General features: G+C 44.7%; 5 protein-coding genes across 13 annotated transcripts in view; 2 read left to right on the top strand and 3 right to left on the bottom strand.

The window, feature by feature from the left end:
* Positions 1-25,218: 25,218 nt before the first annotated feature.
* Positions 25,219-101,223, bottom strand: LOC117355759 (GTPase IMAP family member 9-like). Its single transcript, XM_033934759.1, has 3 exons — positions 101,117-101,223; positions 45,843-46,759; positions 25,219-25,730 (listed from the first exon to the last, which is right to left on the bottom strand). Exons 1-3 carry the CDS (start codon positions 101,205-101,207, stop codon positions 25,698-25,700), a joined length of 1,041 nt encoding a protein of 346 aa, XP_033790650.1. The 5' UTR covers positions 101,208-101,223; the 3' UTR covers positions 25,219-25,697.
* Positions 101,224-108,298: 7,075 nt separating this feature from the next.
* LOC117354946 (stonustoxin subunit alpha-like) lies at positions 108,299-173,467 on the bottom strand. The gene is made up of 4 exons (XM_033932907.1): positions 173,411-173,467; positions 142,205-142,324; positions 111,936-113,975; positions 108,299-108,435 (listed from the first exon to the last, which is right to left on the bottom strand). The coding sequence occupies exons 1-4, from the start codon at positions 173,445-173,447 to the stop codon at positions 108,299-108,301; spliced, it is 2,334 nt and encodes a 777-aa protein (XP_033788798.1). The 5' UTR covers positions 173,448-173,467.
* On the top strand, positions 172,337-180,031 carry LOC117354462 (zinc finger BED domain-containing protein 6-like). Its single transcript, XM_033932054.1, has 2 exons — positions 172,337-172,465; positions 174,903-180,031. The coding sequence occupies exon 2, from the start codon at positions 176,134-176,136 to the stop codon at positions 179,617-179,619; it is 3,486 nt and encodes a 1,161-aa protein (XP_033787945.1). The 5' UTR covers positions 172,337-172,465; positions 174,903-176,133; the 3' UTR covers positions 179,620-180,031.
* A 6,336-nt stretch (positions 180,032-186,367) lies between these two features.
* LOC117354461 (zinc finger protein 771-like) lies at positions 186,368-231,184 on the top strand. Of its 8 annotated transcripts, none has more exons than XM_033932047.1 (5): positions 186,368-186,554; positions 205,073-205,211; positions 208,936-208,995; positions 213,024-213,167; positions 228,595-231,184. In XM_033932047.1, exons 2-5 carry the CDS (start codon positions 205,133-205,135, stop codon positions 229,944-229,946), a joined length of 1,635 nt encoding a protein of 544 aa, XP_033787938.1. In that variant the 5' UTR covers positions 186,368-186,554; positions 205,073-205,132; the 3' UTR covers positions 229,947-231,184. The 8 variants fall into 8 exon arrangements, with proteins under 8 accessions (XP_033787938.1, XP_033787941.1, XP_033787936.1 ...); XM_033932050.1 differs by having other exon boundaries at positions 186,369-186,554; positions 205,106-205,211; positions 228,598-231,184; XM_033932045.1 differs by having other exon boundaries at positions 186,369-186,554; positions 205,106-205,211.
* Positions 231,185-253,524: 22,340 nt separating this feature from the next.
* The window catches only part of LOC117354460 (gastrula zinc finger protein XlCGF57.1-like), a 23,224-nt gene continuing 21,143 nt past the window's right edge, over positions 253,525-255,605 (bottom strand). For both annotated transcript variants that reach the window (XM_033932044.1, XM_033932043.1), the window contains exon 3: positions 253,525-255,505. In XM_033932044.1, coding sequence (XP_033787935.1) covers positions 254,067-255,505 — 1,439 coding nt within the window. In that variant the 3' untranslated portion in view covers positions 253,525-254,066. The remainder of the gene's footprint in view (positions 255,506-255,605) is intronic.

Below are 255,605 nucleotides of genomic sequence, written 5' to 3'. Positions count from 1 at the left end.
TGTGCTAAAGTTGGTTCTGAAACCAGATTGCGTGGGATGGAGTATGTTTTGGTTTTCTAGGTAATTGGTGAGGAATTTGGCAACTAGTCCTTCTATTATTTTGACATAGAGTGGAATAGAGGCAATGGGTCTGTAGTTGGACTTTGGTCTATTGGTTCTTTAGGGTCTTTGAGGATCAGGGTGATGATGATTTTGCTGAGGTTAGTTGGGTAGTGGCGCTTATGAGCGTGATTTGTATCCATTTTAGAAGAAAAGCATGGAATTTTGTGCTGGATGTTTTTAGGAGATATGGTGGACAGTTGTTGAGGTCACAGAATGCATGGCTGTATTTTTTGTAGTATTTGTTGAATTCGGGCCATTGAATGTAGAATGCAATGGGAAAAAGCCTAATTGAAGTGGGTCAAGAAGAGCTTAAGAGGAAAGGATGTCCAGGCAGTGTTGGTGAACAGCATGTTCAAATAACTCGGATAAGAAGGGGAGAATGGTGATGAGGTGATAGTTGGAGGGGCACATGGGGTCTAGTGAGTGTTTTTTGAGGAGAGAACGTAAGCAATGCCTCCGCTGGGTCAGACCTGAGGTCCATCGTGCCCAGCAGTCCGCTCACGTGGCGGTCCAACAAGTCCATTACCTGTGCAGTAATCCTCTATCTATACCCCCTCTATCCCCTTTTCCAACAGGAAATTGTCCAATCCTTTATTGAACCCCAGTACCGTACTCTGCCCTATTACGCCCCCTGGAAGTGCATTCCAGGTGTCCACCACATGTTGGGTAAAGAAAAACTTCCTAGCATTCGTTTTGAATCTGTCCCCTTTCAACTTTTCCGAATGCCCTCTTGTTCTTTTATTTTTCGAAAGTTTGAAGAATCTGTCCCTCTCCACTCTCTCTATGCCCTTCATGATCTTGTAAGTCTCTATCATATCCCCTCTAAGTCTCCTCTTCTCCAGGGAAAAGAGTCCCAGTTTCTCCAATCTCTCAGCGTATGAAAGGTTTTCCATACCTTTTATCAGACGTGTCGCTCTCCTCTGAACCCTCTCGAGTATTGCCATATCCTTCTTAAGGTACAGCGACCAATATTGGACGCAGTACTCCAGATGCGGACGCACCATCGCCTGATACAATGGCAGGATAACTTATTTCGATCAGGTAGTAATACCCTTCTTGATTATACCTAGCATTCTATTCGCTCTCTTAGCGGCCATCGGCTTTATTGTCATGTCCACCATTACCCCCAAGTCCCTTTCTTGGGTACTCTCCTTCAATAACATCCCTCCCATTGTATAGCTGTGCCTCGGGTTTCTGCTTCCCACATGTAGTACTTTAAGACATTTCTCAACATTGAACTTCATCTGCTATCTCGTCACCCATTCTCCCACTTTGTTCAAGGCTCTTTGCAATTCTTTGCAGTCCTCTTTAGTCCGTGCTCCACTAAATAGTTTGGTGTCATCCGCGAATTTTATTATCTCGCACTTCGTCCCTGTTTCTAGATCATTTATAAATGTATTAAATAGCAGGGGTCCGAGCACCGAGCCCTCAGAACACCACTCGTGACCATCGTGTAACTATGGCATGTTTGAAGACATCAGGAACAGTTGCAGTGGAGAGTGATAGGTTGACAGTGACAGGAGGGATGACAGTGGGAAAGATTGTGCTGAGTAGGTTGGTGGGAATTGGATCAGAGGAAGAGGTAGTGGGTTTGGAGGAGGAGAGAAGTGCAGTTTCCTCTTCAATGATTTCAGAAAAGGAGGAAAAAGGTGGTAAGGTTTGAGGGAAGGTTGATAGAGAGGATATAGGGAAGGAGAGGTGGAGGGAGGTGATCCGATTGAGAACTCAAGGTGAATTTTGTGAAACTTGTTGTAGAAGAACTCAGCCATAGTCTGGTGGGAAGTGAAGGGTGGACTGGAGATGAGGGCATTTTGAGTAGAGAGTTTAGTGTAGTAAAGAGACTACGAGGGTTTGAGCTAAGAGATTTAGTTAAATGGGTATAGTATTCTTCTTTGACAAGTAAAAGGGCAGACTGGAAGGATGTCAACAGGAATTTGAAGTGTATGAAGTCAGCATGTAGGTGGGATTTAAGCCAAAGATGTTCAGCAGATTGGGCACAGGAGCACACCTAGCAGATGTTGGAGGTCAATCAGGGTTGGGGTTTGGCACACCTTACAGGATGTTAGATGCGAGGAGTGTGAGGGTATCTTCTCAAATGAACAAGCTTCAAGTGATTCAGAACACTGCAATCAGGCTGATCTTTGGCTTTAAAAATTTCAGCCCCATCTCTGCGTATTACAGTATGTTTCCTTGGTTACTTGTAAATGCTCGAATCCTGTTTAAACTTTCCTGCATCTTGCACCATGCACTAAGTGCCAACTAACTAGAACAAATAATCTACCTATTCTTCATTTCCCATTTCACCTCAGCTACGATCAACAACACCTATCAACTGATCTTTCTTTCATCCAAGGGAGTGAAATATAAACAAATGTTCAATACTCTCTTCACGTTTGCTGCTACCAGAACCTGGAACAACCTTCCAACTCTCTTAAGAACAGAACAGAACTGAACTACCTCACCTTCAGAAAATGACTGAAAACTTGTTTGATAAATACCTATTAGCCCAGTAACTTTGCCTCTTCCAAGAAATGATGCCAGCCATTCCTTGCCTTCTTGCCCAATTGCATGCCCCTAATCCAATGGTGATCCTGTTTATTTTTTTCTTCTTTTACTTTTTGGTTCTGTGCAGTTTTTCTCTTCTGTTGTGCCTTTTTATTGAATTCTGTACTATTCTTTACCTTTATTTATCCCTGGTATATATGAAAACATTTGTTTATATATTTCTATCAAAGGTACTATAGTTAAGATTGTGAGCCCATAGGGACAGAGAGTGAAATTACTTAAAGTACCTGATTAGAATTTTTAATTGATAGTGGGATAGTAGCAGCTTCAAAACCAGTGTGGTAATTTAGCGGTAAATAAACACTGCATTAAATTAAATTAAATCTAGAGCAGAGAAGAGAATGGTGAAAAAACAGTGTGACAAGGCAGTGGCTGCTGCCAGAAGGATGCTGAGCTGTATAAAGAGAGGCGTAACCAGTAGAAGAACGAAGGTGTTGATACCCCTGTACAGGTCGTTGGTGAGTATTGTGTTCAGGTTTGTAAAAGAGGCAGATAGTATTCTTAAAAATTTCCCCTTCGGGGGTTTGGTTTATAGATATGCGAAATGTAGAACCAATAATCCTGAACAGCAGCCTGTTTTCTTCCTGTAATGTGTGCTTTCTCTCCTGACAGTGCCAGCTGACAATAAGGCAGATATTCTCCTCATGAAACTCTAAACAGAGTGATATGGGGACGCTCCGTTGAGCAATTTGACATTAAATACTGCCGTGAGCACCACCATTAAGCTTGGACATAGAGTTAAATATAATCATCATTAAATTTTTGTTTATAAATTGTGATTATTATTTGAAAACGCCTAAATGAGGGGGTTTGTTTGACTAACGATAGCTCACAAGTGGCTGACCTGTTAAGACAAGTTCTAAAATCAAGCAGCTGCGAGCCCTTGAGGTCCTTTTTCCCCCAGGCAAATAATCACAGGTCTTAAACGAGAGCTTTAAAGTTGATGGTCGATGTTTAGGAAGACGTCTCCTTAGAATTTTTCCTGATGTCTCAAGAGCTACGCAACTAAGAAGGAAAGAATTTTTGAAATTAAGAACAAGAGTCTTAGCTCTTGAGGCATCTTTTTATCTAAAATTTCCATGTAAATGTCTTGTTAAATTACAAGACATTGAATACGTATTTTGGGATCCTATTCAATTACAACAATTTCTTATAGCTCGAGAACAGAAATGATTTTTCCTTATTGTTTTCAGATAATTCATTACTGAGAAATTGGTGGATGTAAGATTCCCAAATTGTAGGGAATGGTCAAGATTCACATGAATCGAGAACCAATTCTTAGTTTTCTTTATTTTTGTTAGTTTGAAATGATGCATGTCTCCCCATTGTTTTGTGGGCTTGAAAAGGAATGTTTGTGTTGTATAAATATTGTTAAAACTTGGTATAAGTAACCTTTATCCTTGGTATCTATTGATATTGTAAATCATTAAATTTATAAATTTAAAAAAAAACAAAGGAAGACGTCTCCACTCACAACCATTGTCATTTTTGTGGGTTAAGAGTAACTGCCCAAAACCACCTCCATAACTAACTGGGTGAGGTGTATGTGAGAAAAGGTGGCCTTCATGACACAAGGTGGCAACGGAAACAGTCTTCAGGGCAGACCGAGGACTTAGTTAGTGCCGGCACCAAGAAAATCACATGAGAGCCTGGGAGGAGATTGCTACACAGTGCCAATTTCTTTTTTTTAAGTCAATATTTATTTATTGAAAAGTTTTCATAAAGAGAACAAACAGAATGATACAGTAGAATTGAAAGGTCACTTGGACACACAAAGTCAGAGGCGTGAAGAAAGTACAAGAGGTTTATTACAGCATACCGGACTCTAGTGCAGTTAACAGCCTGCCTATTAGAGTGTTAGAATCAGGAAATGCATGGACTTTTATGCCCTTTTCACTAAGCATACGCAAACTAATATATGCAAAAACTACAATTTTCATTTGTTACTTCTATAACTTTTCTACAATTATTATTGGTCCTAAGCCAGCACTTATTATAGGTTCAGGGATACAATTTATAGTCCTATAGGAAACTAGTTCATTTCTCTGCTTATCTAAATCTTACAGGTCTAAATGTTACATGTACAGAAGGGCAGGGTACATCATGGCTCAAACTCTTATCTATTTAGCTTACAATGTGGTAAGGTAGGGACATACATTTTAGGCAGATGAGGTCAGTAGATTGTACACTGTTTTCAGCTATGTAGGCCAGAGCAATATTTTAAACAACAACAGTTAACCATTTCATGACCCTACATTCCCCCTTTCAGGCTGGTGTACCTAAGGAGCCAAGCCTGACAAAATAAAATGAGGGGTCAGGAAAGTCGGGGTCCCCAGTGGGTAAGGGACGATACTGGGAGAGGGCAAGGGCCAATGCAGCAGTGGAACGATTGACAGCAGAGTCCATAGTTCAGTGGAGCAACTTTATGGCTATGGGGACCACACAGGGCAGGCAGCAAAGGGGCAGAGAAGACAGGGCAGCAACCAGCAAGATGGTCTTCATTGCTGAACCAGAGGGTAACCAGGAGCCGAAGGTACCAGAGATCCAGTCTGAAGTAAGGCCACGCCAGGTTTGGACAGGAACATGAGCCAGTTTGGTGATACGATCCACAACATCCTCAATCACTTTACTCAAGTTCAAGACAGCAGTTGGTACCCCAGACACCACCTTCTGTCTAGAACTAGGCAGTTCTGATGGATAGCAGTGCGCATTTTAGCATTCGCTCTTCCAATGGTACTTAAAGCTTGGGTGGTCTCATTAGTTATCAGTTCGAGTACAGCTTCACTGGCTCCCAGTTTTCCTCAGGGTCCACTACAAATGCGCCTGCCTAACCTTCAAGTCATTACACGGTATCCTTCCTCCCCTGTTTCCACTATCCTGGCTCTCCGCAAATCCCAACTCCACCAGATCCTCTCAGAAATTCATACTATCATTCCCCTCTTTAAAAGGCATTTCCCATACAGGTAAACTTGGAACATCCCTCCTCTTCAAGATCACCGAGCTGTGGAACAGCTTATCCGCCCCTCTCCGGAGTGCGACATCCCTCCAACACTTCAGAAAACATTTGAAAACTTGGCTTTTCTCCAAAATGTAACCACTCCCTCCCTCTCCTCTACACTTAATCCCTTCTCTCTCCCCTTATTACCAAGCTCTTCTTCTTCCCATTGTAACTCCTTTCTTTTGTAATTCCTGTAAACCGTGTCGAGCTCTACTTCTGTGGAGATGATGCGGTATACAAACTTAAGGTTTAGTTTAGTTTAGTTTAGTTTAATGCCAGGGCTGGAGGAGAGACGCAGAGGAAGCCAGGAAGGGTGAATAGCTGATCGGGGTAGCGGCGAGAGTTAGCTCCGCCCACCCCCTCCGCGTCAGAGGTCGCTTCGGTGCCCAGGCTCCCCCTTAAAAGGCAGGAAGCCTGAGCACGAGGCAGACCGCGGCGGCGTTCTAATATTGCTCTTGCTTATTTCTACTTACAGGACAGGATCGGGAGGCAGCAGGGAGGAAGCCAGGGCTGAGAGGGCTGGAGGAGAGACGCAGAGGAAGCCAGGAAGGGTGAATAGCTGATCGGGGTAGCGGCGAGAGTTAGCTCCGCCCACCCCCTCCGTGTCAGAGGTCGCTTCGGTGCCCAGGCTCCCCCTTAAAAGGCAGGAAGCCTGAGCACGAGGCAGACCGCGGCGGCATTCTAATATTGCTCTTGCTTATTTCTACTTACAGGACAGGATCGGGAGGCAGCAGGGAGGAAGCCAGGACTGAGAGGGCTGGAGGAGAGATGCAGAGGAAGCCAGGAAGGGTGAATAGCTGATCGGGGTAGCGGCGAGAGTTAGCTCCGCCCACCCCCTCCGCGTCAGAGGTCGCTTCGGTGCCCAGGCTCCCCCTTAAAAGGGGGCGAGCCAATGGCGCGCAGCCGTTCGGCGCGCGGCAAAGGCGAGCGGCAAAGGCGCTCACCTTAGCGAGGGCACCTTTGCGAAGGAGCCGAGAGAAGGAGCCAGGAGTCCAGGCTGCTCAGCAGCATATTCAATCTTCAATCTTCTTAAATTAAAAAAAAAAAAAAAAAAAATATATATATATATATATATATACCCTTTCTTCTTCTATACTCATTATTTCTTCTCTCTCTACTTCTTCACCTAGACACACATCGATCACACTCCAGTGCACCAACTTAATCACAAGGAAGGAAAAATGGAGGCAGCAGAAGGCCAGCGAAGCTTTCCAATATACTGCATTGATTGTCACATGTATGACTACCTCCCTTCCGGGAGGCAGGCCTACATATGCAGTCGATGTCAGGAACTGGCTAGCCTAAAAAAGGAGGTCGGGAGACTGCAGATCAAAGTACAGGAGCTAGAGGGACTCCGCTCCATAGAGGAACCAAGGGAATTTGAACCAACTGAGGACACCACCAGAGAAAACCACATCAACGAGCAGGTCAGAGAGCTCGAAAGATTCATCGAGGAGGCCTGCAAGATGGTAGTAACACAGGATCACCCGCTCTTCAGAAGGGAACAAACGGATAGAGGACAGGACCCGCCAGGAGACACCAGGACCCACCAGGAGCCGAGGGAGAGGAACCTTGCGGAGTAACCAACCAGGAGACGGAAGGATTGGAGGACCCAATCATCGACACAGACCTGAGACCCAGGAGGAAGCTGAGGAGAGGAAAATCTGCTATCGTGGTGGGAGACTCAATCCTGAGAGAGGTGGACAGTCACATAGCAGGAGGCAGAACGGATCGCCTAGTGACATGTCTCCCAGGGGCGAGGACAAAGGACATCTCCGACAGAATCGAGAGAATCATGGAGGGAGCTGAGATAGAGGACACAGCAGTGATAATCCACGTCGGAACAAATGACGTCAGCAGAAGGAATTTCAACATGACTACACTGACCGAGCAGTTTAAGATCCTGGGGAGGAAGCTGAAGCTGAGGACAGGGAAGATAGCCTTTTCAGAGATCCTGCCAGTACCAAGGGCAGATGAGAGGAGGCAGACCGAGCTGCAAGCAACAAATGGATGGCTGAGGCGATGGTGTGACGAGGAGGGTTTCCTCTTTGTACGGAACTGGTCAACCTTCCTGGGGAAAAACAAGCTCTACAGGAGAGACGGACTGCATTTGAGCACGGTTGGGACGAGGATGCTGGCACGTAACATCCAGACCTGCATAGACATGACTTTAAACTGATAACAAGGGGAAAGCCGATAGTCGATCAGGCCTCGACACATCGGACCACAGTATCGAGAAAGGATACTGAAACAGAAAATGGCAATAGTGGACTAGAGACAAAATGGACACTTTATGGACATAAACCCAAAAATGCAGCACAGGGACCCGAGAGGCAATTAGAACTAGAACCAGAGGGCTATCAAAGAACAAAGAAGCGGGCAGAGGATGGGATAGACACACCACAGGAGGCAGCACGAGAGGAGACCAGCAGGAACAACAAATCAAGAGTAGATCCAAAAGAAAAGGTAACAAACAGGGACTTAAAATGCCTATACACAAATGCTAGGAGCCTAAGGACTAAAATGGGGGAACTAAAAGTTATAGCCGGAAATAAGGACCTAGACATAATAGGAATCACAGAGACATGGTGGACAGAGGACAACAAATGGGATGTGGCCCTACCAGGGTACAAACTCTACAGGAGGGACAGGGCACACAAGAAGGGGGTAGGAATAGCACTGTATATAAAGGACTCCATTCCTTCATCCAGAACAGAAACAACAATAAGGGCAGACAGTCTGGAGTCGCTATGGGTTAAGCTGACAGGAGGGGAAGGAGCTGACATCAAATTGGGACTGTACTATCGCCCACCAGGACAGCCAGAAGGAAACGACCTGGACCTGGAGGCTAAACTGAGGCAGGTGTGCAAAAATGGAAGGGTGGTGGTTATGGGGGATTTCAACTATCCGGGAATAGACTGGGGCATTGGGCACTCAAATTGCACGAGAGAAACCAAATTCCTAGAGGCGATAAGGGACTGTTTCATGGAGCAGCTGGTCACGGAACCAACGCGAGGGGATGCCACTCTAGACCTAATCCTCAACGGGCTAGAGGGACCCGCAAAGGAAGTGGTGGTACTAGCACCATTAGGAAACAGCGATCACAACATGATCCAGTACAAATTAAGCATGGGAACATCAAAGGTAAAAAGGACCACAACGACAGCACTCAACTTCAGAAAAGGAAACTACAAGGACATGAGGAAAATGGTAGGAAAAAAGCTCAATAACAGCTCAGGGAAGGTGAAGACCGTAAAGGAAGCCTGGACACTGCTTAAAGGCACAGTGCTCGAGGCACAAGACCTGTGTGTCCCAAGGTTTAGGAAAGGGTGCAAAAAAAATCGAACTAGAAACCCAGCATGGATAACAACTGCAGTTAAAAAGGCGATAAGCGACAAGAAATCATCCTTCAAGAAATGGAAAAAGGAACCAACAAAGGAAAACCAGAAAGAGCACAAAAGACACCAGAAAGAATGTCATCGAGAGGTCAGGAAAGCAAAGAGGGAATATGAGGAAAGACTGGCAGGAGAAGCAAGAAACTTCAAACCCTTCTTCAGGTATGTGAAAGGGAAACAACCAGCCAGAGAGGAAGTGGGACCACTGGACGACGGAGACAGGAAAGGAGCGATAAAGGAAGAAAAAGAGATAGCTGAAAGGTTAAACAAATTCTTCTTGTCAGTCTTCACCAGAGAAGACACATCCAATATCCCAGAACCCGAGGTGATTATAAACGGAGAACACGACGAAAGGCTGGTACAACTAGAGGTAAGCAAAGAGGATGTCCTCAGACAGATAGACAGGCTAAAGAGCGACAAATCACCAGGCCCGGACGGCATCCACCCAAGGGTACTAAAAGAACTGAGAAACGAAATAGCAGAGATACTTCGTCAAATATGTAACCTCTCCCTAAAAACTGGGGAGATCCCAGAAGACTGGAAAATAGCGAATGTCACGCTCATCTTTAAGAAGGGATCAAGGGGTGACCCGGGAAACTACAGGCCTGTGAGCTTGACCTCGGTTCCAGGGAAGATGATGGAAGCAATGGTAAAAGACACAATCTGTGAACACATAGAAAACAATGGACAACTGAAGGCGAGCCAGCACGGCTTCTGCAAGGGAAGGTCATGTCTCACGAACTTGCTGTACTTCTTTGAGGGAATAAACAGCCAGATGGATAAGGGGGAATCCATAGACATCATTTACCTTGACTTCCAAAAAGCCTTCGACAAGGTACCTCACGAACGGCTACTTAAAAAGCTGTGGAACCACGGGGTGCAAGGGGATATCCACCGATGGATCAAACACTGGTTGGCAGGCAGGAAACACAGGGTCGGAGTAAAGGGCCAATACTCAGATTGGCAATGGGTCACGAGCGGAGTTCCACAGGGGTCGATGCTGGGACCTCTACTCTTCAATATATTTATTAACGATCTGGAGACAGGGACGAAATGTGAGGTTATCAAATTTGCTGATGACACCAAACTCTGCAGCAGGGTTAGAAACACGGCAGACTGTGAAGACCTACAAAGGGACCTAACGAGACTGGAAGACTGGGCAAAAAAGTGGCAAATGAGTTTTAACGTAGAGAAATGCAAGGTCATGCATGTAGGGAAGAAGAACCCGATGTTCAGCTACAAAATGGGGGGAACACTGCTAGGGGTGAGTAACCTTGAAAGGGACCTGGGGGTGATGGTCGACACATCACTGAAACCATCGGCACAATGTGCGACAGCCTCAAAGAAAGCAAACAGAATGCTGGGCATCATCAAAAAGGGTATCACAACCAGGACGAAGGAAGTCATCATGCCACTGTATCGCGCGATGGTGCGCCCGCACCTGGAGTACTGTGTTCAATACTGGTCGCCGTACCTCAAGAAGGACATGGCGGTACTCGAGGGAGTGCAGAGGAGGGCGACTAAACTGATAAAAGCTATGGAAAAATTTTCATACGCTGACAGGTTAAAAATGCTGGGGATGTTCTCCCTGGAGAAGAGGAGACTTAGAGGGGACATGATAGAGACCTTCAAAATCCTTAAGGGCATAGAGAAAGTAAATAAGGACAGATTCTTCAAACTGTGGGGAGCCACAAGCACTAGGGGTCACTCGGAGAAATTGAAAGGGGACAGGTTTAGAACAAATGCTAGGAGGTTCTTTTTTACCCAGAGGGTGGTGGACACATGGAACGCGCTTCCGGAGGATGTGATAGGCCAGAACTCTGTACAGGGGTTCAAGAAGGGTTTGGATAGGTTCCTGGAGGATAAGGGGATAGAGGGGTACAGATAGAACTTGAGGTAGGTTATAGGAATGGTCAGAGACCACTTCACAGGTCGCGGACCTGATGGGCCGCCGCGGGAGCGGACCGCTGGGCGGGATGGACCTCTGGTCTGACCCAGTGGAGGCAACTTCTTATGTTCTTATGTTCTTAATGCAGTTCAGCATGTAGATTGGGGTCTGATAGCCCCAGGTGTCATCTATAGCCCATGTGGCAGGTCCGTAAACAGCAATGATCCATTCTGCAGGACAGTCATCACCCCATTCATCTATTTTAAGGGAATTGGTGGAAGTAGACCGCTTTTGGCGACCCCTGGTGTTGAATACAGGGGCTCCCAGATGTTCACCATCGGCCAGCGGTAACAGGAAGACGCTGGGACGGATCTTGCCAAGTACACATATATCAGTCCAGTTAGCAGGCAACCAAGAGTAGGCAAACAGATCACAGAGCCAATATCAACTATCAGGAGCTGACCATCATTCATAGGAAGTTTCATTAAGCAGTGTCTGAAGGGCGCTGAAGACAGTGGGAAGCAACAATGGAGGTTCCCAAGGACCATCGTGAAGGTCGTGGACCTGACGTAAGAGTGAGGGTCTGTGAAGTCAGGTTTAACATGTCCAGCTGCTTTGCCTCCCATAGCCACTGTTCTCCCATACCAGTCCCTCTGCATCCAAAAAATTGCTAACATTAAGAGTCTGACCTATAGTTTCAACAAACTGTATAAACATATTTCTAGTGATTACAGGATATCAGTATCTACTTTCATAATTTCATAAAACTGGGGAAACACCACAGAGTGATGGACAGAAGCACATGAGTGGGATACAATACGGACATATACATCAGTACCTGGGTCTCACCTTTTACCATCAATATACAATGCCATGCGGCCTCTGGCCTCCTGGACTTGGACATTGGCATTCCAGTTATATGGGTCAGTGATAGTGAAAACCATGGGATTATAGTAGCCTGTAGTACACAAGGGGCCGGAGCTAGGACCTATAGTAAAGGAGGCAGAGGGGGAATTAGGGGGATATTTGTGTGGGTTATTGTAGGTAGCCCACGAGACACTTTCTCATAAAGGACAGGCTCCACCATTAGTGAAGGTTTCCTCATAGGGGCATTTCTTAAAGGTATCAGGTTATACAGACATATATACTTAGCACATTTGGTATAATAACGCTGTCAATCTAGGGAGCCACACAAAACTGTATTAGGGGCAAAACCATGACCCTGGGCAACATCAAATAGCACACATGTATCAAAATACAAAGACACCGGGCGAGTGGGGTTTACAATAAGTCTAGTTGATAAGTGGACCCTCAACATTGTCAATGCAGATTTCCGCCCACTTTTAAACTTCATAACCAGTAGGTTGGTAAACAGAAAATACCCTCTGATGTTTGACACTTTCTGTACTTAACTCTTTCTTGCAAACAAACATCAGGCAAAAGGCTAGGGGCACTTATTAATAGGAAAAAACTACAGAAGAAAGAAGCATAAAGCAGTGAGGGCAATACAAATATCAGATATATATAAGACAAAAGGCGCCTACAATGCTAACATAAGAAGCTCATTTTTCTTTCAGGCACAACTTAGAAAACTTCAAACAGTTATACTCAAGACACTTGCTAAAGGAAGTGGTGATCCACAGGCAGTCAATTAAACTCAAACACTTATAAAGAATTATATTCAGAACACCTGCTAAGTACAGTGGTAAATATTCAGAACTTTTGAGGTCTTAGAATGCTTCAGCTGAAGATCCGTATTGTAATGGAACCAAGTTTCGTGTCCGGACACCTTGACAACTGTAAGAGAAGAAATTAGGACAGTAAAAGGACCTATACATCTAGGTTTCAGGGGGTCCAACTTCCAAGTTTTCAGCCATACCATATTTCCAGTGACATACCCATGGACTTGTGTAGCTATCGATAGTGGGGCCCTTTCCAGGACCCATTTGTGGAGCTCTTGAAGGGCCTTAGTTAAAGATTGGACCTCACTCTGGAAGATATCTGATCCCAGAGTAGCAAAGGAACCAGAATCTGGGTTCACAATGGGTAGTGGCCGGCCGAACATGAGCTCAAATGGGGACAATTTAGTGGGTTTAGATGGGGTGCATCTAATCTGAAAAAGAACAGAAGGCAACAGGACAGGCCAGGGCAGATTAGTTTCTTCAATTCGTTTCATGAGAAGGGTCTTAAGGGTTCTGTTCATCCTTTCAGCTCTGGGGGTGGTAAGCAGCATATAATTTCTATTCAATTTGTTGGGCCTGAGCAATTTGTTGGACGACATCGGCAATGAAAGTGGGGGCCGTTGTCACTGACTATAGAAACAAGGAGACCAAAGCACGGAATTATTCAGGAGGTGTTTGGTTACGTCTCTGGCACGTTCAGTGCAAGTAAGGAAGGCTTCGACACATCTAGTCAGGGTGTCTGTGAAGACTAGGAAGTAAATGAGGGAATGGGAAATGGGCTTGTGGGTAAAATCTACAGACAGAACCTGCATCGGATATGTTCCAATGGGTTGGTGTCCAAGAGGTGGCAGTCATCTGATTGGGGATTTTATTCTAGAACCGACAACACACTGTCGGCCCATAATCTTTTGACAATCGTGAGGGCCAGGTGTTGAGGAATGAGTATGAGGGTACCCACTGTGCTCATGTGTGAAGTATCAGTGTATCCACCCCCCTTTCAGGACAAACTGGCCCAAAATAGTGCGTGCCCAAGTATGTTCCTGAGAAATGTACTGGGGTGTAAGGGAATCCAGAAAAGAAATGATTGTATACAGAGGAGCCGAAGGAGGAGGCATAGACTGGCAGCTCGGGCTGTGCGGTCGGCAAGGGCATTGCCATGAGAGACAAGGTCCGTCACACATCTGTAAGCATGGCAGTGCATAACAGAAACACGTGAGGATAGTTGTACGGCTTCAAGAAGGTCAAGAATGAGGGGAGCATGATGGATCAGGCGGCCGGAGACTGTAACGAAACCTCGATATTTCCAGATGGCCCTATGGGAATGCAAGGTAAAGAAAGCATATTTGTAGTCAGTGTAGATGTTGCAAGACTAAAGAAGCAGAATATCGCAGGACAGAAGTGAGGGTATACAACTCAGCTGCTTGGGCAGAAGGGCCAGAGGGCAGGGGCCTGAGTCAGAAGTTTTTGGAGGCATCATACAGAGGGTGGGCAATAGTAGAGAAATCAGGGATCCAGATGGGACAGTATCCTGCAATACTGAGAAAGGTGCGCAGAGCCTTGCAGTTATCAGGGACAGGGAGACTACAGACAGCCTGGACACGGGTGTAGGAAGGGACCTTGTACCCTGGGAGATTTGAAAGCCAAGGTAGGTGACACGAGGAAGGCATACTTGGAATCAGTGGAAATATGGCCACAGGAAAATTTAAAAGGCAGACCCACTATCTGTATCAGGTTCCTACCCCAAAGAGATGACTTGTAAAATTAAGCTAAAATTCAGCTTCAGTCCCTTCACTATCATCTGACTGGCAAAAATATTTACTTCCATACAAAAGCATTCCTAAAAATTACATTCTTATACCTAAACTTACATGATTTATAAACAGAAATACAAAACAAAGATTTGAATATACAGTAAAATTTTGGATTGCAAATAACTTGGTTTGCAAGTGTTCTATAAGACAAGCAATGATTAAATTTTGACTTGCTATACCAGCAAAGTCTTGCAATACAAGTATGCATATTTTTGTACACGAGTGCCCTGGACTACAAGCATGCTTCTGGAACAACTTATGCTCCCAAACAAAGGTTTTACTGTACTCACAAGTTTAAACATTGTTCATTTTTTTTTTTTTTTACAATCAACATGGGTCTCAATAGAGACTTACTCCCCCTTCCTACAGAATTTCACAAAGGAGAGAGAGTTGCTTAAATATCAAAGAGATTATATTACAGATGTAGTCTTTTCAGAATTAGTTCCTTAGGTTTAAAAGAGAGGCAGTCCTTAAATTTGGACAAAACACTTCTTTTTAGCATGGAATATAAGTACCAGAAATCATATTTTTTGTTTACATTCATTTCTGAATATACATAAACATTTTATAACATAGCTAAAACTTTAAATCTAAAACTACTTATCTGTTTCAGGAGAAACTGCATTTGAAGTGCTAAACACTTTATGGCCCTTATCAGCACAAAAGGAGGAGGAGGGGATACTCCCCTCTCCTGCTTTGAACTAGAGAGTTGCGCGGGGACAGAAATCCCACCCGTCCCCGCCAAAATCCCACCCGTCCCCACCCGTCCCCATGAGGAATCCCTCCGTCCCCACCCGTCCCCGCGAGGAATCCCCTCCGTCCCCACCCATCCCCGCGAGGAATCCTCTCCGTCCCCACCCGTCCCCGCGAGGAATCCCCTCCGTCACCACCCTTCCCTATAAACTTCAGAAATAGTTATTTTATTTAATTATGCTACTGAATTAAAGGCTCTAGTAGAGACCCATTTACAAATAAGCAAAGAGACTTTATTAATTTGGAAATATTAATTGGTAAGAATACATACTTTGTAAATGGGTTTCTACCAGAACCTCTAATGTAAATATAAATACTCAGCTGATGAGAATCCACAAACTGTCAGCTGAGGACTTCCTTTGCAGTTGGCCGGGGGTCCCTTTTGCCAAGCTTGGCAGGCAGCAGTAGCGTCCCTGAGTCACAGATGCTGGCACCTCAGTGGCTCATGGATGCTGCCAGCAACTGCTGCGCTTGGTGGAGGGGAGTTCTGGCCATCTCTAGAGGAGGTCCTCTGCTGGCGGTGCTTGGGGATCCCCACCAGTCACAGCAAGGGTCAACAAGTACTTCAACACTGTAGAAATAAAACCAGAAATGCATTTCCTTTTCTTTTGAACACAAAACAAAGACATCTGCCATATACATTTCCCAAAGCTAACATATTTTAGTCAATAAATTCCGTTTTTTACCTTTGTTGTCTGGAGACTTATTTTTCCATAAAGTTGGTCCCAGTTTCTTTTTTCCGCTTTCTCATCTTCTGTAAATTCTTCTGTTGCTGTCCATTGGTTCCCCCTACCATGGTCCAGCATTTATCTCTTTCTCATCTTTCGTGCCTGCCCACCAGCCCCGTGCCCAACATTTCTCCTTCTATCACCCCTCTCCAGCACTAAGCCACATCTCTTCCTCCATTCCCTTCACCACTGTCCAATATTCCTCCCTCTTGCATCCCTTTCAATCTGTCCCATTGTTCCCTTGCCACATTTCTCACTCTCATCTTTTTCTTCCCTATCATATTCTGTACCTTCCTCCCTATGACCAAAAATTCTCCTCTTTCTTCCATTTGCCGTGTTTACACAACCATCTCTCTTTCCCGCTCATTGACACACCCATACCCAATTCTCTCTTTCTATTCCCTCCCCCACCTCAGCATCTCTTTCACTCCCTTCCTCTCTCCCCAGTTCATGACTTCTGTATCCAAAAATGCACTCCCTTCCACCACTTCATTCGAGTCCAGATAACAGCAGGGGTTGGAGGCAGCCTGCAGCAAGCCATATGTAGCCGACCCAGAAGTCTTCCCCCGAAGTCAGAGCTGACATCGGAGGGAAGGCTTTGCATCAGTCTGGCAGTGGCTGAGGTGTCAGGTGGGAGGGGGTAGATACTGGATGTAGGAGGTGAGAGGAGACAGACTGTAGATAGAAATGGGGAGGGATCAGACACACTGGATGAAAGGGGAAAGATAAGACAAGCTGGAATGCCTGGGGAGAGAGAAAAAGACAGATGATGGATGTAAAGAAAAGGAGAGGGGAGGAAGACATTGAATGGAAAGGAGGAGAAGGGGAGGATACGGATGGAAGGGAGCAAAGAGAAAGATGGAGCAGACACTGAATAGAAGGGGGAGAAAGAGAAATGAAGCAGATGCTGGGCTGAAAGGGGGGGAAAGATGGGCAAATGCTGGATGGAAGGGGAGAAAGAAAGGTGGATGATGGATGGGATGACAGAGGGGGCAGAAAGGAGGAAGAGAGGAGACAGATCAGATGCTGGGCAGAAGCAGCAGACAGAGGGGCAGATGCTGGATGGAAAGGGACCTCAGGTCAGCATCTGAATGGCCGTGCAAGTCTACATGGGTCCAAATGGTGCCACACACTGCTAGACCCCCCCCCCAGTCCAGACCTCATTCTCTCCCCCAACTTTTTCTTTCTGTCTCCCTGTTCCCCCTTCTTTCTGTCTCCCTGTCTGCCCCTTTCTTTCTTTCTCTGTGCCCTCCCCCAAGCCATTCGGTTTGCTGCCACCGCCATCGGGGAATAGCCCCCAAGCCACCGCCGTCCCAAGCTTTCCCTGCAGAAGTGTCGCGCTGACCAGCATTCCACTCCCTGACGTCAATTCTGACGTAGGAGAGGAAGTTCCGGGCCAACAAGGCATTTCTCCTCATTCCATCCAGCCTGAGCCCCATCTCTCCTTGATCCAGCATTTCCCTTCTGTGTTTGTCAGAATTACCATTCCACCTATTTTCCAGCATCACCCTTCTTTGTGTCCATCTCACCTATATCCCTATCTCACCACTTTTTCAGAATCTTCATTTGTCTCTGTCCTTGTCTTTACCCCATGTTCACCATTTGCCCTTTCAATGTCTTTATCTCCCCCCCCACACACACACACTTTTTCAGCATTACTTCTATGTCTCTATTTCACCTCCTCTTCATGTCCCCTCTGTATCTCTATCCTTATTCAGTAGGTCCTGCTTACCCTTTCTCTTCTTTGTGTCACTATCTCCATTTTCAGCTTTCCCCCCTTTTCCTTTGTTACTGCACCCGGTAGCCAGAATCTTTCCACCCTCCCTCCACTCCGGCCCAGCCCAGTATGAAATATTTCCTTTTGTTTCCCTCCCCTCTCTCTTTCTCTCTCTCTTCTCCTCCCTCACCCACGAGTCCTGCATCTGGCCCTCTCCCTTCTACCTGCACCTGGCAACACCCCCCTGCTCCGCGGCTCTCTTCAGCAACTCGTCAGCAGCGGTGATCAAGACAAGCTGCCGACATCGAGGCCTTCCCTCTACGAATCCCGCCTTTGTGGAAAAAGGAAGTTGAAACAAGCGGGACTCGCAGAGGGTAGGCCCCAACGTCAGAAGCTTGTGTCGAACGCTGCTGCTGAGTTGCCGAAGAGAGCCGCGGAGCAGGGGGTATGGCCAGAAGCAGGTAGAAGGGAGAGGGAGATAGGAAGGCTGTAAAAATAGCCATGCTGAGCAGTGAGCTCAGCACTACACAGATGAAAGCCTTGCTTGCTGATTGGTCCGGCGGCACGGCGGGGCGGGGCCGCCGGACCAATCAGCAAGCAAGGCTTTCATCTGTGTACTTGCTGAGCTCACTGCTCAGCATGGCTATTTCCCGCCGCGACGCCGGACTTGTAAGCTGCATGCCTGCATCGCCAGAATTTAGGTAGGCTGTTTTCATCCCCGTGGGAGTCCCGTGGGCCAGGGGGCGTCCCCATGGGAGTCCCATGGGCCAGGGGGCGTCCCCGTGGGAGTCCCGTGGGCCAGGGGGGGAACCCACGGGATCCCCGCGGGATCCCCGCGATCCCCGTTCCTGTGCAGACCTCTACTTTGAACAACGAACAGCTTAAAACTTCACTGATACATTTGGACAGACAGAACTCATAAAGAACCCGGGATACTGCAGGACTTTGATCAGGATAATTGCACACAAGCGTACATATTCTAGGGTTGTAAAATGAAATGACAAAAATAATGATGCAAAATATTTTAATAAAATCCAAAATCTTATTTTTTATCAATATTAGATCATAAGAATAATCAATTCATTATCAATTGATTATCATTTGCATCATGAGAATTATTACAGAAGCCAAAAGCTGGCTTTGCTCATAAAAAATTCCAACGTTTTACCAGTTACACATCCATATATATCCTAAATGACGACATTCCTTCGTTACAATCCATCTGCAATTTAATTGGTCCACATTATTTGTTCCCATATAAGGCTAGCTTCATATAGGCGTGTCACAAATAACATTCTTATACCTAAAAAGTTACATTCTCACATTAAGCTTACATATTTTATAAAAAGAAGAAATACATAGACAGATATTGTAATATACTCACAACACTCCTTTCCTGTAAAAATCAGTGTGTCCTTTCTATCCTGAGAATATCATTTCTGTCTCACTAAGACTGAACAAAGAAAAAGATGAAAAGAGCAGTTACCCCTCCCATCAAGATTCTAAAAAGTAGAAAAAAGTTGCTCAAGGTCAGAGGTCAAACACCATCTGTAGCCTTATCAGGATCTCTTCAGGATTTCAGATATATGAAGATCAAAATAAAATATACAATGATACACAGGGCCCCCTGGTATGTGGATACCAGGTCAAAAGCCAACTCCTGTCTGTCTACATTTTCCTGAGGATTGGCCTAGTTCAGGCTGGTCACTCTTTAGGACAAAGAAGCCCTATAAACTTAAGCTTTTCCATCTGGTATGGTAGTTATCAATCACCAAATGTCTTAGCTTGCCTTCCTGTATCAGTGAAGAACATGAGACATGTGTCAAATCAATATGTTAACTTAGATTCTCTATCTTGAACTTTTGTATTTCTGATTATTATATTTCAGCTTATCCAATTTTCATATATTTAGCTACCAATATCAAATTCTCACTTGCTCTTGGATTAGGCCCTATCTATCAACAGGTTTTTCTAACTAGTAAATCCTGGTGCAATGTGAGAAAGTGTAATAGCTGAATTTTTTCATGTTTGCTCACCCGTACATGTCCAGGTAAACCAAGCTGGCCCTCCTCAGAACTACTTAAGGCATAGGACAAGGTCAACTTGGGAATCAGATGAAGGGAAGAAATTTGCAAGGTCTGAAGCAAGGGCGGTGCTGAATAGAGTGGGGCTATTTTTAAAGCCCTGGGGTAGATGGGTCCAGGTTACTTGGGAGGTTTGTCCAGTGGAAGGGTATAACTTTGATAGTTTCTGCATATTCCTGTATAGCATTTCTGTCTTCCAAAATAGCCTGATATAACTTTGATAGTTTCTGCATAGCATTTCTGTCTTCCAAATAGCCTGATAGGTTGATAGTACTGTTTGTCTCCAAAATAACCTGACAAACATAGACAAACTGATATTCCATTGATAGTTCTGCTGATTCTTGTATAGCATTGATAACAAAATTGCTTGATAAGGTTGATAATACTACTGTTGGACTCCAAAATAACCAGACAAGCGTAGACAAACTGCTATAGCTGATACGATTATATTCCATTGTTAGTTACTTATTCCTATATAGCAACCTCCCTACACCTCCCAGACTCTCGCACCTCACACCAAGTACCAAACTGCAGAATCTCCTGCTCTCTACACAAAAATCACTTTGTCTCCAGGTTTTTCTACAAGCGTACTCGTCCACCTTCTGCTTTTCCTACTCCTAACCAACAGAAAAACAGAAGGGTATCATACATCCTCTATCCCAACCTTATCAGAATCCTACAGGTTCCCTCTACCTACCAGAAAACTATACTCTCCCAGAAACTTGATAGATTGCTCCTCATTCAACCATATCAGCATACCTACTAGCTGGGGAAAAAGACCACCCCAAAAACCAAGAACATCAGACCACAACTATCATCCACAAACCAAAAAAAATCTCCTACCAAAAAAAATCTCCTACATCCAAACTGCACACCCTCTCCCCAAACATTCAACACCTCTTTATCCTGTGCATATATGAACATCAGATCAATAAGCACAAAAGCAGACCTTATTAAGGACTGGATAGTTAAAAAACAACTAAGCTGCTTATTCCTATCCGAAACCTGGCTAACCTCGGACTCCGATCCCACCATCACAGAATTCTGCCCAATGGGCTACAAAATAGAACTGGTTTGCAGAGAAAAAAAACGTGGTGGAGGTCTAGCCATCATACTCAAAAACAACATCAACATAAAGACCCTAGACAAACACTCCACCCCCCACCTAGACCTCTTAGCCTGTCAACTATCCAACGACTCTCTCATAGGAACACTAACATGCATCCTTTGTTACTCAACACCAGGAAAATGGAATGATAACAAACAAGCTCTCGAAGAATTTATTTACCAGAACTCCCTAACATCACCTCATAACCTACTCCTAGGAGACATAAACCTCCATCTAGAAGATCACACCTCTAAACAAGTAATAAATTTACTCTCATACCTCAAAGCACTGAACTACCAGATCCTCAACCCCCAACCCACACACGAAAAAGGCCACCAACTAGATGTCGCTGCTTACATGACTCAACACCCTCACAAACCCAAAATCCATATCTCAAATGGGGCCTGGCACCCTTCCCTCTGGTCAGATCACTATAAATACTCCTTTAACATCAACTGGCCTCAATGCAATAACAAGCTACCTCCACCCAAAACCTTCTTCAAAGCACGCCAAAAAATCGAACCCTCCACATTCTGGGACAAAGCAGACCCCGCTATCACCAATATAGCACCCAACGAATTCATACCCCAATGGCGAACCATAAGCAAAACCATCCTGAATGAGCTAACCCCAGAAAAATCAAAATTCAAAATCTGCAGACCATCAGATAAATGGTTCGACTTCGAACTTCACCAATCAAAAAAGCTCTGCAGACAACTAGAAAGAGAATGGAAAAAAAATAAGAGCTTAGAACACACCAAAACAGCATGGAGAAATCAAATTAACCAATACAAGACCAAACTCAAGGAAAAACGGAAAGCCTACTACTCCAAATTGATAGGCACAAAAACCCCAGACACAAAAAAGCTATTCAATCTAGTAAAGAACCTCACTGACACCAAACCTTACCTAGCTACTCAAGGAATCCACCCACCGACAGCCATCCAACTAGCAGACCATTTCAAAAACAAGATCACCAATATCAGATCTGCATTCAGCAACACACACACCCATCTCGAAAAGATAACAACAAACCCCTCAACAGGTGAAGCCATCGTAGCAGACAGAAGCTGGTCCAACTTCCCAATCCTACTTTGGTCGGATATGAACTGACTCTACAATAAATACAGCCATGCTTCCAGCGACCTAAATAATTGCCCCACCTACCTGTTATCAAACGCCTCCACCACTTTCAAAGCCAACTTTATGCTACGGATTCAAACCACATTGACAGAAAGCCAATTCCCTCAGGACCTAGGAGAGATCTTAATCACCCCAATCATGAAAGACCACAAAGGCCCAATAGATAGTCCCTCCAACTACAGACCTATCGCTTCAATACCGATATACGTTAAAATAATAGAAGGCCTAGTTGCACAGTACCAACTACCTGCAAAACCATAACCTTCTTCACTCCTCACAATCAGGATTTCGAACCAGCCACAGCACAGAAACATTACTTGTCTCACTACTTGATACAGCCCGGCAACACATCAGTAAAGGAAAAAAGATGATGTTAATTCAACTTGACCTCTCCGCAGCATTTGACCTAGTTGGCCACTCCTTATTACTACAGATACTTGACACCATAGGGATCTCAGGCAAGGTCTACAATTGGTTTCAAGGATTCCTCAAATCAAGAACCTATAGGGTAAAGTCCAATGATATCAAATCAGAACCATGGTCCAATCCCTGCAGAGTTCCACAAGGATCACCTCTCTCACCTACATTCTTCAACCTCTTTATTTCCTCCCTAGGAGACACTTTAGACAATCTAAATGTCACATCCTTCAGCTACGCAGACAATATCACCATACTCCTCCCCTTCGACCCATCAGAGACCACCACCACAGCAAAGCTAGAAACAACCCTAGATACAGTGGAAAAATGGATGATGGACCACAAACTGAAACTAAACTCAGAAAAAACAAAATTTCTTTTGCTCGAAAAGGCTAAAGCTCCTATCATCACAGAACTGAAAATCAAAAATACCAAATACCCAATACAACCCGAACTAAAACTCCTAGGAGTTACAATAGACAGATGTTGCACAATGCAGTCCCAAATCAACAAGACGACCCAGAAAGCTTTTCTAACCATGAGGAATCTACATAAAATCAGAAAATTCTTCAACCCAGCACAATTCAGACTACTTGTCCAATCCCTAGTCTTAGGTCTGCTGGACTATTGCAACTCCCTCTATCTTCCTTGTCCAGCCACTATGATAAAACAACTCCAGACCATACAAAACACCGCCCTTAGACTGATCTACTCACTTAGAAAATATGACCACATAACAACTGCCTTCTTAGACTCTCACTGGCTACCCATCCAAGCACGAATTCAATTCAAATTCTACTGCCTATTATTCAAAGCGTTAAATGGCTCTTCCCCCTCCTACCTAAACAATCGCTTAAACCAAATCTTCACCTCAAGACACAGAAGAACCCCGAACCCTTTTGCCTTCCCCCCACTCAAAGGCACACAGTGCAAGAAAATGTTTGGCAACCTTCTAGCAACACAAGCAGCAAAACTCAACCATTCCATCTCCAAACTGCTGATGACAACGGGCGACCTCAAAACATTCCGAAAAGAAATCAAAACCCTGCTTTTCAAAAAATTCATCCAAATATCTTAACCCCTCCTCACCTTCCTCCAGATAATCCTCCCCTATAAAATCCTCCCCAAATCACCTACCAAGTAAACAGATCCCTGAAATGCATTGTAATCTTACCTACTCTAAAGGTAATCTATTGTTTATATCACACAGTTCTGCACTGTCAATTTGCTATCCAACTTTTAAATCCCCTCGGAATCTTTCCAGCTATATCTCCTCTGTTGTAAAAAAAAATAAAAAAAAATTGTATCTTCACTGGAAAATGTCCAGTCAAATCTTTTGTAATCTGCCTTGAACTGCAAGGTATAGGCGGAATAGAAATACGTAATGTAATGTAATGTTTTCCCATTGGAATGCAAAAATTGGCTGACTGGAAGGGGCTAACCGACAGCAAAAAAAATGCATAAAAACCTTACGGGTTATGTCCTCTTCCAGGGAGCCAGAGGGGGCCAGCCCACACTAAACGTCAGCCATTCTAACTGGCACAGACGAATAAGGGTTGATTTGTTAAGTGTAATCAGAGCCAAATCCCGTTTTAAAATTAGCTAACATATCAAGGGGTCCCCACAGGTAGACTGACATCCCCCCACTGTGCAATGGAGGACAAAACCACTTCCCTGTATTCCTGACCCTGCCCGTCTCTGGACTAGGGAAACGCAGTACTAACAGGTCCACATTCGCTTCGTCCTCAAAGACGTCTCAGACACTCTCAAACACACAAAACACAATAGACTTCAGTTTAGTTACTCAATCAGAAAATAACAGTTCCTAGAATCCCTCCCCACGACTTCAGCGATGGATCAAGTGGCTTACTAGGCAGGAGACGAGAGACCGGATAGGGATGATCAATTCCCACTTACCAGATAGTGGCCACTCCAGGACAGAATTAAACTGATACAGATTCTTGTACTTTAAACTGAGACTAGATAAGTCAGTTGAAGTGGTCAAATGTCCTGAGGTCTGCCAAACCCCCAAAAGGAAGGCAGCCAGCTAAGCAGACACGTCAGCCGTAGGACCAGAAACAAGTGACCAATCGAGTAACCAGTTGTCAAGAGACCTTCAAGTCCCTGTGCGGAAGCCAAATGAAAGGTCACTTGGACACACAAAGTCAGAGGCGTGAAAAAAGTACAAGAGGTTTATTTCAGCATACCAGACTCTAGTGCAGTTAACAGCCTGCCTACTAGAGTGTTAGAATCAGGAAATGCATGGACTTTTATGCCCTTTTCACTAAGTATATGCAAACTAATATATGCAAAAACTAAAATTTTCATTTGTTACTTCTATAACTTTTCTACAATTATTATTGGTCCTAAGCCAGCACTTATGATAGGTTCAGGGATACAACTTATAGTCCTATAGGAAACTAGCTCATTTCTCTGCTTATCTAAATCTTACAGGTCTAAATGTTACATGTACAGAAGGGCAGGGTACATCATGGCTCAAACTCTTATTTATTTAGCTTACAATGTGGTAAGATAGGGACATACATTTTAGGCAGATGAGGTCAATAGATTGTACACTGTTTTCAGCTATGTAGGCCAGCAATATTTTAAACAACAGTTAACCATTTCATGACCCTAAAGAATGATTGATGGTGTACCATGATAATTAACAATGGATTAATCAAAACAGTTATAAGAATATCAAATACCTCCATAGTAGATCCTGAGTGCCCTCGAACCCTTCCGTAAACATCTGAAAACCTGGCTTTTCTCAAAAACCTAACACTCCCTCCTCTTCTGACATCCCAGCCCGCTAACATTCTCCCCTCTCCGATCTTCACCCATCCCTCCCTTGGAGTTCCTTTCTCATTACAATTCTTGTAAACCGTGCCGAGCTCCACAAATGTGGAGATGGCGCGGTATATAAACCCAAGATTTAGTTTAGTTTAGTTTAGATCTCAGTAAACATCAATCAAGTATAAACATCGCCTATCATGGAGTCAAACAAGAAGAAGAAAAATGGGAAGAAGAAAGAATAAAGAAATAAACAAAGTACTAGAGAGAAGAAAAGAGGGAGAGAGGAAAGTTAGACATCACTTTGGTAACATTTTCTGAAGGGCAATAAGTGTCAAAAAGCCCTGGAGTATCAAAAAGCACAATGTCTCTTCCATTCCTCTTCACCTTCTGTTTACCGCATTCTGTGGTCACTGAATTTTCTTGGATTCTAGATGCAAATTTGTTCTCACTGAGGATGGTGTTCCCAGATGCACTTTTCCCATTTTCAGGGTTTGCCCACTAGGATTATTCTCAGCTCTGATTTTTCGGAATCATCTCCATGAACTAACAAGAAAAATTGTTACAATTTAGAACTTTTTAAGGTACAGTCAACATTGAAATCAATATTGAATTTATGCAGTGAATACTGACACTTTTGCTTAAATGAATATGTATATTCAGTGCCACTATTCATTTAGGTAGCAGTTCTGAATATATATAGGGCTCCTTTTACAAAGGTTTGTTAGGGCCCTAACACATGAATAGCGTGCGCTACAATGCCGCACGCTAGCCGCTACCACCTCCTTTTAAGCAGGCGGTAGTTTTTCGGCTAGCGTGCACTAATCTGATGCATGCCTTTGTAAAAGGAGCCCATAGTGTTTCAATATCCAAATTAATTATTAAGCCTATTTAAACAGTTCACTTCATAACATGGAATATAGTGGAAGGGGCACCTTTAAAAAATTTAGGCCACATAAAGGTTGTTACAACCTATATGCCAGCACTGCAGCTAGCCTTGTTCCAGCTAGACAGCCTAAGAACAGAACCCTGAAGCTAAACAGAGCTCATCAGTGCAGCAGCTCTCCCACTAGCATGGACCAGAACTTTGATTCTGGGGAGGTTTCCCAAGAGCAGGAGCCCTGGGAGGAGTTGGGACACTATGGGGAAAAAACTCCTTTAAACCTAAGCCAGTCACTGTTAGGACACAGCCTAAGAAACAGGCTCTAGAGCAGTGGTCTCAAACTCAAACCCTTTGTAGGGCCACATTTTGGATTTGTAGGGCCTCAGAAATTTTAAAAAATGACAATTTTGCATGAGGTAAAACTCTTTATAAATCTTTTGTTTTGACTAAGTCTTAATAATAATAATTTATAGCTAAGAAGATATATGATCAAGAAACTATTTTATTTTACTTTTTTGATTATGATAAACATACCGAGGGCCTCAAAATAGTACCTGGCGGGCCGCATGTGGCTCCCGGGCTACGGGTTTGAGATCAATGCTCTAGAGTTTAGGCACACATCTGCTAAGACTAATTGCAGAGCAGGAGAAAGCCCAGGGAAAGCTGAAGCCTGCCCAGCCCCCACACAGGCTAGGGCGTGGCTCCCACAGAGGAAGTCAGTTGGAGCAGTGGGAGCCAGGGAGAGGCAGGGCTGAGCAAGCAGAGGAAACAGACCCATGACAGGGTGCTCCAGAGGACAGGCAAGATAATGAGATTGAAATGCAAGATTGGGAGGAATCTTTACCTGTAAACCAGCCAGACTGCATAAGGCCAGAGGAAGTTATGGACATTGCACTGGAACCAGTTTGTGACCAGATGGATGAGAGTTAAGTTTTTCCTTTTATTTCTTTTGGCTGGAAAAGCTATTAACTGCACTGTGTGTTTGCTGGCTGCTTTTGGAACCATAAAGCCAACTGCTAGTTTGGAGAGTTTAAAAGGCAATTGAAAGGGAAAGCTTCCCTGCCTGAAAAGGACTTTCTATGGTGTTTTTTTTCTCTGAAATTACAAGCCACTGATTGCTACATTGGGGATTGTGGGGCAGAATCCACAGAAGATCCACGGGTTGGGATTGCGGGGCCTACAAGGCTGTTTTGATAAGTGGATTCAGCAATTCCTAATGTGACCATTTATTTTTTTCATCAAAAGAGGACATCTATTAATTGTCAATCCCGCCCTAGCTCCGCCCCCAATCCCGCCCTCAATTTCTTCCATTAATTTTTCATGTACATATAATATCTTATTAATTCATAATGGTAACCATAAAATTAAAAAAAAACTACAAAGCACACTATACGCAGAGAAAATGTTAATTATCATTTATATTTGGGGGGTTTCAAAGATGTCAAGGCAGATGACTTTAAAATATGCAATGTCACCTCAGTAACTATAGAAAAATAGACAAATATAGTGCAAAATATAGACAGAAGATATAAATTCTCAAAACTGCACATTTTGATCACTAAATTGAAAATAAAATCATTTTTCCTACCTTTGCTGTCTGTTGATTTCATGAGTCTCTGGTTTCATTTCCTTCTGACTGTGTATCTTTTCTTTCATTTCTTTCTTTCTGCACTCAGGCCCAACAATTGTCCATTTCTATTTCCTCCATCCTTCCTTCCTATGTCCTTAGTGCCTCCTTCCTATGTCCCCCCACTGCCTTCCAGACCTTGTCCCACTCCCACCCCCGAAGCCAGCCTGCTTGCTTGCCTACCTCCCTCCTTCCCTGCTGTGCCAAAGCCAGCCTGCTTCCCTTCCTACCTCTTTCCCTCCCCGCTGTACAAAAAAAAAGCCTTCCTCCTTCCTTTCACCCCCCCGGTCCACCGCCGCTGATTGCCAGCCTCTCTCCTTACCTCCCTGCTGCTGCTGCTTTTCCACATGCTTCTGATGCTGATGGCACAAATTCTCCCCACTTCCATCATCTGTCCACCTAACCTCTCAATCTAGTTGGCAAATCTCCCTTTCCCTCACCTTCAAGGGTCACCTTTCTGATGTTTAATTTGTCAAACGGGTCCCAGCATTGACGGCGGCAAATATTATCTTGCAAGCGCTCGGCTCAAAGCTTCCCCCCAGCCCAAAGCGTCCCCTCTGACGTGAGCCTCCAAGGAGGAAACAGCATCTTTCCTCCCCTCTCACCCATCCCCTTGTGCCTTCATCTTTCTATCCCTCCCTCTTATCCCCCCCAAAGCAGAACTCTTGAGCAGTATCTGTCTATCCCTCCCAGGTCCCCTGAAGCAGAACTCAAGCAGCATATTTCTCCCCCCCCTAAAGCAGAACCTCTGCACAGCATTTTTCTATGCCTCCCTCTCATCACCCAGTGCAGTAGAACCAGACATTTTTCTAACCCTCTCTCCCTCCCATCTCCCGTGCAGTAGAATCCTTGAGCATCTTTCCATTCCCTTCCCCCGCCGCCACTACCGCGGCCGTGCAGCCGAACCCCACTGACCCTCCCATCCGACCCTCCCACCGTGAGATGACCACCAACCTCCCGGCTTCAGCAGCGTCGGCAGCCGCAGCACTCTAAACACGCTGTTTTGCGGCCTTCTACTGCCCTGATTCCCTCTGCCGCATCACTGACGCAGCAGAGTAAATCAGGGTGTTCTATGTGGGTGCTGAGGCATGAAGAAAAGTTCGTTTTCCCATTTTTTCCTTCTTAAAGGAAAATGTGACCAGGAAAGAAATGAACTGTGTGTAAAGACAGAAAGCCTTGAATAATGAAACTCATGAATACCTAAGGAAAGCTGTGAAGTTTTGTATATTGTTTTTTCTACACAGAGTAAACCCCATCCCCCACTTAGCTAGGATTGTGCTTGTCCTGTTCAGCCTAGCACTGTAAGAAATAATGTGCTGTTTTTCATGTTTAATTTTTTCTTTTTTCCCTATGGGAGTTAGGCAAGCCATGATGAGGGCTTGTGCCTTTGGTCTAAGTTGCTAATGAAACATAATTGAATCAATGAGAACATATTTATTTTTCCTGAAGGTAGAAAAGCTCTGTAATAAAACACATAGGGCTCCTTTTATCAAGCCGTGCTAGTGGGGTTAACTTTTCATCACGCGTTAACCCCCGCGCTGGCTAAAAACTACCGCCTGCTCAAGAGGATGCGGTAGCGGCTAGCACGGTATTACGTATGTTAAACCGCTAGCGTGGCTTGATAAAAGGAGCCCATAGAAGGGCAAAATAAAAAATAAGTCTAAGCCCGTTTTGGGCCTAGAACTCTAGTCACCCAGTCAGAAACATCCAAAGTTCATTCTCAAAAAGTACATCCAAAATATCTTCTTTTTTTAAAGAACCATCTGCGTATATGTCCAGGCTTTTGCCGCTAAGTCGTCTAACTTTATACCCCACTCTCATCCAAAACTTCGTCCAAGTCCTAAAGCAGTATTCTCCCCAGAAATTTTTTCCAGCCGGGTGGCATGAAAAAGTAGCCGGGTGGGGCGGGACAGGGAAATTTGGTGGTGGGGAAAATTAAGGACTCCTTTTACTAAGCTGCAATAGCGTTTTTAGCGCGTGCAGAATTGCCACGCTACACGGCTAGAACTAACACCAGCTCAATGTTAGTGTTAGTGTCTAGCATGTGCGGCAATTCTGCGCGAGCTAAGCGCGTGGTAAAACCGCTATCGCAGCTTAGTAAAAGGAGCCCTAAATGTGTACTATTTGTATTAGTTAATTATTATTAGTTATTTTCCAATGCTCAATATGACTTAAGGTTTGACACTTGTTCCATAATTTTTTATTAAATTTAAGAAGTATTCCATTCTAGAAGTGAATAATTAGATATTTGCCCTCTTTCAAATGGTATAGAGCAGCGTCTCTCAAACTTTTTTAACTCCGGCACACTAAACGGAGCAAATGTTTTTCATGGCTGGAAAAAATTTCTGGGGAGAACACTGTTGCCTTTAGCTTTCAAGGTCCAATCACATCAAAGAATGATGCTTATCTGGGCAGTTGTATAATAAAAAGAATGGATAAGATAACATGAGAAGTGAAATTGTCATGAATCAGAGGGATACATACCCTGTAGGTCCTAAAAGCAGGCTTGTGGATTAGATATAAACTATGAAGGCAGTGGTGTACCTAGCATATGTGACACCCGAGGCCCATCGTTTTTTTACACCCCCCCCCATCTGTATGAAAAACATGATTTTTAGTAAGAATCCACACGTCACACAAGAGTGTACCTAGGAAAAGGCAGCATCTTGCATATTGCAGTGAGCAGTATATCAATACACCCATTGTAAAACTAAACAAGCCAGACTAGTATAGATCAATCCTGCACAGTCAATCCTAACTGAAAACCATGTCTTTCGAACACACCTTCGCCTAGTATGGAATATGTAATCACAAACTAACCGCTCTCCCTTTTACAAATCTGTAATGTGGTTTTTAGCCATGGTGGTAACAGTTCAGACTCTCATAGAATTCTGAGAAATTACCATCATGGCCAGTGCTAAAAAAAAGCTCTACAGTTTTGTAAAAGGGGGGATAAAATAGAAAAATGTAGACAAAGGTTAAATTGAACTACCAAGAAGTTGGACTCTGCATACAATGCAACACCACAGAAACAGCGATGCATCTTCCCTAAAGCAAAAAAATAAATAAATATAATTTTTTTCTACATTGTCTTCTCTGGTTTCTGCTTTCCTCATAGTCTTGACACTCTTTTCCTTTCATCCACTGTCTACCCTCTCTCTGCCCCTTCTATATGGCATCTTCTCCTTGTATTCCCCTTCCATCTCTCCCTTCACCCCTATTATTCTGGCATCCATCTTCTTCCCTTCCCTCCTTCAATGGTCTGGCATCTCTCTCCTCTTCTTCCCTTCCCTCTCCCACATCCCCATGGTCTGGCATTTCAATCTCCTCTCCCTTCCCCCCCCTTCCATCAGCATCTGCCCCCTTTCTTTCCCTCCAACCCAATTCCATCCAGTATCCTTCCCCCTTATGTCTCTCTCTCCTTTCCGTGTACACCAATTCCATCAGCATCTGCCCTCTTTCTCTCCCTCCACCATCCTTCCATACCACCTTGACCTCCTTTTTCTCCCTCCACCACCCTTCTATACTCCTCTCTCCCTCCAAACCAGCAAGGTCCCATGATGACTGCTTCTGTTGCCTCTGCCTCTGTAAGATGTAAGTGACATTGGAGGGGGGTGGGCCGGCAGACACAGGGAATTGCAGCAAGGTTCCGCAATGACTGCAGCTGCCGGTCCTCCTTTTCCGACGTCACTTACATCTTCCGGAGGCAGAGGCAGCAAATGCAGTCATCGTGGGACCTTCCTGCACTTCAGTGCGGCTTCAGAATAAGTACGGCAGCCGTGCTGAGGTGCAGGTGCCATTTAGAGCAGCTTGAAAGGTTCTGGATCCAGCTGGCTGTGTACCCCCCTAGGGCTGGCACCCTGGGCGGTCTGCCACTGTATGAGGGGACAAAAAATAATAGAAAGAATGGATAACTTGACTGATTTTAGACATGTCATACAATTATAACCACAAAAATACGTCATAAAATGTAATTCTAAACTCAAAAGACTCCAGACGAAAAGCATACTATAGAAAGGAAACCAGAAAAGACCAAACCCATAGTACTAAGATCCAAATGCTAAAATCGGACATGTCCATTACGAAGAGACATGTGGATCACCACTAATTATAACGAGTGAGTCTTTAAAATTTGAGATGGTAACGGATAGCCAGATCTGGTGAACGGAAGTGACAAATACTGGAGCCAAAACCAGAGCACCGTGATGAAACTTGAATATGGATACCTTGCATTTCTTGGCGTTGAAGCCCAACTGCCAGGTAGATGACCAACGTTCCAACAAAAAACAGGTCCTGCGTCATACTATCGTGTAAATCGGAGCCGCTCACTATGTTACATAGTTTGGCGTTGTCGGCGAATAGTGTTATTTTACCTTGAAGCCCCTGAGTCAGGTCCCCTATGAATAAGTTGAAAAGGAGCAGGCCCAAGACTGAGCCCTGCGGTACTCCACTTGTTACTTCTGACGTTTTAGAGAGGGTACCGTTAACCACCACCCTCTGAAGTCTACCATTGGCTATTTTTTGGGCTTGCGAGCTTCTTTTAAAATGACCAAGTCAAAATGATCTACCAATAATAAAATTTTTTTAAAAAAACACAAAGCACACTGTACGCAGAGAAAATGTTAATAATCATTCCTATTCCGGGGTTTTCTCAAAGAGGTCAAAGCAGATGACTCTATGCACTGTCACCTCACTAACAACCATACAAAAATAGACAAATATACCCCCTCCCTTTTTACTAAACCACGATAGCAGTTTTTAGCGCTGAATGCCCAGCGCTGCTTTTGACGCTCATAGGCTCCCTGCGCTAAAAACCGCTATTGCGGTTTAGTAAAAGGGGACCATAGTGTAAAATATAGACAGCAGATATAAATTCAGACACATTTTGATCAGTAAATTTAAAATAAAATCATTTTTCCTACCTTATTGTCTGGTGATTTCATGAGTCTCTGGTTGCACTTTCTTCTTCTGACTGTGCATCCAATCTTTCTTCCCTTCTTTCAGCCTGTATGCTTCCTCTTCTCCTGACCTCATTCCCTTCCCCCCCAACTTTTTCTTCCTCTCTTCCTGCCCTTTCTTTCTCTCTCTCTTCATGCCCCCTTTCTTTTTTTCTGTTTCTCTTCCTGTCCTCTTACTTTCTTTCTCCTTGCCCTCCTCCAAAGTCACTGCCAATGTCACTGCCATCGGGGAACAGGCCCCAAAGCCGCTGGCAGCCGCCCCCCCCAAGCTCTCCCTACTTCGGGCCGACCAGCATTCTTCTCCCCGATGTCAATTCTGCCGTCGGAGAAGAAGGCTGATCGGCACAAGATCACAATCGATTGGGGGAAATGCTGCCAGGTCCTGCCTTCGCGGAAACTGAAAGTAAGCAGGACCCGGCAGCAAGAAGAGCAAATGGAAAGCTTCACTGACCTGCCTCCCGCCTTAGCCCGTAGCGAATTTATGCTTCGGGGATCTAACATGTGCGTGCCGGCATCCCTTCTCTTCCCTCCCCCCCCACCGGACATAACTTCCGGTTTCGGAGGGAAGAGAAGGGAAGCCGGCACACACACATTAAAGCCCCGGAACATAAGGGATAAGGTGAAATCATCAAGCTGGCTTTTTTTTTATTTTTATTTTTATGTTGAGCAGCAGCGGAGGCAGCAGAATTTAGCTGGGCGGTCATCTAAATTACCCGGGCGGACCGCCCAGCTGAAAGGCCCTAGGGAGAACACTGCTAAAGGCCTAGAACAAGACCTTTTAGGCGAATCAAGGGGCCAGTCCTTCACCTAAAAGCACATTTCTCTAACTGGTGTCTGTCATAAACAACGCCGGTTAGAGAATCGTGGAACCATCCCCCCCCCCCCCGCAATGATTGTGCCAGGAGAGATGGGGTTAGGTGGGTCCTGGTGGGGTGGGAGTGTTGGGAGGTGGGCTGGACGGTCTGGCAGGGGGGGTGGGGGGATGTCCGGCAGGAGGGACTGGGCACCCTCCTGCCGGTGAAGAGTGTGCCAGTGGGGGGGGGGGGGGAAGATTCGGGCAGTAGAGATTGGGCATCTCTCCTGCTGCGATTGTTATGAGTGCAGGTGATGGGTTGCCTGGGCCACTGAGCTGATCGCAGCTGCCCGATTGGGAACTTATGCTACAAGGAGCCTGCATTGGACCCTGCCAGAGCTGCTTCAGAAAAAACGGGAGACTTCATAGATAGCCCAAAATTGTGTGCTTGGGGCAGGGAGCGATTTTACTTTGGTTTGAGGGAAGGGGGTGTGCTGGGGAAGAGGGCCAGGGAGCGATCTTGCTTTGCTTTGGTGTGTGTGTGCTTGGAAGGGGGCAAGGAACAATCTTGCTTTGCTTTGGGGGAGAGGGATGTGCTGGGGAGGGGGCAGGGAGAGATCATGCATTGGTTTGGGTGAAGGAGGTGTGCTTGATTGGGGTCAGGGAGTGATCTTGCTTTGCTTGGGGGGGGGAGGGGTGTGCTTGGTTGGAGTGTCAGCACTCAGTGTGCCTAAAAAAACCGTGCCAGCACTCAGTGTGCCTGAATAGCCTCCACAGTGCCAGCAGTCAGGTACTCCAACCTTAAGATTAAAGAAACACACTTAAAGGAACATTAACAAAAATTATAACACCATTCCTACGAAAAGACATCTACAAGAAGAACAGTCACCTCAGCAGGTAGAGTTGAAGAGGAGAAAGGCCGAAAGAGAAAACCAAAGACGAGCAAATAAATCTGTTGAAGAACAGGAAAATCAACGTCAAAAAAACACAGAACAAAAAAGAACTAAAATAGCAACTCTGACTCCGCAAGAAAAACAATCACTGCGTCAGAAACAAAGACGAGCAAATATATCTATTGAACAAAAGAAAAAATGTCAAAAAAATGTAAAACGACAAATAACTAAAATAGCAACTCTGACTCCAGAAGAACAACAATCACAAAGTCAGCAACACACCAACCTATACAGACCCATTATAACACATCTGTCATAGAGGAAAAAAAAATCCATACCCAACAGTCAAGGACCGGAATACAATCAATAGCAATTCTGAATGACATGCTGACTATTAATGAAGACAACATTAAAACACACATGTGGATATTTAGATCACATCTGCAACTTTTGTAATGCTAAACATTTTGAATAATAATAATAACTTTATTCTTCTATACCGCCACAATTGAAGCAGAAAGACCTTCAGATTATAAATTTTCACAATGTTGCTCAAAAGGAAAAGTACATCTTCCCCCAATTACTACAAATCCTTTCATTCAGCAACTCATGAGCGGTCAACATCACTACAGCAAAAATTTATTCAATAATATACGATCCATAAATAGTGCCCTAGCATTTGCCTCCATGGGAGCAAACATTGCTCTACCTCCCGACTATGGCCATACTGTTTCCGCATCTATGGTTCAATTTTGTCACAGAGTAGGCACACTGCACTGCAACAGGGATAAAACAAACAGTATGCATAATTATACATTTTAGATCCCTCTTGAAAAGGCTTAGGTCCCAATTCCTGCCCCATACTTTCTGAGTCTCTGTCATTTGAAAGTCAGGTACCTGGGGACATATCTTAAACACCAGAAATCATCTTCCAAAATATGTCCGCTTTAATATCAGCTTCACATTCTTTTTATATCTTTTACATGAATCAGGTTTGTCAGCATGTGACATAAACACAAACCATATATGGACACAGGTCACATGAAACTTTAAACACATCAGCATTTTTTCAGCTGGAGATTGAAGTCCAAAAGGTAAGAAAAAGCCTTGACCAGCAAAGCTCCTAATCTAAATCTGTCTGTAAATACGGCTTAACAAAACAATTGAATTCACTTCACAACATCTCTGTTCAAACAGGGCCTGCCTTTACATCTTTAAACAACATATGCCTAAGGAAAATTACCAAAGTTCTGATATGTGTCCCTTCACCTCTGAAGCTGCAGAACAAAGAATACTAATTTCACCAAACTCAGGAATAAATCCAGAACTTATGCAAACACTAAGGGGTCCTTTTATCAAGCTGCGGTATGGGTTTAATGCGAGTAATACCACGCGTTAAACCGCCAGCCGCGCTAGCCGCCGACGCCTGCATTGAGCAGGCGTTAGTTTTTTAGCCGGCCGCGAGGGTTAGCACGTGATGAAATGTCCGACGCGCTAATCCTGCTAGCGGGGCTTGATAAAAGGACCCCTAAGCACACTTATGGCGCAATACAATCCATTTGCAGAGGCCTGCAAAATGTTGCAACAGGTTGAAAAAGAATATGAAGAGGATGCCACACGAACAGGCAATGTTACTAAGGAGGTGTCTATGACAATAGTGCAAGATCGTAAAAATGACCAAAAGCGCTATAAATGAACCAACACATAATGAGGTTGCATTTAGTTTTCAAAATAATGATGGAGAACTTTCACTTGAACAAGATCTCCTTATACACTGCAAACCAAGTACAGACGATCCAAAACAAAGGATAACACAAAAAATTAGTGTCGTTGATCCAAATCTGGAACCCATAGTTTACCCATTGCTCTTCCCATATTGGAATCAAAGCTGGTGAATAGACATACCTTTGCAACACAGATCACAAACCTTAGTAGGCTTAACAAATCAGTCCCGAAATCCTAGAGTTAGGGTAACACAAATGCAATATTATAGGTACCATCTTTCCATCAGAGATGTATTTAACCCCTTCTTACATGCTAGCCGCCTTACACAACAATATACAGTCAAACCTCGCAGTGGCGTACCTAGGGTATGTGGCACCCAGGGCCCATCATTTTTTGACACCCCCCATGTAAAAAAATATTTTTTGTAATAACCATGAAAAATAAATGGTCATAATAGAAACAGGCACTGAAAATTTTCTTTTATTGAACCTCATATATGTTACCATTAATCCAAACATAGCATAAATTATGTCTGAATTGTCATGACATCAGAAGTACATATGGAGTAGTTGCAGGTGATGCTTGGGACAGTTCTGATTGTGTTAGTTCGGTTTTATGTGTTTTTTGAATAGAAGGGTTTTTATTTCTTTTTTGAAGGTTTTGTAGTTTGTGGTCGAGGTCAATAGGTTGTAGAGTTGGGGGTCGAGTGTTAGGAGGTTGTCTAACAGTTTTTTTTCTTTTGACGATTTTGGTTGGAGGGTGTGTGAATGGTGCGTGAGTTCTCCTATGTCTGGTTGAAGTGGATTTAATTATTTAGCTGAAGAAATTAGTAACCCCCCCCCATTCCACACACATTAATTCTCTTCCATTTTTGTTCCCATTCTAAAAAACACTGATAAGTTTCCAGAAAAAAAATACATTAAAATAAGAAGTGAAAACAAAGGCCCCTACAGATGAGAACATAACATAAGAATAGCCTAACTGGGTCAGACCAATGGTCCATCATGCCCAGTAGCCCATTCTCATGGTAACCAATCCAGGTCACTAGTACCTGGTCAAAACCCAAAGAGTAGCAACATTCCATGCCACCGATCCAGGGCAAGCAGACACTTCCCCCATGTCTTAATAACAGACTATGGACTTTTCCTCCAAGAATTTGTCCAAACCTTTCTTAAAATCAGCAATGCTATCTGCTTTTACCATAACTTCTGGCCACTTCATTTTTAAGCTTAGATATTTCCTTCCAAACAGAGACCTTGCTAGATGTCAAATACAGAAAGAACAAGGCAACTTCACAAGGACTTAGCTGTGCAGGAAATGTGAATCTCCTCATACACCCACCATATAGTGCAAAAATGTGCAAAGGTCTGGTTTTTTCTTTCGATCACTACATAGCCTAATGCCACCTAGCAGCGCTGTTACAAACATATTCTGTAGGTCAATGCTAAGGTTAACAAAGTTTCCTTCCTTGGACCACAAGGAGATACTGACAAACCACTGGAAGAGATCCCAAAGCAACTACCCAGGCACAACACCCAAAGACCCACTCAGTGTGTGAACCAGTTGAGTGGAGTGGACTAACTGGGGGGTGGAAATGGGCCTGGAGTTTGCTCAGCAGAATTTCCCAGACCACCTCTTCCTCTCAACACATTGACACGCTGCCGCCACCACCACCACCACCATTAGGAACACCTCACCGGGTAGGCCAGCAATGCTTATAAACTTTATAAAACACATTATTATATTTTCTTATAAAGCACATATTTTAACTGAACTCTCTGACATCCTCAGCCTTGCCATTCACAAAAATAAAAGGAAGAAAAGTTCCCGTTTCCTGCTGTCTCATATCCCCGGCCTATACAATATTTTTCTTCTGCAGACCCTTCAAAAGTCTGACCAAATCCTTGTTTCACTTGCATTATAAAGTACTGAGGATGCCATCTCTCTCCAATCCCAGGTCCTAAAGTCTAAGACAGTAGCGCAAACTAGTGCTGCCCGATTCAAGAAAAAAAAAATTTTTTTCGATTCAATTCAGCCTATTGAATTGGTTTTTCGATTCAACTTTCCTGCCCAATTAGGTGTTTGTTTGTTTTTTCAAACATCCTGGTGGGTTTATTTTATAGCTTTTTCACCCCCCTTTGGCTTCTCCTAACCACACTGGAGCTGTGGTGTAAATAAAATAAAGAAACAAAAAGGACTTTTCCTCTCTGTTAAATCCTAGCTCACGTTTGCGGTCTAACACCAGCTCTGGCAGGATACACATTTCAAATCTGACATATTGTAATCACAAAACAGAAAATAAAATTAGTTTTTCTACCTTTAGTTATCTGGTTATTTTTCAAATCTTGTTGGTCCAAGGCTCTGGTTGTCTTCTGATAACTTGCTTACCAGGATCTCCTTCTTCCTTCTTTCTGCATGCTAACCATCCATCTGCCATCTCTGTCCTCCCCGTTTCCCTTCCTTCCCCAGGAGGTCTGGCATCTATCCTTTTTTCATCTCCCTCCATAGATCCATCTTTTCTTAACTACCCTTTAACTACCCTTAACTACCCTTAACATCCAGCATCTCTCCCTCCTTCCCCACCACCCCAGGGTCCACCATCTCTCCCTTTCTTTTCCAAACTACCCTCCTATTCAGTATCTCTATCCCCCCTCCACACCATCCCTTGTGTCCAACTTCTCTCCCTTTCTGTTCCTTCCCTCTCTAAAAATCATGGTCCATCATCTCTCTCCCTCTTCTCTATTTTCAGACCCATTATTTCTTCCCACCCAAAGTCCAGCATATGCGCTTCTCTTTAAATCCCCCCCATTCCCTCCGTGTATTTCTACACCAGGACACCCCTCCCTGAAGGCCTGTCCCCCCCTTGAAAGTCTGCATCCCCCCAAAGGCCTGCACTCCCCCCAAAGGCCTGCACCCCCCGAAGGCCTGCACCCCCAGAAGGACTGCACCCCCCCGAAGGCCTTCACCCCCCTTGAAGGCCTGCACCCCCCCTTGAAGGCCTGCCTGCCTGTCCCCCCCCCTTGAAGGCCTGCCTGATCCCCTTAAAGGCCTATCCCCCCTTGAAGGCCTGTCCCCCCCTTGAAGGCCTGTCCCCCCCGAAGGCCTGTCCCCCCCCCTTGAAGGCCTGCCTGTCCCCCCCTTGAAGGCCTGTCCCTCCCTTGAAAGCCTGCCTGCCTGTCCCCCCCCCTTGAAGGCCTGTCCCCCCTTTGAAGGCCTGCCTGCCTGTCTCCCCTTTGAAGGCCTGCCTGTTCCCCCCCCTTGAAGGCCTGCCTGTCTGTCTGTCACCCCCCTCCCCCTTGAAGGCCTGCCTGCCTGCCTGCCCGCCCCACCCCGAAGAACCGCTCGCCCCCCTGGCCTCCCTGCACCACCTATGAAGCAGCCCGCAGCGGGTTCGCGATGTCAGCGATCCCTGCGCTGCTTCGGAGCTGCTTCCTCCACCGCGGTCCCGCCCCTCCTCTGATGTCAGAGGAGGGGCTGGACCGTGGCGCAGGAAGCAGCGCCGAAGCAGCTCAGGGATCGCTGACATCGTGATCCTGCTGCGGGCTGCTTCATAGGTAGTGCAGGGAAGCCAAGGGGGTGAGCGGTCCTTTGGGGGTGGGGGGGGACTGAACGGCAAGGCCAGGAGCACCCCCTCAGGGCTTGCACCTGGGGCGGACCGCCCCCCCCCCCCCGTCCTCCCCTTAGTACGCTACTGAAACCTCGGTTTGCGAGTAACCCGGTTTGCGAATGTTTTGCAAGACAAGCAAAACACTCAGCAAACTTTTAACTCGCAAACCGAGTGTTGACTCAATTTGCGAGCAACCCCCCCTGATAACCGGCATCGCTCCCCCCTCTCACAAAGGCCCCCTCGCTCGAACCGGACCCCCCCCCCCCGCCCGAACAACTTAAACTTATCCCCCCCTCGTCTGGCACCGGTATGCAGCCCACAGATCGTGCCGGTGCCGCTAGAAGATCTTCCGGCTTCTGCCTGTCTTGAGTATGCATCTGCGCATGCTCAAGGTCTTCTATTCTCCCTCTCGCCGAGTCTTGGCTGTAGCACGCGTGACTTTTAATCATGCACTAACCCCCGCGCTAGCCAAAAAACTACCGCCTGCTCAAGAGGAGGCAGTGGCGGCTAGCGCGGTCAGCAGTTTAGCACGCTGTGGCAGGGATGCTTGGGCTAGGCCGGTCTGGGGGGGGGGACATGCCCGGGGCCCCATGCCACAAGGAATAAAGTTTGTTTGTGACCCGGATCCTGCCAATGGCTCCCAGGCCCACTCGTGTACTCCTGCTAAGCTTTGCACTTCATGCCAAAAGGAACCAAACCACACTGAGGCCCTGATTCTGTATAGGACGCCCGGGAGAGGTGTCCTATACAGATTCAGGCCTACACTAACCTCGATTCTGTAACCGACGTCCATGTTACAGACTCCGGTTAGAGAATCGGGTTAGATTAGACGCAGCCGCTACACTTATCGCGGCAAGGGATAAGTGTAGCAGCCGCCTGTTCGATCGCCGGCAGGAAGGTGCCGAAACCCTCCTGCCGGAATGCCGCCTCCCCAAATTCACAATCACCAGCAGGAGAGTGCCGAACCCCTCCTGCCGGAACGCCACCCCCCAAACTCACAATCGCCGGCAGGAGGATGCCAAACCCCTCCTGCCGGAACGCCACCCCCCAACTCACAATCGCTGGCGGAGGGTGCCGAATCCCTCCTGCCGGAACGCCGCCCCCCCAACTCACAATCGCCAGAATGAGGGTGCCCAACCCCTCCTGCCGGAAAACCGGACCCCCGCTGGACCCCCCATGCTAACGACCTCCCCCCCATGACTCCCCTAACCTCCCCCCCAACTAACCTCCCCCCAACTAATCTTTAAATGTTGGTCAACTGGACGGGTCTTGCTATCGTCCAGCCGACAGGCCCGCCTCATCGAAATGAGATGGACCCGCCCCTTCCCGGCCCATCCCTGCTAAGTCTAAGGCAGTGGTCTCAAACTCAAACCCTTTGTGGGGCCACATTTTGGATTTGTAGGTACTTGGAGGGCCGCAGAAAAAAATAGTTAATGTCACTAAAGAAATGACAATTTTGCATGAGGTTAAACTCTATAGTTTATAAAATTTTCCTTTAACAGTTTTACCTTATGCAAAATTGTCATTTCTTTAATAAGACATTAACTATTTTTTCTGCGGCCCTCCAAGTACTCTATTTTTTCTGCAGCACTCACATTTAAAGTTTAATATCTTTTCTTTCTCAAAACTGGCACATTTCTATTACTAAATTGAAAATAAAATCATTTTCCTACCTTTGTTTGGTAATTTCATCAGTCTCTGGTTGCACTTTATTCTTCTGACTGTGCATCCAATATTTCTTCTCTTCTTTCAGCCTCCTGTATGCTTACTCTCCTCCAGACCTCATTCCCTCCCCCAACTTTTTCTTTCTTTTTCTATGTCTATCTTTCTGATTCCTTGTTCCATTTTTTGCTTTGTTTCTGGCTCCTTGTCCCACCCCCCTTCTTTCTTTTTTCCTTCTGGCTCCCTGTCCCCCCTTCTTTCTTTTATCCTTCTGGCTCCCTGCCCCCCCCTTCTTTCTTTCTTTCTTCCTTCCTGCCCTCCCCCATGCCACTGCCGCCGGGGAATAGGCTGCTGCTGCTGCCGCCATCGGGAACAGGCCGAGATCTCCACGGGACCGACCAACTCTCGTCGCCCGACGTCAATTCTAACATCGGAAAGGACGTTCCGGACAGCCAAGCAGCGATTGGCTAGCCAGAACGTCCTCTCGACGTCAGAATTGAGGTCGGGCGGCGAGAGAAGCAGGGAGATGAAAGAGCATGGTGCCAGCGGTGAGAAGGAAAGGGAAGCAGTTGGGCACCCCTGCTCTAGACGAGCCGCGAGCCGCACTCTAGGAAGAACAGTGGAGGGTGACCAGCTGTGCGGACCGCCCCTCCCTTGGTATGCCACTGGAGCAGCAGCGTGTCTGGCCGGCTCATTCCATTCAAAGCCGCGGGTGGCGGCTCCTTGCGAGATCCGCGCCTGCGTCTGAAGCCTCTCTGATGTTGTGATGTCAGAGAGGCTTCCGATGAAGGAGCGAATAGCGCAAGGAGCCGCCAACCCGCGGCTTTGAACGGAACAAACTGGCCAGATCCGCTGCTGCTCCAAAAGGAAGGAATTATCCAGTCCAGACCGCGGGCCGCAAATAAAACTTGGAGAGCCACATGTGGCCCACGGGCCACGTGTTTGAGACCGCTGGTCTAAGGCCTGATTGGCACAGGCTCTAGAAGCCTGGACCAATCAGGCCTTAGGCATAGCGGGTCCACCCATCCCCACTAATCCTAAGGCCTGATTGGCCCAGGTGCCTACAAGCTTGGGCCAATCACACCTTAGGGTGAGTGGCCGCACAGGTGACATCGCAGAGGGGGTTGGTATTATTTTTAGGTTCTGCAGCCAAGGCTGGAATAAATGCATTACCCAATAGTTCAGGCTCCAGAGGGATTGTACAAGAATGTAAGGCCGCCACATTATATCATTGGGGGGCTTGTCTGCTGCAACATCACCCCTCCAAAACCTTACATTTTGGGTGAGGGCTCATCCTTACATCCCCCAGGAAGAGAGGATAGAATGTTGGCCAAGTTTGGCCACAGAGTATTCCAGGTCTCCATGCTTGCTAACAGAGTCTTGAACTACAACTTTTATGTGACATTTACCTGAAATCTCGTCCAGCAAATGTCTATTTATGATAAGTACATACCACCTGAATATCTCATATCAACATTTAATGAATGATCTACTTGAGACCAGGAAATACATGGTGTGTTGTACCTTTTAATGCATTTGGCCTCACCTGTTGCTGAATGCCATAGGACAAGTCGCTCCACATCCTTGTGGCATTTAGGCACCTGCTGTTACATCAGGTTCATGGCTGGTGTAACAGCAGGTGGGTTAATTTAGTTGTATCAAATACTGGGTCATGCTAGTATTCTATAAAGACATCTATGCACCCAGGTGTTATAAAATGCACTCCTATCACATGTTATCAGGGTATCTAATTGGAGCACCATATTACAGAATTGCTCCCTTACTCCCTCTTTCTTTATAGTATGCCAAAGGTTAGGCATCAATCCACTGCCTAACTTCAATATTACAGCGTCACTTATATGCTGAAATGGGAGTGACATGGCAAGGCGCTATTCTATAACTTGCTTCCTAAGTGTTCTAGCATGTACTGTAACTGCAAGAATAAATTCACATTGGGGGATGTGCATGCCATAGGTATGTTGCTAAACAATGCACACTACTTATAGAAAGTTTGGACAAGTTCCTGGAGGAAAAGTCCATAGTCTTCTATTGAGAGAGACCTGCTGGAAGCCACTGCTTGCCCTGGGATTGCTAGCCATGGAATGTTGCTATTATTTGGGTTTTTACCAGGTATTGGTGACCTGGATTGGCCACTGTTGGAAACAGGAGACTGGTTTAGATGGACCATTGGTCTGACCCAGAATGGCTGTACTTATGATGCCACATTTAAACACATTTATACCTGCTATTGACATGGTGTAAATGGGTGTGGTGCACCTCAATATTGCTGCATAAGTGCCAACTTAGGCTAGCGTTTTGTACCTGGAGACGGGGACGAAATGTTATTAAATTTGCTGATGACACCAAACTCTGCAGCAGGGTTAGAAACACGGAAGACTGTGAAGACCTGCAAAGGGACCTAACGAGACTGGAAGAATGGGCAAAAAAGTGGCAAATGAGTTTTAACATAGAGAAATGCAAGGTCATGCATGTAGGGAAAAAGAACCCGATGTTCAGCTACAAAATGGGGGGATCATTGCTAGGGGTGAGCAACCTTGAAAGAGATCTGGGGGTGATGGTGGACTCAACATTGAAAGCATTGGCACAGTGTGCGACAGCATCAAAAAAAGCGAACAGAATGTTGGGTATCATTAAAAAGGGTATCACAACCAGGACGAAGGAAGTCATCATGCCACTGTATCGTGCAATGGTGCACCCACAACTGGAATACTGTGTCCAGTACTGGTCGCCGCATCTCAAGAAGAACATGGCAGTACTTGAGGGGGTCCAGAGAAGAGCGACTAAACTGATAAAAGGTATGGAAAACTTTTCAAACGCTGACAGATTGAAAATGCTGGGGCTGTTCTCCCTGGAAAAGCAGAGACTTAGAGGAGACATGATAGAAACCTTCAAGATCCTGAAGGGCATAGAGAAGGTAGACAGGGACAGATTCTTCAGACTGTGGGGAACCACAGGTACTAGGGGTCACTCAGAGAAACTGAAAGGGGACAACTTTAAAACAAATGCTAGGAAGCTCTTTTTTACCCAGAGGGTGGTGGACACATGGAACACGCTTCCGGAGGTTGTGATAGGCCAGAACACAGTACAGGGGTTCAAGGAAGGTCTAGATAGGTTCCTAAAGGTTAAGGGGATTGAGGGGACAGATAGAAGTAGAGGTAGGTTATAAAAATGGTCAGGAACTACTTCACAGGTCATAGACCTGATGGGCCGCCGCGGGAGCGGACCGCTGGGCGCGATGGACCTCTGGTCTGACCCAGTGGAGGCAACTTCTTATGTTCTTATGATGTACGTTTGCTGTTATAGAACATTAGCTTGGTGCACAGATTTCTGACCATCTTAGTGCCCCATATAGAACTGCCTCTTTAGTGTATATTGAGCTATTTTGTGTTATTTTCAAAGTGTTTGATCATCCTAATACAAATGTTTTCCATCCTTGTATATTCCTGGAGTTTCCATAAGTATCTAACTCCAAGAATTTTAAGAAGATCCTCTTCCTTTGAGCATGTTTATCTACTGAGCTGTCATTCTCTTTTTTGGTGTAATATTTCATGGTGTCTGTATAAACATTATGGATTGTTTCACTGGGTCTGGGTCATGTACATATTCATGGAGAGGCATGAGGGTGAGCCTTTTATTTTTAATGTCTTTTTCATCTGCAAAACTGTAGGGTTCTGTGCCATAACTTGCAGTATGGTATATTAAAAGGTTTGAATCATTATTTTGAAAAACCTATGAAAAATTATAAAAGGTCTTCTACTCCCACTACTAAATTATGAATTACTGAAATACTGTAGTTCCTGATCCCCCACATCTAGTCTTCCAGCAAACACCCAACCTGAAACAAAATCTTATAAGGCATAAAATCCAAACACAATCCAAAAGAGAAGAAAATGGATCAAAACCTTGCAAGGCCACACTGAAAGTTATTCCCAAGATCCCCCTTATCTAAGGACAAATCAAGGTCATAAGGGGCAGGAGCAATGCCCAATCATTCTTGTTATGCCAGTGTTGAAATTCAAAATGGTACCAGAAGATTCATTTTCTCCTCTGCCCTGCATATGACTGCCAGAAAGGAGCTAAAAGCCAGCCAATGCCACTTTGAATTTCAGCATTAATGGAAATGAGAAATTGGACATCACTTCAGACCCTCAAGATATTTGTCATATGAAAAGATAGGATGAGAGTCCAGTGTTTTTATATATTGGATGGGTGTCGGGTTTATCACGGGTGAAGGTACCTCCTTACTCTATTGTCAATACACTGAGAGGATCTACCATGTATTCCAAGTATTCAATAAACATTGGCCCTTAGGTACCAGTTTAGTGAATTCCAGACGATATAGCTCGTGACAGAATGGAATGGGGGAGAATTCTTTTTTCTATTGTGTATTAGTAAAGAGGCCATCAACCTCACAAGGAATAATTAGCCTTAAACTATGAATAACTTGACTCAGACTACAGAAAGAAATGGAAGAACCTCAAGAACTCACCCACTTTGCAATTCGATCTTTTAACCATGTCAAGAGTTTCCATAGCACTCCACCAATACTATCCTCTGCATCATCCCTGCTTCGTTCTTTTTTTTGCCTTTCCTCCTCTTCTAGGCATTGAAGAATAGCTTTCTTTGCATTTAATTCTTTCAGCTTGTCTTCATCTTGTGGTTTCTCTTCTATTGCTTTTATTTCTTCCTGGATTCTTTGTTTCTTACTTTCATATTCCTCATTGTATTTTTTTAGAAGCTCAGCCTCTTTCTTTTTGATCATCTCTTCAACTTGAATGTACATGATAGTGGTATAACATTTGACATTGTTCTCTTTCACCATTATGTCAACCATTTCAATCAGCTCATAGACCTGCTTCTCTTTATCCCTTTTGGGTGCTTTGTTATTGATCGCGTAGTATCGGTTTCCACAACTTTTTATCAGCTCCTGAAGATGTTCATGTCCTAAATTTGTAACATAATTTTTGATTGTTGTGTTTCCAAGATCTAAGTTATCTCTATGGGTGTATAAGATAATCATGTACTTTATCACCTCTTTCCCAAAAATGTCTTGTATTCTTTTCACTGATTTCTTCTCTTCTTCAGTGTAACGGTCTGGTTTTAGCACAAGGAGAATTGCGTGAGGACCTGGAGAGGAGATTGCTACACAGCGACCAATTTCTTTGACAACAGTCTTTTCAGGGAGATCAGTGTCAAAAAGTCCTGGAGTATCAACAACTATAATGTCTCTTCCATTCCTCATCACCTTCTGTTTATTGCATTCTTTAGTTATTGATGTTTGTTGGGTTCCAGAAGCAAATTTCTCCTCCCCAAGGATGGTGTTCCCAGTTGCACTTTTCCCAGTTCCAGTCTTACCCACCAGGATTATTCTCAGCTCTGATTTTCCGCTATATCGGTCTCTTAGAACTAATAAGAAAAATTGTTACAAATTAGGGCTTTTTAAGATACAGGCAACGTTGAAATCAATACTGAATTAGTGCAGTGACTGCATTAATTTGAATACTGACACTGGTGCTTAAATGAATATGTACGTATTCAGTGCCCACTATTTATACAGGCAGTCCCCGGATTAAGAATGGATTCCGTTTTTTAAAATGTTCTTTAGTTGAATTTGTATGTAACTTGGATCCTAGTATTTTTCCCGCCTTCTCCACCTCCTTAAGGCCCCTCTTGCATTCCCTTTCCATCCATCCCACTGTTCCCTCTCCATCATCACATCCTAAATTACTCCTTCTTATCTCTCTCTTTCCCATGCATCTCTACCTCATTCCTCTCCCACCACCATGTCCAATAATTCTCTCTCCCTCCCTATGCCCAACAATTATCCTTTCTTCATCTCCCCATGTGCACCATATCTCTTTCCCTCTCTCAAACACTCAATTCTCCCTTTCTATTCCCTCCCTTACCTCAGCATCTCTTTCCCTCACTCACTCCATTCTTCCATCCTCATGCGCCCCTCCCTCCTGCCCTTCATTCTGTGTCCCAAGTTCATGCCCCCTCCTTCCTTCCTTCCATCCATCATTTGTACGGTTTGTGCTCCCTCCTTCCCGAGTCCCAAGGCACCCCTCTCTCTCCCTCCTTCCCTCCATTCTGTGCCTCAAGTATGTGCCTCCCTCTGGGCAGGTGTTTACCTTCTGGCCTGCTTCCTCTTCCTTCCAGCTGCAGTAGTTTCTCTGCGCAAAAGCCGTGGGCGGCGATCCTTTGCATGTCCTGCAGGTGAGCCAGAAGCCTTCCCTCTGATGTCGACGGAGTGACGTCAGAGAGAAGGCTTCCGGCTCAGCCACTGGACGTATGTAGGAGCATCTACCCGTGGCTTTGTGTAGAGAAATGACTGCAGCAGGAAGGAGGAGGGAGTGGGCTAGAAGGTAAGCACCCACCGGAGGGAGGCACGTACTTGGAGCACAGAATGGAGGGAGGGAGGGAGAGAGAGAGAGGGGTGTGTTGGCACTTGGGAGGGAGAGGGGCACAATGGGATACCAAAGGTAGAACAGGACCCCCATTCGTAAGTACAAATATGTCGGATGTTCATAAAATGGGGACTGCCTGTATAGGTAGCAGTTCTGAATATATATAGTGCAGTGACCACGCCACCCTTATATGTTTAGTTTAAGACTGCTGTTTTAGTAAACTTTAAGCATTTGTGCATACATTTCTTTAAAATCATACCTATTACTAGTAGAGGACAAATTAATCATTTTGAGTTCTGGACCGATTATGATCTAATGACAAACTCTGAACAGGACACAAATTTTTTATCTGAATGGAATGAGCTTTGAAAATTAATATTAGATAGAATAGCACCTCAAAAAACCTACACAAAAAGAATAAGATCTTCAAATATATGGTTTGATGATGAACTCCTAGAATTAAAATGAAAAGTGAGATAAACAGAAAAAATCTGGAGAAAATCAGGCAGATTAGATGATAAGACTAAGTGGAGGTTGTCGATAAAAAACTATAAAAATCTGATTAAGAAGAAACAAACTAAACATTATGCTCAAAAAGTTGGTAAATTAAATATAAACAGCAAAGAACTATTTAAATTGGTTAACAAATCTTTTTAACCTAGAATCTAAAACTAGACCTATGTCAGAGAACTTACCTTCATCAGAAGCTTTTGCTCAGTATTTTAAAACTAAAATTAACAACTTGAGAACACAATCATATCTTTCCTTGAAGGTAAACTCTGAATTTCCAACAATTCAATTATGTGATGGAATCAGGACTGATATGTCCTGGAACCAATTTAATCTTCCAGATTGGTCAACTTTTTGTAAATTATTTACTAAATATGCCAAATCAAATTGCCAACTTGATGATTGTCCTTCAAATCTAATGAGAAATGCCCCTTTAATTTAAAATCTAAACTTTTCCAGTGGATTGTATCCTTACTAGAAGCAGGATCCTATCCAAGGAAAATAGGCCAGATTTTGATTACTCCCATCATAAAGGACCAGAAAGAACCCATTACCTGTACTTCTATTCCACTATTTTCTAAGTTGATTGAAGGTCTAGTAAATGCTCAATTAGTGAATTATTTAGATACATTTGAAACCTTCAAAGCTTTCAATTTGGGTTCCATTCTAGATATAGCACAGAAATGGTAATAGCTTCACTGATAGAACATATTCATAGTTTATTCAAATCAGGCTCTAGTGCACTAATTTTACAATTGGACTTTAGCAGCGCTTTCGACTTGGTAGACCATGAAATATTATTAACATGCTTGGATTCAATTGGAATCTCAGGAAGGGTATGGAATTGGTTCCAAGGCTACCTGAAAAATAGGTAATACCAGGTAGTTAGTGCTGGAAAATATTCCACTATGTGGGTAAATTCATGTGGGGTCCCTCAGGATTCACCGTTCTCTCCAACCCTATTTAATGTTTATCTAGCATCATTGGGTTATGTACTATATTGCTTACAAGTAAAATTTTATATTTATGCAGATGACTTATATTTATGCAGATTACTTGTCCCTTTAACTCAGGGGTGTCCAACCCGTGGTCCACGGGCCGCATGCGGCCCATCAAGGAGTTTTGTGCAGCCCAGTTTCTCCCTCCCTCCCTCCCTTCTGTGCCTCCCTCCGACAGGTAGTTTCCTGGCCGACTCCCTTGCTACAGGCATCCACAATCGACTCCTCATGCACGATCTGCGGCTGTGTCAAAAGCGTTCCCTCTGACGTCACGACGTCAGAGAGGCTTTCAAAGCAGCCGTGAATTGCGCGCAAGGACGACTGCAGCAAGGGATCCGACCATAAAATAAACACTTGCCGGGAGGCACAGAAGGAAAGGAACGCTTCCAGCATGGATCGCTGACGTCTATAAAATAAACCCTTCCAGCACAGCCGCGAATCGCGTGAGAAGCCAGCCACTACCGCCCGCAGCTTTCACCAGAAAAATGATTGCAGCAAGGGAGAAGATAAATACCCACTGGAGGGAGGCACAGAAGGGAGGGAGGGAGAAGGTCGTGTTGGGACTCGAGAGGGAGGGATCACAAACTTTGGACAAATGATGAAGGAAGGAGGGAGGGTGCATGAGCCATAGGATTGAAGAATGGAGGGAGGGAGGGAATAGTAATGGAGAATTGGGTGTCTGAGAGAGGTAAAGAGATGGTGCACATAGAGAGATGAAGAAAGAGGAGAACTGTTGGACAGAGAGAGGAGGGAAGGAGAGAATTATTGGACATGGTGGTGGGAAAGGAATGAGGTAGAGATGCATGGGCACGGAGAGAAGGGGTAGAACATGCTGGGCCGAGGAAGCCTCCTGGACTGTTTTTTTCTTTAAAAAAAAGTACAGAAAGGGAGGGTATTAAAAGAAGTGCTAGATTGGGCAGGAGGGGGGGAGCTTATGGGACCAGAAACAGGACAGAGAGAGAGATGGTGTGCAATGGTCTGAAGGGAGAGATGTTGGACCTGGGGTGGTGTGGAGGAAGAGGGAAAGAGATACTTGAAGGGAGAACTGTTGGGAAAAGAAAGGGAGAAATGGTAGACCTGGGGGAGGGAGGCAGGCAGGCAGGGGGAGAGATGGGATGGGGCAGTTGGGAAGAGAAAGGGAGACAAGTTGGATCTGGGGATGGAAGGGAGGGAGGGAGAAATGTTAGGCTTGTGGATGGAAGGCAGAGAGATGCAGCATCTCTCTTTTTTTCCTCCATTTCAATGTTCAGCATCAAGAGGGAGGGAAGAAGAAAACCAGAAAAGAGAGGGAGCAAAATGTTGGACCATGGGGACAGAGGAGGAGAGATGGCCCCCATGGGACGGCAGGAGGGAAGAGAGCTGTGATAAGAAGATGCTAAGGGATGGAAAGAAAGGGACAGGGAGTTATAGCCTGACCAGTGGAGGGAAGGAGGGGGATTCTGAAAGTGGTGAGCCATGTGGATGAGGTCAAAAGGGAGATGACAAGATGAGTGAGAGAGCAGCGAGTACAGTAGTAGAAATGTGGTAATGGGGAGTAGATAGTAGGAAATAGGAGGCTGACAAAGGAGTGAGATGGGAAATGGGAGTGTTAGGAACTAAGAGAAGATGGAGAATTGAGAGGTAGCTGAACATTTAAAAAGAAAAAGGGTGAGAAAGAAGGCAAGATTTGAGTGGACAGAGGCAAAAAAGATAAAGTTAAAACTGAAAAGGAAAAATCAATTCGTTGGAGACATTCATAAGGAGGAAATGGAACAAGAGAGAAGAGGAACAAAAAATGAATAGCGGACAATGGAAAGAGAATTAGTTGAAGATAGACAAAAAGCAGAATGAGAAACTGGGACCAAGATGATGGAAAAACAAAACATCCAGACAACAAGGTAGAAAAATTGTTTTATTTTGAATGTATTAACTGGAATTAGCTTTGGGATATGTGCATTACAATTATTTTTGTATTCAGTGGCGTAGTCATATACAGCTGATTTGGGAGAGAGACTAGGGCCCAAAATTAATGGATGGGCACCAAAGTTTCTCCCTGCCTGAGTGCAATTTATAAATACTTGATCTAGTGGGGATTCCCAAGCCCTGCCAACGAAAAACTTACTGAATCAATGCTTCATTTAAATGGACACAACTACCCCATAGTTTCTACGTTAAAAATATTATGAGTCACATTACATCGTTCACTGTCATTCAAAGCTCATACTGATTTATTGATCAAGAAATGTTTTATTATCCGTTGGAAGCTACGCTCCATAAGGAAATACTTCGACTTTATGTCTTTTAAAATTTTGGTACAATCATCTATTCTCTCAGTATTAGATTATTGTTATATCATTTATTTGGGTTCCTATAAAAAAAACAATCAGTCCATTGAAAATAATACAAAACATAGCAGTCTGCCTGATTTTTAATCTTAAAAATATGATCATATTAGCTTATATTATCAAAAGCTTCATTGGTTGACATTTGATGCCAGAGTGTTATTTAAATTCAGTTGTATCTGTTTTAAGATTTTATTGGTCTAGCACCTTCATATCTTCCTTCCAATTTTAGATTTTATAATATTAAAAAAAACATTCGAAGACCAAGTTGGTTCACTTTTCCATCAGTAAAAGCATTCCGCTATAAAAATTTTTTAGATAGGACCTTGGCATTCCAGGCTGGAGTAATGAATTCATGTTTGAACGTTCTTATTTCCCCATCCCTTTCCTATTATCAATTTCGGAAAGATCTTAAAACTTATCTATTTAAAAAACATGAACCACAGAATTGATTTTAATTTATAACCTTTATTGATCCATGTACCGTGATCGTCAGTGAGGACATGAAGGCTGCCAATCAAGTGGAGCAAGCTTCCTCCAAAGCAAGGCAAATCATAGGTTGCATACGCAGGAGTTTCGTCAGCCGTAAGCCTGAAGTCATTATGCCATTGTATAGATCCATGGTGAGACCACACCTGGAGTACTGTGTGCAATTTTGGAGGCCGCATTACCGAAAAGATGTGCTGAGACTAGAGTCGGTGCAGAGAATGGCAACCCGGATGATCGCTGGTCTCAAGGATCTCCCTTACGAGGAAAGGCTGGAGAAGTTACAGCTCTACTCACTCGAGGAACGCAGAGAGAGGGGAGACATGATCGAGACGTTCAAGTATCTCACGGGTCGCATCGAAGTGGAAGAAGATATCTTCCTTCTCATGGGTCCCACGGCAACCAGGGGGCACCCGTGGAAAATCAGGGGAGGGAAACTGCACAGTGACACCAGGAAATTCTTTTTCACTGAGAGAGTGGTTGACTGCTGGAATAATCTTCCACTTCAGGTCACTGAGGCCAGCAGCGTGCCTGATTTTAAGGCCAAATGGGATAGATACGTGGGATCTATTCACTGAGTTAGGTGGGGAAGGGTCATTGTGGTGGGCAGACTGGATGGGCCGTGGCCCTTATCTGCCGTCTATTTCTATGTTTCTATGTTTCTATAACGCGCGCGTTATACACGATTTTACAAACCGTGCATAACCATGCACGTTATTTGCGTGAGCGCGTTGTATAACTTTTTTTTACATAGTTTGCCCCCCCCGATGCCCGATTCATCACCTAGAAGGAGCGCTTGCATCCCCATCCCAAAGGACCACTCGCACCCCCACCCGAAGGACCGCTCGCACCCCCACAGCCTCCCCTCCTCCTCCTCCCGCATGGAGAAGCTGCCTACCTTGTTTCCGGATGCCAGTGAGCCCAACTACTTCCTCTGCCGGCGGTCCCACCCCTTCTCTGAGCCCTGCGCTACACTGCTTCCTCTTCTGGCGGTCCCGCCCTTTCTCTGATGTCAGAGAAAGGGCGGGACTGCCGGAAGAGAAAGCAGCGTAGCGCAGGGCTCAGAGAAGGGGCGGGACCGCCGGCAGAGGAAGCAGCTGGGCTCACTGGCATCCGGAAACAAGGTAGATAGCTTCTCCATGCGGGAAGGAGAGGGGGAGGGGGGCAGGCTGTAGGGGTACGAGCGGTCCTTCGGGTGGGGGTGCGAGCGGTCCTTTGGGGTGGGGGTGCAAGCGCTCCTTCCGGGTGATGAATCGGGCGTCGGGGGGGCATCAGGCTTTCAGGATGGGGACAGGACTTCAAGGGGGGACAGGACTTCAAGGGGGACAGGCAGACCTTCAAGGGGGGACAGGACTTCAAGGGGGACAGGACTTCAAGGGGGGACAGGCAGACCTTCAAGGGGAGACAGGACTTCAAGGGGGGACAGGACTTCAAGAGGGACAGGACTTCAAGGGGGGACAGGACTTCAAGGGGGACAGGACTTCAAGGGGGGACAGGCAGACCTTCAAAGGGGGGACAGGACTTCAAGGGGGACAGGACTTCAAGGGGAGACAGGACTTCAAGGGGGACAGGCAGACCTTCAAGGGGGGACAGGACTTCAAGGGGGACAGGACTTCAAGGGGGGACAGGCAGACCTTCAAGGGGGGACAGGACTTCAAGGGGGACAGGACTTCAAGGGGGGACAGGACTTCAAGGGGGACAGGACTTCAAGGGGGGACAGGCAGACCTTCAAGGGCGACAGGACTTCAAGGGGGGACAGGCAGACCTTCAAGGGGGGACAGGACTTCAAGGGGGACAGGACTTCAAGGGGGGACAGGCACACCTTCAAGGGGGGACAGGACTTCAAGGGGGGACAGGACTTCAAGGGGGACAGGACTTCAAGGGGGGATAGGACTTCAAGGGGGACAGGATTTCAAGGGGGGACAGGCAGACCTTCAAGGGCGACAGGACTTCAAGGGGGGACAGGCAGACCTTCAAGGGGGCACAGGACTTCAAGGGGGACAGGACTTCAAGGGGGGACAGGCACACCTTCAAGGGGGGACAGGACTTCAAGGGGGACAGGACTTCAAGGGAGACAGGCAGACCAAAGGGGGTGAAAAAGCTATAAATAAACCCACCAGCGTGTCAATGTGTCGAGAGGAAGAGGTGGTCTGGGAAATTCTGCTGAGAAAACTCCGGGTCAATTTCCACCCCCCAGTTACCCTAGTCCACTCCACTCAACTGGTTCACACACTGAGTGGGTCTTTGGGTGTTGTGCCTGGGTAGTTGTTTTGGGATCTCTTCTAGTGGTTTGTCAGTATCTCCTTGTGGTCCAAGGAAGGAAACTTTGTTAACCTTAGTATTGACCTTCAGAATATATTTGTAACAGCGCTGCTTGTGTGGCATTAGGCTATGTAGTGATCGAAAGAAAAAAACAGACCTTTGCACTTTTTTGCACTAGGTATATGGTGGGTGTATGAGGAGATTCACATTTCCTGCACAGCTAAGACCATGTGAAGTTACCTTGTTCTTTCTGTATTTGACATCTAGCAAGGTCTCTGTTTGGAAGGAAAGATTTAAGTTATGGTAAAAGCAGATAGCGTTGCTGGTTTTAAAAAGGTTTGGACACTTTTTAGAAGCAAGATGGCTGCGGTGCAGTGAGGACGCTCACTATCGGTTCTCCTGCTTAATTAGTTTCCTCGTTGAAAGTCGGGTTATTTTTCTTAGCTCGACATGCCGAAAAGAAGGGGAAGAGCGACTGCCACAGCCCGGCAGGCTGAACTTACCCCGGGAAGACAGGAGACGATCCTGAGCTTCTTTTCTTCTTCACCCTGGGACGAACCGGCTGAGCCGAGGCAGAGGGAAGTCTCGGCCATCGGGAGTGATATTTCACTTAGCCCTGCAGGACCCGAGCCTCCCCAACAGCCGCGAGACCAGGGAACTACGGCGGCTGTGAAGGGACAGGAAGGATCCACCCCGAGAGAGCTGGAGGGCTCACCGGTTTCCCTGCTAGCTCAGGCAGAGATTTCAGCATTGGAGAAGGCAAAGTTGGCATCAGAGGTTGGGGGACAAATTCCATCGGTCCCCCCACTGGTAAGGCCAACTGAGTTCACTTTGGAATCTATTTGGACTGCTTTAGACTCTCTATACAAACTATGTGCAGGAACTCTTCCTTTGGTAAATGCACATAATGTAAGGATTGACTCTATGCAGGAGGAAATAAAATCTCAGGGGGAAAAGATGGACTGCCTGGATCAATGGGTCCAAGGCATTCAATTAACACAGACTACTTTAATGAAGGACAAATTGCTATTAGTAAGGAAAGTAGAAAATTTGGAAAATTATACTAAAATGTTGAATTTAAGATTACTTAACTTTCCTAAAACTTTAGCAGAAGCCTAAAGATTTATTTTATAAATTTCTGAAAGAGATATTTAAATACCCTGAGAATGGTTTTCCTCCATTACACAAAGTTTATTACCTTCCAATTTCAAAGAAGGCTTCTAAAACTGAGGCTTCAACTAATTTGAGTCCTATGGATGTTACGAAAATCTTGGAAACCTCAGAGGACGAAGTCATCTCATATTCTACACTTCTGGTGACATTTGTTTTTCAGCAAGATAAAGAGGCACTTCTTAGGCTATTTTTTAGGCTTATAGAGGTGACCTTTATGGACTCTAAGATTTCTATGTTTCTGGATGTATCTAAATTAACTCAATCCCGAAGGAAAGAATTCCTGGAAATGAGACAAAGTGTATTGTCTTTGGGGGCCAAGTTTCAACTTAGATATCCCTGCAAATGTTTGATCTTGTTGGATCAACATCCATATATTTTTTTTGATCCCCCCCAACTACGATTTTTTCTTGAGGCTAAAGGGGTAACGCTGTCCAGTGCTTCCACAGTGGAATAAGGTCTAGATTTTATTTGTTTGAAGAAGTAACAATGCATTTTTTTTGTATGATATTATAATTTCTGTAATAATATAAGGCCCTACCAATGTGAATTGCTTCTCCCATAATGTGGACTTTTTTTTGAGAGATGATTGATACTGTAATGGAAGTTGTTTAGTTCTCTTCTTTTCCTTTTCTTTTTAATTAATATGTTTAATCTCTCTTTCCTATATACATACTGTATGAATGTATATTTATAAAATTAAATAAATAATAAAAAAAAAAAAGGTTTGGACAAATTCCTGGAGGAAAAGTCCATAGTCTGTTATTAAGACATGGGGGAAGCGTCTACTTGCCCTGGATCGATAGCATGGAATGTTGTTATTCTTTGGGTTTTGACCAGGTATTTAGTGACCTGGATTGGCTACCATGAGAATGGGCTACTGGGCATGATGGACCATTGGACTGACCCAGTTAGGCTATTCTTATGTTCTCATCTGTAGGGGCCTTTGTTTTCACTTCTTATTTTAATGTATCTTTTTCTGGGAACTTATCAGTGTTTTTTATAATGGGAACAAAAATGGAAGAGAATTACCGTAATGTGTGGAATGGGGGGGGGGGGGGTTTAACTATCATAATTTCTTCAGCTAAATAATTCAATCCACCTCAACCAGACATAGGAGAACTCACGCACCATTCACACACCCTCCAACCAAAAACGTCAAAAGAAAAAAACTGTTCATTCTTATAAACAACCGTATAACTTTTAATCTAGAGTTAGTGAGTATGAATTCAGCAACAAGAACAGAAATCACATGTTCATTCTTATAAACTATAACATTAACCGGTAATCTACGGTAGATCAAATGAAGTATCGAGGACAAAATAATCTAAATACAGTTACCGTAGTTACGGTAAAGTTGTAAATAAACAAAGTTTACAGGTTTATTCAGTCATCATCATCACAGTCATCTGAATCCTTGAATCCATCAAAATCCGAATTGTCATCATAGTCATTAAATAAAGTGAGCACGGCCTGCAGACGATCCTCGTTTATTTCCGAAGTGATATCGTCATCGTCGTCATCATCATCGCTGATATCCGTGTTGTTGCCTCCTTCCGCTGCACTGGTACTACCCATAGTGTCATTGGTTTCATAAACAATGCCCGCTTTTCTAAATCCGTTTCGAATGGTATCTGGTGTTATTTTGTCCCATGCTGAAGCCACCCACTTGCAGACTTCTGTGAAAGTTGCCCGCTTCAGCCGCCCCACGGGTGTGTACTCGTGCGTGCCACTCTGCATCCACTCCTCCCACTCCTTTCTAACAAAAAGTTCTAACAAAAACTTTCTAACAAAAAGTCTTGAATGGATGATTCACTGCGATGTCAAGTGGCTGCAGCTTACACGTCAGGCCTCCAGGTATCACAGCGATGTGGGCACCAGTAGAATTAATGTAGGCCTGAACATTTTTTTCTTTGTGGGCAGCCATGGCATCAAAAATTAACAAAGATTTTTTTGCAAAGAATCCACCCTGTCTTGCCCTAAAGCATTTATCTACCCACAATTTCATTAAGTCGCAGTCCATCCATCCCTTCTTGTTGCAGTGCACAACCACACTGGTGGGCAGCTTTTCACGGGGCATAGTGACCCTTTTGAAAATGAGCATGGGCTTTAACTTAAACCCGCTAGCTGAGCAACCAAGAACGACTGTAAAACACGTTCTTTCATGCCCAGTTGTGGTGATGGCAACAGATTTAGTACCTGTGGGGGCTACAGTTCTTGTCGCTGGAATGTCGAATGCCATTGGAATTTCATCCATGTTGATGACGTCCTTTGCAGTGATGGCAAGTTCAGATATTTCTTTGGCGACAAAGTCATGGAAATCAATCAATTTTTGCTGCCAGTCATCCGGAAGTTGCTGTCCAACAGTTGTTCTCATTCGAACTGATAGTCCGTTCCTTTTCATAAATTTTGAGATCCATGTGAAGCCAGCTTTGAAGTCGGGTATTCCTCTTCCATTGCCAAGTAGTTTTGCCTTCATCTGAATCACAACAGTAGAGACTGATTGATTTTGCTCCCTTCTCGCCAGAATCCACTGCTTCAAGTCATCCTCCAGCTGAGGCCATTTTGGTTTGGCCCCACGACGTGCCCGTTTGCGCGGATTGCATTTCTCCTGTTCCTTCTTATCTTTTCTCCATTCACGCACCGATGTTTCTCCAACATTGAACTCTCTCGCTACGGCCCGGTTGCCTATTTCCTCAGCTTTCGCAACGACTTTAAGCTTAAAGTCCGCTGTATATGACTTTCGTCTCATTCCTGGCATTATGGCGGTAAATTTAAATTTAATTGATAAACTCTACTACCGGGTAGATAAATGCAGAATACCAATCTGAAGAGATCAAATTAAAATGTGGGCTCTACATGCAGCATTAATCTTTTATAGGCTTACCCAAAGGCTGAGATGCTGTTGTAAAGGCAAAATGGTATTAGTGAGCAAACTAATGGAAACTCTAATCAAACACCAATTAGATAAGATCCTGGATGAGGAGAATCTACGGGATCCCCGACAACATGGATTTACTAAGGGGAGATCCTGCCAATCCAACCTGATCAGCTTCTTTGACTGGGTGACGGGGAAGCTGGATATTGGGGAGTCCCTGGACATCGTGTACCTGGACTTTAGCAAAGCATTCGATAGCGTACCACACCGCAGGTTACTGAGCAAGATGAGTTCTATAGGATTAGGTAACACATTGACGAAATGGGTTGGGAGCTGGCTTGGAGGTAGGCTCCAAAGGGTGGTGGTGAACGGCACCCCCTCCGAAATGACGGAGGTGATTAGTGGAGTACCACAGGGCTCAGTCTTGGGCCCAATCCTATTCAACATCTTTATAAGAGACTTGGCAGAAGGGCTTCGAGGTAAAATAACATTATTCGCCGATGACGCCAAACTGAGTAATGTAGTGGGCAAATGCACAACAGACGAAGATTCAGTGCCCGACAACATGATGCACGACCTACTCCTACTGGAGCGATGGTCTAGGACATGGCAACTCAACTTCAATGCCAAAAAATGCAAAGTTATGCACCTGGGCAGCCAGAATCCATGCAAGTCTTATACCCTTAATGGCGAGATCCTAGCAAAAACGGTAGCAGAACGAGACTTGGGGGTAATTGTCAGTGAGGACATGAAGTCTGCCAATCAAGTGGAGCAGGCTTCGTCCAAGGCAAGACAAATCATGGGCTGCATACGAAGGGGTTTCGTCAGTCGTAAGGCGGAAGTCATTATGCCATTGTATAGATCCATGGTGAGGCCCCACCTGGAATACTGTGTGCAATTCTGGAGGCCGCATTATCGCAAGGATGTGCTGAGACTGGAGTCGGTGCAAAGAATGGCCACCCGGATGGTCTCGGAACTCAAGGATCTACCATACGAAAAACGGCTTGACAAATTACAGCTATACTCGCTCGAGGAGCGCAGAGAGAGGGGAGACATGATCGAGACGTTCAAGTATCTTACGGGCCGCATCGAGGCGGAGGAAGATATCTTCTTTTTCAAGGGTCCCACGACAACAAGAGGGCATCCATTGAAAATCAGGGGCGGGAAACTACGAGGTGACACCAGGAAATTCTTTTTCACTGAAAGAGTGGTTGATCGCTGGAATAGTCTTCCACTACAGGTGATTGAGGCCAGCAGCGTGCCTGATTTTAAGGCAAAATGGGATCGGCACATGGGATCTATTCAAAGGGCAAAGGTAGGGGAGGGACATTAAGGTGGGCAGACTAGATGGGCCGTGGGCCCTTATCTGCCGTCTATTTCTATGTTTCTATGTTTCTATTCACTGGGCAAATTACAAGGCCAGATAGAGGGGGGACAAAGCAACGTGGTCAAAAGCACGCCGCGACAAAGGCCCGCCTTGGTGACAGGTCAAAAGCGCGCCCCGACAACCCGGCACAGAAAACTGAGCGGCAAGCATGCTCAGACCATCTTCTTTGTCTATAGATGGTCTGCACATGCTTACAGAGCAGCAAGCAGGACAGGGCAGTGAAAGGAGCAGTCGGGATGAGAGGAGACACGGAGCAGGGCTGGAAAGGAGAGTCGGGACGAGAGGAGACTTGGGGAAGGGCTGGAAAGGAGAATCGGGACCAGAGGAGACTCGGAGCAGGGCTGGAAAGGAGAGTCGGGACCAGAGGAGACTCGGGGCAGGGCTGGAAAGGAGAGTCGTGACCAGAGGAGACTCGGGGCAGGGCTGGAAAGGAGAGTCGGGACCAGAGGAGACTCGGGGCAGGGCTGGAAAGGAGAGTCGGGACCAGAGGAGACTCGGGGCAGGGCTGGAAAGGAGAGTCGGGACCAGAGGAGACTCGGGGCAGGGCTGGAAAGGAGAGTCGGGACCAGAGGAGACTCGGGGCAGGGCTGGAAAGGAGAGTCGAGACCAGAGGAGACTCGGGGCAGGGCTGGAAAGGAGAGTCGGGACCAGAGGAGACTCGGGGCAGGACTGGAAAGGAGAGTCGGGGCGGCAACAGGAGAGTCGGGGCGGCAAGCAGCATGCGCAGTATACGCGTGTGCACGCTGTATAAAATTTTTTAAAATATATTTTGGTTTCCCGCGCGCTATACCCATGTGCGCGTTTTACACGGGTGCGCGTTATCTACATGAAAATACGGTAATTTTCTAATTGATTATTTGATGAATTTGTATTATGAGCCGAATTCCATTTTTAAATAAGTTTTAGGATGCTGTATTTCTTTGCTTAGTGTTGTATTACTTAGATTTATGTCATTTCCATTTTTAACATTGCTGTATGACTCTGTACTTTTAGGCCTAGATTCTATAAAGTGTGTTATTGCTTATGGTGATTCTCCATTAACTTTTTCTCCCCCTGATATCTGCCACAACTCTCTCCATTCCACAGGGTCATTAGCAGGTCTGAGAATTAGTGATGATAAAAATGGGTTTGCAGGAGTGTTGGCTGAAAAAACTCCCATGCTGTTTGAAACTTTGGTGCCAGGAAAATGGATATGCAAGTTACATGAATATGTGGAACCTATAGCAGTGCTTTTCCTCTTAGAGCTAAAGGTAAATCTTTTTAGAGTCATAATTGTTAGGCATCCTTATTATAAAAAGGGAACAGTGTTTGTGCTTGTGTTCATTCTAGCTGTTATTTTGAGACTGTGCTGTGACATATTCTCCTAAGACTTCTGCGTTTTATTTTTGCCACCGATGTCTAACATTTCCCCTGATTTCAGGTTCCCAGAGTGTTTCCGAGAGGCCAGAGCAGGTCTGTTCAAACTGGGTTCAGCACACCAGCTTGCACCTGGCTAAAGCTCAAATACCAAAACAGAAAGAATAGGTGAGAATGATGTACTGCAATCTTTCTTTGCCCTTGTGATGAATTATCTATATTTCACAATATCAACATGTTTCACACTTTTTTTGTCGTTCAGAAGGGTGTAATTGATGATTTTCTGAGAGAACAGTCAACTGGTGAGTTTTAGGCTCTCTTTTACAAAGGTGCGCTAAATCAACGCATGCGCTAACTGTTAACGTGTCCATAGGATAACATGCACGTGTTAACATTTACTACGTGTGTAATCAGCATTGTTTATGGAGCCGTTAGCTTGTGCTAAAGGTTAACGCTTGCATGTTATCCTATGGAGGCATTAGCAGTTAGCGCATGCGTGGATTTAGCACACCTTTGTAAAAGAGAGCCTAAAACTCACCTATCAACTCTTAGTTTGTCTCAATCCATCTTCCTTTTTCTTCAGCCTGCCTTCTCCTACCAGGAGCAGATTCTGGGACCTTAACAATTCTACTACAGTAACAACTTGGACCTAGGAGTGCTTATTCTGCATACCTGTCACCAATCTCACCGAACTGTAGTTGCCTGATATTACACTTGCATGTTGCTTTCCTGGACTGTGCAATAAAAATTTTAAACCATTTTTTACCTTGTGCTTATTTACATTGAGTAGGAGTTGGGCTGTATTAATTCCTTAATAAGCACCACTTCAGCTACCTTATCACAATGACCTTTGTCTTATCTAGTGTTCCATGAGGCCCAGGCTGCAAGGGGGGGGTGGCAAACAGAGTAGCTGGCATGTGTCCTACCTCACAGTCTGCAACCAGCATAATATTTGAGAAAATAAGATTATATGAGAGCTGGAGAGGATGAACAAGGTGCAACAAGGTGCCTTAACTTGGTGGCTTCTTTCAGTCAGGGGAGAGGTTTCCTACCCTGACAGCTTGAGATATGTTTAACTGCAGCTGTTTCAGCATACTTCGGGCGCTCCTTAACGGAGCTGCAAGCACGCTGAAGCTACTGCCCAAACGACACCAAAACGGAACAGTATAATCCAACTAGAATTGCTATGCTTTTATGGCTTATTGTGTAGCACAGCGGTTAGAATGAAGGTTGGGGTGTGAGCCTGGTCTGGGTTTGACTTCCTCATGTCCTTCAGCTGACACAATACTCATTTTAATAAAAATTACAAGCTACAGACCAATCACATCTAATTTTCATCTCAAACAGCACAACATTAGCAATACTAAAAACAATACATTACAAAAATTGAGCTTGAATTTGATAAAAACAGCAGTATTTGACTCCATGTTACATTTATTGAGCCATAATTGAGATTCTGGCTTTTGGGCCAATGAAAGCAGTGCTTTAAGCCATTGAGCTACCAGTCTTTTGTCTCAGCTAACTGTGATATGATAGTTAAGCAGATGATACCTTAGCAGATCACTAAGCTATGATATGACAGGGGAGTCGGAGAAACTGGAGTGGAAGGTGGTGTAGCTCAATGAGTAAAAGCGCTGTGCTGATCTTACAGAGGTTGTGAGTTCAATTACCGGCCCGTCTTTTACTTGTGGCATTCTACCTTGCAGGTGCACCTTGATGATGTCACAATGAGGTCAGCATGGTGCAGCTGCATACCTCCATTTGCAATGATCTAGAAGCCACATTCAGGTCTGTTCTGTGTTTTGTGTTTTTAAGCTTGGCCAAATGAAGTTATGGGCTTTCTCTTTGCTTTGAAGAATGAGCTGATTGTAGCAATGTTTCATGAGAAAGAGAGCAAGAAATCACTTCTAAAAACATCTCTCAAATAACGTCTTTGGGATGCCCAGAGAAAGCTCATTGGATGGCTTAGGCTGCCTAAATAGCAAGTATCCTGCTAAAGCCTTTCTGGAGCTTAAACCACGTTTATCTAAAGCCTATACGATGCTCAAACTCCTATGCTTTATACTTCTTATAGGAGCTAATTTTACCATTATTATACCAGTTTCTCTGTAGCACAGGAGTGAAGCTTCCACCCTTCTATGCTGATGTTTCCAGTTCAACTGCCAATCAGTACCTCTCAGTCAAAAAGTAATCTTATACTTATCCTTTTAAACATGGCATACTTTGTGACTTTTTTTGGTTTTATACTGTTGAAGTATACAATTCTGAAATAATGAAGAAAAAGGTTATAACAGGGAAGTGAGATCTACCTTGTTCCGTCTCCTAGCAGAATTAACTGCATTTCACTACCTATAAGGAGCAGTATAATTAAATCAGAATTGCTATTATTATATGGCTCATTGTCTAGCACAGCGGATTAGAGTGAAGGTTAGAGTGTAAACATGTCACATTTTTTTAATATGAACACTGATGTTCCCAGATCAACTCCCACTGAAACTAATATAGTATAAATATCATTTTAAACATGATATACTGAGTTTTTTTAATGAAGGTATACTTTGGGTTTATTATGTTAAAGCTTACAATCCTGAAATAATGATAACAAATCAGTAAAAAACACATTTTTATATATATAACTAACTTCATAGGGCCGTCTATCTGGCGTTTATATCAGGAAAAAGTGGATTTTTGAAAATGGGTATCGGACGCCTACCTGATGCCTAAGTAATGCTGATTGGACCTTGCGTCATGCAGACATCTAAAGCATGTCTAAAACTAGACGCAGTTTACAGAATCAGGGCCTTAATGCCCAGTCCATTATTATTGTGAACCGCCATTAACTGATGGTTTGGTGGTATATAAAAATAAACTATTATTATTAAAATGACAAAATGATGAAGCAAGCTAACAAAATTAAATAAAATATATACTAGTCTTTAAGCCAGTTACATTAACGGGTGCTAGAAAGCAGCCCCCTTTCCCTCTCCCCCTCCAGTTCCTCTCTAACTGTCTCTCCGTGGCCCCCCTTCTGTCTTCCTCCCTAAGCAAAATGATCTGCCTCCCAGCACACCCCTCCCCCCAAAGCAGCCCCCTTTCCCTCTACCCCTCCAATTCCTCCCTGACAATGTCTCCGTGGCCCCCCTTCTGTCTCCCCTCCCAAGCAAAGCTGTCTGCCTCCCAGCACACCCCTCCCCCAAAGCAGGCCCCTTTCTCTCTTCCGCTCCAGTTCCTCCCTGTCTCTTTGTGGCCCCCCTTCTGTCTCCCCCCCAAGCAAAGCTGTCTGCCTCCAAGCACACCCCTCCCCCAAAGCAGGCCCCTTTCCCTCTTCCGCTCCAGTTCCTCCCTGTCTCTTCGTGGCCCACCCGATTTTCTCTTCTCGCGGTCTGGCCAGCTCCCCTAGTCCCTTGCCGCCGCCGCCACCCCCTTCCCTTCCCGCGGTCGACAAACCTCTTGGCTCTAGCAGCAGCCGCAGCACTGTAAACACGCTGCTTCGCGGCCTCTACTGCCCCGATTTGCTCTTCCGTGTCTCTGATGACGTCATCAGAGACGCGGAAGAGCAAATCGGGGCAGTAGAGGGCGTGAAGCAGCATGTTTACAGTGCTGTGGCCGCTACTGGAGCCAAGAGGTTTGTTGACCGCGGGAAGGGAAGGGAAGGGGTGGTGGCGGCGGCGGCAAGGGACTAAGATAGCCGGCCAGACCGCGAGAAGAGAAAATCGGGTGGGAGGCTCAACGGGGATTGGGGGGGAGGGGCAAAGACGACGACGAAGACACACTGAGCCCTTGCTTTCTCCCTAGCTCCCAGTGCCCTAGCGGTCTGTACACCGCGATCTGGAGAGCAGGGAGTCCAATGGTTGCGGCTGGTAAGCAGTAAGGCTGGGGACTCGCGCATGTGCACGTCTGCAAAGCCACGGACATACATCTCACAGATCAGGGATTTCAGATCACGCAGGTCTCAATGCGCATGTGCGTCTAGCGTTTTATTATATTAGATAGATAGATATATATATATTTTTTTAAATCTACGAGGACCTTCAGATAGGTTCAATGAGTATATGATCCTTTCATCGTCACTTTGGATCATCACCAATTCGTCATGTCCTCTATTTTTTATCTAATATATCTTTCAACCAAGTGTTTCAATATCCAAATTAATTATTAAACTAAACTAAACTAAGCCTTAAGTTTATATACCGCATCATCTCCACGGAAATGGAGCTCGACACGGTTTACAAAGCTTAAAAAGGAAAATTTACAAGAGCATATAAACAGATTTACAAGAGCATATAAACAGAGGGGATGTAAGCAAGAGAAGAGATGTTATATGTTAGAGAATAGCCAGGTTTTCAGTTGTTTTTGGAATAGTTGAAGGGTGCCCAGGTTCCGCAGCGGGACAGTGAGATCGTTCCAGAGGCCCGTGATTTTGGAGAGGAGAGATCTTCCCAGTTTGCCTGCATGGAATACGCCGTGTAGAGAGGGGAAGGATGGTTTATGTCTGTGGGCTGATCTGGTGGTGGCTGGCGTCAGGGCGAGGAAGGATAGGGGGATTAGGGGGCGGAAGGATGCCGTGAATGATCTTGAAAGCTAGGCAGGAGCATTTGAAGTGGATTCTGGAAAGCACTGGGAGCCAGTGAAGATTGGCAAGTAGTGGGGAGATGCGATTGGATTTGCGTTTAGCAAAAATCAGCTTGGCTGCAGTGTTCTGAATAAGCTGGAGTCTGCGAAGACTTTTTTTTGTTAGGCATGAATAAATGGCATTACAGTAATCAAGTTTGGATAGGATGATGGATTGTACAAGGATGGTGAAATGATTTCGGTGAAAATAGGATCTTACTTTCCTCAGCATGTGGAGGCTGAAAAAGCATGATTTTGTCAAGGAGTTCAGGTGATCATTGAGGGAGAGGGAGGAATCGATAGTGATGCCGAGGACCTTGCTTGAGAACTCAAGGTGCAAAGCAGGGCCTGTGAGTAGTGTGAAGAGGGTGGGCAAGTGTACTAATTTTGGGCCGAGCCAGAGTAATTTTGTTTTTGATTCGTTTAATTTCATCTGTACAGAGAGGGACCAGGCGTGAAGTCTCATTATGCATGAAGTGATGTTCTCTTGGAGGTTTGAAAGGTTCTGATCTGTTTCGAGGAGGATAAGGATATCGTCTGCATATGTAAATAATGTTTCAGGGGGGGATAATTTCAGGAGCTTCAGGGAGGTCATATATATGTTGAAGAGGATAGGGGATAGGGGAGAACCCTGTGGGACACCACAGGATGGTGTCCACAAAGCGGATTTGGAGCCATTTGTGTTGACAATGTAGGAACGAGCACGGAGGAAGTTTGAGAACCACTTTAGGACAAAGGAGTCTATTCCTATCTCAGAGAGTTGGTAGATTAGTATGTCGTGGTGCATGACATCGAAAGCCGCGAAGAGATCGAACTGTAGAAGGACAGCGAATTTGTTTCGATCGTGTAGTTGTTGCACCTTTGAAATTAAGGAAACTAGGAGGGACTCGGTGCTGAAATTGGGCCTAAATTCGTATTGGTAGTGTTAGAGGATGGAGAATCTCTCTAGGTAAGAGGAGAGCTGAGTAGCGACTATGGTCTCTAGAAGTTTAGTTAAAAGAGGGATGTTAGCTATGGGGTGGTAGTTTGATGGTAAGGAGGGGTCAAGGTCGGCTTTTTTCAGAAGAGGGGATAAGGCAATGTGACCCATTTCAGTGGAGAATAGGCCCGATAGTAAAGCTTTGTTTATAAGGTTAGTAAGGGAAGAGATGGCTAGCGCCAGGATGTTTTCGTAAAGGTAGGACAGGAAAGGATCTAGGATGCACTTGCAGGTTTTAAGTTTGAGGCAAAGTTTAGAGATCTGGGGCTCGGATACGAGTTTGAAAGTAGTCCATGTTCTGTCAGCAGGGATAGGGTCGGAATCTTTCGGAGGAAGGGAGTTGTAAGAGATAGCTGGGGGGAGCGAACTCTTTACAGTAGTAATCTTCTCGTTGAAGAATTTGGCTAGGTCATTTGGAGATGGGAGGGGGAGGAGTCGTTTTTTGAAGTTAGGTTTCGCCATACGTGGAACAGTGTACTGTTTTGGTTTTTTGACCTGGAGATTTTATCACCATAGAAATTCTTCCTGGCTTTTTTTAGTACGGAGTTGTAGAATTTGATGTTTTCTCTCCAGGATTGCCTATCTGAGGGGGATTTTGACTTTTTACATTTTCGTTCCAGGGCCCAACATTTCTGTTTTAATTCCCTGTGGTATGGGAGATACCAGGGAGCCTTATGAAGGTAGAAGATGGATTTAGTGGCTAGGGGGGCAAGAGCATGGTACGTGGTTTCGGAAAGAGTCACCCAGTTGTGCCAGATAGAGTCTAGGTCTGTGTGATTGGGTAGAGGAGAGAGTTTGTTGAGGAACTGGGACCAGAATAGTTCACTTGTGATTTTTTTGCGGTAGGTGATGGAGTTTGTGGCTCGGGTTGGGGTACCAAGGGCTGACATGAAGACAGGGAGGCAGAAAGAGCCTAGGAGGTGATCAGACCAGGGGACATGTTCCCAATGGGTCTCATCAGTGGAAGTTTTGTGCTCGGTCAAGTCGAGAAAGCTGATGATGTTGATGGAGTGCCCCTTTTCGTGGGTGGGGGTGGGTGGTGGAGCAGTGAAGCCTAAGGAAATGAGGAAGTCTTTGAAATCAGTTGCGTCCTTGTTGGTGTTGTTATCTAGGTGAAGGTTTATGTCGCCAATGATCAGAAGTCTTTGGAATTTTAGATAGGCCCTTGTTATGGTCTCAAGTACAAGCCTATTTAAACAGTTCACTTCATAATGTGGAATGTAGCAGAAGGGGCACCTTTAAAAAGATTTAGGCCACATATAGGTGAATTCATAGATTTCTTTATATGTATTTATTATTGGTGTTAGCAATGCCATATTTAGCTTTTACTCAAAGAGATTTCCCTTATTTATTTGGATTTAGCTTGTGCCTTTTCAGTACTGCCTCAAGGAAAATTACATTCAGTGTCCTTTTGCTAAACTGCATTAAGTACTTAACACGTGGTTTGCTGCATGTTAACTCCTAGTGCAGAGCTATGGTAAGGGGCTTTGCAGTTGGTAAACCATAAATTAAGGTCCTGTATAACAGTGCCTCATGTTGGTGTGACTGAATTCTTTCCTATTAACCAATGGAGTTCTTTTCTGTTTTTAATATTACATTTTTATGTACACCACTTTGGCCCACGTGCTGGAAAAAACAATTTATCAAATAATAATAATAATAATTTATTTTCTTGTATGCCGCCCCACCAGTTGATCTAGGCGGTTCACAACAGAAAAAAATTGGGACATTTCAGTTAAAAAAATACAATCTTGTACACACTACATCAGCGGTGTCCAACCTTTGACTTCCCTGGGCTGCATTGGCCGAAAAAAATGTTCCTGGGGGGCCGCACAAATGCACAAATGCTGCAGCAAGACAGAGGAGGGAGCCGGCAAAACGGTAAACACCTGGGGCAGCAGAGGAAAACACTGCATCGCCCTCGACTGGGGCCGCATAAAATACTTCATGGGGCTGCAGGTTGGACACCCCTGCACTACATCTAATACAGCAATTAATACAACATAGTTAAAATACAGTTTTGAAAACACACAGCTGTTGATGCCTCTGGTAAATACTACATGTTAAAAAACAACATAACCTGATAAAAACACCATCATAAACATATACTTAATAAAAATCAACATTTTTGTTTATCAAATAGATGAGTTTTTAATAATTTCCTAAATATAGGGTAAGAATAAGCTTGGACAATCAACGGGCTTATCCAGGAGTTCATCTTCCCTGCCTGATATTCCAATGTCCTGTCCAAAAAATAATAATAAGAAGAAATAAACAAATAATAGTAAATATAGGTACTGAGGAATGCAGCACATGGGGCTCCTTATATGAAGCCGCGTTAGCAGATTAACGCGCGTAATAACGCGCACTACATTGCCGGCCGCGCTAGCCACTACCGCCTCCTCTTGAGCAGATGGTAGTTTTTCGGCCAGTGCGGGGGGTTAGCGCGTGCTAAAAAGTTGCATGCAATAAATCCGCTTACGCGGCTTCATAAAAGGAGCCCATAATGTATGTCCATCTTAAGATTGGCGCTGTTTACAGAATCATGCCTAGCAGTGTCTAAATTGGATTTAGGCACACACACCCCCATTTATGCCAGAATTTTTTTTGGCCTAAATACTGGCACCTAAATACAATTTAGGTGCCTACATGCTAAAAACACTCATGATCTGCCCACAATCTGCCCTTAAGCATGCCTACTTTCTGTTATCCAAAGACAAGCAGGCTGTATATTTTCACATTAGGTGTGACGTCATCCACAGAACCCGGCACGAACAGTCAAAAAGTGTACTGTCACTTTAAACTTTAAGATGGCATGCTCTGCACGTATGCAGATGACTGGTCAACGTTGGCTCATGGGACCATCGGTTCTTACATAGTAACATAGTAGATGACGGCAGATAAAGACCCGAATGGTTCATCCAGTCTGCACAACCTGATTCAATTTAAATTTTTTTTTTTTTCTTCTTAGCTATTTCTGGGCGAGAATCCAAAGCTTTACCCGGTACTGTGCTTGGGTTCCAACTGCCAAAATCTTTGTTAAGACTTACTCCAGCCCATCTACACCCTCCCAGCCATTGAAGCCCTCCCCTGCCCATCCTCCACCAAACGGCCATACACAGACACAGACCGTACAAGTCTGCCCAGTAACTGGCCTAGTTCAATATTTAATATTATTTTCTGATTCTAAATCTTCTGTGTTCATCCCACGCTTCTTTGAACTCAGTCACAGTTTTACTCTCCACCACCTCTCTTCGGAGCGCATTCCAGGCATCCACTACCCTCTCCGTAAAGTAGAATTTCCTAACATTGCCCCTGAATTTACCACCCCTCAACCTCAAATTATGTCCTCTGGTTTTCCCATTTTCCTTTCTCTGGAAAAGATTTTGTTCTACGTTAATACCCTTCAAGTATTTGAACGTCTGAATCATATCTTCCCTGTCTCTCCTTTCCTCTAGGGTATACCTATTCAGGGCTTCCAGTCTCTCCTCATACGTCTTCTGGCGCAAGCCTCCTATCATTTTCGTCGCCCTCCTCTGGACCGCCTCAAGTCTTCTTACGTCTTTCGCCAGATACAGTCTCCAAAACTGAACACAATACTCCAAGTGGGGTCTCACCAATGACCTGTACAGGGGCATCAACATCTTCTTCCTTCTACTGGCTACGCCTCTCTTTATACAGCCCAGCATCCTTCTGGCAGCAGCCACTGCCTTGTCACACTGTTTTTTTGCCTTTAGATCTTCGGACACTATCACCCCAAGGTCCCTCTCCCCGTCTGTGCATATCAGCTTCTCTCCTCCCAGCATATACGGTTCCTTCCTATTATTAATCCCCAAATGCATTACTCTGCATTTCTTTGCATTGAATTTTAGTTGCCAGGCATTAGACCATTCCTCTAACTTTTGCAGATCCTTTTTCATATTTTCCACTCCCTCTTCGGTGTCTACTCTGTTACAAATCTTGGTATCATCTGCAAAAAGGGACACTTTTCCTTTTAACCCTTCAGCAATGTCACTCACATACATATTGAACAGGATTGGCCCCAGCACCGAACCCTGAGGGACTCCACTAGTCACCTTTCCTTCCTTCGAGCGACTTCCATTAACCACCACCCTCTGGCGTCTGTCCGACAGCCAGTTTCTGACCCAGTTCACCACTTTGGGTCCTAACTTCAGCCCTTCAAGTTTGTTCAACAGCCTCCTATGAGGAACTGTATCAAAGGCTTTGCTGAAATCCAAGTAAATTACATCTAGCATATGTCCTCGATCCAGCTCTCTGGTCACCCAATCAAAAAATTCAATCAGGTTCGTTTGGCACGATTTACCTTTTGTAAAGCCATGTTGCCTCGGATCCTGTAACCCATTAGATTCAAGGAAATACACTATCCTTTCTTTCAGCAACACTTCCATTATTTTTCCAACAACTGAAGTGAGGCTCACCGGCCTGTAGTTTCCTGCTTCATCCCTGTGACCACTTTTATGAATAGGGACCACATCCGCTCTCCTCCAATCCCCAGGAATCACTCCCGTCTCCAGAGATTTGTTGAACAAGTCTTTAATAGGACTCGCCAGAACCTCTCTGAGCTCCTTTAGTATCCTGGGATGGATCCCGTCTGGTCCCATCACTTTGTCCACCTTCAGTTTTTCAAGTTGCTCATAAACACCCTCCTCCATGAACGGCGCAGAATCTACTCCATTTTCTCGTGTAGTTGGCCGGACAGACGGGAGCCAAACCCGCCTGTCCGGCAGGCAGCCAACGACGGAATGAGGCCGGATTGGCCCATCCGTCCCAAAACTCCGCCTACTGGTGGGGCCTAAGGCGCCTGGGCCAATCAGAATAGGCCCGAGAGCCTTAGGTCCCTCCTGGGGGCGGGGCCTTGGGCACGTGGTCGGGTTCGGCCCATGTGCCTCAGGCCCCGCCCCCAGGTGGGACCTAAGGCTCCTGGGCCTGCTGCCGACTTTGGGTGACTAGCGCCCTACATCCAAAACGGACTTAGACATATGTTTTGATTATGCCCCTCCACACATATATTTTACGTGTATTTATTGTGCCTTCCCTCAGTTTTAGACATGTTTTTTTCTTTTTTTCGTCTGCTTCATAAATTGTTCATTTTTGAATAGTTTTTGTTTTTGGGCCTTCAGGCTTTCCTCAGCCTGTTTTCAGGCTGGGAACATTGATGTTTTTTCAGATTCCAATCAACTCAACCTCCCCAGACCATAGCATCTGTTGACCTTGCATCGGTGTTTTTTCCTTCAATGTCAAAGGCTCCAAGTGGCTTCAAAAGGTGCAACCAATACTCCAGGTGCTTCTAAGGAAAGGATCTACATAACTGGTGTGTCCAGAGCCTTGGCCCTGACCATTGGGATATTATCTGCAGCATCTGCTCTCGTATTCAGAAGAGGTTGCTTAAAGCCAGAAAGTTGCAATTTGAGAAACTTTCCAGTTCAACTTCAAAGACATCAACGATGAGACTCTGACACTGACAAGGCCGGATTAAAGGGTAGGCCCAGTAGGCATGTGCCTCGGGCCTGAAAACATCAGGGGGCCCACTGGCATTAGAAACATAGAAACATAGAAATTGATGGCAGAAAAGGGCCATAGCCCATCGAGTCTGCCCATACCAATGACCCACTCCCTGACTTTTACTCTCCTATTGATCCCATGTGAATATCCCATTTTCTCTTAAAATCTGACACGCTGTTGGCCTCAATCACCTGCTGAGGCAGCTCGTTCCAATGATCGACCACCCTTTTGGTGAAGAAGTACTTTCTAGCATCACCCTGAAATTTCCCTCCCCTGATTTTCAGCGAGTGTCCTCTGGTTATCGAGGGCCCTGTAAGACTGAAGATATCATCTTTCATCTCTATACGCCCTGTGATATACTTAAAGGTCTCAATCATGTCCCCCCTCTCTCTTCGCTCCTCCAGCGAGTACATCCGCAGTTTTTTTAGTCTTTCTTCATATGTGAGATCCCTGAGCCCCAAGACCATCCTGGTAGCTATTCGCTGAACCGATTCAATTCTCAACACATCTTTCCGGTAGTGTGGTCTCCAGAATTGAACACAATACTCAAGATGAGGTCTCACCATGGATCTGTACAGTGGCATTATGACTTCAGGTTTTCTGCTGACAAAACCCCTACGGATGCAGCCCATCATTTGTCTTGCTTTGGACGAAGCCTTCTCCACCTGATTTGCAGCCTTCATATCATCGCTAATGATCACTCCTAAATCACGTTCTATCGTGGTACTGGACAAGGTTTCACCATTTAGTGTGTAAGTTCTGTGTGGGTTTTTTTTGCCTAGGTGCATTACTTTACATTTTTTAGCATTGAAGCTTAGCTGCCAAGTTGATGACCACTGTTCCAACTGCCGTAGGTCCTGCGTCATAAAGTCAGGTACACTGTTTTTGCCTACTATGTTGCATAGTTTGGCGTCGTCGGGGAAGGCAAATAAGCTGTCCGGGCATCTGTTCCCTGTCCCCTTCCCCTTCCAGGGCTGGCGTTAGGGGGAGCAAACAGGGAGGGAGCCCCTGGCTGCATGGTGAGGTGGTGTAAGCTTCCCTCCCTTAGACTCCCTCACTGACATCTCTCCCACCTCTGCTGCAGCCTCTAAGTGAATTGAATCCATGCCACAGGGTTCTAACACTGTGCGTGCCGACTTCCCTTCTCCGCCCTCCCCCTCATGATGTAACTTCCTGTTTCGAAGGAGAAGGGAAGTCGGCACGCACAGTATTACAGCAGCCCTGCGGCATGGGTTCAATTTGCTTACAGGTTGCGTCAGCGGCGGGAGAGAGGACAGCAAGGGAGTCAAATGACGGAAGCTTACATCACCTCACCATGCAGTCGGGAGCCCAGGATGATGAAAAGAATTTATGTGCTACAAACAGATGTATGAGACAGAGAGGGAGAGGGGAGGGGAGGGGGAGAGAAAAATGCTGCTGCACCCATTTGGTGCCTAGTCCTGAGCAGGTAGGAGCGGTGCCTAGTCCTGAGCACATGGTAGAACAGTCCTGAGCACATGGCAGAACAGTGAGCGGAGCAGGGAGCAGAGAGTGTGCTAGCAGGAAGGTGTGGAGAGAGGAGCAGAGAAGGTGGTGCTAGCAGGGGAAGAGGCGAGAGCTAACTCTGCCCACCCCCGATGTCACCAGCCAAACTCCCCCCATAAAAGGGGACGAGCCAACAGCGGAGAGTCCACAGTGCAAGGCCAGCCGAAGTGAGACTGTAGGAGCTGTGCCTAGTCCTGAGCACATGGTAGAACAGTCCTGAGCACATGGCAGAACAGTGAGCGGAGCAGGGAGCAGAGAGTGTGTTAGCAGGAAGGAGCGGAGAGAGGAGCAGAGAAGGCAGTGCTAGCAGGGGGAAGAGGCGAGAGCTAACTCCGCCCACCTCCGATGTCACCAGCCAAACTCCCCCCATAAAAGGGGATGAGCCAACAGCGCGCAGCCGTTCTGCACACGCCTTTGCGAAGGGCCTCAAGAAGGGCCTCAAAGAAGGGCTCTGGATAACCGCCAAGGTAAGGTTTTAACACATAACAAGACGGAGTACAACCACATACAACTAGCTATTTAATTTTTAGACTATCTTTTAAACTTTCTATCCAACTTTCAAACCAGGCAGACCTTTCTATCTAGCCAACAAGCAGGCAGAATTCTCTAACTAAGTCACTCTATCTTTCAAACTTTCAAAATATTTAACAGGCAGCCCTTTCTAGCCAACTAACAAACAGGCAGACTAAACGAGCGGGGTTCCACAGGGGTCGGTACTCGGGCCGCTGCTGTTCAATGTATTTATAAACGATCTAGAAACAGGGACGAAGTGCAAAGTAATAAAATTCACAGACGACACCAAACTATTTAGTGGACTAAAGAGGACTGCAAGGAATTACAAAGGGACCTGAACAAACTAGAAGAGTGGGTGATGAGATGGCAGATGAAGTTTAATGTAGAGAAATGTAAAGTCTTGCATGTAGGGAACAGAAACCCGAAGTACAGCTATACAATGGGAGGACTGGTAATGGGTGAAATTACCCAAGAAAAGGACTTGGGGGTAATAGTGGACAACACAATGAAGCCGTCGGCACAGTGAGCAGCAGCCTCTAAGAAGGCAAATAGAATGCTAGGTATTATCAAGAAAGGCATTACAACCAGATCGAAAGAGGTCATCCTGCCGTTGTATTGGACAATGGTGCGCCCGCATCTGGAGTACTGCGTCCAATATTGGTCGCCATACCTTAAGAAGGATATGGCGATATTCGAGAGGATTCAGAAAAGAGCGACGCGATTGATAAAAGGTATGAAAAACCTTTCATATGCTGAGAGATTGGAGAAACTGGGGCTCTTTTCCATGGAAAAGCGGAGACTTAGAGGTGACATGATAGAGACTTACAAGATCATGAAGGGCACAGAGAAAGTGGAGAGGGACAGATTCTTCAAACTTTCAGAAACTACAAGAACGAGAAGGCTTACGGAAAAATTAAGAGGGGACAGATTCAGAACCAATGCTAGGAAGTTCTTCTTCACCCAAAGGGTGGTGGATGCCTAGAATGCGCTTCCAGAGGGTGTGATAGGACAGGGTACGGTATCAGGGTTCAAGGAGGGATTGGATGAATTCCTGAAGAAAAAAGGGATAGAAGGGTATAGATAGAGGATCACTATACAGGTCCTGGACCTGATGGGCCGCCGCATGTGTGGACTGCTGGGCAAGATGGACCTCTGGTCTGACCCAACAGAGGCACTGCTAATGTTCTTATGTTCTTACACTGGCACTGATATGATAATCTTTGTTGTTTGTTTTGAATTTTAAAATAAAAGAAAAGAAGTGAAAATAAAGAAGTAAATAAGAAAATGGGTAAATAAATGGGGGCGGGGCAGGTGGTGTGGAAGGGGGTGGGGCATAGTGGAGTATGGAAGGGGGCAGGGCATGTTGTGGTGCAGCACTGGGTGGGGTGGGGCAGAGGGCCCAGTGGACTTGTGTGCCTAGGGTCCCTTGACGAATTAATCCTGCCCTGAACACCGACGCTCAACATTGATCAATGCAGGCATTGACATCACCACAGGTGGCATCGACGACTCACTCCACCTCTTCATCAGGGGAACTATGTAAAAAGGATAAGAAGCATAAGCAAGTTTCTGCCTCAAAACATGCATTGTCATTGTCACAAGCATCATCACCATCGACACATCCTAAGCATTGACACACCAATGCCAGATCTCTCACCTCTGAAGTGTGCCTTGACATTGAAGTCCCTAGCACTTTGACACACATAGTAACATAGTAAATGACAGCAGATAAAGACCTGAATGTTCCATCCAGTCTGCTCTATAATTATATACATTACAATTTCATGATTAAATTATAATGTATTTTTTTCTTTGATATTTCTGGGCCATAGTCCTGAGAAGTTCACCCGGTACTGTCCTTAGATTCCAAATACTGGAGTTGCCTAGCCAAACCATCTCATTCGTGAGCAATGGCGCTGCGTCCTCCTCTTCACCCCTCCTCCCGCTCCTTCCTGCCCTTACTCCACACTTGCACTCTCCTTCCCCCACCCCATATCTCTGTAAATCTTCACTAGCACAAGAAGCGTCTCCAGCATGCAGCTCGTGCCAACGTTGGGTTTCCCTCTGATGTCACTTCCTGGCATCGTGACCTGGAAATGATTCAGAGGAGAGCCAGGCCTGCACAAGTAACAGGCAGGAGTAGTTGCTCGCATTATTATGCCACTATTTATGGGATTCAGACCATGAAAGTCTGCCCATTAATATTCTAATTAGAGATCCTCTTTGTTCATCCCACACTTTCTTGATTTCCGTCACTGTTTTCCTCTCTACCACCTTTAACACCTAAAAGTTCTTTTCAGATCCTTCTGCGACAATCTCCAGCTCTGTTTCTAAAAGAATTAGATCATTGTACCCCCTCCTCTTGTTTTTTCCTTACATGTTCTCTTTCCTATGTATTTCTTACATGTTCTCTTTCCAAATGTATTTCTACCCCAGATCCTTCTTGTGTCAGGTAAATTTTTTGTCTGGCTGTCTTTTTATGTAGTTCCATTTACTTAAGTTGTTTTAATCTTCTTATTTGTATTGTTTGTTGGCGTATTGTATTTTAATTGATTTCCCCTTTTTAAATCTGTAAATCACTTAGAAGTTGTATAAGCGATAGCATTAAATTTTAATAAAAACTTGAAACTTGAAACCACCTCCCTTGGGAGAGCATTCCAGGCATCCACAACCCTCTAATGAAAAAGAATTTCCTAACATTACTCTTAAGTCTATCACCTCTCAACCTCAATTTATGTTCTCTAGTTTTACCAATTTCCCTTCTCTGGAAAAGATGTGGTTTGTGAGAAGGAACCGCTGAGCTACAGCTGACCTAATGGCCTGCTCCATTTCCGACCTGGATATTGTAGGGTGGGAAAATAAGGGGGCTCAATTTTCCGAGCAAGGTCTGCCCATACCAGAACTTATTTGTACATTAATCAAATTTATATTCTTGATTAAGGTATGTAGTAATCTCCTTCTGTTCCAATGCTGGTAATTTTCATTCTCACAGAAAAGCTTCTATATTTTTATGATGCTCAGCAAATATTTGCCAGTTTCTGCATGAAGGATGAGTTTTGTTTGGCTTGCTAATTTTAGCAGAGATAGAGATTGTGAGAACTATTATGTTTCACAGTATTTTCCAGGCCTGTAAAATGTATTGTCATTTTCCCATTATTTTGGGGATTTCAGGGGACTCTGTCTTCACCTCCAGTTTCATGGAGGTCTTACCTTCTTCGCCTGTATGCACCTTTACAGGCCTTTCTCCTCCCCTTCCTCAGAACCAAACTGGAACAAGATGGCTCGAGCCTTATGCATTGGATCGAGGTCTGAAAGAGGAACTCGTGACCTTGAGTCATCATCCATCGCAGAAATCGAGGAGGAAGCCTCCTTGGAGACAGAATACTTCGCCGGTACTACAGATTCCCTCAACAAAGAGGGTGGATGCCCCGAAGAGCTTAAATACCTGGAGAAACGAGACCTGTCTCGAGACGAGGACCTGTGCCTCGATGGGTACCTCAAAAAGATCATGTAGAGAGCAGTGGGTCGAATCATGGTCTCCTTGTATAGAGTGTGTAGCTCAAGACACTCCTCAAAAGATGCCCTAAACAGATTCGCAGAATACAATACGCAATTTAACCAACAAAGGAGTTAAGAAATGGTTTCTGACTAACAAAGGTTATCGTTTTTTAAATAGAATGCACCCAGTGATTCCTTATATTTATTTTTTACCCAAACTTCATAAGCATAGTCAAAATCCTCCTATTAGACCTATAATTTTAACATGTGGCTCACTTTTAGGGCCAATATCAATGTTCATTGATGAATTTCTCAAAATTGAAGTTCCCAAATGTAAATCGTTTATACAAGATTCTAAAGATTCTAAGGAGTTTTGGATATATCATTCACTGTTTGAAGAAAAAATCCATACATGGTGGCGCTATATAGATGACGTCTTTCTTCTTTGGATTGGCTCATCACCACAACTAAACAACTTTGTTATGTGGCTTAATTCTTGTAATGCAAATATACAATTTACAGTTAATTTTTTCTCTTTGAACATTCATTTCCTAGACATTTTGATCATCTGTGAAAACAATATGTTTGTTACTAAAACATTTGAGAAACCGAAGCATCTTAAAAAAAAGTTTGCCGTTTTCACAGATGTTAAGGCTTAGACAGAACTGCTCACAGCTTAAAGATTTTAAGACACAAGCTAAAGATCTCAGAAAAAAGCTTAGGAGAGCCAAATACAATAATAGAGCAGTTCAAGATCCTGGGAAAGAAACTGAAGCTGAGGACACAGAAGATAGCATTCTCAGAGATCCTGCCAGTATTGAGGGCAGATGTGAAGAGGCAGACCGAGCTACAAGCAATAAACGCATGGCTGAGGAGATGGTGTGAAGAGGAAGGCTTCCACTTTGTGAAGAACTGGACGACTTTTTTGGGGAAGAACAAGCTCTACAGGAGGGACGGACTACACCTCAGCACGGCAGGAACGAGACTTCTGGCGAACAATGTCAAGAGAGAAATAGAGAAGGCTTTAAACTGAGAAGAAGGGGAAAGCCGACAATCGACCAGACGTTGACATTTCGGACAAGAGTATCCAATGAAGATACTGAGTGGGAAAAATGCCGGGAAGAAACAAATGACAAACCACAGGGGACCAAAGGTCAGGTGGAACTAGAGAACAAAAAGAAGAGCAAACAGCAGGAGATAGAGGAACTGAGGAAACAGGCTGAGGACGAAGAAGACGCACCACAGGGAGAGGAATAACAAAACGGAATTTAGGGGCTGAAAGCCCGTAAGGGGGATGGCAAGAGGAAAAATTCAAGGAAGAACAGCAAGGCAGAAAAAAAATCAGGACTTAAATTGCTTATATACAAATGCAAGGAGCCTAAGGACCAAAATGGGAGAACTGGAAGTCACAGCCAAAAACGAGGACCTAGACATTATTGGAATTACAGAAACATGGTGGACTGAGGACAACAAATGGGATGTAGTACTGCCGGGGTACAAACTCTATTGGAGAGACAGGACCTACAAGAAGGGTTGAGGAATAGCAATATATATAAAGGACACCATTCACTCGACCAGAATGGATACGGCGGCAAGGGCGGAAGAACTGGAATCATTATGGGTTAAATTACCAGGAAGAAATGGAGCTGACACAAAATTGGGACTGTACTATCACCCACCTGGACAAACGGAAGCAAACGACAAAGAACTGGAAGCAGAATTGAGGAGGGAATGCAAAAGCGGAAGTGTGATGGTGATGGGGGATTTTAACTACCCCGGGATAGACTGGAGCATTGGGAACTCAAGCTGTGTGAGGGAAACAGAATTCCTGGAGGCTGCGGGAGACTGCTTCATGGAACAGCTTGTCAAAGAATCAACACGAGGGGATGCCACTCTCGACCTAATCCTCAACGGGCTAGGGGGACCTGCAAAGGAAGTGGCAGTAGTAGGACCACTAGGAAACAGCGATCACAACATGATCCGGTTCAACTTAGAAGTTGGAACATCCAAAGTGAAGAGAACCACAGCGACGACGCTCAACTTCAAGAAAGGGAACTACGACGCTATGAGAGCAACGGTGAGAAAGAAACTCAAAAAACTGCTCAAAACGGATGGAGACCGTAGAGAAAGCCTGGTCCCTATTCAAGGACACGGTGCTGGAAGCACAAAACCTGTACATCCCCAGGTTTAGGAAAGGGTGCAAAAAAAAAATCGAAAAGACCCGGTATGGATAATAAATGAAGTAAAGAAGGTGATAGGTGACAAGAAAAAATCATTCCGAAAATGGAAAAAGGACCAAACCGAGGAAAACCGGAAGGAACACAAAAACACCAGAAAGACTGTCACCGAGTGGTTAGGAAAGCAAAAAGAGAATACGAGGAGAGGCTGGCTTGGGAAGCGAGAAACTTCAAAACGTTCTTCAGATATGTTAAAGGGAAGCAACCGGCAAGGGAGGAAGTAAGACCATTGGATGATGGAGACAGAAAGGGAGTGGTAAAGGAGGAAAAAGAAGTAGCTGACAGGCTAAACAAGTTCTTCTTGTCGATCTTCACGAGCGAGGACATATCCAATGTACCAGAACCCGAAGAGATCATAAGAGGAGATCGAGATTAAAAACTGGAGCATATAGAGATAAGCCATGAGGATGTCCTCCAACAGATAGATAGACTGAAAAGCGACAAATCACCGGGCCCGGACGGAATCCACCCAAGGATTCTAAAAGAGCTAAGAAACGAAATAGTGGAAACTCTCCGACAAATTTGTAACCTGTCCTTGAAAACTGGGGAAAACCCGGAGGACTGGAAAATAGCAAATGTCACACCTATCTTTAAAAAGGGATCGAGGGGTGACCCAGGGAACTACAGGCCAGTAAGCCTGACTTCAGTTCCGGGCAAAATGATGAAGGCACTGATAAAGGACAGCATCTGTGAGCACATAGAAAAACATGGACAACTGAAAGCGAGCCAGCATGGCTTCTGCAAGGGAAGATCGTGCCAAACGAACCTACTGCACTTCTTTGAAGGGATAAACAGCCAGATGGACAAAGGAGAACCTGTAGACATCATCTATCTTGACTTCCAAAAAGCCTTTGACAAGGTACCCCATGAGCGGCTTCTTAGGAAACTGTGGAACCACGGGGTGGAAGGAGACGTACACAGATGGACAAAACACTGGTTGGCAGGTAGAAAGCAAAGGGTTGGAGTTAAGGGCCACTACTGGGACTGGCGGAGGGTCACGAGCGGTGTTCCCCAGGGGTCGGTGCTCGGACCGCTGCTGTTCAATGTATTTATAAACGACCTTGAAGCGGGGACAAAGTGTGAAGTCATAAAATTTGCGGATGACACCAAACTCTGCAGCAGGGTTAGAACCGTGGAAGAATGTGAAGACCTACAAAGGGACCTAAACAAACTGGAAGAGTGGGCAAATAAATGGCAAATATGCTTTAATATAGAGAAAAGCAAGGTCATGCATTTAGGGAAAAAGAACCCGATGTTCAGCTACAAAATGGGGGGATCAGCGCTAGGGGATAGTAACCTTGAAAAAGACTTGGGTGTGTTGGTGGATACAACAATGAAATCAACGGCACAATGTGCAGCAGCCTCAAAGAAAGCAAACAGAATGTTGGGTATTATTAAGAAGAGCATTACAACCAGGACGAAAGAAGTCATCATGCCGTTGTATCGTACGATAGTGCGCCCGCATCTGGAGTACTGTGTCCAGTATTGGTCATCGTACCTCAAGAAGGACAAGGCGATACTTGAAAGGGTCCAGAGAAGAGCGACGAAAATGATAAAAGGTATGGAAAACCTTTCATATGCAGACAGGTTAGAAAGGCAGGCTCTTCTCCCTGAAAAAGCGGAGACTCAGAGGAGACATGATAGAGACTTTCAAGATTATGAAAGGCATAGAGAAAGTGGAAAGGGACAGATTCTTCAGCCTATTGGGAACCACAAGAACAAAGGGACACTCGGAGAAACTGAAAGGGGACAAGTTTAGAACCAATGCAAGGAAGTTCTTTTTCACTCAGGGGGTGGTGGACACCTGGAATGTGCTTCCGGAGGTTGTGATAGGACAGAGTACACTACGGGGATTCAAAGAAGGATTGGATAAATTCCTGAAGGATAGGGGGATTGAGGGATACAGATAGGGGTTGAGATAGGTTATAGAAAGAGTATAGATAGAAGATAAGAGGGATTAAAGGGCTTAGAAAAGGATCTCCTTACAGGTCATGAGCCTGATGGGCCGCCACGGGTGCGGACTGCTGGGCGCGATGGACCTCTGGTCTGACCCAGCGGAGGCAATTTCTTATGTTCTTATTATTGGTTTCCAACAAAGGCTCGTCCATTAACTCTGATAAGACTGTTACATGTGTGCTACAACACTCTACATTAAGTGCTGAGATCACTAAAGCCATCAGACATAGATGGGATATAATTCAATCTATTCCCTTTTTTCAACAAACGAGTCTAAGATTTGCTTTTTCCAGGGTAAAAAATTTGAAAGAATTTTTTAGCCAACAGCTAGTTTAATAAAGTGATGACCAATTTACTTCCGACAGGTCATTTAAGTGATGACCAATTTACTTCCGACAGGTCATTTTAAGTGTGGATCGTGTTCTTTTTGTGAGTTTTCTCTTCAGATTAAAGAATTCACCAATTTCATCACTAAAAAAACGTATAATAATAATAATAATAATTTATTCTTGTATACCGCCATACCCAAGGAATTCTAGGCGGTTCACACGCGGATGTACAACAATTTGTCAAAGTTACAATCAACGAAGCAGGGTGAGGGGGAACATTTTCACAGAGATAATCAGAATTCCAAGCAACTTCGAAGGAACTTTAGCACTTGCAAAAGGGACTATGTTGTTTATATAATCATGTGCCCATGTCCGAAAATTTATGTGGGCATGACAAATCTAACATCAAAAGGGCTATTGTCAAAGAACCACTTGTTTAACATTTTTTGGACACTTCCCACACATTTAACAATCTTAAAGGCTTTGTTACTGATGTAATCAAAAAGAATGAAAGGGGAGGAGATCGTAATCTAATGTTAAGACACAGAGAATGTAACTGGATTTTTACTTTACAAACATTAGCTCCGTATGGGCTTAATGACAGGATCGATTGGTCTGCTTTCTATTGAAAGAATTATTTATTTACAACTTTTTATAGATAATAAAAACATAAGATCTATGTACAAACCAGTCTCAATTCACTCTGATTGGCTTGTAAAAAACATGACATAATTCAATGTGATTGGATATTTAAATGTTTGGTGTTCTCAGCTGACGGCGCCATTTTGAAGAGAAAAAATCTTTGAGTAATGCAGTAAGTTGTGCTCCGTAAATTGCTGGCTTTTCTATTTAGCACTAACTTTTAGAGTTCTATATGAATAGTTTGTTATTGCAAATCAGAATTACTATTTTTCTAACATCTAGGTACTGCTGAAATATCCCCTGACAAAGCCTAGTGGAGTGAAACGGAGGCCCTGTCAGGTTTCACTAACCAGTGCCGTACCCTTTCAACGGCTTTTAAAAAGATAAGTGCTTTTTTTTAAACTATATTCACTATCTTGGATTGATGTAATTCATAAAATGTCTTAATTTAAGTTAAAAAATTTTTAAAATATATTAAAAAAAATATTAACATGATTTATAACTTATACAAAAAAGTATGGATTTGGGTCTGGGCCGATGACTGAGACATTGACCTGCAAGAATTACTAGCAGTGAATTGCCTGATTTCCAGGTCTCTGAGGCCCATCCCCATTGTTTAAAAAATATATCTTTTGTGCAATAAGTTTGCAGGGTGTGTTTTGGTTTTGACTATTTATCTGAACACCTGATTTTGTATTTATATTCACCGTAGAGACAAGGCCCAACCACACCACCAAAAGTTGCTGAACCTGAACTCGACGTCTGCTTTTGTCTCAATAAACATGATATTTAAAAAAAAAAAAAAAAAGAGACAGGTGACCGGACAAGAAAGGAGCCGCGACAAAATTGAGCCCGCAGGCTGAGGTCACGGAAGGCCCCGCCATAACGAAGAAATAAAATGTATGTGTATATATATATATCTATATCTTTTTTTTTTAAAAAAAATGAAACACACAAATAAACACAGTGACTCGTAAAGAAAAAACACAAGCCACGGTGAGAGAAGGCACGAAGGTTTGACTGAGTCTAGTGCAGAGCGTCAAAATATGACTTCTCGGCTCCACGGAAAACTAAGAACTGAGGAGACGCGAGCCCTGTGCTGGGCGGGAAGGCACTCGCACCTTTCTGAAGGCAGTCGCGAACTTTCTGAAGTTCTACAAGCAAGTCTGCTTGCGAGGCTATCTGCATCCAGGCTCCGTGGATGACGTCACCCACATGTGAGAATATGCTGCCTGCTTCTCCTGGGAAAATGTACAATATGAACTACAATTAGTTAAACGGCCCTTTTTTGAGGAGGAAAATAAAGTGGGCAGATTAGTAACACACCAACTAAGAGTGGGGCAGGAAGGAGAGAGTCAGGAGGCAGCTGAAGAGTCAGGAGGCAGCTGAACAGAAGAAACAGGCAGAGAGCAGCAGAGAAAGTTAAGGGGAAAAGAGAGCGAGAAGGCAGGAGAGAGTGAGGGGCAGCAGCGAGAGATAGCTCTGCCTACCCCTCTGACATCATCCAACCTCTGAACCTTAAAAGGGGAAGGGCCAATGGTGAGACGACCACTGCCTTGAAGAGCGGGGCAGGAAGGAGAGAGTCGGGAGGCAGCTGAAGAGTTGGGAGGCAGTTGAACAGGAGAAGAAACAGGGAGAGAGCAGCAGAGAAAGTTAAGGGGAAAAGAGGGAGAGAAGGCATGGAGAGAGTGAGGGGCAGTGGTGAGAGATAGCTCTGCCCACCCCTCCGACATCATCCAACCTCTGAACCAGAGCTCCCCCTTAAAAGGGGAGGGGCCAATGGCGCTCAGCTGTTTGGCGCGTGTCGAAGGTGATCGTTAAAAGGTGCTCGCCTTAGCAAGAGCACCTTAAGAAGGGCCTTAAGAAGGGACAAGTCACTGCAAAGGAGAGCAGAGGGCAACTGCAGCAGACACAGAAGACACACAAGCAAGCAAGGAGAGGAGAGGCCAACCGCAGCAGACACAGAAGACACACAAGCAAGCAAGGAGAGGAGAGGCCAACCGCAGCAGACACAGAAGACACACAAGCAAGCAAGGAGAGCAAAGGGCAACCGCAGCAGACACAGAAGACACACAAGCAAGCAAGGAGAGCAGAGGGCAATCGCAGCAGACACAGAAGACACACAAGTAAGCAAGGAGAGCAGAGGGCAATCGCAGCAGACACAGAAGACACACAAGTAAGCAAGGAGAGCAGAGGGCAACCGCAGCAGACACAGAAGACACACAAGCAAGCAAGGAGAGCAGAGGGCAATCGCAGCAGACACAGAAGACACACAAGCAAGCAAGGAGAGCAGAGGGCAATCGCAGCAGACACAGAAGACACACAAGTAAGCAAGGAGAGCAGAGGGCAATCGCAGCAGACACAGAAGACACACAAGTAAGCAAGGAGAGCAGAGGGCAACCGCAGCAGACACAGAAGACACACAAGCAAGCAAGGAGAGCAGAGGGCAATCGCAGCAGACACAGAAGACACACAAGCAAGCAAGGAGAGCAGAGGGCAATCGCAGCAGACACACAAGACACACAAGCAAGCAAGGAGAGCAGAGGGCAACCGCAGCAGACACAGAAGACACACAAGCAAGCAAGGAGAGCAGAGGGCAATCGCAGCAGACACACAAGACACACAAGCAAGCAAGGAGAGCAGAGGGCAACCGCAGCAGACACAGAAGACACACAAGCAAGCAAGGAGAGCAGAGGGCAACCGCAGCAGACACAGAAGACACACAAGTAAGCAAGGAGAGCAAAGGGCAACCACAGCAGACACAGAAGACACACAAGCAAGCAAGGTGAACAGAGGGCAACCGCAGCAGACACAGAAGACACACAAGCAAGCAAGGAGAGCAGAGGGCAACCGCAGCAGACACAGAAGACACACAAGTAAGCAAGGAGAGCAAAGGGCAACCACAGCAGACACAGAAGACACACAAGCAAGCAAGGTGAACAGAGGGCAACCGCAGCAGACACAGAAGACACACAAGCAAGCAAGGTGAACAGAGGGCAACCGCAGCAGACACAGAAGACACACAAGCAAGCAAGGAGAGCAGAGGGCAACCGCAGCAGACACAGAAGACACACAAGTAAGCAAGGAGAGCAAAGGGCAACCACAGCAGACACAGAAGACACACAAGCAAGCAAGGTGAACAGAGGGCAACCGCAGCAGACACAGAAGACACACAAGCAAGCAAGGAGAGCAGAGGGCAACCGCAGCAGACACAGAAGACACACAAGTAAGCAAGGAGAGCAAAGGGCAACCACAGCAGACACAGAAGACACACAAGCAAGCAAGGTGAACAGAGGGCAACCGCAGCAGACACAGAAGACACACAAGCAAGCAAGGAGAGCAGAGGGCAACCGCAGCAGACACACAAGACACACAAGCAAGCAAGGAGAGCAGAGGGCAACTGCAGCAGACACACAAGACACACAAGCAAGCAAGGAGAGCAGAGGGCAACCGCAGCAGACACAGAAGACATACAAGCAAGCAAGGAGAGCAGAGGGCAACCGCAGCAGACACAGAAGACACACAAGCAAGCAAGGAGAGCAGAGGGCAACCGCAGCAGACACAGAAGACACACAAGTAAGCAAGGAGAGCAAAGGGCAACCACAGCAGACACAGAAGACACACAAGCAAGCAAGGTGAACAGAGGGCAACCGCAGCAGACACAGAAGACACACAAGTAAGCAAGGAGAGCAAAGGGCAACCACAGCAGACACAGAAGACACACAAGCAAGCAAGGTGAACAGAGGGCAACCGCAGCAGACACAGAAGACACACAAGCAAGCAAGGAGAGCAGAGGGCAACCGCAGCAGACACACAAGACACACAAGCAAGCAAGGAGAGCAGAGGGCAACTGCAGCAGACACACAAGACACACAAGCAAGCAAGGAGAGCAGAGGGCAACCGCAGCAGACACAGAAGACATACAAGCAAGCAAGGAGAGCAGAGGGCAACCGCAGCAGACACAGAAGACACACAAGCAAGCAAGGAGTGCAGAGGGCAACCGCAGCAGACACAGAAGACACACAAGTAAGCAAGGAGAGCAAAGGGCAACCACAGCAGACACAGAAGACACACAAGCAAGCAAGGAGAGCAGAGGGCAACCGCAGCAGACACAGAAGACACACAAGCAAGCAAGGAGAGCAGAGGGCAACCGCAGCAGACACAGAAGACACACAAGTAAGCAAGGAGAGCAAAGGGCAACCACAGCAGACACAGAAGACACACAAGCAAGCAAGGTGAACAGAGGGCAACCGCAGCAGACACAGAAGACACACAAGCAAGCAAGGAGAGCAGAGGGCAACTGCAGCAGACACAGAAGACACACAAGTAAGCAAGGAGAGCAAAGGGCAACCACAGCAGACACAGAAGACACACAAGCAAGCAAGGTGAACAGAGGGCAACCGCAGCAGACACAGAAGACACACAAGCAAGCAAGGAGAGCAGAGGGCAACCGCAGCAGACACACAAGACACACAAGCAAGCAAGGAGAGCAGAGGGCAACTGCAGCAGACACACAAGACACACAAGCAAGCAAGGAGAGCAGAGGGCAACCGCAGCAGACACAGAAGACATACAAGCAAGCAAGGAGAGCAGAGGGCAACCGCAGCAGACACAGAAGACACACAAGCAAGCAAGGAGAGCAGAGGGCAACTGCAGCAGACACACAAGACACACAAGCAAGCAAGGAGAGCAGAGGGCAACTGCAGCAGACACAGAAGACATACAAGCAAGCAAGGAGAGCAGAGGGCAACCGCAGCAGACACAGAAGACACACAAGCAAGCAAGGAGTGCAGAGGGCAACCGCAGCAGACACAGAAGACACACAAGTAAGCAAGGAGAGCAAAGGGCAACCACAGCAGACACAGAAGACACACAAGCAAGCAAGGAGAGCAGAGGGCAACCGCAGCAGACACAGAAGACACACAAGCAAGCAAGGAGAGCAGAGGGCAACCGCAGCAGACACAGAAGACACACAAGTAAGCAAGGAGAGCAAAGGGCAACCACAGCAGACACAGAAGACACACAAGCAAGCAAGGTGAACAGAGGGCAACCGCAGCAGACACAGAAGACACACAAGCAAGCAAGGAGAGCAGAGGGCAACCGCAGCAGACACACAAGACACACAAGCAAGCAAGGAGAGCAGAGGGCAACTGCAGCAGACACACAAGACACACAAGCAAGCAAGGAGAGCAGAGGGCAACCGCAGCAGACACAGAAGACACACAAGCAAGCAAGGAGAGCAGAGGGCAACCGCAGCAGACACAGAAGACACACAAGCAAGCAAGGAGAGCAGAGGGCAACTGCAGCAGACACACAAGACACACAAGCAAGCAAGGAGAGCAGAGGGCAACCGCAGCAGACACAGAAGACATACAAGCAAGCAAGGAGAGCAGAGGGCAACCGCAGCAGACACAGAAGACACACAAGCAAGCAAGGAGTGCAGAGGATAACCGCAGCAGTCACAGAGGACAGCCACAGGCAACCGCAGCAGTCGCAGCAGTCACAGAGGACAGCCACAGAAGACGCAGAGGACAGCCGCAGCAGTCACAGAGGACAGCCACAGCAGACCAGTAAGCGGGCAGCAATGGAAGCAGTAGACAAAAGCAGGAAGTTGAGCTACCCAGTTTTCTGCACCGTCTGCCATATGTATGACTACCTCCCCTCTGGGAGGCAGTCTTATGCACTTGATGTGGGGAACTGGAGAGCCTGAAAAAAACAAGTCAGACTCCTGGAGGGCAGGATACTGGAACTGGAAGCACTTCAAGCAGTGGAGGAGGAGGACAGGGATGCAGAGAACGTCAAGACAAAGGAAACCATCGAGGAAGAAGTCCGGGAGTTAGAGAAGTTAATCGAGGAGGCATACAGGGAGGCCGTGGAAAATCACCAGCAACAGTGGAACTGCCCAGATACACCTACAGAGAGTGAGGACCATCTGGAGGACAATCACAAGGAAGAAATGGGCGACACAGCAGCGAGATCTGGAAACAGTGGAAGGAACCCACAAGAAGATGAGTCTGGTGCAAGCCAGCGCCAGGATGAGGGCTGAGGGAAGTGCATAGAGGACATGGACCTACAGCTGGAGAGATGGTCATACACCAGGGACATGGACCTGCAGCTAGAGAAGCAAGAGAAGATTGAGAGGACAGAAATCGTCATGGGGGACTCCATCATCAGACAAGTCGACAGCCACATAGCGAGAGGAAGACAGGATCAGCTGGTGACCTGCCTACCAGGAGCCAAGGTAGAAGACATAGTGGGCTGCATCGACAGGATCATCGACAGCGTGGAAGAGGAAGAAACGGTGGTAGTGATCCATGTGGGGACAAACAACGTGAGCAACAGGAACTATAGCAGGGAAGTACTAAAGGACCAGTTCCGGATGCTAGGAAGGAAGCTGAAGACCAGAATGCCGAGGGTAGCGTTATCGGAGATCCTGCCGGTATCCAGGGCTGACGAGAAGAGGCAGATGAGCTGCAAGCAGTCAATGAGTGGATGCGGTGCTGGTGTGAGGAAGAAGGATTCCACTTTATGCGCAACTGGATGACGTTCTGGAAGAAGAACAAGCTATTCAGGAAGGATGGACTCCACCTCAGCAGAGACGGAACGGGGCTACTTGCAAGCAATATCAAGAGAGAAATTGAGAAGTTTTTAAACTAGAAAGAAGGGGAAAGGCGACAGTCGACCGAGAGTCGATGGTTTGGGAACCAGTATACCCAGAGGTTACCGTGCAGAAAGATAGCGGGGAAGACTCACTGGATCATAGGCAAGACAGAAATCCTGACGGATTGAAAGGGACACAAGAGGGAAGGAAATGCAAGAAAGTAACAGGCCACAAACTCAAGTTTATGTACACGAATGCAAGGAACCTAAAGAATAAGATGGGTGAATTAGAAGCTATAATAATAATAACTTTATTTTTCTATACCGCCATAATCTTGCGACTTCTAGGCGGTTCACAATGAAGAAGAGCTGTACAATCAGCGAATTACAGAAGATGAATGCATGTTGATTGAGAAGAAAAATTATACATAGGTTGAAAGGAAAACTATACATAGATTGAATTATAAGAAGTTGGCTATTTTACATTTTACATTGAAAATAATCGGACACCAGCTAGTATCTGGATACAATTATGAAGAGGGAGTTTTAGCAGACAGGGAATGTGGATACCTATTGTGAGGAAAAAATTCAGAGTGAGGTGTGGTAGTTAGGTTCGCGGGAGAACGTCTGGCTAGGGCATGAATTTCTTGAGCAAGGAGGTTTTTAATTCTTTCCGGAAGATGCTGTAGTTCAGCCTAGCGGCATCTATGAAATAGCCTAGCCATGATTGCTGTCTACCGGCTTGGACCTTGAAAGTTCTGTCCAAAAAGATAACCTTGAAACTTGAAAGTTCTGTCCAAAAAGATAACCTTGACATCATCGGAATGATGGAAACATGGTGGAACGAGGAAAACCTCTGGGACACTGTGCTACCGGGATATAAGCTACAGGGGTTTAACAAACGCACAGAGTGGAGAGCTATGTATGTTAACGCACATAGTTTAGGGAATAAATTTCTAGAACTGGAAACAGAAATTATGAATGCCGACCTAGACGTGGTGGCAATATCAGAAACATGGTTCACGGACTCCCATGGGTGGGATACAACTATACCAGGATACAACCTGATTCGACAAGACAGGAAGGGTAAGCTAGGAGGAGGGGTAGCACTTTACATCAAAGAGAACATCAAGATAACCAGGATCGCAGATGTTAAGTACACCGGGGAATCCATCTGGGTCAACCTGGCCAGAGGTGGAGAAAAGTGCCTGTACCTTGGTGTGGTATACAGACCTCCAAGACAAACAGAGGACAAGGATAACGAATTGATTGAAGACATTGAAAATATTACACTACGGGGGGACACTGTTCTGCTAGGGGACTTCAACATGCCTGATGTAGACTGGAACACACTCTCAGCGTCAACTTGTTGTAGTAGGAGGATTTTGACGTCCATGATGGGAGTACAGCTCAAACAAATGGTGCTAGAGCCCACTAGGGCCGAGGCCATCCTGGACCTCGTACTTACAAACGGCGAGAGTGTCTCGGAAGTCTCAGTGGGAGAAACGCTGGCTACCAGTGACCATAACATGGTATGGTTCAACCTCAGGAAAGGCTTCCCTAAATCACAAACAAAAACGAGGGTACTCAATTTCCGGGGCACTGATTTCGCACGTATGGGAGAATTCGTCCATCAGACGCTGCAGGATCAAGAAGCAACTGATAATGTGGAAGCCATGTGGTCAAACATGAAATTGACCCTACACGAAGCAACTATCCGCTACATAAAATCAGTAAATAAACAATAAAGAAACAAAAAACCCAAATGGTTCACTAAAGAGGTTGCGTACCTAGTCAAGGAAAAAAAAAGAGCGTTTCTTTCATACAAACGTACGGGAACAGGTGAAGCTAACATTGAATATAGGACCAGGTCTGCAGCAGTCAAAACAGCAGTCAGGGAGGCCAAACTTGCAGTGGAAGAAACTCTAGCAAAGAACATTAAGAAGGGGGACAAATCCTTCTTCAGGTACATTAGTGACAGAAAAAAAAACACAAACGGGATAGTACGCCTCAGAACACCGGACGGGAATTACGCGGAAACAAATTCCGATAAAGCCAAACTACTGAATGAATACTTCTGCTCGGTTTTTACCTGCGAGGCACCGGGGCAAGGGCCACATCTGGAAGCAATGTCAAGCGTGGAAGACCCATTTCAGAATTTTGAGTTCACACCAACTGATGTCTACAGCGAATTGTCAAGACTCCAGGTGAGCAAAGCCATGGGTCCAGATGAACTGCACCCTAGAGTGCTCAGAGAGCTGTGCGATGTCCTGGCGGAACCATTAGCCATGCTCTTCAATCTCTCCCTAAAAAAGGGGAGAGTCCCCCTGGACTGGAAAACGGCGAATGTTGTTCCTCTGCACAAGAAGGGTTGCAGAGCGGAGGCTGCGAATTACCGACCAGTGAGTCTCACATCGATAGTATGTAAACTCATGGAAACACTAATTAAACGTAAGTTGGACATGATCTTGGATGAGGGGAATCTTAGGGACCCTAGTCAGCATGGATTCACTAAGGGTAGGTCGTGTCAATCCAACCTCATCAGTTTCTTTGATTGGGTGACAGGAAAGTTGGACTCAGGAGAGTCTCTGGACATAGTATATTTGGATTTCAGCAAGGCTTTTGACAGCGTCCCACACCGCAGGCTACTAAACAAGATGAAATCAATGGGGTTGGGTGAGACAATAACTGCATGGGTCAATGATTGGCTGAGTGGTAGACTTCAGAGGGTGGTGGTTAACGGTACCCTATCTGAAGCATCGGAGGTGACCAGCGGAGTGCCGCAGGGCTCGGTCCTTGGTCCTCTCCTTTTTAACATATTTATAAGGGACTTGACACGAGGACTACAGGGTAAAGCAACATTATTCGCCGATGACGCAAAACTGTGCAACATAGTAAGTGGAAGCTTTTTACAGGATAGTATGACAAAGGACCTTCGTATGTTGGAAAACTGGTCCTCGACATGGCAGCTAGGCTTCAATGCTATGAAATGTAAGGTCATGCACCTCGGTAGCAGAAATCCGTGCAGAACTTACACCTTAAATGGAGTAACATTAGCTAGGACCTCAGTAGAACGAGATTTGGGAGTAATCATCAGTGCAGACATGAAGGCTGCCAAACAGGTGGAGAAGGCCACATCCAAGGCAAGGCAAATGATGGGATGTATCAATAGAAGTTTTGTCAGTCGGAAACCAGAAGTCATAATGCCGCTGTACAGAACCATGGTGAGACCTCATCTGGAATACTGTGTGCAATTCTGGAGGCCACATTACCGTAAAGACGTGCTTAGAGTCGAATCGGTTCAGCGGATGGCCACTAGGATGGTCTTGGGGTTCAAGGGTCTCTCGTACGAAGAGAGACTGAGCAGACTGCGGCTCTACACTCTAGAGGAGTGCAGGGAGAGGGGGGACATGATTGAGACATTTAAGTTCATCACGGGACGTGTCGAGGTGGAAGATGACATTCTCTTCCCCAAAGGACCCTCGACCACAAGAGGGCATCCACTTAAACTTAGAGGAGGGAAATTTAGTAGTGACACCAGGAAGTATTTTTTCACGGAAAGGGTGGTGGACCACTGGAATGAGCTTCCGGTGCAGGTGGTCGAGGCCACCGGCGTGCTCGACTTTAAGAGAAAATGGGACACTTACGTGGGATCCCTACGTAGGTCGAGTCACTAGCATCTAGACTATTGGGGTGGGTCAGTGGAGTGGGCAGACTTGATGGGCTATAGCCCTTTTCTGCCGTCATCTTTCTATGTTTCTATGTTTCTATACCGCAGAGACAGAGTGGGTCAAAAAGGTGGAGGTATTGCCCTGTATGTCAAAGAGGGAATTGAGTCTACCAGAGAGAACGCGAAGAATAAGTTAGTCTCTATGGATCAAAATTCTAGGAACAAATGGAATGGAAATGAAGATCGGCATCTACTACCGACCCCCAGGACAGTCTGAAGAAACTGATGGAGACATGACGGATGAGATTAAATGCAACTGCAAGGGAGGCAACACAGTTATCATGGGTGACTTTAATTATTCACGGATAGACTAGAATCTAGGCACCTCCGGTTGCGGTAGGGAGACCAAGTTTCTGGATGCTGTAGATAATTGCTTCCTGGAACAACTTGTCAAGGAAAATATGAGAGGAAATGCAATTCTGGACTTAATTCTAAATGGACTACAAGAACCGGTACAAAGTGTAGAAGTAGAAGGGACACTGGGAACCAGTGATCACAATATGATCCGCTTCAACCTGAACACAGGGGCAAAACATCGATCCAGAACGACGGCCACAGCGATGAACTTCCAAAAAGGGAATTACGAAGGGATGAGACTCATGGTGGAGAAGAAGATTAAGAAGAGAATAAGCATTGTAAAGACGCTAGAGAAAGCATGGTCCCTTTTTAAGGACACAGTCATGGAGGCACAAAATCTATTTATACTGCATATCAACAAGGGATCCAAGAGGAAAAAGAACAAAGAACTGGCGTGGCTCACTGTAGCGGTGAAGGAAGCGATCAGAGACAAGAAGACTTCATTTAAGGAAAGGAAAAGGTCAAAAACAGACGAAAACTGGAAAAATCACAAACAGCATCAAAGCAGGTGCCATAAGGCAGTAAGAAGGGCCAAAAGAGACTATGAGGAAAAAATAGCCAAAGAGGCAAAAAATTTCAATCCGTTCTTTCGATACATTAAGAGGAAACGACATGCGAAGGATGCGGTGGGGTCGTTGGATAACCATGGAATAAAGGTAGTGCTAAAGGAGGACAAAGCCATCGCTGACAAACTGAATACATTTTTTGCCAAAGAGGATATATACAACATACCGGAAGCCTACAGGCTATACGCGGGAAACGAAGACGGGAAACTGACATGGTTGAAGGTCAGTCTAGAAGAGGTATGAAGACAGATTGATAGGCTTAAAAATGATAAATCCCCGGGACCGGATGGCATCCATCCGAGGGTAATCAAGGAACTGAAAGAGGCTATAGCTGAACTGCTTCAACTAATAACCAATCTGTCGATCAAATTGGTAAGGATTCCGGAAGACTGGAAAGTGGCGAATGTTACGCCGATCTTCAAGAAAGGTTCGAGGGGTGATCCGGGAAACTACAGACCGGTGAGTCTGACCTTGGTACCGGGAAAGATGGTAGAGGCGCTGATAAAGGACCGCATCATTGAGCATCTTGACAGACACGATCTGATGAGGGCCAGCCAGCATGACTTCAGTAAAGGAAGATCTTGCTTGACGAACTTGCTGCCCTTCTTTGAGGGAGTAAATAGGCAGATAGACAAGGGCGACCTGGTCGACATTGTATATCTGGATTTTCAGAAGGCATTCGACAAGGTTCCGCATGAATGACTAATTTGAAAACTCACAAACCATGGCATCGAGGGTGAAATACTCATGTGGCTGGTGGATAGGAAACAGAGAGTGGGGGTAAATGGACAATACTTGGACTGGAAAAGTATCACCAGTGGAGTGCCTCAGGGTTTGGTGCTTGGACCCATGCTCTTCAACATATTTATAAATGATCTGGAAATTGGTACAACGTGTGAGGTGATTAAATTTGCGGATGATACAAAGTAAGGGTCCAGATAAGAGCGACTAAAATGGTTAAGGGGCTGGAGCAGTTGCCATACAGTGAGAGATTAGAGAAACTGGGCCTCTTCTCTCTTGAAAAGAGGAGACTGAGAGGGGACATGATCGAAACATTCAAGATACTGAAGGGAATAGACTTAGTAGATAAAGACAAGTTGTTCTGATTAGCGCACTGCGCCAACCTCACTCTTAGGTGTTTAGGAATAATGACAATTGCACATATATTACCAGACCAATATTATATATTAATATTAACCTTAGATTCTTGTCTCAGAAGGCATATGTCAGCTCATCAGGAGCAGTTAATTTATACTTATCAGGTATTGTCAAAAGCAGTAGGTGCAAGCTGTTCGAGGTAATCTGCTAATTCCAAACGGTTTGTGAAATCTTTGGTGCAGTTGTTGTAGGTGACTCATTATTGCGGGATACATCATCCCAAACTTTGCTCTAATGATTTTAGTTTTGGGGGTATTCTAGTAGCAGCTTGCGATTTTTGGCAGTCTGTTTACTTAAGTCCGGCACGAAAAGCAGGGAGTGCCCTTCAGATTTAATCGGAGCCTTCAGTCGAGCCTGTTGCATTAGCTGAAGTACTTGATAGTAGGGCAGAAGCTTAACAACAACCGGTGGAGGGTACTTATCAGTGTGGGTGAGTTGGGACGGTACCCGATGGACCCTCTCTATTTCGAATGGCTGCTGAAACTCCAATTCCAAAATTTTGGGAAGCATAGACTCCAAAAATTTTAAGATGTTTCGGCCTTCACGCGCTTTTGGTAGGCCTAGTATTCAGAAGTTGCTGTGACGTACCCAATTATTAGTGCCTTCGACCTCCAGCTCCAGGCATTCGATCCTCTTGGTGTGCTTTTGTAATGTGCGTATGCTCTCCGTATTAACAGAAACACTCTGCTTGGTTTTCTCCATTCGCTGGTTCATGTCGGTGAGTTTCGCTTTAAACGTGGTGAAGTCGGTTCTCATCTCCTCAGCCTCATGTTTAGTTTCCATCATTAGCAAGCGCAGGCGGCGCAGCTCCTCCATCAGCGCTGAGGCCGTGTCTTCCTCGATTTTTTTGCGACGGCTTTACCGGTGAAACTGGATCAGTATTCCGGTGCTTACCAGATTTGCTGGTAGCCATAGTTGATTTCTGTAGGATGATACGCTGGTTAAGTTAGTCTAGCGGAAAAAAGGTGTTGATTGAGACTTTAATGGAGATTCCCACTGGAGCTCCAATTTTAGACAATCATGCCGTGTGGTGCTCACTAACGCCCCCCATCTTTGTTTGTTTTGAATTTTAAAAAAAGAAAGAAATACAATTGGAAATAAAGAAGTAAATAAGAAAACATAAATAGGGCGGGGCATGGGTGAAGCAGGCCAGGGGGCCCCAGTGTACTTCTGTACCTAGGGGCCCTCGAAGAATTAATCCTGCCCTGGGTGGGAAGAATACTAGGATTCAGGCCTTTCAGCCTTCGGATATGAGCTAGTGCCTCCTTATAGCTCTACATAATTTCAGGCAGTTGCCTTGTAGTTCAGTTACATACAAATTCAACTCAAGAATGGTTTTAAAAATGAAACTCGTTCTTAACCCTGGGACTGCCTGTATTTAGTTGCTAAGAAAATAAGTCTGGCTGCTACATTTTGAATGGTTTGTAGGGGGGGTTGTATATTTTCCTTGCATCCTACATAGAGGACATTGCAATAATCTAGTTGGGATAGTACCAGTAACTGAACCAAGATCTGAAAGTTTTCTTTGTCTTAAGTTGGTCCTCCAAGGTATGGGTCCATTCCTTCTGTAAGGGAAGATCGTGCCTGATGAACTTATTGCACTTCTTCGAAGGAATTAACAAACGGATGGACAAAGGGGACCCAATAGACATTATATACTTAGACTTCCAAAAAGCCTTTGACAAGTTACCCCATGAACGCCTACTTCGGAAACTAAAGAACCATGGGGTGGAAGGAAATGTACACAGATGGATCAGGAATTGATTGGCGGGCAGAAAGCAGAGGGTAGGAGTGAAGGGCCACTAGGACTGGAGGAAGGTCATGAGTGGTGTTCCTCAGGGGTCGGTGCTTGGACCGCTGCTATTTAATGTATTTAGAAATTATTTCGAAACAGGGACAAAGAACGAAGTAATAAAAAATTTGCAGATGACACCAAGCTATTTAATGGGGCTAGGACTAAAGAGGACTGCGAAGATTTACAAAGGGACCTGAACAAACTAGGGGAGTGGGTGATGAGATGGCAGATGAAGTTCAATGTAGAGAAATGTAAAATCTTACACGTAGGAAATAGACACCCGAGTTACAGCTACACGATGGGAGGGCTGTTATTGAGTGAGAGTACCTAAGAAAGGGACTTGGGGGTAATAGTGGACATGACAATGAAGCCATCGGCACAATGTGCAGCGGCCGCTAAGAAAGCGAATAGAATGCTAGGAATAATCAAGAAGGGTATTACAAGCAGAATGAAAGAAGTTATCCTGCCGTTGTATCGGGCGATGGTGCACCCGCATCTGGAGTACTGCATCCAATATTGGTCGCTGTACCTAAAGAAGATATGGCAATACTCGAGAGGGTGCAGAAGAGAGTGACGCGTTTAATAAAAGGTATGGAAAACCTTTCATACGCGGAAAGATTAGAGAAACTGGGGCTTTTTTCGCTGGAGAAGCGGAGACTTAGAGGGGATATGATAGAGACTTACAAGATCATGAAGGGTATAGTGTGACCAGACAGGCTCTGCGCCTGCCAGCGTCCCAGTTACGTCAGAGGGGAAAGGGAAGGGTACAACCAGAAAGGGAGTTTACAGGATTTGTCCTGTCCCTGATGATAATGATAATCTCCCAGTTGACCACCCGGGGGAGCCTAATCTGACTGAAAATGTAGCAAGTAGTGAATATGTGGGTCACCACCGGAGGAGCCCAAGAGCTACCTGGTTTCCTGCTGACTCAGCTAGGTTAGGGCATGTCCCTAGGATTCAAAAGCCAGCAGTGGGGAACAAACAGAGAGGCAGGCTAGGGAGAAGGTTTAGACCTTTTCTCCCTGAGGAATTCCCTGGGCCAAACAGGAGCGAGCAATCACACCTATGGAGGTACAGGAGGCTGGAGACACCCTGGATATATCATTATCGGATATGGAACTCCCGATGAAAATGCAGGAAACCCTGCCAGAAGAAATGGGACCTTTTGCTGAAGCAATGGAGGTTGGTTTTGCCCCCAGCTGCAAGCAGTAAAGCTATCACAGTGAGTGTGTTTTTGGAACTGTTTGTTTTGAGAAAATTGTTCTGTTTGAGCTTGATATTTTGTTTTTTTCTTTTTCCTCTTTTGTGAAGCTGGAAGTGTCTCTGGGGAGAGGTTTGCAGTCATCCAGGGAGGGATTTTTGAAGGCTATTGAAAAGCTGTGTTAAAGCAAACCTAAGGCACTTTCCTTTGCCCGGCAGTAGGATGAAAGGCTGCCGGAGGCTTTATTTTTGAGCACTGTGAATTATGGAACAAGTGCACTGAACTCTATTTTGTGGACTGAACAACCTGCTTAGGAGCGGGCTGTGCAAGCTCAGAGGAGAGTCAAACCTCAGAGCTGTTTTCTTTCTTCTTGAGTTTTGGACTTGTTTGAATTTTTGCCTACTTACCTTCATCTATCTGATTCATATTATCCTGACTTTTATGTTTTTGAATGAATAAAATTGAAATATCTTTCATTTACAACCTTTTTGGTGAGGTTTTGATTTTGGTTCCTAATTGGTGTCAGTCCAGTCCTGCAGGGTGACTCCAGGCTGGGTCACACGCTAATGCTATTTTTCCTTGTAGCCACTGGGAGTGCTGTGGAGTCCTGGTCGGACCACAGTTTGGTTACAATAGAGAAAGTGGAGAGGGACAGATTCTTCAAACTTTCGACAACTACAAGAACGAGAGGGCATTTGGAAAAATTAAAAGGGGACAGATTCAGAACCAATGCTAGGAAGTTCTTCTTCACCCAACGGGTATTGGAGTTCAAGAAGGGATTGGACAATTTTTTAAAGGAAAAGGGGATAGAAGGGTATAGATAGAGGGCTACTATACAGGTCCTGGACCTGATGGGCCGCCGTGTGAGTGGACAGCTGGGCATGATGGACCTCTGGTCTGACCCAGTAGAGGCACGGCTTATGTTCTTATGTGACCCTAGCTTAAGTAACCTTCTTAAATTGGGTAACCAGATCTTCTGTTTCTTTCAACATCTCACTCTTGAACACTTCCACTTGGGCCAACTGAGCCTTTCTCTTTTCTAGCTGGTCATTTTAGTGTCAGTATCTTTCTATCCAATTTGTCATGTTCTTCTGGTGCTTCTGCACCCTGAGAAGCTTGGAAATTATCTGATACTGTAATTCTAAGCTGCTGAGTTAACTGTTCATTACCCCCTCTCAGCTGGATATGTTTTTAATTTATTATTTTTTCTATCTCATGTGCTTTCTTGGAGACCTATCTCCTGCGCTTGACTATGAAGTGCTGTATTAAGGCCTTTCAGTCTTTGGATATGGGCTAGTGCCTCCTTATGGCTCCATATAATTTCAAGCAGTTGCCTTGTAGTTCAGTGTACTTCAGCCTTGGTACTGCAGCATATAATTCCTTTTGCAGTTGCCTGGATTCACCTCTTGCAGCCTCTGAGCCTGACAGACCTGGGTATGGTCCATCAGAAAGTAAATCTAGTCATTAAACCTTTTAATCTCCTGCTGCTGTTGCTCCACCTCCTGTTCTGTGGCTGTCAATTGCTTAACTTTCTCATTGGTTTCTTTGGTCAGCAACTTTTCTATATTTTCAAGATATGGCTAGTTAACTGGAACGCTTCTTTCCAACTGCCTTTGCAGAACCTGTAACTAACAGCTTATTTCCTCCTTCTTGGTTTCCCAACTGGTTTTCTCCTTAGACAGCTCTTGTTATTTCTTTATAAGCTGCTCCTCCTCCAAATGCAGTTCTTCCACGAGGAGGTCCTAATGCCCGAGTCGATCTTGTAATTGGCTAACTTCCGCTAGGGTGCTATCACATTGCTCTTCAACAGCTGGGGAAATCTCTCAATGGAGGACTTCAAGGATTAGCTGCTCTTACAGCTGTCTTGTTCACCAAGCTGATTTTTAATTCCTTGGCCTCCTGTTCCCTTCTCTAGTTAGAGGCAGGACATCCTGGGTTTTAGCCTTCAATCTGATGTTTAGTCAGGAATTCTGGTCCTCTGACAACTCCTCTTTTTTTTTTTTTCCAGTTGCTCCTCTTGGTAGCTTAGAGAGATTTCCAAAGACTAAGCCCCTTTTTCTGCAGACTTGTTTCCTCAGGATTTAGCTCTCAAATTTCTGTATTGTGGACATCTTGATGATAGAGTGGTATGATCACAACTAGATCTTTAAGTTGATGGTAATGTGTCACGGTTTCTATCAGGGTTCCCCAAACGACTCCACAAAACCAAGGGATTCAACAAGAAAACTTTTAGAAAGTTTATTAAGTAGAAATAAATGTAAACAATTAATGTTTCTCTTGGTACCAATTGTCAAGGCTGGATGGTATTAAGCTAATGGTATGAGATGTTAATACTTTGTAATGAATTAGAATATTAAAGTCTTATTATCAAAGTCAAGAGAAGTCCACTCAAATAATAGATCAAATTATTTGCTTCACTCCCTGTAGCAACTCAACAACAAATTCAACAGCGCTATACTCAACCACTCTCAAGGAATACAGCATCAGGTAAGTATATGAAGTTATTCTTTCACATGTATCTAGTTAGCCTAGATCCCTAAGATTAAGAACCTAATTCTTTAGCCTCAAATCTTCTAACTGTTTCTATTACGGGTTTCAACGGGTTTACAGAAAACAGGTTACACTCAGGTTATTGTCTTGTGGTAAATGTCTAGAAATAGCTAGTTACTCAGATCTGAGATTTCTTAAAAAATGAATGCGTGTACACAAAACTTAAATAATTTCAATGCAGCTTTGCCTATGTGGTTATATGTTACACAAACCATTTACCTGACATAAAAGATACAGTACGACACAATCTATTCTCGAAAAGATGTTTCTGAGTTGGCATTTCAGTGACATTGTCTTCAAAAGAGGTCATGGTCTTGAAATATCCTTGACCTAAAATATAATTCAGATGATATTAAATAATGGAATAGGTGTCAGTAGTAATACATGGCTGCCAAGAGTTACTTCAAATACATAAATAAACAAACAAAACATCAGTGAATCAAGCATCCACACACACAACTGCATTTGTATCCTGGCTTCTCCCTCTCTCTACCCAATCCTTTTATTTTACGACCACCACATCACTGCAGTCTTAAATGTATTTGTGTATTCAGGCCAGATCATCTTTAGCTCATTCTGCAGGAACCTGATGAATGGATCACAGATCTAGAAAGTGGAGGAAATAACCAGGGCTGTGGAGTCGGTACACCAAACCTTCAACTCTGACTCTTCTATTTTTCTGCTCCTACTGATATTAAGCTTTGCATTTTTTGCTCTGGATCTACAGTACTGATGAATTCAGTGTTTGAGATGCTGACATGACTCAATTTTGAGACGTCAATACGTCAGTATATAGAAATTCCCCACAACGTTGTCCCCTGAAGAAGGCAAACTCGTTTGCCGAAACCTGGATCCTGGTTGGGAATTTCCTAGGATTCCACTTGGGATTTCAAATGGTCTTCTTAAAGACCCAGGACTTTGTGATTGATTTGATTTATCTGTTTGTGCTGCTTTGAAATAAATGTGACTCTTGGCTGTTTTAAACATCTCTCTTGCCTCTTTTGCTTCTGTACATTTTCAAGGCCAGTCCCCTTCTTTTTCCTTTATTCTAGAGTACAGTTATCAATCATCCACTATATACTTTTTTTAGAATCATGCCTAGCAATGCCTAAGTGATCTTAGACGCCGGTAGGTGTTGAATCCTTGGGGATGCTGCCATTTAGGCCAGGGTTTTCTTGGCCTAAATGAGTGCTCCCAAGTCCAACCTTGTCCAAAATCTGCCACAAATCACGCCTACTTGCTGATAAGGCACCTCAATGTAGACACCTTCTGCCCACCACCTAATTAATTTTTAATGTTTTATAAATTGTTTTTAATGGTTATTTCAATCATCAGCGCCAATTAAGCCCATTAAGAAAATTAAACTAAACTAAACTAAACCTTAAGTTAGGTTAATCTAGATACCTAACTTTAGGCATCATTTATAGAATCTGGCCTTCGCGCATAAATCACATAGAGGTCCTTTAATAAGAAACAGAAAAAAGTGGTCTTAGTATACCCTTATGTGTGTTTTTCCTGCATGTGAAGGCCATTTTTACTGCAGGGGTAAAATGTCTGATTTTCTATTTGCCATTAATGCTCAACTGTTAAAAAATATTACCACCAGCCCTATTTTCTAGGAGGTAAGGGCTCACTTGCTAATTGCACGCTAATCAATTAATGCATGGTAATGTAGATGTGCTAATACTTTCTGTCCCCAAATGCACCATCAGTGTGATAAAAATAATATTTTTAGTGTATGGTTTATGTGTATGGATTCAAAAATTACCACAGGATGCCTGAGCATGTTCCACAGCAAGGTATTTTAACCTGTGGAAAAAGCACTTACATTACTTCTGTCAATTTTCTTTCATGGTGGGGGTGGGGGGACTAACATGGCAGGAGGAAGTAAGCATTCTTCCTGTAGTTTTCACTGCCGGTGGTGGTGGTGGAGGGGGTTGCGGTAACGGTTCATGTGGAGGGCTATCATTGGTGGGAAGGGGGTGCTCTTTTTTTCTTCTTTTTTTTTTAATGGAACAGATATTGTGCCTATGTAATACGCACAGCATCTGTGCCCTTAAAAAAAAAAAAAAAAAGGTTCCTGCCCTGAACAGCTGAGTGGCAGGAGGCTGATCTTGGGGCTCCCCAGTTGTGTGACTGAGAGACACAGGAAGTTTAGGGGGTGAAGAACTTATGTGCACGACGGAAGAGGGGGACTTGGGTGTGATTGTATGTGATGATCTTAAGGTGGCCAAACAGGTTGAAAAGGTGGTGGCGAAAGCTAGAAGGATGTTAGGATGCATAGGGAGAGGTATGGCCAGTAGGAAAAAGGAAGTATTGGTGCCTCTGTATAAGACTCTGGTGAGACCTCATTTAGAATATTATGTAGAGCCTGGCAGCCGCGGAGTTGAGGCGCATGGAGTAACTGCTCCTCCACGCCGACATCCAAAACCCGATTAATAAGGCTATACCGGCATTTTTTTCCCTCGCACGATCAACTTCAATTCCTCCTGCGCTCCTATGTCGCCTCCGAAACCGGCGAAAAATGATAAAGGTGCACCCGCGCCGCTCAGCGGTAAGAGATTGAAACCCGACCCGAGCACGCCAGAAAAAATGGCGCCGGCGAACAACGAAGCATCGCTCGACCTGCTCCTCAAAGAAATGCGGTCAGTTAAGCTGATTGTTCAGGAGCAGGTCGAAGAAACTAAACTTTTGAGGGGAAAGATTGAGGCATTAAACTCACAATTTGTAGATGCGCGCCACCGTCTAGATGCCCTCGAGGAAAAAACAGCCGCCATGCAGACAACCCAAGCACTTGTTTCTAAGCATGACAAGCTGCTCACCTCTCTGCAAAGGGAAATCGAAGATTTATCAAATCGTGGCAGAAGATCTAATCTGAGGATCATTGGACTACCTGAATCCTCTGAAGGAACTGACATGATCTCTTTTTTGTCTACTTTCCTGCCTGCAACCCTGGGCCTAACTTTCTCACCTCCTCTAGAAATAGAGCGTGCTCGTCGCGTGCCGTCTCATCTCTCTTCACATGCATCCTCGCCACGGCCTATAGTGGCTAAGCTTCTAAGATTTCAACAAGCTCTCCTGATTCTCACAACTGTGAAATCCAAACCACAATTGTTTCACCAAGGCAGAAAATTCTTCATTGTTCCAGATTTGGCAAAAACCACAGCACTGTGTAGGAAGGCGTTTCTATCTCACCGACAAGAGCTCAAGGATATAGGTGCTAAGTATGGTCTTATGTATCCAGCGAGGATGAAGGTGACCTACAACAACCGCACTATCTCTTATACAGATCCTGATGAACTGGTAGTGTTTCTGGAATCCCTTAAAATGCGCTGAAGCGCTGTGACACTGCTGGTTGTTGCGGATTTATTCTTTGTTGCTGTAGTGTGCACCTAAAAGGTTTTGATATGTTTCACATATAGCTGACCGTTTTTGTTTCATTGATGTTGTTGGATGTGGGGATATGTTAGTTGCTCCTCCATGTGTTTCATTTCTGTGCTCACAGGAGCACCCTTTAACTGTTTCAACATATGCATGATGATATGGTATGTTTTGACTATACATCATGCTACCTTCTACAGCTTCTCTCTTTTTCCGCTACTGCTTTCTCTATTTCTCTTCTCTGACAGGAGTGTCTATAATGTTTGTATATGTAGGTTCTTACGCTTACTACATGAAGTGAACGTTAGCTGCATTGTTACTCTACTTTTTACTGCTCAAAGCTGAATTGCATGTTTTTTCTTTCAATGTGAATGGTTTAAACCATCCTATTAAAAGGAAAAAGATAGCTAATTATATTACTGCTAAACACCCAGATGTGATTTACCTGCAGGAAACCCATCTCCCTTCGGCTGCTGCCCTAAAATTCCAAATGAAAGGATATTCCACACATCTCTATTCTCCTGCGACCCAACGCAAGAAGAATGGAGTATCAATATTCTTTAGCGACAAATTATTGCCTGTCATCCATTCTACCAAATCCGACACTGAGGGAAGGTGGTGCTTAGTGCATGTTGCGTTGCATTCAGTAGACTACGTGTTCCTCAATATCTATGCCCTTGTGTTGGACCATCCGGAGTTCTTTATGGATCTTCAACTAGCTCTAGTAGAGCATGGATCTGGCTCTCTGATATTGGGTGGAGATTTTAATCAAATTCAAGATTTATATATAGATAGATCGTCATCTTGCAAGCCTTCCAAATCTAAGTCTTTCTCAGCCTTGCATGCTCTAAAAGAAACCTTCTCACTTATTGACCCATGGCGTTTGCTCCATCCAAAGGGCAGGGAGTATTCTCATTTCTTCTCACCACATAACACTTACTCTAGAATCGATTTTTTTCTTTTATCCCCTTCTCTTGTTCAAGATCTAAAGAATACTATTATTCACCCAATTTCCCTCACTGATCATGCGGCCGTTTCTCTATACATGTCTATTTCTACTCCCCGCACAGATTCTCCTTCTTGGCGTCTAAATAACTCTCTACTACTAGATGAGGAAATTACAGACAAAATCAAATCTTTTACTAATGAGTTCTTCGACCTTAACTCCAAAGATCCTGAAGTATGTCCCTCCATTATTTGGGAGGCTTATAAGGCCTCCCTTAGAGGTGAATTGATTAAACTTGCCTCCTGGAAAAAGAAACAGTCTTTACAAAAAGAGAGAGATTTAGAATCTTCCATTAAAAAGTTAGAATTACAACACATGTCGGATCATCTACATGATCCGTCCCTATTTCAACGCATCCAAAATCTTAAATACGAATACAACACTTTAACATCGTGTACGGCTAGACGGGATCTTTTTGTCACGGCTTCGGGTCACTATATGGGAGATAACCTTATGGGTCATCCTTTGGCTAGATATCTTAAGATGGCTCTCTTTAACTACAGCTATTTCAGCTATATCTATCTGGCAGGATTTCATGACATCCATTCGCACTATACGCCACTGGTCCAAATTGGCATTAATGAAAGGTAAAGCGATTTCCATCTTCTACAGCATTCTAAGAGATCACACCTTCACTTTCTCTCCTCAATCAATGGAACACTGGAACTCAATGCTGACAACTCCACTATCCAATGTCGATTGGGAACATTTTTGGTCTTCAACAAATCGTCCTCTGCTGTCCTCCAGAGTTTCACAATCAATGTTCTTTGTTATGTGGAATGCAGTATGGACTCCATTCCGTATGTGGAAAGCCAAAATCAAACAAGATTCTACATGTTGGAACTGTATGAAGGAATCTGGAACCCTGGATCACATGCTTTTTAAATGTGCTGCTGTTTATTCCTTCTGGTCCCGCATATGACACGATTAAATCCATTACTACATGTTCAGCTGAGATCTCACTGGATATTATAATTCTTCGATCTCAATATCCCTGTTTTGCTCAGTCGACTTGTCCTGCTAAACTCATTGATGCCATGTTTGTGACTGCCCTTATGCACATTCTAAAAAATTGGAAAACTCCTTTGTTATTGGACTACACCTTTTGGTGGAACTCTTTATGCATGTATTACAAATTTGAATCATATGCGTATGAAAAGAAAACTATATCTCTGCTTTCTACTAAGTTGATACGTCCCAAATCATCCTGGATATTTTTGGACTTATATGTTCGCTCTACTAATTAGACACTCCTGTCCTCTTCTGACTATCTTTTTTCCCTTTCTTCTATTCCTTCTTCTCCTTTCCCTCTCGTCTCGTCTGCTCTTCTCTCCCTCTTCTTCTTCCTCTTTTCTTTTCCTTCTTTTCACAGTTCTTCTTACGTTCATAGCAGTTTTAATTCTTTGGCTCTGATACAATGCATTGACTTCAATTTTTTCTTTATATTTATTATGTTTCATGACACTGACACCTTTCTATACACTATTTTATCTTGTGACTAGCAATTACTTTATTTTTTGTACTCTGACTGCTATGTGTATCTTCTTTTTAATAATTAATAAAAAAATTGAACTGAAAAAAAAAAAGAAGAACTAGTCTTTAAGCCCGTTACATTAACGGGTGCTAGAATATATGTCTGTCTGTCTTTCTTTCTTTCTGTCTCTCTCTCTCCCACTGTGTCTCTCTCTCTCTCTCCTTTGCTCCCTTTTTCTGTCTGTCTTTCTGTCCCTCTCCCTGCCCCTGTGTCTTTCTTCCTTTCTGTCTGTCTCCCTCCCTCCTGCTGTCTGTCTGTCATTCTTTCCCTCCATTTCCCTGTGCAGTAGTATTTCCACCCCACTTCCCTGTGGAGCAGCAACACCATTTCTCTCCCCCTCCCCCCCGACTTCCCTGTGCAGCAGCAGCAGTATTTGTCTTCCCCTCCAGGTCCCTGCGCAGCAGTTGCAGCATTTCCCCCACCCCTTCCCTTCTCTTACCGCGATCTTGCCTGCTCCGTTCGGCCCCTACCCTGCGTTCTGGCCTGCTGCGATCTGGCTGCTCCGTTCGGCTCCTCGCAGCTGGAGTCCTCTTCTTTGTCGGCCCCCCCTTCCCTTCCCTTCCCGCGGTCTTGAGCTTCGGTGTGGTCTGGCCTGCTTGCCTTGCCGAATTTTTTTTTTTAGTTGAAAGAAGCGGCGGTGGCTCCTCTCATGATCCCCACCTGCGTCGGAAGTCTGAAAAACAGAACCGTAAGCCGCGCATGCGCACTTCTACCTGCGGGTTGCTACAGCTCACGGAAAACGGACGCACGCATAGGAAGTGCGCATGCGCAGCTTACCGTTTTATTATATTAGATTCTGGATGCCACACCTTCAAAAAGATATAACAAGGATGCAGTCAATTCAGAGGAAGGCTATTAAAATGGTGTGTGGTCTTCGTGATAAGGCGTATGGAGACAGACTTAAAGATCTCAATCTGAATACTTTGGATGAAAGGTGGGAGAGAGGAGATATGAGAGAGTCGCAATATAAATACGCAATACCTACGTAATATAAATGTTCATGAGTCGAGTCTCTTTCATTTGAAAGGAAACTGAAATGAGAGGGCATAGGATGAAGTTAAGAGGTGATAGGCTCCAGAGTAATCTGAGGAAATACTTTTTTATGGAAAGGGTTGTAGATGCGTGAAACAGTCTCCCAGAAGACGTGGTGGAAACAGAGACTGTGTCTGAATTCAAGAAGGCCTGGGATGGGCACGTGAGATCTCTTAGAGAAAGGAATAGATAATGGTTACTGTGGATGGGCAGACTAGATGGGCCATTTGGCCTTTATCTGCCGTCATGTTTCTATGTTGGCTTTCCTTACCGACTCTGCGCATGTATGAGAGTCACTCTCACAGCGATCAATCGGAGGTTGAGTCGGGGATTATGATGAATATCTGCTTAAATCATTTGCAAGCAAACTTTAGTGAATCAACAGCTTTTTTTAAATTGGCACAAAACTTAAATAATTTCAACACAGCTTTGCCTATGTGGTTATACGTTACACAAACCATTTATCTGAGATAACAGATTCAGTACGAGGGGCACAAATCTTTCTATGCTTGAAAAGATGGTTCTGAGTTGGCATTTCAATGACATTGTCTTCAAAAGAGGCCATGGTCTTTAAATATTTTTGACCTAAAATATAATTCAGATGATATTAAATAATGGAATAGGTGTCAGTAGTAATACATGGCTGCCAAGAGTTACTTCAAATACATAAATAAACAAACAAAACATCAGTGAATCAAGCATCCACACACACAACTGCATTTGTATCCTGGCTTCTCCCTCTCTCTACCCAATCCTTTTATTTTATAACCACCACATCACTGTAGTAATGCAGTCTTAAATGTATTTGTATATTCAGGCCAGATCATCTTTAGCTCATTCTGCAGGAACCTGATGAATGGATCACAGATCTAGAAAGTGGAGGAAGTAACCAGGGCTCAGTCTGCAGTCAGTACACCAAACCTTCAACTCTGACTCTATTTTTCTACTCCTACTGATATTAGAGATCTGCACGGGAATGGAGATCACGGGAATCCCGTGGGTCCCGTGGGGATCCCCCTAGGTCAATGGGACTCCCACAGGGATTCCTCCAAGGCTGATGGGACTCCCACGGGGATGGACCCGGGGTTCCTATCCCGAGGCCTACCTAATTTCCGGGACCAGCACTGAGCTGAGGTCCCGAGTCCCAATGAATCAGCGGCAACAGTCTCTGTCACGTACACAGTGCCCTCCTGCCCGACGGTGATTTTGAGGGAGGCTTTTCGGGTTGCTCCATAGTGCAAAATATAGACAGCAGATATAAATTCTCAAAACGGACACATTTTGATCAATAAATTGAAAATAAAATCATTTTTCCTACATTTGTTGTCTGGTGATTTCATGAGTCTCTGGTTGCACTTCCTTCTGACTGTGCATCCAATATTTCTTCCCTTCTTTCTGCCTCCTGCATGCTTCCTCTCCTCCATATCTCATATCCTTCCCCAACCACAATCTCTCTCTGTCCCTCTACAACTTTTTCTTCCTTTCTCCCTGCCCCTTTTCTTTCTTTCCTTTCTCTCTCCCTGCCCCCAAGCCACCTTGCTTCCCCAATGCAGCCTACTTCCCTTGCCCCTTTCTTTCTCTCTCCCTGCCCCCTTTCTTTCTTTCTGTCTTTCTTTCTCCCTCCCTGCCCTCCCTGCCTCCCTGCTCCCTCCCTGCTTCCCCAATGCAGCTTGCTTCCCCTACCGCCCTTTTTCTCTCCCTGCCCCCTTCTTTCTTTCTTTCTCTCTCCCTGCCCCCCAAGCCACCCTTCTTCCCTGACACAGCCTGCTTCCCCTGACCCCTTTTTCTCTCTCCCTTCCCCCATTTCATTTTCTCTCTTCCTTCGCCCCATGCCACTCTTCTTCCCTGACACAGCCTGCTTCCCTGCCCCCTTTCTCTCTTATTCTTTCTCTCTCCCTGCCCCCCAAGTGACCCTGCTTCTCCAAGCTTTCCTGATGCAGTAACACTAACATGCGTGTAGCGACAGCACTGCACTGCTGGACCCCAAGCCTTCCTCTCCCCCTCCCCCCCCGCCGATGTCATTTCTGATGTTAGAGAGGAAGTTCCGAGCCAGCCAATCGCTGCCTGGCTGGCACAGAACTTCCTTGCTGATGTCAGAAATGACATCGGGGTGGGGGGGAAGGCTTGTGGGCCCGGTGCTTGTTCAGTGCTGTCACTGCATGCGCCTTGGTGTTGCCGTTTTGGGGAAGCACGGAGAAGCAAGGAAGCAGGGTGCATTGGGGGAAGCAGGATGCGTTGGGGGGAGGGCAGGGGAAGCAGGCTGCGTCAGAGAAGCAGGGAGAAATCCTGGGCTTCGAAAACAGGACATTTCGGCGTCCCGAAGCTGTGTTTCGGGACAAGGTAATAAAAAACGGAACAGTCCCGTTCAAAACGGGATGTATGTCATGTTAGGTAAGGAGCAGAGTCCCTCTTTTCTTGCATTGAATAGCCAGGCCTTTTGAGGCAGCTAGTACATAACAAGTTAAGTCAATATTCAGATTATTTCTCTACATTCTTTCTCTGTTCACGAAATTGCTGAAGCTGTGTAGGATCCCAAAAAATAAATTTCTTCTCTTGTAATTTAATTATGCATTTACATGGAATTTTTAGAAAAAATGTAGCTGCCAGAGCCAACACTCTAGGTTTTAATTTCTATGCATGAGTTGCTCTTGCTACATCTGGAAATATAAGAACATTATCTCCACACAATGTAGAGAAATAATTTGAAATAGGTCTTTATTGAGAGTCAAGTTATTAAAAGGCACCAGGGAGTTTTAACTTGAGTTTTTCAAGTTAATTTAGTTTCTTTTTGTATTATTTGTAGTTAGTATGATAACTCCACCAATTTAATGTGGGCTAGAAGGAATTCTGTTAGATTTTAAAATTTCTTTTTATGTATGATGTATTTCTTTATCTTGTACTGTTCTGAAGAATTGTATAATTAATAAATTTGGAAAATAAAAATATTCAGAACATAACTGGCCATGGTCTAGCGCAGGGGTAGGCAATGACGGTCCTCAAGAGCCACAACCCAGTCGAGTTTTTGAGATTTCCACAATGAATATGCACAAGATTAATCTGCATGGACTGCTTCCACTGTAAGCAAATCAATCTCTTGCATATTCATTGTGGAAATCTCAAAAACCCGACTGGGTTGTGGCTCTTGAGGACCATCATTGCCTACCCCTGATCTAGTGCATAAAGATGAGACTGTGACTTCTGTGGTCACATTTATGTGCTAAATCTGGCTTATAAAGTTCTGAATATTAGAACTTAAGCAGCCAAGTGCTGACTGAACCCCCTACATAGTTGGTTTTCACTTAGGTGCTAAACGGTCATTTTCAGTGATGATAACCAGGTTAAGTGCTGCTGAAAATAACCAGATAACTGCAAACAAGTGATTTAACTGGTTAAATCGTTTTGACTATCAACCAGAAAATGTTTTTCGTGCGTATGTGGGCTGGCAAAAATTAAAGGGTACATTGCTGGCAGGATCCCCACAATTTGCAAGATTCCATGCTACTTATCCCAGGGGTAAGCGGTGGCTTTCCTCAAGTCTGCCTTAATAATGGTTTTTTTGTTCTTTTATTTACCGCTTATAGCTTCATGGTGTATCCCCTTTGTCTTTGTTCTTTTTTCTAAGAGTAAACATTTCTATAGCACTACCAGACATATGCAGCACAAAACACATAAGACCACTGTCCATGCTCACCAGTTTACAATCTAAAAGAGATGAGGATGAGATGATTTCAGAGAGAATGGAGATGACTCAATGAGAGAGAGAAAATGTTGACCTTACGAGGAAAGCACAAGGTAGAAGACAAAATAGCTGATGAGGTGACAAAAGGTTTATAATTGTTCGAAGTAGGGAACAAGATTGGAGGAGAGTTAGCATTAGGATGAGAAAGTGTAGTGGAGCCAAAGGAAATAGATGGATGACATAAAAATATAAACTCTGTTGGCTTTAGCAGTTGACCGGATAGAGCATGGATACTGGCACTAAAAGCCCAAAGGCGGAAGAAAACATCTGTTAACAATTGTATGGTCAATACTAGTTTGTATGCTGCATGTAGACTTGCAAATATTTTCTCTGAGGTGTTCCTTACCTCTTTCTGGTACTTTTGTTGATGCCACTGTCTCATCACTCGGGACACTAATTCTCCCATCGCTATAGATCACAGACACACGGAATCTGTACAACGTGTCAGGCTTCAGCTCCTGTATCTTGTACTTGCTCTCATTTCCTGTTCTTTGTTCCAGCCATGTGTCATTTTCCACATTGCTTGCTTCAGATGTTCCCTCTTGATACTCTACTTTATAACCGTTTATGGTGACTTCTTCCCCAACTTCAGCTGGCACTTGCCAGCTGAGGGCAACAGAAGAAGATGTCACATTGATAACTGATGGCTTTCCATGTGGACTGACTAGCAGAGTCTTCACAGTGTCAATGCTGTTGGTGAGGGCTCTGAGTCCTGGTTTGTACATCACAGAGTATCGAAGCTGATAATTTGAGTCTGGATGTAAATCTGTTATGGTGCATTTTGCTGTAGGATCATTTATTTGCACAACTGTCCATTCTGTTTGCTTTTTGTGTTTATACTCTATCACACATTCTGGTATCTCCTCACTTCCAGAGTCCATTGATTTACGATGGAGTTGTATAGTGTTGTGACTAACTCTATCAATGATAAAAGGATTTGGCATGGATGGAGGATCAAAATTTGTGCTGACCAGCTGTCCTTTGTCATACAGATAAATAGAAACTCCTGGATTGTTCTTATCTGGAATGGATGCCACTATGAACTCAATTTTCTTATTAGATTTATTGACATTTATAAACTTTAAAAACAGCTCTACTTGTTTTCTGGTTTTAGCAGTTATTTCCATATTATTAAACCATGGCTTGGAATATTGTTTCTCCGAATCATTGCTGGTTAAATCTGACTCAAAAGATTTCCTAATGAAGTGTTGCAGATCCACTAAATATTGTTCATTTTCATCTAAAGAAGTAAATGTAAATGAGACAACGTACTCGACTTTTGGATTTTGTACTATTTGGTTGAATTCTGCCCTGGAGGAGAGCACTCTCAAATCCTTCAGTAAATCAAGGTACAAGTCAACAAAGCTCATCTCTTGCTTCTTGGAATCTATAAATTCTGCAAGTAACAGAGAATTGAATGGTGATTGCTTCTTCCTAAGTAGGATGGCACCCAATTCACTTTCGTCTTTCTCACCTCCACGGATAGAAGGTAAGATCCTTGCTAGATCTTTCTGGAAGGTCTGTTTGAATTGCATGCACAGGCTTTTGAACTGTTGGAGTTTCCTCTTGATTTCAGGGAAGTGCATGGCAGCTGGATGTTTCATCACATCGCAGCATTGCGTGTCCAGCTGAGTCAACTCCTCTGTCACAGTCTGTATACTGAAAATGTGCCCTACATGAATTTCACGCATCACCTTAGCAGCTTTGGAATCAAGGAGGCTTAAAGGATAAAGCCAGACTTTCACAGGTACAGCATTTTTTCCATTTTCACCCAGCAATTTGGGAAGAATTGAGTAGGTATGGATGGCATCCTGATAAGTGACAGGGTTGTATTCGAGATAGAAATCCCCATAAAATTTACAAGTGAAATTTCTCATGTTGCTATTATCTTGGTTCTTCTTCACGAGAGAAGCGTCTCCTCCTATTGCGATCTTTGGTATCTTTTTTACTATGGCCTCCAGTTTTCCCTGTACATCTAACAAATTTTCTGCAGAAGAAGCCTCTTGATCAAAGACAAAGAAAGCCTGGGCCCCGTACAACATCGCTGTGACAACATGAGTTGCTCTTCCTTGGTCAAAGACCTCCGGATGAGAGACATTTTGATGTCCCAAATGACTCATTGTCAGCTGTTCAAACTTTGATGTTGTGGAATACTGAAGAGTAACTCTGGCCTGTTGGTTAGATGTTTTTATGTCTGTCAGATAGTTTCCAGATCCATTCACTTTTATCAGGTCACACAGGAAACTGGCCATCAGCGATCCCCTTACATCCAAAGCAGAAGTTTTCGATTCAATGCTGTCCGATGCAATTATTTGAAATTCACTTTTGGGGTGTGGTCTTGAATCTACATCCTTCAGGAGTGTCTGCATGTTCCAGAGCGTAATGCCTGCAAAGTTACAATATGGTAAGCAGGTAAGTAGGAGATGCAGACTTACATAAGGATTAATATTCAAAAGCTATACCTGGCTCAACCCAGTTTTAGCTGAATAAATCTAATTGTTCTCTTAGGCTTCCACAGTTGACCTCATGATTGTAGCAGTTCTCCAGCAAGACCCGGCCAGCTGCAACAATAAATCTAATTGGTTAATAATCTGGTCTCTCTAATTGGCAAAATGTATGTACATGAGAAGGGGCTAGTTTGAAGGGTAGGATTTTCATATGTAGCAGGTTAATATAAATGAGGGCCTTTTGGGAGTCTGTTCTTTCCTTATAGAATTTCATCAGAAGCAGGTTTATTTGTACAAATGTGGTTAGGCTTGAGCCCTTTCACCAACCACAGAGCTGGTTTAAATGCTCGTACCCAAAGTCTAGAGATACACACGTGTCTTGTATTATGCTAAAAATTACATACGTACCCATTTACCCTGCCTTGGCTCAGCCCATGTCTACACCCACTGCTCTGCTTCCACATTCATGGAATAAACTACACAACACGCTTTCATAAAAATATATATTATTAAGGTGAAGAAAAGAATTAAACCTATTGAAGCTGATGAGTGGGATTTTTTCCTTGAAACTTTTTGAGCTCTAAAGAGACTGACATCCATAGGAAAGACTTTGCATCTTTTTTGAAATCTCTGCTTGGCTTCCTGAAGAAATAACGAAACGTGGCACGTCGAGGCCAAAGAGCATTATTTAACTGAAGGGATGTAGTTCTGAACCAGGGCAAGGTCGTTCTGAACCAGAGCAAGGTCAGCACATAAGTCAGGTCAGCACACTGATCTTAGGCCTTGTGTGAGGATCTGAGGCCCTGTGGAAGTATGAATCCTTTCTCATTCTGCCACGAAAGGAAACCTTGTGACAGGATGCTGAGGCATTCCCCCCTCCCTTTTTGTCACAAGATCCTTGTCACATATTAACCTGACCCAAGTCTTCCCTTATCTTATTCCTTATCTTGTTTAACTATTCCTTATATGAGTAACAATCAGACTTTGCCTAAGTGCAAAAGCAGGCCCTGAGTTTAAGGCTAATCACGAGGTGCTTAAGGAGCATGCATTATAACCTTTGGACTGTCACATGCTATGGTGTACACAAAATAATCACTTTATTGTAACTGTTATGATGTATTCAGATGTCACGTGAGATAGTAGCTTTGAGAATCACATTAGATATGTAAACATTGTGAGTTACCTTGTTATAATCCTCACTGTAAATGCATGATGAAATTGTAACCTTGCAAAGCATTAAGGGAAATAAGATACTCAATAAAAAGATGAGAGACTATCCATTAGGGTCGCCTCATCCCGATCTGAGCCTTGTGTGAAGCCTCATTCCAACATTTAACAGATAAGTTCATGTTTATTTTTTTGATGCTTTGCACAATAGTAACTCATTGCTTATCTGAAGGTACAGCCATGATTGGATGGTAAGGTTTTGGGGGGGAACTCGTTCCCCTTTTTCCTCCATGTCTTTGAGCACAACCTTCTAATTGGTAACACTATGGGCTCCTTTTACAAAGGTGCATTAGGGCCTTAACGCGCGGAATAATGCCACGCACGCTAGCCGCTACTGCCTCCTCTTGAGCAGGCAGTAGTTTTTCGTGTAGCGCATGTTATAGCGCGCGCTAATCCGGCAGGTGCACTAAAAACACTAGCGCACCTTTGTAAAAGGAGCCCTATATGAAAATAAGTTTAATTCTTTTCTTCACCTTAATAACATAGGGCTCCTTTTACAAAGGTGTGCTAGCGTTTTTAGTGTACGCACAGGATTAGCGCATACTAGCCGAAAAATTACCGCCTGCTTAAAAGGAGGCGGTAGCAGCTAGCATATGCGGCATTTTAGCGCACGCTAAAACCGCTAGCGTGCCTTTGTAAAAGGAGCCCATAAATTTTTATGAAAGCGTGTTGTGTAGTTTATTCTATGTGATTTTTTTCACATTTTCCTTTTTGGATTATTTTTCCTCCGTATTTTGTTTTTGACTTAATCCATTTTCATGGAAGCAGGCTGCTTGTTGTTTTGTATAGAATTTGCATCGCCTGTACTTTTATGAGATTGTGCTTTTGGACTACAGTTTTCTGAAATATTGTAGTTCTCTTTAACAGGCTTCTTATGGGACTGTGTTCCTATTGGTTGCTTGCTCTCCATGCATTCTGTACTAGCAGCCCCTCGTCTCCTTTCTTTGCTGAGAACAAGGCAGATGTAGCTCTCTGATCTAACCACTGTAATTCCATCCAATCTATTTACCTATCCTTTTAACCCTCCATCTTATTCCTATTCCCATCCAAGTTTCATCCTTATTGTAAACCACAGCATTACCTCTCAGCATGTGCTGAAATTATTCCTTCCAAGCAATAGAACTGTAAGTTATTTTTCTCCTTGTTTTGAGTTAGTACATTAAAGACTATTTATTAAAAAAAACAAAAACAGAGAGTTCATTCTGATGATGTTATATGTCTATAGGATTGGGTTTAAACTGCCTGATAATCTCCAGGAAAAGATCAGATTGGTGATAAGGCTTGCTGAAACATTACTGTACACTTACCTGTGCTATCGAAGAGGTATTTGTAGCTTAGAGAATAGTGCTGGAAAACTGGAACGCTCTTCCGGAGTCAGTCATAGGGGGAAACACCCTCCAGGGATTCAAGACAAAGTTAGACAAGTTCCTGCTGAACCGGAACGTACGCAGGTAGGGCTAGTCTCAGGGCGCTGGTCTTTGACCAGAGGGCCGCCGCGTGAGCGGACTGCTGGGCACGATGGACCACTGGTCTGACCCAGCTGCGGCAATTCTTATGTTCTTATATGTGTGTGCAAACAAATGCATGAATATGCCATGTAAATGTCAACAATTCCACTCTGTCTTTGTGCTTTTGTATTTTGTGGTTTTGTTTCCCCTGTTCTATTCTATGTAAATGACAACATCTTCTTTATAGAGTTACCTCCTTCGGAAGCAATTCTTTAACAGAGAATCTCCATTGCTACCTGTGTGTCTAACCATCATCTAAAATTGTATATGGCTAAAAAAGAGCTGCTCATCTTCCCACCAAAACCCACCTCTCTGCTTCCCTCGTTTTCAGTCTCTGTGGACAACACTCTCATCCTTCCTGTTTTGTCTGCTTGTAATTTCGGGGGTCATCTTTGACTCCTCTCTCTCCTTCACTGCCCAGATACAACATATCGCTAAAACCTGCTGCTTCTTCCTCTATAATATTACCAAAATCTGATCCTTCCTCTCTGTGCACACTACCAAAACACTTATCCACGCCCTCATCACCTCGCGCTTAGATTACTGCAACTTGCTATCTTAGGTCTTCCACTTAGTCATCTTGCTCCCCTCCTAAAGTCACTTCATTGGCTTCCCATCCGTTTCAGACTACAATTCAAACTCCTCATACTGACCTACAAATGCACTTTTAGCTGCTCCTCACTATCTCTCTTCACTTATCTCCCCCTATGATCCCCCCCCCCCCAGGTAAGCTCTGCTCAGCTGATAAGTTCCTCCTATCTGTGTCCTTCTCTTCAACTGCCAACTCTAGACTCTGTCCTTTCTGCCATGCTGTGCCGTATACATGGAACAAGCTGCCCGAATCCCTACAGCGGGCTCCATCTCTGGCAGTATTCAAGGCCCAATTAAAAGCCCACCTCTTTGAGAGTGCTTTCAACTCCTAACTCCTTTCAAGCTTGGGTTCTTCATCGCCAACCCTTTGACACAGTTTCTCATAGGAGGCTCTTGAACAAACTTGAAGGGCTGAAGTTAGGACCCAAAGTGATAAACTGGATTAGAAACTAGTTATCGGACAGATGCCAGAGGGTGGTGGTTAATTGAAGTCGCTCGGAGGAAGGAAAGGTGAGTAGTGGAGTCCCTCAGGGTTCAGTGCTGGAGACGATCCTGTTCAATATATTTGTGAGTGACATTGCTGAAGGGATAGAAGGTAATGTTTGCCTTTTTGCGGATGATATCAAGATTTGTAACAGAGTAAACACCATGGAGCGAGTAGAAAACATGAAAAAAGATCTGCAAAAGTTAGAGGAATGGTCTAAAATGTGGCAACTACAACTCAATGCAAAGAAATGCAGAGTAATGCAATTGGGGATTAATAATCGGAAGGAACCGTATGTGCTGGGAGGTGAGAGGCTGATATGCACAGAGGGGGAGAGGGACCTTGGGGTGATAGTATCTGAAGATCTAAAGGTGAAAAAATAGTGCAACAAGGCGGTGGCTGCTGCCAGAAGGATTTATAGCGCATTCAACACTAGATGCAATTATACAACAGAAAAATCATTCATTCAACAATTATCCTGAACTTGTAGTTAGGGATATGTCGCACCTTATAATTCCCAGAAATTCTACTATTGCTATCATATTAATAGAATGATGCCAAAGCGTATGTAAAATTTATTTATTAGAAAATAAATGTTCTTAGAGATATGCCAAGAAATACAAAAATATACTAATGATCACAGAGATTTCCTGAGCAGTTATCACAATGCAGCAACTGTATATATGGCCTAGGCTAATTACCACAATCCCTAATATAACCAACCCTTTTGCAAGCAAAGAATAATTTTGTCTAACCCCTGGAACTGTAAAGAATCACTTCTTCCCCTTTTTTTAGCTGAAGTCAGCAGCGGATGATGTAGAAATGACTTTTCTTTAGGCTACAAGCTTAAAAGCGAGCCCAGTGGTTCTGACAGGTAAGCCCAAAATCCCAGCACAGCTACAGCAGAAAGTATTTCAGTCAGATAACAGCCACAAATCACTCAGCTGCCAATTCTTCATGAGTGGTCACAGTGCAGAGACATAATCTACAGGTGTCCCAGACTCGGAACAGTCTCTCCCCATCAGCCGATGGGAAGCAAAACAACCAGGCAGTGGCGTACCAAGAGGGGGGCGGTCTGCCCCGGATGCACGCTCCAAGGGGTGCACAGCCGGCCGGAGCATCCCACGCTGCTCTGAATGGCACCTCAGCGCGGCGGTCATACTTATGTGGGCAGCCTCGCTGAAGTGCAGGAAGGTCCCGCGCTGCTGCCTCTGCTCTGGAAGTAGTAAGTGACGGGGGGTGGACTGGAAGCCGCAGTCATCGCGGGACTAAGAGCATAGGAATGCAGGCTTCTTGGTTGGATCTCTACAAAGATGTGATTATGCCAAATAAACGAAGTGGCCAGAATGGTTATTTCTTCTTCATGCTGAAGAAGTTGCCAGAATTGCGGCGCCACGGATTGCTGACGAAAGGGGTGCGGGACACTGTGCTGCTTTGTTCTGCCGATTGGCAGGTAGGAGTCACATGGTGCCACGTGGTTTTTGAAAACACTTTTTGTTGTTATTATGTGGACTGTAAGTATTGGATATGGAGAACTGGAGGTTAAGGGGTTGCTTAATCCACTTTTTTAAAGTGATGCTTTATCTTCATTCAGCAGAAGCAGTCGTCATTGGACCTTGCTGATTTGGATAAAGGAACATAGCAGGGGGGTGGAAGGAGAAAAAGTGGGTCAGCGTGGTATGGAGGAATGGTGAAGAGTGAGACAGGGGGTCAGGGTGGTATGGAAGGGTGTGGAGGGTGAGAAAGGGGGGTCAGGGTGGTATGGAAGCGTGGTGAAGGGTGAGAAAGGTGGTCAGGGTGGTATGGAAGGGTGTGGAGGGTCAGGGTGGTATGGAAGCATGGTGAAGGGTGAGAAAGGTGGTCAGGGTGGTATGGAAGGGTGTGGAGGGTGAAAAGGGGGGTCAGGGTGGTATGGAATCATGGTGAAGGGTGAGAAAGGGGGTCAGGGTGGTATGGAATCATGATGAAGGGTGAGAAAGGGGGGTCAGGGTGGTATGGAATCATGGTGGAGGGAGAGAAAGGGGGCAGATGCTGATGGAAGTGGGAGGAAGGGAGAGGAGAGAGTGAAATGCCAGACCATGGGGGTGTGGAGAGGAGAGAGATATCAGACCATTGGAGGAAGGAAGGGAAGAAGATGGATGCCAGACCAATGGGGGTGAAGGGAGAGATGGAAGGGGGAGGCATAAAGTTTCTGGAAGGGGAATAGAAGGAGAAAAGATGCCATATAGAAGGGGCAGAGAGAGAGTAGACAGTGGATGAAAGGAAGAGATTGACAAGAAGATGAAGAAAGCAGAAACCAGAGAAGACAAGGTAGAAAAAAAAATTCTATTTATTTATTTTTTTGCTTTAGGGAAGATGCATTGCTGTTTCTGTGGTGTTGCATTGTATGCAGAGTCCATCTTCTTGGTGCTTCAGTTTAACCTTTGTCTACGTATTTTTATTCTATCTCCCCATTTACAAAACTTTAGAGCGTTTTTTAGCATTGGCATCTGAGCTGTTACCACCATGGCTAAAAACCATACTACAGTTTTGTAAAAGGGGGAGGGGTTAGTTTGTGATTACATATTCCATACTAGGCAAAGGTGTTTTCTGTGTTCTGTGTGTTTGAAAGCATGGTTTTCTGTTAGGATTGACGGTGTAGGATTGATCTGTACTAGTCTGGCTTGTTTAGTTTTACAGTGGGTGTATTGATGTATTGCTCACTGCAGTATGTAAGATGCTGCCTTTTCCTAGGTACATTCTTGTGTGACGTTTGGATTGTTACTAAAAATCATGTTTTTCATTCAGATGTGGGGGGGGTAAAAAAATGATGTGCCCGGGTGTCACATATGCTAGGTATGCCACTGCAACCAGGAACTCTCTACTTCTGTTCTTTGCTTCCTTTCTCCTCCAAGTGCTCAGCCGAACTCTCTAAGTTCAGACCTGAACTTCTCCAAGTCCAAACTCTACTGAGTCCTGTTTGCGCAGCTTTCCTCACTCTCCCTTGCACAGGTGCCAATCAAGACCTTTTCTCACAGGTTATTGCCGGGCACACAGAAGAATAGAATAGGCTTCTTGAGGATTTTCTGGTCAGGCAGCATGTCATTTCATAGGTGTGCCTGCAAGGCTCGCTCTTACACATCTTCACTGAATAAGAGTGGCCCAGCACTGGTGGATGACCTTGACTGTGAACACACACAGCTTGTAAACAAGTCCATAGACCTAAATAATGCCTAAAGCCTCAAAAAGGTAAAGCAGGGATATCCCTACAGATTCTTCAGTGCAAGGCCGGAGAAAGTAGCCAGAGTAAAAAAGACAGTGCAACAGTTACTACAGATTGGAGGCATAGAGCCTATCAAGACGAAGACTTAGGCTCAGAGAGATACTATATTTACTTTATCATGCCAAAAAAGGACTCCGGAGATAGGAAACTGATCCTAGATCTCAAGGAGGTCAATGTGGCACTCAAATTGTCCAGGTTCAGAATGGAGACTATGCGATCGGTCATAGTGTTGGTAGATCCGGGAGAATTTCTAGCCTCGCTAGATTTGACAGAGGCTTAGATGCATATTCTCATATTCACAGGCCACAGGAAATTTCTCTGGTTCCATGTCCTGGAACAACATTTCTAATTCTTGGCTCTGCTGTTCAGATTAGCCACAGCACCATTGCAACCTGAGCAATTCTGATGACAGATGCTAGTCTTTATGGTTGGGGAGTTCACTGCAAAAGACAGCCAGTGCAGGAACGTTGGTTACCCTTACAAAGGAGTTAGTCCTCAACAGGCTGGAGTTGAGAGTCATTCAATTGGCCCTCCAGTTCTTCCAGAAGCATCTGGAGTGTACGGCAGTCCAAGTATTCTTGGACTATTCAGCAGCAGTGGCATATGCCAGGGCGCTGGTCTTTGACCAGAGGGCCGCTGCGTGAGCGGACTGCTGGGCACGATGGACCACTGGTCTGACCCAGCAGCAGCAATTCTTATGTTCTTAAACAAGGGGGAGCCAAGAGTACCCCACTGAAGCTGGTTTCTCATCCGGATGTGTCCTGTTTCATAAAGGGAGCCTTGAGGTTACATCTTCAAATAAGACAGCTGTTCCCTGCCTGGAACCTCAAGATTGTTTTACAAGCCCTTAGTAGGGCTCCATATGGGGTCTAGGACAATTCATCATGGCTGTTTCAGCATGGCCATTTCAGCACGATGGACTGGTTGTGATGAATTGTCCCATTCCAAGTCTGGGTCTAGCATGTGTGATTCAGCATTTTGGTGGGGTGATGCCCCCACCCCCAAATTATACCCAAGGGGACGGCAAGGCTCGGCTCTTCCTCCCTCTGGGCACAGGAGTATGTTCTAAGCATACACCTTCTATAACAAAACAGAAAGTTGCCCAAAATCTGGAAAATGAACTTATCCCCAACAGGAAACAAATCCAGAGCAAACACACTGTGATCTCCTCCTTATGTGCCACTCCAGAAGTAGGTCTCTGTCCTTTCAAGTTCAGACGCTTCTGTCAGAATGGAACAATTCAGCATGGCCGTTTCAGTGCAGCTGTGATGAAACATCCCGTGATGAACTATGGAACAATTCAGCATGGCCGTTTCAGTGCAGCTGTGATGAAACTTCCCGTGATGAACTGGCCACAATGAATCGTCCCATTCTGCTCCATATGAGCCCTTTGTGAAGACAATATTCCTGGTAGCGATCGCCTCAGCAAGAAGGGTTTCAGAATTTCAGTGGCGTACCAAGGGGGGGGAGGTCCGCCCCAGGTGCAGCCTTAAGGGGGGTGCATAGCCGGCCAGGTCTGGAAAATTCCTGGGCTGCAATGGCGATGGCACTCAGCGGTATCGGCGCCCCCCTACTCCGTGACAGCACTCAGCGGCATTGGTGCCTGTTATGCCTATGGCCAGGGGGTAACTGAAACTCAGCATACATGTATCCTCAAGTCTGCTTATCTGACCTTCTGACCTCAATGACATGGGTGTTGCCAAAACAGAGAACAAAAGGACAGTAAAACCAGGTTGACCAGGTGTCCGAGTGAAGACAGCTGGTTTCTGCAACAAGTCTGCTTATCTGATATCCTGACCTCCTTGACCTGGGTGTTGCCAAAACAACATCAAAAGGACAAACAACATCAAAAGGACAGTAAAACCAGATGGAAAGCTGGTTTCTGCAACAAGTCTGCTTATCTGATATCCTGACCTCCTTGACCTGGGTATTGCCAAAACAACATCAAAAGACCAAACAACATCAAAAGACCAGGACCGGGTGTGCCTGAATCGTAGTGAAGGACGCTGGTTACTGCAGGATCAGCTGTATAACTATGAACTCAGCAGTTTTCACCCTATATAAGAACAGGACTCTGCCCCTAACATTAGAATCCAAGACGTCTAAAGGGACAGTCTCCCGTGTCCACCCACCTATCAATTGCAGGGATTCCCAATTGTGAAGGATGGTCGTTGCCTGGGATTGCGGTGACGCTTTTTTATTCTTATATTCATATATATATATATATATATATAATAAAGGGTTATTGTTTATGCTTTTATATTGTCTGTGTGCTTTTGTGAGTGTCACTGATCATCCCATCTGACAGAAATAAGTGGCGGAACATATTGGTACCAGAAGTGGGGTTGATCAATGTGGTCAGAAAAGCAACCCAGAAAACAAGGGGTTGAGGAGCAGGCTCCCAATCCCTCCATTCCGGATTGGAATGACAGACAGTATAGGTAAATTAATGGCCACTGAGTGGTCTGTAGAAGCAGGATTATGTGAATCCTGTACTTTTGGAAGTGGGGATCCACATGAATTATATGCCTCCTTACAAAAGGTGAAAATCTCAAAAGGAAAAGAGCAAGAAGGAATTTCTAGACAAGGATGGATGGTTTTGTCAGCATGGAGGAATTTGCATGAAGCTAAACATGAGTTACAATTGAAATTAGGAGAGCTGGAAAAGAAAATGTGTAATCAACAGCATGCCATTACAATGCTACATTGTCAGAATAAGTTGTTAATGGATAAGGTAGACACCTATCAAAATGTAACAAAAGGCAGCTGTGCAATGTGCACGATATAAATACAAGAAACGGAGGCAGAAAGTGAGTTACAGAAAAGTTAAAATCTTAATTTATCATCTGCCGGATGATTGGGATCCAAACAAACGGGATGGGGATATTTGGGATTCAAATTCTAATAACAGTGAGGAGTATATATGTGTTGAAGGAGAGCAGGCAGAAAGTTTAGAAGCAAAGCCTGTGAGGAGACAAAGATTACAGGGAAATCTGCAGAGAGGAGAAAATCTGACTAGAAATAATGTTATGGAGGATGTTACTCAACAGGAAGTCATGGATATGATGGCACGCTTTACACAGCAGCCTGGGGAACCACTAATACAATGGGTAATTCGGGTGCAGGAGCTGGGCGCAGCAGGGATTATGTTGGATGCCACATATGCCCCTAAATTTGTTCAAATTAGTCAAGAAGTAGCAGTACAAAATGCGTTGCGGGAGGATCCTTATCCTGCAAAATATGCCCAATGGTCTTTATTAGAGATAATTAGTAGGGGTGTCACGAGGCGATATCCACTTGAATCTGATTGGCCCTCAAATGATAAAATTTGGTATACATTAAAAGATGCTCAAATGAGAATTAAGGAGGAGGCTATGAAGGTAGCCTTAGTAATAGGTCACGCTGACACATATATGTCATTACCTTTTACAGTGTCCATGACAAATAAAATTATTAAGTATGCTGCACCGGCATACAAACAGGTAATGATAACTTTGTTGATCAATCAAATAGACAGTACTATTTTGGAAGTCTTAGAAGCGGTCCGACAGTTAGGAGATTGGGGGGACTGGGGACCTCAAAATACTTTTGATAAAAAGAGAAAAGGACAATCCAATTCAAACAGGGCTAATCGGGTGTCTCGGAGGAATATGTTTTTGGCATTAATAAAAGATGGTGTAAAGAGGGAAGAAATAGATGGGAAAGATACTGGGACGTTATGGGAAATGTACAAAAGTAGAGGACTGGGAAAGAAATCTATGTCTCAAGCACAAGTGAACAAAGGAGAGAGGGAGGATATTTTGGTGCCAACGGCTCCTCCTGAGGAAACTGCTTCCATTCTTTATCCTGATTTAAAAAGGTGGAAGTGTTGGGAGGATCAATGATGTGAATGCCAAGCCTCAGTATTTGCCTGGACCAAATTAGAACAGCGTCCGCATGTAGAGATAAATATTTATTGGAAATCTGGGGAGCAAAAGGTACAAGCTGTAGTGGACACTGGGGTGGAGGAATATAAATATCAAGGTTGGGGAGAGAATTATACAAGCGGTACAGGAAAAAAAAAAAAAAAAAGAGATTTAAACATTGGACAATTACCAATTCGGGAATATACTGTATTGATCAATGAGATTCCTTAAAATTTAATAGGGATGGATATCCTAAAAGAGTTAACATTACAGCTTTCCGATGGAATCTGTAGTTTTGGTAAATTGCCAAACATTCCTACGATCTCCACTAAAATTGTAAATATGAACCAATGCATTTTTTACTATTCCTATAGTGGAGCAATGTCCAGAACAATTTGCATTCACTTGGCAAGGGAGGCAATATACATCTACCAGACTACCACAAGAATACTTACATAGTCCCACTTTCTATCACAAGATTATAGCAGAACATTTAGATAATTATACCTTACATGCAGGAGTAGAACTATCACACTATATTGACTAAGTGGGCAAAAGGATGCCGAGAGGTGATAGAGAAAGTTAAAACAGAAGATTGTAAACTTCCCTTCTCCCCAAAGAAAAAAAAACAAACAAACTCGGTAGGTTGGACAATAAAAGAGTAGAAATATTGCTAAGTGACCTTTATAATGTATAAAGTTTTGTTAGATAGTATAAGGACATTGTACTCCAAGTGATTTTGTAAATGTGTCTTTTACCTCAAACTCTAACATTGTGAACCACTGTACCTTTACTTAAACCTCTCTTGTATGTTTTATAGATTAAAACGTCCCTGCTTGCATTCTCTTATGATTATGTGACAGAGCCTGTAAATGGAAGAAGATAGAAAGGAGACCAGCAAAACTATAGAGCAATTAACTTAAGTTTCTATCTCTCTTTCTTTTAGAAGCTTAGCATCCAGACATGGTCATTAGAACCAATTACTGTGCCATATTTAAAATACTTCCAGCACTGTGACCTGATAGTGGGAATCCAATGGATACCAAATTTGTTTATGACTCTTGATTAATAGTGTGCTTATTTACAGATTAAATTCAACCCTGAATCATTGCCGATGGAAGAAAGCATGCTGGAGCTCTGTGTTTGTCTGTTTCTGTTATGTGTTGTCTGTCTTAGCTTATGGGGTACCCCAATAAACAGTTACTTCCTGAGTAATTTCTTAGTAAACTTGGCCGTGCCTCAGAGACTGAATCATCTAGCAAAGCATGTAACTATATTGCATTTCATCAGTCAAGCTCTCACTCATTGGCAGCAGGCACAAGTTCACATTTAGATAATTTGTTTAAATCTTTTTATCGTTTTTTTTGTTTTTCTTTTAAGAAATAAATATATGAATTTTTTTAATAGATAGTGCACATTGTTAAAGGCACTTATCTGTTTCTCTTGTCAGCACTGGTTCCCAACGGGGCCACCGTTTCACCTCGTGTGGCTTCCTCAGGGGAAATTGTGCAGTGCCTGAAATGAAACATATTATCTTGTTATATTTATTCTTTCATTACATTGTTGCAGCAGTCTTTTAGAAAATTCAATGCAGTTTTAAGCTTTCAATGTTGCAGCAATCTTTAAACAAAATTCAATGGAGTTTTAAATGAAATTTTGTTGAGCAACTTACGGAACGGGTTCTCTTTTATCCTCCGTGTATAAGGATTAAGAAAATGGCGATCGGCTGACAGAACGCTGAAATTTTAAATAGTGTGGCACCGCTCTCGGTGCTTACGTGGAGGCGTGCAAGCGTGCAGAAACGTCACCACGTGCAAACATAGCTCACGTGATGATTTAATCGGAGCAAGGAGAATCCACACTATTTAAAATTTCAGCGTTCTGTCAGCCGATCGCCATTTTCTTAATCCTTATACACGGAGGATAAAAGAGAACCCGTTCCGTAAGTTGCTCAACAAAATTTCATTTAAAACTCCATTGAATTTTGTTTAAAGATTGCTGCAACATTGAAAGCTTAAAACTGCATTGAATTTTCTAAAAGACTGCTGCAACAATGTAATGAAAGAATAAATATAACAAGATAATATGTTTCATTTCAGGCACTGCACAATTTCCCCTGAGGAAGCCACACGAGGTGAAACGGTGGCCCCGTTGGGAACCAGTGCTGACAAGAGAAACAGATAAGTGCCTTTAACAATGTGCACTATCTATTAAAAAAATTCATATATTTATTTCTTAAAAGAAAAACAAAAAAAACGATAAAAAGATTTAAACAAATTATCTAAATGTGAACTTGTGCCTGCTGCCAATGAGTGAGAGCTTGACTGATGAAATGCAATATAGTTACATGCTTTGCTAGATGATTCAGTCTCTGAGGCACGGCCAAGTTTACTAAGAAATTACTCAGGAAGTAACTGTGCATCTTAGAATTCAATTGATACTTCCCTAGTACTTGCATTTTGGTGTTACCAAATTTTGAGATACTATGTCTATAAGCAATTGGAACACAACTTTTGGATTCAATGCTCAACAAGCTGAATCCATCCTCAGTGTACCTTCACAATATGAAATTAATTCATCCGGCACTGAAAATCCGAACATGGATTGGAATCTTTTCTTCAACCAGAACAAAAAAATTTTGAAGATTGAACTGAATAGCGGCATCCTTATAGAATACTGTAAAAATGAAAGAATACCTAGAGGTCTAAGAATTAACAAAGAACCCCAGAACTTCAAAGAGGATAGAGAATTCCTGAATAAATGGAATATGATTCTGAATAAATGTTCCTTTGATTTGATGCTCTTAATCATAGAAAAAAGCAGACAACAAGTAGAGGAACTTAAACAAGATCTTGACAAAACTTTAACTAATTTAAAATCCACTCAGTCTTCTGAATCATTCCAAAATCAACTTACCATCACTAATGATAATCTATCCAAATTCAAAGAAAATACGAAGAAGTTCAAACTAAAAAAATTCTACAGGGATGAGAAAGATTACAGAAACAATAAGGTCTATCATTGGATGCAAACCAATGAAAATCAAACAGATGCTGCCACTTTAAGCAACGCTGATGCAAGTACATCTTCCAGCAGTTTAAGCTCTTCAGGCAGTTCCAATATAGCAAAACCTTTTTTAGGGGCAAGAGGAGGTTTCCAGCCAAGAAGGAACAGACGGGGCAGAAGTACCAACAGGAACAGACCATGGACGAGATCCCAAAAGAAAAATCAATAACAACTATCAATCTTTCTAAATATGAATTAAATGCTGGGGAACTTGAATTACTAAATCGTGGACTCTCATTTGTCCCTACTGTTCCCACGAATCAATTTCAATTTAATATAGATTTTGAAAGATTCACTAGACTTCTTGAAATTAAACTTTTCTTTTCCGATAAAGAAGAATTCGTTGATTCAACTACAATAGCTCCAAAATCAACATGGAAACCATCAGGCCCCTTAGATGTTAATATAAAAGTGTTCAAAGATTTAGTATACAAAGAATGCAATAAGGTTTTCAATCAACCTAAAAAAACTAAATTTAAATCAAATCTAACATCTCAAGAACACACCGCTCTCATGAATCTTCAACGTAATCACAACATTACCATAAAACCGGCTGACAAAGGCGGTGCCATCGTGATTCAAGATACTTCTATCTATAGAAAGAAAGCTTTAGAACATCTAGAGGATCCTAATGCTTATACCGAGATCAAATTAGATCCAACAAAAAGACTACAGAACAAAATTCGAAAAATTTCAAAAAATTACTGATACAGCCCAAAAAATAGGTTTTATTAACAAAAAAGATTATCGCTTTTTGAACACCAAACATCCCACCATTTCGCATATATATTTCTTACCAAAGATCCATAAAGACTCAAAAAATCCCCCAGTGAGGCCCATTACTTCAACAAAAGGGTCGGTCCTCGAACCTTTATCTAGGTTCGTAGATTACTTCATAAAAGATGAAGTCAAAAAATGTACTTCATATGTGAGAGATTCAAAAGATTTTCTGAATAAAATCAACTTAGTGGATTGTACCGAAGGACCTTTTTTGATGGTCACTTTAGATGTTATTTCATTATATACATCTATACCACAAACTGATGCACTTGAAGTGATTCATGATACTCTAGAGAACCAACCCAAACCACAACGGGTACCAACTGAATTTATTATCTCACTTGCTAGATTAGCCATGTGTGAAAATTTTTTTCAATTTGATGACAAACTGTTCAAACAAATTCAAGGGGTGGCTATGGGGGCCACTTTTGCTCCCTCTGTGGCCAACCTATTCATGATTGCTTTTGAAACCTCTCGGGTACAATTCTCTCCATATGTACATTTAATTTTTTCCTGGTGGCGGTATATTGATGATGTCTTTATGCTGTGGAAAGGCTCAGAAGAACAACTAACAAATTTTGTTTTTTGGCTAAATACGTGTAACCCCTATATCCAATTCACTGTTACCTTTTCTTGGACACGTATCCACTATTTGGATATAGAAATTACGGTACAACAGAATAATTTCACAACACGCACGTTTGAAAAACCTCTAGCCAAAAATACATTTTTACAATATGATAGCTGTCATCCAAGACACTTAAAAAATAGCCTCCCTTTTTCTCAAATGCTAAGACTTAAAAGGAATTGTTCCATTCCGATAGAATTTAAGATGCAAGCGAAGAATCTCAGCAAAAAACTAAAAGCAAGAGGTTATCCAACACATATTGTAAAAAACGCATACAAACGAGCCAAATATAATAACAGAGAGTTGTTATTACAGGAAACCAAACCTATGGTTGAAACATCAGATGATCCTTGCATGACTTGTGTATTAAAACACTCCATATCAAGCACACAAATCAAAAAAATCATTAAGAAGCATTGGGTTATCATTCAATCTCTTCCCGAATTTGAAAAACACAGAATCCGTTTCGCTTTCTCCAGGGGAAAAAATCTAAAAGAATTCCTCAGTCACAATCAGTCTAAAGAAAAATATGCCACTCCTACTTGTTTGGGACATTTCAAATGTGGACATTGTATATATTGTGATTTTTCTTTACAAATTAAACAGTTCGAAAATCCCAATAATTCTCATATATACCAGTTCAACCACTTCAGTACATGTCAAACTGATTTTGTGGTTTATATCATTCGATGTCCCTGTCAAAAGATGTATGTTGGTATGACCACCAGACCGTTTAAAACTCGCTTGGCGGAACACAAATCCAACATAAAAAGACAGCAGATTAAAGAACCACTAGTACAACACTGTCTTGATAACAATCACAACTTTGAACATCTTAAAGGATTTGTCATAGAAACCATCAAAAAAAGCAAGAGAGGAGGGGATAGAATTGCATTTTTGAAACGTCGCGAAACATTCTGGATTTTCACTTTACAGACTTTACATCCAAAAGGGTTGAATGACAAGATTGATTGGTCATGTTATTATTAAACACAAAAAGTCCTTTTCTGCAGTTTTTTTGTTTTACAGTTTATTTTGCCTTTGGCCGGTTTTAGGCTGAAGACAAAAAATTTTTTTTTTTGGATTCTCCTTGCTCCGATTAAATCATCACGTGAGCTATGTTTGCACGTGGTGACGTTTCTGCACGCTTGCACGCCTCCACGTAAGCACCGAGAGCGGTGCCACACTATTTAAAATTTCAGCGTTCTGTCAGCCGATCGCCATTTTCTTAATCCTTATACACGGAGGATAAAAGAGAACCCGTTCCGTAAGTTGCTCAACAAAATTTCATTTAAAACTCCATTGAATTTTGTTTAAAGATTGCTGCAACATTGAAAGCTTAAAACTGCATTGAATTTTCTAAAAGACTGCTGCAACAATGTAATGAAAGAATAAATATAACAAGATAATATGTTTCATTTCAGGCACTGCACAATTTCCCCTGAGGAAGCCACACGAGGTGAAACGGTGGCCCCGTTGGGAACCAGTGCTGACAAGAGAAACAGATAAGTGCCTTTAACAATGTGCACTATCTATTAAAAAAATTCATATATTTATTTCTTAAAAGAAAAACAAAAAAAAACGATAAAAAGATTTAAACAAATTATCTAAATGTGAACTTGTGCCTGCTGCCAATGAGTGAGAGCTTGACTGATGAAATGCAATATAGTTACATGCTTTGCTAGATGATTCAGTCTCTGAGGCACGGCCAAGTTTACTAAGAAATTACTCAGGAAGTAACTGTGCATCTTAGAATTCAATTGATACTTCCCTAGTACTTGCATTTTGGTGGTACCCCAATAAACATCGCACATTGACCATTTCCAGAGTTTATCCACCCCTTCTATTAGTCCAAATGGTACTATATCCCTTTCCAAAAAAGATTCCCCCATATACAAGAAAGTTTCTTATGAAAACCATGCTCACAATGATTTTATGCTATGGCTCATACAGCCCAATTATAATTTAGTTAGGGGTTATATTATAAGAGGATATCTGAAGAGAAAAAATTAGAAAGCTTTATACCTGGTAAAATGGTGCTCATTGGTATTTGATATTTGCTAAATAAAATAAAAAATGGTCTCTCTTTATTTAACTTATCAGGTATAAACAGTGCAGTGCACATCTCTGACATAAGTTATTTTGGTATTACCATCAGTACGTGTTTATGGTCTCTCTTAAGTGACATAATAATTATGTCCAGAACATAAAAAGGTGTATTTTCTGAATGTCCTACAGAATACCTTTAAGTGCATTAGTGTTGTTTCTCTTATCTCAAACAAATACTATCTTACACACAAGTATTGTGTCACATGTTATCACATTCTGTACATAAAGTGGGTTTTCTCCTTTTTCTTTTTCTTATCTTCTCTTTTATCACTAGGGGTGTTTATTGTAACTAAAGCATTGAAGCTAAACAGTCATGATGAAATATTTTCCTTGGAAAATCACGTACTGGGAAATGTTATTCCATATAGACTTTCATCCCTTTGTGATAGAATTGGTCAGCTCTGCTCTCTTATTCTTATGATTTGGCTAACATGCTGGGTTAAGAGAAAATTTCACCAGATCGAGAAGATGATGACACGCAACCAGACATACAGTGCCGTGCCATGACGCTATTATGTGGCACCAACTTGGGAATAGAAGTGAGCCTATATCCTGCCACTTCACATTAGGGCTGGTCTCTGGGGGTGGTGCACTTGACTCTTACGTGAGTGAAGGCATGTGAGTGGCATAGCAAGCCTATTGAAACTGGAGCATAGCCAGACCCTAACCAAAGCTGCTAAGAAAAACGGGATACCAGATAACTGCAGTGATCAATGGTGAATATGAAGCTACCCTACATGTATGTAAGCCATGAGTAAGAGCACAAATATAATATTAATAAGATTATTAATTTCCATGATTCCCTATACGAGATACTTTCAAGTAAAATGCCTAATTAGCAAGAAATATTAGGGAATGCAAGAATACCAGGTTTAGAACATAAGGAAATAATTTATGAATGGAAAATTAATTTTCCCATTTTCCCTTTACCTAAATGTAGAACCTGAGGTATAGTAAATACTATTGTTTCTGAAATACAGGATGGCAAACAAGCATATTTTGGCTCCAGAGTAGCAGATGTATTGAGATGGGAAGGTGAATGGGTGCCAAATACTGTACATAATAATGAACTAACACTACGATATGATCAGTTAATGTTACATGTCGTCAATGATAACTGTGTTTTGTTTTTACACCACAAAAAATTAACTTTATCTCATTGATTTAAAACCACACCCTTAGACAGAAAATGGTGTAATTTTGAAATGAAACAATGTGTCCTTTTACGGTGATGCCTTTGACATTGGGACCCCAATTAGGGTCTCCCACTTATCATGGGCAACAAATAGATGAACAAAATATAACAAACGTGTCATCTATGACAACATACCTACAATTTGTGCCAAAGGACCATTCCACCGCAAGGTTATACCTTTATACAAGAAATATCACATAAAAATGTTTGTGTTGCTAGCAGTACTGTTGAACTTGTGATTCCTGCTATTCAAGCTCCCTTTTCAGTATGTTTATATCAAATGTAAATATTAATTTTTCTTTTGCCGATGTACTTACTCCAATTATTTTATTGCCATCTATAAAGAACGAAAAACAATCCTAAATACTGCAACTAACTAGCAGTGCACTTTAGTGTTAATATCCCTGAAAATTGAAGGGGCTATGGCCTCAGAATCGGAGCCTACGCATCGCAATAGCAGTCACAGGCTAAGAATAGTCTGCGTAGTATACTCGCTCCTGCTCCAATCATCGGCCAACACCAATGCAAAATTTTTTTAAAGAATTTTCAAAAGCATATAAATCTACCACCCCATATGTTTATATGAAGTAAGTGCAAGCCATAATGTAAAGAAACAAAGACCAAAAAAGTAACTTAGCTTTATAGCTGATTTGTCTTTACAGGAAGTAACAGTCACTAGTGTTCGTATGCCGACGCGGCCAGCGTTTCGCGGAGTTTTATTGTTTTAAGTCATCCGCTGCGTCAGGGCCACTAGGACATTCAAAAAGTCAAGGCTTCAATTACTGCACTTGGTCGCAAAGTTTGTGAGTGAAGTATTTAGGATTAGTTAGTTGCAGTATTTAGGATTGTTTTTCATTATATATTTATATACTGCTGGGTAATTAGTTTTAGGTTATATACTAGCATCTATAAAGAACGCCATGTAAAATATAGCAATCCTATAGACACTGAATTTTGCAATACTAACTTGCATTCTGTGGCAGATCACATTGAAGCTACCACTGCACACCATTGGTGGGATGCTTTTACTCTTCATCCCTTACTCTATATTTTTGTTTAGCTATCCTTATAATTAACAGTTCTTAATTGTGGGTTTACCTATTGTGTATACAAACGTATACTCTCTCCCTTTATTCGGATGACTTCTTATTCGGAGGTGCAGACTTGAGGATCCAGGGGTAGACTGTTATGCCTATGGCCAGGGGATAACTGAAACTCAGCATACATGTATCCTCAAGTCTGCTTATCTGACCTTCTGACCTCAATGAGATGGGTGTTGCCAAAACAGAGAACAAAAGGACAGTAAAACCAGGTTGACCAGGTGTCCGAGTGAAGACAGCTGGTTTCTGCAACAAGTCTGCTTATCTGATATCCTGACCTCCTTGACCTGGGTGTTGCCAAAACAACATCAAAAGGACAAACAACATCAAAAGGACAAACAACATCAAAAGGACAGTAAAACCAGATGGAAAGCTGGTTTCTGCAACAAGTCTGCTTATCTGATATCCTGACCTCCTTGACCTGGGTATTGCCAAAACAACATCAAAAGACCAGGACCGGGTGTGCCTGAATCGTAGTGAAGGACGCTGGTTACTGCAGGATCAGCTGTATAACTATGAACTCAGCAGTTTTCACCCTATATAAGAACAGGACTCTGCCCCTAACATTAGAATCCAAGACGTCTAAAGGGACAGTCTCCCGTGTCCACCCACCTATCAATTGCAGGGATTCCCAATTGTGAAGGATGGTCATTGCCTGGGATTGCGGTGACGCTTTTTTATTCTTATATTCATATATATATATATATATATATATATATATATAATAAAGGGTTATTGTTTATGCTTTTATATTGTCTGTGTGCTTTTCTGAGTGTCACTGATCATCCCATCTGACAGAAATAAGTGGCGGAACAGTGCCCCTTCCCCGCGACGGCACTCAAGTTCAGCCTCCTTCTCCCGGTATCAACAGAACTTCAGATCGGCAACGCAGTGCTCAGTCAAAAGCTTCCCTCTGACTCAGCTTCCTGTTTCCACCCAGGCAGTTCAGTTAGAGGGAAGCTTTTGACTGAGCACCGCATTGCCGATCTGAAGTTCTGTTGATGCCGGGGGTAGAAGGAGGCCTGTTGCTGATCTTAAGTGTCATCGTGGGGGGGGGGGGGGAGGCGTTGCTGATCTTGTTGCCAAAATCAGAAAGGTGAGGAAGAGGGAAAGATGGGCCTGTGGTGGATGGAGAGATTGAGAGAAGGGGGCAGATGATGAAAGTGGGGAGAAAGGGGAGAGAGAAGAGGGCAGATGATGGAAGTGGGGAGAAGGGGCAGATGATGGAAGTGGAGAGAAGGGGGAGGGAGAAGGGGCAAATGATAGAAATGGGAAGAGAGAAGAGGGCAGATAATGGAAGTGGGGGAAAGAGAGAGAAGGGACAGATGATGGAAGTGGAGAGAAGGGGGAGAGAGAAGAGGGCAGATGATGGAAGTGGGGAGAGAGGAGAGAGAACAGAGCAGATGATGAAAGTGGGGAAAAGAGAGAGAAGGGGCAGATGATGGAACTGGGGTGAAAGAGAGAGAAGGGACAGATGATGGAAGTGGAGAGAAGGGGAGAGAGAAGAGGGCAGATGATGGAAGTGGGGAGAAGGGGAAGATAATGGAAGTGGGGAGAGAGAAGAGGGCAGGTGGAAGTGGGGAGAAGGGAGAGCAAATGCTGAATGGAAGTGGAGAAACAACACATACTAGATGGAAGAAGGGATAAAGAAAAAGGACATATGCTGGATGGGGAAGAAGATAGAGTTAGTGAGATAGTGGAGGGGTGAAGGAAAGGAGTGGTAGACATAGTGAAAAGAGAGAAACTGAGGATTGCATAGTAAGAAAGAATTTCATTTAGACGGAGGCAGAAAATAAAGGAAGACCAGAGAAGGAAAGGGAAGAGAGAGAAGAGAGAGAGAATGGGGAAGGAGACAGAGATATCAGATCTGAGCGGAGGAAATGAGACGAGAGAGATGCTAAAAACCACAGGGGGGAGGGAAAGAGAGATGAAAGAAGAAAGATGCCAGACTATGAGGGAACAGAGGGAAGATGATGGATGCCAGACCAGAGGGGGGGTCTAGAAGAGAAATGGCAGGGGGAGACAGACAGTTTCTAGAAGGGGCAGACAGTAGATGGAATGGGCAGATGCTGGATTGAAGAGACAGGGCAGACGCTGGAAGGAAAAGAGTGAGCCTGCAGTCGGCAGAGTTCTCAGTTTTCTTTCGGGCCGGTTCTTTTCAGACCCTCGGCAGACACCCATAGCTGCAATCGGCAGCAAATTTCGACTCGGGGCCGGCTCCTCCATGGAGCCTCCAGTGAAACCGCCCCCCTCCAACCCGGGCGTGTGAGCCAGCTCCGCCCCCCCTCGGCGATACCTAATATCCTGCCTGAGAGAACGGTGAGCCCAGATCTGAGCCTGCAGTCGGCAGAGTTCTCAGTTTTCTTTCGGGCCGGTTCTTTTCAGACCCTCGGCAGACACCCACAGCTGCAATTGGCAGCAAATTTCGACTCGGGGCCGGCTCCTCCACGGAGCCTCCAGCGAAACCGCCCCCTCCAACCCGGGCGTGTGAGCCAGCTCCGCCCCCCTCAGCGATACCTAATATCCTGCCTGAGAGAATGGTGCGCAGCCGTTCGGCGCGCCGGCGAAGGCGCACGGCAAAGGCGCGTGCACCTTTGCACGCACCTTCACGAAGCACCTGCGCGAAAAGCGCAACGCCAGAACAAACGATAAGTACTCCTTACAGTTAGAATCTGCATGTTTAGACTACATGTACTATCGTATATTGTCTCCAGTACGTATAGCTAGCATGTTCAGCCTGCTACCGCAGGTATAATAGGTATATTATGTAACCGGATATGGTAGGTAACCTACTACTGCATGTAACTACTGCATGACCAATTACTGTCTGTTACTGCATGACCTGGTACTACTTGCATAACCAGACACAGCTGTCTTTCTCCATATACTTAACCTGTTACCACTATGTACCATATGAGTATCCTTCTACCCAGCTATAGACAGATATAATCCTTCCCTACTTTCACACCATAAGTTCTCCCCATGCTGAACCTGCTCTCGCAACTTAACTAAGTTCCTTACACTCAGCTCACACTGACTACACAACCAGTCTCACTCTACCTCTACTCATTTCTATTGATCGCTGACTGTCCCTATCTGCCACACCCAGTCAGGCAATCAGTCCCTACCTCTCACAACCCAAATTGCACATCCCATCACACAACATGGCAATCTGCAATAAACAGCAATTACTATTAGGGATACTATACCTATTATGCTCCAACTGCTGGGGCAATGAAGACAACCCCCCCCCCCAACCTATGCACACCTACCCCATCTCCTGGCTCAGACCAGTCGAACTAAATAAGCCCTCCAACCCCCTCCATCTCCTACAAAACCAGCCAAAACATGACCTTCATCAAATCGCAGTATTAAACACCACCCGCAAACACCGCAAACCACACAGGAACAAGTTCTGCAACAGAAACATAAAAAAGCTAACATATTCCGAAATCCCTACAGCAAACAGTTACGAAAACATTAAGGGATACTATCTAAATACCCGCTCCGTGAGAAACAAAGCCCACATAATAAATAATTGGATACTACAAATAAAACCTGATCTCCTTTTTCTGACAGAAACATGGATGATCTCTGACACTGACACCATCATGAAAGAAATCCTACCTCAAGGATACAAAATTATCCCACTATCAAGAAATTGGAAAAAAGGAGGAGGACTAGCGATCATCCTAAAAGAACACTTCGACTACATCAAGACCGACTCCAAATCTTCAGAAAACCTTGAAATACTAACTTGCAAAATCACTAACGCACAGTTAGAAGAATCACTAATCACAACTTTATTCTATATCCCACCCAAAAAATGGTCAAACGCAAAAGAGGAATTCGCCAAATTCCTTACCTTATCTACCCTAAAAGGATCATACAACCTGCTTCTGGGAGACATAAACACTCACCTAGAACAAAAGACAAAACCAGAAATAACTGAAATCGCCAATTTCCTAATGTCACTGGACTTTCCAAATCCAGACGCAGAAATAACCCATGAAAAAGGACACAAACTAGACTTAATCACCTTCTCCCACAAAGAAACAATAGACCCCAAAATACTATATTACCCAGGACCCTGGGAAAAATGCATCTGGTCAGACCACTACATTGGCAAGTTCTATCTACACTGGCAAAAACAGAACACACAACAAAAACACAAAAACGTCAACACGAACACTATAACCAGCCGTGGCATTATTAACCCAACCGAATTCTGGACCCACTACGAGTTACAGCCCATAACCAATGAAATCCAGGATTTCCCCTCAAGATGGGAAACTTACAGCAAAGAACTCCTAGACCAAATAGCACCATTTAAAACATACAAAAAGAAAAATAGACCACCAAATGAATGGTTTGACTGTGAACTACTAACCACCAAACAGGAACTAAGAAAACTGGAGAGAATCTGGCAAAAAACAAACAATGAGTCAGACAAGACAAGCTGGAAACAAAAAATGAAAATATACAAAAATCTGATCAAAGATAAACGCACTAAGCATTATGCAAAAAAAATTGGTACTTCAAAAATAAACAACAAAGAATTGTTCAAACTAGTAAAAACAATAACCGATACAACACAAATACTGAAAAAGGACAACGAGCCCTCCCCATCGGCACAAACCCTAGCCAACTTCTTTCAAAATAAAATCGCTGAACTAAGAGCAACTTTACTCACAACCACAACAAATGCTCTTCAATACCTCGAACCCCACAACCAAGACACCAGAGTAGACATGATATGGGACCACCTTGAATACCCAAACTAGCATCAGTTCCTAAATTTATTCACCAAGTACACCAAATCTAACTGTCTACTTGACGCATGTCCCCCAAAAATCATGACAGCTGCCCCTCCAGAATTTAAAAAGGAACTATTCGCATGGCTAACAACCGCCCTTACAAGCGGAACATTAAACAAAAAAATGGGACACATACTAATCACTCCAATCCCTAAAGATCAGAAAACCTCTTCAGCACTGACATCCAATTTCAGACCCATAGCAAGCATTCCCCTCTTCACAAAGATACAGGAAGGATTGGTCAACCTTCAACTGGTAAACTACCTGGACAAATTTAACATCCTTAGTGAACACCAATCAGGATTCAGGAAAGGATACAACACAGAAACTGTCTTAGCCTCCTTACTGAACCACCTTTAGCAAAGGCAAAAGCGCACTGATTCTTCAATTAGACCTCAGCAGCGCATTCGACCTGGTAGACCATGAAATCATGCTACTGTGCCTTGAAGTTATGGGAATTTCTGGAAAGGCAAAGAAATGGTTCCAAGAATTCTTAACAAACAGATCCTACCGAGTAATCAGCAATGGAAACTACTCCAAACCATGGAAAAACCCGTCAGGCGTGCCTCAAGGTTCCCCTCTATCGCCCACCCTTTTCAATATCTATATCGCCTCCTTAGGTCACCTCCTACAAAAACTAAACTTAATACACTACATTTACGCAGACGACATATCCATTCTAATCCCCTTAAATGACATCACAAAAGAAACTGTAGACAACCTCTCAAACATAATGACCGAAATCGATAAATGGACCACCAATTTCAAACTGAAACTAAACGCAGAGAAAACAAAAGTCTTTCTGGCTAGTCCTAATGACAAAATTACGAGAACATCGATAAAAATAAACAATCATGAATACCCAATATCCAAAAACATAAAAATACTCGGTATCACTCTAGACACACACCTAACCATGACTGACCACACAAACTTACTAGTGAAAAAATGTTTCTTTACGCTATGGAAACTAAGAACCATAAAAAAATACTTTGACCCTACATCATTCAGGTTGCTGGTACAGGCACTGATCCTATCCATTCTTGACTACTGCAACATCATCTACCTGGGTATCCCACAAAAAACTATAAAAAAACTGAGACTAATACAAAACACTGCCGTTCGCCTAATTTTCGGACTAAAAAAAAGTGACCACATCAGTCCCTACTATAAAAAGCTGCATTGGCTACCAATAGAAGCGCGAATATTATTCAAATTTGCTTGTACCTGTTTCAGGCAAGCCTGGGGACTAGCACCTTCTTACCTACAAACGCACTTCATCCTACACAACCCCACTAGAACAACCAGAAACAAAAACATCTTTGCATACCCAAAGATTACAGGCTGCAGATACAAATCATTCCTGGACAGAACCTTTAAGCTCCAAGCGAACAGACAGCAAGTTTGGCTGAAAAACTACATAAACGAACCCAATCTGACATACAGTGCATTCCGAAAATCGATCAAAACCGCCCTTTTCGCCAAATCCATTGACTAAAACTGTCCCCTCCCTCACTAGGACTTCCCCCCTGTAAACTCCTTTTCTTTCTCTCAAGAAGCTCCTTTCATGTATTCAGGTATTCTCTACCATAGAACTCCAATTAGTACGTAAGTTTCCCTTTTAGATTATTGTTTAGCATTTAGACTCATTGTATGGTATTGTACTTAGACTTATTGTATTGTATTATTTAGACTCATGTACTGTATTGTATTGTATTTAGACTCATTGTTCGGTATTGTAATTAGACTTATTGTACTGTATTAGACCTTTTGTTATTCGCTGAATGTCCAGCCTTCTTACAATGTAAACCGCCTAGAAGTCGCCTGACTATGGCGGTATAGAAAAATAAAGTTATTATTATTATTATTATGAAAAGAAGATAAAAGCAGAAACCAGAGACAACAAAGGGTAGATAAAGGGTAGATAAAAATCATTTTATTCCTATTTTGTCATTAGAATATTTCAGATTTGAAATATATATCCTGCTAGAGTCATAACTGGAGACTGCAAAGCCCAGGCAGTGCTTCTTTAGCTTCCAGCTGGCTTAGGGCTCTCTCGGACCAGTTGCCCTAGTTGCACTCCCCTAACACTATTCCTGTCATGTGTGACTGCAGTATTCTGTTAGCATATTTCTGTGTAGCATTCTATAATAATTTGGCCTTTCAGTTTTCTTGATAGTAGAGGGTATATATGTGAAGTGGAGGGGAGACAGGGGTTTTGTTGGTCCTTGCTCTGTATATTTATATTTATAAAATGACAATTGTACAGAATATTGTTTCTTTTTATACTTTAATAAAATATGTTCAATATAAAATCATAACTGGGACTTGTGCAGATGGGATCAGATGGTTTGCGGGGACTGAGCTTGCTGAGACGGGGCAGAAATGTGTATTTTTAATTTCAGTCTTAGTAGTTTGCTGGTCCACAAAATAATTCTTTTATTTCTGCTAGTCCACAGGTGTAAAAAGGTTGAAAAACACTGCTCTAGAGCAGTGTCGGCAGCTGCGCTGAGGTGCAGGAAGGTCCCCCGATGACTCGTCTGCTGGCTTTGCTCCGGAAGAAGTAAGTTATATCAGAGGGGATGGACCCGGCAACCGCAGTCATCGCAGGTCCTTGCTGCAACTCCCTGCGTCTGACGGGTCAACACCTTCCGACGTAACTTACTTCTGGAGCAAAGCCTGGAGTCATCGTGGGACCTTCCAGCACGCAGCTGGCGACTCTGCTCCAGAGCTACTACGTCGGAGTGGGGTGGACCGGCAGCCGGCAGCTACAGTCATCGCGAGAAAGGAGCAGGACTGCTGGAATGAGAGAGTGGTGCAGGGAGAGAAAGGGGGCAGGGTGGTATGGAAGAGTGGTGCTGATGGAATTGATGTACAGGGAAAGGGGAGAGAGACATAAGGGGGCTGGATACTGGATGGAATTGGATTGGAGGGAAAGAAAGGGTGCAGATGCTTATTGAAGAGGGGTGGATGGAGAGAGAAAGGGCAGACTGGTAGTGTGGCGGGTAGAGGGGGAGCCTATGCTGGATGGATGTGCAGGTGGGAGAGATAAGGGAGCAAATGCAGGAAGGAAATGGGAGGAGAGAAAGAGGGGAGCAGAAGATGGAAGTGGATAGAGAGAGGAGAAGGTACTAGATGAAAGGGGTAGAGAAAGAGGGCACATGATGGAAGGAGGGGATAAATAAAAGGAGGGCACATGATGGAGCAAAAGGAATGAGTTAGGGAAATACTGGAGGGGGTGAGGAAAAGATGTGGCGAGCTATAGGTAGACAGTAAAAAAGGAAATTGATGAGAGGGTAGTAAGAACGTAATCTAGATGGATGCAGAAAATAAATGGAAAACTTTTAAGCTTTGTTTTATACTGCTCCAACCCAGACTCCGTTAGATGATGTCATCCACTTCTGAGGACTGCTAGGCTACTTATCTTCAGAGAAAAATGGATGCAAACTTAAACTCAGCTTTGCATGTGCAGCTATATGTTACAAAGACCATTTACCTGGAATAAGAGTGTCAGATCGACAGTCATAAAGCATTCCAAGCTGGAAAGGACGGCCCAGAGTTGGCATTTCAGTGACATTGTCTTCAAAAGAGGCCATGGTCCTGGAATGTCCCAGACCTAAAATATAATTCAAACAATATTAAATAATTGATCAAGTGTTGGTCAGCAGTAATGCATGGCTGCCAAGTGTTACTTCAAAGAAATAAATAAATAAAGAAAACATCAGTGAATCCGGTATCCACACATACAACTGCATTTTCCAATCCTTTTCTTTTACGACCACCACATCACCGTAGTAATGCAATCATAAAGTATTTGTGCATTCAGGCCAGATCATTTTAGTTCATTCTGCAGTAACCTGATGAATGGAGCACAGTTCTGGAAAGTGGATGAAGTAACCAGGATTGTGGAGTCGGTACACCAAACCTTCAACTCTGACTCCTCTGTTTTACTACTGTCTGACTCCAGTTACCTACTGATATTAGGCTTTAATTTTGTTTTGTTTTAGATCTAAAGTACTGATCAATTTAATTTTATATTTACCAAAACTTAAATGGTTGCATGTGTGTTTTGTGTCAAATGGTGCTTAGATAATGACTTCAACTATGAAGAACTTAGGCCGGTACTGGGCAGACTTGTGTGCACTATGTCCTGTATTTGGTAATTCAGTTTAGGATAGGCTGGAGAGGACTTCAACAGATGCACTAGTAATTTGGAATATGAGAACAGTGCTATGCAGACTTTTATGGTCTATGTCCTTTAAATAACAAGACGTGAAGGGGCATAATCAAAAGAAACGTCTAAGTCCCCTTTTGGCCTAAGTCCCTAGGCGCAGAAAATAGGCAGCAGGGAAATTAGTTTTTTTTGAGAATGGCCTACCTCTACATTCAGCAGTTTAATCACCCAGACTGCCGTTACGTGTATCCTTACAATACATTCCCAACCAAAAAAATCACCCAAGATCCAAACACCTAAAACAAGACCTTTTAGGCAAAGGAGGGGCCAATCCTTCACCTAAAAGCAGGATTCTCTAACTGGCGTCTGTCATAAACAACACTGGTTACAGAATCCTGGAACCGTCCCCCCCCCCCCCCAACGATCGTGGCAGGAGAGATGCCCAATCTCTCCTGCCATGATCCCCCTGATCCCCCCAAAATCTTCCCTGGCAGGAGAGAAGCCAAGTCCCTCCTGCTGGACACAACCCCCCCCCCCCCGAACCCCTGTTGGACCCCTCCATCCGACCAGCAGGTCCAACTTCCTCTTAATAGTGGGCCTGCCCCTTCCCGGTACATTCTGGGATGTACCGGGGAAGGGCCTAGGGCTTGATTGGATCAGGTGCTTAAGGTTCCGCCCATAGGAGGGGCCTTAGACACCTGGACCAATTCCGGGGTGGGTGCGTGGTCCGGCAAGGGAGTGTGTGTGGGGGGGGTTGTGTCCGGCAGGAGGGACTGGGCACCCTCCTGCCAATGATATCTCAAGTGTTCGGGGATGGAGGGGTTGTGTCCAGCAGGAGGGATTAGGCAACCTCCTGCTGATGATCGCGCGGTTGTTCAGGGGTGGGGGGCTGTATTCCTGCAGGAGCGATTGGGCACTCTCCTGCCGGTGATTGCACGGGTGTTCAGGAGTGACGGAATTGTGTCCGGCAGGAGAGAATGGACATCTCTCCTGCCAGGGAAGATTTGAGTGGGGGTTGCAGGGGACCGCAGCAGGAGACATTGGGCATCTCTCTTGCCAAGGAAGATTCGGGGGGGGGGGGCGGGGAGTTCACAGCAGGAGAGATTGGGCATCTCTCCTGCTGTGATCATTACTGGTAGGGGGGATGGGATGCCTGGCCACTGAGCTGATCATGGCAGCTGCGATCAGCTCAGCGGCCCGATTCGGAACTTATACCTAACTTGGTCTAAGTCAAAACAAATAAGTTATTTCTGGCAACCTTTCAAACTTTTTTGATTATGGCTGCCAAATGACTAAGTCTAGATCGGCCCACCTCCGTCCCACATTCCTCCCAAACACTCCTTTTCACTCTGGGCGTACAGAGGCAGTGAAAAAGCCTAAGCTGGTTTTAGATATATCTAAAACCAGTTTTGATTATCAGTACTTGGACGATCTGTCTCTTTGGATGGTTTTAAGCAAACGGTCTAGTAGCCAACAAAGAAAAGACAGAACTACTTCTCATAAACAAATGGGGAGGAAGCAGCCCAAGACAGGACCAACGTATAGCCAAAAGCGCATATGGCAAACTCTACTGGGTTAGAGGACTGAAACCCTACCTCTTCCACCAAGCAATTTCCAACACAGTAATATCTCTGGTACTAACAATATTTTGACTACTCCAATGCAACTCTGCTGGGTTTACAGAAATACATGATCAGACAGATCCAAACAGTACAAAACGCCGCAGCTAGGTTTTTGCAAGGTAAATCAAGACAGATGAGTGCCACCCCTCTACTAAACGAGTTGCTGGCTCCCGATTGAGAGCAGGGTGAAATTCAAAATCTTATTGCTGGTGCACAAAACTGTTCACCTCTCAGATCCACAATACCTAGCAGCCAAACTACAAAACCATACACCCCTATGGGCTCTGCGCTCGAGCCAAGAGTCCTTACTATAAATACCCTCCTTCAAAGACATCAAATACAAAAGCAACAGGGCAAGAATGTTCTTGGTAATGGCCCCGATGTGGTGGAATGCCCTGCCGAAGGAATTAAAGCTAGAAAAGGACACCGGAAAATTCAAGAAAGGGATAAAGGTTATCTTTTCTCAGACTATTTCAACTGAAATTATGAAGTTGACATAGAGAGGAAACTAGAACTTTCAGGGGTTCATGTAAATAGATTATATTTAGTTGAAATGGCCAACCTCCTTAGGAGGTGTGGAAATATAGTGTATTTAGCTGCAATAGTAAACTTAGTATTATATGTGTATGGACGTAGGATGATTGATTTGGTATAAACAGGTCCATATAAGTAGGATAATCGATGTGCCAGTAACACAAGTAGGATGATTGATTATGGCATAATAATGCCGGTATTAATAACTCTGTATTGCAACACCACCATAGAGCTCTGTGTATTTCAGTATAGAGCCCATATATTGTAATACCTCACAGAAGCCCTATGCAACTCTGTATGACACCCATGTATTATAACACCTCATAACTCCTTATGATAACATCTCTACAGAAGCTCATGTAATGTAGCGCCTTTGCAGATGCTCATGTAGACCGCCTTGAATTGACTCCCCAGTCATTAGTAGTAGTATAGAAGCTCTCAATAGACATAAACATATACAATGCAGCTCTGATTCCATAAACAACACCTAACTCGTAGGTACCGTTGAGTGCAGTTGTCAATCATCTACTAGGCGCCATTTATAGAACTGTGCCTAGAGATGCCTAAGCAGTCTTAGGCACTGGTAGATGTTGAATCCTTAGAAGCACTTTAACTTATTTAACTTAGTTTGGGGTCCATTAACATCTTTTGTACAATTGTTATAGTTCGTTTAGCCTTCTTATACTGATGTAATTCAGACACATCTGGGGGGGTGGGGTGGGGGTGGGGATGTATCTTTAGGGTGATCTTTAAGGTAATTGTGGGGGGGAGGGCATATATTGTTGTACTAATACTGATTGTATTTAAGTGCTTATTTATTATTAATGATGTGAACATTGTGTTGCACTTTTGTTAGTAATAAAAATTAATAAAGAATTTAAAAAAAGAAGCACTTCTATTTAGGCCAGGGTTTTCTTATCAAACCAAATCTAAAATCCACCCCGAATCTGCTCCTAACCATGCTTACTTGCTGGTAGGTACTGAAAGGACACATTTGAAAGGATAAGTCTTCTGTCTCTGTCTGTGCTGGAGGTGCTCAAACACAGACAGTGTTTGTGTTTGTTCTCTTGATGTTCTGGGAAAAGGCCATTTAATCTTGTTAATGAAGTTAGCTGTTTGAGACAATGGAGGTTCGACCCCCCCCCCCCCCCCAACTGCCATGTACCGGTTGAGAGAGATAAGGGAAGCTTTAACACCTTTTAGATTTAGACAATGAAACACATATCCTGCTCACTCATCCACCCTCCTTTTTATTGTCCAACCCCCTTTTCCTGTGTTGGTTACCACTGACCCATGTAAAAAGATATAAAAATGGATGTAAACTAATAAAATACAGGCAATCTCTTTAGGACACTGTCTGAGTATCCTTCCTTTCTAAGGGGAATGCCTCCAGATATTTGGATAGATGACAGGGTGTGTGCAGGGCGGTATCGGGACCAAGAAACGGATCCCGTTCGTTTCAGGTACCACGATGTAGACACCTACCTCAAAGTGATAGATGCCTACCAACTAATTATTATTTTTTTAATGGTTTTTAAATTGTTTTTTTTAAATGGTGCTTTCAATTCAATGATGATTAGAGCCAGTTCAGAAAATTAAGTTAGGCATAGCAATCTAGGTGCCTAACTTTACATTACATTAGTGATTTTTATTTCACCATTATCTTGCGGTTCAAGGGGGATTTCAGAATTACAGAAGAGGATTTCTGGACATGTTCAGAGGTGTTACAGAGTAGAGCAGGTTTCTTCAGAGGATTGAAATGTTTCATACAGTGCTAGTTAGTCTTCATGGATTTTTTGGATAGCAGGAGTTTTATTTGTTTTCTGAAAGTTTTGTAGTCTGGGGTCGCGATTAGTAGATTGGAGAGTTGATGGTCTAGTTTTGCTGCCTGTGTGGCTAGTAGGCCATCGTACAGTTTTTTCTGTTTGATGTCTCTGATTAGAGGGTATGTGAATGGTGTGTGGGTTCTCCTGTGTCTGGTTGTGGTAGTTTGGATTAGGCGGTTGCTGAAGTAGGCTGGGCTGTCACCATTTATGGATTTAAATAATAGACAGTAGAATTTAAATAGTATTCTTGCTTGAATTGGGAGCCAGTGTGAGTCGAGGTATGCCTCGGTGATGTGGTCGTGTTTTCTTAGTGAATAGATTAGACTCATGGCTGTGTTTTGTACTGTTTGTAGGGGAGATATAGGATGTTGCAGTAGTCAAGGAGATCTAGGACTAGGGACTGGACCATGAGCTGGAATTGTTTTCTGTCGAACAATTTTTGAACTTGCCTTAGGTTTCTCATGACCGCGAATGATTTCTGTATTATTTTGTTGATTTGTGGTTGCATGGTGCAGCATCTGTCTATCGTCATTCCCAGAAGTTTTAGAGTGGATTGAATGGGGCATGTGATTGAGTTTATTACTAGGTTTGTTATGGTTGGGGTTTTATTTTTTTCGAGAAGTATGAATTTTGTTTTGTCTAGGTTCAGTTTTAATTTGTGGTCTTTCATCCATGTTGCCACTGTTTCTAGAGTTCTTTGTAGTGTATCTGTCATGGTGGGCGTTGGCTGATCAAAAGGAAGGAGAATGATGATGTCGTCTGCATAGCTATAGGAGGTTAAGCCTATTTTGTCTAGGCAGGTGCCAAGGGATGCAATGTAGAGATTGAAGAGTGTTGGGATAATGGCAATCCTTGGGGTACGCCACAGGGATTGGACCATGGTTCTGATTTTTCTTTATTTTCTTTACTCTGTAGGTCCTGGATTGTAGGAATCCTTGAAACCATGTGTGTACTTTGCCTGTGATTCCTATTATATCTAGTATTTGTAGCAGGATGTCATGGTCTACCAGGTCAAATGCTGCAGTGAGATCTAGTTGAATAATCAGCATTTTTTTTGCCTGTGCTGAGGTGTTGTCTAGCTGTGTCCAGAAGGGAGCCTAGTAGTGTCTCAGTGCTGAAGATGGCTCTGAATCCAGACTGTGTAGGATGGAGCAAATTGTGGTTTTCTAGGTAGTTGGTGAGGAGTTTAGCTACGAGGCCTTCCATTAGCTTGACATATGGTGGAATTGAGGCTATGGGTCTGTAGTTGAATGGTTGATCTGTTGCTCCTTTTGGATCTTTTAAGATTGGGGTAACGATGATTTCGGAGAGATCTTATGGGAAAAGGCCATCTGTGAGCATGGTTTGTATCCATTGCAAGAGGAGAGTGCAGAATTTTAGGATGGAGGTTTTTAATAGGTATAGAAGGCATTGGTTGAGGTCGCAAGCTGCGTGGCTGTATTTTTTATAGAGTTTGTTAAGGTTGGACCAGTGGCGTACCTAGGGTATGTGGCACCCGGGGCCCATCATTTTTTGACACCCCCCCCCCCCCCCCCCATGTAAAAAAATTTTTTTTTTTTTTTGCAATAACCATGAAATGGAATAAATGGTCAGAATAGAAACAGGCAGTGAAAATTTTCTTTTATTGAACCTCATATATGTAACCATTATTCCAAACATAACATAACATAAATTATGTCTAAATTGTCATGACATTAGAAGTACATATGGAGTAGTTGCAGGTGATGCTTGGGACAGTTCTGATTGTGTTAGTTCGGTTTTATGTGTTTTTTGAATAGAAGGGTTTTTATTTCTTTTTGAAGGTTTTGCAGTCTGTGGTTGATATCAATTGGTTGTAGAGTTGGGGGTCGAGTGTTGCAGCTCGAATGGCTAGGAGGTTGTCGAACAGTTTTTTACTTTTGACGTTTTTGGTTGGAGGGTGTGTGAATGGTGCACAAGTTTTCCTATGTCTGTTTGAAGTGGATTGAATTATTTAGCTGAAGAAATTAGTTACCCCCCATTCCACACACATTAATTCTCTTCCATTTTTGTTCCCATTATAAAAAACACTGATAAGTTCCCAGAAAAAAAATACATTAAAATAAGAAGTGAAAACAAAGGCCCCTACAGATGAGAACATAACATAAGAATAGCCTAACTGGGTCAGACCAATGGTCCATCATGCCCAGTAGCCCATTCTCATGGTAGCCAATCCAGGACACTAATACCTGGTCAAAACCCAAAGAGTAGCAACATTCCATGCTACCGATCCAGGGCAAGCAGACACTTCCCCCATGTCTTAATAACAGATTATGGACTTTTCCTCCAGGAATTTGTCCAAATCTTTCTTAAAACCAGCTACACTATCTGCTTTTACCATAACTTCTGGCCACTTCATTTTTAAGTTTAGATCTTTCCTTTCAAACAGAGACCTTGCTAGATGTCAAATACAGCACAAGGTAACTTCACATGGACTTAGCTGTGCAGGAAATGTGAATCTCCTCATACACCCACCATATAGTGCAAAAATGTGCAAAGGTCTGTTTTTTTCTTTCGATCACTACATAGCCTAATGCCACACAAGCAGCGCTGTTACAAACATATTCTGTAGGTCAATGCTAAGGATAACAAAGTTTCCTTCCTTGGACCAGAAGGAGATAAACCACTGGAAGAGATCCCAACACAACACCCAAAGACCCACTCAGTGTGTGAATCAGTTGAGTGGAGTGGACTAACTGGGGGGTGGAAATGGGCCCGGAGTTTGCTCAGCAGAATTTCCCAGACCACCTCTTCCTCTCAACACATTGACACGCTGCCACCATCACCACTAGGAACACCTCACTGGGTAGGCCAGCTATGCTATAAACTTTATAAAACACATTATTATATTTTCTTATAAAGCACATATTTTAACTGACCTCTCTGACATCCTCAGCCTTTCCATTCACAAAAATAGAAGGAAGAAAAGTTCCCATTTCCTGCTGTCTCATGTCCCCGGCCTATACAATATTTTTTTTCTGCAGACCCTTCAAAAGTCTGACCAAATCCTCGTTTCACTTGCATTATAAAGTACTGAGGATGCCATCTCTCCCCAATCCCAGGTCCTAAAGTCTAAGACAGTAGCGCAAACTAATGCTGCCAGATACAGGAAAAAAAAATTTTGATTCGATTCAGCCCTATTGAATTGGTTTTTCAATTCGATTTTCCTGCCCAGTTGGGTGATTTTTTTCAAAACTCCTGGTGGGTTTTATAGCTTTTTCACCCCCTTTGGCTTCTCCTAACCACACTGGCGCTGTGGTGTAAATAAAATAAAGAAACAAAAAGGACTTTTCCTCTTTCTGTTAAATCCTAGCTCACGTTTGCAGTCCAACACCAGCTCTGGCAGGATACACATTTCAAATCTGACATGTTATAATCACAAAACAGAAAATAAAATTAATTTTTCTACCTTTTGTTGTCTGGTTATATTTCAAATCTAGTTGGTCCAAGGCTCTGGTTTTCTTCTGATAACTTGCTTGCCAGGGTCTCCTTCTTTCTGCATGCTAACCATCCATCTGCCAACTCTGTCCTCCCTTTCCATTTCCCTTCCCTTCCCAGGAAGTCTGGTATCTTTCCTTTTTTTCATCTCCCTCCACAGATCCACCTTTTCTTAAATACCCTTTCATCCGGCATCTCTCCCTCCTTCCCCACCATCCCAGAGTCCACCATCTCTCCGTTTCTTTTCCTAATTACCCTCCTATCCAGTATCTCTATCCCTCCTCCACACCATCCCTTGTGTCCAATTTCTCTCCCTTTCTGTTCCTTCCCTCCCTAAATCCCATGGTCCATCATCTCTCTCCCTCTCCTCTATTTTCAGACCCATTATTTCTTCCCCCCCCAAAGTTTGGCATATGCATGTCTCTTTGAACACCCCCTTCCCTCCGTGTACTTCTAAATCATGGTCCCCCCCCAAAGGCCTGTCCCCCCTTAAAGGTCTGCCTGTCCCACCTTGAAGGCCTGCACCCCCCTTGAAGGCCTGTCCCTTCCCCTTGTAGGCCTGTCCCCCCCTTGAAGGCCTCCCTGCCTGTCCCCCCCTTGAAGGTCTGCACCCCCCGAAGGCCTGCACCCCCCCGAAGGCCTGTCCCCCACTTGAAGGCCTGTCCCACCCCCTTGTAGCTTCTCCCCCCCCCTTGTAGGCCTGTCCCCCCTTGAAGGCCTGCCTGCCTGCCTTTCCCCCCTTGAAGGCCTGGCCCCCTTGAAGGCCTGCACCCCCTTGAAGGCCTGCACCACCCCCCTCGAAGGCCTGCACTCCCTTGAAGGTCTGCACCCCCCCCCCGAAGGCCTGTCTCCCACTTGAAGGCTTGTACCACCCCCTTGTAGCTTCTCCCCCCCTTGTAGGCCTGTCCCCCCCTTGAAGGCCTGCCTGCCTGCCTTTCCCCCCCTTGAAGGCCTGCACCCCCTTGAAGGACTGCACCCCCCCGAAGGCCTGCACTCCCTCGAAGGTCTGCACCCCCCCAAAGGCCTGTCCCCCCCCTTGAAGGCCTGTCCCACCCCCTTGTAGGCCTGTCCCCCCTTTAAGGCCTGCCTGCCTGCCTTTCCCCCCCTTGAAGGCCTGTCTCCCCCTTGAAGGCCTGCACCCCCCTTGAAGGCCTGCACCCCCCTTGAAGGCCTGTCCCCTCCCTTGTAGGCCTGTCCCCCCCCCTTGTAGGCCTGTCCCCCCCCCCTTGAAGGCCTGTTCCCCCCCTTGAAGGCCTGCACCCCCTTGAAGGTCTGCACCCCCCCAAAGGCCTACACCCCCCCCGAAGGCCTGCACCCCCCTGAAGGCCTGCCTGCCCCCCTTGAAGGCCTGCACCCCTTGAAGGTCTGCACCCCCCCCCCCGAAGGCCTGTCCCCCCTTGAAGGCCTGCCTGCCTGCCTGTCACCCCCTCCCCCTTGAAAGCCTGCTTGCCTGCCCGCCCGCCCCACCCTGAAGGCCTGATGCCCCGACCCACCCCGAAGGACCGCTCGCCCCCCTGGCCTCCCCGCACCACCTATGAACAGCCGCAGCAGGATCGCGAAGTCAGCGTCAGCGATCCCTGCGCTGCTTCCAGCGCCACGGTCCCGCCCCTCCTCTGACGTCAGAGGAGGGGCGGGATCGCGGTGCAAGAAGCAGCGCAGGGATGCTGACGCTGACTTCGCGATCCTGCTGCGGGCTGCTTCACAGGTGGTGCAGGAAGGTCAGTGGGGCGAGCGGTCCTTCGGGGGTGGCGGGGGACTGAACGGCAAGGCCGGGAACACCCCCTTAGGGCTGGTACCCGGGGCGGCCCGCCCCCCCCCCCGCCCCCCCCTAGGTACGCCACTGGGTTGGACCATTGTATTGTGGAGAAGTGGGACCAGGTTCTATTTGCTGCAGCTGATTATTTTTCTGTGGGGGGCATTGTGATCTCTTCTAGGTGAGTTGGGGGTTCCTGCGAAGTTTGTCCTGGCAGTTGAATTCGGTTTGTAATGTATTCAACTAAAAGGGTGGCTGAAGGGAGAGGGTTGTCATTTTTGGCTAGGTAGGGTTTGGTGTCTGTGAGTTCTTTTAGTACTTGGAATAGTTTTTTTGTGTCTTGGGCTTCTATGCCTATTTGGCTTGTGTAGAATGTCTTTATTTTTTTCTTTTAGTTTTAATTTGTATTTTGGTTTAGTTTTTCCATGCTGCTCTTGTGTGTTCTTGGTTACTTTTTCTCCATTTTATTTCTAGTCGTCTGCAATGTCTTTTGAGGAATAGTTCGTTGTCGAACCATTTGTCTGATCGTCTGCTGATTCTCATTTTTGTTTTTATTGGGGCTAGATCATCTAGGGTAGTTGTACTTATATTGCACCATTGTGAGATGAAAACTTTGGGGTCACATTCTTGGATTGTAGCATCTGTTTTATTCCAGAATTTGGAGGGGTTGATATATGTACATGATTTGAGATTAAACTTTGGGATTTTTGTTTGGTTTTGCCTTTGGCCCAGTTGATATTGAAGGTGTATGTGTAATGGTCTGAACAGATGGATCTGGACCATTTTCCATTTGAGGTTTGAATTAGAGAATGACATGGTGGCGGTTTACCCACGGCTACCTCATTTAGCCGTGGGTAACCCGCCAGAACGGGGAAAGAAAAATAGCAGTCGCTGCGGGGATGGGGACAAGGCCATTCACCGCCTCGTGGAGCGGTGAATGGTCTTGTCTCCGCAGTGAGGTATCAAGGATCGCGCGGTCCCCGCAGCCACCACCTGCCCATAGCATTTAGCCAGCTCCCTCCCTCCACCTCACCTTATATTTCGAGTTTGCCGGCTTCCTTTTTCTCGAGCCGCACGCGTTCATAAAGCCGTGCATGCGCGGCTGCACGAGTCAATCAATCTTTTCCTCTGACGCAACCGGAAACAGGAAGTTGCAGGAGAGGAGAAGTTTGATTGACTCGCGCAGCCGTGCGTGCACAGCTTTTTGAACACATGCGGCTCGGAAAAAAGGAAGCTGGCAAACTCGGAATATAAGGTGAGGTGGAGGGAGGGTGGGGGCTGCTGGACCTTTCATAGATCTTTAATACATAAATACTTCATTACCTTGCAATACTAATTCCATTGTGTGTTAGGTGCCACGGACTCAGGTTTGAGTCCTAGCGACGATGAGTTAAAGATCCCAAAAGAAGCCAACTTCTAAATCCAGTGGTAAGAGCTACACTCCTTGTGACCCTGGGCAAGTCACTTAATCCCTATTGCTTCTGACACAATGGGCAGTTCCAAAGACCAAGACTGGCCAATGTCAAAGACAGGATGCTGGGCTTGATAGACCCTTAGTCTCACCTAGTGTATCACTTCTTTGGTTCCTCTGTTTTTAGTGATCAACAAAGTTCTATGTTTCTATAATCACCCTAATTCTGTTATCATTGGACTAGATATTCAAAATGATTTAAATGGCCAGGACGGTGACGGGGCAGTGAATGGGATGGCAGTGGCGGTGACGGGGCGGTGAAAGGGATGGCAGTGACGGTGACGGGGTGGTGAAGGGAATGGCGGTGACGGGGCGGTGCAGAGGATGGTGGGCCGGGGACGGGACGGTGACGGGGACAGATTTTTTCCCTGTGTCATTCTCTAGTTTGAATCTCTGGTAGAATTCGGTGTTGGGTCATGAAGGCTGCAATGTCTAGTTGGTGACCTTTCTCATTTGTGGTTTGTGGGTCTAAGATCTTGTAGGTTAAGGCTTCAAGGTAAGATAGTAGGTTTTTAACTTGCTTAGAGGTATGGTCTTTGAGATGGAGGTTTAGATCTCCTAGGATTAGGTTGTAAGTTGCCATTAATGAGTTTCGGTATATAAAATCTTCAAATTCTGGTCTTGCTGTGTTCCAATTCCCTGGTGTTATGTAGCAGAGCATGCAGGTTATTGATCCTTGTAGTGTGGTGCATGAAAGTTGGCAGGCTAGTAGATCCATATAGAGGGTAGACATTTTGTCTAGTATGTTTAAGTTTAGGGAGTTTTTGACTAAGATGGCAAGACCTCCTCCTCTTTTTTTCCCCCTGTAGACCACTGTTATCTTATATCCCTTTGGGCAAACTTCCATTATCCTGGAGTCCGAGACTGAAGTTAGCCAGATTTCAGTGAGGAAGAGGCAGTCTAGATTTTCAATTTTTATCCAGTCTTTTATGTGTTCTGTCTTTGGGCCTAGAGCTCTGATGTTTATGTAGGCACATGTTAGTGTGGTGTATTCTGTTTGCGCACTATTTGTTGCTTTTGGTTAAGGATGTGGTTTAGTCCTGGAAGGGTTTGTTGGTCTTCTCCTCCACATGTTGGTGTGATGATGTGGTATATGCAGGTCTGGGAGTTTATGAATCTGTCTGTAATGGTTCTCCTGGCTGGGTGGTGAATTCTATTTGTAGTTGAAATAATTGGTACTGGGGAGATGTTGTTTGCTGCAGCCTTCCAGTTGGTTAGGAGCAAGATGATCAGTAGGATAGTTTGTGTTTGTGGTATAACTAGTGTGACCATATGGCTCCAGAAAAAAGGGGACGGATTGAGACATCCAGGTTTTACTTCCATTGAAAGCAACCAAGATGTCTCAATCTGTTCTCCTTACTTCCATTGCTTCCAATGGAAGTAAAACCTGGATGTCTTAATCCGTCCCCTTTTTTCTGGAGCCATATGGTTACACTAGGTATAACTTTCATTGTGAAAGAGAAGGAGGTAGGGGATTGGTGGGAATGAGGTTGTAGGTGATTTCCTGGGGGTTAGATAGTTGTTCTTTCTCTAGGTGTTTGTTGGTGGCAAGTGATTGGGACTTGCACCTTAGACGGTGATTGGGATGTGCGCCTTCGATGGTGCGCCTTCGATGTGCACCTTAGATGGTGCGTTGAACAGCTGCATGCCGTTAGGTGCTGAGCTTTTTAACTGGCTCAGTGGCTAGAGTGTCGGTGAGGGGCGGAGTTCTCTTCCACGCCTGAGGGGATCCTCAGTTGCTCCGGGAAGAACAAAATGGCAGAGCCAAAGGAAAGGGGAACTTTTAAACAAGCAAGGTTTCCCACTGAGCCCTCCAACTGGAGTCATTTATAGAATCTGGGCCTATATGCATAAGTAACATGACCATTTATTTTTTTCATCAAAACGGGACATCTATTAATTGTCAGGTCCACCCCCAATCCCACCCTAGTCCCACCCAATCCAGCCCTAGCCCTCCCCCCAATCACACCCCCTATTTCTTCCATTCATTTTTCATGTACAAATAATATCTTATTAATTCATAATGGTAACCACAAAGCACACTATATGCAGAGAAAATGTTAATTATCATTTATATTTGGGGGTTTTTCAAAGATGTCACCTCAGAAACTATAGAAAACTAGACAAAATAGTGCAAAATATAGACAGCAGAAATAAATTCTCAAAACTGACACATTTTGATCACTAAATTGAAAATAAAATCATTTTTCCTACCTTTGCTGTCTGGTGATTTCATGAGTCTCCGGTTGCGTTTTCTTCTGACTCTGCATCCCTCCCTCTTTCCTTCCTATGTCTTTAGTGCCCCCGGTGCCTCCTTCCTATGTCCTTAGTGCTCCTTCCCATGTCCTTAGTGCTCCTTCCCATGTCCTTAGTGCCTCCTTCCTATACCCTTAGTGCCCCTTCCCATGTCCTTAGTGCCCCCAGATCCAGTGTCAGTCCTTCCTTTGTACCTTGGCTCCCTCACTGCCTTCCAGCCTTTGTCCCACCCCCTCCCATGAAGCCAGCCAGCCTACCTCCCTCCCTGCCAAGCTAAAGCCAGCCTGCCTGTCTGTCTCCCTCCCTAGAGGGCCAAAACCTGCCCCCCAGACTGGCCCCCGCTGCTGCTTGCTGCCCGCCGAAGCCTGGCCTACCGCTGCTTCAAACCCCCTCCCCCAGGGAAAGATTAATTTGTCAAGGGTCCCTAGGCACACAAGTCCACTGGGCCCCCTGCCCCACCCCAGCCCACCCCCTGTTCCACTGAACCCCGCCTTTTATCCCACCCAACCCCACCCTTTTCTTCTCTTCTATCTCTCCCTCCCCCTTCATGCATCTCCTTTCCTTCCTTTTCCTCTGGGCTGGCATCTGTCTCCTTAGTTTCCCTTCCCTACCCCCATGCCCTGGCATCTTTCTGCTCTCCTTCTCTTCTATCTCTCCCTCCCCCTCCATTATCTGGCATTTACTCTCCTTCCTTCCCCTCCCTCCTTCCCCTGGTCTGGCTTCTGTCTCCTTCCCCCTCCATGGGCTGGTATCTCCTTTCCTTCCCCTCCCTCCCATGGTCTTGGCATCTTTCTTTCTTCGCCTCTCCCTTTCCTGGTCTTCCTTCTCCCTCCTTCTCTCAAGCTCTCTCCAATTGGGTGCATCAGCATTTCTCTTCCCCCCCCCCCCACTGCCTGGTAAGGTCAGCTTCGCTTTTCATAAATAAAACAACAAAGAGGGCTGCAACATAAACATATTAAAAGCAATAATATAGAGGTCACGTGATGCCGTCTTGGTGAGCCGATGCGTGTGGAAGGAGCTCCCGGGCCCGCTAGTTTTTTTCACTTTACCGGCATTGCTATCAGCAGAGTCTTGCTTTCCCCGACTTCCGGGTTTCGTGGGGCGGGTTGCCTGAAGCGTTCGGTGCTCCTTTTGGGGAACTATGGCCTCTAAAGTGACCTGCAAAGATCGGGACAAGCCTCGTGGAGCCAATCCTAAGATGGTGGACTCGGCCCTCGTGTCTCCTTCTTCGCCACGCTCTGAGTGGGTGGCTGATGTTATCACGGAGGTGCGGGCAGCGATTCAGGACACCCTCACCTCCCAGCTCCAAAAGCTCTCCGACAAATTGGATGGTTTAGATCAGGGGTGCCCACACTTTTTGGGCTTGCGAGCTACTTTTAAAATGACCAAGTCAAAATGATCTACCAACAATAAAATTTAAAAAAAACACAACGCACACTGTACGCATAGAAAATGTTAATTATCATTCCTATTCCAGGGTTTTTCAAAGAGGTCAAAGCAGATGACTCTGCACTATCACCTCAGTAACAACCATACAAAAATAGACAAATATACCCCCCTCCCTTTTTACTAAACCACGATAGCAGTTTTTAGAGCGCAGGGAGCTGCGCTGAATGCCCTGCGCTAAAAAAACTCTATTGCGGTTTAGTAAAAGGGGACCTTAGTGTAAAATATAGACAGCAGATATAAATTGAGACACATTTCGATCACTAAATTTAAAATAAAATCATTTTTCCTACCTTGTCTGGTGATTTCATGAGTCTCTGGTTGCACTTTCTTCTTCTGACTGTGCATCCAGTCTTTCTTCCCTTCTTTCAGCCTGTATGCTTCCTCTCCTCCACACCTCATTCCCTCCCCCAACTTTTCCTTCCTCTCTCCCTGCCCTTTCTTTCTCTCTGCCTCCCTTTCCTTTTTTTCTGTTTCTCTTCTTTCCTTCTGTCTCCCTGCCTGCCCTTTTTCTTTCTTTCTTTCTCCCTGCCCTCCCCCAAGACACTGCCACTGCCATCGGGGACCAGGACCCAAACCGCCACCAATAACAGGCCCGAAAGCCGACGCCAATAACACGCCCAAAAGCCGACGCCGCCCCAACCTCTCCCTGCTTCGGCCGACCAGCATCGCGAGGAACTGTTGGGGGAAATGCTGCCGGGTCCTGCCTTCGCGGAAACAGAAAGTAGGCAGGACCCGGCAGCAAGAAGAGGAAATGCTTCACTAACATGTCTCCCGCCTTAGCCCGTAGCGAACGCTTGCTTCAGGGCTCTCAACATGTGCGTGCAGGCTTCCCTTCTCCCCCCCTCCCCCTCCCCGGGCATAACTTCCGGTTTCGGAGGGAAGAGAAGAGAAGCCTGCACGCACACGTTAGAGCCCGGAGCATAAGTTCGCTAGGGGCTGAAATCTCCAAGCCGGTTTTTTTTGGGTTTTTTTTTAATGTTCAGCAGCGGCAGATGACAGCTGGGCGGACCGCCCAGCTAAAAGGCCCTAGGGAGAACACTGGAAAGGAGGGCTGATCGGCCCGTAGATCAGGACGGCAACACGAGTGCGATCGACTCGAGTTGCCTTCCTGAGCTACTGGTCGATCGCGATCGACGCGTTGGGCACCCCTGGTTTAGATGATTCTGTGAGCCATCTGAGAGCGGAGTATGGTTCCTTTCAGCAACGGGTGTCAGCTTTGGAGGACTCGGCTGTGCGATCCCAGGAGGCCCAGATGGCAGCGAACTCCAAAATACAACAGCTGGAGCTCAAGGTGGAGGACCTGGAGAATCGCTTCAGGCGCAGCAATTTGCAGCTTGTTGGCCTTCCCGAATCTGTGTTGGATGGGCAGCTGCATTCATTTCTGGAATCCTGGTTGGTGCAGTCTCTTCAACTTCCATCGACTGCGGGGCCCCTGCGGATTGAAAGAGCACATCGTCTGGGTGTTCGTCGCCCGGATGCTGCCCGTCCTAGGGTGGTGATCTTCAAGGTATTGAACTATGTCCACAAAGTGGAGATCCTGCGGGCTATTCGGAGAAAGGAGTTTGCTGCTGTTTGCTGTCAATTCCACGAGCTACACATCCAGTTTGCGCTTCTCTACCCTGCACATCTTAAAATTCAACATGAGGGTCGCTCTCACCTTTTTGACTCGGCGGCTGCTGCCTTGGCTTTTGTGCAACGCTTAGCAGGAGCTGCGCCTACCCCTTAACCTTCCTTTTCTTTTTTGCTCCTGGTTCCTGGACTTTTCCGGGCTGGCTTTCCTGCTGTTCTGCCAAGGCTAGTGCTGGCATGAAGCCTAGGGGCTTTGCCGCAAGCTGCCGGTGGTGTGGCCTTGTTGGTTGTTTGGCGTCTGCTGGCATCTTCTACTCCGGCCCATGTCCGCGGACTCCAGCTGCCTGTTGGCGGCGTTTCTGCCGTCCTTGTTTGGCTGTGTGTTGGATTTCATGGCACTGTTCCTCCATTGTGGATATTCTGTTTCCTGCCATTGTGATCTTTTTGCTTTTGTTATGGCTTCTTGTTCTGTTCTCTCACAGCGTGGGGACAGTTTACTAGATTTTTCTGCTACGCTGGGTTACTTGGGGTTTGAGATTGGAGCGGTTCCCCCCCCCTTTTTTTTTTCTTCTTTCTCCTCCTTTCCTTTTCTATCTTTGTGGCCTTTTTTTATTTCCTGTTAATGTACTTGCATAGTTGGATGGTGTTTGGTTTTCTGGAAGTTGGGGGGTGGGCTCGGGAGGGCCTTCCAACGTGACCTGAATCTGGGTTTCTCCCAGATCCTTGCATGGGATATTGGGGGTTGGGGGGTTGATGGGGGGGTTGGATGGGTGTTGGGTGGTCTGGGGAAGGGCTTGGGAGGGAAGTTTGCATGTGGGGAGTGTATGATTGAATGTGCTTGAGTGTACCTGGCTGTGGGTGTGGGACCCGGGGGGCTGGAGACTGGTTTTGTTTATTTTTTGGACTGTGGGTGATTTTTTTTTTGTTCCAGGAAGGAACCGCTGGCTGGGATGGTTTCCCCGGTAGTCTATTAGGCTATTTTTCTTTTTACCATAGTCTTTCTTTTTCATGGTGATTAAGTTTATCTCATGGAATGTTCATGGTATCACGTCTCCTCTTAAACGTCAAGAAATTCTTAGTGCGTTGAATCGACAAAAGGCGGATATAGCATTTTTGCAGGAGACCTACCTCTCTTCTGCGGAACATGTTAAACTCTGCCGTTGGTGGGTTGGCGAGGTTTTGGAGTCTCCAGGTTTGCACCGGAGAGCAGATGTGGTCATATTATGCCGTAAAGGTCTGCATCTGACTACCCATAAGGTATGGTCTGACCCGCAGGGGCGTTATCTTTTAGCTAAAGTCACCCTTAATAGGCAGGACTTGCTTTTGTGTAACATTTATGCTCCTAATACTTGGGATGGGTCCTTTATGCATTCCCTTACCTCTTTCATCAGGATCTTCCCGTGGAGTTGGGGAGGGATTTTAACCAAACATTTGATCCCACTATTGACAAGTCTGCTTCCCTTCCTCATGACAGGTATGTCCCGAATAGAGGCCTTCCCTTATTTGCTTCCTCTATGTCTTTGATAGATGTGTGGCGGGTGTTACACCCAGGAGACCGCGAATGCACTCACACGTCTAGCGCCCATGCAACGCAGTCCCGTATTGATTATTGGCTGCTCACGGACTCCCTGTTTTTGCAGGTGAGATCGGCGGAGATTGGGGGGTATGATGTCTCTGATCATGCTATGATTGTTTTTACTTTAGAGTTTCCTGGAGACACCCCTAGGAGCTTTCATTGGCGGTTTCCTCTCTCACTCTATTCTGACCAGGAGTTCCCTACTTTCTTGGTTGACAAATGGAAGGATTATGCTTTTCATAATATGGCTTCTCGGGCTGACTCACTTCTATACTGGGAGGCTGCTAAAGTGGTTTTGCAGGGAGAGATCCTTGCTTACTCCAGCAGAAAGAAAAAGCGGCGCAACCGTCAGGTGCTCCAGTTGGAGCGTCAGGTTCAAGATGACCGTCGCTGCTATGGGGCTTATCCCGCAGGAATCAACAGGGCGTTACTGTTAGCCTCGCAGTTGGCGTGCGGGAAATTTTACATGACTGGGCTATGAAATCTATGGCTTACTATAAATATCAACTGTATTTGCATGCTAATAAGAGCGGTAAGCTGTTGGCTAATTTAATTTGGCGTGCTAAGGGATTTTCCCCTATTCTACAACTTCGCAAAGCAGATGGTGGTTTGGCCCACAGGGATGAGGATATGGCGGCGATGTTTCAACATTACTTTCAGGAGTTGTATGCTGCTCCACAGGCTTCTCCGTTGGTAGGGGATCTTTATTTAGATCAGGTCTCTCACCCGGTGGTGTCGGAGACTCAGAACGCATGATTACAGGCCCCTTTTACGGTTGATGAGTTGACGCTGTTTCTTGGTAGTTCCCCATTGAATAAGGCGGCGGGGCCCAATGGCTTTCGAAACAAATTTTATAGACTCCTACTTGCGGACATGGCCTCTGTTCTGGTTGATGTGTTTAATGGTGTGGTACGCGATGGGGCTCTTCCGCCTTCTCTTCAGGTATCTCAGATTGTGGTTTTGCTTAAGCCTGGGAAAGACCCATTACAGGCCTCCTCTTACCGCCCCATTTCCCTTTTGAATGCTGAAGCGAAATTCTTTGCTAAATTATTGGCCAACCGGTTGGCAGGGCTCTTGCCCTCGCTTGTGGTGGATCCTCAGGTTGGGTTCGTCCAGGGTTGGTCGTCAACTCGCAATTTACGTACTATTCTGGCTTCTCTGGAGTGGGTGGAGCGTGAGAGGGTTTCTTCTTTCTTGGTCAGTTATGACGCCCATTAGGCCTTTGATAGGGTTTTGTGGGACTTTTTGTTTTGCACTCTTCAACATTATGGTTTGGGGGGGTTTCTTTAGTGCTGCGGTGGCCACGCTGTATCATAATCCGCAGGCCATGGTGATGGTTAATGAGGTTTCCTCTGCGGTTTTTCTGATTCATCGGGGTACTAGACAGGATTGCCCCTTGTCACTTCTTCTCTTTGTGCTCACATTGGATCCTTTACTTCGTGAGATCTCTGTTAATCCGGAGGTTCAGGATGTCCATCTAGGCGGATGAGAGTTTAAAATTTCGGCATTTGCGGACGATTTGTTGGTTCATTTGACCTCCCCGTGGGCTTCCTTTCCTGCTCTTATGTCGCTTTTTGAGGAGTATGGTGATTTTTCTGGTTTTCAACTTAATTATGATAAATTCTTGGTGCTAGCTCCTGCCGACTCTATGCATTAGGAGTGGCCCGGGTCACTTTCCTTTACGGTGGGTGGACGGCTTGTTCAAATATTTGGGGGTGCAGCTCACGAGCTGTGTGGGCCGGCTATATCGTGTTAATGTAGATGCTTTGTTGGCCGCTACAATGGGTAGTTTTGCGCAGTGGATGTCCATGCCTCTTTCCTTCTACGGTAGGGTCCAATTGTATAAGATGGTCATTTTTCCCCACTGGCTGTACGTACTCTAGCTGCTACCCCTTTGTCTTTGCTGTCGAGATCTTCAACAGCTTCATAGACAGCTGACTCGCTTCCTCTGGCAAGGTAAGAAGCCTCAGATATTGCTCTCTTATTTGTTTGGCCCAGGGCAGTTCGGCGGTTTGGGACTTCCGGATATTGGCATGTTTAATTTGGCTTGCTTGCTTTGTTTCTTGGGCAGCTGGTGCCTACGGAGCGATGATTATCTTTTATGGGACTTCGAAAATGCTCTTTTTTCTCCCTGGCACTTGTTTACGTTGTCTCAGTTGCCCGTTCGTCTCTTGCCCCCTGCACTCCGATCCAGTTTTCTTCTTCGGTCTTGGCGTTTTGGTGGAAGGCCTTGGTCGGGATGCTGGGGGGAGGCCCTCAGGTTTCGGATCAGTTGTCTATACGGGGTAATCCGCAGTTCCTACCTGGCTGTGATAACCCTGTCTTTGTGCGTTGGATAGGAGAGGGGTTGCTTCCTCTTGAACATTTATTGGACGCTGAGGGGGCTATAAAATCTTGGGGAGATCTTCCCATGCTTCATTCCTTGGGGGTGAGGGTTTATTTGCCTATAAACAAATTCATCATTATGTGGAGTCTTTGGCTCGCTCGGGTTTACGGTTTCGATTAGGACGCCAATTGCGTCTTTTTTTTGCCCAGTTTCATGCTAGTGGCTTGACGGTGTCTGCGTTGCATGGTGCTTTGCGCTGTCTCGCTCCTCGGCAGTCTTATGAGGCTTTGGAGTACCGCTGGGGGAGGAACTTGGGCATACCTGTTGAGTCTTTGAATTTCCCTTCCCTTATTAATCGTATCCCCTCTATTTCTATCAGTGCAGAACTGAGGGAATGCCAATTTCAAGTGGTTTATCGAGCATATTTTTCCCAAGAGCAGGTACACAAAGCTGGGGGTATTTCTTCTCCAACTTGCCCTAAGTGTCAACTGGGATGCAATTCATTTTTTCATGTATTTTGGGGATGCCCTCAAGTGAAAGTTTTTTGGAGGGCCGTACTCCGCTTCTTGGAGCGGCTTATTGGTCGCTCTATTCCAATGTCACCGGTAGGCTTGCTTTGGATAAATATGAATCTTTGCGAGTTCCTGCTCAGGGACATCGGCTGCTAATCCGGAAAGCTGCTGTTATAGGAAAGAAGGTCATACTTAGTGTTTGGATGCAAGCGACCGCACCTGCTTACTGGGCTTGGAGGAATCGCTTTCATAATTTGATGCTTTTGGAGAAGGGCCATGCCCGTTTATCCGACAAGCGGAAGAAAGCTTTTCTGCAGACCTGGGACTCCTATATTCAATCGCTGTCCCCTCGGGCCAGAGGTCTGGTCTTAAATTCCTTTTAGCTGACGATACGGTATGTCCTTGGCAGTTTCCCCCGGGTTGGATGGTATCCTGTTTAGCTGAGTATGGATGGTGGGTGTGGATGATTTGGTGTGAGTGGTAGGTTTGTTGGGTTGGAAGGGGTTTGCTTCTGGGAGGGGGAGTGGTTGGGGTGACCGGTTTGGTACTGGCTGGGCAGCATAAGAACACAGCCTGTTCAGCAGTCTCTTTGTTCTCTCTGTTAGTTAGGGGGTTATGGGTAGAGAGTCGGGGGCTCTTTTGGGGGGGTAGGGTGTGGTTGCATTTGTGAGTGGGCGGGGGTTTGTCCTTGGGTTTATTTGAAAATTTGTTTTTGATGTACTTTTGGTGTTCGCGCCTTTTTTTGTACTCCTGGTTGATGTTGTGTATTTGCTGATGGTACATCAATAAAATATGATTTACATTAAAAGCAATAATATAAAATAAATACAATGATATAGGCAAAATCCAATTCAATTTATGGGGATGGGGATTAAGATGTTGTAAGAAAAAAATCCTCTATTAATTACACCAAGGTATATAGAACAAATACATGCTTTAAAGTAGTTTGAAAAGTACATACTAGCAAGGTCTTGTCCTCATTCAGTGTCAGCCACTTTAGTTCATGTGTGGACTTCTACTATCGTCCTCCTTGATCCACCTCCTTCCCCAAGGCCAGTTGCAGGCAATGACAAAGACCCGCTTCTCACCTGCAGACTTTCTCCCTGCAAGAACCTCCCCGCACCAGCGCTGCCTGGGCCTATAAGCAGAGCATTCGCTTCAGCCACCTCTTTGCTCCGAGCCCAGCGGAGCCCAGTTGGGGCCCTTGGGCAGCCGCAGGGAAGGCTAACCGTCCTGCCTGCTGCCCCAGCTCCATTCCCATTCACAGCCCAACATCCAACAGCCCGGCCCTCCCGTGGTTTATCGCTGGCCTGGCTTGGTTGGCTGGTTTGTTGTTTTTTTAAACCTGGCTGCTCCACATCCTGCACCCAGCGGCAAGTCATGGTACAGGCGCCTGGGTAACACCGCCGTGCATCTGGGTAACGCCACCCTGAAGTCACGCTTATGGGAGAGAGAGCAGCGAGGGAGTAGGAGGGAGGGTAGCTGATCTAAACCTTCTTCCCGACATCAATTCTGGTGTTGGAGAGGAAGTTCCGAGCCAGCCAGGCAGCGACATCAGAATTAACGTTGGGAAGAAGGTTTGTGGGCTGGCTCCTGGCAGTGGCGGCGGTCCAGGGGGAGGTTGAAGCAACGGTAGGCTTCGGCGGGTAACAAGCAGTAGCGGGGGCCGGTCTGGGGGGAGGCAGGCTTCGGCGCTGGAGAGAGGGAGGCAAGCAGACAGGCTGGCTTTGGCGTGGCAGGGAGGGAGGGGAAGTGATCACCTGTCCTGTTGTCTCCGCACACAGCTTTGGGACACTGTCCCTGAAAACGGCACATTTCAGCATCCCGAAGCTGTGTGTGGGGACAACGGGACAAGGGATCTAAAAACGGGACAGTCCCGTTCAAAACGGGATGTATGGTCACCTTATGCATAAGTCATATGTATCCTATTTCCAATGTTGCCTGTTTAAATGTTTCTATCATATCTTCCCTCTCCTGCAAAGTATACATATTGAGATCTTTAATTCTGTTCCCATAAGCCCTAGTCATAGGGAGGGGACACAAATGACTTCCCTTGAGCTCTCTGGTGGGTATCAACATAAAAACATAACATAAGAATAGGGTTACCAGATTTTCTGTTTGGAAAAGCTGGACCCCCTAGACCTGCCCCAAGGCCTGCCCAGTTCCACACATCCCCGCCCCATCATGCCCCAGTCCTGCTCCACCTCCCACTGCCTGCTCTCATAGGGCGGGAGGGCATCCCAGACAAAGTGCTGGATTTTGAAAAGCTGTCCAGACCCCTGGACATGTCCTCCAAAGGAGGACATGTCTGGGGAAATCCAGACATCTGGTAACCCTACATAAGAATAGCCTTACTGGGTCAGACCAGTGGTCCATCTAGCCCAGTAGCCTGTTCTCACGGTGGCCAATGCAGGTCCCTAGTACCTGGCCAAAACCGAAAGTGTAGCAACATTCCATGCTACTGATCCAGGGCAAGCAGTGGCTTCCCCCATGTCTTTCTCAATAACAGACTATGGACTTTTCCAAACCTTTCTTAAAACCAGTTATGCTATCCACTCTTACCATACATATTATCATAATACTTTTCATGAGCTGGATGCACTTACATTAATTAACACAACCAGAACCAGGCAACTTACCTTAAAATAAGAAAGAATATGTAGACAACTTGAGGGAAACGCTGCAGCTGCCGGAGGGAGATTTAAATTGAAAGTGAAACGTTCAGAAGCAATGGTTTGATTAGGGGGCAGTAAATGACTCACTTCTGCTCTTGTGGACATGAAGACTTGCACGTACTCATTCACCTCCGTAGTTGTGTAAGAGCTACCGTATGTTCTATACGTAAAGCATGAGGTAGTTTTATAAGGATTTTGCATGTAGAATAGTGTTTTATATGCAGAAATTGGCTCAGGGTATACACACACGTTTATAAATGCACATTTAACACGCACACACACACACGTTTAAAGTGTCAATGAAGCAAGTTTGTGTCAAGTGTACATCAGCAGTTGTGGCTCAGTTCCTGTTTCCTTCTCCTTTCTTCCTTATGCTGCTCTGCTTATTATTTTGGTTAGGTGTTAATTATTGTATTTCTTATCCTTGTATACCTGTCTTATAAATTGTTTTTTTAATGTTTGTTTTACTTGTGTATCTATTTGGAGAGTTTGAAACTGCTTTGCTGTTACTCATGACTTTCAGTCAATCAAATTCAATTAAACCTTTAACTGTACTTTAGGGACACATCAGCAGAGATGTACCAGCTCCTACGTACTTGGTTTCTCAATTTAATTTGGACAGTCTTATTAGGCCCACACGCAGAATTTACATGTTCACCTTCCCATCCTTAAAGGCCTGCCGCTACAAAAGGTTCCTGGACAGAACTCTTGCCTCCCAGGCAGGTAAATGGAACGACTGGCTGGGTAACATTATCATGCATATCATGCATACTTCAATTTTAGAAAAGCAATAAAAACAAATTTGTTCAATCAATTGTAACCTAAAAATCTTATAATGTATCACTACTCCCAACCTGAACCTTACATACGATGACTTTGTATTGTACCACTTCTCTGATTGTCCAGCACCACTTATTGTAAACCGCCTCGAACTATCATGGCTTTGGCGATATATAAAAAAATTAATTGTTATTAATTATTATTATTATTCCTGGGGGCAGTAACGAGATGAGACTTTGACTAATATAAAACGGGCCAATAGCTTCCAGAAGCATAAATGAAGAGTACTTCCAGTACAAAAGGAACATCAGGCTGGACTAATGGGTTCTTTCCCCAAGGGAATGAGAATAAGATCTCAAGTAAATTCCTGGTGAAAAGTGGAGTTCCACAAGGATCTGCTCTTTCTGCATTATTATTTAACATCTATATGGCTTCAATAGGTCAACTGTTTCAATCATTAGGAGTTGAATATCCAATATATGCAGACGATATTATTTTTTTCTTCCCAGTGTGGGTATGGGGAGATGAGCCTGAGAAACAGATGAGTAATTATATGCGTGAAATTACTGAATGGATGGAAAGGCAAGATCTGAGATTGAATGTAGAGAAGACAGAGGTTATGCTGGTGGGTAAATCTGACCGGGAGAGATGGCCAAAAGAACTAAAAGTGATAGATGAGCTATTGCAAGTGAGGGAGTCAATGACAATTTTGGGAGTGAAATTGGACCCTGGGCTTACAATGAATTGTCAAGTGACAAAGACAATACAAATATGCTTCATTCAGATACATTTATTGTATCGTGTGAAACCAATGCTTTCACCGTTTGATTTCCGTGCCGTTGTACAGGCAATGATCTTTTCGTAGTTAGACTACTGCAATGTCCTGTACCTGGGAATAACCAAAGCCAGGTGCAGGGCATTGCAGGTGGTACAGAACGCCATGGCTAGATTGATAACAGGAACAGGATATGAACATATTACACCATATCGTCGACAACTGTATCTGGAATGGTTAGGAACTTTCTGTAAGAGGTATGTGTAGTGAGCTTTCTTTGTTTCCAGAATGGCAGCTTTGTAGGTCTTTGATAATTTTCTCCAGTGTGATTTGTAGTTCTCTTTTTTATGTTTGACCCATTTCCTCTCTGCTTGACTCAGAGCTCTCTTTTGGGATCAGAGGTCGTCATTAAACCAGGGAGCAGGGTTTTTGTTTGTAACTAAGTGTGTAGTTTTGGTTTGTGCCAGGTTGTCGTAGAGGGCCTGAATCCCTGTGTACCAGGTGGAGGCAGCCAGGTCAATGGAGTGGAGATTTTGGTTGCAAGTTTTACTGAGGTCCCGGATTCCAGTGGACATGGCTAGAGGATCGACCATGTTTGGATTCCTTGTTTGCTTAGTTAGGGTGGAGCCCTGTGGTTTGGAGGTAGCCATGGGTGGAAGGCAGAGTTGGATAAGGAGATGGTCTGACCATGGGACCGGTGTGGTGGGGTAGGTCAGCTCAGGAGGCATGGTGGTCTGGTCCCTGTGAGTGAAGACTGTCCAGTGTGTTGCTGGCTGTGTGGGTCGCAGCGGTGATTGCTTGGTGGAATCCTACACCCATCCCTGAAGGCCTGCACTCCCACCTGAAGCCCTGTCCCCCCCGAAGGACTGCACTTCCCCCCGAAGGTCTGTCCCCCCTGAAGACCTACATCCCACCCCTGAGGGCCTGCACCCCCCCTGAAGGCCTGTACCTCCCCCCAAAGGTCTGTCCCCCTCTGAAGGCCTACATCCCATCCCTGAAGGCCTGCACCCCCACCTGAAGACCTGTCCCCCCCGAAGGACTGCACCTCTCCCCCGAAGGTCTGCCCCCCTGAAGGCCTGTCCCCCCCTGAACCCCTGTACCCGAAGGACTGTACCTACCCCCCAAAGGACTGTCCCCCCTTCCCCCCGGAAGGCCTGTGGCCTTCTGGCCTCCCGCGCATCCCTTTACCCGATTGCAGCAGAAAGCAACCTGCAGAAAGGATCGCGGGTACTTTAGCGATCCTTGTAGGTTGCCATAGGCCTCCGGAGTTGTCGTCCCTCTGCCACGGTCCCGCCCCTCCTCTGACATCAGAGACAGGATCACGGCAGAGGGACGACAACTCCGGAGGCCTATGGCAACTTACAAGGATTGCTAAAGTACCACGATCCTTTCTGCTGCAATCGGGTAAACGAAAGTCTTGGGGTCGGGCCATGAGAAGGGAAGTTCCTGGGCCATGACTCCAAGGCCGGGAGCACCTCCCTCATGGCTTGCACCCGGGGCGGACCTCCCCACCCCACCCCTGATACGCCACTGGTCCCAGCACAGACCCCTGGGGAATCCCACTATTTACCCTTCTCAATTGAGAATTTAAACTCACTCTCTGTTATCAGTCTTTCAACCAGTTCTCAATCCATAAAAGGACATTACCTCCTATCTTTCAAGAGGTACTTTGTTAAATGCCTTTTGAAAATCCAAATATACAATATTAAACGGTTTACCTTTATCCACATGTTCAGTCACCCCTTCAAAGAAATGCAGTAGATTGGTGAGGCAAAATTTTCCTTGACTAAAACCATGTAGGCTATTTCTCATTAATCCTCATCCACATTGGCACAAACGACACTGCTAAGAACACCCCTGAGAACATAACTAGAGACTTTGGAGCCCTGGGTGAGAGGCTGAAGCAGACAGGAGCACAGGTGGTCTTCTCCTCGATCCTCCCAGTTAGAGGCAAAAGAAGTGCCAGGGATGAGCGTAATCTGAGGACTAACGAGTGGCTTCAAGGATGGTGCCGGGAAATGAACTTCGGATTCCTGAACCATGGAGAGGAGTTGCAAGGACTTCAGTGACTAGACGGACGCATCTGACCAGCAGGGGTAAGCACGTCTTTGTACACCAACTAGCCCGCCTGCTTTGTAGGGCTTTAAACTAGGTAAGTTGGGTGAGGGTACCCACTCAGATACAAGTGCAATAAGGAATATAGAAACATAGAAGATGACGGCAGATAAGGGCCATAGCCCATCAGGTCTGCCCACTCTACTGACCCATCCCCAAGTCTACTATCCTAGGGACCCCACTCCTGGTGACAGGTTCCCTTGACTTAACCCTGTAAGGGATCCCACATGGGCATCCCATTTGCTCTTAAATTCTTGCACGCTGTTTGCCTCGATCAACTGCACCGGGAGCTCGTTCCAAGGATCAACCACTTTCTCGGTGAAGAAATATTTCCTGGTGTCGCTATGAAATTTCCCGCTTCTGAGTTTGAGCGGATGCCCTCTTGTGGCTGAGGGTCCTTTGAGAAAGAGAATCTCTTCTTCCATCTCGATACGGCCGGTAATATACTTAAACGGCTCAATCATGTCTCCTCTCTCCCTACGTTCCTCGAGTGAGTTCAGCCGCAAATTTTTCAGCCTTTCCTCGTACGATAGATCCTTGAGCCCCGAGACCATCCTGGTGGCCATCCGTTGCACCGACTCTACTCTCAGCACATCTTTTCGGTAGTGTGGCCTCCAGAATTGCACACAGTATTCCAAATGAGGTCTCACTATGGTTCTGTATAATGGCATTATGACTTCAGGCTTCCGGCTGACGAAACTCCTGCGGATGCAACCTAACAACTGTCTTGCCTTAGATGAAGCCTTCTCTACATGATCAGCAGTTTTCATGTCTGCGCTGATGATCACTCTTGTTCTGTTGAAGTTCTAGCTAAGGTCTCACCATTCAAGGTGTAAGTTCTGCACGGATTTCTGCTGCCGAGGTGCATGATCTTGCATTTCTTAGTGTTGAAGCCCAGCTGCCAGGTCGAGGACCAAAGCTCCAACAAATGTAGGTCCTGTGTCATACTATCGGGTGAATTGCCGTCTCTCACTATATTGCATAGTTTGTCGTCGTCAGCGAATAACGTTATCTTATCTTGAAGCCCCTGAGTTAGGTCCCCTAGGAATATGTTGAAAAGGAGTGGGCCCAAGACTGAGCCCTGCGGTACTCCACTGGTCACCTCCGATGTTTTAGAGAGGGTACCGTTAACTACCACCCTCTGAAGTCTGCCACTCAGCCAGTCATTGACCCATGTAGTTAGTGTTTCTCCCAGCCCCACTGATTTCATCTTGCTCAACAGCCTGCGATGCGGGACACTATCAAAAGCTTTGCTGAAGTCTAGGTATACGACGTCCACGGATTCTCCCAAGTCTAACTGTTTTGTTACCCAGTCAAAGAAGTTGATGAGATTGGATTGGCAGGACCTACCCTTGGTGAATCCGTGTTGACTGGGATCCCGTAGATTCTCTTCATCCAAGATTGCGTCCAATTTACATTTGATTAGTGTTTCCATGAGTTTGCATACTATTGATGTGAGACTCACCAGTCTGTATTTTACAGCTCTGCCCTGCAACCCTTTTTGTGCAGTGGAACGACGTTAGCTGTTTTCCAGTCTATGGGGACTCTCCCCGAACTTAGGGAGAGATTGAAGAGTCCTGATAGCGGTTCTGCCAGGACATCACGCAGCTCACTGAGCACCCTGGGGTGTAGATTGTCCGGGCCAATGAGGGTCAGCGAGGACCCAGAGATGATCAGGAATAGCTCGAGGGACATGGTCAGGTGTTTTAGAAGTGTATGAATAACAGTGTGAGTGTTCTTGTTTTAACAGAGTCCAGTGCACAAGAATGAAGATTGGAATTGTCTGAGGAGTGGAGAAGTGACAGGTAGTGACTGCTTGGCCTGAACACATGATCAAACGCCAGCTGCCTGAAAATTCAATTACAGCTGCTGGCCCAGAGAAGAGGAGATGGGGGAGTCAGGAACTAGAGCGGGGAGGGGGCTAGAGAAACAGCATGGATGGGGGTTTGAGGAACAGCATGAAGAGATGGAGGGAGGGGGCTGGAGAAACAGAATGGAAGGAAGAAGTGAGAGGGGCTGAGAAAACAGCATGAAGGAAAGGAGGGGAAAACAGCATGGAGGGAGAAAGGAAGGCTGAAGAAGCATTAAGGAAAGGAAAAAATGCTAGAGAAAAGAGCATGCAGTAGGGTAGTGCTGGATGGAAAAGGAGAGACAGAAGCAGCAGGAGAGAAGGTTGGAACGAGAGAGGGGGAACCTGTGGAGGGGGTTGGAGGTTGGAAGGAGAGAGAGAGAAAGATAGAAGCACCCACAGGAGATAGGGGTTGGAAGGAGAGAGAAGCACTAAAAGTGTACAGAGAGCTGTTTTTGGCAGGTTAAATTGCTTTGACTATGGACCCCTTGATGAATAATGAATAGCTTACCCTGTTATTTTCTGCATTCCTTTTAATATGGTTACCCCCTCCCCCCGTTTTTTTTTCTGTGTCCTGGTATAATATTTATTTTATGCAGGTGATTACATACTTGGACAGAAGTAAAACATCTCTCTCCTGAAACTGGGTAACTTGGCAGCTCAGAAAAGGGCACAATTACCCACCCCCCCAAACATGAGGCTCAGCACTGCTCTAGGCTACGACTCTGTAGCTGTATTTTTCTTTGCAGCGATCTTGAAAGAGAAAAAAAACCCGAGATCAGTCAGCCGGGCTCCTTTTCCTTGTGTTACCAGAGTCCACCACAAGGCGGCGAGCGCCGGAGAGCGTAGCAGGGAAAAGCCAGCGTGCGGGAAGGACTACAAGTCCCAGTGGTGCACCGCGCGGGAGCATCGCCCCGGAGGAAGGGGAGGGCGCCTGGCTCTGCGGCCTCCCCGCCCCCATTACCCAGCGCTCCCCGCACCCACCATTAGCGGAGCGGCCGGCTGCGGGAAGATCCCGGGCGGGGAGAGCGGCAGACAGGTCAGAGAAGGCGGGGGAGCTGACGCCCTCCCTGGGCACGGTCGGGGGCTGAGCGTGCAAGCGCCTATGCACGGGGGGGAGGGGGGGGCTGAGATTAGAGGGATGGGGTTCAACCTTGCACTCCCCCCCCAGGCTGCAACCGCGCCTGGCCGGGAGCTCAGATTGCACATCAGATCCCTCTTTCCCTTCCTCATCCCCCTCCCCTTCAGCCTTTGGGTCGCCAAAACTCGCCCTAGTCGCTGTGGGCTTTGGAAATGGCCTATTGCATTTCAGAGGAGGGGTTAAAAAAAATCTCTTTTGCGCGCTCAGACTTTGTCTTCTAACGTGTTGGGAGGGATTTGATGGACCTTTGGGAAACAGGTGCTGCTAAAGACATTTTGGAGGGGAAGAGCTGCAGAGAGGAGCCCCCTGCAAAATAAGTTTAGATCCTGTGTGTCACTGAAACTGTAGTTCAGGTCAAATCTGTTCTCTGTCCCTTTTAGTTTGTTCAATGCATTTATAGAAAAACTATCCTCTACTTGCTAATTTTTATATAAAATGTGTGGCCAACGGGATTCAGATCACCTAAGGGTCTTTTTACTAAGGTATGGGCTGCATGGATTTAGTGTGTGCACACCTTAGCAACAGGACCCCCAAGACAGTTCTATGTGTGTTAAGAGTTTTCACCATAGGCATGGTTGCACATACACTTTTTCCAGTATTACATTCCAAAGCATGTTAAGATGCTGTTTATTGCTTGAAATGCTCAATGCAATGCCAAAGCAGCATTATTAATCTGCCATTTATTTATTTATTTTTTTGGGGGGGGAGGTTTGCAAAGTAGGGGAGGAGCATGTTGAGCAACAGAATACAGAGTGGCAGTGAATGGGAGAGTCTGCTCTGGAGTACAGAGTGCACAGGGGCAGAAATTTCACTCTTACCTGCCAAAATCCATTCTATTCTTACCTATACCCGCAGAGTCGATGCTATAGACTTGCAGCATTCTGATTCCTCCCAACCCCAGTAGCCTCCTATGGTTTTATGGATGGTATTCACTATTCAACCAATGAATATTCCAAACCTCAGTCTGGTTTTCCTTCTGCCTCTAACTATGCATTCCAAGCCTCATTCTGGAGTCACCAGAGATTTCTACAGCAACTTCTTCCATCCCCATGGGAATTCTGTGGAACATCTTCCATCCTTGTGGGATTCCCTCTATCCCTATTCCCGTGCAGCTCTCTACTCGAGATGAAATGACCAGTAGGGTGCCCCAGTACCAAGACTGGTTATTTTCAATATTTCTTAACATGTTGCAAATAGACTTGAGGGAACTATGCCTGTTTGCAGATCATTCAAAAATTTGTTTTAGGGCAGGTACACCAGGAAATGTGACAAATAATAAATTGGAACTTGAAAAACTTATTAGAATGGTGGAGAGAGAGAAGTTGTACTTTAGCGTGGGATCGGTGGGGGGGGGGGAGAGGTGCGGAGCGGAGATAAAATTGTACATCCAGGGCAAAAAAATCCATTAGTCTCTAATTAGAAGGTCAAGAACAGGGAGCTGCCAAATGGAAAGAGGCCTATATGATATGAGAATCTCGTCAGGATAATAAAGGAACAATGAAGTGTAAGCGCGATCAAGTATTTAAGGACAAATTATACTGCCCTACTGTTACAATGTCACTATTCTCTGCCATTGAGTGCTTTAGAGCAAGCATGGGGTATACCAGTCTGCTAGGTATCCCCCGACTATGAACCCTCAACTGAGCTTTCTGAACAGTGAAACTAAGGGCTCCTTTTACGAAGGCATGCTATCGGTTTAACGCGCTTAATAGCTAACCGCTACCGCCTCCTCTTGATCAGGCGGTAGTTTTTTGGCTTGCGCGGGGGTTAGCGCGTGATGAAAAGTCACGCGCGCTGAAGCCGCTAACGCGGCTTCGTAAAAGGAGCTCTAAATATAAGTCCAAAATTCAAGATGACAGAACTGATTGTGCTCCAACTTGATATCTGATATTTAAAGTCAGCCTTCACGTGTAATTTTATTTATTCATTTGAATTTGGCTCGCACCTTTTTCAGTAGTGTCTAAAGGTACATTCAGGTACGATTTCCCTGTCCCTGGAGGGCTCGCAGTTTTCAAGCGGAAGATTTTCAAAATAGGACTGCGTTAAAGTCAGTCCTACAGTATCTTTATGCGGTACGCCATAGCCAGTTAAGTGCTGAATATCTCACGTAACTGGCTAGAGAAACTTGGAAATTCACTGCCGGAGCCTGGACGTGGCCCGGCATTGATTTTCCAACGTTAGCAGCAGTCGGCAAAATGCTGATTGCTGCTGGCCGATTATCACACCCTTGATGTTTAGTGTTGACATAGCGTTTGTATCACAGATGCTCTGTTCTATCTGCCTTAGGATTCTGAGTCTCTCTCTGTTGTGTTTTTTGTTTTGTTTTGAATTTTAGGTATGATTGATGACTGCTTCATGTTAAGATTTAAGACAGAATTCCTGCAGAGAATCAACATTTCCTTGACTCGGAGGCAGTAACGTCATTGTAGCGGTCTTCTACTGAGACCTCTCAGCATCTATAAAATGCTTTTCTGGAGTAAACTTGTGGACACGTTGCTAGTGTGTACCAGCGATGGAAGAGTGGACTAGAAGCAGAACAACACCATGAACACCATCAGGGAACATCCATATTCTCCTTCCTTGCTGTGAATCCTGGAAAAATAAACCCTGAGACGAAAATCATCAGAATAAATGATGGAAACTATTGAACTATCGGGTGAGAGAGTACAAATAACAAATTAAATTTTTTTGTTTTTGTTTTTGAACTTTCAAATCCAGCATGGTTTGCCAGTAAAAAAAAGATGTATTCTGGATTATTTACAGACTTAGAATTTTAGCGCACCTTTCCAAATGAAGCTCAACTTGGCTTACAGCATTATTCGGGTCAGGAACCAAAAGTCACTGTCCCAAAGAGTTCATGATCTGAGTAGTGACCTGACGCAGTGGGAGATAAAGTGATTTATCCAACATCGTCATGGATTATCAGGGGTAGAAGAGAAAATTGAACCACCGGTTTCCTTAGTTCTCAGCCCATCGCTCTTAATTGTAGACCCTTCCTTCATTTTAAGCATCGGATTTAATTTTTGCTTGTATTATTAAGCTGGATTACTTTGAATGCTGCCTTTTTTTTTTGTTTTGTTTTTAATCTTCTATTAATCCTCTTGGCATTTTAGCTGTCTGAACTGGGTCAGAGGCACAGCACTGTTAGACTGGATGTCTAAGGATACGGTTTTAAGTTTTAATCAACGTTTGGGAACAGACTCCAGAGGGTGAGAAACCAAAGTTTTTGGAACAATCATAAGGACGTTATTTATAGTATCCCCAAATCTTACCAACGGGGAGATCATTGCTGCTAGAAGGCTTATGCTTTTTTGGCCTCTTTTGGTTCAAAAGTAGAGTCTTTCCACAGCACTCTTTTTTTTTTAAAAAAAAATTTTTGGATTGTGCAATTGAGAAGTGTTTTCAGTGTCTGGACCCTGGGACCAAAGCTGAGTTTGGGGAACGATGTGCAAAAGCAAGGACTTTTAGAGTGTCTGTTCTTTAAAGGTTTGTGGCTTATAGAGGTGCCTGTTTGATTTGGCATCATTTGAATTTGATCTGATTATTTGCTTGCTCCCCTTCTCCGAATGTATGTACAACTTTTGAAAGTGATACAGACTAAAATGCAGAGAAAACGGAGAGGAATTGGTGCACCTGCTCCTGCTTCTCCGCTACATCCTCCACTCCCGAGAGCCACCGCCAGCCATCTTGAGTTTGCACATGCTGCTAACTACCCTATGGCTTTGCCCGATGCGGCTGATTTTAACCTGCACAGAGCCAATGCAGGACTGAGCCAGAGCGAACATGTTCCAGAGATTGAAATCAAGCTGGAGTCAAGTGACGAAGAGGAAGAGGAGGAAGGGAAGCACGAGAGAGGTATCTGTAGAGAAGACCTTTTGCATATGTATGGGCAAGAAAGTTCTGGGAACACGCTTGAGCTCTTTCCCCGGGATATGGGCAGGGAGAGTAACCCATGCTTCCAGCTGAAGGAATGCCCCTCGGAGATGGAGGAACTGCCGACAAATCAAAAAGATCTGGGATTCAACCTCTCTAGTTATCCATTGAGGCCCTCGGTCCAAAGGGGGCGGAAATCCACCTCTCAGGTTTGGCAGTTCTTCTACTGTGACCCCATGGATGTCTGCAGGGCTATTTGTAGTCTGTGTGGTGTGAGCTTCAGCCGAGGGAAACCAGAAGGGAACTTTGGAACTACAGCTTTAAAGCGTCACTTAGAGCGTAAACACCCCATGGAATGGGGACAGCGAGAGGAGATTAAGCAGAAGATCCCCGGTAGAGGGGAGGAGGAAGAGTATGAGGAAGAGGAGAGGGAGGAACAATATGAAAAATTATTCCCAACACCACACCAAATATTTAGCTCTCAGAGAACTTCCTGTTTTCCCCCTCAGACTACTAATGTAGTGCCCTCTCAGGTCCTATCAGGTGCTACTGTCATGTTTGATTTCAGTGACTCCAGCGAGGAAGGGGAGGAAGAGGAAGAGAAGGAAAGAGCAGAGATGATGGGCACCGAGCTACTGTTTGAATTTGGAGATGAGGGCGGGGCCGAGAGGCAGCTGAACCTCTTCCCTAAGGGCCGAGGCAGGGGTAATAAGTCTTGTGGCAAATACGCCAGAAAACCTAGAGACATAGCGAAGCCCTTTTTGGGAGGGGCCTCGGTAGACCACTCAAATTCTCCAGGGAGTCGCTTCCCCGGTTATCCACTCGTTCCCCCTGGGACTAGAAGGCGGAAATCCACTTCCGCAGTGTGGCAGTTCTTTTACATCGACTGCCACAACATCTGTCGCGCTATTTGCACCCTGTGTCAGACCAGCGTCAGTAGGGGGAAGCAGGGTGGGCATTTTGGGACTTCCGCTTTAATGCGCCATCTGGAGGGCAAGCACCCCATAGAGTGGGGCAGAGGAAAGACAGTTAAACCAAAGATAGGTGTTGGAGAGGGTGAGGAGGAAGAGGAAGAAGACCAGGCGATGGAGGAGCATATGGAAACAATCTTTCAAGCTTCATCCCATGTGTTTAGCCCTTTAAGGTCTTTAGGCTTTAATTCACAGTCGCAGTTTACAGCTGTGCTACCCTCAGAGGTCCAAAATACCCCTCCTTCATATGATAGTGAAAGTGAGACCCCGCTAAAACAGAAGAGGAAGAAAAACGATCCAGGCACCATAGGATTATCACCTGTGAGGACCAAGCAAACGCTGCCAGAAAGGGTCGACTTTAACGGCAAATATACGCCTAACCATCCCCGAGCCCAGTCGTGGAATCGAAGCATCGCAGAGCTTCTGTGTGGAATGGTGCTTCCCTATTCATTTGTCTCATCCAAACCTTTCCGTAAGTTCATGGCCAGGGCTGACCCGCGCTACCGTGTGCCTTCCAGAGCATTCTTCTCCCGGAAAGCCATTCCCCAACTGCACGAGGCTGTGTGTGAGAGAATCGCCCATGACCTGAAAAGAGCCGAAGGGCAACAAGTTCATATTACAGCTCACGTGTGCACCAGCGATGTGATAGTTGACTATTTGGCACTTACTGCACACTGGGTCATTTTTAAGCCAGAGGGCCAAGAACTGAATAAGAGGAAGCAAGCAGTGCTGTGTATCAAAAGCATTCTGAAAGATCAACTCGGAGGCAATATCCAGAAAGAACTGAAGGATCAGATAGATGCCTGGCTTACTCCTAGCTCCCTCAGCCATGGGTTTTTAGTCTCTGGCAACAGCTCAAATGCGATACGGGCCATAAAGGATTCAAGTTATGTGCATATTCCGTGCTTTGCACACTGTTTGAACTTACTGGTCACTGATTTTCTACAAGGTAACTGCCAGGTAGCCAATGTGCTGGGGGTGGCTGACAAAATCTGTGGTCACTTTACCCACTCTGTCCGGGCTCGAAGAATTCTAGCCGAGCTGCAGCATCAGAACGGTTTGCCAAGGCGTCAGCTGAAACAAGAGATGACGCCTCGCTGGAGCTCAATGTACCACATGCTGGAGAGGCTCCTGGAGCAGCAGAAGGCAGTTCAGGAGTATATAGGTAGGCATAGAATAGGGATGCCGGACATTGTACTGACCTCCGCCCACTGGACTCTGATCGCCAACTTGGTTGCTCTCTTGCAGCCCTTTGAGATGGCCATGCGGGAGGTCAGCGCAGACAACGCATCTCTCAGCCAGGTGCTGCCCGAGGTTAGGTACCTGCACATCTTCCTCAAGCAAATACATGACCAGTTCGAGTCCGCCGGCGACGGTGCGGCTGTTGTGTTAGCAGAAAACATGGCGCTCAGGCTCTCCACTGACTGCAGAATAAATAAAATGTTCCACCGGGAAGAGTACATCCTAGCTACGTTGCTGGATCCGCGCTTCAAAGGCAAAATTGAAGCTGTACTCCCAGATAGCTCCGACATAGATTACTGGAAGCAAGTCCTTGTGAAAAAAGTGAAGGAGATCATGTTGCTCGACTGTCCTTCTCCCCCCTTATCCTCTTCCTCTTCAAACCTCAGTAGACCTGCCCCTAGTACACAGGCTATAAGAGAACCTTACTTTGAAGCAGAGTCGATACAGGCTGCCGAAAAGCCCCATGATATGGATACTGGAGTAATGGATGCCTCAGGGGTGTGGCGGAAAGCCAGCGGGGCCCCTCCATTGATACAGAAGGAGAAAACGTTGATTGAGCACCTTGAGAGTGTGGGCCTTTTAGCGTCTAAAGGGAGCGGGGCCTCTCTGTCAACAGAAAGTCACTCTGCCTGTATAATGGTGGAAAAGTATCTTCATGACAACAAAACCATCGGGGCCCGGGAAGACCCTGTCATATACTGGGAGAAAAAGCGATGGCTGTGGCCAGCCTTGGCAAAGCTTGGTGTCCTATACCTGACCTGCCCACCCTCCAGTGGGTATTCTGAGCGTCTCTTTAATGCTTCTGAGGGCCTCGTTTATGGCCAGAGAACCCCCATTGATTCGGAAAGCGTGGAGCGCATCATTTTCCTGAAAGCAAACTTGGAGAACTTTCCCAACTATACGCAGCCTCCTCTCGTCTTCTGCTCAGAGAATGAGATGGAGCAGAGTAGCAGTGAGGAGGAATAAGACAAGCAAAGCCATCTGTGACTTCTAATGGCAACTACTGTTTTCAGAGACTGACACGGGGACAGATTTTGTCCCCCATCCCTGTGGAATCTCAATATCTTTGTCCCGTCCCCACAAGTTTTGTCCATCTCCCTGTCCCATTCCTGCAAGCTCTGCCTTAACCGCACAAGCCTCTGAACACGTGATTTTAAAGCGCTTGAGGCCTGGGACAGGGACAGAGCTCACGGGGACAGGACAGGGATAGAGAGATCCTGCAGGGACGGGAAAAATGTGTCCCCATGTCATTCTTGAGTGCAGACAAAAATCATTCCAGAGGGAGGGACTCATTTAAAAAATGGGGACAGAATAAGGGAGGGAAATTGCAATTACTTCTTCAGGATTTGTTTCTCAATAAAAGAAGTTCCTTACCATCTTTTTGCCACATTTCATGTTCTGTAATGATTTGTTAATTTGCCTGTGTACTAATCGCCAGTTTAATTTATGCCTTTGTATCATCCCATATGAATTTTTTAGGATAAATAGAAGGACTCGTTAAAACTGTAGAGCAATGTTCTTCATTGCAAAACCCATTGACTCTTGTGTGTGGCCTCCATGACTCTCCTAACACCTTGTCCCAAGACTTGCTGCTGGCACTACATCTATAATAGGTTTTTTTTTTTCTGCCTGTGCCATGTAGTACTTTGTAAGTTTACTTTGAACCAATCTCCCGCACTTTTCAATGAATTTGAACTGCATGGTGCCCTGATTCCTTCACTGCTCTTTCAGTCTCGGAAAAATCATACGATGCTAAAAGAAAATAGATTATCTGCTCTAGAAGCCAACAAACCTCTGCAGCAAAAATAAGGGGGGGATCAAAAAGTGGAATGCGGGTCAGTTTGAAGGGTCTGAGAGTGGAGACAGAATAGTGGGTGCTGATAGTGGGCCTAGTGCAGTAGTCTCAAACTCGTGGCCTAGGGGCCACATGCGGCCCCGCATGGTACTATTTTGAGGCCCTCAGTATGTTTATCATAATCACAAAAGTAAGATAAAACAGTTTCTTGATCATATGTCTCTAGCTATAATAATAATAATAATAATTTATTTCTTATATACCGCTATACTGTGAAGTTCGAAGCGGTTTACAATAAAGATACATTTGACAGTACATGGGATAGAAACGGTTTACAATAAAGATACGTTTAGTCAGTACATGGGATGCAAGTGGTTTTACATTAAAGATTCATTTTGTCAATTACAATATTATTATTAAGACTTAGCCAAAAGGAAAGATTTATAAACTATAAAGAGTTTTACCTCATGTAAAGTTGTCATTTCTTTAATAAGACATTAACTACTTTTTTCCAAGGCCCTCCAAGTACCTACACATCCAAAATGTAGCCCTGCAAAGGGTTTGAGTTTGAGACCACTGGCTTAATGGGTAGTTTGTTTTTTTTATAGTTTTATTAGGATTTTTTATATACCGCCTATCAAGGTTATCTAAGCGGTTTTTACAATCAGGTACTCAAACATTTTCCCTATCTGTCCCGGTGGGCTCACAATCTATCTAATGTACCTGGGGTTATGGAGGATTAAGTGACTTGCCCAGGATCACAAGGAGCAACGCGGGGTTTGAACCCACAACCCCAGGGTGCTGAGGCTGTAGCTTCAACCACTGCGCCACTATTTGGATTTGGTTTGAGAGAGGTAGGAGAGAGGAGCTGAGGGGGACCTATATGGGGTCAAGGGCTGGGGGACATGGACAGAGTGTGTGTGTGTGTGGGATATGAACTTGAGGAAAGAGAGAATGGGGGGGAGGAGACTTTGTTTTAGTTATATAAGTCACTTTAAATATTCGTAAGCAGCCAAGCTGACCATGTCAGAAGGGGAAGTCACTAGACCAGCTGTGTTATTTGAGGGGGAATTCTCCTATACCCAGTATACCATTCACATTACCCAATAATTGTCTTGTCTCTTGCTGAGTTTTTGGGGGCTTTTTTTCCAAAGTGGTCCCCACAAGAAAAATAGTGAAGATCACTGCTGTAGACCTAGATAAGAATCCAGTTCAAATAATGTTTTCATAACTTGGAAAGCTCTTAACTTCCTCTTTCTCCATTTATGGTTCCAGTTCAATAGGAGCTTGCTCCAGGTGGAACTAAGAGCTTTTATTGGCCATAATCCAAACTTTCCAAACCATGACATGAACAGTTATCTAACCCTGTGGTTTCTCAACCCAGCCCTAGAATATCCCCTCCCCAGTTTCATTTTCAGGATAACCATTGTTAATATGCATGAGAGAGATTTGCATGCATGGCCTCTGTTGCATGGAAATCTTGACACATGCATATTCATTGTCTATATCCCCAAATCTTGGCTGGGGAGGGGGTATTCTAAGACTGGCATGAGAAACAGCTGGTCTAATTAAGCAGCACCAATCCCATCTCCAAGTAAAACCAGTCATTTGGCCAGTAGTTGTCAATGAGGCTCAATGATTGGTCCACGCTCCTGTGGCTACGTGCCAACATGTCTGGAAACTGAATTAAGCCTCATTAAAAAAAAAAAAAGAAATAGTGATAGCACTGTCCAACCCTAATCAGAATAAGTTGGCCCACTGAGAAAGTGGATGATTGAATAATAAAGGTTGAGTACCAATGCTTCATACTTTTAAATGTTGGGCAATTTTTAAAAGAGTTCCAGAGATGATCCAGGCAGTGGCATAGTAAGGGAGAGGTAGGGGTGGACCGCCCTGCACACCGTCTTGGTGGGGGTGCCTGCACCTCTCTGTCTCCCAATGCCATACTTGTGCCCTCTCTTTTCCTCCCCTCCTCCCCCCCCCCCCCGTATATCTTTAAATCTTCACTAGCGCGAGTAATTTCTCTAGCCTGCTGCTTGCGCTGGCTTGGTTCCCCTCTGAAATCACTTCCAAGGTCGGGGCCAGGAAGTGATGTCAGAAGGAAAGGCAACGCTGGCGTAAGCAGCAGGTCAGAGAAGCTGCTCACGCTGGCAAAGATTTAAAGAGGTATAGGGTGGTAGATAGAAGGGCACGGGAGATGCCACTGCCCTGGGCACCTCCTACTCTCACTATGCCACTAGACCCAATAAATTATAGACAGTGAGCCTGATGTAAGTGCCAGGAAAAATGGTAGAGACTTTTATAAAGAACACAATTACTGAGCATAGCTATGAACTGATGTGACGGAGCCATTATGGATTTGGCCAAAGGAAATTTTGCCTCACCAACCTGCTACATTGCTTTGGAGGGGTGAATAAACATGGATAAAGGTGAGTCAGTTAATATTATGAACCTGGATTTTCAGAAAACATTCGACAAAGTATCTCATGAACAACTGAGGAAATTAGAAAGTCATGGGATAGGAGATTAGGAACTGGTTAAAAGACAGAAAACAGAGAGTAAGATTGAATGGTCAATGTTCTCAATTGAGAAGTGTAAACAGTGAGGGGGAAACAAGAATAATGTGTAAGGTGATCAAATATTCTGATGACACAAAGTTATTAAATCACAAGAGGATTGTGAAAAATTGCAAGAGGACCTTGGGAGACTGGGTGTCCAAAAGAAGTCGAGCAAGTGCAAGAGTAAGTTCCACATTAGGAGTCACGTCAACACACTAACACAGTAAATGATGGCAGAAAAAGACTCAAGGTCCATCCAGTCTGCCCAACAAGGTGACCAGAGCCTTACCCACCACTCCATGTAGGCCCATGTTTACATGCTGGTTGTGAAGTCACCACCAAGCCATCCAAACATGATGGGGATGATACGTGTTGTATTGCCGACAATATTCAACTTACAAGTCAAGCTGCCTTCCCCTCCTTCCTAAGCTACACAGTTACCCTGCCCACTTGAAGCATGTAACTGTGAGGGAGTCTATAGGATGCTACCACTCCCCACCTTAACATAGGGAGTTCTTCCTTAGGGGGATGTGACATGGGAAAGAGGAGTTGGAAGCAGCTACCAGGAAGTTTAGTAAGCAGGGCCAGAGCTAGGTTAAAGAGTTACAGGGGCAGGGTTACCAGATGTCCGGGAAAACTCAGACATGTCTGGAGAACTGTCCATGCTCTTGGACAGACTTTCCAAAACCCAGCATTTGGTCTTTGGAAAGCCTTGATGAGCTCTGACCTCATCTGGAGGGCCTCTGAGCATGCATGGATGATGTCACAAATCTGCGCATGCTCCAGGCCCTCCAGATGCGGTTGGAGCTTGTCCAAAAGGAGAGGAGGCTTTGTGGGGGCGGTGCTGGGGCAGAACAGGGTGGGGCTAGAGTGGAATGGAGCGGGGTCATGTGTCCAGGATTTCACAGGGAAAACTATGGTAACCCTACCCAGGGGGAGAAGGAGAAAGAAGTGGACCCAGCATACGTCTACAACCACTATACATTCTGCTTGCCTGAGGTAACCCAGTTATTTTCTTGCCGAATACTTGGGGGTCTGGCTAGACACAAACCTTGTTACCTGGCTGAAGGAAGACTAATAGGACTGTGTTTGAGGCATGGCCATCATAAGCCACGGTCCATTTCTTGGGTCTTGACAGTCACAAGCCCATTTCAGGACTTTAGAACTAAAATACTGTTCCTTGTATGCCTGATCCTGTGAAGTAACGGCACAGGATTTTCCTTTTGAGTTAAAGAGTTTTCATGAACCTTTTGTGCTTGTCTGGCTGTTCGTGCACAGGCCCAACCCCTAGGGTTGCCAGATTTCCTCTTTAAAAAAGGACACCTGGCCATGCCCCTTCTGCCCCCAGCCACACCTCCACACCAACCTCGTCTCCTTGAACTCAGGGCCACATCTGGAGGGCCTTTGCACATGCGCAGATGTCAATGCGATTCAAGCACATGCATGTGAAGTCATCATGATGTCCCTTCCCCCCCCCTCCCGATTTCATCTCTCTCTCGCTATATCATATCTTACAACCCTCCTCCTGTATCACCGTTTAACCCGACCTAATCCCTTCAAAAAAAGTTCCCCCCCCCCACTTTCATTGCCTGTATCTTTATCAAAATTTTGTAAATCCGTGTGCTATCACGGACCTTAATTTAATGGATGTAAACCGCCTAGAACTTTACGGGTATGGCGGTATACAAGAATAAAATTATTATTATTATTATTAAAGAGGCCCTGCAGATGCGGCCCTAAGATTGGGGCTTTCCAAAACCCGGACAAACTTCAGAATTTTGGAAATCCCTCTGGGGCACCTGGACAGTCCTCTAAAAAGATGACATGTCTGGGTTTTCCTGGACATCTGGTAATCCTACCAATGCCAAACCCTGCTCGCATTATTATAGTGCCAATAAAATTATCAACACACTGAAGTTCTCGCACCTTCACCTGTCTGTCACCATGGGCGGGACACAGACCATACAAGTCTGTCCAACATCGGGCTCCATTCCCCCATGCTGGACTGGGCCACCATTAAAGGATATAGGTGTCATAGTTGATAATACTTTGAAACTCTACTCAGTGTGCAGTGGCTGCTAAGAAAGCAAATAGAATAGTAGGAATTGTTTCCTAATTATGATTGGGATAGCCATGCAGATGAAAACCCGTAATTGGAAAACTTACGATCGCCTGAATTTTCCTTTTTGGTGGGTGAACCTATGCTCTAGTTATAGGTATAAAAAAATGAATGCTGAAATGCTGGGGCATAGTAACGTATTTAAACGGGTTTGGGGCCTGTTGACATCTTATATTACTTCTCTGTAGTTCTTTTTTGTCTTTATTTCTGTGCCCCTTGCACATCAAGGGTGGGAAGGAGGGAGGGGGGGTGGGATTGTGTTATTGTATTAATTTAAATTTATTGAAATAGTATGTATGATTAATCAATGGGTGGGTGGGATAAAATGATTGATTTTGAATATCTGTAAGTTGAATGTGCTTTTCTTGACTTGTTATATGTTCTTATACCTGTGTATTGCACTGTTAATATTTAAAAATTAATAAAGATTAAAAAAAGGGAATTGTTAGGAAGGAATGGAGAAGAAAACAATATAATGCCCTTGAATCACTCTGATGTGATTACACCCCAAATATTATGTGCAATTGTGGTGACCACCTCTTAAAATAGATAGTGCAGAATAGAAAAAGTGCAGAGAAGGGCTATCAAAATAATAAAGGATGACTTCTGAGGAAAGTCTAAAGAAGAGAAAAGACAGCTGAGGGGAGCTACAAAATCCGGAGTGGAGTGGACCAGGTAGAGGTACTTGGGGGGGGGGGAGAAGTAAACAAGATTCACAATGACTAGGGGGCAAATAACGAAGACAGAGTTTCATGACAGGATTCACACATTTGGAGGATTGTATACATCAGTGGTCCCCAGCCCTGTCCTGGAAGACCACCAGGCCAATATGGTTTTCAGGCTAGCCCTAATGAATATGCATGAGGGAGATTTGCAGGAAGTGACAGGCATGCAAATCTGCTCCCTGCATATTCATTAGGGCTAGCCTGAAAACCCGATTGGCCTGGTGGTCCTTCCAGGACAGGGTTGGGGGGGACCACTGGTATACATCATAGTAACAGCTTGCATGGCTATCGATTCATTCTGCAACAAGGGCGATTACTCCACTTTATTAAATCGATCTCAGAAGTTCAGCAAAACAAAGCACCAGCCGGTTTCCTGGCCTGCTCCTACTCCCCATCCTGCCGCTTTTGCACCCACGGCAGCCTCCAGGGCGAGGGGGCCGGGCCGGTCCACTCCTTCGCAGGGTCAGGCCACTCTTTATTTCGCTCTGCACCGCGTCTCCTTGCATGCACCGGACGGGGGGGGGGACTCCTCCTGGATGGACTACAAGTCCCAGTGGTGCACCGCGCGGGAGCATCGCCCCGGAGGAAGGGGAGGGCGCCGGGCTCTGCGGCCTCCCCTCCCCCATTACCCAGCGCTCCCCGCACCCACCATTAGCGGAGCGGCCGGCTGCGGGAGGATCCCGGGCGGGGAGAGCGGCTGACAGGTCAGAGAAAGGAGGAGGGGGGGAGGGGGCTCATCCTGCACTCCCACCCATCCCCCACCTCCTAGATCCTGAGGCTCCCCCATCCCCAGCCTGTGCAATTGTTATGCTCTGATCTTATCCATCGATTGGGGGGGGGGGGGCTTTGCCAGCAGCTCGATAGAAATGCTTGAGTTTGAATGTCCCAAGATCCTGAGGCATCAGAGCTATTGCATGAAGGGAGGAACCGGTAATTCTGAGACTGGGGTCTGCTAGATAGGAGGGAGGGGGGGGGGCGGAGGAGGCATCTGGCCAACATTTTGCCCACCTGCATGGTGACATATTTGGGGCCCTAAATCCAAAAAAAGGTGCGCTGAAGCCCTGCTGGTGTGAATGAGCTCCCCAACCCTGGCTGCAGCCCCAGGTGGATGGAGGCAAGCAGCAGATACTGAAGATAGAGCATTGCCCTGCCCTGGCACATGACAGGTCTGTGACTTTTGAAAAATGTAGTGTTTAAAGACTTCTTGTAGAAATGCAAGGAGGTGGGGGGCACTGAGGTGCCAATGCCTAGACCACTTTCTGTCCTTGGTGTCATTGCCCCCAACAATTGCTATGTTTAAATCTCTCCTGTGGCCCCTAGAACTGAACTCAGATCACCAAGGCATGATAGGTAGATTGTGTTCAGATGTGCATTCATTTGAAAGAACATAGGAAATCTCAGTGACATTCCTCATGTCCTTGCATGTCATTTTCCAAAATGAAAATGACAGGAAACCCCTCCCACAAAATTGTAGGGGGTTTGTGTCTTGCTCACATTGGGGAAAGAGGGAGCAAGTACAGCAAATGGGATGCATTTGTTGAGGACAGGCCCTAATGCTGGTGTCTCCCCTGTCCTTTGTGCCCTAGGCAGCTTTCTGCCCTATCTGTGTTAGGCCAAGCATTGAAAAGCTGATATAAACAAATAAGGAAAGCTTGCACAGCATGGTTCATGGAACTCTTTCCAACCCTTTGTGTGTGTGTGTTTATATTTGGGTTGCCTCTAACCTCCAGCAGAGAAGCAATTGGTTTCCAAGCTTTCCAAGTGTGATGAGTTTACCCATTAAATAGAAACAGAGATGGACGATCTCTCTGTGCTGTCTCATGCTTTCTTAAATTTAGATGTCTACACTTCCACTGGGAAGCTGTACCTGACATTCACCACCCTTTCCGTAAAGAAATATTTCCTTAGTTTACTGCTGAGTTTATCTACTTTCACCTCGTCCTACCCTCTTCTCATTTCCGAGGTTCCTCTCAGTTGAAAGAAGATTGCCTTATGTGCGTTCAAAGATATTTAAATGTTGTATCTCCCTTCTTGTCTCTCTTCCAAAGTATGCAAATTTAGATCTTGAAGTCTATCCCCTCATGTTTCATGATGACCACTGGCCATTTTAGTAGCTGCCCTGCATCCTGTTTATAATAATAATAATTTTACTCTTATATACCGTCAAAGCCGTGGAGGGCATAATCGAAAGGGACGTCTAAGTCCGTTTACGTCCATCTCGCAAGTCGTCCAAAGTTAAAAAGAGCTTAAGACACATTTTCGAAAGATATGTCCAACTTTTTTTTCGTTTTGAAAATCGTCTAATTATACGTCCTGCCGATCTGATCGTCCAAGCCACTAAATCGTCCATCTTTATACCACATTTTCGTCCAACTTTCCGTCCAAGTCCAAAACGCCTAGAACAAGCCCTGTTGGACGTGGGAGGGGTCTGCAAAGTGATGGACTGCACAACCAGACATGCCACCTAAACAGTGGGGTCCTTACAGGGCACTGCTGTGAACTTTACAAAAAGGGTGCCATGGCTTCTCTTCCCTACAGTTCCCTTATAGGATATGTGAGCCCCCAAACCACCTCCAGAATCCCCTAGACCCACTTATCTACCACCCCAATAGCCCTTATTGCTGCAGGAGCCACTTATATGCCAGTACAAAAGGGTTTTGGGGGTGTATAGGAGAGTGCACATGTTTCAGTATCAATGCAGTGATTACAGGGGCTTTGGGGCATGGGTCCTCCTCTCCATGGGTCCCTAACCCACCCCCAAGATGGTTTAAGATGCCTCTGTGCAGCACAACTAGGCTTTCCTATGCCAGGCGGCCAGGTGATGATGGTCTGGAGGCTAAATTTTAAGTTGTGATTAAACTTTTTATGGGGGTGGGGGGGTCGGTGATCACTGGGGTACTGTGTGTGGGGGTCTGTTTTATGTGTGCAGTGCTTATCTGGTGAGTTTAGGTAGGTTTTTGTGACTTAGACCATGTTTTACATGGTCTAAGTCACAACGTCCAAGTTCTGTCTAGGCTCTGTTGTTAAACTTTTGGTTATACATGCTGTACGACTAAGTCTGTCGGCCCACGTCCCGCCCAACTCCCGCCCTTGACACGCCTCCCGAAACACTCCGTTTAGCTTTGGTCGTTCAGCGGCACTATGAAGGCCTAGGTCGTTTAGAAATACGTCCAAAACCTGTTTTTATTATCGGCACTTGGACGTTTTTGAGAAATGTTCGTCCAAGTGCCGACTTAGGCCGGTTTTTGGACATTTTTCTCTTTCGATTATGAGCCCCATAGTAGTTTGGGGCGGTTTACAGTAAAAAGTACTGGAGAATCAGTGAAAAAAATACAAATCATCAGAAATACATAAAAGATAAAAAATTTAAAAACAATGAACCCTTAGGTTATAAATCGATCAAACAACTGCGTTTTTACTAATTTTCTAAATGTATAGTAAAATGAAGCATACGTGATAATATTACCCAGCCAATCATTCATTTTGCCTGCCTGAAAAGCAAGAGTTCTATTAAAACGACAAGCATTTACTGCTGGGTAAGCAAACAAATGGATTCTGGGTGTGGACCTGTTGAAACGGTCCAGGAAAAAGTGAGAAACCAGGTACTCAGGAGCCATACCAAATATTGATTTAAAACAGATACAGGTAAATTTAAACAGAACTCTTGCCTCCATCGGCAGCCAGGGTAATTTTTGAAAATGGGGACTGATGTACTCCCATTTTTTTTCAAACCAAAAATCAACTGCTGAATTTTGAATAACTCGAAGTCTTTTAAGGGTTTTCTTATAAGTTCCCAAGTAGATTCTATTGCAATAGTCAAGCATACTTAATACAGAAGACTGAACTAGCAGACAAAATGATAGTGCATCAAAATATTTTTTAATGGTACACTCTCCAGAATTATACACAGTACTGTAATTTGAGGTCTTGTCAGAGAATTATTTTTTTGCTGGCCATTTTCCTCTCTGCACCCAGGCATCCTTCTGGCTTTTTCCATTGCCTTTTCTTCTTCTTCTTTTTTTTAAAGTCTATTCCACTTTATTTTATAACTCTAGGCCAGTGTCCCTCAAACTGTGTTCCACGACACAGTGGTGTGTCCCGAAGAGTTTCCAGAATTTTACTTTATTTTTAAAGATTCTCTTCATAAGTAAACACTTATAATACATGACCTGTACGTCACATACGCAAAAGTCGGTCAATGTTATGAGTGTCTGTGTACGTACGGATACAACCGCCCAGACAAGCATCATCATTCTTTGACATGATTGGTCTTTGAAAACTAATGGCAAGTCATTTTATTTTAATTTTTTATGCAGTAGTTATCCTAATTTGTGTAACAAAGCAGTCAAGGCTTTGTTACTGTTTGGATCTGGTTATCTTTGCAAATTTGGATTTTTAGCTCTGACAGAAATTAAATCGAAAAAAAAAAATCGAAAACGACTGCAGAGGGTGGATGATGAAATGCGTGTTTGCTTCTTGACTATCGAGTCGCATTTTGAGTTATTTTGCACTCAAAAACAAGCACATCCATCGTATTGATTAGCAATTCTGTTCTATCTACTTTAGTGTCCCCATTGTTACAATTACTCCTACGTAGCTTAAAGAACTTTAAATAAATAACTCAAATTTAAATTTTTGTTGGTTTTGCAATTTTTATAATTTCAGTTGTAATGCCACGAAAAACATTTGCTCCGTTTAGTGTGCCAGAGCTAAAAAAAATGTTTGAGAGACACTGCACTAGGCGGATCTTTTATACCCTTAAGACAGTGGTCTCAAACTCGCGGCCCGGGGGCCACATGCGGCCCCCAGGTACTATTTTGAGGCCCTCAGTATGTTTATCATAATCACAAAGGTAAAATAAAACAGTTTCTTGATCATATGTCTCTTTAGCTATAAATTATTATGAAGACTTAGCCAAAAGGAAAGATTTATAAACTAGAAAGAGTTTTACCTCATGCAAAATTGTCATTTCTTTAATAAGACATTAACTATTTTTTTCTGAGGCCCTCCAAGTACCTACAAATCCAAAATGCGGCCCTGCAAAGGGTCTGAGTTTGAGACCACTGCCTTAAGACTATCAAATACGATCACCCACCAAATTTTGATCCCATTTCATTAAGTCTCGACCTCTTTATTATGGTTTCTTTCCCACATTACGTTGGATTGGAAAGAATAAAAAAGCGGACTTGGGATTTCTGGGGAACTGGGACTTTACCCAGAGTGGTAAGAGTGTAGAGCTAGCTCTGTCCTGTTTCCCTCTGAGAGGAGACCCGGGACCTTCGCTGAACATTGCAGGTCTTATGCTGAGCAAAACTGAGACTAAGGGCTCCTTTTATTACGCTGCGCTAACGGGGTTAACGCACACGACTTTACATCGCGCGTTAACCCCCCACGCTGGCCTAAAAATTACCGCCTGCTCAAGAGGAGGCGGTAGCGGCTAGCGTGGCCAGCGGTTTAGCGCGCGGTATTACACGGGTTAAACCACTAGCGTGCCTTTGTAAAAGGAGCCCTTAATGGGTTGGAAGTGGCCGATGAAAGGTTTTGTCCTCCTCATCTTATTTGCTTGCTAAGTGGCACCAACTTAAAATTGTGGATCTTCCAAAACTACTTTCAAGCAAGGAGGACCTGGGTATGAAAATATAGAAGAATACGAGAGGAGATTTTGACCACAAAAGCCCAGAGGTTTTTTTGTTTTTCCACCAGCTAAACATAGAAACATAGAAATAGACGGCAGATAAGGGCCCACGGCCCATCTAGTCTGCCCACCTTAATGTCCCTCCCCTACCTTTGCCCTGTGAAGAGATCCCATGTGCCGATCCCATTTGGCCTTAAAATCAGGCACGCTGCTGGCCTCAATCACCTGTAGTGGAAGACTATTCCAGCGATCAACCACTCTTTCAGTGAAAAAGAATTTCCTGGTGTCACCTCGTAGTTTCCCACCCCTGATTTTCAACGGATGCCCTCTTGTTGTCGTGGGACCCTTGAAAAAGAAGATATCTTCCTCCGCCTCGATGCGGCCCGTAAGATACTTGAACGTCTCGATCATGTCCCCCCTCTCTCTGCGCTCCTCTCTAAAGGCTCTAAAGGCTGTCGGTTTAAAAAGTACCATCAACGTCTTTTTTTCCTACCAAGCAAGGATCTTAAATTAATGATACCGGCCTCTGATTCTTATCAGGATTTTAGGAAACAATTGAAAACACATTTATTTTCAGAATTTTTTAGGGAATTGAAATGTTTAATTATCCGTTGGTTTATTTAATGTTTGTAGACTACAAAGAACTTAACGGTTTTGCAGTATAGAAATGTTACGTTATGTCATTTTGTAAAAGAATAGAATGCCAGACTTGTTAATTATGGTTTGTTAACGGTTTTTTTTTTATATTGCTTGGCCTGCACAGATTAGTTTATAAAAGTGAAATCACATAAGAAGTCCATTAAATGACCGAAAAGACCTCAGTTCAAACATTCTAACTGAGCTAACCCATTCTTTTAAATCTAGCAACAGAGAAACATGACAGTAGATAAAGGCCAAAAGGCCCATCCAGTCTGCCCATCCGCAGCATCTATTTATCTCCTCCTCTCCCTAAGACAGGGGTGTCCAATGTCGGTCCTCGAGGGTCGCAATCCAGTCGGGTTTTCAGGATTTCCCCAATGAATATGCATGAGATCTATTTGCATGCACTGCTTTCATTGTATGCTAATAGATCTCATACATATTCATTGGGGAAATCCTGAAAACCCGACTGGATTGCGGCCCTCGAGGACCGACATTGGACACCCCTGCCCTAAGAGATCCCAGTCTTTATCTTCGTCATCTCTTCTGAGATTCCACGCATTCATCATCCTTTCTGTAAAGTATTTCCTTAGAGTATTCCTATTACCTCCTATGCCTTCTCCTTCCGGAGTTTTCTTTCATTTGAAAAAGACTCACCTCCTGTACATTTACGCCACAAGAGATATTTCAATGTCTCTATCATATCCCCTCTCTCCCGTCTTTTTTCCGGATTATACATATTAAGGTCTCTAAGTCTATCGCCATACAATTTATAACAAAGACCACTGACCTCTGAACTGACTCCATCCTATTTATATCTTTTTGAAAGTGCAGTCTCCAGAATTGCACCCAGTATTCCAAATGAAGCCTTACCAGAGACTTATACAATGGAACTATCGCAACCCTTTTTCCTACCGGCCATTCCTCTCCTCATGCATCCCAGCATCTTTATGGCTTTGACCGTCGCTTTTTCTACCTGTTTGTTACCCTGAGATCATGAGACACAATGACCCCCCCCACCCCACCCCAAGTTCCGCACTTTCATACACAGAAGTACTTCGCCTCCTATACTATACCGATCTCCTGGATTTTTGCAGCCCAAGTGCATGACTCTGCATTTTTTTTAGCATTAAATCTTAGTTGTCAACTGCGGGACCATTCTTCAATCTTTGCTAGATCCCGCCTCTTGCTATCCACACACTCCAGGGTGTCTACCCTATTACAGAGCTTGGTATCATTTGCAAAAAGACAAATTTTGCCAGACAGTCTTTCCGCAAGTGGCCAGTGGGGATAGCATGTTTAATCACATGCAAAAATGTATGAATTTCATTGGCACTTAGCTTAGTCCACTTGTCCATATGTAAATATCGATGTCTTGGTCTACTTGATTCAAGAAGCCACAAATCAGGAAAATTGAGGGTTAGCCTACATATTCGTAAGACCATCTATAAACGAAATATATTCATCTGTTTCTCTATACTTCTCTATAGGTACCTTAATAGCAAACAGCAATTCCCCTGAATTCTCTACCCTAAATGCTAGCTAGTTTTGCGGGTGGAAGCAGTCCTAGATATTGTTCATTTTATGCTAGAGTTTATTCAGGAAGGACTGGATAGATAAAATAAGCACTAATACTTTTATGTATATAAATGTGTGTTTGTAATGTAATGTAATGTAATTTATTTCTTATATACCGCTATATCCTTTAGGTTCTAAGCGGTTTGAAGAAAATATACATTAAGATTATAAATGAGAAGTAAGAAGGTACTTAAAAAATTATCTTACTGTCCCGAAGGCTCACAATCTAACTAAAGTACCTGGAAATTAATAAAGAAGAGAAAATAAAGATGGTTGAAAAAAGAAAAATTCTATGTGAACTTATAGGATGGAAATTAAACTGACAGTGAAGAACTGTATGAAAAATACATATGGAATTCAGTTAGAGAGGGTAGGTTACAATCTATTTATGGTATTTGTTTAATTGGAAAGTGTTAAGGTGGGTAATTTGGGGGAAGGTTATCTGAAGGTAGGTGAATCTTCTGGAGGTAAAAGAGGAGGGGTTAAGATATTTGGATGAATTTTTTGAAAAGCAGGGTTTTGATTTCTTTTCTGAATGTTTTGAAGTTGTCTGATATTGTCATCAGATTGGAGATGGAATGGTTGATTTTTGCTGCTTGTGTTGCCAGAAGGTTGTCAAACATTTTCTTGCGTTGTGTGCCTTTGAGTGGGGGATGTTGGTGTTGAGTAACAGAGGATGCATGTTAGAGTTTCTATGAGAGAATCTTCGGATAGTTGACAGGCTAGGAGATCTAGGTGGGGAGTGGAGTGTTTGTCTAGGGTCTTTATATTGATGTTGTTTTTGAGTATGATGGCTAGGCCTCCACCACGTTTTTTTTTCCTGCAGATTAATTCAATTTTATAACCCATTGGGCAGAGTTCTGTGATGGAGGGATCGGATTCTGAGGTTAACCAGGTTTCGGATAGGAATAAGCAGCTTAGTTGTTTTTTAATTATCCAGTCCTTAATAAGGTCTGCTTTTGTGCTTATTGATCTGATGTTCATATATGCACAGGATAATGTAGTGTTAAGTGTTTGGGGAGTGTGTGTATATTGGGAAATCTCAATTTGCCAGATGATGCCTGGAAAAGCCTCATCTGCTGAAACCGAAGTAAAGAGATCCTGGATTCTTTTCAGGGAGCTGTGTTCACGACACGTACAAGGTAACGGAGCCCATAGGGAAGGGGAGTAGTGATCCTGGAGCGTACAGACAAACCGCCTAGTTCTATAAATTGCCTGCACAGTTACACACTAAAATGTGTAGGCACTTTCTAGAATGGTGTCAGGTCAAAAGCGCGCCGGGACAAAGGCGCGCCCAGACAATTGAGCGCAGTGCAGAGGCGCGCGCCGCTCAAAATTAATGTTTTTAGGGCTCCGACGGGGGGGTGTGGGGGGGGGGAACCCCCCCACTTTACTTAATAGACATCGCGCCGTGTTGTGGGGGGTGTGGGGGGTTGTAACCCCCCCACATTTTACTGAAAACTTCACTTTTTCCCTGTTTTTAGGGAAAAAGTTAAGTTTACAGTAAAATGTGGAGGGTTACAACCCCCCATAACGCCGGCGCGATGTCTATTAAGTAAAGTGGGGGGGGTTCCCCAACAAAACCCCCCGTCGGAGCCCCAAAAACAGTAATTTTGAGCGGTGCGCGCCTCCGCGCTGCGCTCAATTGTCTGACCGCGCGCCTTTGTCTTTCGCGCCGTTGTCTATGAACCTTCTAGAATACCTCAGTTACGGATGTAACTTGAGTGCCAATTAAGGGCCAATCAAACGCTTTTTATTAATTGTTGCTAATTAAGTGTTGGAGGCGTAGGATTGCATTTGATATGACAACATCGAATTTATACTGCGCAGAAGAAAGGCCCGACAATCTACATCTGTATTCTGCCAAGAAAACATGATGCTTATGAAGGAAGAACGAACAAATCAGTTCTGGAAGAGATTAAACTGGCTGTGTCACTCGAAGCCCAAATGATGAAGTTCCGACTGTCTTATTTTGGTCACACCGTCGGAAGAGAAAGGTCATTGGAGGGACATCATGTTTAGGAAGATCGAAGGAACCAGGTGAAGAGGGCGACCTGCAATCAGACGGCTGGATACGTTGAAAACAACCCTGGGGGTGATGCTGGAGGACCTTTCCGGACTAGCACAAAACCAATTTCTTTTTAGATCTGCAATAGAGAATGACACGGTGACAAAATTCATCACCGTTCCCGTCCCCGCGGATAACTGTGGGAAATAATCCCATGTCATTTTCTAGTGTCTATTTCAACCTCGGTCCTTCTACACCAGCATTCTTCAAAGCAAAGCTTGAGGGTCAGTGGTTGTGCCCAATTATACTCTGATTCTTATGGGAGCCAAGGATAATGAAGCCATTGTGACATCACTGATGTGATTGGCTCTTAGGCACTGGTGGAATGAGGCATTATGACATCACAAGATCTGCTCTGGATACCAGAGACTGTCATTCTGTAGTGTCTGTTTCAACCTCTGTCCTTCTACACTACCATTTTTCAAAGCAAAGCTTGTGGGTCAGTGGTTGTGCCCAATTATACTCTGATTCTTCCCTCTCTCCTTAAAGAATGACATGAAGATGGTTTCCCGCGGGGACGGGAACGGGAACGGTGATAAATTTTGTCACCGTGTCATTCTCTAATCTGCAATTCATCAACATGAGTTGATGGCACTTAACTAATGGCACTTAACTAATTGTTCTTATTTGGCATTAAAGTAGCACTAATTGGTATTCATAGCATTAGTGAGGTATGCTCTATCCAATAAAGTTGGCACTTAAATCCTGAAGTGGGGGTGTACATGTGGGCAGGGTATAGGCGGGTCTGGTGTGCTATTCAAGCGCACACTTTACAGAGTACTAGTAGCTATGTGTGCAAGAGACATTTAGGCACGAGCGGTAATGCTTGCCATAGAGCAGCTGTAATTGGTTGCACCTACATGCAAGTGCGTCGCTGCTGACATTCAAAGATGCACTAGAGACCTAAGCAGGCCCACAATTTGGCCGTTATAGAATTCCGGGTTAGCGCTCACTTTTTTGAACGCCAGAATTGTGACACTATAGTATCGCCCCTGGAGTGAAAAGCCAATACTAAGAAAAGCAAGTAAACCTTGTATCGGAGAAAAGGGTTATGCCTAGAAAGATTACTGGTATAATTTCATAAGTGAGCTCCTTCCCAGTTTTAGTCGGAGCCCTTGCCGCACGGGCTGCTGTTTGGCCTTTTTAGCTACTTAATATTTATGATAGAAGCAGAGGACTAGTTGGGGCCTCCTCTTCCTCACTCTGCCTAATTGACTTCCTCTTTGGTCGTCAACTACTCAGAATAGAGAAGCATACAAATCCCCCGATGTAGAACGACACCATCTGCATCTCGCCTACCTTACTGCCACTCCATGCGTGTTTAAATTCAGTTACAGGGCTGGCTTCTTCCCACCTCCACTAAATGAAATTTGGAATAGACCATCTGCCCATTAAAGAGCTTCTAGTTGCAACAGCTGCCCTGTGTATCTGTGCGGTGCCCCTTCTCCCACTCCAGTGCCTCTTTGGAAGCCCATTTCAAAGATTTCCCCACTATTTATGTAGGTTTTCCCTCCTTCCACTCCATGGCCAGCGCAAGGCATATAAGCTAAGTGAAGATCTGGCTCAGGGCACCAGAAGATGACAAAAACTGTCTCACTGGTTCAGCCTTCACAGCACTGAGAGCATGTTTCTTTGCACAGCCACCAGAACAACCGCAGGTGTAAACATTGCAATAGGTACTTCCTGGTCTCGCGTTTAATCCTGGAGTGGTGCCAGCAACCTAGTGTAGAGGAGAGCCCTTGGGCAGGTAGAGCTGATGCCAGTATGGGGATGGCGGGGGGGGGGGGGGAGTGGGGGGTGCCTCAGGGCATTACAGCTCCTTGAGCCAGCACTGTTCCCCTCCCCCAGCACCGTTTTGGAAGCCCAGTACAATAATTTTGCCACTGTTTGTGCAAGTTACCCCTCAGTTCTTTGTTTCCATTCCAGGTCTTATTGCTTCAGTTTACAGCCTTGTTATTATTACCTGTCACTTTAATATTAACTAATTATGCATATAATGTAGCATTTTATACGTATCTTTTTCACAAGCTTGGAAATTATTAAAATTCACCCATCATATTATCTGCAATTGGAAAAACAACTCCAAACTCAACTTTCGTGAATGCTGGAATCATCTTTGTACCATCAGAAAATCTGATGAAATAATAGCATTTAAACAAAATAACATCTCCAGCTTTACTAGGACTTGGGTTCCTCTTGATGCTTCCTGTAAGACTTTAAAAGTCTGACTCCTATATCTCTGATTTACAAGTTTGCAGCTTAATAATGCATTGATATTATTTTTTGGATTTATAATTTTGTTGTATACTTCTTGAAAACTTTCAATAAAATGTTGTTACTGAAAATTAAAAAAAAAAAAAATTCACTTTCTACTTAATCAAGGTGGGGTTGGGAGGAGGCTCTTAAATGTTTCTAGCAGAGCCAGCTCAAGGGATTGTGGCACCCTGAGCTAATGTTTGCATTGGCACGCCTCCCCCCCCTCCAACCTGTGATTTAGCATCTCTGTAATACTGGAAGATGCAATGGGTCAATTTAACAAATTGAACAGTAGCAATCGCCTGGACCGGATGGTATACTTCCCAGAGTGCAGATAGGATTGAAAAATGAACTTACAGAGTTATTGTTAGTAATTTGTAAAATTTCTCTGAAATCCAGTATAGTACTAGAAGACTGGAGGGTAGCCAACATGACGCAGATTTTTAAAAAGGGTTCCAGAAGTGATCTGGGAAATTATAGACCAGCGAGTCTGACGCTGGTGCCGGGCAAAATGGTAGAGACTATTATAAAGAACAAAATGATGGAACATATGCACGGATTAATAAGAGAAAGCCATCATGGATTTAGTCAAGGGAAATCTTGCCTCACCGATCTACTGCATTTCTTTGAAGGGGTGAATGAACCTTCTGTAAAAAGTTGTAAAAGCAAGAAATTCCTAAATCACTCTTTAGCATCTTAGGCAGCTTCTCATGAAAAAGAATTTTGATCATTGTTGCTCACAGCTGTTTCTTACAGACATTTTAGAAAACAGCTAAAAACCTATCTTTTCTCCAGATACCGGACTAGCTGACTCATTCAAATATACCATTATGTTTAATGTTTATAATCTTCTGTAAACTGCGTAGAACTTTTTGGTAACGCGGTCTGTAAGTATAATGTTATGGTTAAAGGTGAGCTGGTTGATATCATGTATTTGGTATTTCAAAAAGCATTTGACAAAGTACCTCATGAAAAACGTCTGAGGGAATTAGAGAATCATGGGATAGCAAGTAATGCCCTATTATATGGATTAAGAACTGGCTGAAAGACAGAAAACAGAGAGTAGGTTTAAATAGTTAATATTCTCAATGGAGAAGGGTAAATAGTGGTTCCCCAGGGGTCTGTGTTGGGATCTCTGCTTTTTAATATATTTATCAATGATCAAGAGATTGGAATAATTAGTGAGATAATTACATTTGCTGATGACACAAAGTTGTTCAAAATTGTTAAATCGCAAGAGGATTGTGAAAAATTACAAGAGGCTATTGTGAGCCTGGGCGTCAAAATGTCAGATAAAGTTTGTTGTGAGCACGTGCAAAGTGACGATGCATGTGGGAAAGAGGAACCCGAACTATAGCTACGTGATGCAGAATTCCACGTTAGGAGTCACTGCCCAGGAAAAGGATCTAAGGTATCATCATTGAAGATAAGCTCAGCGTGCAGTGGTGGCTAAGAAATCAAATAGAATGTTAGGAATTATCAAGAAGGGAATGGAAAACAAAGATGAAAAAGTTATAATGCCCTTGCATCGCTCTATGATACGACCACACCTTGAATACTGCGTGCAATTCTGGTCACTGTATCTCAAACAAAAATGCAGCGGAATTAGAAAAGGTACAGAGAAGGGCAATGAAAATGATAAAAAGGATGGGACAACTTTCCTATGAGAAAAGGCTAAACGAACTAGGGCTCTTCAGCTTGGAGAAGAGATGCTTCAGGGGTGATTATGATAGAGGTCTATAAAATACTGAGTGGCGTGGAAAGGATAGATGTGAATCGGTTGTTCACTCTTTCCCAAAAAACTAGGACTAGGGGACATGCGATGAAGCTACTAAGTAGTAGATTTAAAATAAACTGGAGAAAATATTTCTTCACACAATGTGTAATTAAACTCTGGAATTTGTTGCCAGTGAATTCAGTTAGCTTAGCAGGGTTTAAAAAAGATTTGGATAATTTCCTAAAAGAAAAATCCAAAGGCATTATTGAGATGGCTTGGGGAAATCCACTGCTTATTCCTAGGATAAGCAGTATACAATCTGTTTTACTACTTGGGATCTAGCTAGGTACTTGGGACCTGAGTTGGCCACTGTTGGAAACTGGATACTGGGCTTGATGGACCTTCAGTCTGTCCCAGTATGGCAATTCATATGTTCTTATCTCCTCCAAGCTTTTTATAATCCAGATAGTTACCAAAAGCATATGTAGCAGGGTTATTTTTGTTGGCTCTGCATTATCAGTGCTTATTTGATATTTTAATTTCTTCTTCAATCCCACTCTATTCCTGAACCTTTCTCTTGAGAACTGTTGTTGGAAGCTTCATTTTGCATACTTTTGCTACTCCTCTCTTACCATTGGACTGTCCTCCAATTCCTAAGTTGTCTTCCTACGAGACAGTAGGAACTTGTATTTTCCTGCTTGTGTTTATTTTTTTTAATTCGGTCTTTATTTCTGCTATTTTATGAGGCTTACTTTTCATGCTGCAGAGGTAACCTCGGGGGAACAGCTCTGTCTGCAGGAGAGCACAGACTCTGAGGCAGAGGGTCTGCTTCCAAAGCGTAGGCTTCTTTGCAGAGCACTCATTTGGACAGCCTTCATTAACAGTTCAGGAACTTAGGGACCATTCCCGTGGGGGCATAGCTTGCCCCAAGTTTGTCTGCTAGTGAGTTTAAGTGTGACTCCTTGGCAGGATTGGAGCCGATTGTATTCTTCCCCCCGTTAGCATGCGTAGGTTTCGAAGGGGGTTGAGGTCTCTGGCCGGTGTGTTGGGCCCATGAGGCAATCAGAAGAAACAAGCAGTTTGGATTCCAGGCTTCTTGAGGCAGAGGATCTCCCTGTAAGCTGTTACTGCTTTCATTCTGCGGCTTCAGGCACACATCATAGCACAGTGAGTAGCAGGCCGACAGCCTGGCAGATTGATTTTAAGGAACCCCCCTCAAATCGATTTTTTGGGGTTTCCAGAATTAGTGCTAGGTTCCCCCTCCTCATAAATCCCGAAATCGCTATTTTTTTATTTTTCTGTGTAGCTCCTCCCCCCCCCAGGCCATTTTTGGCGCTAAAATCACTGCTGCAGCAGCCATCTTGGATTTCCTGATTTTAAATTAAAATTGAATCTAATCTGCGATTTCTAAGTTGCTCTATACTTAATGAGGTTTAAGGCGACTTACAATGCAAGAGAAGAACAATGTTGTTAGGGGTATATAGAAGTTATAAAGCAAGCAACATATAATGAGCTCTGGTGATATATATAGCTATTAATAGGCAAGTGGTATAATAGGAGGCGCTCATATAGCATTATGCCTAAAGTTATTTGTCTGTAGGACATATTTGCTCGACGAAGTGAATTTTTAGTTTTTTATAGAATCTGAGGTAATTGGGCTCTGCCTTGATAGTTGTTGGAAGCCCATTCCAGGTCTTTGTGCTGATATAGATGAGTAGTGTATTGAATATGATAATTTGAAGGTAATACGTTCATTGATGGATAGCCAGTAGTGCTGCCCGATTCAGGAAAAAAGAATTTGATTCGATTCAGCCTATTGAATTGATTTTTCGATTCGATTTTCCTGCTCAATTGGGGTTTTTTGGGGGTTTTTTTTTTTTTTCAAACATCCTGGTGGGTTTATTTTATAGCCTCTTCACCCCTTTTATAGCCTCTTCACCCCCTTTGCCTTCTCCTAACCACACTGGGGCTGTGGTGTAAACAAAATAAACAAACAAAAATACTTTTCCTCTGTTAAATTTTAGCTCATATTTGTGGTCTAACACCAGCTATGGCAGGATACACGTTTCAAATCTGACATATTGTAATCACAAAACAGAAACCTTTTGTTGTCTGATCATTATTCAAATCTTGTTGGTCCCAGGCTCTGGTTGTCTTCTGATAACTTGCTTGCCAGGGTCTCCTTCTTTCTTCTTTCTCCGGGCCAATCATCCATCTTCTATCTCTGTTCTCCCCTTCCATTTCCCTTCCCTCCCCCGGAGGTCTGGCATCTTTCCTTTTCTTCATCTCCATCCACAGATCCACCTTTTCTCAACTACCCTTTCATCCAGCATCTCTCCCTCCTTCCCTACCACCCCAGGGTCCAGCATATCTCCCTTTCTTTTCCCAATTACCCTCCTATCCAGTATCTCTATCCCCCCTCCACACCATCCCTTGTGTCCAACTTCTCTCCCTTTCTGTTCCTTTCCTCCCTAAGAGAGTGGCGCAGTGGTTAAAGCTACAGCCTCATCACCCTGAGGTTGTGGGCTCAACCCCATGCTGCTCCTTGTGACCCTGGGCGAGTCACTTAATCCCCCCATTGCCTCAGGTACGTTAGATAGATTGTGAGCCCGCCAGGACAGAGAGGGAAAACTGCTTGAATACCTGAATAAATGCATGTAAACCGTTCTGAGCTCCCCTGGGAGAACGGTATATAAAATTAAATAAATACATTAAAAAAATCCCATTGACCATCATCTCTCTCCCTCTCCTCTGTTTTTAGACCCATTATTTCTTCCCCCCAAAGTCCGGCATATGCACGTCTCTTTGAACCTCCCCCTTCCTTCCCTCCCTCCCTCCCTCCCTTCGTGTACTTCTACACCAGGGCCCCCCTCCCCTGAAGGTCTGTCCCCCATGAAGGCCTACATCTCTCCCTGAAGGCCTGCACCCTACCCCTGAAGGCCTGTCCCCCCCCTTGAATGCCTGACCCCCCTTTGAAGACCTGCACCCCCCCGAAGGCATGTCCCCTCCTGAAGGTCTGCATCCCACCCCTGAAGGCCTGCCTGTCCCCCCTGAAGGCCTGTACCCCCCCCAAAGGACAGTGCATCCTCCCCCCCCCCCCCCCCGGAAGGCCTGCGTGTTCCCCTTGGCCACCTGAGCACCATTTACCAAATAGCAGCCTGCAGAGAAGATTGCGGTGCAAGTGATCTTTGCAAGCTGCCATAGGTCTTTGGAGCTGTTTCCTCTGCTGCGATCATGCCTCTGATGTCAGAGGAGGGACAGGACCGCGGCAGAGGAAACAGCTCCAAAGGCCTATGGCAGCTTGCAAAGATAGCTAGCACCGGAAATCTCTACAAGTCTGCAGGCTACTGAAATTAGGTAAATGGTGTGCGGGAGGCCAGGGGGGAAGCCGGACACCAGCAGGAGGCCAGGGGGGAAGCCAGACACCAGCAGGAAGCCAGGGAGGAAGCCGGACACCAGCGGGAGGCCAGGGGAGAAGCCGGACACCAGCGGGAAGCCAGAGGGGAAGCCGGACACAAGTGAGAGGCCAGGGGGAAGCCGGACACCAGTGGGAGGCCAGAGGGGTAGCCAAACGCCAGCACTTCCCGACTGACCCTCGCTCTATAAAGCAGGTGCGGCAGCGGCTAGCCAGCAAGAGGCAGTGCTGCCGCTCCTGCTTTAGGGGGGAGGGTTAGTTACTAAATCGAGGGGCCGACTTTTTTGTTTTGTTTTAAATCAATTCGAATCGATTCACCCGAAGTGAATCGGTGAACCGACTCGAATCGTGAATCGGGCAGCACTAGTAGCCAGTGAAGGCGATTGCAATACAATGTTGCCTTTTTGTTTTGCTTACTGCTTTTCAGCTCTTTTAGATTTTTTCATCCATCTAAAGCAGTGTCCCGCAAATGTTTTTACTAGGGCTGCGACTGGAGGGCACCAGGAAATGCGTGGATGTTGACGTGATGACATCACGCACATGCGTGACATCATCATGTCGCTATCTGCGAATGTGCGAAGGCTCTCCAGACAGGGCCCTGAGCTGTCAGTGGGGGGTGCTGGAACAGAAGAGGCTTGGGTGCTGGCTGACTGCCTACTCGTGCCCCTCGGCGTGAGAGGCGCATCCTCTAGGCAGTCGGCCAGCGCCAGCATCTCACGGCACATCCGAAATCTTTCCGTGGCGAACAGTTTGCGATACACTGAGCTAAAGACTCCTTGAGGTACCCTTGATCTTGTCAAAGCGAGGTGTCTTGGGCCCTTGCTTTAGAATGAGCCATCACTACCCATGCCTTAATATAGTGGTTCACAAACCTGTCATAGCGGCTCCCCAAATCAGTCAGATTGTAATAGATTTTTAATCAAACTTCTCTCATGCATGTTCATTGTGGAAATCCGGACAACCTGACTGGTTGGGGAGCCTGCAGGACAGGTTTGTTGATGGGAATCACTATCCTAATTTTGAAACACAGCATCGGATCTCTGGATCGCAGACGATCACGTATTACAACATCAGAAGCACTCTCCCCATTTGTAAGCACCAGGTCCAGCATCACCCGTCCCCAATTGGTAGAACAGTTCTCTACGCAGAGATCCAGGATCTCCTTGCTTCTAGATCTCACTGCAACCGAATTGTCCCCATCAACATCCAGCGTATTAGAATCTCTTAGCATCTCCCCTTTTGAAAGCAACTTTGTGAATGACTTCCATTAGCCCTTAAAAATCCTCGCGACCAAAATTGGTCACAGATCCCCGTTCTATAAACGGTGCCCAACTTGGAATGCCATTGATGCCATTTTTTGAATTTTAACCCTAAATCTCGATCCATTTTTTCCACCTGCGAAGGAAGTCTATATATTGCTCCAATATAAATAATAATCGATTCCCTCTTTCAAGATTAACTCACACTGCTGCCTCCTTACCGGTAAGCCCTAAGAGTAGCCAATACCTGAAACATGTATAGAAGCTGGGAAACTCTACAGCCATATCGTAACTTCTTAGGATCGTGTGACTGGAAGTACAGCTGCTTGCAGGTTCAAATCCCAGCCTGATTTAGTCAGATTTTTCACCTGGCCCATGTAACGGATTAGTCATAAATCCTAATCTAATCTAAGGCTTGGCTTTATATACCAAGTCATCATTCTAAGAAAGTTTGACTCTGTTTAAAATAATTAACTTAATAGGAAAAACCATAAGGAATAAGACAGAATTCAAGAAAATTAATTTTCAAAATGTTTAGCAAATAAAGTGTTTTTTAAAGATTTACGAAAAAAATTGAAATGAACCTGTAATTTATCTGGTAAGAGTTTCTGAAAGCTGAGCTATGCATGTGAAATGGCGTTTCCTTTATTAAAAGTGGTTTTAGCTCCCGTCTCCCCCACTGGCGCAGGTAATCCGGGAGCAGGCTGTGTCAAAGATGGAATGGGAGGAGAAGCCGCGTCTTGGTGATCTCCTGGAAGCCATGGGAAGAGGAATGGCTCAGAGTACCTCCTGGGGTAAGAGAAAAAGACAGACATTACAGGAAGCTTGATTCTTCTAAATACTACCCCCATCCCTATTATGTCTGTTCATTTTATTCCCAAGTTTTGTTTCTTTTTTTATTTTTGGTATAATGTATTTTTTAAAATATATTAACACATTATTGTAACAGAGGACAAAATATTTCATTCTGAGTCTCTGTTTTAAATAGCTCCTACCCACAGTCCACTCTTAACTATCTAGGCCATATTTATGCTTTTTGTGAAATTTAATTGTTATTCATTCTTTGTTGCCCAGCAGCATTTTCATTTGCTTCGAGATCAGTGTCTCTCAAACTTTTATTTAGCTCTGGGTCACTTAAACGGAGCAAATGTTTTACGCGGCACATTATAATTGAAATAATACCTGCTGTAGAATTGCCGGATGATGTGCTTTTTGCAGGCTGTCCGTAGGTTGCCTGCCTTTCGAAAATATACCACCTGTTGGGAACAACATTATAAGTTGGTTTTCCGTTTGTATATCTCTCCAAAGAGGGCCTATTTATCCCGCCTTCGTGAAACTGCTGCCTGTCTCAGATGCCAAGCTCCAGAAGCAGGCTTGGGACACATGTTTTGGACTTGCCCTAATGTTCAAACCTTTTGGGAATGCTGTTTTTGTCTTTGTGGAGCGCATTTGGAAAATTACCATTCGTCGCTCCCCTTTGTTATTGTTTGGTACTGTTCCTCACTATTTCCCTCGTGTGCGGGGAGCTGCTGCTTTCCTTACACGGACTGTCCTAGTGGCCCTGAAATGTATTTTGCTGCAATGGCTTGAGGATGCTACTCCAGATTACTCTCTTTGGCGATGTCGGATGATTACTCTCTTGATGTGGGAAAGGAGGGATGTGCTGGATCTTTCTTCTTTCCAAGGCCGTACCTTCCAACGCACTTGGGAACCGTTTTGGACAACTATGACCCCGCTGGCTCGAAGCCGCTTGCTGAACTGTTGAATCCCTGTATTCTGTTTCATTTTGTTGTACTTGGTTTGCCTGATCCTTTTCTGTTTTTCTATGGGTGTGCTGTACTTGGCAGGAGGACCCTGGGGGGATATTTTGGGAAGGGTTGTGTTGGGGTGGGGGGGTGTTAATTGGGGGGACGTGATCTATGGGGGATGTGTTTTGCTATCTAAAATGCTGAGCTTGTTTGTACTTGGTTTGTTTCCTGTTTGATGTTTTTGTTGAGCTCAATAAAACATATTTGAATATAATTGAAATAATAAAATTGCAAAACCAATAAAAAAATTATATTCTATGGGGGCCCTAAATTTGAGAGTTATTTATTTAAAGTTCTTTAAGCCATGTGTGATGCTTGTCTGGGCAGTTGTATCTTTACGTACACTCCTGCTTATGTGACGTATATGTCATCTATTCTAACGTATACTTATGAAGGGAATTTTTAAAACTAAAGTAAGATTCTGGAATCTCTCGTGGCACACCCGGAATCTCTTCGGGGCACACAGTTTGAGAGACACTGTTCTAGACGATCACTTTGAACCTATTAAATTCCAAAACGTCCAACAGGACGGGTATAAAACAGTACAAAAGGAAGTGGGAACGGACAATGAGCACTCCACTGAAGATCACTGATGTAAAACCAACTTGTTTATTTCAGAAAAGGACACAAGCAGAAGCTGTGGACCCGACACAGCACTGTGTTTCGGCATCTGAGGAACGGCTGCATCAGGGGGTCACTGTGGCATATATGTTCACAGACGACAGGTCTGGGATAAAACCAAAGCTCGGTCCAACTAACATGCCAGAGTAACCAAAATCACTGAAAGCTATGGAAGCATTTAAAAAAAACCCTATGTCAGCAATTCAGACATTATTAAAATAGGAAAAATCTACATATAGCTGTGAACAGAATTTCCCTCCTCTTGTTCCAGGTCTGGTCATTGTAACAATAGTCCTGAGCAAGGCCAACCCAACCGTTAGGTGAGATTAGGCAGTTGCCTAGGACAGCAAAAACCAACTGCTGTCCAAGCAAAAGAAATAGATCTAGACAGCCACAAAAATTCAAAGAAACATCAATGTTTCTCTGAACCTCTAGGACCAGTGGGCTTGGAGGGGTGGACACTGAAAGTTAATTGAGCATGGGAGGTAAGGATGAATGTTTGCCTAAGGCACCCAATGCCTAACATGGAAACATGATGGCAGATAAAGGCCAAATGGCCCATCCAGTGTCTCTCGAACTATGTGCCCCGAAGAGGTTCCAGATTTTTAACTTTATTTTTAAAAATTCCCTTCATAAGTATACACTAGAATAGATGACATGTACGTTACATTCACAAGATTCTATCAGTGTTTATGAGCATCTGTGAGCATAAGGATGCAAGCGCCCAGATAAGCATCATTCTTTGATGTGATGGATCGCCTGTCATATGAGGAAAGACTAAACCGGTTAGGGCTCTTCAGCTTGGAAAAGAGATGGCTGAGGGGAGATATGATTGAAGTCTACAAAATCCTGAGTGGAGTAGAGCGGGTACAAGTGGATCGATTTTTCATTCTGTCAAAAATTACAAAGACTAGGGGACACTCGATGAAGTTACAGGGAAATACTTTTAAAACCAATAGGAGGAAATTTTTTTTCCACTCAGAGAATAGTTAAGCTCTGGAACGCGTTCTAAGATGTTGTAGTAAGAGCGGATAGCATAGCTGGTTTTAAGAAAGGTTTGGACAAGTTCCTGGAGGAAAAGTCCATTGTCTGTTATTGAGAAAGACATGGGGGAAGCCACTGCTTGCTCTAAATTGTAAAAAATATATGTTTTATTAATTTTTGATTTTTGTATTTCCTCAGTAAAACTAAATAAGCGATTCATCCAAGTCTAATAAAAACTTGAAACTAAATTAATAGCATGGAATGTTGCTACTCTTTGGGTTTTGGCCAGGTACTAGGGCCCTGGATTGGCCACCATGAGAATGGGCTACTGGGCTTGATGGACCATTGGTCTGACCCAGTAAGGCTGTTCTTATGTCCTTGAAAACTAACAGCAAGTTAATTTTAGTTTAATTTTTTTTATTCAGTAGTTATCCTATTTTGAACAATAAAGCAATCAAGGTTTTGTTACCATTTGGATCGTCTTAACTTTGCAAACTTGGATTTTCAGCTCTGACATAAATTAAATTGAAAAAAAGAGAACAACTGCAGATGGTGGATGAGGAAATGTGCGTTTGCTTGTCGACTATCGAGCGGCGTTTTGAGTTAATTTGCACTCCTCAACAACAAGCACATCCATCACATTGATTAGCAATTCTATTCTATCTACTTTAGTTTCACCGTTGTTACAATTACCCAAACGTAGCTTATAGAACTTTAAATAAATAACTCTCAAATTTAATTTTTTTTGTTGGTTTTGCAATTTTATAATTTCAATTATAATGTGCCGCGAAAAACATTTGCTCCGTTTATTGTGCCAGAGCTATTGTTGTTCATTGGTATGGTTTTACTTACATTTTGCATTACTTTTCATGATTTCTTTTCCTTATTTTCGGATGCTGCCTTAGCCTACTTCTTACTTTTTAAGCAAGTATATCACCTTTGTTGGTTTTTAAAAGATACGTATTGTTCTATTAGAGCCAGTCCCTTCTAGCATTATGTTCTGTTTATGAGATATTTCCAATCTTGCCTTGTGCTATGTTCATTCATTGACTTATATACAGTCTTTAATTGATTACATCCTTATATTCTTTCAATTTTCTCACAGTGCACAGTATTTTATGGTGCTGTTTCGTATTTCCTGTATTTGTGTTTTATAGCAGTATCGGTATGTACTATCCATTATCGTGGTTTTTCCTTTTTGCTACCTTACTTACCGGTACTACCGTATTTCCCCATATATAGGCTGCAGCCTAACATCTAGAAACATAGAAAGTGACAGCAGATAAGGGCCATGGCCCATCCAGTCTGCCCACACCAATGACCCTCCCTTACCTCTCTCTGTGAAGAGATCCCACGTGTTGATCCCATTTAGTCTTAAAATCAGGCACGCTGCTGGCCTCAATTACCTGTAGTGAAAGACTATTCCATCGATCCACCACCCTCTCGGTGAAGAAGTATTTCCTGGTGTCGCTATGGAAGTTCCCGCCCCTGATTTTCCACGGATGCCCTCGTGTTGTCGTGGGACCTTTGAAAAAGAAGATATCCTCCTCCACCTCGATACGGCGCGTGAGGTATTTGAACGTCTCGATCATGTCTCCCCTCTCCCTGCGTTCCTCTAGTGTGTAGAGCTGCAATTTATCCAGCCGTTCCTCATACGGGAGATCCCTGAGTCCTGAGACCATCCGGGTGGCCATTCGCTAGACCGACTCAAGTTTCAGCACATCTTTGCGGTAATGTGGAGATGTGCTGAGACTTGGTTTTGCTTAGATTTTGCAAACCGGCCTAGTGGGCGTGGCTTGCTTAAATGTTTGCAATTTCAAGCCTTGCCCTGCGCCCTTCCTGATTGGCTGCCGTCGCGAGAACTGACGGCAGCCAATCAGGAAGGGTGCGGGGCGAGGCTTGAGATCGCAGACATCGCTGCTGCCCTGCAAAGTGTGTTTGGAGGAGGTATTTAAGGGGGTTAGAGGATGTACCAGTGTAGGCTGCCCCATTGTATAGGCCGATTTAGGTTTCTAAAAGTTTTAAATAAGCCACGGCTAGTAGTAACATGGGGGGCGGCTTATCTAAGAATTTTAGAAACCTAAATCGGCATTTCCTGCGGCCTATACAAGGGGGCGGCCTATATGTGGGGAACTACAGTACACTATATATCTGATGCCAATGTTTTTTACTTTTTACTTTCTGTGGGTTTAGTCCTTGCTCACATTGGGTTACACTTTTACCTCTGTTCAGATTTCTTTTGATCACATGACATAGGGGTCTTTTCTGATTTCCACATTTAGTATTCTTGGGACCTCAACAAGCATATTTCTTCATCTCCTGTTCTTCCTCTCTCTCGACTTCTCTTTTGATTTTAATTCTAATTCAATTCTACTCTTTGTGTCCTCACCTATGTTAACTGTATTTGTCATTGTTGTTTATAATCTAATATAATAAAATGGTAAGCCGCGCATGCGCACTAAAAAAAACGTGTTCCCTGAGCTGTCGCGAAAAAAACAATTGCGCATGCGCGGCCCCGGCGGCGGCTTTCAAATAAAAAAAAAATTTCCATAGCTGCGGCAGCCTTTCTCACCCCCGGCTCCTCTCTCGAACTGGACGGTCCCCGCGTCTGCCTACCCTTTCCCCCCAACACAGCGCATTTCCCCCCCCCCCCCAACGAATCAATAAATCGAGCCGGGCCGCCCTCCGCAACAGGCCAGAGGAGTTCTTTGCCGCTCACCCCCCTTCCCTTGCCGCTGACCCGAATACCTACCCGGCGATTCAAGCAGCCTGTGCAGCAGTCTTCACACGCTGCTTCAGGCCCTTCTACTGCCCTGATTTGCTCTGCCGCGTCTCTGATGATGTCATCAGAGACGCAGCAGAGCAAATACGCGCAGTAGAAGGACCCGAAGCAGCGTGTGAAGACTGCTGCACAGGCTTCTTGAATCGCCGACTTACAAGGGAAGGGAAGGGGGGGGCCGCAAGGACTCTATCCGAGTAATTAAAAAACTCTGCACAGGGGGAGCAGGAAGAGATGATGATGGACAGGGGGGGAAAAGGAAGGGAGGCCTATTGTTGGACAGGGGGAGCAGGAAGAGGTGCAGATGGACAGGGGGGGAAATTAAGGGAGACCTGCTGATGGACAGGGGGGGAAATGAAGGGAGGCCTACTGCTGGACAAGGGGAAGCAGGAAGAGGTGCTGATGGACAGGGGGGAGGTAAAACAAAGGGAGAAGGGCTGCTGCTGGATAAGGGGAGCAATGAAGAGGTGGTGGTGGACAGGGGGGAAAAATGAAGGGAGGCCTAATGCTGGACAGGGGGAGCAGGAAGAGATGCTGATGGACAGGGGGAAAAAAATAAAGGGAGGCCTACTGCTGGACAGGGGGAGCAGGAAGAGATGCTGATGGACGGGGGAGGGGGAAATGAAGGGAGGCCTACTGCTGGACAGTGGGAGCAGGAAGAGGTGATGATGGACTGGGGGAAAAAGGAAGGGATGCCTATTGTTGGACAGGGGGAGAAGGAAGAGGTACTGATGGACAGGGGGGAGGTAAAACAAAGGGAGAAGGGCTGCTGCTGGATAAGGGGAGCAGTGAAGGGGTGGTCGTGGACACAGGGGAGGTAAAAAGAAGGGAGAATGGACAGGAAAAAGTGGCTAAGGAGACAGAGAGAGAAAGAAATAAAGACAGACACACACATATATATTCTAGCCCGAGGGAGGAAAATGCTGCACAGGGAAGTAGGGAGGGGGGAAATGCTGATGCACAAGGAAATGGAGGGGGAGGGAATGCTGATATGGCTACTGTACAGGAAAGTGGACAAGGGGAGATAAATGCTGCATAGGGGGCAGAAAGAGAGACAAATAGAAAGAAAGACAAATAATAGGAGGGAGGGAGACAGAAATAAAAGAAGAAAGACACAAGGGCAGGGAGTGAGACAGAAAGACAGACAGACATACATATATTCTAGCACCCGTTAATGTAACGGGCTTAAAGATTAGTAATAATAATAATTTTATTCTTATATACGGTTCACAACAAGGTGAACTAATACATGGGATACAGATAAAATACAAATTAGAATAATGAACTTAAAAACAAAAGACAGAAAGCATTTACAATATAATGCAGAAAATATCGGCATGGCAGGGAAAGAAGTAATACATAGAACAGATAAAATACATCAAGTTGAATATAAGGAACTTGATTGAAACAATGGAGCAGAATGCATTAAGATACCATCCTATCAAAGAGTTGAGTCTTTTAACAATTTTCTAAAATCAAGATAGGAAGAGACCTCTAACATAATTTTTCCAAGCCATACATTCAATTTAGCGGCTTGAAATGAGAAGGTTCTCTCAAGGAACTTCTTATAACGACAGGATTTTATGGAGGGATATGAAAACAAGTGCACTCTACGTGTGGCCTTTTTGGCGTGACTCAAAGAAAAATGAGACACAAGATAACCTGGTAACAAACCCGAAACTGATTTATAACAAATACAAGAAAATTTGAACAGAATTCTCGACTCTATTGGCAACCAACGGAGTTTCAAATAAAAAGGAGTGATAGGCTCCCATTTTTTTAAAACCAAAAATGAGGCGAACGGCAGTATTCTGAATCACTCTCAAGTTTTTGAAAATTTTCTTGTAAGCACCTAGATATATAATATTACAATAATCGAGAATACTTAAGATAGAAGACTGTACCAATTTATAACTATACCTTACCTGTTTCAACTGAATTTGTCATTTTATTATATCATTTTCATTAATTAATTCATATTTATTTTGTTTGGTTTCATTTACAGTTTATGGCTTAGGACCCCAGAAGAAAGTTGTTTTGACAACCGAAATACGACCCGTGTTGGGTCTATGTCACAGTCTAGTCCTGTTTTGCACCCTGTTTTAATAAAGGTGTTGTCAAGATCATCAGTACCACTTGTTGGGGGTTTTTTTGCCTCCTGCCATTTTAAATATGGCTATATTTGTGTTTTTCATGTTTTTATCAGTGTCCCTTGAGGAAGGCGTTTTGACTATGCCCAAACTTAGATACTTGTTGGGACAACACATATGAATTAAGATTTTCTCATTGGTTGAATAGACGTCTCCCTTGCCTTTCATTGGACTGTTTGTATCTCAAGGCGAGGTGCTCTATTTGCCCTTTTGATGACTGTGAAATAACATGCTCTAATTCTCTCTCTCTCTCATTCTGAGCAGGAGAGACAGTTCTTCAGCCAGGCGTTACCTCGCAGGTGAAGGAATGGAGAAAGCAGGCCGTCCTGAATCCCCTGCAGTCCCAGTGTGGAGAAGCTCCCCATGGATCCTCCTCAGAAGAGCGACTCCCGGGCAGAGTAATGAAGGGTGAGCTGGTGAAACAGATTGGCAGATCATTTTAAAGTGACCAGACATACTCTGAGGGCTCCGCTCTGTCACTCAGTGCTCCACTGTTCTTGTTGCTTCCATGTTGCACAGGTCAGCCTGTCCGTGATCAATTCCTGATCTTTTTTCTCATCAGACAGGTCTGTCTCTTCGCCGGTCCTTGTAAACTTGCCTCATCATTGTGGGATTTTGCCAGGAGAATGGTGCAGGAGCACCAAATCTCTGTGTGAGGAGAACTAAAAGAAAAGTCTGTGCCGGGGGTTCGTGTAAGGCTGTTAGGTACTCTAGATCAGGGGTCTCAAAGTCCCTCCTTGAGGGCCGCAATCCAGTCGGGTTTTCAGGATTTCCCCAATGAATATGCGTTGAAAGCAGTGCATGCGCATAGATCTCATGCATATTCGTTGGGGAAATCCTGAAAACCCGACTGGATTGCGGCCCTCAAGGAGGGACTTTGAGACCCCCTGCTCTAGACCATGTTTCTCAAGTCAGTCCTGGAGAACCCCCTTGCCAATCAGATTTTCAAGATATCCACAAAGAATATGCATGAAAAAGATGACCGAGGGGAGATATGATTAGGGAATGACACGTAGACAACTTTGTCCCCATCCCCATGAGTTTTGTCACTGTCCCTGCCCCATTCCTGTAAGCTCTGCCTTAACTGCACAAGCCTCAAACACTTACGATTTTAAAATGTTTGAGGCTTGTGCAGATGAGGACGGAGCTTGCAGGAATGGGGCAGAGATAGGAAAAGAACTCGCAGGGACGGGATGGGAAAATGAGTCCCTGCAGGGATGGGGAAAAATTTGTCCCTGTGTCATTTTCTAATATGATTGAAGTCTACAAAATCCTGAGTGGTGCGGAATGGATACAAGTGGATTTTACAAAGACTGGGGGACACGTAATGAAGTTACAGGAAAATACTTTTAAAACTATTAGGAGGAAATATTTTTTCACTCAGAATAGTTAAGCTCTAGAATGTGTTGCCAGAGGTTGTAAGAGTGGATAGTGTAGCTGGTGTCTCTTGTGATTTGTTCCTACAATAAAAATATATTAAAAAAAAAAGAAAGGTTTGAACAAATTCCTGGAGGAAAAGTCTACAGTTTGTTATTGAGAAATAGGAAACAGATTGAATATAGATTCCACACTACAAAATAGCAAATTAGTCCAAAAGTGGAATTCACAAAAGAGAAAATTTTTTTAAAAATTGTTTTACAGGAAGAATACTTCTCAATCCATTGTCCCAATAAGTTCTATTTTTCATCATACCATACAGGTATGCATGGGTCAATGATTGGCTGAGTGGCAGACTTCAGAGGGTGGTGGTTAATGGTACCCTCTCTAAAACATCGGAGGTGACCAGTGGAGTGCCGCAGGGCTCGGTCCTGGGTCCACTCCTTTTCAACATATTCATAGGGGATCTGACTCAAGGGCTTCAAGGTAAAATAACACTATTCGCCGATGACGCCAAACTATGTAATATAGTAAGTGAATGCAGTTTACAGAATTATATGGCGCAGGACCTGCTTACATTGGAAAGTTGGTCCTCAACTTGGCAGCTAGGCTTCAATGCTAAGAAATGTAAGGTCATGCACCTCGGAAGCGGAAATCCATGCAGGACGTACTTCTTGAACGGAGAAACTTTAACTAGGACTTCAGCAGAACGAGATTTAGGAGTAATCATCAGTGCAGACATGAAAACTGCCAATCAAGTGGAGAAGGCTTCATCTAAGGCAAGGCAGATATTGGGTTGTATCAATAGAAGTTTCGTCAGCCGAAAGCCTGAAGTCATAATGCCGTTGTATAGGGCCATGGTGAGACCTCATCTGGAGTACTGTGTGCAATTCTGGAGGCCACATTACAGTAAAGATGTGCGCAGAATTGAATCGGTTCAACGGACGGCCACCAGGATGATCTCGGGGCTCAAGGGTCTCTCGTACGAAGAGAGACTGAACAAATTGCAGCTCTATACTCTTGAGGAACGTAGGAAGAGGGGAGACATGATCGAAACATTTAAGTACCTCACGGGACGTGTCGAAGTGGAAGATGATATTTTCTTTCTCAAGGGACCCTCGGCCACAAGAGGGCACCCGCTCAAACTCAGGGGCGGAAAATTTCATGGCGACACCAGAAAGTATTTCTTCAGAGAGAGTGGTTGATCATTGGAACAAGCTTCCAGTGCAGGTGATCGAGGCAGACAGCGTGCCAGACTTTAAGAATAAATGGGATACCCATGTGGGATCCCTACGAGGGTCAAGATAAGGAAATTGGGTCATTAGAGCATAGACAGGGGGTGGGTAAGCAGAGTGGGCAGACTTGATGGGCTGTAGCCCTTTTCTGCCGTCATCTTCTATGTTTCTATGTTCTCTTTTTTTTCTTTTTTATCTTCTTATATCTTACAAAGGAGAAAGGACCTCAGACTGGTTTCTGATGCGATGGGTACATTTTTGAGACCCAAGAGTTGGTGTCCTTTAAAATTGCACTTATGATCACGTGATAATAGGCAGACTGGTTCGTTTCCAGTCGTGGTTTTTGAACTGATTCTCTGAAGAAGCAAAAAAACGAAACGGGCCCTGTTAGAGTCAGCTTCCAAACAATAAAGATAAGTGACCTGGTTACTTTAAATATATTTAATACACTTATTTAAGAAGCTTTTAGGTTGCTAAATTTGCACAGCACAATAGTTAAGGAGGAGGGGGAGGACCAATGATTTATAGAATGGTTTCATTCAGCTGAACAGCTGTTTCGGCTGGTTTGTAAGCATCAGAAACCAGTCTGAGGTCCTTTCTCCTTTGTAAGATATAAAAAAAGAGAGAACCTGTCAGAATGAATACTGTATGGCAGGGGTGCCCAACGCGTCGATCGCGATCGACCAGTAGCTCAGGAAGGCAACTCGAGTCGATCGCACTCGTGTTGCCGTCCTGATCTACGGGCCGATCAGCCTTCCTCTCCAGTGTTCTCCCTAGGGCCTTTTAGCTGGGCGGTTCGCCCAGCTGTCATCTGCCGCTGCTGAACATTAAAAAAAAAACCCCAAAAACCGGCTTGGAGATTTCAGCCCCTAGCGAACTTATGCTCCGGGCTCTAACGTGTGCGTGCAGGCTTCTCTTCTCTTCCCTCCGAAACCGGAAGTTATGCCCGGGGAGGGGGAGGGGGGAGAAGGGAAGCCTGCACGCACATGTTGAGAGCCCTGAAGCAAGCGTTCGCTACGGGCTAAGGCTAGTGAAGCATTTCCTCTTCTTGCTGCCGGGTCCTGCCTACTTTCTGTTTCCGCGAAGGCAGGACCCGGCAGCATTTCCCCCAACAGTTCCTCGCGATGCTGGTCGGCCGAAGCAGGGAGAGGTTGGGGCGGCGGCGGCTTTTGGGCGTGTTATTGGCGTCGGCTTTCGGGCCTGTTATTGGTGGCGGTTTGGGTCCTGGTCCCCGATGGCAGTTTGGGTCCCCGATGGCAGTGGCAGTGTCTTGGGGGAGGGCAGGGAGAAAGAAAGAAAGGAAAAGGGCAGGCAGGGAGACAGAAGGAAAGAAGAGAAACAGAAAAAAAGGAAAGGGAGGCAGAGAGAAAGAAAGGGCAGGGGAGAGGAAGGAAAAGTTGGGGGAGGGAATGAGGTGTGGAGGAGAGGAAGCATACAGGCTGAAAGAAGGGAAGAAAGACTGGATGCACAGTCAGAAGAAGAAAGTGCAACCAGAGACTCATGAAATCACCAGACAAGGTAGGGAAAATGATTTTATTTTAAATTTAGTGATCGAAATGTGTCTCAATTTATATCTGCTGTCTATATTTTACACTAAGGTCCCCTTTTACTAAACCGCAATAGAGTTTTTTAGCGCAGGGAGCCTATGAGCGTCGAGAGCAGCGCTGGGTATTCAGCGCAGCTCCCTGCGCTCTAAAAACTGCTATCGTGGTTTAGTAAAAAGGGAGGGGGGTATATTTGTCTATTTTTGTATGGTTGTTACTGAGGTGATAGTGCTTAGAGTCATCTGCTTTGACCTCTTTGAAAAACCCTGGAATAGGAATGATAATTAACATTTTCTCTGCGTACAGTGTGCGTTGTGTTTTTTTAAAATTTTATTGTTGGTAGATCATTTTGACTTGGTCATTTTAAAAGTAGCTCGCAAGCTCAAAAAGTGTGGGCACCCCTGCTGTATGGTATGATGAAAAATTGAACTTATTGGAACAATGGATTGAGAAGAAGTGTTCTTAAATTTTTTTTTATAAATTTCTCTTTTATTTTGTGAATTCCACTTTTGGACATAATTTGGTATTGAGAAAGACATGGGGGAAGCCACTGCTTGCCCTGGATCGGTAGCATGGAACGTTGCTACTCCTTGGGTTTTGGCCAGGTACAAGGGACCTGGATTGGCTACTGTGAGAACGAACTACTGGTCATGATGAACCATTGGTCCGACCCAGTAAGGTTCTTATACAGTACAATGGAGGCAGTGTATGCAAATCAATCTCATGCATATTCATATCCTGAAAACCTGACTGGTGAGTCTAGGTCTGACTTGGGAAACTTTGCTCTAGGCAAACTTTCTGCCCTCTGCCTTGCCCAATTCACTTTTAAGCTTATTAGGTCCCCTCAACACTCGTGGTCATCCAAGCATCCATCTGAGTAGATGGAGTATTTGAAAACTGCCCACCGTCCCTGCTACTAAAAGTATCTTCTGTTATTATTTTTTAATTTGTGTGATGGTCAAAGATAGTTGTTTTGCCTTGCTACCCTGCGGAAGCTGCTGTCTCAGGTGGCTGCTTGGTCCTGTCCGATAGTGGGTTGGCCAAGCTTGTACTCTACGTGAAACAATTTCTCAGAAAGGGTATAAATCTCCTTGATTTAAAAAGCAAGGAAACTGTTTTGCAGGACGAGAGAGGACTCCACAAAACAGAGCAGATAGCAATTCACAGGCTCTTGGGGGGTCTGCTTGAGCCGGTCTTTGTTTTGCAGCATTGCCATGTTTTTGTTATGGGGTAAACCTAGGACTGGTCCTAAGACCTAGGGCCGCTTTGTGACTCTGTGTTGACCGTGTCGTCAGCAAAGATCTTTGTGCTGATTCCAGAAGATGTCCTTTCTGGGTTCATGAAGGTGCCGCTTCCATGGGCAGAAAGAACTTAATACATAACATAAAATAAGCTTAGCAGTGCCCCTTATGAGTGTGGCGCAGTGGTTAAAAGCTACAGCCTGGGGGGGCGTGGCCGTGCCGAGAGCAGGGAAGACGCGTTTTCCTTGAGCTCCGCTGCTCTTCCCCTGCCTCGGCCTCCCGGATCCAGACTCAGCGAAAAAAATCGCCACCAAGCATTTTCTCCCGACTCCTTGGGGCTTTATGGACAAATTTATTCTAAAAGGGAGCGGAGACATGGCGGCGAAGGCGGGCAAAAAGGAGCGCGAACGACTGAAATCGGGGTCGGGCACTGAAGGCAAGATGGCCGGCTCGGGAGACGCTGCTGATTCAGCGGGGGCGGACATGATAGCGCGCCTCACGGAGGCAGTCGTGCTGGCGCTGGGGACGCGCCTGGATAAAGTACATGAGTCCATAGCAACCCTCTCTACCTCGGTGGCTGAGTTTAACAATCGCGTTTCTGAAGCTGAGCAGAGGATCAGCACTGCAGAGGACACCATTACTTTTATGCAGGCAGAGATACAGCAACTCCAGCGTAAAGTGGGGCAATGTGAGGAGAAGATGGAGGATCTGGAGAATCGCTCCAGACGAAATAATCTGCGCCTGGTGGGGGTCCCTGAAACTATATCGGATGGAGATCTCCTGCCTACCCTTGAAGCATGGCTGACGACTGAGCTGCTGGCTACGCGGGGCCTGGGTCCCTTGCGTATTGAACGGGCACATCGGCTGGGCAGGAGGCAGGAGAGCTCGACCAGGCCGCGTGTGGTAATCCTCCGCATCCTCAATTTTGCTATCAAAGATCTTCTGCTTCGCACCTATCGCCAGAAAAAGGATTTACAGTTCCAGAACCAGCGTATCCTGATGTTCCAGGATTATTCTGCACAGGTGGCATCTCTCCGCCGAGGCTACTCGACTGTCTGCAAGCAACTCACCGAGAAAAAGCTGCGCTTCACTTTGCAATATCCTGCCAAGCTCCGGGTGCTTCATGGGGGTCAACCCTTCCTCTTTGAAACCAGTGAGGCTGCCCGGGCTCAGGTTCTTCTGTGGTATCCTGATCTGGAGCCGAGCACTTGAGGGCCCCTGACAGTGGCTGGAGGTTCCTGTCTGCTATGAGTGGGGGAGCGCCCGTGGGATCCTGGTGGTGCTCCCCTTGAGACATGATGGCTCATATTATGTTGACTATCTTTGTTTAGTGGCTCCTCCCTGGGGGTCACTTTGGTTTGTTCTGGACACTGTTCTCTGGCTTTTTGAGCTAGATTGTTGTTGTGTCCTGCAGGGGTGAGACTTTGCGATTTGTTCTTCCTTTAGATGCTCTTTCCCTAGGGGGTCCTGCCGTTGTTGATGGTATTTGCCCCTTGGCTTTTGCCTTTTCTCCTTCTTGTTTTGTATTGCTTGGTATATGTATGGGAGGTTGAGGGGGGGAGGGACTTTGGGCCCTTGGTGTACCCTCTTCTGGAGTGGTGGGCTGGGGTATCAGAGGGGATATGGGAGGGGGATGTCGGGTTCGGGAGGAGGGGTAGGGAGGGTGGGAGGGGGAGTTGGGCTAGGGTGGGGTGGGGGGGGTATGGGAGGGGGGAGTTGGGGTTGAAGAGGGATAGTGGTTGGAGGGGTGGGGGACTTGGATCGGTGTGGTTGATGGTGGGAGATCTGTGTGTGCGTGCTGGATGGGTGGCTGTCGGGAGGAGGGCTGGGACTCTCGGCAGGAGTTTTCTACTCATTTATTTTGTAGACCATGTTGGTTTTCTTCTGAATGACGCCTAAGAGAGGAGTGCGATGTGTGACGTGGAATGTGTCGGGTATTAACTCTCCGATAAAGAGAACCAAGATTTTGCAGCACTTAGCCCGGCATCGGGCAGATATAGTGGGCCTGCAGGAGACTAAGCTTTCCGAGAAAGAACACGGTAAGCTGAGGCAGTCCTGGGTGGGACAATGTTATTCTGCTTCTTCTTCTAAGGCTAAGGCCGGGGTGGCTCTCCTGCTACATAAGTCTATCCCTTTTGTTCACTCTCGGGTCCTGTCTGACCCGGAGGGTCACTATGTTCTGGTCCAGGGTACATTGTACCAGCGCCCGGTACTCTTACTGTCAGTGTATGCTCCCAATGCTGCCCAGCGGTCTTTTTATAAGAAGCTTCTGGGGGTGATCCTGTCGGTGTCCTTGTTACCTGGGACTCATTTGATTATCCTGGGGGATTTCAACTCTATTCTGGATCCTGTCCTGGATTCTTCTAGGGGGCCCTCTCGTTCCTCTGGGAGGTCGGATAACGGGCTAAGTGCTTGGCTGCAGGCTTTGGATGTGGTAGATGTCTGGAGAACCCTTCATCCTGGAGAGAGGGATTTTACTCATACTTCCAAAGTGCATGATTCCTCTTCTAGGATAGACTATGTTTTTCTCTCCCGCTCCTCCTTCTATGCAGTCCATCAAGCTGAGATTGGGGTGTTGGCTATTTCTGATCATACTATGGTTTGGATGGACCTTGGTCTTGCTGATGGGTCCTCTGCTGGGGGTGGGCGCTGGCGTTTTCCGATAGCACTTTATTCTGACCCTGATTTTAAACAGTATCTAGAAGTGCAGTGGAGGGAGTATGTTGAGTTCAATGGGGTGCATGCGGAGGACGGAGCTCTTTTTTGGGAGGCAGCCAAGGTGGTGCTTCGTGGAGCTGTGATAGCCTACTGTGCCCGACGGAAGAAACGGATGGCGGCAAAGATATTAGCTCTCGAGCGTAAAGTGCGGGAGGGCAGGCTTCTAGTATTGCATTCTCCCACTCTATCCCACAAACATGAGTTTCAGGCGGCCCAGGCGGCGCTCCATGCCCTCTTACATGAACGGGCGCACAAGTCGCTCTTCTATTATAAATATCGCCTTCATAGGTTTGGTAATCGCCCGGGTAGAATGTTAGCGCAGTTGACTAGGGCGCGGAGGGGGTCCTCGTCCATCACCTCACTTCGAGGAGCTGGGGGGCAGCTGGTCACAGCCCAGCCTCAACTTGAACAGCTTTTTGTTTCTTTTTACAGCTCTCTTTACTCGGCGGAGGTGGTGGACCGGGACTCTGCGATTCAGGCGTACTTTGACTCACTGCCCTTGCCTCGGCTCTCGGAGGCCGACAGTGCGACCTTGGTCTCCCCTATTACTGGGGAGGAGGTCTTGGGGGTTATTAAAACCTTGCCTCTCTGCAAATCCCCGGGTCCGGATGGCTTTGGCGGGGAATTTTATCGTCTCTTGCAGGGGTTTGTGGCGGATCCGTTGAGACGGTATTATGAGCGAGCGGTGGAGGGGGGGTCCTTCCCTCCTGGTTCGAATCAGGCGCTGATAACTGTGCTGCCTAAACCGGGGAGGGACCCTCTCTTGGTGGGGTCTTATAGGCCCATTTCGCTTATCAACGTAGATCTTAAAATTCTGGCCCGGCTGCTGGCTAATCGGTTGGCCCCGCTTGTCCCTTCACTGGTGGGACTGGACCAGGTGGGGTTTGTGAAGGGCCGTCAGGCAGGTCATAATGTTCGGAAGCTTCTACTGGCTCTGGCCCACTGTGACTCTCGGTGTCAGCCTACCTTGGCCATTAGTTTTGATTCTGAAAAAGCCTTTGACAGGGTCGAGTGGGCTTTCCTCTTCCCATTGTTACTCCGCTATGGGGTGACTGGCTATTATCTGAACGCTCTTCGTGCTCTATACTCTAACCCCGAGGCTGCTGTGATTGTCAATGGGGTAGCTTCCCCGGTTTTTTCCCTGCGGCGGGGTACCCGGCAGGGCTGCCCCCTGTCTCCTTTGCTTTATATTTTATTTTTGGAACCTCTGTTGCTTTGTATCCGCACTCATCCGTTGCTTGAGGGCGTGGAGGTGGGAGCTTCCTCCCTGCGTAGTTTGGCCTTTGCGGATGACATCATGATTCTTTTGTCTGACCCGGTCTCGCACCTTTCTTTGTTGCTGGAGTTGTTTCGGCAGTTTGGAGAGCTCTCGGGCCTCAAACTCAATGTATCTAAATCGGAAGCTCTCCCCCTTCATCTGCGTGTCTCTCACCTGTGGTCGGACTTTCCTTTGAAGGAGGCTTCGGCTCAGGTGAAATACTTGGGGGTTCTTATTCCCTCCACCTTGACGCGCCTTTATGAGATTAATGTTCGACCTATGCTTCGGTCTTCTGTTGAGAGTCTGCGCTTATGGGGGGCTCTGCCGGTTTCCCTTGCGGGCCGCGTCTTTTTATATAATATGATGATTGTGCCGCGGTGGCTCTACTTGTTGCAGACTTTACCAATTTGGTTGAGACATAGGGATTTGGAGGAGCTGTACCGGGCTTTGCGGACTTTCCTGTGGCGGGGAGGGCGTCCTCGCCTGCCCCTTCGCGTTCTGATGCTGCCAGAGGCGCAGGGGGGGTTCGGTCTTCTAGATCTTCGCGCTTATAACTTGGCATGTGGCTTACGCCAGATTCGGGATTGGTGTCTGGAGAGTTCCTCCTCTTTGACCTTCTCTGTGGACAGGGACTTCCTGTCCCCTGTCTCGGGATTGTTCTTGTTGCATGCTCCGTCGGTTCGGTTAGACTCTTTCCAGAGGGGCCATGTGGTGTGGTCATACATGAGATGTATCTGGAAACAGCTGTGCCACCGCTTGGGGGTCAATTATAGTGCAACACCAATGTTGCCCTTAGTGGGCAACGCGCAGTTCGGTCCTGGAAGTGACAGCCGAGTATTCCGGATTTGGCATGCTCATGGGATCCGTAGAGTGGGAGATGTGCTCACTGAGAGGGGGATTCTTCTTTCTCCTGCTGAGTTGGCGTCCCTCTACGGTTTGGATCATGTGGATGCATTTGGTTATTTACAGCTGAGTCATTATGTTCGCAGTCTCGGAGAGCCGTCCTTGCGGTACTCGGTGGCGCGGGGTCTTGGCTTGAGTTTGGGTTTGTGGGAGGATCCGGCTCCGCGCCTGCGTTATTTTGTTACTGCGCTATTGTCACCTTTGTCAACCGAGAGGGCGGACATGTTGGCTGGGGCGTGGAGCGCTGACCTGGGGTGCACTATCCTGTCCTCCTTGATTTCTCGTTGCTTTGTCTTCCTGCGTGCCCTCTCCTGCAATATGCTCCATAGGGAGCAGGAATATAAATTCCTCCACAGAGCGTTTATTTCCCCACAGAGGGCTTATCGAGCGGGCTTTGCAGCTCAGGCCTGTTGTCCCAAGTGCCCTGTGAGTCCTGCTACCCTGGGACATATGTTCTGGGATTGTCCCCGGATACGGGCTTTCTGGCTGCGAGTGTGGACCTTTTTGTCTTCTATCTCTCCTCCGTTGCCTGCATGCACCCCTTCTATAGTCCTTTTTTATGATGGAGCGGCTCTCTCTCGTTGCTCCGTTGGGCAGCGGATGTTGGTGTTTAAGGCCCTCCTTTTAGCCAAGAAGGCCATTTTGATTTCGTGGCGGGCTCCCCAAGCTCCCTCTTTTTCTAAGTGGCACTTGTCCCTATATGACTTAGCGCTTCTGGAGCGCAGGATGGTAGGGAGACAGGACGAGGGCCGGTGGGCCACATTTCAGGGTGTGTGGGAGGGGTACTGGTTGTCTCTTCCGCACAGGGAGCGGAGTATGCTGTTGAATTGCTAACCCTGTCGGTTGTGGTGATGTGGGAGGGAGTTGGGTGCTGCAGTTTTCTCTGTGTAGTCTGCCTTCGTCTTTCTTTCCTCTTGGTCTTGTTCCACCTTTCTTTCTTTCCTTTTGGCCTGTTTTCTTTGTGGTCAGTTTTTTCTTGTCTTCCCATCTAATCACACGGGTCTGGGTTTGGGGGGGTATCTTTGGGGGGAGTGGGGGGTTGGGGGTTTGGGAAGTGTGGGGGGGGGGTATTCTGGTAAAACCATGTATTGGGCACTCTAGCATTTTTGCCTGGGCGCTCTCCTGTTGTATTGTTTCTGAGTTCCCTGGCTGCCTTGTTTTAGCACTGTACCGGGAGCTGCGGCCGTATGCTTCTTTTTCTTGTTCTGTACGTTGCTGAATTTGCTCAATAAAGAAATATTATAAATCAAAAAAAAAAGCTACAGCCTCAGCACCCTGAGGTTGTGGGTTCAAACCCACGCTGCTCCTTGTGACCCTGGGCAAGTCACTTAAATCACCCCCCCCCCTCCCACCATTGCTCTAGTTACATTAGAATATTAGATGAACCCACCGGGACAGACCAGGGGAAAATGCTTCAGTGCCTGAATAAATTCATGTAAACTGTTCTAAGCTCCCCTGGGAGAACAGTATAGAAAATTGAATGAATGTATGTTATGCTTACCCAAGGTATTTGGCACTCTTATTTTGTCATCAATCCTCTCCGGGCATCCCTCTTGCCGATTTTCAATTTAAAGGTGAAGGTGGGGGGAACCAGATGACTGAGGCATTCCCTCCTGCTGATTTTTTTTTTTTTTTTTAAATTCTGGGGGAGGGGGGCTGTCGTCAGGGGAAGTCCTGGCATGACTTTTATTTTTCTAATGAGCACAGGTGTACATGTGTAACACACGCCCAACATCTCTACCCATTAGAAATTTTAAAAAAAACCCTACTCTTTCTGCCTCAACCAGCTGAGTAGCAGGAGGCTGCTTCAGGGCTTCCCCTGCCACTCAGCTGTTTGGGACTTCCCCTGCCTTCTCTGCGCATGACTGATCAGATGGGATTAGGATTGACCTCTGCGAAACTCATTTGCATGCAAAATTCTTTCAACGTCGATTGCTGTTTTCAAATGGGACCATTTACTGGCACCACAGTGGCCCACCAGATTTTAACAGTGATTTTAGAGCACCTGGATCTTGGTTCTTATGACCCTCAGATTGTATGTGTCAAAAAAGCCCATCTCTCCCCTTCCCCCCTCCTCCATAACCCCAGTATTCAACTCCTGGAAAGCCCACCTATCTCCTCCTCATTCAAAAATTAGCATCATAAATAATTTAACAGTAAACTTTGTCCCCTTGAACTTAATGGATTTAAGTAAACTCCGGCCTTGTGTGTTAAGAACATAAGAAGTTGCCTCCGCTGAGGCAGACCAGAGGTCCATCTCGCCCAGCGGTCCGCTCCTACGGCGGCCCATCAGGCCCATTGCCTGATCAGTGGTCCCTGGCTATTCCTATAACTTGCCTCTCACTCCTATCCCTGTACCTACCTCTACTCTTATCTGTACCCCTCAATCCCTTTGTCCTCTAGGAACCTATCCAAACCTTCTTTGAAGCCCTGCAACGTGCTCCTGCCTATCACAGCCTCCGGAAGCGCGTTCCATGTATCCACCACTCTCTGAGTGAAAAAGAACTTCCTAGCGTTTGTTCTAAACCTGTCCCCTTTCAATTTCTCCGAGTGCCTCCTTGTACTTGTGGTTCCCCATAATTTGAAAAATCTGTCCCTGTGTACTTTTTCTATGCCCTTCAGGATCTTGAAGGTTTCTATCATGTCTTCTCTAAGTCTCCTCTTCTCCAGGGAGAACAGCCCCAGCTCTTTCAGCCTGTGTTAAAGAATACCACGTTACACTTATGTCTTCTGAATTTTAAGTGACACCGCATGTTAACAGACCACTTGTTCATGAAACTTTATTGTATGTAATTTGTTGTTAGATTATTTTTAGGATTAAATAATTATTAATTGAGTTACTCTTCTTTTCGAGCCATATTTTCTCCAGCTGATGGCTTTCTCTTAACTTTTTTTTTCCTCATTCTAGTTCAGGGCTGGGCATCCTCGAGGGCCACGAACCAGTCAGGTTTTCAGGATTCCCCCCCCCCCACAAAATGAATAGGCCTTCTATCTGCATACAGTGGAAGCGGTGCATTCAAGTGGATCTCAAACATATTCATAGGAAAGAGCCTGAAAATCCAGCTAGGTTTTGGCCCTCGAGGGCCGAGGTTGCCTACCTTTAGTTCTCTCTTCTCCCTAGTGCCCTATCTCCAGATCATCGCCCTTCCTGAAATCCTTAGCTTAGGAAGTATTACACTGTTATTCACCAGCTGTAAACAGCAAAACCTGACCAAGGTATCCCAGGTCTTTTTGGCCCACTAATGCACTAGTACTGTTACCCCATCCTTCCCTTCTCCACTGTGCTCTCTTCTTGGGAGTATGGTGGAGAGGCAGGAGCAAACTCTGATTTTGCTCTAAACACATTCTGGGTCCTTCATTAATGGGATCTGTACATGCGTATATAAAATACTTATCCTGTATGGTACAACCTTATTGAACTACCATGTTTCCCCCAAAATAAGACAGTGTCTTATATTAATTTTAGGCCTAAAAAAGGCACAAGGTCTTATTTTTGGAGTATGCACATGATCATCTCTCCCTTCCTCTCCTATACCCCAATTCTTCCTCTTTCCTTTATCTTCCCCTCATGTGCACCATCTTCCTTCCCTCCCGTCCCTCATACAGCATCAGTAATGCGGCAGCGTTCACGGGCGGACAAGGCCGAAGCAGCCTGTTAGAGTGCTGCCGGCCCGACACTGCTTAGAGATGTAACTAGGGCTCGCAGCCGGGTTCTGATGGGAGGGAAGGATGGGGATTCGGCTGCGTGGCGGGTGCTTGGGGGGGGATGGGCAGCCCTCTCAAGGGTTCTGCTGCACAAGGGGTGGGAGGAAGGGAAGGGAAACTGCTGGTGAATCCCGGCACTAGGGCTTATTTGGGGGGTTGGGGGGGAAGGCTTATATTAAGACCTACCCCGAAAATCCAGCTAGTGCTTATTTTGGGGGAAACACAGTAGAACCTGACCAAAACCAAATCTATGATGAAATTGGCCACTCAGTTTTGCCAGAAACCAAAGCCCAAACTGCCCACCCCCATCTTTCAGACCTGAACCCAACTCACAGCTACATTCCTGCCAGTGGCAGTGCGGTCCAACATCATATCATTAAAACAAGAGAAAGGCGAGTTCTGCAGAGCTCCAGAGGACCTCTGTCCCTAGCGACTGAAAGCATGATATTGAAGCATCCCTCTCCCCCCACCCAGCAGGAATACGGTTGGAAAACTCCAGTACAGCTTAGGGAATACAGTAGTACTTCAGGGTATCTTTCTCTGCCCAGGACTGTAACATAGTAGATGCTAGCAGATAAAGACCCGAAATGGCCCATCCAGTCTGCCCAACCTGATTCAATCTAAAAATTTGTTGGGTTGTAGGGTTTTTTTTCTTCTTCTTCTCCTTAACTATTTCTGGGCAAGGATCTAAAGCTCTGCCCGGTACTGTTCTTAGGTTCCAACTGCCGAAGTCTCCGTCAAAGTTCACTCCAGCCCATCCAGACCATGCAAGTCTGCCCAGTACTGGTCTTAGTTCAATATTTACTATTATTTTCTGATTTTAGGACACCGACAATCCATCAGAAAGCAAACCTGCGACTGCAACTTGCGCACTGAATTGTCCTTTTTATCTTCTTCCTGTGTACCCCAACTTTGTGCTGTAGATAAATGAGCATGGAAGACCCCCCCCCTCGTAGCTCCTTCCCACAGCACACCTTTCTCCCAAAAGGAATAATGCCATAAGAATTGTCGTTTCCTGTGGAAAAAGGGGTGGAACTGTAGGAATCGGACCTAGAACATCCACAGACAATTCTGAATCTCATTTTCCTCTTAAATAACAAAAGGAGCAACAACCCTGTCTCCACCCACTAAAACAATTTCTGCCAGTAGTCTACTGCGCCACTGAGATTTTAGAAAGTGGTCAGCATTTTTTCACTTTTATCAGCAGAGCCAGCATTGTGGTGTTAACTGTTAAGTTCTTTCCCTATCCCCCCCCCCAATTTGACCTTTGAGAATCCCCTGTATTCTTTAGAAATCCAAGGCTTATCATGCAAAACTCCTTTACTGCCACCCCTGGAGAACTATTACCCTACCCCAGTCACTGAGTGTATCGTAAAATGAAGTTCCATGTGAGCAGTGGCATAGCAAGAGTGAGTGGCGCCCAGGGCAGCAGCACCCCTCCTCCTCCCTCTTCTCCGCCCGCTCCTTCCCGACCCTCCCCTGCCGTGTGTGCACCCCCCATCCCTCGCGGCATAACGAACGTGCTGCCCTCGTCGTGTCAGCTATCCCTCTGACATCACTTCCTATGCCCGGAAGTGACCTTGGGGGCCGGAGGTGACTTCGGAGAAAAGCGACACCGACGCGAGCAGCAAGTGCGTAATGCTGCCCGCGCAGGGAAAATTAAAAAGGGTACGAGGGAAGGGACACCCTCAAGCGACAGGGGGAGGTGTGAAGGAGTGGGGGTGGGTGCCTGTGTCCTTACCAAGACCGCGCATGGGGCAGACCCCCCCCTTACGACGCCACTGCGTGTAAGACATATCATCCCTGCACTCTAAAAGCACGCCTCTTACTCTGAGTCTTTTTGTCTCTATCCAGCAGATGATGGACTCATCAAAGTAATCAAACAGGAGAAAATCGAAGATGAGGACAGCGAGGAGACAAATTCTGCCAGTAAATTACCAGAAGACCAAATCCAGATTTTGCAGTATAAGGAGTGGAGAAAGAAAATCAATGATGAGGATAGCAGGGAGACAGATTCTCCCAGTAAATTACCAGAAGACCAAATCCAGATTTTGCAGTATAAGGAGTGGAGAAAGAAAATCAATGATGAGGACAGCTGGGACACAGATTCTGCCAATAAATTACCAGAAGACCAAATCCAGATTTTGCAGTATAAGGAATGGAGAAAGAAAATCAATGATGAGGATAGCAGGGAGACAGATTCTCCCAGTAAATTACCAGAAGACCAAATCCAGATTTTGCAGTACAAGGAGTGGAGAAAGATCAGCCAGCGTCTGCCGAAGAAGGAAGAGCCCTCCTCCTGGCCACCACCAGCCAGGAAGGTAGTCCCTACGCCTGCCCCTGCACCCTCATCTAATGCCACTCCCACTACCCCCATTTTTAACGAAAAGCTCCCTGGCTTCAAGAGGGCTCTGCAAATTCTGATGGTCCGCACAGCAGAAAGACCGCACGAGTGTCCCCAGTGTGGGAAGTTCTTCACCCACAAGCACAACCTCATCGTACATAGGAAGATCCACTCTGATGACCCCCACGACTGTCCTCAGTGCGGGATGCGCTTCAATCAGAAGAAGAACCTTGTCCGCCACCAGCGAACTCACACGGGGGAAAAGCCCTACGCCTGCAGGGAATGCGAAAAGAGTTTTAGTCAGAAGCAGAACCTGATGAGGCACGAGCGAACCCATACGGGGGAGAGGCCCTATCTATGCACGGAGTGTGGGAAGAGTTTCTGTGACAGCCAGGACCTCATGAAGCATCACCGGATCCACACGGGGAACCGGCCGCACGAATGCAGCGACTGCGGAAAGAGGTTCATATGCAGGAAGAACCTGGTCTCACACCGAAGGATCCACACGGGGGAGAGACCCTTCCCCTGCCCCACATGCGACAGGAGGTTTTCAGAGAAGCAGGATATGATGCGGCATCAGAGGATTCACACAGGAGAGAAGCCGTACGTGTGCGCCGAGTGTGGAAAGGCCTTTCGCTGGTGCAAAGACCTGAAGAAGCATCAGAGATTCCACGCATTGGATGCAGTCTATATATGCACCGAATGCGGCCGGCCCTTCAACTGGAAGACCAACCTCGTGCAGAAGCCTGTGCCTGCTCCCCAGGCGGATGAGAGCGCCCACGTCTGTAGCGAATGTGAGCAGGCCTGCCAGAATAAGGAGGCACTGGAGACCCCCTGCAAAATCGAGGCCATTTGCTTTTAAATACAGGGCCAAGTCTCAAGAATGAGCCGGAGCAGGGCTCCCAGACCATGGGTTTGGGGGCTACCAGTGAGACCCATGAGGATTTGCAGGTGGGTGCAGCCCTCGTTTAACTGTGTCCTGGCATTTGGAAGCCACTTCAAACCTAGTGTTCGAACCCATTCTGTGGTAGTTTGCAGATGGTTTTATGTTGTGGTTTATGACAAGTGAACACTCAATTACTTGTAGGAAATGACATGGGGTACGCTCTGTAGCGGACACTGAACTGGAAAATGGAAAACTGAGAAAGCCAGAGTGTGTGGTACAATAATTACTGTGAACCTGCAGCATGAAAGCTGTGCAGACCCGGCCCACAGATTCTAAAAACCTTTCTCGTTTTGATGGTAACTTATCATCTGTTTGTGTTAGCACTGGGAATTTAGTCTAGCATGGGTTGTTTTGGAGCTCCCCCTGTGCTGGAGAATAAAAGAGAGAGACAGAAAAAAAAAAAGTCTTCAAGAAACCTGTCAAAGAAAAGGACCCCTTTTCTGGGTAGTAGCAAGGAAGAAACCATTTTTTCTGTTCTGAATGTGATCAGTGTTGCACCATTGCGGTAATTCAACAACAGGAGGAAGAGAAACCAGTTTTTGGCTATAAACGTGAGTGAAGCTGCAAAGAGACAGAGGTCAAACAAAGAGAGTAATGAAGTCTTGAAAAAGACAGGAAACTAGACCCAGAAAAACTCTTACAGTAGATAGGTGAACAGCTGGCCACGTGCCGTTGAAGATAGGGGAAGCTGGTCCTGGTTTTATACACACACGTCCACCGGCAGAGTTGTGTGCTAGCCACTCTACTGGAGATGGGAACATCCACAAAAGGATTGCTGTAAAAAGCAGGACTGGTTCAGTAACCTGGGCCTGCATTCAGATTTCTTCTTCTGGCACTGAGGACCCGACATCGGATGCACTTGCTTTAAAAGACACACTACAGAACCTGACTCCAGGAGAAAGCCAGATGTGCATTCCTAACAGTTGGACAACCCTCAGGACCCAGTGCTGTGACCTTTGGCTGGACCATCTGCCTTGGAAAGATGTTCTACATCTCCAGGTGCGATGGATGCATTTTGAAGACACGAAGTGAGAGATGTGGGACTGATGTTTTGTGACCCAGTTGTAAAGGAATACACGAACTCTTGTTTGTTTAATGCAAAATGTTTTAGAATGCCTATTTATTCTGCAAGCAGATTAAAACAAGTGACAGAATCCAGTTTGTTTTCATTGCCTAATCCTAAAAGTCATTTTTTTGTTAAAGGTGGCAAGTGCCCAGAATCACATTCCAATATCTTTCTCTCATTCAGCACCCCAGGCCGACTACATGTGATTTTGGACACACAGGACAGTTTAGAGTTTGTAATTTCACTTTCAGACTGCCAGTGTGCAGCCAGATGAAAATTCTCACCAAGATGTCTAAACCTCTTATCTCTAATGTACTGTAGAGCAGTGGTTGTCAAATCTGTCCTGGGGAGGGGGGACCACCAGCCAGTTTGATTTTCAGAATATCTCTAAAGAATGTGTATGAGAGAGAATTTTATTTATTTGAAAAATGTATAGCCCCGCTATAACCACAGTTCTAAGGTAATAGGTATTCAAAAGGGGGAGAATGTGACATAATTGTTAAAGATCCAGCCTCAGCAACCTGAGATTATGAGTTCCAAACCACACTGCTCCTTGTGACCCTGGGCAAGTTACTTAATCCCCCTATTGCCCCAGGTACGTTAGATAGATTGTGAGCCCACCAGGACAGAGAAAAATGCCTGAGTACCTGAATAAATTCATGTCAACTATTCTGATCTCCCCCAGGAGAACATAATAGAAAACTGAATAAATAAATAGTGTGAAAAGCTTCAGTCTTTGATAACCAGAGCTGGTATTGTGACATCATAATACCTCATTCCACCAATGCCTAAGAGCCAACCTCATCAGTGATGTCACAAGGGCTTGATTGTCCTTTACTGGGCTCACTTTTACTACATTTTGATTTCTAGCGAGGCGCAGTGGTTAAAGCTACAGCCTCAGCACCCTGAGGTTGTGGGTTCAAACCCATTCTGCTTCCTTTGACCCTGAGCAAGTCACTTAATCCCCCCATTGGCCCAGGTACATTAGAAAGATTGTGAACCCACCGGGACAGACAAGGAAAAATGCTTGAGTACCTGAACAAATTTATGTAAACTGTTCTGAGCCCCCCCCCCTGGGAAAACAGTATAGAAAACTGAATAAATAAATTAATTAATAATCTCTTATGCATAGTCATTGGGGATTCCTGAAAAGCCACAAAACCCAAAAACATAAAGTGGAGCCGATGATCTGGATCAACAGTTTATTCCGACAAGTGGACCAGTTGACAAAAACAATCCAGCTTATAATCTGTGTAGAAGTGGTCTGTGCTAATGGAACTGTTCCTTGCTATCTAATATAATAAAACGGTAAACCGCGCATGCGCACTTCCTAAGCGTGAGTCCGTTTTCCGTGAGCTGTAGCTAGGAAGTGCGCATGCGCGGCTCACCCCCTGCCCTCTCCGCTAGTCATTCATAATACTGATATAGACTATTGCCAGCTAGACTGTTATTTTACTAGCAGAGACTTTTGTTTTTTTGCTACTGTGTATTGTATTCAAAAAACACGTCCTTACTTACTAAGTTCCTCCCTAATCGCACACGCTCTCTCCCCCGTGAATAACACATCAGTCAACTCCTCGAACCTCACCAGCCAAAAAAATTAGATTCCCAAATAAGCATCACCCATCGCTATCCAACAATCCTATCCCTTCAAGTAAGGTAACTTTCTTCTATTACCCGAATATATTGTTATTCTCCACTGTATCCTGTAATTACTGAATCTAGCTAAGTACCGTATTTGCCGGCGTATAAGACGACTTTTCAGTACCTTAAAATCCTCCCCAAAGTTGGGGGTCGTCTTATACGCCGGGTACTGTTTACATGCCCTTACTTTACATGCCCTAACATCTCCTTCCTTACCTCCTTACGGTGCTTACGGTACTAGTAAACCTGCCGGGACATCAGCGGGGCCATGGCGGGACATCAGTGTGACAAGGGTGTCAGCTCCTTCATCCTGCGCAGCGGGAAGCAGCGGCGCTCTGGCCCCACCCCTTTTCTCTTTACTACGTCTCTCGCACATGCGGCCGTGTGTGGAGTCTAGCCCTTAAGGAAGTTGCGGGGGCGAACAGGAGGCTTTTGAAGGCTTTTAAAGGGAAACTGTCATGCCAGCAAACTTGCTAGGGACTTGCTCGGCACTTGCTCTCTCCCTCTATGTGTTATCTTCCTTCTATCATTGACAGTTTCAGTTTGGTTAACAGTTTAGAAAATAAATAGCATGGCAGCTCCCATGAGTTTATTGTTCTATTCAGCTTTAGTGAATTAATTAAAATTGTTGAAATAAATTCTGATGTTCTTTTAAGTTTTATTTGTTGTGCAGAAGGTGTGCGGAAGAAGGGGTAGTCTTATATGGCGAGTATATAACAAACTCTATATTTTAACTGTAAAAGTTGGGGGGTCGTCTTATACGCCGTCGTCTTATACGCCGGCAAATACGGTAATTCTATCGGAAAAACTCCAGATATCCTCTAATTTGTAATTCTCTACCACAATATGTAAACTACTTGTTTCGTTGTTATGTAATTCTCTCGGTAATGTCCAGATCTCTTCTAATTGTAATCCGCCTAGAACCGCAAGGCACAGGCGGAATAGAAATCACTAATGTAATGTAATGTAATTATATTTGATATACCGCTTGTACATGAGTATTAAACAGTTTACAAAACTACATTAGGCACTTTGGACTTCACGCTCTGTCCCAAACAGACTCACAATCTAAACCAAAGCGCCTAAGAGAAAAAGAACATCATTCATATATTCAAAGATAAAAATAGAAAGACGACGAGAAGGAAGAAGGAGCCCCAGAGAGATGTAGAGAACCAGGAAAAGTGAAGCAGAGCGGTTACATTGTAGAGAAAAGTAAATCTAATAAGATAAGATAGAAATTATATAGGGGCAGGAGAAAAGAAATATGTAGATAAAATAAGACAAACCCAGAAAAATAAAACCGAAATCAGGTATGAATAGTTGGAGGGAGAAATTGCAGTTAGTGGGAGATGCTCGTTTACAGATTATGGAGAGGATTTCATAGAGTTTCGTAGTAGGATGTTTCCTCGAGGAAGCGGTGAAGCATGGCGGTCCAAAGGTTAGGACCTAGTTGTCTGTCGTTTTATTCATCTTGCTCCACAGACTTCAAATCGATCATAACGTTCAACCTCTACATTTCTAGATCCTAAATCTGTTAATATATTAATCCATTCTATGATCATATCTAAAATCGATTACTGCAACTCTCTTCTAATCAATATAACACATCAAGAAAAAAGACGGCTTCAGATAATTCAAAATACGGCAATAAAACTTATTCATAAAGCGAAAAAATATGATCATGTTACACCACTAATGATTAAATCACACTGGCTTCCTATTTCCCACCGAATTAACTTTAAGATTCTATTTTTAGCATTCAAAGTACTAATCTTTAACGAACCACAATTTATGACAAGAATGATTATTCCATACAATGCCCCGCGTTCTCTACGATCATCTTCTTCAAACTTACTAACAATTCCCTCTTTGAAAATCGTTGGCACAAGAAGAAATGATATGTTTTCTGTTATGGCTCCTAAATTGTGGAATTCACTGCCACATTATATTAGAAATGAAAAAGATCTTTCATCTTTTAAAAAATTATTTAAAACTTTTTTGTTTCAAGACGCTTTTGATGTTTAATATGCCTTATCCTGGACCCTTCATATTTTGTTACAGATATCAACCACATTAACCCCTTTCCCTCCCTTTCGTTTTTTTCCTTTTATGTAATTTCCAATATAGAATGAAGTTGTAACTTTTCCCCCCTTTCCTTCTTCAATCATGTCTGTCTTTAATATGACTGCAAAAATGTTAGTTGATTTATTTAATTTGTATGTTGTTGGTTTTTTTGTCCAATTGTATGTGAGGCCACTATCTAGTGGCTTTTTAAATTGTACATCGCTTAGAAAATTTGTATAAGCGATTCATCAAATGGTAATAAAACTTGAAACTTGATCTCGGAGTTCTATTAGGTTGATATGACAGAGTACGGTATTGGGGTTCAAGAAGGGATTAGACAATTTCCTGAAGGAAAAGGGGATAGAAGGGTATAGATAGAGGATTACTATACAGGTCCTGGACCTGATGGGCCGCTGCGTGAGCAGAGGCACTGCTTATGTTCTTATATCTGGCCAGTTCCTGCTGTTTACATTAACACAGACCATTTCTACACAGCTCGAAAGCTCCACTTGTCAGAATCAACTTTGCTATCTCAGTGGAGCATTGACGTTTTTTTGTTGCTGTCCCTGGATATTCTGAAAACCCATTTGGTAGGTTTAAGAATCCTTGCTCTACACTACCTAATGCTTCATTCGAGACGGAGGCTTAGATTTTGGTGAGAATTTTCATATGGCTGCATACTGGGGTAGAGTTTCCCAAGCCGGGACGAGAGGACCCCCGAGCCAGTCAGGTTTTCAAGATATCCACAATGAATATGGTAGACAAAACACCAGATCAGCCAAAGCGAAGCAACCAAAGTCAGTTTATTGTTACAGAGATACAGTATACATACAAATCTCAACACGGGCCATGTTTCACCCATGCAAGGACTACATTATGGGTTTGGTAAAACTATAAACCATTATCCAAACCAACCAAATCAAGTAGAATGAAACGTAAGCACTGTCCCAATAAACCTACTTGTAGTAAATCAAAGTAAGTATTCACCAATGCAGCCACCAACGATAAAAGTGAGGAGTCTCGAGAGTACAACGGAAACTCACGGCAGCTATTTTGATGACAGCTCTGCACGGGGCAGGAGCGTAGGACGATCGATCCTGCTCTGAGTTGCCACTAGGCCACCAGGTAAGGTCTGGGGAAGGTCCGATGCAGAGCTTTGTTTAAAAAAGAAACAATGCAAATAACCAAATCCGTGGGTAATGAAACTGCGGATTCGGAGGGGGAACTGTACTGAAATTCGTGGGAACAGAAGCCCTGCAAATTTTGAAAAACTACGAATACAGTTTTTCGCCTGTCCAAAAGGCAGGAAGGGGCAACTGGGGTGCTACAGGTACAGAAAATCACTTGCGGTATGCTCTAACTGTCTCTTCCTGTTACTAAAGTCAGGCTACATCAATCAGGAGCTGCTTTGACATGCCAGATAGCGTGTCAAAAGCAGTTCCTGATTGGTGTAACCATGACTTTAGTATAAGGAAGTGGCAGTCGGAAAATACCACAAATTACTAAGTCTGCGATTTGTAAATTCGCTGGGGTTTACTGTATACACAGGGGTGGAGCAAGAGTGGGACGTACTGTAGGTGTGTCTCCCACTTATGCAGGTAACTTCAAGTTTAATGTTTTTTTGATTAATCGCTTAATCATATTTCTAAGCGATGAACAGTTTAAAATTACATTTAGTGGGAAACAGTACAATACACAACTTTAAATAATAACATTGGGATTAGAGATTAACTTATCATACTCATAACACAAGGAAAGAGGGGATGTGAAATACAAATCAATATAGAAAAGCAAAACAAAAGGGAAAAGTACAAGAGGGAAACAAATAAAAGGCATAATATAATGCAGTAAAAATAGCTTGGCCTAAGGATTATTAAATTAGTTACCAAAGGCATCTTTAAAGAGAAATGTTTTTAAATTACTTTTGAATTTTCCCAGATCCTGTTCTTTTCTTAAGTAAATTGGAAGAGCGTTCCAAGTCTGTGGTGCGGTAACCGAAAAAATAAATTGCCGTCTTGTATTAATAACCTTATGCAAAGGAATAGTTAGTAAATTATGTTCATTAGATCTTAAAGTTCTGTTTGGAGAGTATGGAATTAATAATTTATATATAAATGCTGGGGTTGTATTAAGAAGAGATTTAAAGGTGAGCAAGCAGAGTTTATATGTTATCCGATGGATAACTGGAAGCCAATGCGTGTTTTTTAGAAGAGGTGTAACATGATCATACTTTCTGGATTTGGTTATAAGTTTAATGGAAACATTTTGAATGATTTGAAGACGCTTAATTTCATTCAACGATATTCCCTTAAAGAAAGCATTACAATAGTCGATCTTAGAAATCACCAAAGAGTGGATAAGAATATTGAGTGACTTTGAACATAGAAATTTTGAGATTGATCGAATTTTACGTAGTCTATAAAAGGTAGTTTTAACAATATTACCGATGTGATCATGAAAACTTACAAAATACCGTATGTTAAGCCTGACCCTGCTGCATTTAAGCAACTGTACGCTGGCTGATGTAACTGCAGCCACCTAAATGTTGAGTCTACTTAGCTACTATTCTATTATGGAACCCAGGCTCCTACCACCCACCTTCAAGACACCTACATGGAAGCACCCACTTTTAGAATTGCTTCCCTGGTTTTTGCAACAACAAAAAAAACACTCCGGAGATATTTTACAAAGTGGGAGAAGGTTTTGTGGTCTGAACCTTTTGTTCTCAGTTCTCTAAATCAGTGTTTCCCAAGTCAGTCTGAGAGTATCCCCTTTCCAGTAGGTTTTCAGGATGTCCACAATAAATATGCATGAGCTGGATTTGCATGCACTGCCTCCATTGGATGCAAAGCTTCATTGCAAATATCTTGAAAACCCGACTGGCAAAGGAGTACTCCAAGACCAACTTGGGAAAGATGGCTCTAAGTGATATGTCCCCAATTTTGGGGTTCTTGACATCTCGTCATGTGGATTGATTGACTGTATTTTTAATTAAGATCTGCATCTTGGACATCGTCGTCTCCACAGTGTTTCCGTTCTTGTCTATGTGATATGAAAACACAGCACCTCATGCTCTATATGCCCTCCATACAGTAAAGCATGGTTATATCATTATTTTATTGCGATGCTTGTGAAGTTCAACAACAAAAAAATGGATGATGTGAACTACAGGTACATCCTAGAGCAGGGGTCGGCAACCTTTTTAAAACAAAGAGCCAATTTATCCTAAAAGTTTGACCCAAGATTTACATAGAGCCGCAATGGGTAGAGAAGGGAGTTTGAGGTATTCCAGGTCTCTCATGCTTTCCTCCCCAAGGTCTAGCTTCCATCCCCTCTTTCTTCCCTCCAACCCCTCGCAGGTCTATGCACCTCTTTTCCCTCCCTCCCATGCCTGTCCTCCCACTAAGCCATAGCCAAGGTTCTTTCCCCTCTCTAGGCCCTGACCCTTTAATCTCCCAACCCCACAATCCCCCCCTCCAGGCCTACCGAGATACCTGGTGGTCCAGCGAGGTCTTCGTTGTATAAGCATGGCCCTCTTGTTCCTTCCTTCTAAAATAGCTGTCATGACCTTTCAGGGCTGCTTGCGGTATTTCCGGTAGTACTGCAAGCTGACATGAGCGATCGCAGCAGCCATTTTAGAAGGCAACCATGAGGAAGCAGGAGCACGTGGGCCGTGTTCTTGCCATGAAGACCCCCCACAAGACCACCAGGTACCTTGGTAGGCCCAGGGGAGGGGGGAATCATGGGGTTGGGAGATTAAAGGGTTAGGGCCTGGAGAGCGGCAGCCACATGACAGAAGAGCCGCAGGTTGCCGACCCCTGTCCTAGAGCAATGGTTCTCAACCCAGTCCTCAAGACACACTTAGCCAGTCAACAACCTGTGAGCACTTGAAGTTTTTCTTCCCACAGCAGAAACCTCTGAATATATTAGAATATGAATTAAAGATTAACGTGTGATTGGAGATCATTGGAGGATATACTTATAATGTATATACATGAAATAGATTTCCATATAATGAAGGTAATGACGTGCAAATTTTTCTCTTGCACTTTCTTCATTGTGGATAGCCAGAAAACCTGATTGGATAGGTGTGTTCCGAAGACTGGGTTGAGAACCCTGTACTAGAGGAAAACCCGTTCCAGTCTTCCATAAACCTGGGCTGGGGGTGAAGACAATGACCCCAAGCAGAAGTAAAGGAACAAATGGTGTAGCTTAGCAAGAAGAAAGTGGCCTAGTCAAAGCTCAGACCTGAATCCAATGCAAAATGTGTGGCAAGACTTGGACACTGTGGTTCATACAGTAGATGGTTCCTGATGAACTTGAAAAAGCTTGAGCTATTCTGCCCTGAAGAGTGAGTAGACTGTGACATCCCACTTTGAAGAAGTCAAAAATCCTTATCTTAAATGACTCATGGCTGTTATTCTCCAGAAAGGGACTTTTAGAAAGTATTTTTTGTTTTACCTTTATGAAATTTTACAGTATGATAAGGCAAAACATCTTGAACAGAAATTTTCCATATAATAATAATAATAGTTTATATACCGCAGTACCGTTAAGTTCTATGCGGTTTACAAAAGATTAGAGAAGTACAAGTTGAGAGAACTTAAGGGAAGGGAGAACAAGTGGGGGAAATGATCAGAGAGCCGATAAGTAGGGGAAAGGGAGGAACGGGTCAACTATCTAGGTACTTCAGAAACAGGTGAGTTTTGAGGCGTTTCCTGAACACCTCGTAAGTGGTGGGCGAGAGGAGTTGTTCTAGTTCTTTACCCCATAAAGCTGCTTGATGTGAGAGAAGGTGTCCATAGTGGTTTTTTAGTTTGCAACCTCTGACCTATGACCTTTGTGCAGTGAGATCTGCTGGAGTTGCCATTGAAGCCCCCTCCAGCTTGATAGATGTTCTGTCATGCAAATTGCACTCCCACTATGAGGTCATTTAAGTTTTAATTGCATTCCATCCTTTTTCTATATTATGATCCTGTGTTGATCCTTTGTGCAAGACATTGGTGATACCTCACTTAGAATACCTAGTCTTCACTCTGTAGGCATTTCCTTTGAAAGGATAAAAAGAGTTTCCCTTATAAAAGTTTCTTTTGTTATGGGCCAGGGTTGGGGAACGAGGGCCGCGATCCAGTCGGGTTTTCAGGATTTAATACAATGAGATTTCCATACAATGGAGGCAGTGCATGGAAATAAATCTCGTATATTTGTTGGCAGAAATCCTGAAAACCTGACTAGATTGCAGCCCGTATTCCCTACCTCTGTAGGCCCTAAAATAGGAGTATTCTTGGGCTCTATGGTTTCGACTGTCTCTCTCTTTTTGATGTGCACCAATTACCATTCTTTTTTGTCTTTAATCTTTTGATGGAATTAAATAATCTGCATGAATTATTTTGTAATTTTATTATTGTTTGTAATAAATAAATAAAAGGAGGTGATCTTGTCTTTGTGCAGGTCACTTAAAATACTGCATCCTATTCAGCATTTCCTTTAAAAATGTAACAGCATAAGAGTTGCCCTACTGGGTCAGTTCAAAGGTCCCTCTAGTTCTAACAGGAGCCAGTCCAGGTCATGTGTCCAGGCAGAGAGTCAAAAGTTGGCGTCACAACTTTGCCCAAGTCCACCTTAAGAACTGTTTATGGACTTTTCCACTGGGAATTTATCCAGAACTTAAACTTTTTGGGTAGGAGAGGCCGAGGGACTAGGGGGTACCAAGCATTTCCTCTCAGTGCTCCCTCATTGTTACCCCATCATACCTTTTCTGGTAGGGATGCTCAAGCCGCATCGGCTGAAGACATTTTCAGCAGACTGCTCCAGCCTCTAATGCCAGCATGTCTGCACATGCTCAATTCAAATTGCATGAACTGGGCATGCTCAGAAGTTTTGGCACTAGTGGCTGGCGCACTCCACTAAGGTGACAAGGCGGCAGCCAGTCTACTAAATCCAACATGGAACAGAAGACAAGAAGCAGACCATATGAAGAAAAGTGGTTTTTAATGCTCCCAAGACATAGTGGCTGCATTTTGCCAACAAAGCTGAGTCACACAACAGCTTCCACCAGTGCTAAGAACATAAGAATAGCCTTACTGGGTCAGACCAAAGGACCATCAAACCTAGTAGCCTGTTCTCATGGTGGCCAATCCAGATTCCTAGTACCTGGCCAAAACCCAAGGAGTAGCAACATTCCATGCTACTGATCCCAGGCAATCAGTGGCTTCCCCCATGTCTGTCTCAATAATAGACTATGAACTTTTCCTCCAGGAAATTGTCCAAACCTTTCATAAAACCAGCTACACTCTCCGCTCTTACCACAACCTCTGGCAATGTGTTCCAGAGCTTAACTATTCTCTGAGTGAAAACAAATTTCCACCTATTGGTTTTAAAAGTATTTCCCTATAACTTCATCGAGGGTCCCCTAGTCTTTGTCATTTTTGTCAGAGTGAAAAATCGATCCACTTGTTCTACTCCACTCAGGATTTTGTAGACTTCAATCATATCTTCCCTCAGCTGTCTCTTTTCCAAGCTGTAGAGCCCTAACCTTTTTAATCTTTCCTCATGCAAGAGGAGTTCCATCCCCTTTATCATTTTGATCGCTCTTCATTGAACTTTTTCTAGTGCTGCTATATCTTTCTTGAGATAAAGACCAGAATTGAATGCAATACTCCAGGAAAAGGTCGCACTGTCTGACAAAACTGATCCTGGAAACTGTTGTGTGTCACCCATTGGTTGGTTGTATGCCCCTGATGCAGCCTTGTTGGCAAAATGCAGCCACTATTTCCTGGAAGCATTAAAAACCACTTTTCTTCATCTGATCCTGCTTCTTGTCTTCTGTTTCACTCCGCTGCCTGTTGCTCAGACAGCACAGGCAGGAGGTCTGGTAGTAAATCTCTTTACTACAAGTAATCATTTCTAGTATAGCGGCTCCGTCCTCATCTGCACAAGCCTCAAACACTTTAAAATCATAAGTGTTCGAGGCTTGTGCGGTTAAGGCAGAGTTTACAGGAATGGGACAGGGACAGGAAAAGAATTTGCGGGGATGGGACGGGAAAATGAGTTCCTGCAGGGATGGGGAAAATTTGTCCCCGTGTCATTTTCTAGTCTAAATGTCTATCGGTGGCTTTGTACTACCACCCCGTTACTTTTGTAATTTGCCTAGAAACCTAGGAAAAGGCGATTATATCAAATTTGAATAAAACTATAAACTACAGTGAAGTCTTGTGGTGGGAGGGTCCAGAGGGCCTATACACTGACAGGAAAGAGCTAAGAAGTAGCTAGAGGGCCCGGTACAGCCTGGAATCAAGGAAGTGGCTCAGGCTTGATGATTGGCGGTGGGACTGGTGGAGAAGAATCCAGATGCTGGGCACCCAAGAGGCCAGGGAATGAGGGACTGGCAGTGGTGCAAGGAGAGTCCTCAGTGCGTGCGTCTGCAATAAGACAACTGAGGGGTTGTTTTAGCAGGGTCAGTTGAAGGCCAGAAGGACCTGGGGGAGATATGTGACAGGTAATACCGCTCAGCCTGGTCACATGATGACAGGGGCATTCAGACACAGATGATTTTGTAACAGGCCAAAGCTCCAGTAGTGTCAAGAAGGAGGAACACTGTTCACTGTGCCACTGTGCCACGGAGGGAGAAGGAAAAAAACACATTTCAGCCCCCTCTACAAATAGTTGACATGTAACTACAACAGAAGACAAGCAGACACAACCAAGTCTATAATAAATTGATTAACATATTTGGTGAATTCAATTTAACACTGTGGTTGGTTTTCCCCATCCGTAAGGCCACACCTTGAATGCTGTGTGCAATTCTGGTCGCTGCATGTCAGAAAAGATATGGCGGAATTAGAAAAGGTACAGAGAAGGGCGATGAAAAGGAAAAAAAGAATGGGACGATTTCCCTATGAGAAAAAGCTAAAGCAGCTAGGGCTCTTCAGCCTAGAGAAGAGACAGCTCAGGGGAGATATGATAGAGGTTTATAAAATACTGATTGGAGTGGAGCGGGTAGATACGAATCACTTGCTTACTCTTTCCAAAAATACTGGAACCAGGCTGCTTGCAGTGAAGTTACTAAGTGGTAGATTTAAAACAAACTGGAGAAAATATCTCTTCGCACGTGTAATTAAACTCTGGAATTCGTTGCCAGAGAATGTGGTAAAACCCTACCTGTCCTGCTTGTTTTGATTAGATTGTAAGCTCTATCAGGCGGGGATTGTCTCTTAACATGTTTAATGTACAGCACTGCGTATATCTGACAGTGCTATAGAAATTAGTAGTAAAGCAGTTAGCGTAGCAAGGTTTAAAAAAAGTTTGAATTTCCCCAAAAGAAAAGTCCACTGCTTATTTCTAGGATAAGCAGCATAAAACCTGTTTGATTCTTTTGGAATCTTGCTAGGTACTTGTGACCTGGGTTGGCCCCTGGGCTTCAGTCTGTCCCAGTAAGGCAATTCTTATATAGGGTTGGAGTTTTAGACCGATTGCTAGCACAACGTTTTTGACAAAACTTACTGAGTTTTTAGTGGCTTCTAAACTCTCAGATTTTTATTAACGATTCTAGTATACTGTTGTTTTCTTAACAAGGATTTAGAAGTTTCCATAATACTGAGACATTGTTGATTGCATTAACATCAGTAGTTAAGAAAGAGCTAAGTAACGATCAAATGGTATGTCTCAGTGGTGTCTGATATTGTTACTCGCCATATTCTATTGAGTAGAATGACCGAATGTGGAATCACGTATGTTTTGCAGTGGTTTGAAGGGTTTCTAAATACACTTCTCCCTCCGTATTCGCAATTTCTGCACTCACGATTTCGCTTATTTGTGATTTTTTTGCATGCTGACTCCGCCCCCCCCAATTACATCATGAGTAAAGTTCCTTTTCTTTTATTGTACCGATTAAAAAAGTTTAGTGCTTACCAAATTCACTCTGAAAAATCGCTGCTTCCATGCTTTCTCCCACAAAATCGCTGCTTCAAATCTTTCACCCTCAAAATCGTTGCTTCTCAGCATCCATAGAGAGAAACGCTGCTTCCCAGCATGCATGGAGAAAATCGCTATTATTCTGAAAATCACTGGGGAATTGCTTCAGTTCTTGTACAGGACGATGAGGATGAAGACAATGCCTGAGTACGGGTATTCCAGTAGTGAACATTTCTTATTTCCTTGTCGAGAAACCAGTATTGAACTTTTTTTTTACCCTGAGATTATTACTATACACTACTGCATTGTGTGATAAATATTGTTATTCTCAAATTGCAAATTTCAATACTACTAATAGCGTCTGTTTTCAAAATTATTCGCCGTTTCAATAGTAAAAACACCGGCTTTTACAAAAAAAAACGTCAATAACATTAAAAAAGTTATTTGCGGTTTTTCCATATTCAAGGCTATGTTGCGCCCGCATCCACCGCAAATACAGAGGGAGTAGTGTAATTAAAAAAACCTTTTTACAAAACTGCGCAAGAGGTTTTTAGCGCCAGCCGGCTTATTGAATGCTCTGTGCTTCTCTGATGGTCATAGAGTTCCTATGAGCGTCAGAACAGCGCATTCGGCATGCCGGTGCTAAAAACTGCTTGTGTGGTTTTGTAAAAAAAAAAAAAAAAAAAAAAGGGGGGGGAGGTGGGGAATTAAGGATGGTATCTCTTCTCCTTTTTGGACTCCTCCATGTGGAGTCCCTCAAGGCTCAAACATTTTTCCCCTTTTGAATAATATTTATACGAGTTTATTGAGCTTAATCTCTTTGAATTTGAGTGAAACAATCTGCTCGTATGCTGATGACATCTCTTTATGGATTTTTGTTGGAATTCAGCTGTACAGTATTTGCAAAAACCGATGACCACGGCTATTGAACAAATCAAAATGTGGCATTAGACTATCATCAACCTAATGTGGAGAAAACCAAATTATCCATAAGTTTGGTTTAAACCAGGAGTCCAGGTCATGCTTTAAGGAGACCAGGATTTCTAAGGCATCGGGAGGTACTATTAGGTTCCTCTAAGTACGGAATCTCAAGTTAATAATAATAATTTTATTCTTATATACCGCCAAAGCCATGATAGTTCAAGGCGGTTTACAACAAGAGGTGCTAGACCAGTGGTCTCAAACTCAAACCCTTTGCAGGGCCACATTTTGGATTTGTAGGTACTTGGAGGGCCTCAGAAAAAAAGAGTTAATGTCTTATTAAAGAAATGACAATTTTGCATGAGGTAAAACTCTTTATAGTTTATAAATCTTTCCTTTTGACTGAGTCTTAATAATAATATTGCAATTTATAGCTAAAGGGACATATGATCAGGAAACTGTTTTATTTTACTTTTGTGATTATGATAAACATACCGAGAGCCTCAAAATAGTACCTGGCGGGCCGCATGTGGCCCCCGGGCCGCATGTTTGAGACCACTGTGCTAGACAATCAGCGAAATGGTCACAATACAAAGTCATCGAATACAGGTTACAGAATGGAAGAAGTGAAAAACTATAAGATTCTCAACTTACAAATCGTTTAAACAAATTCATTTGTACTGATTTTCTAAAACTGAAGTAGGATGAGGAATACACGATAATGTTACCCAGCCAGTCGTTCCATTTGCCTGCCTGGAAGGCAAGAGTTCTGTCCAGGAATCTTTTGTAGCGGCAGGCCTTTATTGTCGGATAGGTGAACATATGAATTCTATGTGTGGGCCTAATAGAACTATCCAGATTAAATTGAGAAACCAAGTATATAGGGGACAGGCCAAATATTGATTTATAACAAAGACAAAAAAATTTAAACAAAACTCGTGCTTCCAGGGGCAGCCAGTGAAGTTTTTGATAATAGGGACTTATGTGTTCCCTTTTTTCCAACCCAAAAATCAGTCGAACTGCCAAATTTTGAATAACTCGGAGTCTTTGAAGGTTTTTTTTGAAGGATCCCAAATAAATGATGTTGCAATAATCAAGCATGCTTAAGATGGAAGATTGAACCAATAAGCGGTATGATGCTGCGTCAAAATATTTTCTGATGGTTCTGAGTTTCCATAGTATTGAGAAGCATTTTCTAACCAATAAATCCGTGTGTACATTTAGAGTAAGGTGTCAGTCCAGAGTCACTCCCAGAATTTTTATGGAATAAAAATAGGGAAGAACTGACCATTCAAGAATTGATGAGTCTTTAATTTTATCATTCGGGCTTGCCAAGAAAAATTATGGTTTTGTCTGAGTTGAGTTTCAATTTGAATTCAATTTGCTTTAAAATGGATGATATTTGATTCTTTGTCTCAGAAGACAGGATAGTAAGAGGAATAACTATAGTGATATCATCTGCGTAGATGTAAAATTTAACTTTTAAGCTTTGCAGTAAGTTCCCCAATGAGGCAAGGTAAATGTTGAACAATGTAGGGGATAGAGGAGAGCCCTGTGGAACTCCGCAAGAGTTTACCCAGCTGCAGGATTGTTTATTATCACTATAGACTTGATATGATCATTTACTCAAAAAACCCTGAAACCATTTTAACACATTAACTGAAAGACCAATTAACTCCAAACAGTCAATCAGAATAGCATGATCGACCAAATCGAAGGCACTACTTAAGTCTAATTGCAGAACTAGTGCACTTGTGCCTTGACTGAATAAGATATGAAGGAAATCTAGCAATGATGCAATGACTGTTTCAGTGCTAAACCCAGATCGAAAATCTGACTGATTGTCTTGTAGTATGCTAAATTTGTCCAAATACATTACTAATTCCTGGTTGACCAAGCCTTCCATCAGCTTAACGAATAAGGGAGTGCTCGCAATAGGTCTGTAATTTGATATCAACTTAATAGATTCCTGAGAATTTTTTATGATTGGTGTGATCAGAATCTGGCCTAGATCCTCAGGAAATGTACCGGTCAGTAATAGAGAGGAAAGCCAATTGTATAGCTTGGCTTTGAAGGTGACTGGAGCAACTTTCATAATATTTGGTGGGCAGAAGTCTAATCTGCAATAGGAATCAGTGTATTTCATATAAAATTTGCTGAATTGTTGCCAGGATGGAGTAGTAAAATTAGTCCAGGACATATCTACCCTAGGTTCATCTTTGTATTGGCCAACTGGGTAGTTCAAATGGTTGGTTGTGGAGACCGTTAGTTTGGGTCTCAAATTATTGATTTTGTTGTTAAAAAATTCAGCCAGAGCATCTGCAGATGGTGGGGAATCTAAGGTAGAACAGGAAAAGGCCTGTATATCATAAAGATTGTTAACTAATTCAAATAGATTTCTACTATTAGTGTTCGGTGAGCCAAGTTTTTGGGTGTAAAAGTTAGTGCGTTTCATTATTATTTTTTTGTATTCTTTTAATTTTAGTCTCCAATTCGATCTCCCTTCACTGTCCCCTGATTTCAACCATTGTCTTTCGAGTTTCCGTAACTCCCGTTTCACATTTCCTAACTCGGCGTCGTACCAGCCTTCCAGATTCTTATTTCTTGTTTTCCTTGACTTAATGGGGGCCATTTTGTTTAGTATCTACGTACTCATGTTAGTCCAAGAATCCACTGAAAAAGAGTCTGAATCTGAACTAGAAGTTATGTCATAGTGTGACCAGAATTCCACTGGGTTCACCAAACCTCTGCTAGCTACCATTTTCTTATTTCTTTTTGCCTCCTTGGATTTGGTTGGGGAGAGTCTTACTTGCCAGCTAAATTGGAAATTACATAAACGGTGGTCTGACCATAGAGAATCAGTCCAAGTAGCTTGCTTCCAGTAAATCTTGGGATTGACTAGTTCTTTGGAGGAAAAAGTAACTAGATCTAACTGATGGTCTTTTCAGGGGCCGGCACAAAGAAGTCTAATAAAGGATAGTAAATCTTTAGAGTCACCCTGCTCTACCTGCTCTAGGTGAAGATTCAGATCACCGGTCAGTAGGTTATAGGGGCCTGATATGGAGTTTGTAAGGAGGAATTCATAGAAAATATCCTTGGCTGTGGGTCATTTCTTAGGAGGAATGTAAATTAGGGTAATTATTAAACCATCTTCTAACTGATCTGTCCAGAGTTTACAGGAAAGAATTTCAAGATCCGCTGAGGAATTTGAAGCTAGGATTGTAGACTCGAAGGACTCTCTTAAGATAATAGCTAATCCTCCCCCTTTTCCCCTGCTTCTAGGTTGAGATATCATTTTAAACCCAGGAGGCAGACAGTCGCGTATAATAATATCGTTATCTGAGACCAACCATGTTTCAGTTAGGAGAACAAAATCAGGGTTGGTCTCCTCCAGCCAGTCTTTGACCAGCCAAGATGTGTTCCTAATAGATCATATATTTAAACAGAAACCGTGAACACAATCCTTAAAAGATCTTTCTATAAATTAAAACAGCCACGTTCAGTTTATAGTTTTTTTTCAACAGCAATTTAGAGTCCTAGTTCAATCAGATGGATTATCTCCAATGGACTGCTGTAATTCTTTTATTTGGGAATTTCACAGAAACTCATGAAAAAAAAAAACAACAAACTACGCTTGATTCAAAACACAGCCACTAGACTGCTACATAAAGAAACTAGCCCCCTCCCCTTTTACGAACACATAGCGTGGGTTTTAGCGCCGGCAGCGGAGCTAACTGCTCCGACGTTCCCAGAATCCCTATGAGCGGCGGAGCAGTTACCGCTGCTGCTGGCGTTAAAACCCGCGCTATGGGTTAATAAAGGAAGGGGTAGATTTGGTCAAGTCACTCCTTTCCCTTTAGATCTTTATTGGCTTCCTGTCAAGGGCAGGACTCTGGAGACGGTACACAAAACCTTCCGCCACCTTTATTTATGGTATCCCCACTTCGACTCCTTTATTTATATGCGAGAGTTTGCGGGGACTGAGCTCACAGGGACAGGGGCAAACTTTGTCCCCCATGTCATTCGCTAGGTACCACTTTCACCAATATAAATATCATAAAATATATTACTTTTTGTAATCAAAGAACTTGATATCAAAATATATTCTAAAAGTAAAACGTATCCTGAAACAAATGGGTTAATCAAATTATTATCTGTGAAATAAGGAATTTAGCACACCACCCCTCCTTTACAAAACCGTAGTGTGATTTTTAGTGCGTTGCGGCGGTAATAGCTCCGATGTTATCACCGTGGCCGGCGCACTACGGTTTTATAAAAGGGGGTGGGGTTAAGTATTATAATATTTTCATGACATACAAAATACCGCTGTACGTTTGATATTTGGGTTGAAAAAAATCAGATCATGTTACTCCATATTACAGGAAATTACATTGTTTGCCGGTCGAGGCTAGAATTATTTTTAAATTTGCATGTTTATGTTATAAGACATTGGATGGACTCATTCCTCTTTACCTCTCTAATCATTTTGTGTTCCCTGTATATTCTAGTCCTAAATGGGGAATCTCTTTATTCTTGGGTGTGCTGGTGGATGCATCACTGAAGCCATCTGCACAGTGCGCAGCAGCCTCGAAAAAAGCCAACAGGATGCTGGGCATCATAAAGAGGGGCATCACAACCAGGACGCGGGAAGTCATCGTGCCATTGTATCGAGCGATGGTGCGTCCACATCTGGAATACTGCGTTCAATATTGATCGCCGTACCTCAAGAAGGACATGGCGGTACATGAGAGAGTCCAAAGGAGAGCAACGAAACTGGTAAGAGGGCTGGAACACTGCCCATACGCCGAGAGGTTGGATAGGCTGGGGCTCTTCTCTCTGGAAAAGAGGAGGCTCAGGGGAGATATGATAGAGACCTTCAAGATCATGAGGGGCATAGAGAGGGTGGATAGGGACAGATTCTTCAGGCTGAAGAGGTCAACAGGTACGAGGGGGCATTCGGAGAAACTGAAGGGAGATAGGTTCAAAACAATTGCAAGGAAGTTTTTTTTCACACAAAGGGTCGTGGACACTTGGAATGCGCTACCGGAGGAAGTGATCAGGCAGAGTACGGTACAAGGATTCAAACAGGGACTGGACAGATTCCTGAGGGATAAAGGGATCGTGGGATACTGAGAGAGGTGCTGGGAAAACCCAACCAGGTCGTGCATGTGCAGGACCGGAGGGTTAGGACTTCGATGGGAAGATAAGACTCAATGGGAAACCAAGGTGGCAAGGGGGCCCCTTCTGGTGATTCAGACAGGTCGTGACCTGTTTGGGCCGCCGCGAGAGCAGACTGCTGGGCGGGATGGACCTATGGTCTGACCCGGCGGAGGCACTGCTTATGTTCTTAATGTTCAATTCCGACATTTAAAAGATACATGTCAAAAAAATTTCTGGGCAAAAATTTATCTTATCAGGCTGGTGTTTGGAGTAAAACTATAAGTGGTTTATTTCTGAATTCAATCTCCTACCAAACGTTTAGAAGATCTGTGAATTTTGAAGAGAAATTCCAGCAACAGTCTGATAGAATGGATAAGTCAGAGAAATCAATGGCAGAAGTGAAGATTTCTACTAACTTACAACTGAAGGAAAAGTGTTTGTTCACTAGGAAAATAGAAAATTTGAAGAACGCAGGCAGAAGTTTGAATTTGAGACTTTAAAATTTTCCTGTCTCTAAATTTCAATCACCTAGAGATTTATTTCATTTTTTTCTTAAACTCAGTTTTGAAATTTCCTGAAAATAATATGCCACTGTTACAAAAATTATATTACCTGAATCTGCCTAAAGAGGATAAAGAAAAAGGAGAAACATTACCAGGAGATTTGGATCTCACTGGCATGTTGGAGACATCTCAAGAAGAAATGGTGATTAGAACCACTTTATTGGTAACTTTTGGTTTTCTTCAAGATAAGGAAGCAATTCTCCATCTATTTTATAGGACTGATAACGTGGAATTTCATGGATTCAAAATCTCAATTTTTCCTGATGTATCGAAGTGGATGCAAGCCAGACGTAAGAAATTTCTGGCTTATCGTCAGTCTGTTTTGAGTATAGGAGCAACTTTTCAGTTATGTTTTCCTTGTAAATGTTGCATTACATATCAGAGTAACAGATATATTTTTTATGAACCTGATCAATTGAACTTTTTCCTTGAGGGTAAAGCAACTAAAAGAACTTCAGTGACTTCCATGGAATCTCCCAACCAGGACATTAAGTAATTGACTCCAACTGTACTCTGTAATTTGATTTAATTTTGAATTATTTCCTGAAAACCAACTTCCCTTGGAGGTGATGGATCCTCTCTCCCCATATTGTGGACTTTGGCTTTAGTTACTAATGGGGAATTATTTTATAATTCAATTTATTTGCTGCTTTTTCAATTGTTTTATTTCCTTTCAAGTGTATCAACGTAAAAAAATATATATATATAAATAAATAGATCTGTGAAGACTTATTTATATGATAAATGTGCTTAACAAACTTGAGTTATTTGATGGATATATTTCCGTATGTACTTCATCTGCGTCTAGCAGAACCATGATGCACATTTTCACCGACTCCACAGCCCCAAAATTACTTCCGACTCCACTCCACAGCCCTGGTCAAGGGCCTTATTTTGTTTGAGTTGCGTTGTCTGACCAACACTTTGAATGGGGACATGCCCAAGAGCTTTCCAACTAGGTTTCAACCGTTAGGTTCTTTTAACAGTCGTCATAATAGTGACCATCTTTATTTTGTCTTTTCCGTCAATGAAGGGAATGAAATCTAAATCCATTCATGAAAGGTCTTTCTGTTTATGTACAACTAAAGTCTGGAATTATTTACCATTTAAGTATTCATTTGACTTTTGATTATATGATGTTGCGAAAGAAATTGAAGGCTTTTTTTTTTTTTTTTTAATTAAGATGAATTCTTATTAGTTTTTGTAAATTTACTGTAATTGAGATTTATATATTTGGTAGTATTACTCATTTTGAACCTGGTTTGTAGGGATTTAGCAGGGCACAAATCTTTAACCAAACCGAACCTAAACAAGTTCAGTGGGAGGGGGGAGGGGTCATACAACAGTCAAACTGACATTAACAGTAGAGACTGACACAGTGACAAAATTCATCACCGTTCCCATCCCCGCGGATAACCGCGGGAAATAATCCCATGTCATTTTCTAGTGTCTATTTCATCCTCTGTCCTTCTACACCAGCATTCTTCAAAGCAAAGCTTGCGGGTCAGTGGTTGTGGCCATTCATACTCTGATTCTTCCCTCTCTCCTTAAAGAATGACATGAAGATGATTTCCCGCAGTTATCCGTGGGGACGGGAACGGTGATGAATTTTGTCACCGTGTCGTTCTCTACTCCAAATCAACAGGAACAGGGTTTTTCTATTCCAAATTTCCTCTTCTGTAACAGTACAGGGTGCCCACAAAAACACTCCTTGATTTTAAATGGTTATCAAACATATTGGAATATGTTTATAAATAAGATGTCAGCAAATACAAGTCCCAAAAAGCACGGTTAGCAAGATCTTACACAATCGCTTGCACTTTCACCCTTATAAGCTGCAATTGGTGCAGAAGTTACAACCTTCAGACAATGTAACATGACAAAATGACTAGGTGCTCCTCAAGTGGCTCCCAAGATCACCGACGTGTAACAGGAACCAAGACTTCTCAATATATGAAAGTCAAAAATGGATCTCCGCATTGGCATTGGCATCGGCACCAGCATGTCCTGTGCGTTGGTGCCGGTGCCCGAAAATCTGCTTCCTGTGCCGGGCCTTGAGCATGCGCGCATGCTCAAGGCCCGGCACAGGAAGCAGATTTTCGGGCACAGAACATGCTGATGCCGATGTGGAGGCTACACTGGAAGTAAGAAGAGGGTTCGGGTGGGTTGGGGGGATCTCAGGTGGCGGCGGGGGAGGGGGGGTGCCCGATGGCAGTGGGGGGGGTGCCAGATCGCTGGGGGGAGGGTGCCGGTTCTCGGGGGGGGGGGGGGGCGCTCGTACAGCGAGGCAAGCTCGGTTTACGAGGCACCAAATTTGCGAATGTTTTACTCGTCTTGCAAAACACTCGCAAACCGGTGCACTCATAAACCGAGGTACCACTGTATATATATATATATATACATAAGTACATACATACATTTGTTTACAGTATATAATGGAACAGATGTGATCCCAGAGTCTCTGGTACCGATGTATGCATGGGTTCCACTGCTGCTCCCAAAGACTGAGAATAAAGAAATCAAATCAACCATCCTGGAGCTTAACATAATGCCTCCGAGTAACCGTCTTTACGCAGCCCCTACTCTGCAATATCTGCCTGTTCTGTGTCTAGGTTACAAGATCTTGGGAAGCAGCGCACAGATCTTTCTGCCCCACTGCGTGCAAGTCAATGTCCAAATTTTTCTATCTGCTCTGGGCCGTCACTATGAAGCTCTCTCACACCCCTCTTCGTACCTACAGGCTACCTACAGGCTGCCTACCTCGCCTCTCCACAGATGCACAGGCTCTGCTACTGGTTAGTGCGAGGGGCTGTCTGCCTCTAGTATATTAGGCTCCACTCGAGGGTGAGGTTTAATAAGCAGAATCCAGGGCATCTGAACCTCCCCAGCTTCCCTTATTCATCCATTCTTTAAGACACCACCTATGGCCTATGCTGTGTAGACCAACTCTGTGATTAGCAGGTCGCTGGGTTTCCCACAGCTCAAGTAGCGTAAAGCTCCGCCAATCCTCATAAAACATAAGAATTGCTATACTGGGATAGACCCAAGGTCCATCAAGCCCAGTATCCTGTTTCAACAGTGGCCAACCCAGGTCCCAAGTACTTAGCTAGATCCCAAGTAGTAAAACAGATTTTATGTTGCTTATCCTAAGAATAAGAAAAGGATTCCCTAAGCCATCTCAATAATGGCCTATGGACTTAGCTTTTAGGAAATTATCCAAACTTTTTTTAAACCCTGCTAAGCTAACTGATTTCACCACATTCTCCAGCAACGAATTTACGCTCTTCCTCCATCCTATTTTGCTGCCTCTCAACATCATAGATGTGACCAGTCCCACCAGCATAAGTATTTCTGCTCAAATGCCCCACTGGGAATGTCTGAGACCCCCTCCAGAGGAACAGCAGGAGATTTTTCACAGATCCCCAGATTCTGGGGGGGCCCTTGTCAGTACTTCTTGACTCCAAGCACCAAGAACCTTGGGATGTCTCACTAAAGAGTTCAGGAATAAAGCAGGTGCTTTTGGCAGCTATTCTGATTTTTTTAGGCATCTGTTGGCCTTTCAGGTTCCTGCTAGAACTTTCCACAGTACTCACTCGCTGCAGTATTCCCATTGATCTCTGGTGCTGTGAGCAGCAGCATACATTTCAATACATGAGGCCATACAATGTGTTTGCATGCACATCTCCGAGAATTTAGTTGATAGCCTCAAACCCAGGTGCCTACAACCTTCAGGTGGATTTTTTGGTGAGTGTTGAGATGCTGTTTTAGAGCAAAGGTCTTCCCACATTCAGTACACACATATGGTTTCTCCTCCTTGTGGACTGTCTGATGAACCATGAGAGCAGACCACCAGGTAAAGCTTTTCCCACACCCATTACAAATAAACTGTCTTTCTCCACTGTGTGTGCGCTGATGCTCCATCAGTGTCTGCTGCTGAATGAAACTTTTACCACAGTCAGGACATATGTATGATCTCTCCCCTTTGTGCATTCTTTGGTGGAGAATAAGGATTTGCTTCTGACTGAAACTTTTGTCACACTCCCTGCATCCATACAGCCGACCTTCCAAACGGGACCTCTGGTTTAGCTTCCTGGTCAGTCGCTGTGAGTATCTTGTTCGAATAAACAACCGTTCCTTGAGATGGCCCCTCATGTGAATCTTCAGGCTCCTCCGACTCTTGAATTTCTTCACGCACTCAGGACACCCAAACGGTCGGCTCCGGCTATGGGTTTTCTGGTGCTTCTGCAGCTGCGGTTTCTGAATGAAGCTCTTGCCACACTCAGTACATGTAAAAGGTCTCTCCCCCGTGTGGATTGCTAGATGCCTGATAACATGGTATTTCTGGGTGAATCCTTTCCCACACTCGGTGCACGTATACGGTCTCTTCCCTGTGTGGGTTCTGAGATGTCTCTTGAGATTGGACTTCTGGGTGAAGCTCTTCCCACATTCTGTGCAAGGGTAGGGCCTGGTCCCTGTATGGATTCTCTGGTGCATGAGCAAATTGGGCTTCTGTTTGAAAGTCTTTCCACACTGAGTACAAACATATGGCCTTGTTGTATCAAGGACCATAATATGGGTTTTCTGGTGTCTTTTGAGGTTGGATGTTTGTGTGAAGGTCTTCCCACATTCCAGGCAGGCATATGGCCTGGTGCCCGTATGGGTCCTTTGGTGTTTTAAGAGATTGGAAGTCTGGGTAAACTCCTTCCCACATTCTGTACACATATATGGTTTCTTTCCTGTGTGGGTCCTCTGGTGCCTTCTGAGATTAGATGGCTGACTGAACCTCCTCCCACATTCTGTACATAAATACGGCCTTTCGCCAGTGTGGATCCTCATGTGTGCCACAAGGCTGGACTTCTGGATGCAGATTTTCCCACACTCTGTGCATATGAAGGGACTCTGAGTCAGGGACATGCTAATGACATTGCTGGAGCCTCCCTTAACAGTGGCTGTGGTTTCCTTCTGGCTATGGTTGGAGCTGGGCTCCTGCCACGGTGACCCAGGAAGGCTGTTCCAGCCACGGTCCCGGCTGGTGTCACAGAAGGCATCATCATCCAAGGTTTCCGGGTACCTCTGGGGCAAATCCTCTGGGTAACTGCAGGAGTTTGGCTTTTCCTCCTTGATTTTGATGATAAATCCATCACCTGCAGGAGAAGGAAGAGAGGGCAGAGGTTAGTATTACAGAAGTGACTCAGGCAGTCTTTCAATTCATCAGAGTGCAGCTCAGAATAAAGCATGGGTGAA

This window comes from Geotrypetes seraphini, chromosome 2, assembly GCF_902459505.1.
Source record: "Geotrypetes seraphini chromosome 2, aGeoSer1.1, whole genome shotgun sequence".
NCBI classification, from domain to species: domain Eukaryota; kingdom Metazoa; phylum Chordata; class Amphibia; order Gymnophiona; family Dermophiidae; genus Geotrypetes; species Geotrypetes seraphini.
The sequence above is the reverse complement of the archived record's forward strand: the minus strand, read 5'-3'. Positions and strand labels throughout refer to the sequence as shown.

What these genes read in the sequence shown, in the direction of transcription:
- LOC117354946 (XM_033932907.1), bottom strand. Translation starts at nt 173,447, where the DNA reads ATGCTGCAAGTCTATAGCATCGACTCTGCGGGTATAG. An exon ending in ATCTGACACTCTTATTCCAG is followed by an intron (nt 113,976 to 142,204) that starts GTAAATGGTCTT and finishes GTAACTTTGCAG; the next exon opens with GCATTACGCTCTGGAACATG. An exon ending in AACAAAAGTACCAGAAAGAG is followed by an intron (nt 108,436 to 111,935) that starts GTAAGGAACACC and finishes ATTATATTTTAG; the next exon opens with GTCAAAAATATTTAAAGACC.
- LOC117354461 (XM_033932047.1), top strand. Translation starts at nt 205,133, where the DNA reads ATGGAATGGGAGGAGAAGCCGCGTCTTGGTGATCTCCTGGAAGCCATG. An exon ending in TGTGTTTTATAGCAGTATCG is followed by an intron (nt 208,996 to 213,023) that starts GTATGTACTATC and finishes CATTCTGAGCAG; the next exon opens with GAGAGACAGTTCTTCAGCCA. An exon ending in CCCGGGCAGAGTAATGAAGG is followed by an intron (nt 213,168 to 228,594) that starts GTGAGCTGGTGA and finishes GTCTCTATCCAG; the next exon opens with CAGATGATGGACTCATCAAA.
- LOC117355759 (XM_033934759.1), bottom strand. Translation starts at nt 101,207, where the DNA reads ATGACCTCTTTTGAAGACAATGTCACTGAAATGCCAACTCAGAAACAT. An exon ending in TACTGTATCTTTTATGTCAG is followed by an intron (nt 46,760 to 101,116) that starts GTAAATGGTTTG and finishes TTTTCTTATTAG; the next exon opens with TTCTAAGAGACCGATATAGC. An exon ending in AAGATCGAATTGCAAAGTGG is followed by an intron (nt 25,731 to 45,842) that starts GTGAGTTCTTGA and finishes TTTTCTTGTTAG; the next exon opens with TTCATGGAGATGATTCCGAA.
- LOC117354462 (XM_033932054.1), top strand. Translation starts at nt 176,134, where the DNA reads ATGTATGTACAACTTTTGAAAGTGATACAGACTAAAATGCAGAGAAAA.